The sequence below is a fragment of the Acomys russatus genome, chromosome 20 (assembly GCF_903995435.1).
Source record: "Acomys russatus chromosome 20, mAcoRus1.1, whole genome shotgun sequence".
NCBI classification, from domain to species: Eukaryota; Metazoa; Chordata; class Mammalia; order Rodentia; family Muridae; genus Acomys; species Acomys russatus.
Genome location: NC_067156.1, coordinates 40,270,752 through 40,525,552, shown reverse-complemented (window position 1 = coordinate 40,525,552; position 254,801 = coordinate 40,270,752). Strand labels below are relative to the sequence as shown.

Below are 254,801 nucleotides of genomic sequence, written 5' to 3'. Positions count from 1 at the left end.
TTTTTTTTCTTTCTTTCTTTCCATCTTGAGCTGACAAGAAAAATGTAAACAATTAGACATGATAAACTACTCCTTCAGATGTTTGTGTATTCATTGCACTGTCTTCAACCCACCACTCTTTCCCCAGGAATTAAGTCTTCAGTTTTTCCAAGAGCCTATAGAAATACACAAGCCCAACTAAACTAATCTACAAAGGTATTAAGTACTATCTTGGGAACACCTGTGGTGTAGCAGAGGCCACAGATAGACACCACTAGCGCAACTTTCTTTGAAGTCCTAGCAAATGCTGCCTAGTTCTAAGAAAGCCTTCTACTGGTAACCAGGGTGTAGCCTGAATCAGTTGAAGCCTGTAGACTTTAAGTTCTCACCGGGATGAGACAAGCATGTAACGGTGCATCTGTTGGAAATTAGGAGCAGATGCCATGTACTGTAGGGACAGGTTTACATCCCGAGAATTGCCAATTCCTGGTGCATGGTGGGTTCCCCTGCTCACCTAGCAACAGTCTTAAGGGGTCAGGATGGCTTCCAGTTAGTTCCATATATGAGCGGGTCCTGAGGCTGTCACCATACACCCTGTTCTCTCACAAGATCTTGCGCGTGCCTGCAGGTGCTCTGAGAAGCCTTTGTGCCCCTCATCGCACACTCTTCCCCCATGGAGTCAGAGTCTCACTCACCCCTGAGCTAGGGTGATACTAAGCATGCATTAAAGAACCTTTCTAATGATTCTATATTCTCTTGGTATAAGCCTAGTGCTGGTTAGTTTTTGTCAACCTGACACAAATTCGAGTCACTTAGCAAGAGGAACCTCAAGTGAGAAATCACATCCATCAGATTGGCCTATGAACATGTTGTAGAGCATTTTCCTGATTAATGATTGATATGGGAGGGCTTAGTCTACTGTAGGCAGGGCTACACTTCTGGGCACATGATCCTGGACCACATAAGCAAGCAAGCTGAACAAGCCACAGGGAGCAAGTCCATAAACTTCACTCTTGCAAAGAGTCGTTTCTTCAGTTTCTGCCTCCAGGTTCCTGTCCTGACTTCCTTCAATCATGTACCATAAAAACTGTAAGGTGAAATAAACCCTTTCCTCACCAGGTTGTTTTCGGCCATGGTGTTTATCACAGCAGCAGAAAGCAAATTGAAACAATCCTGTAGTGAAGAGAAGGAAAAGAAAAAGAAACATAGTCTCATTTTCAATGTGGAGATGGAAAGTTTGTTTTAAAAACCTAGGTAAAGAAGTGGGGAAAGCTCTTGAAAAGTCACAGAGACCTTCCAGTGTCTCTGATACCCAAGACTCCAAGCTGTGGAAGTGTTTCAAAGGCGCAGCTTTCCTTCTAGAGCCAGTAAATGGGAGAAGAGTTCAGAAGAGAAAGCCACCCCTCTGGTGGGGATGAAAAGGGCGTTCCAGGAGAGGGCAACTGCCCAGGCAAGGAGTCAAGGAAAGACCCTACACAACAAACCCACAAGGCCATGAAATTATCCATGAGACTGACTGTCTGTCTACTTTCTCTGAGAGCCACCACTACATCATCCTGGTGACCTGGAGTTACATTTCATAAATTTGGAAAGATGCTTATGAGAGTGTTCTAATCTAAAATATGTTCAGGTGTTGGTCTGAGAATCAACATATGACTGTTGAAGAGTAGTTGAGAGGTGAAGGAGAAGACAGCAACATAGTATTTGCCACTGGGTGGTGGTGATGCATGCCTTTAATCCCACTACTTGGGAGGCAGAGGCAGGCGGATCTCTATAAGTTGGAGGCCAGCCTGGTCTACAGAGCAAGTTCCAGGACAGCCTGAGCTATACAGAGAAACCCTGTCTCAAAACAAACAAACAAACAAACAAGATTTGCATTTCCCTGATAACTAATGATGTCAAACACTTTTATGAAATGTTCATTAGCCATTTTTACTTCTTTAAGAACACTTCCACATCTTTCTTATTCACATGTTTATTTATTTATTTATTGTGTATGTGCCACAGCATGAATACGGGAGTCAAAGGATGACTTAGAGGAATTCGTTGCTGTTGTATCCATGAACTCACAGCAGCAGTAGCTAACTGTACTCAGCCCATTAGCATTTCATAGGGAGGAGGTGGACTCATAAGGTCCCACCCCTCCCAGAAGAGCTAGGAACAGTTAAGGGACTCAGGAGGGGATGTGGGGTGTGTGTGTGTGTGTGTGTGTGTGTGTGTGTGTGTGTGTGTGTGTTTCCTCAGCAGTGTATCCCTAGTGTATTGTCCATCAGTGCTTATGCATGCAACCCTAATTAACTGCAGTGAGTCACAAGGACAAAACCAAGCAGGAAAGCAGGAGGGGAACATGGGAAGAAGAAGGGACTCAGAAATTGGGAGTAAGGGAGGGTGTGGGCTGGGACTTCAATAAAGCACATTACATGTGCATATGAAACTGTGAAATAAATACATATAAAAGAAAAAGATAAAACCTAGAAAGGGCAAATGCTATAGAAAGACAAGATCATGTTTTGTTTTGATAAGACTGCTAGATTCTTTTTCTTTGCTTTATTTTTGGCTTTTTGACACAGGGTCTCCATGTGTTTCTAGCTGGCCTTTGACTTTCTATGTAGACCAGGCTAACTTCAAACTTGTGATTTTCCTGCCTCTGCTTCCCAAGCACTAGATGAAAGCAGAGCTGGCCATGCCTGGCAGGAAAACTAAAACTAGAACATGGCCCATAATGACATCATCCTGGATCCATTTTTTTACAGTGATTGACAAGTGACAGTTGAACATTGATTTGAAATTTGACATTCTGACAATTCAGTGTTTAACAATTTGGCATTAAAAATATTGTGCAGAGTGACCACACGTTGAGCTTTTCCTCCTTGCTTGTCTACACCGGCAAGCGTTTTTCAATGGAATCATACGTTAGGGTAAATGGCTGCTTTGTTTGGCAGCAGCCTAATCATTTAAATATAGATTTCACAATCAACTGTTTGCTCCATAAGCAAATGTTTTCAAACAGAAGCATTTTCACCAGTTGTTCCTTCCAAACAAATGACTGTCTCGGAGCCAGCATGGAAGACCAAGTATTCTAGTAAGCTTTTTCCATAGGACTGTCACTACTGTTATGTCCCCTTCAACATTTTATATTGGTCATGCTGTCATTCAAGTCTCTGTGGGTTGTTTACAGAGATGACCTCTAAAAATAATTTTGTAAGATGAGTGCTATCATTTGGTTTCTTGGTAAAATGGGTGTTTTCTCGGTAAGAACAAACGGAAAATACATACTATATTGAACGTTATCGGTAGAACTGCCATGTGTTTGTGATGCAATTGTTTGCTGTATTTATTTAAGTTTGCTTCTAGATACAGATGTTAAGACGAATTGGGAGCCCCTCCTCTCAAGGTTCAGGACTCTACATGGGAGGCAAAAGGACTGTGAGAGCCAGAGGTGTCTTTCCTACAGAACGCTGACACACACATGAACCTATGGGGGCTGTGGGAGAACAAGACCCGCATAGGTTCAAACCAGACAAAATGCCAGCGCTGAGAAAAGGAGTGAACACAAAGCCCCACCCTAACCAGGAAGCTTTTTGCAACTGACGTCTGCTGGGAAAGGGAAAATCAAGCTCTCCAAGGGAGTGTTGCTGGGTATATGAACCACATCCCAGGGCAGGATTCATGCCCCAGAGTAACTGGCTAACACAAAATGCGGTTCTATGTTCTTAATGCACTTTTTGTTTTGTCTTAGTTTGTTCATTTTTTTTTTGTCTGATTTATATTATTTTTAAGTTTGTTTTGATTTTTATTATTTGTTGTTTTCTTGGGATTTTGGGTTTTTTGGTTTTGTTTTGTTTTTTTGAGAGAGAGGGAGAGAGAAAGAGAGATAGGGAGAACATGAAGTTGGGCAGGAAAGATCTGGGAGGGTTTGAGGGAGGGGAAAAATGTGACCAAAGTATATTATATGAAAAAAAAAAAAAAAACTATTTTGAAAGAAGAACTGGGGGCAAGTGAGATGGCTCCATTGGTAAAGGTGCTTGCCACCAAACCTGATGGCATGAGTTCGATCCCCGGAACTCTCATGGTGGGAACCAATTCCGACAAGCTTTCCTCTGACCACCACATATACACCATAGCACATGTGCCGCCTCCGTATGCACACAGAGAATGCAAATAAGTAAATAAGCCAGGCTGGTCTAGTTTTCCTATATTACTGAGAAATATTTTCAACTGCAAGTGACAGAAACTAAATGAATCTAATATCAACTTATTTTAAAAAGAGGTCTGATGTCTCACAGGTGAGAAACAGATAGATTCAGGGGTTTACAGAAAACCACCATGCCGCCATCTTTCTCCTCAGACCTTGGTTCTGCCTCTTTTGTTCTGAATTTAATCTCAGATGGACTCTGTCTTTTCTTTCTTTCTTTTTCTTTCCTTCCTTCCTTTTTTCTTCCTTTCTTTCTTTTTTGTTTTTGTTTTTCCATCTATAGTTTCTCTCTGTAGCGCAGGTTGTCCTAGAACTCACCCTGTAGACCAGGCTGACCTCAAACTCACAGAGATCTGCCTGCCTCTGCCTCCCAAGTGCAGGGACTAAAGGTGTGCGCCACCATCATCTGAATCTTTCATGCTTTATTCTTCTAAATTGTAATTCCAGAGACACAGTTGTTTCTTAATCATTCCCATAAAAGGCCTGAATCTAGTGTCAATAGGGTAACATGGATCGTGCACACCTATCCTTCCATTATCATGAAGGAAATAGAGCATTATCGACTGTTCAAGCCTGGACTTTAGTCCCAACTAAGCCTCCCAAACTTAGAGGGAACAGGAAATTTCTCAAAGAAAAGACAAGGTATATAGAGGTGTGGGGATAGATATTGAACTACAAAGAACAAGTATTTTGATGCTTCAGCTGTTAAGAGCACTTCCTGATCTTTCAGAGGATCCAGTTTTACTTCCCAGATCATAAGTGGGTGGCTCACAATTACCTGTAACTCCAGCTCTCCATGGCTGTTCACACACACACACACACACACACACACACACACACACACACACACACACAGACACACGGCATACACTCATACAGGCACAAACACATAAAAATAAAAACAAGCCCTTTTAAAAGGTAAATATTTCTTCACTCGGCAGGTGACGTATGCAAACAGTGAGACTGTGTCTGTAAAGAGCATTGCCATCAACAAACACTGCTAGTCACAGAGTCGCCCATCAGAGGATGGTGAATGGTAGTCCTTGGTCTTCTCTTGAAGCCACTATGTTCTTATAGACAGAGCTTTGAGTAGTCATTTTGGCTCCTCCAGCAAATCATCCTGGGCCACATAGCAGTAGCCAACTTACCCAAGAACACCTTCTCTTCCTTGTCACGTTATAGGACAGATTTGGAAGTCATCAGTAAAATGGAAGTAGAAGTCCCTGGGTGGAACGTCTAAGAATGTTTTGAAGAACAGATTGCTTCAGCCATCATGCCCTTTAGAACCTTGACCTTGTACTTGCCATTTCCTCCTTCTCCTCCTCCCTGCTCCTCCTCTTCAACCTCCTTTTCTTCCTAGGGCACTAATGTTAACACATTGGAGGTTTACAAGTCATCTTTCATAACTGAGGCATAAGGCTATAAGCTAAAAATGGAAGAACTATAATAAAGAAGACTGGGTCCTTTTGTAGAATTAGTTAGCTATAATCCAAGCTTGAACTACCTGCCCTGAGACAGTCTGAGCAACACACTTTCCTTCCAGACAGATGAATTCTTAACCAGTATAAACGTCATATCTTCTCTGTCATTCATAATGATTTTATTAATTAGGTACATCACTTGGTGGCTCCCTACCTTAATTAATCTTGTTAACAGTAGCTAATATTGTAGTGTCTGCTCTATAGGCGGGCTTCTGGTTAACACAGGCAGTATAACTAGACACCGAACACAGGCCATACGGGTCCATCTTGGTTCCAGTGTGTAAACTGGATTCATATGGAGAATAGAGCTGGTACCACGGAAAGGTAGGGGTCACCTCCCTAGTGCTTCAGGAGATAGCTACTATGTGCCCTTCTAAGACTCAGGGTTTAGGCTTTCTCATACCTGACCAAAAAAGCTAGAAATTGAATTATCATGCACTCATAGTCCTAACATTTCCTGAAGTATGTGTGCGGGGGGGGGTCTCCTCCTGTGCCCCTATCTAGCTCCCATTCAGCCCTCTGAGCTCAACTACACTTTTATAAACATTTCTTTCAATGAAAGAAAGAAAACTAAGGGATCCATCCCCTTGAATGGAGCATGCCTAAAGAGTGACTACATTACTATGGCCTTTCACAAGCTTTCCTGGTGGTTTCACTGTCCTCACACAGATCTCATCAGTACAAGGCAGAAACATGTGGTCCACTTTCTCCTCAATAGGAAATGCCAGCACTTTGTCTGTGGACTAGCAGGATACATCCTTATCTCACACAGTAACTGCTGAGGCCTTCTAAATGAGCCCCACTGAGTGTTATCATGAGGCTCAGAAATCTGTTTCAAACATTATGTGAGCTAATCTACGAAGAGAAAAGAACCAGCAACTTACTTAACCTGAGATAATGATTGAATAATCTTCTAAATCAATCAGGTGAATTTTGAATTAGATCTAAATTTGAAGGGCATTCATGAATTCAACAGAGTACGGAGCTGCAGACAAATGCAACATTAGCTCTTGGTAAAAATCAATCAACTTTAATTTACTAACTACTCTTACTTTCTATATTTCTGAACCCAGACTTAGTCAATAGACACACCAGAAGAAACACCCCCCCATCACAGCTGGATACTGTGGAACTGGGTGGAGTGGGGGTGTAGTAGGTCAGGAAAATCAGAGAGCTGATAAAGGGAGAAAGAAAAGGAAAGGAAAGAAAGAAGGAAGGAGGGAAGGAAGGGAGGGGAGAATGAAGGAGTGTGGGAGGGAGAGAAGGGAGGGGAGGAAGGAAGGAAGGGAGGGAGGGAGGGAGGGAGGGAGGAAGACAGACACTCCTCAGAAGAAACTCAACAGCAGGAGTTAGGTAGGACCCTTCCTTGCACTTGCCCTTTTTATGGCCTCCCCTGTGAAGGGTAAGTTATGAGTAGATGCAGCTAGTGTCCTGTAGCGGACTCATGGGGGCCCAGTTCATCAGGAATGGGAGCCTGACTCAACCCAGCTGCCTATGCATGAGAAAGTGATCTCGCTCAATTATCTTTGTCTGGAGACAAACTACAAAGGAGAGGGATTGGCTGATTAATCATATCTTTTCTACTAGGTAGTACAATTTTATGATAGAGCCTTTGGGTCTGTCAGAGCAGGTTTGAGGGGAGGAGAAGACATCAGTAGTTAGAACAATCAGATGGCCATTCTTCAGTAATTGCTTCCATCGTTTTTCCTTTCTCTCTTCTTTCTTCCTCCTTCCTTTTTTTTTCCTTCCTTCTTTTCTTCCTTCCTGTGCCCCCTCTCTTTTTTATTGTTTAAGACAGGATCTGACAATGTGGCTCTCTAGGGCCTGGAACTCACTATGTAGACAAGGCTGGGCTCAAATTCACAGAGATCTGCCTGCCCTTTTCTACTAGAAATAAAGGCGTGTGCCACCATGTGCACTCCATCAGCAATTTGTGTTTACAAAGATTCTCACAAGATTTACAAGAATCTTTGTTTACACTTAATTTGTGTGCCTGTGTGTGTGTGTGTGTGTGTGTCTGAATGTGTGTGAATATGTAGGTAGGGGTGTGTGTGTGTGTGTGTGTGTGTGTATGAGAGAGCGAGACAGAGAGACAGAGACAGAGACAGAGATGGAAAGACAGAGAAAGAGAGAGAATATAGGTATGTAGGTGTAGGTGTGCCCATGCCACAGCATAAGTGTGGAGGTCAGAGGATTACTTACTTGATAACCTGCAGTAACCATTTTGTCTTTCCACAATCAGGTCAGGGGATCACTAGGCTTAGCAGTAAGTCTCTTTATTGGCTGAGCCATCTTGAAGGCCCTAGGCTTTTTGTTTTTATTTTTTATAAAAGAATCTTAAAACAATTTCTTTTTAACCAAAGAATTCTGACTGTAAGAGTAGTTTCATTTTTATTTTTTATCCAAATTTAAAAAAAAAAAAAAAGCTTGGAAGTACATGATTGCTCCTTACCTAGGGTATTTGGGGTGCATAGAAGTCATTCAAGAACCTATGAGCCTGGCTAAGTCTTTAAAGTCTCATCTAACGTTTTCTTGTGCTTATTTTAGTCAGAGATGAAAACATAGCATATTAGCTGGGGTTCCTTAAAGGAGCAGAGCAGATTGAATGAGCACACAAATATGGTAAAAGAGGATTTATTACAGTGCCTTAAGGGTGTCGTCCAACTAGTCCAAAATATCAGTGGAAAAGCCAAGAAACTGGTAATTGATAATCCACAAGAGTGGTTGTCTATCTTACCTGGTCTTCCGTCTACCCTGGAATCCCGAAGAAGCAGGTTCTAATACCAGCTAAGTAGTGCTTCATCAGCAGGAACGATGAGCCAGAGGGAGGCAAGCAGGCAAAAAGCCCTTCTTATGAGCTGCCACTAGAAGGTATGGCCTGGATTTAGGGTAGGTCTTCTACCTCAGATGATCCAGACTTAAAGTTGGATCTTCCCGCCTCAAATGATCCAACCAAGAAAATCCCTCTCGGCTGCTTGGGCTCTACTGGATTTCAGATACAGTCAAGCTGTCAGTCAATATTAGCCATTCCACAGAAGCTGAAGTTTATCATCCAATTCTTCATTCTCACTTCCTAGAAATGAAAATAGTATCGTTACATAATGCTCAAAGTGTACAATTGCCATTAGAATAAATTCAGGATGGACAAAATAAGAGATAGAGGTCAGTCTTTCAGCTTAAAGATGTAAATTAGAGGGAGTTCTATAAACAACTTCTGCCAGGGCACTAGATATGGGGAATGCCGAAGAGGGTCTTGCTCAAAAGTTATAATAGTCCAGTATTTATCTTTTCAAAGTTGTGTTGAAATCTGGTTATGTTACATTTTTTTCTATCGCATGAGCAAATATATGTGAACACGCTACAGCATGTATGTGGGAGGTCAGAAGATAATGTGTAGGAGTTGGTTCTTTTCTTCTGCTGGGTCCCAGGAATCGAACTGAGGGCGTCAGCCTTGGCGGCACACATCTTTATCCACTGGAGCATCTCACTGGCCTGGCATGCTGGTTTTAATGATGCGTATTTTGTCCTAGAGTCAGATCATGAATTACCCACAACTTCTCTTCACAGGGAACGTTTGCACCTCCGTGGAACTTGAGATTCATTCGTCTATTTTCTTTCTATAAAAAGCAGCGCAGTTTTACAAGACAGGAGCTCAGTATGCAGCTCCTGCGCGGAATCTGAGCTGTAATGTCATCTGGCGTGCGTCAGCCATCTCCTTTCCATGTTTATGAGGTGCTTTTCCACAGAGTATGTACCCAAGATGGAGAAGCTTTAAATCACCTTCAACTTGAGGCTCACACTCTCTTTGTTTGGGGGATCTCAGAGCAGCAACAGCAGTTAGATGAGGAATGAACAACTTGCCAAGGCACCAGCAGAGGCAGCCTAGGCAATAGAGGGAACAAATGCATAATTCTACAAGGCACATAGAAAGAACAGGGAAGTGTTCTAACGAGGGTGAGCAGATCCAGTTAGCAGAGTGGGTGATGCTGGTTTCCTTCTCATAGCGTCTCCTCCTTCAGCACACACAGGACTGAAGAGTCTCTGTGCTGGACACTCTGTAAGATACAGGAGACAGAGGAGGAGTGATCCTTGCTTATGAGGCACACTCCGGCCAGTGCCTGCCATGGGTAGGTCGCACAAAGGCATCTGGCAAATCAGGAAAATGGAGTGATATGGAAGGTATTGGCCTGTGAAAGATAGACTCCACCCTTCATGCCAGTGTTTTGGAGGTACAACTAATAAAAATTGTATGCATTTAAGATGCACAACATGATTAATTTGTTCTGTGAGTACATGGAAAACAATAACAGCTAACGAACACTTCCAGTATCTGATCTGGTTTTGTGTGTAGTGTGAATAAAGCTATGGATCTTGGAAACAAGAAGACTATATTGTATTTATCAAAGTATAAACTAAAAGAGAAAGCAAGACTCTTTAGTTTAAGATCTGACTTAAACAAGCTGTGAGAAAAGAATGAAGACCAATCGTTAGCATGCCTTAGCTCAAGTTTAAACTTGATTCAGCCTTATCCACATATGTTTATACTATTTGCTTAAAGACCACTTTGAAAACATATAATGGTGGCTTTGGAGACTTTAATTCTCCAAAGACTTGTGGTAGTGGTGATGGCAAGAAATAACTGGAGCCTTAGCACCTCCCAGTTCTCATCAGAGCCTGCGCTTGAATCATATTCATCTTAACAAAAATGGATTTCTAGTCATTGCATAGCAGACATCTGCAAGACCAAAGCTTAGCTCTACCACATCCCACCTTGACCTGCCAGACAGGAGCATCAGTGCATCTTCCCAGGTGGTTAGTCTGTGATGCTTGCATTTGAGTCATGCTTTACAGAAGTTCAGAAGTGGTGCTTTTGTGACAAGTGAAGAGCTGGGCGCCATGCAAGATTGGACAATGTCTCTCAGAACTCACACCTTCTCAGAATCTTAGGATGGGATCTGATTGGAGAAGAGGTTCTTTAGAGATGCAAGCACTTAAGTTACGGGGCATATCCAGTTAGGACAGGCCCTGGTATCCTTATAAGATGACCATGGAGAGGCACACACACACACAGGACAGACCAGCAGGTATAGTAGCTTGGAGTGATGCTACCACATTTCTCAGAGCCACAAGAAGTTGGAGAGATAGAAAAAAATCTCCTTGGAAACCTTTGAGAGGGGTGTTACTCTGAAGGCACCTTGATTTCAGATTTCTGGGGCCATGAATTGTGAGAGTAAACAACGTCTAATGCTAGCCATCTCATTTGTGGTACTTCTTCCTTCTTTCCCTCCCCCTCCCCCTCTCAATCTCTCTCTCTCTCTCTCTCTCTCTCTCTCTCTCTCTCTCTCTCTCTCTCTGTTTTTTTTTTTTTTTAAGCAGTACAAGGGAACTCATCAAGGGGCAAAAAAAGAATTGCAGTTACAAACTAAAAGCAATAACCATCACCTGAAGAAGGGTCTGGTTCTATCTGTCACATGAAGTGCAACGCCCAAAAGACAGCTGCCTAAACAAGTTGCTAGCCATGATTTGCCTCAGTTCTAGAAGGCTCACACAAGGCCCGGTGTTTGCAAAGTTCCTTCTTTTTCCCTCAGGTTAGGCACCATCTTCCTGGGCGCTCCGCAAGAAGAATGATTGAAATCGGCCCCTGAAAACTCAGCCCTGGTGACAGTGAGCTCTGTGCCTGGGAAGAAGAGGTATCCTGGTCCTACCCACTGCCCCAAAGATGGAGCCAAACGAAGCCCTCTAGAATCTGAAGCAGGAAGTCCAAGTTGAAACTCTTTGTACTCATTCTCAAAAGTCACAGCACACGGAACTGGGTATGGGTTCTCTACTATGGAAATCACCGTGCAACCTCGGGCATGCAATTATTTGCTTCCTGCCTTTTATTCTTTTGCCAGGTTATCTGGAAATTAGGAAGAAGAAAAATGATGAATCCTCACTACCCAAATATTTACTGTTAAGATTTGCAAAATATTTTACCCAACTTATATTCTAAATTGCAAAATTAACAATGCATCTCACTCTGGTCCAGACAGCTCATGTTATATATTATTAGATAGAAGATCTTTCTTGGGATGGAGGGGAGCATAAGACTTCATTCTATAACCTAGCCTAGACTTGAAATCGGAGTCGTCTTGTATCTACCTTCCGAGTGCTGGACTACAAGGGTGCACGACAACACCTGGCTCCGATGTAACAGTTAACAGCCCCTATTCCTATCAAAACGGGGCCCTACTCGACCACACATTTGATGGTCGGCCAAGCTGTGAGGAGCTCCTACGCACACAACAGAGGAAAACACTCGTGGTGCCAACCTGAGCCTGACCTAGTCACCGTAGAACGTGGTGGTCAGACCTTAGCCGTTCTTTGTGTATCCACCATTAACAGACACACATGTTATTTTCATTACGTTTCATTTCAGTGTGGAGGGGGAAAATGTAGTTGGTATATAATACTGTAGAGAATTGTGTTTCAAATACAAAATATCCAGTGCTGTGCTTAATAATTAGATGATAGGTTTCCTAATGCTTTATATGATGCAGAAATCCTTGGTGTACTATTCCACAGCTGTTCAAGCTGTGCTGTGGTATTTGAGCAAATTGATTGCAATTTTTGGATAAGCCTGGAATTCATTATATTTTGTTTTACATTTAAAATAATGGAATATAGTCATTCTCATCCCCTGCCCCCAAACCCACTATCTGGCACATTTTCAGGAAAAAAAAAATTAAATTGAAAATAAAAGGTCCTTGCCTTCTCGGGTTGTGGAGATGAGCTGGAACAAGCTGTGGCACACAGTGGATGCCCTCCCCTAATTAACATGAAAATGTTGTTATGCGTTAAGTAGGAATGTGAGTCCCAAAGTTCAGTGCCCAAGAAGATCACCTTATTTATATTTCAAGGGGTCATTTAACCTTGGTGACAGCAATTTAATCTTAGAAGGAATTCTGGGGTATGCCTGGCACTTGGGTCCTGGGTACAGGAGACCACTGGGTATTCAGTCACCAGGGTATTTGTGTCACTGCCAACGCCTTTCTTGTCCCTGTTTTCCGTCAGGTCTCTGCTGGCTCCAGTTAGGGCATGCAAGACTTGCTGGAGGGCCAGCTATGGTCCTAAGCTGCTGTGCCTGATGGCCACAAACCCAGCTGCTTCCACGCCACAGATGCATCAGCCTGCAGGGCCAGAGGTCGGAAGTCCCCCAGACATGTTACAGCCTCAAAGAAGGTTTCCCTTTGGGAAGTTGTGCAGATGAATCCATGTGCTTGCTTCTGCCACGTTTGGAGACCACCTGGACTTTCTGACTCAACGCCCCTTCCTGCATCCTCAAAGACAGAAGCCCAGAAGCGTCTAGCATCTTCCCTAATTATGTTCTACAGCCTCTAGCTCATAAAAAGCCTGGGGTCACACTGGCTGCACCTGGAGATCTCACTTAACCACACCTGAAGTCTCATTCACTACACAAAGAAATATCTTCTCAGATCCCTAGAATTAGGATGTGGCATTGGGTGGTGTCTTTCGGTACCCATGCACATCCCACATGGCTGCTTGTCACTAGGGTTTCACTTCCCCAAGGATGTCTTGACACCATCACTAAGTCTCCTGTCATGAGAAGCACAGATCTCTCTGTGTAGACACACCCTCACTAGCTCGCCCCACCTCCACTTCAGCCCTGGGAAATCTTGTTGCAAGTTTAGATGTGGAAAGTACAGTTCCTCCCTCTCCTAAGCATCTCTCCTAAACCCATACTCTGCTAAGTATTCCCAAATATGTAGGCTTTTGGGACACACAAATTCAATAACTTATAGTCTGTTTCTGGTTTTTGGTCAGCCACCTCCTCTTTCTGAGATTATGGACCAGGGCTAACTCTCTGACTGAAGGGATGGAGACAGAGGGTTGAAGTAAGGGAAGAAAACAATCTATAAATTGGTACCTTAAATACCAGTGTAAATGCAGAAGCTACCGATAGCTGAGCTCACAGGTGCAGGGGGAGAGGCAGAGCACAGCAGCTTATGCATGGCTCCCAAATTCTACCTTCCTCTTGTCCCGACCCTTCCGACCAGCGGAAAATAAGGACGCGACCCAAACGTTCTTCTCCAGGCAGTTTATTCAGGAACCTTTTTAGCAAGCTTCTTCCGCTTGCTCGCTTCTCCTCCCCCAACACCTCCGCACCCCTTTATATCCTCTGCCTCAACCAATCAGCAGCCCTTACGTCGTTAGCTCCAATTGGTTCCCGACAAGGCGGGCTGCATACGTCAGAGCAAAGCACGGCCCACAACCCAAATAAGGACTTGTTTACCAGGAGCAGAATTGCAAGTCATCCTGCCTGGCAGGTTGCCAGGTGCCATCTTAGCGAGGGCAATAGCTTCAGCTTCCCACATCCTCTGGCGTCTTCTCACCTTCCTTTCCCCTGAAGCTGCCTTGCTTTGCTCAAGGAGCACCCCAACTCCTTTCAAACTAGTGTTTCAAATCTACAGAGGACATTCATTCATTTTCTTTCCACAACCAAGACAAATGGTATTTTTACCAAAATCTGTACTCACCAAGACAGACAAAACCAGACCAACCCTCTTTTACAGCCAGGCAAGATGTCTGGCTTCCTCCCTTCACTCTCAACCCTTCTACCACCTTTCTCTTTGTCTGCTACTCCAGATAGGTGCCCCATTATTCTTTGGCAAAAAACGGGAAGCCCAGGGAACTCATCTTCTTCCTGGCCCACATTAGAGACTATATTGACAAGTCTGTCATCTACTCTTCCACTTGACTGCCCCAGCCTGAAGTATCATCCTCATGTAGGGTAGTTGGCCTTAGGTTGTCACACACACACACACACACACACACACACACACACACACACACACCCCTTATATAAAAAATGCACAGTATAAAAACCTTTCAAAAATGTGTGGTAACTATAAACTAGAAACAGAAAAGTACATTTTTCTTTCTTTCTTTAAAAAAATTTATGTATTTTGTATACAGTGCTTCTGCCCACATGTGTGCCTGCACAACAGAAGAGGGCACCAGTCTCATTATAGATGGTTGTGAACTACTATGTGGTTGTTAGGAATTGAACTCACCCAGGACCTCTGGAAAAGTAGCCAGTGCTCTTAACCTCTCAGCCATCTCTCCAGCTTCCTAGCAGTACATTTTTCAAAGGGATAAATGTGGAATTTTAATGAAGAAAATTGTTCTAGTTTGTTTTCTGTGATAAATACCATGACCAGAAGCATGAGGAAGAAAGACTTTGAGGAAGTCTTTGAGGAAGTCTTTCTTGAGGAAGAAAGACTTTATGGCAGTTTATAGGTCATTGTCCATAATTGAGAGGAGGCAAGGCAAAAACTCAAGACAGGAGTTTGAAACAGAAACTGTGGAGGAACACTGCTTCCTGGCTTGCTTTCAGGTCATCTTCCATCTTCAGCTAGCCCTCTTATGCAGCCCAGGTCCCAGGTATCCAGGGATGACACCACCCATAGTGAACTGGGCCCTTTTCCATTAATTAGCAATTAATAAAATGCCCCCACAGAGGTTCACAGGTCAACCTGATGGAGGCGAATCTTAAGGTTCTCTCCTCTAAGGTCTGTCAAGCTGACAACCAAGATCAGAGATGATCCGGCACTGGGAATATAGTCCAGGGCTGGAGTCATTGTCCTGCATGTGCGAAGTCCGAGAGTTCAATCCCCAGCTCTAAGAAATAAGAAAGGAAGAAAGGGGGAGAGGAAGGAAGGAAAAAAATTTCAATCTAATTTACAGGACTTCAGTAGACAGGTGCATATGGCAAACAGTGCATGAAAGATGCTCAACATTAGATATTAGAGAAACACAAATGAAAACATCAATGAGCTGCATCTCAACAGCCACTAAGATGCCTACTACTCAACATAGTCCAAACCGAAAGTAACAGGGGTTGCTGAAGACACAGAAACCTCAACCCTCACACACTTGTGAAACATAAATGGAACAACCACCAAGGGGGTACATTTTAGTAGCACCTCAAAAGTTAAACACAAAAATTACCATATGACCCGGAAACTGCCCTCCTCAGTCAACAGTCAGAAAACTCCGAAAAAAGGTTCTCAAACAAAATGGCATGTGTTCTTACAAACAATGTCAGGAAGAACCCAAATGAGGAAGCAATCCACATCAAACAGACACATTTTATAAAGGATAATGATCTTGAAAACATCACACTAATTGAAGGAGTGCAGATATAAGCCACGTGTTAACACAGTCTCACCTGCGTAGAGTATCCAGGATTGGTATGCCCATAGAAAACACTGCGAGTTGGTAATTCACAGGAGATAAAGTAGGGAACTGGTGATGTATTGCTTAAAGAGTGTGAAGAGGTTGTTGTTGTTGTTGTTGTTGTTGTTGTTGTTTGGAGTGACAAAAATATTTCATGATTTGACAGCAATAGTCATCACACAATATTGTGACTGCATGAAGTGCCATTGGGTTGGGCACTTTAAAGTGGTACATTCATTTTGTGTTATACGAATTATGTCTCACTTTTAAAAGAAAGAAATGTAGAGCTAGCAATAAGAGGACTGGGCTGAGCACTGGCTTTGGTGCTTTATTAGCTGTGTCACTCCAGCAAGCTACTTCCATTCCATGGACAGCCAGTTTCTCCATCTGTAAAATGGTGATTTTTTTGGGGGAGGCCATACACTTCACAGAGTGAACCGGTTTGAGGTTCTGAGGCATCAAAGCCCACGCCCTTGTGATGCACCTCCTCCAACAAGCCACACCTCTACAACAAGGCCACAGCTTCTAATAGAGCCACTCCTTAATGGGCGATTGGGGCCATTTTCTTTCAAGCCACCACAACTCCTCAGATCATAGTGAGATTTCCTGCCTACCTCCTCTACTCTCTGCTAGTTGCCTGGCTTGAATTTGCCAGGTCCTTTCAAGGACACAGTTGTCACAATCAATGTACGTACCCATGTGCAATTGCCCTGTCATGTGCATAAAACACAGCTTCTTTGGAGTTATCCATCACCTCTTGTTTTTACAATATTTCTTCCCTCTTTTTCAAGAAGATCCCAGAGCCTTTGGGGAAAGGGTATAATATGTATGTCTTATTTTACGCTGAGCACCCCGTAGTCTCTTATTCTTTGCATATTGACCAGTTGGGGCTTTTTGTATTTAATTTCCACCTACTACAAGAAGTTTCTGGTGAGAGTTGAGAGATGCTCAAATCTACGGGTACAGCAATAATTCATTAGGAGTCATTTTAATACCAGATCAACTTAGCAGAAGACTAGAACTGGGTTCTCTCGTAGGGCCTATGACCTATCTAGCCTTAGGATGTTGGCTCTGTTAAAAGTACCAAATATGTTATATCTTATGCAGTCAGGAAGTGGTTGGTTACTCCCAGAAGAATCTTCCACTGTTGCACCAGTTGGCATGTCTTCTCTGGCCAGTCAAGTGTAGTTTACAGTAGGGTTCACAGCTGGGTGAGATCAATGCATACTTCAGTAGTGTGCATAGCATCTTCCAACACTGTAAAAATTAGCCATTAGGAATAAAGTTTCCAGCAAGTAGCAGCTTGGTTTCTTGATATCTGTGATGCTAGTATGCATTGTCTTCAACAATAGGTTACTGTCATCAAGGATTGGAGGGTACCCAAGAGTATTAGTAATTGCTATAATATTTGAAGGTCTATGTAGCACCCCCCCCCATTGGCCAACAACTCAAAAAAGAGAAAATTTATTCCTGATGTTGCATTTTTTTTATTTGCTGGCATGAGGCATTTAGTTGGGGTATTGCCCGTCCTCTGATATATATATATATATGTATATGTATATATTTTAGGAAGGTCCTATATTAGTAGGCTTCACATGAATTCTTCAGAAAGCCCTTGGTGTTAGCGGCTCCTCTCCATATTCCATTATCTACCCTGTTGTGTCATCCCCCTTTCGTATCCTTCCACTTATATTATTTTTCCTTTACTCCTATATAATACTATTCTCGAGCTGCCTTCCCTTGAAGGAGTCTCCCAACTCCATAGCCCCTTACTAAATTCCAAATGGAACACACAAGCCTGAAGATTCAAAGTTTAACATCCACAAAAGAAAGAAAATATGTGACATCTGTCTTTCTGAATGAATGAAAGGCTATTTTGGCTCTGTTCATTTATCTGTGAACTTCATGATTTTTCTTAACAACTGAACAATATTCCATAATGTAAATGTACCATATTTTCACTGTTCATTCATCAGTTTTTGGACATCTAGGCTGTTTCCATTTCCTGGCTATTATGAATTGAGCAAAAATGTTACATATTCATGTTATTGAAATAATGGTCACTAAAATATATGCTCCATATGAAAATTGCAGTCTTCTTTTTTATATTTTTAAGGTCCAAGTTGTGATAAATGCATCTTTCTACTTTGAGTTTGTATATTGCGAGAGTAGGTAATAGATCATTTTGATTCATGTGAGTAGGCAACATTTAAAAATAAACATCATGATATAAACTCTCATTAGAAAAGTATCCTTAGAGAAGGAAGATGAAGTACACATCACACACATGGGCAGATGACAGAAGTGTGCATCTGTTATATATCCAAGAGGCACAAGTGGCACCTGAGTATTTATGATACATTAGTCTTCCTCAAACAGAGTAATGACAAAAATATGGAGCAAAGGAATATGAAAACTTTTAGTTTAAGAAAACATTTAGGATTTATCTCATTGTTGCAATGGCTTAGTGTTTCATTAACCTATTAGTGAGAAAATGTGCTTTTCCTACATCAAGATGATAATTTAGTTTTAAAATATAAAATATTGGGAATAGCTCTACCTCAAGAATCAGCTATACCACTCCTGGGCATATACCCAAAAGATGCTCCACCATACCACAAGGACGTTTGGTCAACTATGTTCATAGAAGTTTTATTTATAATAGCCAGAATCTGGAAACAATCTAGATGTCCCTCATCTGAAGAATGGATAAACTGTGGTACATTTACACAATGGAATACTACTTAGCTATTAAAAACAAAGAAATCATGAAATTTGTAGGCAAATGGATGGAATTTGAAAAGATCATCCTGAGTGAGGTAACTCAGACCCAGAAACACACACACACAATATGTACTCACTTATAAGCAGATTTTAGCCATATAGTACTGGACAACCATACAAACCCAAAGAAGAGTAACAAGGAAGACCCAAGGGAGGATGCTTAAATCTCACTCTGAAGGGGAAATAGAATAGACAGCTGACATGGTTGAAGAGGGGGAACAGGGTAGGAGAGGGAGCTCGGAGAAAAATGAGGGTGGAGAACAGACATGGGGAGAGCAGGGGTGGGAGGACAGAGGGCTTACAGAGAGAAGAGAAACCATGGGTGCGTTTCTGTGACAGGCTGGAGACCTGTGACAAGGTAGGCTCCTGGGAGGATACTGGGGTGACTCTAGCTGAGACTCCTAGTAGCAAGGGTCATGAAGACTGAAGACAACACCCTCTAACTAGACAAGACTCCTAGTTTAGGGAGGGGAGCACCAACCCACCCACAACAACTTTGACTCATAATTAACCCAACCTACAAGATGTGCAGGGATAAAAATAGAGCAGAGATTGAGGGAATGTATAACCAATGCCTGGCCCAATCTGAAACCCACCGCATGGGAGAGAGCCAGCCCCTGACACTGTTAATGGATACTCTACTATGCTTGCAGATGAGAGTCTAACATAACTGTCCTCTGAGAGATTGCACTCAGCAGCAGACCAAAACAGATACTGAGACTCACAGCTAGACATGGGCAAAACGCAAGGAATATATGAAAGAGTGGGAGTGGGAGTAGAAAGACCTAGAGGGGACAGAAGCTGCACAAGAATACCAACAGAGCCAGCTAACCAGGGCTGGGAGTTGGGGCCTTGCAGAGACTGAAGCACCAACCAAGGACCATACATGGACTGGACCTAGTGTCCCCCCACCATCACACCCCCACCACAGAGATGTAGCCAATAGGCAAGTTGGTCTTCATGTGAGTCTCCTAGTAAGGGGAAGTGAGCCTGTCTCTGACATGGACTCTGTTGCCTGCTTTTTGATCACTTCCTCCTGGCAGGGCTCCCTCAACAAGCCACAGGGGAAGAAGATGTGCTCAGTCTTGATGTGACTTGATATGCTGGGGTGGGTTGGGGAACTCTCCTTTTCTGAGGAGTAGGGGAGGGAGGATGGGGGAAGAGGGAGGGAGGATGAGGGAAGAGGGAGGGTGGGACTGGGAGGAGAGGAGGGAGGGGGCTATGATGTAAAGTGAATAAATAAATAAATTGAAATATATATAATAACAGAAAAATTATCAACATGCTAAGGGATTTGGAAAACGTTACTAAAAGTCTATACCTCTTTACCATCTATCTATATCACCTATCTCTCTCTCTCTAACTTCTATCATTTATCTATATATGTATCTATTTATCTACCCATCCATCCCTCTCTCCCTGCCTCCCTCCCCATGCCCCAATTTGATATATTTGTGAGGCTCTTAAATAGTCTCTGTCTTTCTCTAACTTTTTGTTTCTTCTTTATATGGGATCTCCCTATGTAGCTTAGGCTGGCCCCAGAGTTGCTGCAACTCCCCTACCTCTATTAAAATAGCTTAGATCCCCCTTTTCACTATATCTAAGAGATTCTATGCCTCAGTAACCATAAACAGAAAAGAAGCATTGCTCCTGGAGCTGGAGACATGGAGCAAAGGTTAAGAGCACACACTGCTTACCCGGAGGGCCCAGTTGCAGTTCCCTGCACCCACAGGGCAGTGCACAACTGTCTGCAACTCTGTCTCAGAGGCTCCAAGTGCCTTCTTCTTGCCTCCATAGGCAATTCATGCACTTGGTGCACATATATGCATGCATGCAAACATCCATACATATAAAACAAAAAGTAATATTTGCTGTTGAGTACCCATGACATGCTAGATTCTGCTACATGGAAAAACATGCTCTGTTGCATATACATATCTAAGTCTTCATTTAATATCTTTTAAAATCAAGTGAGAAAAAAAAAAGTGCAGTCATCTCATTTGTAGAGATGAGAAAGCTGAGGCAGGAGAAGGTCATTGCTTAAGGTCCCATAGCTAACAGCCACATCCAGGCTCACAGACGGTGTCTTCTGCCTTCAAAAGCAAGGCTTGAGAACACAAGTTATTGAGTTAACAAAGAGCCTAGCATATCAACAGCAAACCAGCCTTCTGAATGGAATGGGAAAGCAGCTGCAGCCTGGACTTTAGGAATGGCGGCCAATCTCCTCACAAGTATTCGCTATACATTCTCAGAGCTCCTCACATTGTGTGACGTGCAGGAGACAGCCTGGTCATCATGGAGCATCCAGTCTAGGTGCTGGCTAAGCCCTCCAGGCAGTGATTCAGAGACTCTGAAGTGCTGTGAAAGCGAGCAGAAAACATATCACGGAAGGACCTTCTGACTCCCAACAGACTCTCAAGATGATGGGGAGGAGGCGAACAGAAATCACTTAACGGCAGCAAACAGAATGAGTTTAACAAGAGCCCTTTGATGGATTCAACAGGCATTGACAGGGTGGACACCAACCACAGCGAGACAACAGGCTCTGTTTCGTAAGACATGCCAATGTGCCATGGCAGCTCCTCAGAGAAGCTTGTTTTCTGTTGAAAGATCACAGGGCATTTAAAGACTTCGTTACTATCTCCAAAGGGACATAGAGATAAGATACCATTCCTTGTAGGGAGCCTGGTTAGCTTAAGGGCACAGGGTGGGGTGCTCCATACCAGATTACATACAGGCAAGGACCACAGAATTGGGGCATTCAGGTCGTGTCTCAGTCCAATGCATCTAACTGTGGAAACTCAATCAGGTCCAGAAATGAATCAATTTCCTTTGCCTGTGTCCTTAAATGCGATGAATAGAGCCTTTGCTTAGAGCTACTGAAGCTGCTATTCATCTCAGTTAGTTGCTAAATAAAACGTTGTTCTTGGATGTAATTCTGGTGAATATGACTTTGGAGATTTTTTTTTTCATTTAACTATGTAAGCCCAAATTATTCCCCAAAGTGATTCTACACTTGAGCTATTTTTGTTACACATGCTCCATATTTCTTTCCATGTTAGACTAGCAATTCAGAGGACCACATTTTTTTTTTAATACAAGGAAAAGTCTAGCACATATACACATTCTGTGACAAATAGCCAATGCCATCATCAAGAATTCCTTTTATTTCTTGTGTGTGTGTGTGTGTGTGTGTGTGTGTGTGTGTGTGTGTGTAAACCAGAGGCTGCTGTCTGGTGTCTTCCTCAATTGCTCTCCACCTTGGTTTTTGAGACAGGGTCCTTCACTGAGTCTGAGACTCACTGACTCAGCGTAGCAGACCAGCAAATTCCAGCGATCCACCCACCTCTTCCTTGCCCTCAGTAAGGGCTGCCACAGATGGGCAGAGCTGCACCCAGCTTTTGTGTCGGTGCTGGGGATCCAAACTCAGGCCCATAAGCTTGCTCGAGAACACTTTACCCAGTGAGCCCCCAGTCCCTAAGCATCATAAATACTTTTCTAATCAGTGAAGCCTGCTAATCTGGGGAGAACTGTGAGCCTTTGACGTACACAACTCCATGCCACAAAGGAAGATAAAGCTTACATAAACAAGCCTGTTTCTGATCAGAGAATTCGCCTCGTTGATCTGAAGTAGAGTTGAGTGGAATTTTTTCACTCAATAATCCAGATTCTGCTGATTTTGGTGGGTAAGGTGCTACGCATCATGGACCTAGGGAATGGTACATTGTAACTTGGCTGAAACTTTCTTTACATTTTAAAAATAAAATGTTATTTTTAGTGTTAAGGAGCCATGTTTACCATTTAAAACAAACCTAACAACTGGAGGTCTCAATACACACTTGCTTTCCGTCCTCAGAGGACAGCTTTTCTTAACAGTTTCCTGAACTCACACTTCTGAATCTTTCTAAACCACAGGACTAAGGTTTAGATTAGGCAAAGATGAGCAGGACCTGGAGAGTGGGACCCATGTACCCAGGATTCCCTCAGCTCCCAGCAAGGTGATAGACCATTTGCATTGGATGTAATCAAGACGCTGCATGAAGTAAACCATCATTTGTCTCTTAAAGTATCCGTGGGTGTTACACAAGCACGGAAGGCCGTGCTACACAGAGAGTGCTAGAATTCCGGGCCAAGCAGTGTAGTCTTGGGTGGAAGATCTTGAAGAAATTCCTGATCCTACTGGACTGGAGGTTTCAGTGTGCCTGGCTAAAGAATTTCTTTTGGTTTGTTGAGAGTCACAGAAGCTCAGGCACACTGTTGGTGTTTCATTGTTTAATTATTAGAGACATTTTAGGCTAGGGATGAAGGTGAGTGGTAGACTATGTTTGCCTAGTATGTGTGAAATCATAGGTTTTATCTCCAGAACTGTCAAGAATGAGAGTGTGTGTGTGTGTGTGTGTGTGTGTGTGTGTGTGTGTGTGATTGTGGGTTTGCTTTGTTTTGCTTTGAGACAGGTGTCTCTGTGTAGCCCTAGCTATCCTGGAATACACTCTGTAGACCAGGATGGCCTTGAACTCAGAGAACTGTTTGCCTCTGCCTCCCAAGTACTGAGATCAAAGGCGTGTGACACCACCATCCAGCTGGTGTGTGTGTGTGTGTGTGTGTGTGTGTGTGTGTGTGTGTGGTGTGTGCGTTAGGTGTGTGCATTAAACAGCTGTTCTGGGTGAGTCTGTGAGGAGAGCGGTACTGAGCCATCCAATCTGTTGAGTAGAATAAAAAGAAGGGATTGACTACTTATTTCCTGCCTCACTACTGGTCTCAGGGCATCTCATCTCAGAATCCCCCGGGCTTGGTCTAAGACTCAGGATTTATAGCAAATCCTCGCCTTAGGCTTTTGGATTCGGAGTGAGCAGCTAGCCTGGGGTTCCGGCGGACAAAGTGTAGACAAAATCGTGGAGGGCCTCAGCCTCTATGATTACAGGAGCAGGCTCTTCATAAACCAAGCTCTCTCTCTCTCTCTCTCTCTCTCTCTCTCTCTCTCTCTCTCTCTCTCTCTCTCTCTCTCTCTCTCTCTCTCTCTCCCTCCCTCCCTCCCCACCATGTGTGTCTCTTTCTGTCTCACTCAACAACAATGTATTTGTGTTTGCATGCCTGTGACCTAATATTTTATGATGTTTTTATTAATTCTTTGAGAATCTCAATGCGGTTTGATTGCATTCATCTCCCTCCTCAACTCCTTTCAGATCCTCTCACACATCTCTACCTGCCCAACTTCATTCTCTCTCCCTCTCCCTTTCCCTCACTCCAAAAGGATTTTTTTGTTTTGGTTTGGTTTTGTTTTTATTGTTGTTGTTTGTTTTTGTTTTTTGTTTTGTTTTGTTTTGTTTTTTGCTAGCTAGACCAGCACTTAAGAGTCTGGGACTAGAGGGGCAGAGAAAGCTTTGGGCATAAAAACAGTCCTTAGGGAAAAGTAGCCTTACTTCTTCTGGCTTGGTTAGAGTTGGAGGCAGAATGCAAAGGCACCTAGATGATTTGGGACGAGGCCTCAGGGAACACAGCCGAATGTGAACTGTGTTTGTCCTTAGCCCACAGCTTGTCAACTGATTAACTTCCTCACCTCTTCTCCTCCATCCTTCAACCTTTGTAGAGAGGTTTACTACATCTCAGAGCTTTTCTCTTACCACAATCATGTGCCACATAATCATTGTCCTGGTTACTTTTGTTGTGATGAAAAGCAATTGGGGAGGAAAGGGTTTATTTTGGCTTACAGGTTACAGTCCATGATCTCAGGAAATCAAAGGCTGAAGCTCAGAGAAAGACCCTGGAGGGGGACTGCTTACTTACTTACTCTCAGCCTTATCTTCCGCTAGCTTTCTTATACCTCCCAAGACCACCTGCCCAGAGACGGGACTGCCCTCACTGATCTGGGCCCTCTTACATCAGTCAACAATCAAGAAAATACTCCCATAGACCTGCCTATGGGCCAATGAGACGAAGGCAATCCCTCACGTGAGGTTTCCTCTTCTCAGACTACTCTAGCTTATGTCTTGATAAAAACCAACGAGCACAATGATCTTTTAGCAAATGGCATGTGCATGATAGTGGCCTCATAAGGTAGTGATGCCACAGTCTTCCCAGTGTTAGGCTATAAAGAAATACCCTAGTGGTATTTCTTAGAACGTATCCTCATTTTTGAGTGGCATAGCTATCTATCTTCTATCTATCTATCTATCTATCTATCTATCTATCTATCTATCTATCATCTATCTATCTATCTACCAATCACCTTCTCCTATTTATCTAGCAATAAATCTCTCCAATTGGTTCTATTTTTTTCCTAAAAAGTGTGGGTGTGTGTCCTTTGATCCATGTTTACTCTTTAGGAGGCTCAGCTTTTGTAGGGATGGCTCTGTCACACTCCAGGGTGGTGATGATAAGAACAAAGTGTGGAGCCAGTCTCATGAGAGTCTCCCTCCTCTCGGCCTGTCCCTGGAGTGCCAGGCTATGCTTTGAAGAAGGCTAGAGTCTTTCCTGCTCTCTCTCTCCAGGAGGAAGAATGGGACAGTGCAGGGGAACGGGAAAAGATTCCCTTCAGCCAACCCATGGCTACAGAGCCTCTGCAGGTTTTGCCTGCATTTCTATTCACAATTCAGCCAGGCAGCTGCCAACAGACAACCTGAGTTTTCTGCCTTTTGTCGGGGGGCTGTTTTGTTTCACTTTGCTTATTTGTTTGTTTTTGTTTTGGATGGAAGTCCAGGTAAGCCTCACTCACGTATCTGGTGCTGCAACTGCCTGGGTACTTTCATTTGCCCTTCTGAGGTCTCAGTTTCCTCCAAAACAGATCATCTTTCAACCTAAAAATCGCAGAGGGACTCCATGAATTACAAGGGGCACTTCCAGCAAGTTGAGGCCTACACATAGGAACCCTAGCAGCCCCATTTCCATAGATCTGTAAAAAATAAATAAAATAAAATAACCCAACCTGCCAAAACTTAAAGTCTATCTTTAGGCATCCTTTTGGGATGAAGCAGTCTCTTATAAAAAGGAGTGCATACCAGAGTTAGGGGGCAGGAGAAGGGAGGCAGTGAAGGCTGCTCTAGTCCTACATAGGTAAACCTAGAGCACGGGCAGATAAGCATTGGTGACTGCCTTGGTCTGAAGGGGTAGCCCTCAGCTTCATGAGTTGACTGTGGGTTGCTAGTGTATGGAGAGGTGGTCATGTCTAGTGGATGGGCCCACTGACCTCATGCAAGGTCTCTGTTCTGTGAGCCACAAAGCAAGAAGGTGTAAGCTGGCTAGACCCCAGCCTCCAAAATCGTGAGAAATAAATGTCTGTCACATATGCCTTACCCAGTTTCAAGTATTTTGATGCAGTGGCAGGAAGGGAGTCAGAGATGGCTGATGGATGACACAGTAATTGAATGGCCGATCCTCATCTTCTCAATAAAGCAAATACAATTATCATGATGACTCACCATTTCCTACTGTTATTTTTATACTTGTTTATATGTTTATTTAGTGTGTGTGTGTGTGTGTGTGTATGTGTGTGCTTCAGTGGCTGAACCCAGGTCATCAAGCTTGGTGGCAAGTGTCTTTAGCTACTGAGCCATCTCTCTGGCTCCTGATGACAGCAAATTTTAGTAACCTCTTGATGGTGGTCTTAAGACCTGTGTTGTGCTTTTTCAAACCTGTGACTTTAAAAAACATTATAAGAAAATATCTTTATAAAGACCTTCTAAGCCGCTAACAACCTAAAATTTCCAGATTTATATGAAATTAGAGGATGCTTTTTTTTTTTTTTTTTTTTTTTTGAGTCCTGTTAAAGAGAGCTTTCCCATTCACTGTCATTTCCTGTTCTCAAGGATGGAAAACTTAAGAGATTTTTCAAAATCATTCCAATGGGCAGGCGTGTGCATCCAAGGTGGGAAGGGAGGTAGAGATGCTTCTCTGGTATAAAACTTTCCTATGGGCCCATGCTCTAACAAACTAACTTTGGTCCCAACTGCTAACGGGCCCTGGAAGGCAACTAGAGGCAGCAGAAACACCTGGGAAGGAATGCGAGGCTGGCATTTTCCTACAGACCCTTGTCTGGCAACTGAGCCAGGCCTGCATGAGTTATTCCACTTCGCTGGGGCTTTCTTATCTGTTAACCAAAAGGGAGGTTTAGGTTGAAGCTCTTCCTGTGATGATAAAGACTAGAGACTAGGGTGGATGCTGAGAGCCAGACCTTTGTCCTGGGGGCTGCAGGCCCTTATCTGCGCTCAGTGGACTAATTTTGGTGAGGTTTCTACAGAGCTGGTTGCCCCAGGTGCTGGTGGGGCACCCAAGGGGGAGGGAGTCTTCCTGCCCTTCAGTAAAGCTGATGGTTGTTTTCCCTGCCCTGCTGTCTTTGCAAATTCAATGTTTAGTTCCTACACTTAAAACTACTGTTTTAAGTTTGTGCTATTTGCAAACTTTGAAAAAAAAAAAAAAAGAGAATCTTTCTTTTTGAGCAGTTCTGTTATTGCAGGAAAGATCATCCTCTTCAAGCCAGGTGTGGTTGCTTGCACCTTTAATCCCAGCACCATGGAGGCAGAGGCAGGCCCATGCCATGTTTGTTGAGTTTGAGGCCAGCCTGGTCTACAAAGAGAGTTTCAGGACAGCCAGGGCTACACAGACAAACCCTGTCTTGAAAAACAAAACAAAACAAGCAAACAAAAGTCTTTCCTTCTGTGAATCATCTTACATCTTCCCAAACCGTGTTGGTTTATAATTTATACCTCACCATAATAGATAACCCAAAGCATTCCATTAACTTAATCCAATAAAACATTAAATACAAAGGTGGGTGAATTTTAGACTTACTGGAAAAGAAAAGCACCAAAACATCAAAAGTGTATATTTATAACGATGAAGATATAAATGTTTCTCCAGATTGCCTTCCAAAACTATGCCTTCCAGAACTAACATTAATTAAAAACAACACTACAGACACAACAGGAAAAGCAAACCTGGGAAATAGTGACTAGAATAGTCAGAAAGCCACAGCTACATGTTTAAGAAGAAATTAACATTTTTGTTTCCACTCCTAAAATAATTTATGAGTTTGTAAAGGTTGATGTGAAAATAGTGAGCTGAAGCTCCTCTTATAGTTGACTCTAATTTTATGGCCATGGATTATCCACATGAGAGTGAACACAGGGTGGATTTACAGTGCCTCTTCTCTTCAAGGAAAGTGTATTAAATGACCCTAATGCCCTGACCATCTCTTTCCGGAAGATCAGTAGCTTTTGACGTACTTTCAAATATGAAGGCAAAAGCAAAACTAAAAACCCCAAACACCACCACCACCACTACCACTACCACCACCACCACCACAACAACAGTAACTCAAGAACAGAAGAAGCAGTTTCTACAACAATTCCAAATATGCACTATCAGCTTGCTTTCTCCAGCAGCAGCGCCCACCAGAATCCTAGCAGGGACTCACTTATCACCAGATGGGGTAAAGATACCCCACCAGAAATCCACAGCCCCTGTCAGCCTGTGGCCAGGACGGAGCACACAAAATGATAAGAATGCCAGTGTTTAAAAGAGCTGCGACTTTCTGAGGCAGAGGGGCACATGGACTTTGTCAGCCTGATGTTTTAACGAGGAGATGGATGCCACCCTTTTGGTCGGCCAACTTTTTTCCTTGGGGGTGGAGGTGGAGGTGGGGTGGGGGTAGGGAGGCTTCTGAAGATGCTTATTATATCTGAAGTTGTAGTCAAGAGAAATTTGGCCTCTAACTACCATTGTGACCAGCAATGGGCCTCTGAACTGAGTAATCATTATTATTATTAGTAGTAGTAGTAATAGTACTGAAAGTACAATGGTGGAAGCATTTTATTATTATTTAATACTGATCACTTGAGTTTTTCAACTTCTAATGGAAAAAAAAAAACAGTCATTGAAGCAATTTCTGTGAATAAGGTGAATGATGGACTGTTTGAAGCAGAATTTCTCTCTTCTACAAGAGTGAGATTTTGTTTAACATGGCGAGACACCATTACCAAAAAAAGTAGATTTGTATTTAGCCTTTTAAACATAATATATAGTATTATTCAATGCCACAAAACAGGTTCTGAAGTAGGTAAATCTGCTAATCATAAGTTTGAGAATGTTCCTTTGGCTTTGGATTTCTTATTGCTGGTATCTGGTGAGGGCACTGCACACGCTTATAAAACTGCACAGTTTCGCTTTGTGTTTCAGTCTCTCACATTAATAAGCCCTATAACTGTTACATAAGACACAGCTATCAGCAAAGGTTTGGGGGCAAACATTTGCACCAAGGCTGTTTAAAAGTTGGCAGCCTTGGTGAACAGTAAACAACAGCGAATAGGACAGAACATAAATACACAGATCAATTTAATAACAGATTGTCTCCAAAGAATTAAAAACAGGGGCTTTTGGACTGTCAGAGAAGACATATCTAGGGCTCAGATCAATGCCTCGGGAGTGAGGGGGCATCACAGCTTCCAAGCATTGGGTCTGGGTTCCTTTACATTAAAACATTTCTCTTGGTTTTGAAAATAAAATCCACGTTGAATCAATCTTCTCCTTTATTTAAGTTGCAGCCCAGCCTCACTGATCATTCCCACTTCTCACTCAGCATGCCAGAATCCAGCTGCACAACAGTGTCTCCCAGTGAGCCATTTTGACCACCTGCTTTAAAAGTGAGTCACCTGTGAAGTCTCCACTGCACGCGGACTTCACGGAGGCAAGCACATGATGAACTTTGATCCCTCATTTTCAGAAGTCTCTAGCAATACTTCTTTCCTTTCACACAGTTGTTCCAGGAAGCCTGTGCAATGTGATTTGCATGCAGTAGGCACGCCATGAAAGCAGAATTCCCGTTCGAGTCTCATTCTTGGGTTACTCTCGCTTTGCGTTCTTTGGGTCACACTGGCCACACTGTAAATACTGTCCACATGCTCCAGCTTCAAAATGCCTTTGACATTCTGCATCTGATCTGCCTGATGGCTGAGAGAGCTCAGAAGTACACGCCTCTGGGAAGCACTAATATTACTGAAAGCTAAATTTACATAATCAAATATGGTATCATGCTATTACATTATATGTGCTGGAGATTGACAGGACTTTCATTTTTCTTTCGAGACCAAATGAACACATTTAATCATAAGTCTCAAATAGATTACTGTTATCTATGACTCCTACTGCTAATATTTGTTTCATTTATGTCCAATTAATGTGTTCTTTGTTGTATATAGCTTCTCATTAATGTAGTCTTACTATTTCACTATATCTATTTTTTAACTCTTTCCTATATCATTTATTTTGTCTTGCCTATAATGTTATGATAAAAAATAATTACAATAATAATCTTAAGGAAAAAAAAAAAAAGAAGGGCCAAAGGAAAGCTCAGTTAGTAAAATGTTCACCATAAAAGCTCAAGGACCTGGGTTCAAATCCCCAGCACACACATAAAGAAACAAGCGTAGCAGCTTATCCCTTCAGTCCCAGTGCTGGTCTTTGGTGGCTGGCCAGTTTCATGGGACTGGTGAAGTATAGTATAAGTGAGAGACCTTACATCAAAACACAAGGTGGAGTGATTCAGAGGTAGACACCTAATGCCAATTTCTAGCCTACACACATGTAACACACACACACACACACACACACGGAGTAGGGGGCAGTTTTGTTCTAGCAGGCATATTAAAGAGAAATTGCTTCTAATCTCTTAAAGATTTTTTTCTGTTGACCTATGTCTGCTCTAGTTCCCAAATACTGAGATGGAGACCGATAACATTCATTGATAAGTTGTAGAGTACTACATCTGGGCAAATATTGGTCTGTTCTAGCCCGTCTATACAATCCTGGCTAGTTCCCAGCCATGTGCCTGAGGCTACTTGCCATCCTCATGGCTATATCCTCGTGGCCACCTCCCCATGGCCCTGTGGCCTTCCTCTCACTTTCCCTCTCTCCCTCGGTCCCTCCCTTCCTCCTCCCTCCTTCTTCTCCCCCTCTCCCCACAGACTAGGAATAGAAGTCCCTCCTTAACACTCCTGCTGTTCACCTTCTTTATTAACCAATCAGAGGTAATAGAGGAGTAATTTTTATACAACATTGAGTCAGGAGATTCCACTATAGCAAGGCAATACCAGGAGTATTTGGCTCACTGCCTATTCAGCCATTGACAATCGAAATATACAAAGACACCTTATTACAATCTGAATGAAGGTCACCTCTACATTTGTCATGTGGTCCTGGCGTATATGAAGCCCTATGATCCCCAGCATCACATAAACTTGAGTGATAATGTATACCTATAATCCCAATACTTGGGAGGTAGAGGCAGGAGAAGGAAAACTTCAAGGTCATCCTCGGTTACACAGTAAAAACCGCCTGAGGTATGTGAGAGATCCTGTCACTAGAAAACAAAACAAAATTTAAAAATACGTTATCATGGAAAGTTTGACCCAGGAAGCTCATAGAGGTGTGTGAGGGTGTGTGTATGGGTATCTATGGATATTATTAGCTCCAGAAAAAAAGTGTTATGTATGGAAAATACAAGGACAAAGGAGAGGCCACTAATGACACTGGAATCCTAGGTCCTGACCTAGTTCCCAGAGCCTCTTTGTGATCTTAAGTGACTATAACTTTCCTTAGCCTAATGGTTAAGAGTCCTGGTTTAAAAAGCTCATTGCACATCTAGTAGGTATCAGCAGTCTTTGGCATTTACTAGCCAAAATAATTTTAACAAATATATGTGTCAGTTCTACTATAGTTTGAGGGGAAGGTAACATTCAAATTAACTGAGATGTCACTTCTATAAATGAGAGAGAAAGTCAATACTGTGGGAAGAATACAAGGATCTAAATGACATTGTGAGCATGGCTGGCTAGTCTTATGTCAACTTGACACACGCCGGAGTCATCAAAGAGGTGGGCACCTCGATTGAGAAAATGCCTCCATGAGATCCAGTTGTAAGGCATTTTCCTAATTAATGACTGATAGAGGAGGACCCAGTCCATTGTAGGTGGCACCATCCCCTGGGCTGGTGGTTCTGGGTCCTACAAGAAGGGAGGCTGAGCAAGCCGTGAGGAGCAAGACAGTAAGAAGCACCTCTCCATGGCTTCTACATCAGCTCCTGCCTCCAGGTTCCTGCCCTGTTTGAGTTCCTGTCCTGAATTCCTTCAATGATGAACAGCAATATGCAAGTATAAGCTAAAATAAATGCTTTCCTCCCCAACCTGCTGTTTAGTCACGGCATTTCATCACAGCAATAGAAACCCTAAGTAAGACAGTGAGTAACATTTATTTTAGAAGCAGCAAAATCTTCAACCTGCTCCTGACCTATAGGAAATGAAATGGTAAATATAATAACACCAAACTCCTTGACACATAAGTGACTAATAAATGAAACATAAGCAGTCTTTGTGAGAAGCCAAAATGACAGGTAGTAAGGGAAGGGAAGACAATCTCCATCTATTGTTTATCACGTTGTTAGAAAAAGGTAACTGACCAGAGATTTTTTTTACAGAGATTTGTTTGTTACTTGTTTGAGACAAGGCCTCACTATGTAGCTCTGGCTGGCCTGGAGCTTACTACGTAGATTAGGCTGGCCTTCGGACTTCAGCGATCCTGCCTGCCAGTGCCTACTAAATACTGGGATCAAAGGCACATGCCTGCTTAAGCTCAGCTTTTTATAGTTCATATATACAAAATCCTTAGGTTTCTTCTCACATTTAGTTTTACATTTTAGCTGTAATCTTTAAAATGTCATGAGTGTGTATGTATGTGTGTGTATGTGTGTGTGTGTGTGTGTGTGAGAGAGAGAGAGAGAGAGAGAGACAGAGACAGAGACAGAGAGAGACAGAGACAGAGACAGAGACAGAGACAGAGACAGACAGAGAAGGCATGCCATAGCCACTTTAAAGGTAGTTGGACAACCTGTGGCAGTTGGCTTTCTCCTTCCACCCTGTATGGTGCAGGGATTGCCATCAAGGTTGGTGGCACTTCACTCACTCTAACCTGCTGAGCTACCCTGTCAGTCTCCTTCCAGCAAACTTCTCAATTGAAGCAGCTGGAGGGAGGGACTAGAGAGATGGCTGAGTACTTAGGAACACTATAGTAGTTACCTGACACTTGCTGTGATTAAAAAAAAACACCACATCCAAGGTAATTGTGAGGAGGAAGGGCTTAGGCTTATGGTTCTAGAAGGTTAAAATCCACATCGGTGGAGTGGAGACAGTAGGTGCCAGGCAGCAGGAAGCTGAAGACTCACTTCTTGAAATGTAAGCAGGAAACAGAGAGAGCAAATTGAAAAAATGGAGTGGGTCTTGAAAGTCTCAAACCCACCTCCAGCCCCCAGTGTTATACTTCCTCCAACAAGGCTACACCCCCTAACCCTCCCACACAGTGCCACCAACTGGAGACTAAGTATTCAAAGGAGACTACAGGGAACTCTTATTCAAACCACCATAAACATGTGCAGCTCTTGTAGAAGTCCCTTCTACTGAATCCCAACATTGGTCAGCTCACCTTTGCAGCTGCACTCACATGTGCCTTCACACATACACACACACACACACAAGAATATAGAAAACAGCAAAAAGAAGTCCTAGGAAAAAAGAGCAACAAATAATGTTAAAAAGGAAAAAGGAAACATTAAAATAGGTCCTACCTGCCTATAAAATCATATAAAGATATTTTATACAATTGTATATTAATGACATAAATATAGTTAAATACTCCTTAAAGTATTCTATGTAGAAATTGACAGAGCAGAAAAATTAGATGATTGTTCAACTAATGTCTTACAAATACATAATTTGAAACTTTATAATAAATTAACCCTGGAGCCCAGGGGCTTCTCAGAAGCATTTGAAGGAGAGATAAGACCCCAACCCAGCCCTTTAGAACACAGCACTGCTGACTGTCACTGGCCACCCTCAGCATGGGGCCACAGCAATCATGATACAAAAACTCACAGGAAAAGAAAATTTCAGCATGCCTCATTCATAAATTCAGATCCAAATTCATAAAAATAATATTAGTAAATTTGCATGTTAACATCAAAAGTGAATAATCAGTGTATTCTAAACTGGAAAGCCAGAGCCATACTTTATTGTGTTTATACAGAACTTCAAGGTAAAAGACTTTTCTTTTTTCTTTTTCACATTCCTAGTAAATATGTTTGTTAATTTAAAAAAATTTCAGTAAGCCACATCTACTAATATATATATAAAAAGCTAATATTATTACACATTTTGGATATATTTACCCAAAAATCAATTGGTAACAATTTGTAAATCAATATAATTCATCACATTATCAAAATAAGAGGGAAAAAAATCACCTGATTGCTTCAACTCATTTTAATATATGATACTGATAAAATTCAAAGTTCAAGACCAAAACCACAACAACAATAAACAGTAATTAAGGCTAACCATTTTTTTGATCTGAAAAAAAAAAGTTGTACCCTGAAAAGATCTTTAGCAAAATATCATAATTAAGGAGAAACACTGAAGGCGCTTCTCCTGGGATCGGAATCAAGACAAGGCATGTGAGTTCCCTAGGCCTGTGTAACAAGGTACCTCTAGCTGGTCACTTAAAATAACAGAGATATATGTCCTTACAGCTCCAGAGGTTAGAGCCTGAAATCAAAATGGCCCCCTTGAGGGTGCTGGATTCCTCCTTACCTCTCAGCTCCTGTGGGTACCAGCCTTTTCTCATGTTCCTTGGGCATGACTTGTCAAGTTGTGGCCCCAGTCTTTACCGTCTCCATCTTCATGGTGTTCTCCTTTGGGACTGTTTTTTTTTTTTTTTCTCTCTCTCTTTTCATAAGGACACCAGTCATGTGACAGAAGACAGCATACTCTACTGTGATCTTACCTAAATATTGATTACATTGGCAAGACTATTTGCACATAAGGTCACATTTGTAAGTACTTGGGATTTCAATGCTTTTTATTTTTTGTTTTTTGCTTTAGATTGTATTTAATTTTTTTTATTTGTGGGGTTTGGGGGACACATGAATGTCACAGTCCATGTTCTACATACCCACAAAGAAATTCACACACATATACACATAATTTAAGAATAAACAAAACAAATATGTTCACAAAGACTGAACCACCAACCAAAGAGCATGCATGGACTGGTCCTAGGCCCCCTGCACTTCTGTAGCAGATGCGCAGCTTGGTCTTCCTATGGGTCCTCCAACAACTGGGGGTGAAGGGGGTCTTTCTTCTGAGGCCTGCCTTGGGATCCCATTCCCCTAACTGGGCTGCCTTGTTTGGCCTCAGGGGGAGAGGATGCACCTAACTGCAGGGACTTAAAGTGCCAGGGTGGGTTGGTCCCCTTTCTCTGAGGAGAAATAGAAGGGAGAATGAAGGGAGGGGTGTATGGGGGGGATGCCTGGGAGGAGGGGGTGCTGGGATCAGGATGTAATGTGAATAAATAAGTAAAGTTTTAAAAAGAAAATAAATATTTTTAAAAGAACAAATTGTTCCAATTTTGCACATTGCACCAAAAATAATATACCAAACGCTGATGAATTTCACAAACAAAAACTAAAGCAAGAGAGAGAGAGAGAGAGAGAGAGAGAGAGAGAGAGAGAGAATCATTCACTTCACAAACACTTGACAAATTCATCATTCTATTCCAGGCATTGTGCTAGACCTGAATCATCAGGAATAACACAGCCGGGATCCCTGTCCCCATGGTGTTTGCTTCGGGTAAGAGGGACAATGACAAGCATAAGCACAGATGAATACATACAGTCACCCAGCCTTGCTCCTCAGTGGGGGTTCAGTGAGGGTGGGACTGAATTAAAAGAAAATGATTACAGAGTGTTCTGCTTGGCCTTAAAACGTAGCAGCTACACCTTCTGTCTATAAGAAGGGCTTGGGGGGGGGGGGGCGGGGGCAGGTGCTTATCCAAAGATACAATGGTCTCCGTTTGTAATTCAGGCCATTAGCCCTAAATGAGAGAGGAGTGGGTAGAAGAAGAAGAGGAAGAGGAGGAGGAGGAGGAGGAGGAGGAGGAGGAGGAGGGAGAGGAAAGGAGAGAGGGAGGGATAACTAGTCATTTAAAATTTAATTTTAGTGACATTATATCAGACTGAAATGTTCTTTTGAATTCATACTTTAAAATATAGTGCTTTAAAATAACCCCTTTCAGGCTATAAAATACTTCTACCCTCACTGCGAAGCATCTGAGAAATAAGAAAACTACAGAGAAAACAAAGGTATGTGTTTCTAGCACCACAGCCATTGTAAATGTCTCCTCCCCTCTAGTCTCACGGAGCTCAGACTGGCCTGGAACTTGCTATGTCTCCACCGAAGACATGAATAAGCGTGAACTTCTGATCTGTTAACCTCCACCTCCCAAGGGTTGAGATTACAGGTGTGTGCTGTCCCACCCAGTTTGTGTGATACTAGGGCTCCAACCCAGGGCTTCCCACCTGCTAGGCGGGCACTCTGCTAACTGAGCCGCATACTTAGGCCGCTCTTACAATTTTTAAAGTGCTGTTTTTATATTTATTTTCAGAGTTAAGGTCAGACTTTCCATGTGGTTTTGCAACCTGAAGGTTTTTTTGTTTTGTTTTGTTTTGTTTTACTTAAAACAATGCAATGAGAAATTCACCATGTCATTAACTTTCCTAGATGTAATTCGTAAGATTGAAAGGAAAAAAAGAAAAGAAAAAGAAAAAGGACAATCATCCTATAGCTACACCTGAAAGCACAGTTTGAGTATTTTGTTTTTGCAGGGCAGAATTCTATCTGGTCCTGGTTCTGGGCCTGTCAGGGCTGCCCAGAAAACTATGGATCAGATCACAAAGTCAGCACCCGCACAAAATGCCTCAATCTTGTTACGTTTTTCCTGGAGACCGAATCCTGAGATTCCCAAAGATCTTCAAAAGGGAATGTCTCTGCGACAGGTAGTCACTTCGAGAAACTTGACGCAGCCCTCCCAGAAATCCCCTAAGGTCTGAGGGGTGCCCAGGACTTTCAGTCCCAAAGGAACCGCGTTAGTATTCTGCTCTCTGCAGGGCTCAAAGCGCGGTGCAGCCCAACCGGGCTCGCTCTGCCTGAAGCCTCCTCTACCATGCCACTCCCTCAGAACCCCCCAATTCTGGCCACAGGTTTGAACTTGGGAGGGGCACGCCCCAGGTCCCCGCCCCGCCCCGCCCGGATCCACCACTCTCCCTACCGGGGCCGCGCAGGCGCCTAAGAGTCCCGCCACAGACCGGGAGCCCAAGGTTGCGCCTGTGCCATCGCTACCACTTGGACCGTTCATCATGAGTCCGGGGCCCCGTCTGCTGCTGCTTGCGGTGCTCTGCCTGGGGCTAGGTGCCCTCGTGTCTTCTTCGGGGTCCTCGGGTGTTCGAAAGCGAGGTCCCTCGGTGACGGCCAAGGTGATGCAGCGGTGACAGCAACTTACCTTAATCTTGCAGGCTAGACACCAGGACGCTTTGGTGACCACTGTGGCATGGCTAGAGAGAAGGGCTCTCAACGCGGGGACTGGCGGGAACTTGGGGGGACTTGGAGGGAGCTAGTGTGGTGTGTGGAAGAGGAAATAACTGGAATTTGAGACTGACTGGGACTGGAAGGGGTTAGGGGTGGCCACGCGGCAGGCGAGAAGGGACGTCTGCGCTCCTACCCCTCAGGGGCTACTGGGCTAACTCTTGCCGCCGGTTGTCGGGCTTTGTCACCCTGGCGGATCCTACCTGAGTTGCTTGAAAGCTAGGACAAGCTTGCTGAGCCCACAGGCCCTTTCTTCTAGAAGAAAAGCTTCTGGAGTACTTCCTTGGCGTGGCCAGGATGTGGGACAAAGCGGGAAGAATGTAGGGGGAGGGGACAAGCTGAGGAGTGGAGGCTGGGCTGCCCGCTGGGAGGAGTCTGGGTCCCCTTGGAGTGCTCAGATGAGAACTGTCCTCCTCCCCTGTTTAGGAACTGTAACCCCCCAAGAGGAAAGAGTACAGTTTAAAACTTTGTGGCGGGCCTGGGTTGAGCCCGGAGCAGGCGTGACAAGGCGGGATTCTGAATCTTAAGGGAGGCATGTCGGGAGTCGGCAGGGACTTAGTCCATACAGTGTCCACTGCTGAAGTTCCATTTCAGTCTGTTTTATCAGAGGATCAAAAGAAAAAGGTACTGGGAGAAAAGAGAAGGAGGGACTGCTGCGGTAAATGACCACTTCCAGGAAAAAAAAAAAATCTAGCAGTTTTGAAATGGCACTGAAACAGCAGAAAGTGGTCTTAATGACCAGTCCGGGTTGTCACTGGAAATAATACCTCAGGATTAGTAGAAAGTTTAAATCCTCCATGGAAGACTCAACCAAGGAGAGGGAAGGGGGCCCAGCATGCAGTCACTGTCGGCAGATCTGAAAGCCTGCATGGTAGGAGTAGCGTCCATCCTAGGCAGCGCCTGGGTCTTTTAGAGACCTAAACTGGAAAACTGATTTGTGCAAGCCAAAGAGCTTAAAGCATGTTTGGTCTGCAGATACCATTTCGGGTAAAACCATGAGCATAAGTATAAATTCATACAACTATGAAATATCAAAGGAAGTGAACCTAATAGAGGATGGGTGCCATTTAAAAACACCTGGCTCATGAGGACTCACCAACCTGGCAAAGGCTTGGGTGCCAGGGGAGTGGCTTGTGGAAAGATCTCCAGGTGAGAAAGCCTTTTTTTTTTTTTTTTTTTTTTTTTTTGTCTGTCTCAGATCATTCCTAAAGGACAACTTGTCATTGGGGCAAGACTGAGAGTAGAATGGCCCGAGATGAGATTGGGTGGGTGAATAACGGAAGAACTCTGAACAGCCTTAAAAGGCATGGCTACGAGTGTGGCCATTGAGGCCACCATTCTTAGGACTCAGGTGGTACTCCAAGGCTCTGCGCTCAACATTTCCTAATGCTGTGACCCTTTAACACAGTTCCTCAGGTAGTGGTGACTCTTAACCATAAAATTATTTTCATTGCTACCCCATAACTATAATTTTGCCACTGTTATGAATTGTAAGGTAAACATTTGATACACAAGATATCTGATATGCAACCCCTATGGTAAAGGGGGTCTCAACCTATGGGCTGAGAACCACTGCTCTAAGGTAAAGTGGCTGGAGGGGTTTGCACGTGGAAATGACATAATTTCATATATGCTCTCAAGAAATTCCTGTGGTCACTTCGGAGGCTGAACTGAGAGGCCATTCAGGGCTCCATGCCAGACTCCTTGCTTGGAGCAGGGTGGTGGCAGTCTTGTGATGGCGGGGGTGGGGGGGGTGGGGGGTGGAAGGATAAGGAATTTGAAGTGGATATTGGAAGCATAACTAACAGGAGTTGCTGAAAGCTTAGATGGAAGGGGGAGTAGGAAAGTTAGACAGAGCATGATGCCCAAGTCCATGTGACTTTCAGATTAACAATGGATCATTCGTTAATCTATGTCCCCAGTGATGCTGGACATCACACCCACAGACCTTTAAAGATATATTGGTAGAGATCAGCTCAGAGCAACTCAGCAGCAGTCTTCATAGTAGTGCCCAAGCCTCTCCCTTTTGACACCCCCTGGCCAGCCTAGGGTACAGCCTGGGACTAGAGAGCCTAGAAAAGAAAAAACAACAACGAAAACACGGCTGCAGGGGAGGAGATGGGGCATCCTGACTGCATCTAGGGTACTGTCGCTTGCTGCTACTGGGCCTCAACTCTCAGAGCTGTCGCCATAGTTTCTTCCTTTTCACCAGTCTAAGTTCTAAAAGCCAGAGGTATAGGCGAGCCTCTCACCACTCTACACTGGTGCGGCTCTTGAGTTACTTTGTTATCGACTGTGTTACAATTCAATATAGTAGAAAATTAAGACATTAAAATGGAGCTATAGGTTAAGGGGCAGGGACTCTGCTACATTGTCTGGTCTACAGTCCTTTCTTCCACTATGACGTTATTTAAAGGTAGGAATCGGGTGGTGGTGCATGCCTTTAATCCCAGCACTGAGGGGGAGGGGGAGGCGGAGGCAAGTGGATATTTGTGAGCTTGAGGCTAGCCTGGTCTACAAAGTGAGTCCAGGACAGTCAAGGCTACACAGAGAAACCCTGTCTTGAAACCACCCGCCCCAAAAAGGTCTGAGGTACTACCCCTCCACACACACTGCAGGGGCGGGTGGTCCATTTCAGCCTTTCAGCCTCCTGTCCCACTGGCCCTCTGTATGAGCTCTAGATCTCAGACTCAGAATCCGCTTTCCAACAAATGCCTCTCTCTAGGCACTCCCTGCTAACATGAGAGGTCATGAGAGAGGGGACCTTGGATCGAGATTCTAATACTCACACTCCTGGTTGGGAAGTTTAGGCCCTTCCTTCATCTGTGAATTTGTGGCAACAGTCCCTGCTTCCCTGAAGTTGGGATGGGGGATGAATTTCACCAGGTGATAAAGTACATGGAGACACATCCCAGTCAGCTTCCCCGCTCCAGAGAACCTCACTCTTCAGCTGGTGTGTACTCTCCAGCTTCTCCTTGGGCTCCATGTAAGGCCCATACCCAAAGGGCACTGGCTTCCCTTCTCTCTGTTGCTGGGCAAAGCAGGAACCTTCAAGGGTGGCATTTGTTCTTTGCCCCTTAGAACTGGCAGCAGCTCCCTGCCCAGCCATGACATAGGCAGCCCTGATGCTTGGTGCCCAGAACATGGGTCTTGCCTGGCTGCCTTGGCTTTGGGAAATAGTGTCAGGTGAGCTTTTCTGCTCACTCTTGTCCCTGGGCCTGTTGTCCTCCTTCCAGGCCTGCCTCCCACTCCTCCGGGGTGCCCTCTCCCAACCCTTCCTGTTTTCCAGGACTTCATAGATGGTGTTCTTGGCACAGCACACATGCTGCCTTGTACCAACTGTGATGATGATGATTGCTTTTCTTTCTTCTTTTAATTTTTTTTGAGACCTGTAACTTGCTAGGCTCGACCTCACACAGATCTCTGTCTCTCCGCCCCCCTCCCCCCACTATGCCCACTTTATCCTGGTTCTTACGTGCTGCCCTTAGGACAGGCAGTTGGTGCAGGGACATTGCTTTGTATGCAGGTATTTAATAACTACTTGCTGGCTAAACAAGATTGGACTTTGTCATTTCCATTAGAGTTGGGAACATTCTCATGTGATTCTTATTCTGTCCTCACGGAGTTGAAGGGCATGGCGATTGGGAGAAAACATTTCAGAGATAGGTAAGCCAGGCTGTGTGTACAAATGGGATTTTTTACTGCAGATGATACTGGGTGGCCGGTTCTTTCCCTTCATCTCTCGCAGCTGCTTCTTTGTTGCTTTCTAAGAATCTACTCCCTTATTAAAAAGTCGGGAAAGCTTTGCAAACCTGTATCTTACAGGCTGTCTCTTTAAAATTACACCCTTGCTTCTCTAGCAGTGGCCACATTCCCTTCTCCTCTGGGCATGGCAATCCCTTGGTGAAACCACTTCTCACTGCCAGACATGAATGTGCTGAGGCGGCCTTTTGTCCCCAAGCCACATGGGTGGTTCTTCTCTTCTGCCACAGATCACACGAAGAGCCAAGTCTTCAATGTTTCCAGCAAAGCTCTTGTATATAAATGATAATAAGACAGTGGCTGGTTTTGGCCACGTGGAAATGTAAATGCCACACAAAGCACTAAATATCACATCAGCCCGTGACAGGTGTCCTGATATATTGGCAGAAGCCCTTGCCTTGAGCTGAGTTTGACAGTCTTTACCTAGTGATTTTTCTAGATTGCAAGGCATCTTTTTTTCTCTGACAACCCTTCTTACGTCTTTTAAAGCCATCCCTTGAATGTCTTTTTTTACCCATTCAAACAGTAAATTGGTTCGTATAATCTAAACTCGCTAATGGAGTGCCCTTTGACTCTGTGGCCTTTTCAAGCCTCCTGTCTCCGAATCATCAGAACATGGTGATCTGTGAAGCAAAATATGTATAATTTCATTTTAGGTGAAACAGTTTTTAAAAAGAAATCCTAAAAGAACTTTTAAGGATTAATCTGGGGGAAAAAAGTGACTTGTACGTCTAGCTGTGCTATCTGTCTTTTGTTCTAGAAAGAACAAATGCTACTTGGGTGACTGTGGGAACAAGATGCCCAAATCCAGTGTTGAAGTTTACAGGACAATAGCTTTGTGAGTCACCAAGTACAGGTTGACTGTCCTGCTGGGGTGCTGGTGTCTTGCTGCTCTTGGACGTGAGTGGCAAACTTTCCAAGGATGGGTGTGGTGTGTCATTGTCTGTGGCTGTTCCCTTGACAGCTGATGGTCTACTGAAAATTCATCACAAGTTTGGCAGTCTTTGAAGTGACAAAAAGACAAATTTGAATGGGCAGACATCAGCTCCTCTCACCTTTTCTTTTTCCTTCTGCCAACAGTAGAGAGTCTTAATTTTTAAAAGAGCAGTAGTTTTTGCCCCACTCTTTGTCCACAAAGCAGGGACTCGGGGAGAAGCAGAGCTGTGGTTTTCTAGGGCTTGGTGGGATAATGTAGTGAAGACTTTAGAAGCTGACTCTGGCCATATTGAATCAAGCTCCAAACTCAAGCAGCTAGTGCACCACTTGACCCATTGGTCATGCTCAACAAATGTTTGTTGAATGAATATTTGGGAACGAACTGCCCCAACACAATGTTGTTTCTGCACATTGTACTGGCCTCATGCTTCATGACTCTCATAAAACACTGATGGGTTGGCTTCCCTACGGGGACCAATCTTCAGATTTAATTTTGATTTAACTCAGATTTCTGTCTTTTTCCTGTGGCGACCTTCTACTGTGCATCTCAATTATTCACAGGTCTTCTTTGATATGAAGATTGGAGACAAGGACGTTGGTAGAATTGTCATTGGCCTTTTTGGAGACGTTGTACCCAAGACGGTGGAAAACTTTGTGGCTCTGGCAACAGGAGAGGTCTGTTTCAGCCTTATGGCCTTTAACTGAGCACAAGTGTGAACCTTCTGTAAGACAAGATACAAAGATGTCTTCTGGAAAAATGAGCATTAATATTTTGGATCTTGAGTGTGTGTCAGCTTTTGCTTTGTTTTCTTATAATTATTGAAGCACCCGGTGTCCCTAGACTTCTAGAAATTGAGAGAAAAACATCAAGTGAGAATATAGACTGTTCCTTTTCTACTTATTCCCATTAACACATGATTCCTGTAACTCAATTATTTTGGCTAATTAGTGATAAACTTTACCCGGTATGTTATTGCTAGTGAAATTCTGTAAATGTTTTGTTCAGTTTTTCTCATTTTCAGATTAACACTGTTCGTCTCTCGGTATGGGTTGTTTACACTTGTGCATTCAATTGAATTCATCTCTTTAGAAAGGCTACGGCTATAAGGGGAGCATCTTCCACCGTGTCATCAAGGACTTCATGATTCAAGGAGGGGACTTCACAGCTAGAGACGGCACTGGAGGTGACACTGTCCTTGCCTTTCTCCCTTCCCATTTGCCAAGCTGAAACCAAAGCATTACAGATGAGGCCATACACATTTTGAAGACTGAGTTTTAGTTCTTGCGAAGAGACTGAGGTTTAGTTCTTACAGAAATACAAAGAAAGGGCTGAGATGTAGCGCAGTGGTAGAGCACTTGCCTAGTAAGCATGAGGCCTTGGCTTCCATCACCAGCACCACAAAACAAGAAAAAAGTTTTACAAAAGGGATACAGGATATTAAGTGCAGGGTGGAGAAGAGAAATACACACAGGTTCCTCAAGGATAAGATTGGCTGAGAACCTTGCATAGAAGCAACTCCGGCTGCTGCAGCACGTGATCTTGGGAAAACTGCAGCTGGCTCTGGCACCCTACCCTCATTCTGGTACCCGCTTTCTTTCCAGAGTCCAGCAAGAAGAGAAACAGCTCTACTTTGCCCTCTCTTCTATTTTTATTCTCTTCTTTATTTTCCTTACCCACTGTGTGTGTTGGGTTAGGGTGGGGGTGGTGCTGAATCTTGGGTTAAAAATTTCTGAGTTTGGAATAGAGGAAAATTTGGACCATCAGAGCTGTCCTCCAGGCCACCTCCCATGCCCTAGACTCTCACCTTTAACCTTCATGGTTTTGTTTTTCACTTCTGGTACTTCTGGCTGAGCCAGGGTTTTGAGGTTGGCAATCACTAGGCAGACAGACTATGAGGAGAGATGGGCAGGACAGGCTCTTGGGGATCTGGAAGATGGGGTGGGTGTCTCTCACAGTTTACACTGCTGCTGTGGGGACATCAGTGCTGTCACTGCTGCTTTGTTAGAACTCCAGGACATAGGTGTTTGTAGTTTTAATGGTTCTCTGTGTCTCAGGGGCTCTGAAGTCACACCTGTCACTTACAGACTAGCTGCTGCTTGCTGCTCTTGGTGCTGAGGCAAGAAAAGGCTCTAGGCTTAGAGTCAGAGAGCCAGATGTTGCAATTCTGCTCTGCTATTTGGGAGTTTTCTAACTCTCCCCCAGAAAAAAACCAGGGTTGAGAAGACCTGTTCTGTGGGACCATGATGGGGCTAAACCAATGTGTGTACTCAGTGCTTGGTTGCCTGGTTGGGTGCTGAGATGGGGTCACCTAGGACCACTTCACCCAAGCATACAGCAGAGGCAGAGCCACCAGGATGTCCCAGCCGCCTTTCTACCCTGCTTTCAGATGCCATCTTCCCTTCAAACTGAAATCACTGACCCATTTGGTCACATTTTGGCTTGAGGCATGGGCACTTTCATCCTGTGCCATCCTAAGGGCCTTCTTTGGTTTGGTTCTGACCCTAGTGTCTGTTTCCTTAATGAGTCAGTTTTATCCTACCCCATTCACTTCGTTTATTTGCCCATCCTCACTCCTGTCACTCGTGGGATTCTATTAGCTGATTGCACCAAAGACTTAGGTCTCTCTGGAGTCTGCTTCTAGCATGTGCTGCCATCTCTCCGTGTTTTGCCTCACCCAGGTGTCAGTATCTATGGTGAGACATTTCCTGATGAGAACTTCAAATTGAAGCACTATGGCATTGGGTGGGTCAGCATGGCCAACGCTGGCCCGGATACCAACGGCTCCCAGTTCTTCATCACCCTGACCAAGCCTACTTGGTTGGATGGCAAACATGTTGTGTTTGGAAAAGTCCTGGATGGGATGGTAAATTGATATTTTCTCTTTGTTTTACAAAGCTTTATATTTATTAAGGGACCTTCAGTGATTCATTGAATCTTCACATGTATTGTTAAGATACCTGTTATATGATGACTAGAGTTATTGAAGGTGAACAAATTATATATGGCATGATATTTTGATTGCTAAAGGCATTAAAGCAGACATGGAAGAAGTTAGTTACTTCGGTTAGCTTAAGAAACATAACCAAATAAATCAAGGACTGCAAATGCATTCAATGAAATATTATTTGGTATTAAAAAGTAAGAATGTTTTTTAAATGCACGCTATAACATATATACTTGTGTGTGTATATGATCTATCTACCATCTGTCTGTCTGTCGGTTTATCATCTATCTTTGTGCACATACTTTGAAACCTTACTCAGTCACAAAAAGACAAATAGTGTATGAGTTTAATTATATAAGGTATTTAGAGTAGTCAAATTCATAGAGATAGAAAGAAAATTGATAGTTGCTGAGGAGGGGAGCGAGGGATATTTAGTGAATACAGAGTTTAGTTTTGCAAGTTGACAAAACTTCTGATTGCATGCATGTAAACATTACTGAGCAGATGTTAAGAGCATTTTAATTATTTGGTGAACTTTCTTGGGAAGACATGGACAAACATCTGTTCACCCTAGACAGAGCACTGATGACAGACCAATGGAATGACTATCAAAGCCCAACTTAGCGAACCAATGAGTTCATCAGGTTTCCTGACAGTAGTCTAGGTTTACTTACAGAAACATGGGTGACTCAAAGGCCGCTATGTCACTGAAAAGGCCATTTCAACAAGGGTGACTACTCAAAAAAACTACAACCTTGGAAATTTCTGGGTGGCCTGCCAGCAGTTCAGCTGTCCTGTGAGTTCCCTTTACCCACAACAGTTCTTATTCTTTATATAACTTGAGGGAGGTTCCTTGTGAATCTTGTAAATTTCAGGGACTTTCTGAGATTTGTGATTTGTTTACTCCTGAGTCTTAAGAACCTCCATCTAGAATAGGAATGATTCAATGTAGATGATATTGCTATACAATAGTTCTAAAAAATGGATTGATGACAAATTTTGTGTTATATGTTTCTTACCACAATTAAAACAAAATATTAGCCTGCAGATGGTGCACAACTTTAATCCCAACACTTAGGAGGCAGAGGCAAGCAGATCTCTGACTTTGAGGCCAACCTGATCTACATAGTGAGTCCTGGCCAGACAGAGATACATATTGATATCCTGTCTCAGAAATAAAATGAAATAATATAAAATAAAAATATTATAGCTAAGTATGGTGGTACATGACTGTAATCCCACTACTGAAGAGGCAGAGGCAGGAACATTCTGATTTCAAGACTAGCTGTGCTATATAGAAAGTCCTAAGCCAGCCTGGGCAAAACCCAAGACGTCTCAATAATAAATAAACAATCAAACAAACACTTTTAAAAAAATCTTGAACTCATGTGACAGAGTCCACATACTAAGTTACATATTAAGTCCACATACTAAGACACATGTTATAATGACTAGAAACTAGGGGCCAGAGAGATGGCTGAGGTTAAGAGTATTGTCTGTTTTTCCAAAGGTCCTGAGTTCAATTCCCAGCAACCACATGTGGCTCACAACCATCTACAATGAAATCTGGTGCCCTCTTCTGATGTGCAGGCACACATGTGGTCAGAATACTATATAAATAATAAATAAATACATACATATTTAAAAAATAATAATCAAAAACTATTAAGAGGATCTATACCTACATTGTTACTTATTCATTGAAAAATAAAAATGATAGCTCATTCATAACCCATTTCTGAAAATCTTCATTCTTCTCAGCTCTCAGGTTTTCTTCTATACTGCCCAGAACAGCTCTCACAGCCTCTGCCAAGTGTCTAGCTATTCTGGTTAGCTTCCCTGTGGCTGTGATAAAACACTGACCAAAAGCAACTTGGGGAGGAAAGGATTTGTCCTAAGAGTTTGTGTTGCTGAAACACCATGACCAAAAGGAAATTGGGGATGAAAGGATTCTCTGGCTTATACTTCTAGATTACTATTCCTCACTGAAGACAGTCAGGGCAGGAACTCAAGCAGGCCAGGAACCTGGAAGCCAAAGCTAATGTCAAGGCCATGGAGGGGTGCTGCTTACTGGCTTGCTCCCCATGGCTTGCTCAGCCTGCTTTCTTATAGAACCCAGGACCACCAGCTCAGGGATGGCACCACCCACAATTGGCTGGGCCCTCCCACATCAATCACTAATTAAAAAAAAAAATGCTCTACAGTCTTGCTGATAGCCCAATCTTGTGGGCCTTTTCTCAGCTGACGCTCTTTCATCTTTAGTGACTCTATCTTGTGTCCAGTTGACATAAAACTAGCCAGCAAAGCGTTTATCTCACTTCTAGGTAACAGTCTGTCATCCATGGGTGTCAGAGCAGGAATTTGGAGGCAGGAGCTGATGCAGAGGCCATGGAGAGGTGCTGCTTACTGGCTTGCTCAGCTTGCTTTCTTATATTATTCAGGGGTGGCCCTACCCATAGTGGGTTGGGACCACCCATATCAATCATCATTGAAGACAATGTCCTGCAGATGTGCCCACAGACGGAGACAGTTCCTCAGTTGAGCTTTCTTTTGCCCAAGTGACTAGTTTGTGTCAAGTGGACACACACAGGCCAGCACACCAACCCTGGCTTCCAGTTGCCCTTTTCTGTTTCCCTGGGTCTCATTTGCATGAGAGCTGCTTTCTGCCCCTGGGTTTACACAGCATCTCCCTCCACTGACCTCGCACACTTTTCTACTGCTATCCTTATGCCACCAATCTGAAGGCAGGAACTGAGCTTCACTCTGGAGAACTCTCCAGAAACAGCTTTCTTGATCATGGTGTTCTCCATCCTTCACTGTGGACCTTAGGTGCATGGCCCTGAGAGGCTCTCTAGGGCTCCTGCCACATGGGATTGAATTATACCCATGGCAGATCCAACTACTAGACAAATGGCTTAGGTCATCTGTAAAGACCTGGGCTACTTTTACAAATGCTTTCTGGCCTGCATTGGTGGGCCTAGACTAAGATAGTGATAGAGCTGAAACCGACTCAGATGCCATGCTAATAATTACAATGGTGGTTAAATAGAAATATATTTTATTAGAGCTATGGATTTACAAAACTAAGCCTTTTCCAAACAAAAATGTTTATCAATAAAGAAATGGGGAAATATATATATTATTTGAGTTTCTGAGAAACAAGTGACTTTATCCTGAGTGGGCCAATATAGAGCATATATATGTACTCATATATATATGTGTATACGTATGTGCAATATATGCACATATATGTGTGCTATAACATGTTATATATTATATTATATATACATTTTATATGTGTATATTATATATAATATATATGTTACAGCACGTGTATATAAATTTTGGTTGTGAGCCTTGCCTTTAACGGCTGAGCCATCTCTCCAGCCCTAGCACGTGTATGTAAAATCCCAGGATAATCTAGGTGCTCCACTCATGGTGGCATTGTTTTGAAGAATGACAGTAGCATATGAGAATAATGCTGGAGCTACTTAAAAAGCAGTACTCCTCAGCTTGCATGGTGTTTATAATGACACATGGCCCAGGGTTAGGCATGGAGCCCAGTTGGTAGAGTGTTTACTCAGATTATAGGGAGCACTGAGTTTGATCCTTCCTACCACTTAAACCTGTTGTGGTGGTACAGACCTCCCATTTGGAAGCAGAAATATCAAAAGATCAGGGTCATCCTCATCTGTGTAGAAAGTTCTAGGCCAGCTGGATAGGCAAGGTCCTGTCTCAAAAGAGCAATAACAACAAACATGTCCCATGTGTACTTATGGAACTGGACTGGTGATTCCTCAGATGAACCATAGGTCTGTTTCTCTCTTGCCAGACTGTGGTACACTCCATAGAACTTCAAGCAACAGATGACCATGACCGCCCACTTACCGACTGCACCATTGTCAACAGTGGCAAGATTGATGTGAAAACGCCCTTCGTGGTTGAGGTCCCTGACTGGTGACAGAAATGGCGGAAAACAAGGAACACACTCTGGCTGGCCCATGTGTTTACCTGGTATCCACCAGCTCTCTTTTGACTCATTAGATACATAAAGTTGTACTTAAAAAAAAAAATGGTCTTTTAATTTCTCAGTCCAGATTGCAACAAAGATTTAAAAATCAACACACAGCCAGATGTCCCAGAAAACACCTATAATCCCAGCATTTGGGAGGTAGAGACAGGATGTTCAGGACCATCCTTGGCTGTATAGTGAGCTTGAGGCTAGCCAGGTCTATGTGGAAGCTTGTTTCAAAAAAATCATGCCAACAATAACAAAAATCATCAACCAAAGTTTATTGTGACTAAGTTTTGGCATATTACCTGCTCAGGTACTTTAAATTGAAATGACATATCCTTTTTCCCAATGGTGCTATTTTTAAATTAGAAAACTTTTTTTTGGCTGTTTAATTTTAAGAACACAGTCTTAAAGCTGGGCATGGGGGTGCATGCCTGTAATCCCAGCACTTGGGGAAGCAGAGGCAGGCCAATCTCTGTAAGTCCCAGGCCAGCCTGGTCTACAAAGCGAGTCCAAGATAACCAAGGCTACATAGAAAAACCCTGTCATGAAAAACCAAACCAAACAAAAAAAAACCCATGGTCTTAAGCTGAGCATGGTGGTGCACACCTTTAACCCCAGAATTAGGGAGGCAAAGACTTGTGGATCTCTGTGAGTTCAAGGCTAGCCTGGTTTATAAAGTAAGTTCTAGGATAGCCAGGGCTACACAAAGAAATCATGTCTCAAAACAAAAACAAACAAACAACAACACAGTCTCCTATTTGCTTAGTTTTGCTCAGTTCCTTGTGATCTCCATTTGGGTGTTCCAGAAGCTTTGTTTGAGAAAGGTGAATATAATGAGTTTTAGCATCCTTTGTTCAAATAATTCTTGTCAGGTAAAGGGAAATTTGAGTATCATCATATATTGTATGTCTGTGTGTCATCAGCATTTTTGTACTTTGGTTTTTTCTTTTCTTTTTCTTTCTTTCTTTCTTTCTTTTTTTTTTTTTGTTGTTGTTGTTGTTGTTGTTGTTGTTGTTGTTTTTGCTGTTGATTTTTTGAGAATAGGTTTCTCTGTGTAGCCTTGGCTGTCCTGAACTAACTTTGTAGACCAGGGTGGCCTCTCACAGCAATCCACCTCCCTCTGCCTCCCAAGTGCTTGGATTAAAGGTGTACACCACCACATCTGGCCTGATGTTCTTTTTATTAAATACTTTAAAAAATATGAACTGGCTCTTTTTGCAATGTTTTTAAATTTTTTTATGTGATGGATATTTTATCTATGTGTCTGAGCATCATGTGTGTACAGTGCCCATGAAGTCTAGAAAAGGGCACCAGACCCCCTGTCTGGTACTGGAGGTATAGACAGTTATGAGCGGCCGTATATGTGCTAGAAATTGAATTTGGGTCCTTTGGGAGAGCATCAGTGATGGGGAGGCACAGAATCTACATCCTGAACATATAAGCTGATCATTCACTAATTTTCCCTTAACGTTTAGAGCAGTGATTCTCAACCTTCCTAATGCTGCAACCCCTTAATACAGTTCCTCATGTTGTGGTGACCCCAATCAGAAAATTATTTTCATTGCTACTTTGTAACGGTAATTTTGCTACTGTTATGAATCATAACGTAAATATCTGATGTGCAGGATATTGACCTGTGACTCCTGTGAGGGTTGAGAACCTCTGATTTAGACTGTCATCTTGAGTGCAGTTGTGATGGAATCTGAGTTGGTAGTGAGCATCAGGATTCAGGCTGTATTTAAATGAAATGGGGCAGTGCAGTCTTCTTGGGGCTGTGTGACATCTGTGGCTATACAGCAGAGGCCAAAGCTCCCGTAAAAGAGGGAGAGAATCACTGCAGGCAAGGAGGAGCCAGAGGAGTCTCTCTCATCATCGCAACAAGAAAACTCTTTGCAAGAAATGGAAGGTAGGGGGCCTAGAGAGATGGCTCAGCAATTGCGGACACTTAATCTTGTTCTTACAGAGAACCCAGTACTGACAAGACAGTTCACACCTGTGTCTAACTCCAGTTCCAAGGACTCCACCAACACCCATTTCCAGTCTCTGTAGGCTCCGGCCATGCGTGTGGCACACATACATACATGCAGGCAAAACACACATAAATATATCTAAAAAAGAAAAGATTAAAGAAAAGTTTTGAAGAATCAGAAGTAGGCACCCTTTGCTGCTGCTGGTATCATAAAGTCTACAATATGCTTGGGAAATGGTTTGCTCATATTTTTTTTTTTTGTTGTTGTTGTTGTTTTACAACAAATATTTATTATGGGGCTTTGCTGTGAGAGAGTGTGTCAGATCTTAGTTTGACTTTTGGGATATGACACTAGATGAAGAAGTGGGTCTCATCCAGTTGATATTGTCATGGAGAAGGTCAACAATCATAGAGAGAGATGAGGGAGATGAAGACGACATGAGTTGCTAGGGTTAGGTGGGAAACGCCCTTGGAGAAGCTTCCTAGAATCCCTAGAGGGATAAAGTTTGCACAAAGATATGAAGAAAGAGTGGGAATAACCAACGAAGATGGGCCCTGTACTAATTACTTTTCTATTGTTGTGATAAAATAACACAACCAAGACAACTTACAGAGGGAGAGGTTTATTTGAGTTTATGTTTCCAGAGAGATAGGAGCCCATTGGCATCATGTCGGGGAAGTGTGGCAGCAGGCAGACAAGCAGCTGAAGCAGCAAGCCGAGGGCTCACATATTAAACTATAAGCAGGAAGCACAGAAAGCGAACTGGGGTTGCCGCCTAGCTTTTAAATCTCAAAGGCTACCCCCAGTGACCTACTTCCTCTAGGAAGGCCACACCCCCTAAACATCATCATCTGAGGACCAAGTATTCGACTATCTGAGCCTATCAGGGGCATTGTTGCTCAAACCACCATAGACCATCTGAGAAGAAGAAGAAAAAAAAAATGCAGAGGCCTGATGTGGGAAGGAGTGAATTCTAGGCAGAAGAGAAAACCAGCATTTGGGGCCTGGTGTGAAGTGGGCCAGGATGAGATGAGGCCAGACAATGCTGAGCTTGACCAGTTGGGAGAGCTGGTTGTCAGAAGTGGGAATGTAGGGTTAGTGGAAAGGGACATGATGGCATATTCACTTTAAGAAAAGTATTTTGTCTACCGTAAGAATATTTATTTGTTTGTTTGTTTGTTTGTTTGTTGGGTTTTTGTTTTATTTTGTTTTGAGACAGAGTTTCTCTGTGTAATAGTCCTAGATGTCCTGGACTCACTTTATAGACCTAGCTGGCTTCTAACTCACAGAGATCCACCTGCCGTGCGCCACCATGCCTGGCTACTATAAGAATGTTTACAGGGACAAAATGAAAAGAAATAAGTATCAGGAAACCCAAACACACATGTCCTATGTGTTCCCTGTTCTGAGATTTTGGCATCAAAAGTCATCTTAACCATAATGCACACCACTATTTTGGTCAGCCCTGCAGCCCAGCTCCTTCTTGTGGAAATGGCTACCCAACTTCCCTTCCCTTCCCTTCCCTTCCCTTCCCTTCCCTTCTCTCCTCTCCTCTCCTCTCCTCTCTTTTCTTCTCTTTGGGGAACTGCACTATTTCAGATAGGTTGACCTTATACATCTATCTAGAAATGTCTTTCATTATTAAATACAGGAGAGATCTATAAATATATGATCCCTCTTGGTCAGTGGTTCTCAACCTGTGGGTCATGATCCCCTTGGGGATTTCAAGTCAGCTATCCTACATACCAGATATTTCCAGTATGATTCACAGTAGTAGCAAAATTACAATTATGAAGTAGCAATGAAATAATTTTATGGTTGGGGGGATTACCACAACATGAGAGACTGTTTTAGAAGGTTGCGGCCTTAGGAAGGTTGAGAAGCACTACTCTTGGTTCCTGTGAAATAGGCTCTGTTGCATACCACATGAATATTCAGCAGATCATGTGACAGAATACTTCTGTGACAGAAAACAGAGCAGGAGGAGTGGCCAGAGAACGCAGGGTGGTTGGGAGCAACACGAGTGGGGAGTGAAGACAGTGATGGGGTGGCAAATCATGTGATGCCTCAGTAAGATCAGGCTATAGGTAAGCCTGCAGAACATTTTCTTAATTAGTGATTAATGGGGGAGGCCCCCGTCCATTGTGGGTGGTGGTCCTGGGCCGTACAAGTAGTCCACCCCTGGGCTGGTGGTCCTGGGTTCCATAAGAAAGCAGGCTGAGGAGGCCATGAGGAGTAGGCAGCATCCCTCCATGGTCTTTCCATCAGCTCCTGCCTTCAGGTTCCTGGCCTGTTTAAGTTCCTGTCCTGACTTCCTTCAATGATCAATAGCAATATGGAAGTGTAAAGCAAGTAACTTGCTCCCCAGCTTGCTTTTTAGAAACCCCATCTAAGGCAGTGCTGTCTCTAAACCTGGCTCAATGGATGACTTAGGTCTCGGACTCCGACCTCAGTTGTATTAAGAGCAGCTGTTTTTGTGCAATGGATGCAATGTAGTAACACTGAGAATGAAGTCATCACAGAAAGAGGAAGGTCCAGAAGGAAAAAAAGATGGATCCCTACATGCAACATCAAAGCAAAGGAAGCAATTAGTTAGGGTGAACAAAAAGAAGACAAAAAAAGGCAATAAAGGGAGAAAATAAGAACAGTATAAATATATACATGTATATATATATTTAATAATAATTCATAATTAAAATAATGGAATATGTGTACACATACTTAATAATGTTTAATAATTACATGTGTATAAAGTATATGAAAGTGGGACAATGAAACTCATTGTTTTGTTTACTAAAATTTAAAAGTTAATGAAGAAAATGAGAAGATATCACTGAGCCTCTGTGTCCGGTTATGTCTGAATTTAATTGTCCCTCCCTTTTCACTACCAAGCCAATACATCTCCTTTTTCACTTAAGCCAGGACAAATTGATTTCCTTTGACATACAACCTGAACTCTTTGTCTAACAGAGCAATATTGAAAACATTTTGTGCACAAAGGCTGAGAAATAACTAAAGGAGAATATTGAAAGTAACTTTAATCTCCAAATGTTTATAAAGTATATATCATATAACAAAATAGTATCATTCATTAAGACTGGTATTAATGATGGATTTATTTTGAGATAGGGCATCATGCATCTGAGGCTAGTCTTCTTCTTCTTCTTCTTCTTCTTCTTCTTCTTCTTCTTCTTCTTCTTCTTCTTCTTCTTCTTCTTCTTCTTTTCTTTCTTCTGTCTCTTTTCTGCTCTCTTCTTTCTTCTCTCTCTCTCGTCTCTCTTCTTCTTCTTCTTTTCTTCGCTTCCTTCTTCTTCTTCCTCCTCCTCCTCCTCCTCCTCCTCCTCCTCCTCCTCCTCCCCCTCCTACTTTTTTGTTTGTTTGTTTGAGACAAGGTAACCTTGGCTGTCCTGGACTCTCTTTGTAGACCAGGCTGGCCTCGAACTCAAAAAAATCTACTTGCTTCTGCCTCCCTAAGTGCTGGGCACACACCATGCTGGCTGTGAGCCTAGTCTTGAACTCTCTTTATAGTTGATCCTCTGGTCCTCATGCCTCCACCTCCCAAATGCTGAGACTGCAGATCCTCATGAGGTTTATGTAGTGCTAGGGATCAAAGCCCAGGCTTAGTGAATGTTAGTCAAGTAGAAATACTGGCTAGCAAGGATGGCTCTGTGGCTGAGGGCATCTGCTGCCAATCCTGGAGACCTGAGTTCTATCTGCTTGGACCCACACAACAGAAAAAGATAACTGACCCTCAAAGTTATGTCCTCTGACCTCCAAATATATGCTATAGCACGTGCCTCCCCTCTGCCCCCATCACAATAAATAGGTAAATGTAATGAAAAGTAGAAATTCTGTAAGTAGTACAACCCCCAATTATGTAAATACAAATGCTTGAAGCAAACAACAAAATGTAGCTTTACACAGTGCATGTGAATGGTGGGAGGCTTTTACTCTCATTTGCTGTATACTTTCTAAATATTTTTCAAGTATTCCCTAGGGTACAGTTAATGTTAGTAATAACAAACTCCCTATATTTGGGTTTTTTTTTTTTTTTCAAGACAAGGTTTCTCTGTGCAGCCTTGGCTGTCCTGGATTCACTTTATAGACCAGGCTGGCCTCGAACTCACAACGATCCACCTGCCTCTGCCCCTGAGTGCTGGGAAACTCCCTATATTTTAAACAAAGGCAACAAGAAGAAATTGGAAACAAATGACCTTATAGAGGCTAAAGTGCCTGCAGCCTTCAGCATCAGAAAGCACATAAGCTACTGTGCTTAAGGGTGTGGACCTTGACCCATATCTAGGTTTTAATCAGTATGAGCTGGAGCTACACTTCTCCAGTGACAAGAAAAAAAAAAGTAGTTCATTCTAGAAATGAAGAATTCTGAGAGCACTAGAAATTATCACTTCTTTGATTGAGCCAACTACTGTGCTAATGACACTCAGCCCTACCCAAAACACTTATTTCTCATATGTGGAGGACTAGGCTTCATCCTGAAATACCAGCAAGCAGAACACTATGACAGTAGAAACTGTCACTTTTTGAACAAATTGTGTGTGTGTGTGTGTGTGTGTGTGTGTGTGTGTGTGTGTGTACAGACCTTGGATGCCACTTTTCTCCTTCCACCATGTGTGTTCTGTGCATGGAACTGAGGTCATCACACTCCTCCCTGGCCAAGACATCTCACCAGCCCCATCTGTTGCTTCTTATGGTCTAGTATGTTCTATAACAGGTTTTTGAAGTAAACACTTCATTATTTAGCTGTTGCTGATGATAATAAAAGGGCACATGTGTAGCTGTGGGCGGGTACAGACTCAGGGAAATCACACTGGATACCATCACCAAGCCCAAGTTTTTACAATTTAGTTTAGAATCACTTTAATAAACAATTTAAAACATTTTGGCTTTCTTAGCTATAATCTGCTTTACTCTCTCCAGTGCTGTTTAACAATTTTCTAGATCATCAACTAAGTGCTTGGTAAAATTTATTCTTGGGTCACATTAGTTGGAATGACAGTTTTAAAATGATTAGTTACTTCATTTTTTGGTGAATTTTTAGATTTTTGAATAAAACTCAACCAATCTCATTTCTCAGTTCAGCCGTTTTGAGTTACAAAAAGGCAAAAACACTGCAAGGCTTTTTATAAGGGGTTTGGTTTTGTTTTCCAACATTCTTATAATTCAGACAGGCAAAACAATCTTTGATCTAGAAGGTTTAGAAATTCAAATATGCCTCAAGGCATTTTTGTGTGTGTGTGTGTGTGTTTTTCAACTTAAGCAAGAGTGAAAACAGTATTTGTAATGGAAAATGTTGGTGCCTGTCAGTACATAACAGCTTTTACTTAATTCTGTAATTCAGCTCAGGAAGATTTTGGCTCAGGGCATGCTTTAGCTGTGGTATAACATAGCCCCAAACTTGCTAGTGGTGTGCCAGTGTGGTGGGAAAATAGCTCTAACGAATCCAGAGTTGGGGTGGCTAGGCCAAGGGAACAGCGGCAGGAAAGCGCCTAGGTGACAATCATCAGAAGACAAAGCAAACTGCATCTTAAAGCCCACTGTCAGCATCTTTGTCCTGACACTGTTTCAATCAGGATGCTTGGGCGACATGAACGTGTTGGACCCAATAGGTCCAACATGCAAATACTACTTTAGTACCTACTTTGGAGAAGGGGTGGGGAACAATTTCATAATTTCATTTGACACTTGGGTAGCTAGTGCTCATCCATGTTGACAGTGCATAGATTTTGACTGTGGTGATGGGGACACAAGTTACTAAAGTTCAGAGGTTTGTTTGTTTGCTGGTTGGTGGGTTTTTCTGAAGCTTTGTCCTCGCCATGGTTCTCAGAGAAGCTTGCGGATGAGGATGGCTCATTCTTTCTGTGCTGAGGCTGGTCCCAATGAGCGCATCTTCAGTCCCCTGCTCCTTGGTGGCAAATGCCTGCTCTGAGAGTTAGAAGGTGTGCTTCTTGAAGCCCATTCCCCGAGGTGCACTTGTGAATGTAGGTGGTATAGTAATGGATTGCCTCCTTGATAGTAAACTGACCCTGCCTCTTTACACCACCCTGTCTTTAAGGGGAGCCGTCCTGGCCATGCCAAGTTAGAAAGGAGGAGCACAAGAGAGTGGCTGGCAGCCCTTCTTAAGGGCCCCTGAGGAGTTATGTGAGTGTCTATACTCACTAGCTTCCCAGTCACGGAAGGACTCTGTTTCTGGACTCTTGAAATTGCTATCCTCCAAGGAAGCCATCCGACACCCCATTGTGTGGACAGGCATCGCCATGTGAAAACCTGACCTCTTCTCTTCCACCTGGCCCTGAAGGATGGATCTGTTTCTCGTGACTCCAGGAACTGTACTATGACCAGCATCCATGAGACCAGGAATGAATGAAGCTTGGCCAGCCACAGCAGGGAACACCCGAGGTTTGATTTCACCCCAACTCCTCTGCAGCTCTTGACCTCCCTCAGGATGCTCTATGACTCTACAGAAGCCTTCCTTATAGGGCTTACCCTGAGCTCTAACTACTCACTTTCCCAGGGGGTGCCTATACCTTTCCTGGATGGAAGCCTCTCTAGGACAAGTAGCTCTCATTCCAATCTATGTCCCCAAGGAGTGTATATACGTAACATCTCCTCAATAGATATACTCAAAATCATGAACCAAAGAACAAGCCTGAGTTTATGCCATGGGCTACTTACAGTGTAAAAATGGCAACACATTGATTTACCTTTTAACTGTTTCTTTTCTTTTACCTCCTTTATTTCCTTTCTTAATTTTTAAAAAAACTATTTTTCAAAGATTATCTTAAAACAACATCTATAACCCAACCTTCTTTTATTTTCTGAGTTGAAACCCCAAGGGCATAGTAGATGTAGCTTGGCAGGAGGTAAGTATATGGTCAGGGGACACCTTGGTGTTGGGGACTGTAAGTGGCAGTATCTATAGCAAGTGGCCTGTTGGTGTGGCATGCTGCTGGCAGTGGGTTGAGGCTCTTCACTGCTGCCAACCTACAGCAGGGTATCTTTCTCCACAGCCTCTCAACCTCACATCCCCACTACAATCTATTTTTAAAAAAACATCCTGAGCAATATTTTAAGAATATTTTCAAATAAAGACTATGAACATTATTATAAATGGTTTTAAAAATTCAGGTTGGGCTGAGGAGATAACTCAGTGGGTAAGACAGTTTGCCGTGCAAGCGCAGGGATCTTAATTTAGATCCCCAGCACGTGTGGAAAAGATGGGGAGAGCTGCATGGACCTGTGCCTTAGTCCTGAGCTGGGGTGGAGACAGGAAGACTGCTGGCCAGCTGGCCTAGCTGAAAAAATGGCAAGCTCTAGGTTTAGGGAGAGAAGCTGTCTGAAGTGGAGTAGGTAGGAAAGGTTGGAACAGTTCAGAGGACATGCTCCTCTGGCCTCTCCATGCATAAATGGAGTATACCACACACACACACACATGCAGACATTTCACATGAATGAGTTTCTCTCTCTCTCTCTCTCTCTCTCTCTCTCTCTCCATGACTTCATGCTTTACATTTTTTTTTTCATTTTATAAATGAAAACTTAAATTCTGACAAATACATGCTATTAGAAACTTGGTCATACCTTCTGTGAGGAGGCCACGGTTGTTTTCCCAGTATATGCCAGTTACAGCCAAACTCCTCACCAGAACATCCTGAGGGCTTAGTGAGTGGGGTTTGATCCTTGTCCCTCACTAGCCTCCACACTAACCAGCTGACTTCCAGACAAGCCATGAAGCTTTCTCTACACTGGCTCCCATGTCTGTGGTACCGATTCCCTTCCCATGCAGTGCTGGGCCAGGTCCAGCAAGAACCAGTGGGTCTCCCTTCCAGACCTGGCAGAAGACTCCTGACTACCCAAGTCTAAGCTGCGTACACATCAATCGTCTCTGGGACACTTCTCATACTTTGCCACCACAAAGTGGTTATTCCCCAGGCTCTTCTGCAAGTCCCCTGAGGGCAAGGATTCTGCTTTATTCCAACCCACATTCACAAGGAGAGCAGGCATTTGGAAAGACATTGTGTTCTCTCTTGAGGACAAGGAGAAACAGCCATGATAAGCAGGTACACAGTTCATGTAAAAGGTGCTCATTTCTAAGCAGACGGTCTCTCATTTTCTACCATACTTAAAGTACATACCTTATCATCTGGGTATGGTGGTGTACAACCATTACCATATCACCGAGGAAGCTGCTCAGGGCGGTGGGAAGTTCAAGGCACGCCTGGGGTACACAGTGCGTCTAAGTCAGGTGAGACGCTATCTCAAAAAGTTGACAGCTAGCTGTGGAGGCGCACACCTTTAATCCCAGCATGTAGGAGGCAAAGGAAGCAGATCTTTGTGAATTTGAGGCCAACCTGGTTGACATATCAAGTTCCAGGCCAGCAAGGACTACATAATGAGCCTGTCTCAGCAAACAAAGCTAACTACACAAACAAAATCCACAAAGCATTTAAATAAATCAAATTCTTTAACAGTTTGGTCTGATCCCAATAACTTTCTGAGGGGTTGGGCCTTCTGCAGGAGCCTTTGGCCATCCCAATACTCTTGACTCTATGCCCACCCATGCCACTTAGAAGTGTGAAGATTTCTCACTTCCAATGAATTTAAATTCAAAACTGACTAAATATTATTTCATTTCAAGTAGAAATAGGTGCACATGCCCAGGACTCTGCTTCATGAACTTCACAATGCATCAGGGTTCAGGGTCACCTCAGATGTTGTCAGGTCTGACCCATTCCCAGAGGGCAAGTTCTAGAGGCCTGGCCATGTGAGTGGGGTGGGGGGTGTGGGGGGAGTTACTGGGTTTTCTAAAAGTAAGTAGGTGCTGCTGATACAAACTGTACTTTAGAAGCCACCAAAAGCATCCTGATATGGTGTGGAGGCACCACAGTGGGCTCTGTGACCTGTGGTGGGTAGTTGCTGACATAGCTTAGTCCTCCACATGTCTGAAAGACAGACACTGGAAAGAGCAGGGTTGGCGCAAGCTGGGAACCGGAAGGCCATGGCTGCCAGAAATAGGTACCAAGCACAAAACTTGTGCAAAGAAAGAGCTTGAGCAGGGTGATGCATCTGCAATAAGCTGTGGTAGCACACCCTGTAGCCACAGTCACTGCAGCACTTGAGAGGCAGAGGTGGGAGGGCTACAGTTTCAAGGCCAGACTGGCTTACCCAGCAGTCTGAGCAGAAGACACACAGAAGCCAGAGTCCTAACGGTGCAGGGAGAAGGTTGACTGGAAAGTGGACTGGCCTGAGCTCTGCAGAACAAAGTTTCAGATTCTGGCACCCTGTGCAAACTGGTGGCCATGTCAAGCTGTTTCCTCCTCTAGCTTGACCTTCTGCAATGTGGTATGGGACAGTGACACATGACTCAGCACAGATGTGGTGAGGCTTCAAAGGCACCGTCCACGACCAGGACTTATTTAGAGACTACCATCTCAAAAGGAATGTGCAGATTGGTTACTTTTTACTACTTTGAACCTCTGATTTTCAACTATAGCTATGTGTAACAAGACACTGTCTAATTAGAACTCAATGAAATAAGGGACCCAAAACTCTAGTCCCACAGTTCTGGAGTGTCCAGGTGAAACGAACATCACACATAGGAACAAGACAGATACCAAAGAGACCACTAGTGGACAAGAAGGCAAGAAGTGCTTTACATTTGCAGGTCAGATTTACAAGCATATTTTCATAATTTTAGTAAGTTAAATCTATGCCAACATAGCTTTATAGTTATATCCTCCTCTTCATACAAAACCGCATTCTACTTTACTATCAAAGTCCTGGTTGTCACGATGTATCTGCATAGACAGAAAACAAGTGTCATATACATTTCAGTTTGGAATTAGAGGTCTCTACTTCCCCAAGTTTTCCTCAGAAACTTACAATCTACAATTATTAGCAAGAATAAAGCCAAAACAAGATGACACTGACTTCCAGAGAGTAGACACACTGACCTTTGTTCCCTAACACAGCACAGTGGGAGACACTCCTTAATGGTTGACAATTCATGAAACACAGATTATATCTTTACTCTAGAGGGCTGTATCACAGTACCTTAATGAACCGGAGGAACTCCAATGTACTCCACTGAATGGATGGATAAAAAAGCAAACACATAATTTCCCCCACAGTGTATAACCATATTGAATAAGAAGAGGAAGGGGGAGAGAAACCCCTCAAGATGCTAAACTTATTGGTCAGAAAGCCTCAGAGTGCCCCCCAAACTACATAGGTTATTGTTCTTGCTCTCAGGTACCCAGTAGAGCTAGGTAGTAGGACTCTATTCCTGAAGAAAACACACATTGATTACTGGACATGGGGACTGATCTGGAAACTTCCTCTCTGCCGGTGAGGTTTCATAGTACCCAAGGTACTAGGTATGTATGCAGGCTTCTGGGTGAGAAGTAATCAATGGGTGTATGCAGTGGTGGACCAAGAATACTACAATACTGACCTGCCAGGCAAACGGTGCCTACTGGTGCAATGGTGATGTGACTATAATGGGGGTGACCAATCATTTTGTGATTTGATTTGAAGCATGCTCTACAGGAAAGAATTAATGTCTGGACTGTAAACCTGGTCAAAAGTTCACTGCTCAGGTCCAGGCCTATGGGGAGAACCTATTATCCTTTTTTCTAAATGGACATGTTGTCAAACTGCCTTTTAAATATTTCCAATTATACCCATAGATTAATGCTGTTCTCAGCCTTTGTCAAAGAAGCTTGTTTACAGTGGACAGTGATGGACACAGAAACTCAGAACTGGTCAACTGCTGAGAATAAATGACATTGTATCATTATTATCCACCCACCTCCGTGATGGGTACCATGAATCTCTGTTTCAACCATTTACTAAGGAGTGTCTCCCTCTGTGCTGAGTTAGGGGACAAGGTCTAGCCTGTCTACTCTCTAGAAACCAGCATCATCTTGGCTCTGTTTTGGCTTTATCCTTGCTGACAATTGTTGATTGTAAGTTGATCAGGGAAACTCAGGGAAGTAGCAACCCCCATATTTCAGAAAATATCATGGAAGAGAGTGCAGAAAGAATGTAAGATGTTCTCTTCTGGACATGGCGTGACTATTACACTTAGGAATTTACAGCAGCTATGGCCATCTATAGAAAGTCTATATACGATCAAGCCAGTCAACATTCCAACATGGATTGGGAAATGACTCATGAGGGTTGTCTACCTCCAGCTGAGAAGCTATCAGCAACTTATAAGCTGCTGGACATGAAGGAGTTGTTTTCCTTTGGGGATGTGGCTGCTGGTGGGTTGCTCATGGTATGACGGATGGCCCCTGTCCTACTTTGCTTTCTATTGCTGTGAAAAAGAGCATGACCAAAAGCAAGGTGGGAGGAAAAGGTTTATTTGGCTTACATGTCCCAATGACGATCTATCATTGAGAGATGCCAAGGCAGGAACCCAGGCAGAGTAGAAACCAAAGAACACTGCTTACTGGATTGCACATCATGGCCCACTCAACTGGCTTTTTTATTCAACCTGGGGCTACTCGCCCAGGGGTGGCACTTCTCACAGTGAGTCAGACCCTCTGCCCACACTACAATCTGATGGAGTCAATTCCTCAACGGAGGAGACTACAGTTTGTGTCAGGTTGGCAGAAACCAACCAGCAAATCTTCACACACCAGCAGATCTTCAAACACGTGTTCATGCAGGCAGGATTAGTTAGATTTGGTGGGTTAATAAAGAGGGCATGAGAAGCTGGAGAGATGGCTCAGTGGTTAAGAGCACCGGCTGCTCTTCCAGAGGACCGGAGTTCAATTCCCAGCACCTACATGGTAGCTCATACCTGTCTCTAACTCCAGTTCCAGGGGCTCTGATGAATACATGCAAGCACAACACCAGTGCATATAAGTAAAAATAAATAATTTTTAAAAGGGCATGAATGTAGCAAGAATTGAGATGTGAGAGGAGTGGGAAGATGGATTGGGTTATATACACTAATGATACCTTGTATATGTGTATGAAATTGTCAAAGAATAAATAAAAAGGTATTTTAAAGAGATACTAAAGGTAATTCATAAAATCTCTGTGGTTCCTACCAGTGTGTGCCAGTCAGCTGTGTGGTTCTAACTCCTCAGATGGCATGGTCCAGGCTACCTCAGAATCCTAAATGGTTGTGATACATAGCTTTAGTTGACAATCCTAAATTTTTGAATCCAGTTTGAGTTTTTCAAGTATCCAGGACTGTGAGAGGAGCAAGGGTTTGTGTACCAAGACTCCTGCACCTGTGGTAGAGAGCACCAACAGAGTACTGTCTTTACTCACAGAGCTCCAGTTGCCACCAGCCTCCTCCTTCAAGTTGTTTCCTATTGAGGTGAAATCAATCATTCTGATCATTTTTAGTGGTGCATGTTGACCACATCCAGGTTGTACAACCATCCATCTCAAGAACTGTCATCTTCTCCAAAGAAACCCATGCAACACTGACTTCCCATGTCTGCTTCCTGCAGCCCTGGGTGCAGCCACAGCTAGATTTTGCTGTCTGGGAATCTGACTACCCTAAATATAACATATGACTGGAACTATATAGTATTTGTCCTTCCATGATTGACTTATTCAACTCGTGTCTTCCAGGTTCATCCACATAGCACATTCCAGAATTCACTTGTTTTCCACCCAATTGCTCCACTGATGGCCACTTGGGCCATCTTTCCTTTCGGCTATTGTACACAACTCTGTGAACACAGACACACAAATGCCATCTTCAGATGCTGCCCTCATTTCCAGATCACTGAATCTTATGGGTATTCTACTTACATTTTGGAGAATCATTATAGTACTTGCCCCCCAGAAACGCAATGCACAATAGTATTAGCTTCTTCACGTCCTTCAGTAGTGTTGCGCTCTCCTTCATAGAGGCCATCCTCGGGAGTAGGACAGAATCAGCAAATGCTGAAGCAGCCACTCGCCACTGATCAAAGTTAACAAGAGAGATGAAAGCACTTTGACCTTTTTGAAGTGTGATTGTTTCTCCAAACTGTGCTTGTGGGATTTCCATACTGCAAAGTGAGCTTTGCCAGGCAGCAGTGGTCATGGCACTATAAGGTACTATACACACAGATGGCTTCTCAAGGGCAGGGTGGAGAAGGAACACCAGAAGAAATGACACCAGGGCCAGGACAGTCAGTATGCAAAGGAGCAGGACAAATGAGAGGTAGGAGAGAAGCTCTGCAGAGAACAAGCACCCTGGACAGAAGGGCAGGTAGAACATCAGGCAAACAGCCATGCGGACGGTGCAGGAAGGACCACCCTGCATCCTAGATCACATGGCAACTGAGTTTTCTTTTCCTTCTTATTCTGTCTTCTGCCCCTTTACTTCGCTATTGCTCATGAACCTATGTTTTAAATAGATGCGTTTTTTAAAAATTACTTCCCCACATGTAGAGCTTCCAGCATGGCTCCACGTACCACTCACACTGCACAGCTTGTGTAGGGTGTGCTGTAGTCTTGCACAGGAACACAGCCACAAGCAATGGAACCCAAGAGTAAAATACTGTAAGTATATTTACACATGTGCAACAGAACCGAATGATGATCTTGTATGTGTGCATCTACAAGTGGGTTTTTATATGAAACTTTTGCTGTGACCATCCTTTTTGGAAAATTATTAAAATTCATGTATGTAGAATGTGTATACAAAGCTGTCTATGCTATTTTTTATAGTAGAAAAATGTCAACATATTCATGAGTATAGTACTGGCTGAATTAACTGTAGATATGTGCAGCTGTAAAGAGAAGCATACTTTGTATACTAACATAGACTTGTCGAGATGTGTCAGTATATGAAAACACGCATAACAGATGGGTATTGCAGGCTTCTGGGTTTGTAAAAGGGGGGAACAGGATGTATCAACATTAAATGATGGGGCTGGAGAGATGGCTTAGGAACTAAGAGCACTTGTTGCTCTTGGAGAGCACCTGGGTTCAGTTCCTGATACCCACATGGTGACTCACAAGCACCTGTAACTCTACTTCCAGGGAACCTGACCCTCTTCTAAGGGCACCAGGTGAGTATGCAGGTACTGCACATACATACATACATACATACAATAATCTAAAAAAATCCCACAAACCAAGTATTAGATGGACAATATATCCTTTCCTAGAGAAATTATCTCTCAAAGTACTATATAGAAAAACTAAGTACCCTGATTGCTTACAGGAGAGGAAAGGGTATTCAAGAGTTGGGTTGGGAGGGTTTCTTTATATATCCTTTTACACTTTTATATTTCCAACCACAGAAACATGTGGCACCAACTATCCAGTGTGTCCTGAGCTGTGTTGACCAGAAGGCTACCAGCTTCTTCTCAGACTCCATTGCAGTGGAAGATGACTCTCTGCTTCTTATACGTTAATGGGCAATGGAGTGGGGGTGGGGTGGGGCTATAACCAACTTCTTATTGCTCTGCATATGACTGGCAATCATATTCTTGTTCTTGTTTTTAAGCTTTGGTGTATAGGTGTGCAGGTGTTCGTGTGCTTATGTGCATGCATACGGAGGCCAGAGGTCCACACTGAAGCCTTCCTCAATGGCTCTCACTTCATTTTTTGAAGCAAGGTCTTTCAACAATGGTGAAAGTTCTGATTCAACTAGATTGGTCAGCCAGAGCCTCACGGATCCTCCTGTCTCTTCCTCTCCAGTGCCACCATTACAGACTGGGTGTTCAGGTCTTTTGAGGTGGGTGCTGGGGAACTGATTCAGGTCTTCTCAGCTTCACAGATACAACCCTTTGTGCTTAAAAGACCTATAGCGGTTTAAAGTTCCTACTAGAACCTATGATAAGATTATATACTAAAATTTCATTTCATTTTTTAAAGATTTATGCATTTATGTATATGAGTGTTTTGTCTTCATGTATACATACCAAAAGAAGGCATCGGTCTCATGGGACTTCAGTATAGATGGGTCAGATAGTTGTGAGTGCCCACGTGAGTGCTGAGAATTGAACTCAGGACCTCCGGAAGAGCAGTTACTGCTCCTTTCATCCACTGAGCTATCTCTCTAGCCCAGACACTACATTTTAAAATGGATTTTTAAAAGGTCATTGCTAAAATGTGATTCAATTTCCAAAAGAGGATGATTTATCTTTGTCTTGGTTTTGAGACAAGGTCTTACTATGTAACCCTGGCTGTCCTGGGCTATGTAAACCCAGCTGACTTCAAACTCACAGCGATCCTCCTGCCTCTGCCTCACAAGTGCTGGGATCACAGGCATGAGCTGCCATTACCAGCCAAAAGGTTTTTTGAGTAATTTGGTAAGTCATGAGGTATTTAATGAGTATCTATTAGTTTAATCTTGGATGAGGTCATTTATATCCCATCAGCTCAGAAATCCATGCCTATGTAAAATGTAAGAGTGGGTGAATTTGTTTTCTGTGCACATGTAGACAGAGACGTAACCCATGCTTCTGGTAAAATTCTGAAAAAAAAAAAAAAAAAAAAGACAAATTCAAATATTTTTCTTTGTCTTTATTTAACTCAAAATAGCTAGTAACAAAAACATTTTTAAAATTATCTCTAATTCTTCACTGTTTTGTTATTGTTGTTGTTGATAACACTTGGTTACTTTATTTCCAACATGTAATTAATCAATCATAAAAATGTATCTTTAAAAGTTTGCAGCAGGCTTTCAATCTGCAGGTTTAGACTCTAATAAAAATTCATGACATGGTATTTTAATTGTAAATATTTCCTCCCAGATTTAAATTTATGAAAATTCATAACCATAAGAACGTCAGCACATATACACAGGTAGCACATACACTCTGCTCTGTCATTAAGCAAAAGATGACTGCCTGTGTGACATCCAGTGGTGGGACAGAATCAAACATCTAACTTACATTAATCCATACATGATGTCAGTGAAGAGGAGCCTGTAAAAACAACCATACAAAAACCTGTGAAAACACCATGAATGTACACCACTGAGGAAACTCAGCCACAAAAAGTCGATCTGCGCCTGTTGCAGCCACTGTCGACTGATATCCGACCTTGAGGGGACAAAAATTTTGCAGTGTGATTCTAGTGTTCATATACTTTCTATATGAAATGGCCCTGGGACTTCACCAGGGGTGTCAGCTGGTCTTCAGAAGAGCAGTCATACTTTCTAATCCTAGAGGAAAAAAAAAATGGTGGAGGATGGATTTCTGGTACAGCGTCTTTCTAGAGGGTTCTCATCGATTGTCCCAACACCCCATTTCATTTCAAGCACTGATGCTGGAAGCTGATCTGTGGGTGGGAGGCAACCCCACTGTAATGGAAACTAAAACGCCTTCTATTCTTCAATGCATTCTATTGTCAGACTAGCTGAAGTTCCAGCCGGGCACAGTGGCTTTCAGGGTACTCTGCGGGTGCCCGCAGCCTTCTGGAGTATCTCCCCCTGAGAAAAATCTCCTGGCGTAAAGATGAGTGTGTCAAAGTCTGAACAAAAGCCACCGAAGTTGCTCAGTGTCGGCGTGACCCAGGATATGATTTCCAATTAGCACACGGTGCGACTGAAGCAGAGGCTGGCTCTGTTTTGTGACATGCGGTACTCCCAGTAATCCACCGTGGCCTCCTTTTCTTGAGCTGGAATCTCCCTTCACCTTTGCGAACAATTGGTCTTAGACTGACCCCACCCTGGTTCGGTTTCTAATTTTAAAAGCACCATTCTAACAGAAATATCCCTGTTCTGAAGGAAGCTAGGACTGTGAATTTTCCCGCTAGCTAGAGCTATTGTGTCATGGAGTTTCGGTTAGCTTGGTAGAGAGATCGATTTTCTTGCCATTGCCGTTGACGCTCGCTTCATCTTCCTGCAGCCAGGCACAGTTTCTACCTGGACTGCAGATGAGAGTAAAATATCCCATGAAGAACTCCTTCGATGACCACATTTGGAAAATCTAAAAAAAGAAAAGATGCTTTTCTTAACATGCATCAGCAACAGGAAATCGTGTTTTATGGAAAGGGTCAGAGCCACATCTCTCTGGAGTCCACATGATCAGTCAGGAAAGAAGATCAGAGATCAAGGTCATGGTGTCAGAGGTCAGGGCTACTACTTGGGCTTACTTACCCATGGCTAAGGAGTGCTACCATTTGTCAGCCAGAGGCCACTTTGGCTACCATCAGGCGCTGCGGGACTGCACGGCCAGATTTGTAGTGTATCGACTCATGGGCTGCTCTTCTAACGGTTAATGCTGCTAGGCCTCGGCTCTTTATCTCGATGTTTCCTCACAAGGAAGATGGATTACGCTGGCAATTCAATTTCTAACAAAATCTCAATACACTTGAAGGAATTCCAAGAGTTCTACTGGGAATAGTTGGCTGCGGTTTTTGCACTGAGGCCTTCGGAGGTACTGAGGCCTTCGGAGGTACTTAGTCCATGCTGTCGTGTGTGTGTGTGTGTGTGTGTGTGTGTGTGTGTGTGTGTGTGTGTGTGTGTGTGTGTGTGTGTCACACACACACTTTTGGGAGTGTTTCCCAAGAACGGAACGATGGGGCCTGTCTCTTTGACTTGAAAGGGCAACATTTTAACAAAAAGTCATCTTGTCACATTGAAAAACCAGCCTCATTTCTGCAGAGGGCACAAAGGAGATGCAGAGGCACACCAGTTGCTCGTGTTGAGCAATTAAAGTACCATGGACCGTGCAGGAGCTTGATCTTCCCACGGTTCAGACGTTTAGTTTTAAGCTTTGCTCTGTACACAATTAGGTCAGGAGTTGGATGAAAGCTAAGCATCCCGAATAGAGTTATTATGCAAATGAACCAAAACCTTAATAACTTTTTTTCATACATCTATTTCCTCTGCAGCAGCTACCATGTAAAGTTGAGCACAAGGGAACTGGGCTTCATTGGAGCAGGTGGGAAGGCCCCAGGGCAATATGAGGCAACAACACAGTCTCTGGCAAGGGAGTCTCAGGGGTTCAGAGTCCTCAGTGGAAGTGAGGCAGTAAAGGGGGCTGGTGCTCAGGAGGAAAGTACCACACCAGACTTGGGAAGCTCTCACGGGAATACGGGCTTTATCAGAAACGTACTGAAGGATCTTAAGTGAAGTGAGACAGTATGAAATTTTGAAAAGATGACGGATTGCCACTCAGAGAACAGACTGAAGCAAGTGTGAGGTGGACACAGATGGATTTGGTCACTGGCTGCAGTTGAGAGGGAGTTCCTGAGGCAGGACACAGAAAGCTGGATGAATTCTAGAGGAATGAAGGACGTGACCAGCTGACAAATACAAGTGACTAGTGGATAAAAGGGAGAAGTCGAAGATTAAGCTGGATGGGGAGACACACACTTGTCACCTCAGGAATCAAAGCTGAGGCAGGATCTCAAGGGCAAGGGCAACCCAAATTATTCAGTGATTATAGATGATGTCATTCATAGTGAGACTGCCTCACACAGGGGGCTAGAAGAAAGGACAGGGAGGAGAAGAATGACGGAAGTCACCACAGGTGTTCCTCGGGTCTCTGTCTTACTCAGCCAGAGGGCTGTGGGAGAAGCTGAGGGGCGAGAGTGAACCAGGGGCCAGTCTACTCAGTCTGGAGCCTTCTGGGTTTGATACACCTTTGCATCTAGTCAAGTGCAAGGTCAAGGAAGTACCTGGATACACTGACAGGGTTACCTTATTGAGTAGTTCCTGAAATGGCTCTGCATCCTGGGCAGTCATGCCCCAGTTCTATGACACAGCTGAGCTGTTTTAACAGTGGTGAGGTGGGACTCACACCAATAAGTTCCTTACGGGTTATTGAAAGGTTGGTGGCCTGGGCCTGGCACGAGGTAAATTCTTGGCCATTAACAGATGCCATCTGTTCATCTAGTTATAGGACATGTATGGAAGTTACCCTCTCTGTCCAGGTCATGGGACAGGTGCAAGCAATCAAATGACACAAATAAAATGTTTTAACAAATCCCTCCACTACACTTCCAAATAGTGAGTTATCTCTGGCTGGTGACCTTAGCTTTCTTAGTGTGTGCCTTTCTGCTACACACACACACACACACACACACACACACTTTTTTCTACAGGTCAGGTCTTTAAAAGCCTGTAATAGACTATATATATCTGTGTACTTGAAGCAATGGTCTAGCTAATTCCAAATTTAAATTTATTTTTCATACAGATATTAATAAATTGGACCATTGATTACTTTTCAGTAAAATACCCAAACAAACATATTTCATTACAGGTGGCATATTGTTATCCTTTGCCATCTGAAATCTGAAAGTCTACTTAAATACAGTTAATTTATACCATGAATATATTTAAGTTAAGTGGATTCAACGAAGTGCCATAAAACAACAACGAAAACCATGTAATGTTCGATGTGTAATCCTGTAACATGATTAACACAGCAGACAATGGCTTCAAAGCAAGGACACACAACAGCAAGCGTTACAGGAGAGGGAGGGAAGGCTCAGGGTGGAAGGGTTGCTTGAACTGATTTGAAGGAGGTGCTGTAGGAGCCAGATATGGGGGTATCCAGGAGAAAGGGTTCCCTCACAGGGAAAAGCCAGTGTGGAGGCCCTCCAGAGGATATAGCCTGCATCCATTTCTACTGAAGAAAGTCCACAGGGTGCTCTGAGAAAAAGTGACTAACTGGAGGGTCTGTCCGCCTAATGGTCAGCGATGGGATAATTGGCTTTGCACCAGCTCCTACTCACTTGTTTCAGTCCACTTTAAACGTTACCCTCAGGCTCCATCATGGCGTGACTTAATATAATGTCCATGACTGCTTGACTTACTCAGAAAACTGTTCTTTCCTTTGTCCCCCACTGGGAGGGGATGGGAGGGGACACAACGCGGGACACACTTCTTGTTATTTTCACTGGCATTTGTTCATCTAATGAACATTCACCGCGAGCAACAGCAACAGATCAAACCTGACTGGAGGCCGCTCTGAAGAGAGAGGCATTCAAAGCTTCAAAGCTGGGACATTCCATGTGAGGCCCTGGAGACGACAGACCCACCAAGCATGCAGACCAGAACCTTCAAGGAGGGAGCAGCAGGTGTCCTGGGTTTAGCACTGACAAGGCAAAAGCCCCTGGGGTAGAGTCAGCAGGGCTGGCAGGGTCATCAGATGGGCAGCACAGGTGCCCTGGGGGTTAGGGTTGGCAGTGTTGGGGCAGAATGAATAGCAGAGTAGCTGAAACCAAGTGGAGTGTGTGAGGAGAGGCGAGCTGGAGCAGACCGCAGAGTTCCTGCGAACCAGAACAAGTGTCTGTGTTGGAGATAAAACACAGCCTCTTAGTCGCACAGATGGGGTAGCTCCAGGCTATAGGAGATTATCTAAAGAAAAGCTCAGTGAGCATCATCCCATCTTTGAGGGGGAAGCCAAGGGTGACACAGTGTTTGAAGGAAGAGGATGTGGCAACACATCTAAAGCTGATAACGGGGCCAGGAGAACCAAGCGGAGAATCGTCTGGAATGTCCATCCACACTGAGGACACCTGGGCTTTTGGAAAGAGTTGTTTTGTATCTTTCAGAAAAATTAAGACAAAGACCAGAAAGCACATGCCTTTGAGGCTGTGAAGAGAGCTCTCTCTGGAGCATAAAGATGGCAAACTGGTTGAGAGCGCTTGCTACTCTTACAGAGGACCTGGGATTGGTTCCCAGCACTCACACGGGGGCCTCACAAGCATCTATAACTCCTGCTTCAGGGGCCATTACAAGCACACAGACGGTGTGTATATATGTATATGTACATCCATACATGTAAAATAGAAACAGATATCTTTAAAACCGAGGGCATTCTCTTGACTTTTGTTGTTAAAAGGATCAATTATCAGCCTGTTCTTTCTTCTCTGGTACATGTGTGCGCACGTGTGTGTGTGTGTGTGTGTTTGCACACATATGTGTGTATGCATGTGGAAGGTAGAAGTCAACCTCCAGTGTCATTCTCAGGAGTTGTCCACCCTGTTTTTTCAGGCAGTGGCTGAGAGCACACTGGTTCAGCTTGGCTGGTTGGCCAGTGAGCTCCAGGGGTCCTCCTACCTGCCTCCAAAGTGCAGTTCCAAAGCACGCAGCACCATGCCTGGTTCTCTTTTTATTTTTAAATGTGAGTTCTGTGGGTGGAACTCAGATTTTTATGCTTGGGTGGCAAGCTCTCTACCAACAAAGCCACCTATCCAGCCGTGAGTGCTAGCATTTTCTAGAAGGATGTTTAGGCCTGAATGTCTGAAATGTAAAGAGAGTAAATGTGAACAAGGAGTCAGCAAATCTCAAGATTATTTCCACTTGCTAAAAAGTTGTATCACACAACACAGTGCGATACAGAGAAAGTTTCTCTAAAACCAAAGGAGTCAGATTTCTAAAACTAGGCGTGGCAAAATTCTAACGAAATGCCATGAGGGTCGGCCTCTGCATTTTGTTAATTACAAACCCATTAATTACAGCTATTCTCAGAAAGGAGCTCCCTCATTTGGTCCACACGATCACGTGACCAAGTACACACGCCTTAATCTTCCTGCTTCCCACGTTGGCGCCTATCGTTGCCCCCCAGAAGGCTTAATAAGCTTAAAAAGTCAGATCTAAAGAGCACAAAACACATGGTTCTCCCCTCCCCCACCCCTTCCACTGAGCTCCTGGCTCTTTCTGTCCAGTCATCATCCTGGCCCCTGCTGCACGAACTTTGGACAGGTGCATGAACTATCTGAATAAAGATAATTCCTAGAAAGATCATATGTGGAGCCATTTTTAAAAGGTAATATGACTATTTAATCTAGACTAGGTGGTATATTTGTTAAACATAATATTTCAGTACACCACCAGCTAAGATACAAATATGTTAAGCACAGGAAGCAGTTCTTAAGAGGGGCAACTTCCTCACTGAGAAGATATGCACAAAAAGCCACCATGAAACCCGTATTCCTTACAGCTGAGGCAACTCGCTGAGCAGGAGTCCGAGGAGTCTGCTGCTGAGCTATGCCTGTGTCCTGGCCCCCTTTCTTCTACTGGTGGGTAAGTGGGTGATCTGAATACAAGTCCCATGCCACGGACAACAGTCCCCTCTCTCCAGCTCGTAGGAGGGTTTTGTTGACAGAAACAATGAATCCTTTATCTTTGCTTTTCTGTGGCTTGGTATTTGTGGTTCTCAGAGGTTGGAGACCAATCTGCTAAAAGCAAAGGAAAACTCAGGCCTCAAATGGTCCACCAGAGCCTGGCAAGTCACCGCCATCCTGTGCTTGGATTCTCCCCTTTAGCCAGTAATATAACCCACTGAACCCATTTTATAAGGCCGCTTGCAAATTAAATGAGATAATGCCTGAAAATGTCCTCTGGGAATGCTGCGTAGAACACTTTGAGAACGACTCCAGGGAACTGGAGCTGAAAAAGGACGCATGCTAACATATTGATTGTTTTTACACTTAAATCAATTAGTTGTATTTAAAATATACAACTTAAAAATATATAGTCTCCCATCAAAGACACTGAAATCTAAAGAGAAACACAGTTATATTTGCAATGCATGTGCACAGCTTTTTGGAAAGAAGCGTTTTTAAGAAGGGCTAGAGGCGGAACCTGGACAGCTAAATTACAAAGAAGCAGCAGTCTGAATAACATCGCACACAAAAAAGAAAAAATAAATACCTTTATCCCTTCTTTCTCTAATTCAAAATAGGCTAGGAACAGAGAAAGAAAAATTACATTTCCTCCTGAAAGGCCGGCCCCAATTAAAATTCTAAATGTCTCTTACACCGAGAGCCCTGGTTTATTGGCAGATGATTAAGCCCTGGACCGATGTCACTCTGTTAGACCCGTATTACAAACGTGGTTTATGTGGTGCAGGGGCAGATCAGTAAAGAGCTGTAGCAGATGACAAGTTTGATTACCGCTGGCTGCAGGCAAGACGTATGGATCCCCGAGGAACAGCAGCACCGGCTGGTGGGACAGCTTGCTGGAAAGGTCAGAAACAGGCATGTCAGCATCAGGGGACGATGGTAAACAGAAAACACTACAAACTAGCTTTGAGGGGATCAAACTGCTGTGTGGGACGTCTTCAGGTCTCTGCATCTACCAGTGTGGGTAAATAACAGCAAACACACGGAGAGAAATCATGGGCGCTGAGCTTGCCTTCCCGGGACTTCTCTCTGGGATATGAGACAGACACTCATCTTTGCAGTAAATACCACAGCTAGAAAGTACTTTCCAAAAACTGCAGTTTGATCATAAGTAAAACAGTATTCTTTTATTATTTTTATTTATTTTTATTTATTTATTTATTTATTTATTTATTTATTTATTTATTTATTGAGACAAGGTTTCTCTGGGTAGCCTTAGCTGTCCTGGACTCACTTTGTAGACCAGGCTGGCCTCCAACTCAGAGCGATCTGCCTGCCTCTGCCTCCCGAGTGCTGGGATTAAAGGCAAGCACCACCACACCTGGCTGTAAAACAGTATTCTTACTGCGTGACACTATGTGGTGTCCTTAACACTTTTCATTCCTGATTATAAGCAATTAATCCTGAAAATCACTATCCGATATTGAACATCTTAAACCCAACATCCAACAAAGGTTTTCAAGAGAAACATGACTTTAAACGCCCACACTGTGGGTAGTTTACACACAACAACCTGCTGCTCTACTGTTGACCTCTGCAGCTCCTGGCTGACTATAACAGTTCTTACCTTGACTCTTCAGATTCAGTCTCATCAAAAGATCTGAAATTTTTATTAAAAAGAAAAGAAGAGAAAAGAAAAAGACCAAATAAGTTGGGCCAATATTTATACCAACAAAGCAAAAGAGAGTATCCTTAGCACTAAGGGAAACAGACAGAAAAATTGAGAGCTTGTACTGTGCCAGGCACAGCTGATGACTCATCCTAAGGAATCATCAGCCTGGAAGATCTCGGGACTTCAATTTTCCTTAAGATCATTTAAAAATTGTACAGCTTTTTACTATTTGGGGATTGAAACAGAAGTAAAAAGACCCCATTTTCACTGTTCTTGTTAATGTCTCCATGTAAAATTCAAGAGTGTCTGTGAACCAGGAAACACGGATACACAGGTTGGGACAGGCCACACTGGCCACATAGATTACCTAGAGTGTATGGGGTTACCAGACTACGGGGTGAGGAACAAGTGGCCTTGAGTCAACAGTTCTGATGAGGAGTGGTGACAGGTGTCTACAGCCCTGCATTCACAGACAGCTCAGGGTTAGCCTGGCCTCAGGAAAGGACTGGACACACATGGGGAATTGGCAAAGCCCTCAACCTTCAGCATTTGCCTTACTTTTTTGTGTCCTGACTGACTGGGCAGCAGTGTTGCTGACTGTTTTCAGAGCCTAGCTCAGCCTGGCTTGCTGCAGGTCATATACTTTAGAAGATCTTTCTCCAGCTGCTGAGATATTATGCCTCAGGTTCCATGGTTAACAGGGACTGGGGGCTACATACAGCCGCAGGGAGAAGTGCCAGTCAGAGAAGAAAGCAGCCCCCCTCCCTCACTCCCAAGAAAGCCTAAGTTCTGCCACTTGTAAGGCTTGGGAAAGGCATTTAAATACTGTGCCTCTGACTAACAACCAGATGAGGGGTATTGAGTCTACAGTCATCTAGAGCTTTAAAACTATAAAATATGGGGCCTGGAGAGATGGCTCAGCTCAGTGGGTAAGACCACCTGCTACTCTTCCAGAGGACCATGGGTCCCCACCCATGTCGGGCAGCTCACAAGCGCTTGCAACTCTAGCTCTGGTGGATCTGATGTCCTCTTCTGATTTCCAAGGTCTCGCTCCACATACTTGGCACACACACAGGCCCATGCATACGCTTAAATAATAAAAGTATTATCTTTAAAAAGCCATATGAATATGTACACTTGGCACAAGCCAAGAGACTGTCCTTGATCATACTGTCTGGACTCATAATGACCGTCTGTGACACCATTATTTAAGAGGTGAGTCCTTATGCTTAAGCATGGGTTTGCTGGGACTACCTGCTGCAGGATGGAGATGAAGACTTGGGAGGGGTTCCTCTCACTATGAGCAGAGGGATGAGGGAATGACACCTCAACTAAGAGCTTAGGTGTGGCCAGCTTGCCCTGTGGCCTGACTCTGAGGTATTTGTTGGAATTAGCCGTTACTGAAGAGTAACTGAAGTCCCACACCCACAAGGTAAATAGAGGTTCTTACCCACAACTTTCTGCCTTTGGTAGAGAGGGCAAGTGTCTTACATTGAGGAAATCAAGGAAGAGTTTGGGGAGCTCTTCATTTTCCAAAATGACGGCCTGCAAAAGCAGAAAACAGAATTAGGAAACGAGAGGCAAGTCAGTTAGGCCATCAATCAAAGGAACGCTATCAAAAAGTCACAACTGTCCATCAAAGTCCTCACCAGCAACATTCCTCACAACTGAGCGGTCCCTGTGCCACCCATCATGGATTCGGGCTGACGGGCGCACATGCTATACCACACTTTATCCACTGCTTCTGGGTACATATACAGAGATGTCTCCTATCTTGAGTTGCTCACTAGTGGACAGTGCACTGGGGAAGTCCCTGCCCTTACACAAGTGCACTGGGGAAGTCCCCGCCCTTACACAGACTCTGGTCCAGCCTGAACGGTCCAGCCCTGGGCATATCAGTAACACTGCTAATCTACAAATTAATTTTGCTTATGAATGATAAAGCATTTATGTTTCCATAATACGTCACCCCTCTTAGGAAATACTGCAGTTTTTCCATCTGGAAGATTTAGTCTAACTCTTTAGTTATCACCTGTTTCTGTACTAGGATCAGTTGACATTTATTGCCATCTGGACAGATCCACTTAAAGGGTCAGTGACAACTTTACCGCTAAAGTGTAAATCAGGGTATATATTGAAAAAAAATCTATAAAATTCTTCCACTTAAACAGCTTTGCTAAAGAGCTGGCATAATGGCAGAAACGTGTCAGCTGAGAACCAAATTATGCAATGTAGAGGAGAAATCTGATGGAGGCTATGAGTGCATTTTCATATTTATGCATTTTTAAAAGACTCTGCCAACATGTGTCAACAGAATACACATTTGATACCTGCTCCTCTCCCCGCACTAAGGACAGTGAGGGAAAAGCACCAAAGAATACTTAATGGCTCATTTGCTTGTCTTTTGAAAGGAAGGTCTACTATCTAGCCCAGGTTGGCCCTGAATTCACAGCAGTCCTGTTGACTCAGCCCCCACAGTGTTGGGACTAAAGTCAGGAGTGTCCATACTTCACAATATAACTGTTCTTAAAGGTCTACTTGAATAACATATCATGGGTGATTTCCTCCCACCCCAATAAGTACATTATTATCTAGAGATTAATAAAAATTAGAAATATTATCTGACAGCATCTTAGGACTAGCCATAACTAGTGCAGAAGACACAGAACAAATAAAACACTCAGGTCAAATTATAAGTGCTTCTGTGCATCTTGGGCTTAGCATCATTTCCATAGTGAGTCACCCTGTTTCTCGGAATCCTGCTACTCATTTCAGACCATATACATGGATTGGGGCACATGGGCTGCCAGGCCTGCCTGTGCCTTGCAGTGCCCAATTCTCCTGCTGTTCAGGTCCAAGAGACAGACCATCTGGAAAGTTAAGGTGCCTGGGCTGTCAGCATCCCTCACAGAACCCACTGTACCAGAAAGATCTTAAGGAATAGGGGGAGGGGGACAGAAAAGTGACGGGGAATTCTACTCTACTCATTAACTCGGGATACTTGTTACAGCAGGTGCTGGGACACGGCAGTGAATAGGGTGGTGGGCTCGGTAGAGTATGGGATAAAGAAATAAGCAAGCGCGCGCGCGCACACACACACACACACACACACACACACACACACTCACACACACCTCAAACAATGCAGAGTACAGTGATAGAGTTAAAATGCAGCACCACTCTCCAAATGCTTTCCCTCCCATTGACGCATTCATCTCCTCCCCTCTCCTTCATCTCAGATGTAATATTCTTTCCCTAATTATGCACGCAGAAAAACAAAAGCTTGAGAAAACAAAGGACGGAAGAGGAAGAGGCACTCTGCCCACAGAGATGATTTCCTACATTTCAATTCATTTCTTCCAAATTGTTTGACATCTACCTCAAATCCTACCTACCCAAGGGGGTTTCTGAATATGCAGACATGATCGCTTCAGTAGCCCAAGAAGTTCTAGATGTTTTTGCTGTGACACAGGGTGCAAGGACTACCGAGATTGTTCTAGATGTCCGTCTAACAGGAACAACATACAGCATCTGAATAATAAAACTTAATGTCGTGATAAGTATGGAACGATTTGCTCCAGGAGTAGTTTTAACTACTTTCATAGGTGGTAGCCTTCAGATTAAAATTTAAAAAAAAAAAAAAATGGGGGAGGAGGCAACATCCTTATCTCCACCCCTACCTTTTTAAAATAAATTAAATCAATAAGAAGTGTGGGACACTTTTAATGACCTGAACTACTTAATTTCCAGGCTCTTTAGACATATCATCCATCACTGTAGTATGGAGGAAGACATCTCTTGAGTGTTCAGGGGGTTGCTTTGGTTTTATTAATGCAAGATTTAGGGAATTTTAACAAGGTGAATTGTTTATTTGCCTTGACAGATTGGCTTACAATGCACTGGCTACATCCACAGCATGATCATTAATGACAAAAGACAGGCAAAAGGCTGTTTACACTGCACACAGGGACAGGAATTAATCCAGCTCTCTCTCCCTGGTGCTCTCCAAACAGATGACCGCATTGTTTTAGGTAAGACATCCTGGCAGAAAGAAATACAGAAAACTCGTAGAAACTTACAAGCACCTATTTTTGTTCCGTAAATATTCTCAACTAATATTTTCCAGAAAACAGCGGTCAGGCTGATCTTCAGTATTATAAAGGAAGCGACACCCTGTGTGTGCTGGAGTGTTGGTAAGGCTTTTGGTTAGCTGGCCAGGAGTTTTTCCTCAGCTCTGTGAGGAAACCTTGCACAAAGAAGAATCAATACTTTAGTCCAAACAGAGATGAAGAATTCATCTAATTTAATGCAATATGTACAAATGAAACAACTGTCATTAATTAGGACAGAGATGCCAAATAGGAATTAAATTAGTTCAACTCAAGTCTTTCGGGCCATAAACACAATATCTCATGCAGGAGACTGAACGGTACATGGGCCTCCCAGCTATTTCGTTCTTGTCTTCATTCCCTGAAATGCAGAGCCTCGGGAGCAACCATTCCTTCTCAAAGCCACACCCCAACTCATCCCACATCTTCAGAAACCATCTGGTTTAAATCACCCAACTATATTCCCTAGATAAGTTCCTAACTGTATAGACAATCAGATTTTTAAATATGAAACCATGATTGCTGGCCTTTGTTAGTCGTTGATGGCATCCCTGTTTCCTCTCAGGCGGTGTGGTGCACAAAGAACACGGGTTTTATAGTCAGACTTGGTCTGTATCCTTTCTCCTTGTACTTATGGGGTTCTTGTGAGGACTCAAGGAGACATATCGGGGGGACTCTGGCACACAACCAGCCTGTGAGATTTAACTCTCTTCCCTTTCTTTGTGTGTTTTTTTGTCGTCTCAATTCCCAACTCATTTTGCCCACTTGATGATTAGCTATGCAGTGAACAGATCTTAGTCATATGGGCTTTGTGGATCCTTTTAGAAAACTGGATACAACTAGGTCTCAATCTCTCCTCCCTCCTCCTCCCTCGCAGATGCAGACCCCTGACAGCCCAGCAGAGGACCCCTGCTCGTAGCTAGGCTGTAGGAGTGATATTGCTGAGCACTCTCTTGTGGCCTGGGACCTGACACGCAGACCAATGCTGTCCATAGGCTTCCCAAGATGTGCTGGCTTCCTGTTTGGGGTCTATCTCTCTGTCAAACAGGGCCATGCTGGACTGCATTCTCCCCCCTACATCAGTGTTAGCTCTGGACTGCGGTTAAAAATATTAGTCTAAGCAGTGAAGTCACTATCGTAAAGAGTTCTTCCTGACAGACCAAAATCTACAACTTCGCTGGTTCTAGGAAGCCATTCTACGTTCACTATCTCAGTGTTCTGTGTCTTCTATACATAACTCAAAAGTGTAACAATTAGTGGTGCATAGGGTTCCCGAGGAACCGGGAGGGAAAATATGATCTGAAATGCTCCAACTATGGCTGGTGGAGCCGACACCTCTCCACCATGAGGTGAGGGGCATTTTGGTGGTGGGACAGCGCAAGGTTCCGGGCTCAGAGCTGTCTACTTGTTATCTTAAAAGTCCCTGGTAGTGGAGTTTCCATGCTGCTTGCCCAGTCCTGCAGAGATGGCATGTGAGGCCCGGCAAATAACTTATGGAGAGAGCATAATTCAAAATGAACTGTACGAATTAGAGAAAAGTCTAGAAATAAATCCCATTGAATTTTACAGGTATAAGCACTGAGTCAAATAATGTAAGAGGTACAATTAATCATAGACCCGAGACAGAGAGTAGCTGCCTCCACTCAAATGCTGTGGGTATCCAGTGGTGGGTCATCGCAAAGTGCTTCTTCTGCAAGCTGTCAAGAGAGCTGAATAACCCCCACTCCACTCAGCACACTCGTCCCACCCCCTGCGATCCAAGAAAGAGGAAGAAGAATACACTAGGAATAGCCAGAGGCAATGGTGATGATAAATTAAAAGATCACAGTTTCCAGAGTAGTGGCTGCTCAAACGAGGAGAGACAGTGGTGGGCTGACTGTTCCAGGGCAAAGGGGGACTTGTAACGAGAGGTAAGCTACTGGTAATCCAGCGTGCTCAAAGCAAGGCTGTCCCAATCAGCAGGGACGAAGTCTACCTCCAACTGAAGCCTGTTCATCGGAAGTCAGAGAGTGGCCCATGTGTGGGAAAAGAAACACCAAAGACCTTCTGCATAATCGGGGCCCTTCAACAGTGGGGGACTCTACCCACGAACTGAAAACACCTACAGATCTTCACTCCTCCCGTTTATCACTTAGGAGTATGTGTCAAACACATGCTTGGGGGTAAGACGACACGGTTTGAATTAAGGGCCTGTACCAAGTGCGTAATGTAATGTGACACACTTGGATATCACTGCACCTCATAAATATTAAATGTTAAAACTCCAATAAATATTGAAACTGGCCAACTAAGCATGCTTTGTAAAAGCCAAACCTTATTATTTTTCTCTACACAGTGTTAAATAAGTGTGTGTGTGTGTGTGTGTGTGTGTGTATTTCATATTCTATAAAACCATTTACAAAAACTTGTCAGAATGGGGCAGAAAAACAACAGCATTGGTGCAGCAACCTTGCCAGCTCCGTGTTTACTCCAGAAATGTCATTTTTATTGAAAAGGTGCAATTATCATCATGTAACACAAATCACAAAACCCCGATTTTTCCACCTTATCAGCTTTATAAAATCACGGTCCCAAAGGGTGCCATTGATTAGTTGCACATGTTCTTTCCGTGGCATCCCAAATACTTAATTGTCAGTTATCCTTTCTTCTGCAGTAAGTAAAATATGGTCACAAAATTACAGAGGGACCTGTCCTGCCTTAACCTCTGCAAGATGCCGTCATGCAGTAGAAAACACTGGTAAAATATCACAGGATAACACCATCCGACAAGGGCGACGTATAAACACTGTAATGATTTCCCACGAGTTTCCATTTTAGAAAATTGTCACTAAAGCCAGCATAAATGGTGACACGTCTCCACTGAGGACACGGTGAAATCGAACGCTGGCATTCTAGTTAGGGCCAAGCCTACCCAGCAGCCAATTATAAGAGGAAGGGAACATCCTGAAAGCTCGGACGAGCCCACTCGACTAACCTTCCGTGGTCACTGCCGACAGCACTGTTGTTTTCGCCCGCTTGAGCTTTTTATTATCTTTTCAAAACACTAAACATACACGCACATGCAAACACGCATAGCAGGTCTATTTTCCCCTATCAGGTTGCTAAAGACTGCATGCATGCTCCCCCATATGGTTGCTATGGACTGCAGGGACCTCTGTGTCACAGAAGTCAGGAGGTTTTCGGGAGTCCCGTAAGTGTGCCCACTCCATCTAGTTTGGTCTGAAATGTGTGATTTGGGGAGTGACAAAGTTCACTATGACAGTTTTTCTTCTCTTGTCCATGAACGATGCTCCCTTTCATACTTACTTCAGAGGAGTCGCTGAGAACAAGGAAGGAGAAAAATCAATATCACCTCACAGCAGTAACTGGGCCTCAGTGTCACCGTCCTCTGGGGACCCAAGCCTATGAGCTTGTGGATGCTCTGTGGTCCTCAGTCTCCCACTTAGCCACCTCCCGGCACTTGGTCACAATTCACACAATGAGCCACAGTAAGACTAGCAAAGTGATTTAAATAAAAACATGTAGTACACAGATCTCAGAAGACTGAGACCACCTAAAAAATAAAAGGCAGGTGTACTGCTGAAGAACCCACTGCCCAGCGCAGCCTTTGTGTTGATGTGACTCCATCCCCAAGGCATGTCTAGCCTGTGCCTTGGCAGAACCTGTGCTACTTATGGAATTCAAACAAACAGCTGTCTGCTAAGGTTTCCCAGAGCTCTGTATACTATCTTATAAACAAAACAAAACAAACAAAAAACCTCAGGAACCTACACAAAAAAGTTGAATGCCAAGGAAGGGCCTATTTAAGGAATTAAGAAATCTGTAAAGAAATAATGTGATTTGGCTTAAGAAATCTTGAAAAGAATCCTTTAAAAATGTTCATTAAAATGTATTACTTTTTAATTGTGTGTGTGTGTACACGTGTGTGTGAGTGTGTACACGTGTGTGTGCATGACATAAGAATGGAGGGCAGAGGCAATGTGCAGGAGTTACATGCCTCCTTTTACCCTGTTCCTGAGATCAAACTCCTGATGGGGCTGGTGGCATGTGCCTATACCCACTGGGCCATCTTGCTAGCCTAAATCTTTTTTTAATCAACAAGGTCTCACTATGTGTCCTGGGCTGGTCTGTAACTCACTATGTAACTTGCTTTGAACTCCGGATTCTTGTGTTTTTCCCTTCTGAGTGTTGGGAGTGTAGGTCTGTGCTACTCTCTGCCTAGAAGAAAATATCATTTTTAATGTGGTTAAAAAAACGAGCCATGACCAGGTGTGGTGGGGCACGGATTTAATCCCAGTATCCCAGCAGACTTATCTCTGTGAGTTCAAGGCCAGCCTAGTCAACATAGAGAGATCCAGGTCAGCCAGGGCTATCTACTGAGGCCTTGTCTCAGAATAAGTAAGTGGGTGAAATGAATAAAATGACTACTAAACAGTAGAAACAAGGAAGTCAGATTCCTTCTGGGCTACTTTAATATCAGAGCCTCTACCCTATTTCTGCGTTATCTGTTATACGAAAATGTTTGTCTCTCCCACGCACAAGCACAGAGCTGGGGACAGGGTGCGCAGCCCAACAGCCAATGTGCTGCCTTCCCAGGGCTGAGCCTTTGGTGCTGCAGTGGATGGCGTCCCAGCAATTACAGTAAATGAATGCGAAGCCGAGCACAGGGCGTGTACCTTGAAAGGAAGCAGCTATTCTCCTTGATCCTTAGCAGCAAAGTGCCCTTACTAAGCCATGGGGAGAGGAGCAGCTGCCCCGGGGAAGTGACTCTGGAGCGTTGGAGAGCTGAGTAAGCTAATAAGGGTAAAGAGAATGGGGCGTTCCAAATAGAAAGCTCGGCTTCCTCCCAGGCATCTGGAAGGTAAGACCACAGAAGAAACCTGAAAAGTGGCCAGGAAAGATGATGCTGCTGAGCAGTGAAGTGGGGGCAGTGGCTACAGATGCTGGTGGGCTTCTCGGTTATGTGAAGGACTTCCTAGTGGATGTAAGGATGGTGGGCATGACACCTAGGTGTGTGTGACAGGATCGGACATATATAAACTATGCTGGCATTCCTCAGGTCCAAAGGGGAATGAGCTCAATCCTTTCTTTGGCTATCCCTAAAATGCTCCCTAACAGATGGTGTGTGTGTGTGTGTGTGTGTGTGTTTGTGTGTGTGTGTGTGTGCATGTGCATGCGTGTACATATGTGTACATGTGTGTGTCTCTGTGTGAGTGTGTGTGCACTCTCACGCTCACGCATGAATATTTATTCTCATCTGTGTTTTATAGTTGGGGTTCATGAATTCAGTTTTAGCAGGGAATCCAGTGCAGGTCAAGGTCAACATAAGCCCTCCTTCTGTTTTTGGTTTTCCCTGGTGGCTCATAACTACATATAACTGAAGTCCCACAGTATCGGACACCCTCTTTTGGTGTGCAAAAAAACACATACACATAAAATAAATAATTAGAAAGAAAGGAAAAAAAACCTTTTCTGCAGTGGGTAGTGGCTAATTGTAACTGATTTTTTTTAAGTGTTTTGCTTTTCCCAATATATATTTTTTTTGTTGTATTTTAACCATAGATAATTATAGACAGCCACTGAAATTTTAAAAAGCATTCTTTTCTTGGGATTTAAATTTTATCTTAACATCTCAACTAATTTGTATTAGTATATAAAGAATTCCAGAGGCAGGGCCTCGAGAGATGGCTCAGTGGTTAAGAGTACTTGCTGCTCCACAGAGGATGTGAGTTCGGTTCCCAACACCCATGTCAGGTGGGCCACAGTTTTCTGTAACTCTAGCTCCAGGGGACAGAGGCCTCTGGCTTTTTTAGATACCTGCAATCACATGCACATATCTACATGCAGATACACACACCTATACATAATTAAGAATAATAAAAATAAATATAATCCCTGAATCAGAAAAGCAATGAATTTCATTAATTTCTCTTTTATATTAAATACACTGAAAAAAATCAAAGGACACAAAGACTTGGCCTCAAAACAATTCAATACCTGTTAGACAACTTCAGGGCAGCCTTTTTTTTGTTGTTGTTGTTTTGTTTTGTTTTTTTGGTTTTAAGTATGGGATGAAGCTCAGCATTTTTCTAGTGTATACATGAAGCTCTATGAGAAAAAAAGGTCATATATATTTAATCAATTTAAATTACCAAACATGTTGAATAAAAATATGCTTTGACTACACACTATAAAAAACACTTTGTTTGGCGTTTTCCTGATGATGCAAGAAAAACAAGGAAGCAAACAAACTCTAACACAATTATTTTTCAGTTAATTACCTGTCTGTTAACACTAAGGGCTGGGGACCGGTTACTGACCTGTCCAGCCAATCTCAAGGGCTGGGGACTAATGCATTTGAGTAAAACAGTGTGTCACAAAGTAAGCCAAAGATGACTTAGTAACTCAAATTATGTAGTTAGAAACTAATTTAAATACAAATTATATGCCATGTTTATGGAAGTTCTGTTCTATTATTTTAAGAAAGAAATAGTAATCACAACTGGACTTGTAAGATGCTGCCTGAGGAAGGCCTTAGGAGACTAGATTTAAATGAAAGACTTTTTTTTTTTTTTCCCAATCTGTTTATACATGTCCAGCCAAATCCTCTATCATTTTTGGCTCTTGGTTATGCTTGAAATTCTTCACCATGCTTCCTCCATCCAGGACTGAAGCCATGTCAAAATGACAGTTCCCTTATTCATCTTCCCAACCCCCGTCACATGCTGTTCTGAGGAGCAGTTTTATCCGTATTCATTCCTTCAGTATGAGCCATTGGAAACTTGTTTGCAAAGCATTCGCAACCAGCACAACCCTCATAACCCTACTCCTTATTCTGGCCTTGGCATCATCTACAAACAATTCTCCTGGAAAAAGAGACCAAACTGTTTACCAACTTAATAAAGCTCTCCTGTAAATAATAAATAAATAAATAAATAATAAATAAAATACACAATCAGCACAGCCCATGGGAGGTGATGAATTGGTGGTTTTTAAAAGTGCTTGAAAACATGACCCAGCACCAGCACCTCTGGAATGGTACAATCCAGACAGACCGGGCCCTCCTGTGCACACATCCCTACTGCACTGTAGTAAAGGTGATTCCACAGGCTAACATCATTTCTTTTTAAGTGAAGAGCTCTAATGTCATTTTCTATCCATACAATTACAAGCACTGCTGTATGTCAGTTGGTTAAACGATGTTATGACTAGACATGGAATTAGTTTTACATGAATTTAAGAATCCTTGATGAGCAAAGCTCATTAGTGGGAACACAACGGAAAATGGCTGGAAAATGGCACTTTAATTCTTTAAAAAAAAAAAAAATAGCATTTGAAAAACAAAAAAACCAAAAAGTTCCATTCACACATACCTGTACTTTACAAAAAGCAAGGAAATTACCAATATGTGAAAAACATGTGTGCCTAACTCAACAGGTGTTAAGAACACATAGTGCAAGAAAGAAAAGAAGTCAGCTCACAGTTAATGATGTGAAGCTGAGCACAGAACAATGGAAGCCGATGAGCTGGAAGCATGTCCTCCCAGAGGGGCTTTTAGAACAGTGCGGGTGGCATCCCTAGGAAACGTGGAGCTTCTTTAAACTTCTCTCCCAAAGGACTGTCCATACCCTGTAGAATGACCACAGGGAATGCACTTTCACTGTTTTCATGATGATAATACAAGACTTATTCAACAGGTCATTCTAATCACAACAGTTAGGACCTAACAGCTTTCTACTAAGAGCAATAAATAAAAGGACTTAGATTAATATTCTAGTAGACTGCATGTATCTTAAAGACTGTGGGTAAGTTTGAGAGAGAAATAACTCACTAAGTAAAGAGAAGAAAAAAAAGTAAAACTAAAAAGAGACGTGGCTGCAATCCAAGCACCTAACATCTCAAGGAACATCACTGGTGCTCGGCAAGGGGTTCAGGAGATGCACCACGGGTAACCATAACAACCCAGACAGCCTGTCACAATCACCTCGCTATGCACACAAACCACCTCAGGTTTTGCACGAAGCCACCCTTTGAGACAGAAGTGAGTAGGGAGGTGCCTGGGGGCCCAGGCTTGTCCCTGTGCTTGCTCACAGAGTTCCCTACAGATGTCTCCTCAAGCTTGGGCGGCTGCTGAGCAGTAGGCCACCAGCGATCGATCACATTGATCATTGTACAGTTACTGAGAAGTGAAAGAGGGATAGTTTGGTTTACAAGAACTCAGTGAGATGTAGGACCCCCTTTGAACATTTATTTACTTAAACTTGAGAAGTTAACCTTAGGCTATATCCTTGTTGGTTTTTTGTCAACTTGACACAAGCTAGGGTCATCTAGGAAGAGGAAACATCAATTGAGAAAAGACCATCGGAGGAGCCTGTGAGCAAGCCTGTGGGGCATTTTCTTGACTGATGGTTGATGTGGAAAGGCTGACCCCACTGTGGGTGGTGCCACCCTGGACACTCTGTGTTTGTTTGTTTGTTTTTATGGCAGTAACACGGGTGACTGCTGGCTGATTATTTCATACTAACCTTGCTGAGATCAGGACCAGCTTCCCTGTCAGTGTCTGGAGATCAGTGCCAGGTGTAGATAGTCACGGGGTATGTAAGAATGCAAACTAAGGGAGCCAGTGGGTGGCTTCCCTCCCCCACCCCCCACCAGTCTTCTATTTAGTTCCTACCTCTCGATCCCTACCTTGCTTGGCTTCCTGCCTCGGTTTCCCTCAGTGATGGACTGTGACCAGGAAGTCTAAGCCAACCATCCTTTTGGTCATGTTCTTTATCACAGAAACAGAAAGCAAACCAGGACACACTAGTTTGTTGGGCCCCCGGTGCTTCAGTGTTCTCATTTATAAACCGGCTCACTGGGAGTATTTACTTCAGAGGACAGACTCTTGGTAAAGTTTAGTGCAAGCCTCTAAACTTACAACAGAGCATGGTTTATAGTAATAATCTAATGAATGTGGGGCTTGTAAATTAATTTAAGGATAAATAAAAGCCTGACATAGCCAATTAAATATTATTATTATATAAACAAAAAAAATCTATTACAGAAACTGGAAGAAAGGAAGGGATCCTCTTCTGTCTTTAATCATGTTATCACTAATTTTAGAAAGCTTGTGTTCTGTATGCAATCCAAGTACGCTGTAACTTTGAGGCCCCTTGACGTGTACACACAGGCAAAGAATGTACTTGTTCCTCAGTCTGCTTTATACAGAGTTCATAGAAGCCTGCCCCTTAGAGGATTACCTCTGCAGGGTAGGAGGACCATCCACGCCCTGGTTCTGCCACCCAGGGCCCTTCTGTGTGCTGAGTTTGGCTATAGTGAGCCCTCAGTGCACTGACCTGCTGCTTTCTCATTTCCCAGCTACCTTCCAGCTTTTCTGTCCTTCTTGTGCAGCTTATGATTCCAGAATCTACTCCAAAATCATCCCCTGAAACCACCCCAATACTGAGTCCCAAGCCTCCCTCTCCTCAGGGGACAGACATCTCTGTTCAGGTTGACTCCCAACATTCCCTTATATGTGCTCTGGCCCAGGCTGCTAAACACAGAGAAGAAATTATATACTATAAACACAGGGAGGGAATCGCATACTATAAACACACGTTCCGTTATTTCCATTATATACTATCTTGGTTTTTGTTGTTTATTCAATTCCAACTCCAAACAGAGGGCCGAGTGAGCCTCAGTCATCGTGGTGACTTAAAATTCAAGCTCTTATCCTTAGAATATGGCCCAGCAGCCTTATTCCTCTTTCTCTATATCAGTGGCTCTCAAGTTTTTGCCAGAATCACACAGAAGGTTCATTGAGGCTGTGTGGTAATTCACCAATAGTTTCTCATCTAGACAACCTTTGGTGGAACCTAACAATGTGTGCCTTGAAGAATCTGCCAAACTTTCAGAAGACGCTGATGCTATTTATCACCACGCTACAAGACGAGCCCTGTGCATTTTCATACTGTCTCCTGTTCGCTTTCTCTGGAGATCTGCATCTACCTTCCCTCTGGGTTGACAGCTCCTCATCATACATTAGGGAGAATAAAAAGGTATGCCTGACCTCTTCAGTCCACTTCCCTTCCTGCAGCCATCTACTGTCTGAGCTTTATGTACGATGTGTTTCTTCTTCTATTACAAGCCTGCTTGTGTGACACACCTCTGGTTCTTGGTACATCCCTTGGTTTTCTAAGCTATTTGTTTTGTTACTGTTTTCTTTCTCACGCTTAATTGTCAATCTATAATCAATCTATACCTATCAATGTTTCCATCCATCCATCCACCTACCTACTTTTCATCGCTGCAGAATCATCCATGTCAGCATATATGCATGCTCTAATATCTCACTGTGAAACAGAACAAACGAACCAAGCCCTGTAGTCTGAGGCCCTAATCCACTTCTCAGTTCTTTTTGGTGAAGTTCTCAGATGCTGCCTCCTGTCTCATTTTGAGACCCCTCGTCCTCCAGTGTCACACACCAACTACAACCTCCTTGATTTGCCGTCCTCTGCTGTTGGTCACAGACCTCTTTGAGTTGTTAAACAAAACAGTCTGTTCTTCACACACTGACTTCTGAGCAGCCACTGAATGGCTACTTCCCCACTCCCTGCAATGCTCCACTGACCCCCCCACTTCTTCGGGCGCTCCTGGACTTTGTCTTCTCACACTCCCACTATTCCTTGTGGCCCTTATTCTACCTGCCCTCAGAATGCAGAGAGGTGTTTTAGAAGTTCTGTTGGCACTTTCTTTATCATCACTTATTCTACCGTGGTTTTAAAAATCGTAATGCTGATAAGAGAGTTACGAATTCCAAACTACAGGCTGGACTTTTCACCTGGAATTGGATGGGGAAAACAAGTAAATGTTAGAGGAAATAAAAGAAAGAAACAAGGAGTCGAGGGAAGGTTAGCACAGAGTAAAAATAAGAACAACACACTTTACATGGGCAACGTACCCCAATCTAAATGCTACCTCACAGGTGCCTGTCCTCACTCCTGGCACCCAAACACTATTCTTACTCTGTGCTAACCTCCCCCCAACTCCCTGTTTGCTTTTTTCATTTCCTTTTACATTTACTTGGTTTTCCTCCACTCCACTCAGCTCCAGGGGTGGGCAGTGCTGAGCAAGTGTGACCCATTAACAGCCACCCCTGGGAATCTAAGGCAGGATTTTGGCTAAGCATAGTGCTGCGCACCTGTGGACCCGGGAAGTGGGCACAGGAGGGCAGCCCATTGGAAGTAAACCGGGATTGCACAGCTAGAACCTGTCTCAAATGAAGCGAAACAACCGAGAGCTTTGGATGCATTGGGGTCACTCCACAGGCAGCATCAGAGGTAAGGAAGGTGAATACCGAGAAAGAGAGGCCGGGAGGAATTTACAAAGAGAGACACCACAACTAAAAGCTGAAGGCGGCACGGTCTGTTTGGGGAAATAGCCAATATCACTGTAGCCAGTATCTGACTAAAAGTTGCTGGAAGCTCAGTTCATGGGAACATTGGAACAAGGATTTACAGACAGGTAGGAAATCAAGCAAGAGAATTGCTAAGAAAAATAAAAACCAATAGCAGCTAGTATGTTTGGGATGTTCTGCGTCTTCACTGCTGGCCTCACTGATGCAGTCACTTAAGCAGCTGTTAGGATTCTGCTTCAGTCCGCCTACCTGTGACGTCATTGCTTGCCTGCGTGGGGGCGTGGCCCAGCCCCTTCTCCTCCCTCTCTCTCTCCCTTCCCTCTCTTCCTCTGTCTCTGTCTCTTTGGGGTAACCCCCTCTCCCCTTTCCTTCTCCCTCCATGCTCATTTAATAAACTCCTCTACAACATAATATCTGTTGCCTGGCATCTTATTTTCTTTATCATCTTATTTTCTTTTTATTAACCATAACAACAGCAACCTCACCTTTGACACAAATCTACTTCAGAGTATTTACTAGACTGAGAAGATGGTATTCTGTAGAGCACACCGCTGTCCTGCGGCTCATCTCTTGGGATGGGAACCAAGTCTTGTGCTTTTTCCCCTGAAGTGCTCTTAAGAGTCCCATCTCACACCTGATGGTCCTGCAAGAGTAAGCTGCGCCCACTTCACCTCCTCATGTATTCCACTTCCCGTGAGACTCTGGAACAAAAGTCAGTCCTGTTTGACTAGGGAAGTGAGACTCAACCAAGAATGACAGGAGGGAAAAACCAACAAAGGGGGGCATGGTTACTGATCAAACAAGCCATTGTTCACTTAAGCTGTGGGGGAAAATAAACCAAACAGAATAGTGCTGGGCCTGATGTCAGCCTTACCCGGCTGCCAATCAAGTCCCCTTTGTCCTTTTATTACAGCCCATTGCGATATGAATTTCAGGACCAAAAGAGACTTGGAAATAGCTTTGCTCAACATGATTTTGAATGCAGATGGGGGAAAAATGCGAATTGAAGATCATCTGCCCTAATTTGTCTTTTTAAGTATTATCACAACCAGCACTAAAAACTGATATTAAATTTACAGACGTTTACTCGTTTTTCTAATGCAGTCAACCATGCTGCGTTCCTGGAAACAACACATGCCAGGGCCCTCTGTCTTAAGAGCACTTCTGTAACTAGGAAAGACATGAGCCGAAGCTGGACCCCTTAGCACTTCCCGCTGAATAATGCAGCGAGGGCAAGCTCCTAGCTGTGGTAGCTTCTCTTGTTTTCTCCCACTGATACTTCCTTATGAGGGCTTTGGGTCAGGCTAAACTCCTGAGGACTGTGCTGACATTCCCTTTGAAACTAATTACACTAAACAGCAGGAGCCCTCTCTTCAAGACTGCGCAGAAGGCAGCACGCTGGTCAGGGAATTTGGGGTTAATGTTCTCATTTTGGGGAGCTTCTTTAAGCTTAGAAATCCCATTTCACTGTCACTGTGTGAAAATAAAATAAGGGTCAATCTGATGATAGATCAAAAAAAAAAAAAAAAGCAGAGTAGCTTTTGTGAGAATGTACATGGAAATATTTGAATACTCTGGACTGAATCGGCTAATGACACTTTTAGTTGAGAGGAAGCCTCTAAGTTAGAGCATAAAACAGTGCTGGGCTGACCACACAAAGCCGGAGGGGAGCAGGCTGCAGGGAGGAAGGGGTTGGATGTGTGTCTCTAAGAACTCCCTGCCGGTTTAAGAGAATCTTCACTGGTTATCACAAAGGGAGACTGCTCTGGAAAGAACATAGGTGCCTGTGCTAAACTGACAAGGTTGTGGTAGTTTTCCAGTGGTCTGAGGTTGCTAATGTGATGAACCGATACCACAATTAATATCAACATTTAGTAGACCCCAAAGCATACCTTCTTAGAGATACCAAATTCACTCTAAACATGAATAGAAATGATTCAGTTATGGATTACAAAGCAACTGCTGATTACTCTGAGCTTACACTCTAAGGATGGGGGAGTCTGAGTCATTTTCACACTACAAGCTAATGACTAGTCATGGCTGGAGGCCTGGTCTGCCCTGACTCTAACAGGTTTGATTATGAAGTGCACAGAGCCCAAGGCAAATAGTTTACATTTTATGTGGATGGCACACAGTATGACCAAACATTTTTAAATGTCATAAAAAAGTGCTAGTTCTAATTGCCTTACGTCAAAGAACCAAGAAGAAAATCTGATGCCTCAGAGTGATGCAGAAGTTAGCCTGAGTATACAAAACACGCAGTATTTTTGCAGGCTGACACACTCCGCTGCTGCCACCCAGCCCCAGATCCAGGCTTTGAGTTGGCCGACCCCAACATCTACCCTATGTCTGAACTGCTGGAGCTCCTGAAGGAGCTGGTTCTGCAGATCCAAAGCTACAGCATCTGCTTGACACAGGAAAACAACAGGAAGTCAGAGAGAAGTCCTGGTGAGGATCCAGTGTAGCAGAAGCCAGAGGCCTCGAACCCAGCCAATGACTCTGCAATGACCATTTGCAACTCCCAAGGAGAGTTTTGTTTTTTGGTTTTTTTAAATTATTTTATTTTGCATCATTTTTGGGAGGAGGTCGCAAGGGCAGAGGGCAGGTATGGAGGGACTGGGAGATGAGTGGGATTGGGGTGCATGATGTGAAATTCACAAAGAATCAATTAAAATAAATAAATAAAAGGACATGGAAAAAAGGAAGCTTTTGCTTTCTGCCTGTTTGCCCTCACTTTGCAAGTTCATCTATCCTGCTGCTGAGGCATTCCTTGCCTGGCAGTAGAACCGCCTTCTTCAGGATTCCGATGTACACCAGCAGTGCTGTAGAACTTTCCTGGGGCTCTAGCACCAGATTGAGACTGCTAAGACAGTCAGTCTCACGGACTGAACAACTAGTGGATTCTTGGCCTTTCAGAGAAACAGCCCAAGCCACACTAATGAATAAATTCTTTTCATACATATAGATAGATAGATAGATAGATAGAGAGAGAGAGAGAGAGAGAGAGAGAGAGAGAGAGAAGCCAAAGAATAATCAAAATATATATAAACAGATATGCCTCTAAGTAACATCGGAAAAGCTCACCTCTGTGTGCAGGACTAACTTTATAATTATTCATTTCAGCTGAGGGGAACATGACACTTGTTGAAAGCAGAACACTTCATTTGATGTCTTTTTCCCTTGGAAGGGAAAAAACTCCAGTTTTTCTTTGGAGAAGTAGATCAATGATTCCTGACACTCGTGTTACCACTATTACAACCACAAGTGAAGCAGCTTTTGAGCGCTGAGGAGGGCTGGCAAGACAGCAAGATGGCTTAGGGGGTAAAGGCACTTGCTGCCGACGCTGGCCACCTAGGTTCGGTTGCTAGAACTGGCATGGTGGAGAGAATCGACTCCCACTAAGTGGTCTCTCTGCTCTGCACACATGTGCACACACATACACATGCACACATTAAATAAATAAGTCATATAACTGAACATTTGTGTAATATATAAAGTAATTTAATTTGACACAAAATTCTATAACTCACATGCTAAGTGGAATGTGATTGAGACAGGGTTTGTCTAGGTAACAGCCCTGGCTGTCCTGGAACTCACTGTGTAGACCAAGCTGGCCTCATACTCACAGAGATCTACCTGCCTCTGCCTCCCAAGTGCTGAGATTAAAGATGTCTGCCACCATGCCTGGCTGGCAGGCATTTCGTGCCACTGGGAAACTAAGGATGAAATCAACATGGGAAAAGTTTTGGTAACAGCCAGCTGCTAATATCTAATTTTTACAATTTCAAGTACATAACCATAACCACTCCAACTGGACTGCCAGAATGCACACAACTATGAATTTATTTTAAAAGTGCTTAAAGTGTATACTATATATTTTATGGTATGTAAACATGGCCTAAATAAAGCTGATATTTTTTAAGGAGATAACTAAATCTCATTTCTCCATCCTTTTGTAACTGACATTCAAAAGTCTGCCAGATAATTAGGCAAAATGCTAAAATACTATGATAAGTAGTTTTTGGATCAACAAAAAGATTGATGTTCACTGGTGGACATGGCCAAAAGAACAGAGCAAGACCTTCCCCCAACTGAGGAAAGACAAGGTCAGCACACTGCTTTCAAGTTACTCTACGGTAAACCAATATAGAAATGCTACTTTTCTGTTACAAGATGCTAAACTAGCACAGACAGGGTTTTGCCTGAATTTGCACAGTCAACCCACTGGTAGTATAAATAGGTTTGTCTACTACGGCATCATCTGTGCTCTTTAACCTCACGGACACAGCTTGTGCCCTTGAGACAAGGCATGTGTGTTACTGAGTCATAGGCTCTATATCTCCCACACACAGGAACTACTGTGGAGGATGTTTCGCTTTTCAGCCTCCTTTCCATCTCACAAAGTGGATACTAACTGTTCTTGCCTTCCTCTCTTGGCACTTTCATGTAAAGTCTGAGTCATACTAGAAACTGGAAGGTACGTAGAATACATCTCAGCAGATGCTCACGGACATCCCCATGTCAACACAACAGCATTTCAAATACAGCTCCTTCCCCCGCCCCACTTCCACCTCTTTCTTGTGTGAAAGGTCTAGAAACTGAACAGACCATCAGACAGAGCTAATGTTCTCCTGGAACCAAGCAAAGTGAACTTGACTTTCTACCCCACAAGCAAGGAAAATGACATAATAGAATGTTTCCACTACAAGGAACAGCTGGTATAGAAACACTCCTGGGACAATCATTGTTGGGAGTTTTAAAGAGCCCAGTGAAGATCTGCAGAGACCTGTAATGACGGGCAAGTCCGTTTTGTTGTTGTTGTTTGTTGAGTATTCTACTTCTATTTAAAATTACAAATTGCAAAGTAGTTTAAGTTAGATAAACATGGCAGTACGTACATGAACAAAAACACAAATACATGTTACTGTGAAGTCTATTTCCTATTTGTTCACGTTGTTTTTGATAAGCTGTTTTTCAGTATTTAATGAGTCTGGAAGGAGTAAGGAAAAAAATCTACAACCAATAGGCCAGCTTACTCGTAGACAACATACAATAAAGTCAATGTTGGACACAGCTTAAAGGAAAATGTTTACAAACCCAACATCTGTAACTAACGACTATGGAAAGGCATTTCAAAACCAAATGTGGCGGCTGACAAAGGATATGGGTGGAATGCTGCATAAGTGGAGATGGCGCGAGGAGGCTGTCAGGGCAACCGTGTGTCCACTTCGGTTTCAGGCCAGAAGGCTCCACATGGGCGCTGTCTGGCATGGTTTAAGATGACCTATCTTTGCCCTGAATGCAGGAGGAAAGGTTTCATTTCCCTCTGTCAGGTATCAGGGGCTTGAAATTATTATTCTGTGACTGTTGTCTATTTGTTATTTACTGGGTATGTCTGCATATGTGATGACCACAATGTTCGGCTCTTCTGAGAACCAGTACATGAAGTGGCCTATGACATGTGACTGTGTTAATTCACATTTTTCAGTTAGGTAGCTATACACAGTTCCCAAATAAGATTTTTTTTTTTCTCCTTAGGATTTGGGGGACAGACTAGTCAGCCCTTCTTGGCTTCCATCCTGGTCCCCAAGTCTACACCCCTTTTTACAATGCAGTGGGCATGCCGGGCTGCAGGCTGCTCCTTAACTACGGAAGTAAATCAATAGCAGCTGAATGCCATCTGCTTCGGGCCGCAGAACAGAACCGAAGTGTGAGCCATGCATCTTCCCTTATTGAAAGGTTATTTTATGCAAGTAAACAATTCATCGTCTTCTTGCACGCTTGATGCTCATTTACCACTTTGATCAATAAAATATGCAAAACAACAAAAAAATTGAATCCTAAGAGTAGTTCTGATGCCAGTGTGATAGTTAATCAATACCCGGCCTCTGCTCGCGGGGGCAAGTGGTGGGGGCACCTCACATTGTAACCTGCAAAACCCAGCGAGGTAGGCGCAGCTCTTCCAGAAAAGCCTGGTTCAGAAGGGAGAGGCACCTGAATTTACCCTGCTTAAACAGAACACATTTGCACCTAAGTAAATCAAAATACTAACATCAACAGGCTTGAATATCACTGATTCAGGCCAGTTCCCAATCTTAAGAAAAAGCAACTTTGGTTCATAATGCTGCTTAGACAAGTCCTGGACAAGACCACTGACACGGGCCTCAGAACAAGCATCCTTCTGGCTCTTTCTAAGTGCTATCTTGTTAAGTCTTGGCTTTCAATATATTCACGTTCCAGGTGAACTCAGTTTTTCTCCCCAAAACAAACTGCTATGAGAATTTTTTGTGCATGCCATTTCTGTTAGTCATATACCACAAGGTGTGTTATTCTATTAAACCTCTTGACCATTGATTCTGGAAGAATACCTTTCTTCCTATGGAGAAAACTGTATCATCTCTGAGACTGTGCCAAAGCTCCCAATTCAAGAGCGTTTGCGAGCAGAGCTCCAAAGCTAGAAAGCTTTCTTGTCTGTGCCGAACTGTGAATTTTAACGTGGAATGAGAATAAAACAAAATAATGAAAATGGATTAGGTATCTTCCTTGGAAGAAGCCTGACGGAGAGAACTTTTGTCGTGTGGAGCAAGAAGCTGGCACGTGCCGTTTCCGGCTAAGGAAACGTAACCATTACTGTACACCTTCGGAACTTGGCCTTTTCATGCTGGACTCTAATCTTCTGAATCCGCCACATTTTTGTGTAGTCTGTTATTCTACAAACCCATGTAGTCCTCTGTTTCCCACATGTATACCAAAGGGATTACTGAAGATCTGTGTGGTTAATGAGGGAATGAGTGACGTTCCTTAGTGAATAGGACAAAAGTATGAAAAATCCTAACAGGATTGCTTTAAAATAAAGGGGAAAAAATCCATAAAGAACCCACCAGGTTCCGAGCAATATACATGTGCGTGTCATTTCACACCAATCACAGGAAAAAAATCCTTCTCTTTACAAAGTATTTAACTGAGACCACGATTTCCTCAGTGTTCTCCATGAAGACTGCAGAGAGCACTGAGTGCAGGGTGTGTTTTCCGGGTAGTATTCCTAGCGCCCTGACACACCAAACAACGGGCTCTTTTGTCTGGACATTGTTTTAAAACCATCACTAGAGAGAGCTGTGTCTAATTCATCTCAAAGTCCTAAAAACATTGCACAGAAATAACGATTTACATATTTATTTAAGTCAGATACTGGAGGTGAAATCAACAGCAGCGGCATGACTGCAGGGGGGTGGTAGCTTTTGAGTCCATGACCCGCCCGGCAGCAAGGGTGTAATTTAAAGGCAGAAATTTCCAGTGCATGCACTGTTGGCCACAGTGAACCTGTTACAGCTCTAAAGGGAATTGTTTGCCTCTTATTAGATTTTCTACAGCACAGCCATAAGTGATAAATGTACTGCTGTACTCACTGTCAAGTTAATCAATGCTGCCAAAGTTTTGTTGACCTAACAGTAATCCATAAAGTAAGCAGCATTTTCTCTACCCCTATGACATCTCAGTCCACAGCAGGGCTGCGAATCCAAGAGCAGCTTCGCTCCAGAGTGTGTAGGTGGGGGCAGAGTGGGGGCTGGAAAGTCTAAGCAAGACAGACAGGCTGGATGGTTCTCAAAATTAGCAGTACCAAGGTTCCCTTGTCCCAATGAAAAAGCTTTTAAAGCCAGTGCCACAGATAAAAAAAAAAAAAATCCACATTTGATGTTAAACCCTTACTGAATTAACAGCCCAATCAAAGATGGGTCCCTGCACACCCCCACCTCACTTCAGAGCAAAACACAAGAACAAAGGTCCCAAACCTTCAAAAGTGTCAAAGCAAAATAACTCTGATCTACGCCTGTCTACAGGTCAGTGCACTGATTAGACACAGTGCCGGGGACCAGTAACAAGAAACGTGGTGTGGACAAGGAAAAAAAAAAAAGCCTGAAATGTGCCTCGCTATACAGCAGAGCCTGTGAGGGCCACAGAGAAAGGGATGACAGGGAGGGGATGCTTTCCCCAGCAGCTACGGACATAAGGAGTATGAATTACAGTTGATTTTTCTTTCTGGGGTCACCATGCCCTGCATCTTATGAACCCTGGGCGTTTATCTGGGCAGCGAACTGACAAGTTTTTGTGGAGTGACCTGAGCAGGGTCCTCTCTGCTCAGTCACGGCGACTTCACTGTGGCTTCTCTTCCCTGACACTTGTCCCTCCCCCAAACTGATTGGCAAAGGAATCCTCGATAAAGACATGGAGCAACGCAGTTGCTGGTGAAAGGGGCTGGCAGGACCTGACCAGGGGACACTCAGAACCTCGTGTGCCAAGGAGATACAAATACCATCAATCTGGAGGAGCGATGTCCATGCCCAAACCTGACTCTTCTCACTTGGGCAGATAATACGGGAAAATTACTAACCTAGCGTGACTTGTCTAGCCCGTAAGAAAAAAGAACAGTAAGAAGTTGTGGTTTTGAAAATAAAATAGAAAGAATTTATACTTTAAAAAACTCTATTAAACTATTTTTTAAAAATCTATTTTCTATGACTCTGACTGACTTCATGATCTTCCTGAATTTCAGCCTTCACAAGGCTCTGAACTGTGAATGCCACCAATCACAAGACAAAGAGTTATTGCTGTAAGCTTATCTCTGGAGAGCTTTCCATATTTCTTTCTGAATCAGCCCATAGGGGCAGGTCAGCTTTTTCTCTCAGAACGCATAGATTTATAGTAATCTTGTGAACTGCTATGGAATATTTTATTAATGTTTTCATTGGATAGAGATTTTTTAACCAATCCACTTTTCATTGGACAGTTTTTACAACAGACTCTAATGAAAATACCTTACATGCCATGAAACAAAATTATGTAAGAATGAGTGTGTGATAGATTCATAGACGGAATTGTCAAATTGTGTCTCCAAAAGATCCTTGCAATTTGCATGCCCCTTGAAGGCTTATTGGAATCATAGCCTTATCAATAATGTTTTCTTTCAACCCTTATAGATATAAAAGTAAATGTATTGTCTTAACTGGCCACATTTTGATTAACAATGAAATTATCTTTTTTCCTGATTTACTGAACATTTGTAATTTTAAAAAATTATTATGTATATAAATGCAGAATATGTATATATGGGGGGGCACACGTACCACACAGTATGTATGTGGGGGTCAGGAGATAATTTTGTGGATTCAGTTTTCTCTTGCATCTTTATATAGGTTTTGGGGATCAAACTCAGGTTGGCAGGTGGGTGACAAATGTCAGTTCATTGGCTTCATTTATACTTTTTTTTAATAAATTAAAATTTCTACTTTTTGAGAGATTATAAAAGCTTTTAAATCCTATAGTTGTCACATGTATTATGAATAGATTTTTGGCTACTTGCTAATTTATTTGAATCTGTGGTAATTTGGGGGGGTTTCTGGCTATAGAGAATTTTTTAAAATTCATGTGTTAGAGGCTGGAGATTTGGTTCAAAAGTTAAGAGTACTTGATGTTCTTGCAGAAACCAGGGTAAGGGTCTCAGCACCCACATGATGGCTCATAGCCATCTGTAACTCTAGCTACAGAGGATCTGTGTGCCCTTCTGACCTCTGCAGGCATAGGCACACGCAGGCAAGCACTCACACACCCAAAATAAATAAATCTAAAAAGTAAATATGCAAAAACAAAGTACCTGGCAATGTTGGGTCAGCAATCATGCGGGGGTGAGCTAAGGTTAGAAGACACAGGAGGGGCACGCCTGCCTGGATGGCACACAGGACTGGTGGGAGCTGTAGAGAACAAGTCCGATACTCTGAGTGCCAGCAGAAGGTAAAATGTGATGGTGCGTTAAAGTGTGCTAGAATTTAATACTACCACTTCTGGATGGGAAGACTCAGGAAGGGTCCCACGGAAGAGACCACAAATGAGCCTCCAGGGAACGCTCTCATAAACAACTAAGAAAAGGGATGTGGACATACAGGGCATGATAAACACACAGGCCAATGAATGGTAAGGTAGTGGGGCTAACACAGGATTGCAGAATGATGTGGAATTAGGGACATGTGGCTTAAGAATACCTCAAGTCGGTGCCTGACGAGGAGCCATCCAAGTGCTCTAGTGGACAGACCGCATTCCCAGATAGGAAGCTGAGATAGGTTAGCAGTTCAGAGACCATGAATAAGAACTAGAGTGGCCAGAGCCAAGGAGGAAACTACCAGGAAGGTGCTGGAAAAAGAACGAAGCGCTACCACTAGGGGTGGACGGAGGAACAGCAAACAAGGATGCCCTTGGGACAAATAGCTCCCAGGACACAGGCACGAGATTGTTTTAAGTGAAGATCCTGGGTTCATAAAGGGACTTAAGAAGGGCCCAGATTTTTCCAAAACAGCACAAGAGAAGTCCGTGGAGCGCTTTAACAAAGAGCAGGATCACCTGTGGTGAGCAAGTCCAGAGAGTAGCTGCCTAGGCAGGAAGAAGCTGAAGCTGATCACCAATGTGGACTATGGAGAATGCCTCAACATGGCCTCAAGTGCCCTGAAGTAACCTCTAATGAGTGGTTCTAATAATGCCAGAGAGAGCTGACCAGTGCTCCAACACTGTTCCGATATAATCACCCCGCCTTCTTGCCAGGTGGAGGAGGGATAAAGCAAGACAGCTGTTTTATCTGTATGCTCCTTTTCAAAAGAGGAACAGCGACAATGACAAACCCCCCATGTTCCCTGCAAGGGCAGGAGGCGGTGGGACCCTCTGCCACACTGTTACAGGATCTAACAAACAAACAAATGCAATCCTGTAACGGGGACAGGAGAAGACAGAGAGCACAAAGCCAAGGTGAGCTTTAGATGGAACAGCCTCTCTGACAACCTTAACTCACTGCACAGCAGGGTAGGAAAGCAAGGCCCTCCACCTGGCTGGTAAACGCCCACCACTCTTATCTGCAGAAAGGGATTGTCAAATTCATGGGTTTCTCTTTTGAGATGGGCTCTCTCCACGGAGTTCAGAACTCCATGTAAAACTAAGATGTGGGAGGTGGTGGTGGCTTGCATCTTTAATCCCAGCACGTGGGGGACAGAGGCAGGCAGATCTCTTAAGTTCAGGCCAGCCTGGTCTACAGAGTGAGTTCGATGACAGCCAAGGCTACACAGAGAAACCTTGCTTCCTTGCTTCAAAAAAAAAAAAAAACAACAAACAAACAAAAACAAAAACAAAAAACAAAAAACAAAACAAACAAAAAAAAAACCCAAACCAAAATAGAGATGACATATGCTGTTAACCCCAGTACTTAGGAGGCAAAGGCAGGAGGATCTCTGGGAGTTCCAGAGGAGCCTAGTTTACATAGCAAGTTTCAAGCCAAGCAGAGCTACATGGTAAAATTATGGTCTAAAATAATGATAGAGCACTTTAATAAATTGCAAGTAGTACAGGAAGACTGTTGTTTTATTATTTTTTAAGATTGTATTTATTTTTATTGTATGTGAATAGTGTTTTGATTGCATGTATATTCCTGGACACCATATGCTTGCAGTACCCATGGAGGCCAAAAGAGGGCATAGGATCCCTTGGAACTAGAGTTACATAGAAACACCTGTAAACTGCCATTTGAGTGTTGGGAACTGAACCTGGGTCCTCTGCAACAGCACCAAGTGCTCTTAGCCGCTGAGCCATCTCTCCAACCCTGACTATCTAGCATTGTTACATCATACCACCAGTACACTATTTTATTTACTTAATATCTACTGGGATGGCTAAAGCAAGGTATTTCATTCAGGACTATGCGCCCCTAGGCCAGTGTTTCCCAAATACGTATGAAATCCAGTAGATACACATTTATTCACTTAGACCTGACATAGAGGTATGACTGTGTGAATTATGCATCATATAACATAAATGCACAGAACATACATCTGTAATCCTGGTTCTTTACAGGTAAGGAGGGAGAACTATACGTTCCTGGCTACAGAGTAACACCTTGTCTGAAAAATCAAAAGATTTTTAATATAAAGATGCAACACAATGCAGGTTTCACTTTCTGGCATTTACTAGTAATCTAAAGGTCTCTTCTATGTGTATTTTAACATGAGAAAGTCTGGATGTTTTAGCTCTGAGTCCAGTGCCTGCTGTGCTCTATTTTGTTGAAACAGGGTGACTGCTCACTGCATTCAAGAGTGACCCAAACATCAACGTATTTCATATAGAGGTGGTTTTAACAAACTGCCATTATGAAAACTTTCTCTACCAAGTAGACCCCACAGCTGCTCCTACTAAACTACCATGCCCTCCCCCCTTCCCAGCTCCGTTCACCAACCTTCTGCAGAGACCTGGCCAGGAAACTCCCCTTTTTCTTGATGTCACACAATTATAGAACATCTGGGGAGTGCTGCCTTTAATAAATTTTTGGTAAAGGACCAGTTGAGGCTCTTCCTATGAAAGGTTTCTAAGCAGGCCCAAAGTCCTGCTCCTAGGTGTTGTTATGGTAACAGGACTCCATAACAAAAGCAACTTTCTAAAGCAGCCTGCTCAGGATGTGCTGAGGCTTACAACACTTTAGGAGTTGCATACTGGCCTCTCAAGCTCCTCCACTGGGTCAGATGAAGGAGAGCTTGGGACTCTAGGAGAGGCTGAGCAGCATTCAATGGGGGCAGCTTCCCTAAGACTGCTGGGATATCAGACGAGGATTATGGGAATGCCCACTTCATGACAGTGTGAAAACTATTATTATTAAACCTCACAGCCTCCACTGGCACCCCAAAACAGGCTGCCATGTTCTGCCTGGGACACCCACAGTTCTTCCGACTGCCAGGTCTCCGTGTCCAGAAGAATTTGAGGCTGGTCCTCACCCTGTGGTCTTGTGAAGAAAGCCCAGAGCCTCCCTTGTACCTTAGTATATATGTTAAACAAACTGGGAGCCGAGGTCCCAGCAGGCCCGTGGTGGTTCATAACTGTCTGTAACTCCAGTTCTAGGGGATCTAAGGATGTTGTCTGACCTCCCAGGATGCCTGGCATGCATGTGGTACATATATATATATACATGAAGACAAACACAGTCATACACATAAGAAATAAAAATATAAATATTTTAAACAAAATGGCTAGCAGTTAGGTCATCTGGTGACATTATACAGCCAGCCTGATGGTGAGGAAGAGGAGGAAGTAAATGTAAGGCACATGGCAGGGGCCAGGCCAAGAATCATCCTTAAGAGAAGCTGATTTGTGAGTTACTGACAACTTCTCTCTATTTAAGTCATTGGCCTTGTCTGGGTCCAAACAGTATTTTGTGTGGATCATGGTTTTAATTGAATTGTTCAGACGGTTCCTGAAAGAACACTTTCTAATTTAATTTTCTTCGCTAAATAATAAAGATTGGGCATTAATCCCTGTGAACACCTGGAGTCAGCAGGATAGTCAGGGATTTTGTTAAGACATACATGTCAACCTCCACGCAGATCTGAGCAAACACAAGCTGCCCAATGTGCATATGCTGGCACACCGAGTCGCCACGCTCTGCCGTGGTGACCAATAGTCACAGGAGTTAAGGAACTATCCAGCTTACACAGGGTGGAGGCCTGCAGTTTTACATTTACATGAACTGCCAGAATGGCTGCACTCTTCATTCTAGTCCCTCCAACCTGGACACTCACTATAGCCTCCAGCCCACCCCTGGCCAGCCTCCAGCCCACCCCTGACCAGCCTCCAGCCCACCCCTGGCCAGCCTCCAGCCCACCCCTGGCCAACATCCAGCTCAAGAGTTGACTGTAACTCAGAGCCAAATCTGACCCTCTGCTGCCTTTATAAATACAGTCTGGTTGCAACACAGACCCTCTACTTTGCTTATTCTCATCTATGGCCACTTTTGCACTATGGAAGGTCAGTTGAGTGGCTACAGCCAAGGCGAGTGACTTGTAGTCTAAAAACACTTCCTACTGACCTTTCACAGGTTTTGAACTCCTGCCCACTCCATTCTCCACACACTCCTGTGTTTACCTGTCTAGTCCTTCCAGTCAGAGTGATAGCACATACTGCTTTTAATTCAATCATCTTCCCCTATCCAAACTCACATGTCAATTCAGGCATGCTATCAAACATCCTTCTCAAATAAATAGAATTGTGGAAAGAAAAATGACACTAAAAATCATAAGCAACAGGATATTGTTTAATGAGTTTTCTTTCTCTCATGGCCAGAGGTACAAGTGACACAGTCACCATGTCAAAATGTGCCAGATTCACTAACAGTGCAGGTTCACACTCCCTCTTATAAGAAATCTGGAACTAACTGCTCTCAATTAATCTGCTCTGCTCTTTGATAGCTTATTTATCAGACTGGGAAAGATGGATTTAATAGTGCTTGGTGGAAACAGCTTCTTTAATTGGAAACATCACAGCATTTAGCTCACTTTGTACTCAAGCAATTAAGAACAATTTGGAAAAGTGTTGTTGATTTTTTTTTTTTTTTTTTTTTTACACTATTGTCTCCTTGATTAGATTTCCGAAGATCCAGACAAAACAAATGACAATTCTAGTGAGGACTATTGGTACAAATAAGAGCCCAGCAGCCGGGTTACTTACCATGAGGAATGCGAGCCATCCTCATCCATTTTGTCAGTGTACCACATTCGTTCCCCCTACCCTTGTCTCCTGTGTAGGTAAGTGGCAATACCTCTTACACAAGGCACCTACCTTTATACAATTATCTTTTCTCCAAATAAGCCAAATCAACAGAAGAAATTATTTTTCTTGATTAAGCACCCACATTTCTCTTGGGAGGGAACAAAACAAACAATTAATCTTTCCTTATTTGTTTTCAGAAGTCCCTGCCTCTTTGAACGCAGGCTATCCAGGTACCTGTGGCAGCCAGTCGGCAGCAATTAGGCCTGAACAGAAAATGAATGGACTCAGGGCTGAGTGCCTAATCTGCTGAGAGCCTGTGAGGGAGGGCAAGGTTACACCAGGAAAATTCCCTGTTGTCAGAACACAGTTCAAAATTACGACCTGGCTTCAGCATAATTAACCAGGCTTGGGAATTTATATGAACTAAGTAATTGGAAAGAATTAGCAAGAGATATGTACATTAATCTTTACCAGTTACCCAACATTTAATGAAATTAAGGGGCTTGTGTTTATTCTTGCTTGCTTAGTTTGCACACATTCTATTTCACCTGTAGAACAAGGACTGTGCGTCTTGTCAAGAGTAGAAGAAAACAGACAAAAATAAAGGAAGGAAGAAACAAAGTAACAAAACAAGAAATTATAAAGGCAAATTAGAAACAGCCCCAAACAACAGGCTCCTAAAGTCCAATACATCTACAGGGCAGAATACTATGCAGTAGTTATTAAAACTGTTTTATGAAGAATCTTTGCCTATTATGGATCCATACTGAAATGTATATGGCTGAAAATATATTGGGGAGTTTCTTCAAAAAGTATGGAGGGAAAAGTGTAAGAAAATACAGAATCTCATCTGAGCTGAAAACTGTTGAAGCTGAATGATGGCAACTTAGAGATTTATGTTATTTTTATGCTTTTTTATATATTAAAAAGTTTCATAATAAAAGTTAAGACTTTAAAAAAAGAAACTTGGTACAGAATAAATGTTTATGACATTTTTAGTTGAATGCATGAATAAAGGTCTAATTATCTTGAAAGGCTGTTTATACTGTGTCCCTTAAAAAGTAATACATTTGGCTAGTTTTGAGAACTTCAATCACTGCTACAGATTAAAAATTATCTTAAATGACATGCATATCATTTTGAGATGAATGGAAATCACTGAAAAAAAAACCACACCACAATTCTCTGTGATTCATCTGCAGGCCTTTCAAATATGAGAAGAGCCACTGTGTCTGGAAGAAATTAGGTCTAGCCTTTGTAAACTGTCTAGCTCAACACAAAAGCACCTGATAGAACCATTATAAAAACGTAAGGATCCACAGGTCTACCTAGAGATGGCTCACCATGATGAAAATAAAACAAAGACTTCTAAAGTATCTTTTCCTTTTCATAGTTTGTCCAAAATTCCACCAATTATGCTGAATTGCCTATCTGGGAAATCCCAGATCCGTGGTTAGGGCAAGACTGTCTAAAAGGCCAAGCACTAAAACAAGGTCATGGGATTCTTCCCAGACACAACAGAAACATGAATACACAACAGAATCTGAAAACACTCGCTAGCAATGATGGATTTAAGTTATTAACAGATCAAAAAGAGATGGATGGCGGTTTGCTTTTCTTAATCTACATCATCATCTAGATCTATTTAAAGATACGTGGTGCACTAACAAACTTGGTTAAGGTTTCGATAAAATCAGTAGAAATAATCTGCCCTGTTACAGCGAGTCTGTATTGATCAATAAAATCACTTGTACGAGGAAGGCACGGTTAAGTACTGACAATCCCAGCCATTAATATTATTTAACACAGTGTCCACCATGCTAACCAGAACAAAGAGCAGTTTGTCTGGTGTTGTAAGCAGGATCTTCATAGGCCCGGCTCCTTTACCGGCTTCTCTGGTGTTTTCATGAAGTTCAGGCTATCGCTTCCTCTTCTACCAACAACACTTTTTCTTGTAATACATGAGGTATAATTTTTTTTTTTTTTTGTAGTGCTTGTAGGATGAGGGGGAGGGGCGGGCAAATGTGCCACCACCTGTATATGGTGGGGAGGGGCAATCTTGCCAAGCTGGCTTTCTTTCTACTTTTACGTGCCTTCCAGGAGTCAACTTTTGGTCACTGGGCTTGTGTGGCAGTAGCCTTCTTGTTGGGGAGAAGGTCTTACTCTCTACTTCATCTTCAGTTTGAAAGAAATCCTTGGTGGGTACTAGACCCGGCATTACAAATCACTACTGGGTGTATGAGTGAAGGCCAGCACTCGGAGGTGGGGGAGCTGTGAAGGTACAGATAGTGACGGTGATGGCCTAGGGGCCAGGGCTCCCCTCAACATACGCAGACTTCCCTGAGCTCCATCAATGCCTTTACGTTGTCAGGCTTGAATTAAAGAAAAATTCAGCTCATCCTCAGCGAGACTTAGCTTATTGAGAGAGAGGTGTTGGAGGGGGGGGGCACATAAAAACATTTTATATTAGAAATGATTTTTTTTTAATCACCATGGATATCTGTACTTTTAAGAGTGATAATAGATAACAACAAAAAAACTCCTTGAAGAAATAAAACTAACTTCAAAACAGCCATGCTTCTAAGCCTTACATTAGAAACTGTCCTCAACCTTTGAAGCTTTGAATACTTAAAACTTAAGTGGCTACTTGCCACCTTGACAAGAGGAGCGTAGCAGTCTCTGCCTGCAACATGGATCATCAAAGAACCCAATCACCATTTGGTTAAATTTAACCTGTTATTCTCAGCACTCTGGGGCGTACTCTGAACCAATCAGAAAGTCTTAACCAAATAAAACTTAGGGTGCTGCACGGGACTCGGAGAAAAAGACCCTCAAAAGGACACTCATTGCTAGCGCTACTTTTAAAACAACAAAGAAAAGGTGAAAATATATACCTAAAAATGGCTCACAGTCACAAAACAGGTATTTTTGGTCATTCCAGAGCCAAATGTCAAATCTGTGAGTAGTTTTTTGAGAAGTGGATCCATGGGAACAACCTGATGTGGTGGAAACGGCCAGAGCATGTTTGCACTGGAGCAGAAACTGCTTGGCAAGTCCGCAGGAGAGCCCTGCAGGGAAACAGGCAGAGCAGCTGGGGACCACCTGCACTCCACACAGGCCTCTGCAGCAGACGGATGGCCTGCTCAGCAATTTCATGACCTAACAGGTGATAACAGCAACTATACAGTGTCTCGCTCACCAATTTCTGTATAAAATCCCCATGCCAGCAGTTTAGATGTAGTGTCTACTGCTTAATGGAAGAGATTCACTCACAGCAGGATCCTTCTTTCTTTCCCTTGGGAAAATGACAGAGCTTAAGCAAATGAAAGTGAAGGGGCAGGAGATGTGTGGGGGCCTGAGGGATGGTGCAGGCGTACCCTGGAGGAACAGGATCACGCCTTCTCAAGCACTTGGGACAAGTAAAGGCCACCACCCAAACTATTATTGCTGCACTCCCCAAAATTAAGACTACAGATAAGCTGTGTTTTTTAAAGAAAAGTTTAGATTGTGATGTAGCCTCCGTGGAACTACCTGGGGGGGCGGGCAGGTAGGGGATAAGAGGTACTGGAAGCAAGGCTTATCGCATGTGGGTGCAAGTACCACAGACTGTGTTGTTATGACTTGGGTTAAATAAAATCTTAAAGTTGGCAAAATAATGAAATGAAATTTTTCTTCAATTTAAAAAAAAGATGATGATGATGATGACTGAGACATCATTATCTTTTTATCTTAAGCTAAAAAGACAGTGTTCTCGGGTAATTAATGGAAGCAAAGACATTCTCTCTGCGAATGCAGTTCAACCCTGGCATAAAAACTTCCTAAAGGTAAACAGATCCAAAGACCCCAATCACTTGGTCAAACATACAAAATTTTAAAATCCCGTGTACACACAAAATGTGGAGATACCTGACAAGGAAGAACAGGAGAAACAGGTGTCAACTTGAACTTGGAAAGAAACAGCTTTTAAATTATATGGTTCAAACTAGAAAACGGGGGAAAAAGGCAACCCATCTCAAGATACGGCACCCAAGCATCCCCCAGGGGCCTGGGGAGCTCAGTGGGAGAGCTCAGCACACGAGGCCAGGTTTCATCCTCAACACACATACAAAGGTACAAGCACCTGTATTGTACAGACATCAACACATCAAAGAGGGGGACGTGCAACAACAGAGTTTCACAGAAAGACTAAGGGAGACCAAGACTAAAACAATATCCAACTCATGTGTGCAATCCCAGCACTCGGGAGGCAGAGGCAGGTGGATGCCTGTGAGTTTGAGGTCAACCTGGTCTACAGAGTGAGTTCCAGGATAGCCAAGGGTACATAGAGAAACCTTGTCTTGAAAAACCAAACCAAACCAAACAACATCAAAAACACTACCCTAAACGAAGTCAGTGAAAAACCACAGGCTAATCTCAAGAGGCAGAGAATTTGCCAGTTCTGTTTGTACACATAGGCAAAATAAAATATCTAGGTTAAGCTGGGCATGGTGGCACATACCTTAAACCCCAGAGTGAATTTGAGGCCAGCTTGGTCTACATAGTATGCTCCAGTTCAGCCAAGGCTACTCAGTGAAACTGTCTTAGAAACAAAAAAACAAAAACAAAACAAACAAAAAGACTATTTAAATTAGTGTGTATGCACTATCCATTTAAAATTGTAGTTTACACTCTTTGTATTAACACTAGGGCTGTAGAAGTGGTGTAAATATATTTATTTTTGAAAGTTTTATAAATCTAAGCATTTACAGAAGTTACCAGAAGTTAACCAAAAGTTACCACAAAGTCTAGAAATGACCTTCCAGTGACTGCATAGATCAATTCAGAAGAAGGAATTCAAGGGGGAAGGCACATGGTATTCTTTGGAGCTGTTCTCTCAACAGTATGTACAATACCTCTGATTACTTTGTAAGAACACGGAGCACGGCCCTTTGCTGAATAAGTACAGGCCAGGCGTCCTGCAGCTCTTATAACTGTGTACCCAGATTTGCTTGGCAGATCCACTACTTTATACAGCTTTCTATAGGAATAGGACTGGAGGGCAGTGAGGAAAGCTGTGCTGAGTCCTTGTTCTCCTTTCGATTTTAAACCCAATCATGAAATTCGTACAATTTTGCCTCCATTTTTTCCAGTAAGATTATTAAACATCAAAATGTTAAAAAAAAAAAAAAAATACCAGATTTTAACAGTGTGCACACCCAAGGAGATGAAGGAGAAGCAAGGGAAGCCCCAGCCTGCCGGCAGCGAGTACTCTAGGATGTGTCAGGGCATAAGCTCAGTTTCTGCAGATTTTAAAACAATTATGGGATCAAGTATTGTGGTGGTGGGAATAAAAATGGCCCCCAGAGACTCGTGTGTTTGAATGTTTGGCCACAGGAGTGTCACTGTTACAGGTATGGTCTTGTTGGAATAAGTGTGGCCGTAGAGTAGGTGTGGCCTCGTTGGAGGAAGTGTGTCACTGTGGTAGAAGCTCAAGTTCCACCCAGTGTGGCACACAGTCTCCTGCTGCTGCAGGTAGATCAAGATGTAGCTCTCAGCTCCTTCTCCAGCATCATGACTGCCTGCATGAGGGTCTTGTTTCCTGCCATGATAATAACGGACTAAACCTCTGAAACTGGAAGCTAGCCCCAATTAAATGTGTCCCTTTGTAAGAGTTGCCGTGCTCATGGAGTCTCTTCACAGCCATAAAACCCTGAGACAGGTATCATATAAAGAACGAAAACCAGCAAGTTCACAGACTGTCAAAGGAAAAAAAAAAAAATCACAATTAGCAAAGTGATGGATCACAGAGGAATTCACCAATTATCAGGTGCTACACAAACACTAAATGATCATATTAAACAAGGGAAAGGTCACAGGAAAGTTGGGGGACTCTTAGACATGAGTGAAGATGAGAACACAATGCATCAAGACCCCGGAAAGCAGCACTCGGGTGGCCCCACAGCTTTAAAAGCTTCCCTGAGAAGTCAAGAAAGACCCAACAACTTGACTTTTTAAACTTGACAATTTAAGAAACCAGAAAAAGAACATACTATACCAAAGCAAGGAGGAGAAAGGAAACCATAAAGACTATAGGAAGACTTTAAGAAAAATAAGTGGAACAGAGAAGAGAAAATAATAGAGGAAAATCAGTAATAGGCCAGTAAAATGGCTCAACAGGTAGAGGCAGTTGCTGCCAAACCTGACAATCATAATCCCACACCAGGGACCCACATGGTAGAAAGAGACAGCCACTCGCATAAGCTGGCTTCTGCCCTTCTATATGTATGCATGCACATACATGCATATACACATGTGCATGCATGCATGTGTGTACATGTGTGCGCACACACACTTTTTAAAATGTAAAAATAATTGTCTAGGATAGTAAATTTTATATCTCACAAACAACTTTTAAGCTTCTGGAGAAACCCCAAAGAAACAAATAAAAACCAAGAAGTGCCGAGGAAAAGGCCCAGTGAGTAAACACACTTGCATGCATGCATGTTTGACATCTGACTTGGATCCCTGTGTAAAATATGGAACTCATGTAAAAGCTGGACATAGGAGTGCATGTCTGTAACCGCAGCACTGCTACAGATGGAGGCAGAGGAACAGAATCGCAGGGAAGCTCTGTCAAGCTGCCAGCCTGGAGGCTTCAGTGCAGCAGTCAAGAGAGATCCTGCCAGAGACAAGGTGGGAACCAAGGAATGATGCCCAAGGCCACCCTTTTACTTCCACATATGTGATGTGGCAAGCACGTGCCCTTATCCACACACAGATGCAAATATAAATAGGGCTGGAGAGATGGCTCAGCAGTGAAGAGCACTGGCTTTTCTGTCAGAGGACCTAGGTTCAATTCTCAGCACCCACTCAGCGGCTCACAATTATCTGTAACTCCAATCCCAAGAGATCTATCTGATGCCCTCTTCTGTCCTCTGAAGGCACCAGACACGAAAAGTGGTGCGCAGACATACATGCTGGCAAAGCACTCACATACATACATACATACATACATACATACATACATACATACATACATACATAATTTTAAAACAATTTTTAGCCAGGTGTGATGATGCCTATCTTTAATCCCAGCGCTCAGGGAGGCAGAACAAGGCAGATCACTATGAGTTTGAAGCCAGCCTGGTCTATCAAGTTAAGTCCAGGACAGCCAAGGCTACACAGAGAAACCTTGTCTCAAAACAAAGAAACAAACAACACAAAACCCAATTTAAAAAACTCAACAATGTAGATTTCCTTTTCCAGTAAGATGGAAATATATCTTTCCTTATTTTTCCCCACTTAATTCAACTGAAAACTGGATGTGAATATAAAATAAGCATAAGATTAGGAAATGTTCAGGAAGAGGAGGAAACTGCCAGAACAGCAGGCTCTGGGGCATGAACGACACATAGGGTGCACTTAAGGTTTCCCCTGTTCCCTATGGTTTCACATACCTCAGATCAGCAGCTAAGAAACTCAGGAGGACAAAAGGAAAGAAGGAAGAAAGACCCGCCGAGCCCCATGTTCCTAGCCAGAGTCCTGCCACCATGCCAGCCCGCCATGCTACCTTTATTTGATATACTCACTTTGCTCCCCCTGAGGATGTGACATTCTTATCTGAAAATAGAGCCGCTTGCTTGCTTCCTCTCGCTCCCTCTCTCATCTCTGCCTGCTTCCCTCTCCCTTTCTTTCCTGGTTATTGCTGGTCCCCAACTGATCTTGAAACTCTTAGGTTTAAGTAATGCTCCTGTCTCAGCCTCCTGAAGAGGAAGGATGACAGATGCAGGCTGCTGTGGCTTTTTCAAATACACTGTAGAATCTTGTTTGTTTTCTGAGACAGGGTTTCTCTGTGTAGCCTTGGCTGTCCTGGACTCACTTTGTAGACCAGGCTGGCCTCGAACTCACAGTGATCCACCTGCCTCTGCCTCCCGAGGGCTGGGATTACAGACGTGCATCACCACACCCGGCTTACTGCAGAATGGTTTTTGTTTGTTTTTTTTTTTAAACACCATTAGGAATGTGCTTCTCTGCCAAAGTATTTTTAAATGATCTACATTACTTAAATCGATGCTGATGCTATTTCTAAATGATGGTTTAGAGATCAGGATGCTCTGTGTTTCTGAATGAAAGCAGTCAAAACTTTGATAAGCGTGGGCCTTCTTTAATTCTCATTTTCAAACTATTAGTGACCAAAGAAAGAAAAAGAATATGAAACATATAGATGTTAAGAAAGCTTTGTTTCTTTCGATTAACAACTTAGAATGAAATGATTTTTGAAAATGGGTGACTTTATCTTTCTTTCTTAATGTTAGTCTCTTGCTTAAATGTAGCTCCCAGAATGTCCCAGAATCCTCTCTCAGGCTGAGGTAGCGGAATCTACCTGGCTGGAATCCAGGAGCCCAACGCTAGCATGAGCAAAACAGTGAGGGTGTTTCAAACAACAAACAGCAAACACAACTCCCCTGTAAGCAGGAGACTTCGAATGGAAGCATTATTTGCTAGGACTTTAAATATTTATGTTAAAAATGTTAAGAGGCATGGTCCTAGAAAGATGCCTCAGTGTTTAAGAGCACTTACTGATCTTACAGACGACCTGGGATTCGTATCCAACAACCACGTGACAGTTCATAACCACCTGCAAATCCAGTTCCAGGGAACCAGTGCTCTCTTCTGATCTCTGTGCTCCTGCTCACGTGGGGTGCACATAAAGACATGCTCAATCTCAATCTCAATCTCTCTCTCTCTCTCTCTCTCTCTCTCTCTCTCACACACACACACACACACACAGACACACACAGACACACAAAGTGTTAACAAAACAAACAAACCATTTATTCACCAATCAACCAATCAATCAGGGAAAAAGCAGTCTGGTAAACTGTAATATTGATCACTATAAAGTCTTTTCTTATACCTACTATTACATATCTATATTAAATGCTCAAGGGCGAAAATGTTTTCCTAATTTACAAAATCACCAGTGTGTATGAGAAGAGCCCATATTGGGCCGTTGGAAAATAAAATCCCAGCCGCAGGCCAGGATAGTAACAAACATACCTGGGAAGGCTGCAGGGTTTCAGAGCCTGTTTGACCTCAGCCTTTCCATATCTATCTAAAACAGTGGTGTGGGCCAGAGGAAGGAACATTTGCCCTGACCTTTTCAAAAGACAGACTGCCACAGGGGTGACTATGAACTTCTCTAACAGGCAGCAAATGAGATGGAATAGGTAGTCTAGGCCCTACAGCCTTGGGAGCACGGCTCAGAGGCAGTAGTCCTTGGTCAGGCCGTGGGCCAGGCCAGTGCCGTACCATGCAGCTCAGGCTAAGCTGGACTTGCAGGAATGCTATCTGCTAAGATGTGCTGCTGGCAGGCACTCCTGGGGTGCAGTCCAGTCCTGGGGGTGAATGGGATTCTCCCTGGAGTTAGGTAAGTAGTGGGGGGGGGGGGGGAAGAATACTATCTCATCAAAAGACATAAAAACACTAAAAAGCAAGAATTGGCCAAAGCCAAGGCTCTGCCTTCACTTCTACAACATGTGACAGCAACCTCTGCCTAGCTCCTGCTGCCAAAGGGGAAGAAAAGGCCCCCAGTGATGTTCTCTGGGTCTTCAAGTCACTCAGTGACAAGAAAAATGAATGTAAAACACACAGGAGGAAGCAAGCACTCTCAGGCCTCAACCCTCAACCCTACATCTGAGAATAGAAAATCCTAAGCTCAATTTGAGCGTCACTCTAAGTTCCTCTCCGCAACAGATGATTTTATCCACATATTTACATACGAAACACAAACAACTTAAAATGTTTACACTGAGGAGTAATGGAAGTCATGTGTCAAATGCAATGGAGGGAGGCAGTGAGGGGGAATAAAGCTTTCCTCAGCACTGTAGCCGAAGATACACAATATCTGTGGAAAATCTGGCCTACAAACGAAAGCGTGCTGTTTATGTATCCTATCTAATTACAAAGAGCATGCATTCTACCCTTTGCATACAATGTCTTAGGTCTCTTTCCCTTGGTTTTTGGTTGGCCGGTTGCTCTGAAGTGATGCCTGATAGCTCCATGGCACAGAATCTCAGAGAAGGCCACACACTTTCCTGGGACTTGTGACTCCAGGTTCCTTTAGGCTCTCGTTCCTGGAGACACAATGAAGAATCCTTCCACCAAGCCCCACAGCCCAAGAGCAAAACCCACGAGCAACGTCTTCTTTGGAGCTCCTCCGCATCGGTCCAGTCCTCTTTGAAGAGGGTAAAGACTAGGACCCAAGAGAAGGCTGGCAACGACACCTAACATATTCCTTTCCACTGAGACAGTGTCCTCCACTGTATCACTGAGTACCAGCCACCAATGACTCAGACCCAGTCACTCACCGGAGCTCAGTATGGGGACAGGCACACAGGCTTCTCTTCTATATAAGATCTTCCCTGAGGTTGACAATGCTTGAAGGGGCCACAAGGACAATGAAGGAAGAAGATGGCTGTGATGCCAATTTCCCTAAGGTACCACTCTTAGAAGGACCAGTCTTCCTAACCCTTCAATGAAGTCGGCCTCTTAGGTCTTGTTTTAGTTTTTGAGGTAGGACCTGTCTGTGTAGGACTGGCTGTGAAGGAATGTCTGATTCTCCTGCCAAGCATCCAAAGCTCTGGAATTACAGGTGTGCCCCGACACATTGCATCCCAAAGCGCTGGGATTATAGGTGTGCCACTAACACTTTTGCAACCGTCTTTTGTGAGGCATGGTTACTTTCCTCACCCAGCTACAGTCACCTGCACATGTCACTACTCACATGGGACTAAATGTCATGCATGCCTGAGCATTCAGGCCTGTCTGTCCCTGCACCTGCCTGGACCATTTATGCACTTACTGAGAACTTCATGGAATGGGAGCCTGTGACTTCAGAGGGATTGTAAAGCCCAGAGAAGTGGAAAGGGTCCCACCCTCTCCTCTGCCTTCTCTGTCACTCGTGGGGAAGAGACCTGCATTTCATCTCACTCTGCCTGTCCCTTGAGGTGACAGTGAAGGGCTTCCTGATGCATTCCTTCTACACATATATTCCAATTTCACAGAAGTTGGCCCTTTCTCAGGAGCAGTTTCTACACAGCCCTGGTGGGGTTTTACACGTGTGTTAGCCTGCCCCACTGAAGAGACATTGCCTCCCAGGACTCCAACTAGCTTCCAAACATCTAAAACCCAAGGGCTGAGAAAACAAGATTATTTTATCTAAAACACAAAGTAATTTGTACAGCTGAGTTGAAAAATGGACAGATCATTTCAATAGCATTCTTCCAAGGACACTGAATCTTCACTTGACCAAAGATTTAATCCAATAAAAAAGAATCCAATACAAGCTAAATGAACCAATTGGCAGCCACATCTGTAGCAATGAACAGCCTGTATCTTGGCATCTCTGCTGTTGGTCAGTATTTGGTGTCACGCTCTTATAGTCTGAGCCAACGGAGTGAGACACAATGATTCAAGCTCCAGTTCCTTGCAGATCTGAGCATCGCTTACCTGTAAGTATGTTTCCAGGCCTTGTCGCCGTTGTTCCAGGACCTTGGGGACCCAGTTCCTGACGTGTTTGGAAGGGATTTCTGGAGTCTTTATACATTTCTTAAGCTTCCAAGACAGAAGGGAAAAGACGTTTGTTAATTATAATGACACCATTTGGAGGAAAGAGAAGCCAACTACGGACAGTGAACCAAAGCTAAAAGACGCTGAAAACTTTTCCAAATGCTTTTCATGCAGGTGTTCTGACAGCTCAGGCTTCAGGACCAATGGGTTTATGTTTGGTAACTGGTATGGTATGTAATTTTTTCCCTAAAAATTAAAAGTCTAGTGCTTGAGTTAAAGGGGAAGCAAAGTAAGATAGTTTGAAAACCAAATTTGCTTAATAGCAAAATTAGTTCTTTTTGTTTTTGAGACAGGGTTTCTCTGTGTAGCCCTGGCTGCCCTGGAACTCCCTTTGTAGACCAAGATGGCCTCAAACTCACAAAGATATGACTATCTCTGCCTCCTGAGTGTGGTATTAAAGGCGTTCACCACCATGCCTGGCTAAATTATCATGTTTTAGATCTAGTTTTCTAACTAAAGAAAGGAATACAAAAAAACGATTATTTCTGACTACTGTCCCAAGAAATGCCACATGAACTGGAGTACACCACTCTGGGAGGCTCTTGAAATTTCTGAAATAAAGTGAAATTTAAAACATAGACAAAGGCTAACCCTTTGCACAACCCAAAAAAAGCAGCTCAAAGTTTGTTCATGCAAAGTGGAGGGCAGTTCTGAGTTCGGTCTTCCAGGCAGTCTTTTCAGGGAACGGCATTTCAAAAAAAAAAAAAAAAAAAAAAAAAAAAATCCAGGGCTGGAAAGCTGCCTCAGTTGTTCAGAGCACAGGCTGCTGCTCTTCCAGGGGACAAGTGTTCAATTCCCAGCAGCCACATGGTGGCTCACAACCATCTGTAACCCAGGGTTCTGGACACCTTCTTCTGATCTCTTCAAGTACCAGGCACACAAGTGGTATACAGACATATATGCAGGCAAAACACCCAAACACATAAAATAAAATAAAGATTTTGTTTTACAGCTATTCAAGTTTGAGGCCAGCCTGGTCTACAAAGTGAGTCAGGCTACAAAGAGAAACCCTATCTTGAAAACCAAAACAAAACAGCTATTCAAAGTTAAACTAGAGCTGTTTCAGTATGAGGAAACATGTATCTTCAAGAAGTACCAAGTCCTACACCTGGAATGTTTCCACATACAACAAAGGGGATTGTTCTAGATTGGTGAAATTATTGAATAATCACAGGCAGATTGTCCTAGGTTGTCTGAGCAGATTCAAGGCAACAATGAGGACCTTACAATAGGGTAGAGGTTGGTTAGAGGTCAGAGGTTAAAAAGTACGACGCATAGTGGCATACACCTATAGTCTCAGCACTTAGGAGGCTAAGGCAGGAAGATCACAATTTGGAGGGTATCCTGGGCTACAAAGAGAGATTCTGTGTCAAGGCATAAATGTAACTCAGTGACACAGCACACAGTGTTTGCTTAGCATGTACAGTCCCTCGGGGTTAATCACCAGGACCTAAAAATATGTAAGTAAATATATTTCATCACACAAAAAAAATCTTAAATAGTTGTGACTAGCTTTCATGATGGCCTCATCAGCCTCTAGAAGCCAAGAAAAAAAAAATCTGCCTATGGTCTATGGAAGCTTGGAACAGCTACTCAGGGCTTCTGGAAGCTGCAATGGACCTGCTCAGAGCCTGTAAAAGGGCTGCCGCTCTGCTGACCGACTCAATTTTAGTTCGGTTGAATTGATTTTTGGACCTCAAAACCTCAAGCAGTGTGAGAGCATAAATCTGTGAGGCTTTAAGCTACTAACTGTTAACCCCAATGTCCTAACTCATTGAAGACTTACTAAGGTGGCCCCTTTACAGAACAATTTCTCATCCATTTAGAAGGAGAGAATGCATGACTAAGCCTGTGTAGCCAAAACCACACCAACATTTCTTTTCACATTTAAGAATATATTCACCAGTGACCACTCTAGGTTGAATCCTTATGGACCCTGTGAGAAAAGAGCACTGCGAACAGCAGCTCTTCAGGCTCTGGCCATTGGGCTGCGCCCATGTTCGCAACCTCCCTCTATAAAGATACAAGAAATTGCAAAACCCCAATCTGCTCTTCCTTACCAACTGAACTATTAGGAAGGGAATTACACAGCCTCCTGGACACAGCTGCCCGGAGAACTGTAAGCCTGGCTGGAGCCTGGAATCACTGGAGACAACCAGAGGAAGGCTGCTTCCATAGAGAAGACAGCACGGAGACACTGGATAGGTCTTAGGATTTGTCCAACTTCTGCCAGTTAGAGAAAAGAAGTTCATCACTTCTCACTCTTTTGGGCAGAGAAAGGAGATCCTGCGACAACAAAGGCCCCGAGAGATGACTGTGTAACAGCCACTGGACTCCTCCTCCATGTTTCTTGGCACCAGGAACATACCAGCCCCTAATAAAACAGCATGACTAAAAGCCACTTGGGGAGAAAAGGGATTATTTCTTCCTACAGCTTTAGTCCATCATGCAGGGAAGTCAGGCAGGGTAGGAGCTTAAGAGACTGGAACTTACACAGGGGCCATGGAGGAGCACTGCTTACTGGCTTGCTCCCACGGCTTGCTGGTCAACTTACTTTCTTACACCACGCAGGACCACCTGCCCAGAGGTGGAATTACCTACAGTAAAACGGGCCCTCCCAACAAGTTCATATAACTTAATTAATTTATTCTAGTCCCCGTTTATTCTAGTCCACGTTTGCCACGTGGCCCGTTACTTCTCAATATGTCCTGGTATGTCCAGCTTCCTCCATGTCTGGCTGGGGCATATCCTGCCTCTCAATTCTTCCCACATTTCCTATCTCTGCCTGGAAGTCCCGCCTTTGCTCTCCTGCCTTGCTATAGGCCATTTGCTCTTTATTAAACCACTCAGAAGGTGATGGAGAAGACTGAGACAGATGATGTTTCCAGGTTATACTCAAATCTCAGCCCGGTACAGAAATCAGCATTTGAATAATACAAAGACAACCTTTACATACTACACAAAAATATCCCAACAAGGTGTCCATCCAATCCACTAACAGCTCTTAGAGGCCATAAAGTGAGGGAGTATTTCCTTCCTTTCCTTCTTCTACTCTTCACATGCAACGGATGGAGCCAGAACAGACACCTTTGACCACCGGGCACAAGCTCTATAGTATTGGCAATAGTAAAATAATTGATTAATAATGATTACCCTCATGCGAGAACAGAATCCCATCTGCTATTGTCACCAGTGCTTTGCATTTATAATCACTGTCAGCTAAATTTAATCCCCATGAATAGGGGAAAATGGCATTCAGAGTTCAACATGTTAAACTTAAAGTTCTTGATTTCCTAAGTTCCCTTATCATCACTGTGGTCATGTGGCACAGTTGTTAATTAAAATGCAGCATAAATCTACTGGGCAGAACTTGTTTTCCCAGGAGGCAGCAGGATTTGTTCCTGCCAGAAGTGTGAAGCAATGCCTGGAGTGACAGCAGCTATATCGTAACCAGAAAAGTAAAAGTCACAGCCTTAGGACAACAGAGACTGAGGCTTGCACCATCCCTTGGGCTGCCTGCCTTCAGGTTTCCTGAGGACAACAATACTAAATCTCTTACTTGCTTAAGAAAGCTGGCCAAGGTTCTATGATGTACAACTGTAGACAATTCTAACATAAAGGAATCAACCATTGAGGCTAGGCTAGAGAGTTTAGGTGACAGATGCCTCTAGGTATCCATTTAGAGATAATGTGTGAGAAAGTATACAGAATTCTGTGAACCCAGGAGTCTGAAAATTGTGCAAATAGCATTTACAGATATAGAGCTAAGTCAAGGCACATTGAGACTGAAATCCCAGCACAGCAAAGGGGCTTTGGCAGGTATAACGCTCACACTGGCCCGATGGTGTTTCCAACCTACTTAACTCCTTCCATTGTGGGTTGGGTAGAACCTGACTCTAGTGACTCCAGTGGGATAGTTACTTCCACGATTATGTGTCGGTACCCCTTGGTCTCAGCAGACTGCTAGCTTTGAGGAAGTGGCTATGGCTTGAAGTGGCCTCTAGCAGCTAAGAGCCACCTCTGGTCAAAAGTCAGCAGTACAAGCATCACTCCTAGAGATGCAGGCAGAGATCTGTCTGAATGAGCGTAAATGCATAATTACGCCTAGGAAAAGATGGGGCTGTAAGTCTTAGCAGAGCTCTGACTCCTGGCCCATGGAGACTCTGTAACAATTGTTACTTGAAGGTTATGCATTTGCTCCTCTGGTGAATTACTATGCTGCCACAGAATACTAGGAGGGCCAACCCTGAGGGACAAGCAGCGAGTAAGGATGAGGTGAGAAAATGATACACAGGAGTGTTTCCAAAAGGGGACAAAGGGAGGCAGGGTGGCTATGCAAGCCTGACTTCAAGCCCCATAAAAGCTCCACCATCTGTCTTCTCTCTCTATCTATCTCTCTCTCCCTCCCTCTCTCCCCCCCGCCTCTTTTCTTTGCATCTTGATGACACAGCACTGAAAATGTTGTTCCTTTTTGTTTACATGAGGGTCTGAGAGAGCTGATCATGACAGAGACTGCATCCATGACACATTTGGAGGTGAGACTACCCGAAGACAATATGTTTCCAGTAGGGCTCAGTGCTTGCAAGATAAATACTCCTTGTCCACTTCATCTGATGATTAAGTGTCCCAAGACTCAGCTTTCAGGCAAAGGGCCTTTCTGATGTGTGTTGATAAGCACGCATGGGGGCGCGTGCACACACACCCATCCCTTTTCAGTGTGTGACCACTCCCTTTCTGTTTTCACACTGTTAGAACTCACTGAAAACTTACTTACTCCAGACAGACAGGACTCCCTAGCACTGAAGTGGATATTTTCCACAAAGAGGATCAGAAATACTTTTAGCAAGGACGGGAATAAAAAGAATGAAATGAAATCATCAGAAAAAAATAGACATTTTGGGGACAAGATAACCTTCCCATTTACAGTTACTCCAGTTTTCTCAGGGCTCCTTCAGGGATGGCTCATGTGTCCTGTTCTCTCAGTTTATCCCACAGAGCAGGTTTCTTGATCGTCTGAAATGTGCACTTCATTAAAGTGAACAGAAGAGAAGGCAATATTTGACTCAAACCCAAAGGAGGCAGTAACAAAAGATGAGGGTAGTTAATTTGAAAATGAACCAGCCCCGTATTTCACAGAAAACATTTTGAATAAAAGGGTGGTTGGAACTGACAGAAAACAGCTGGAGAGGCATGAAGGATAAAGTATGCTCAGAAGTTTGCAGTGTGGCTAAGTTTCTTGTCATGCATGAGGTCTGGGGCCTACGAGAGCACAGCTCTTCCCAAGCATGGCCATGGAAAGTGATGAATTACTTGGCTGAAATAGGGGTGACTGGGGTATAGGGCTGGGCTGTTCACTTAGGGGTTCAGCCATCATAAGAGCCTGTGCCTGAGGTACAGGGACACCTTGCTACAAAGAACAGGATGGAGTCTTGTTTTGTTTGAATGGAGATTTGTTATCCTGTACCTCATTCTAGCACAGTAGAAGCTACAACGCAAGCAGGATCAGAGAGACCTGGGGTCAAATTTCCAATCACATAACCGCCCCCCCATATACCAGAACACATATGATGTTCTCCAATATCCATACACCAAATAATTAACCTTGTGGAAAATACAAAGGCTAAGACATGGTGTATGTCTTGGGGGTAGGGGATGCAGGGTCAGGCATAGCAATACACACCTGGAATTGTAGCATGTGGGAGACCATGAGCTTTCCAATACCCTGGAATATACAACACAGCAAGCTCAGAGCCAGCTGGAGATATGGGATAACTAAGCTTCGTGTTAAGATATACCTTTAATTGTTTAAGTAGAAATGTCTATAGTAAATGGAACAAGAGTCTCTAGAAAGAAGGAGATTAGAAAACAGGCAGCTGGCATTGAAGAACTTGAATGTCCTGCTTTGTTTTTAATGCACCAGATGGATGGGCATTCAGCCGGGCAAAGACAGGGAAGTGCGGACCTACACAGGACATGCATGGGTGCGGCCAACATGAGAAGCAGTATAAATAGTGTCGGCCAGCAGATAGCTGGAAGTGAACAGGATGATGATGTCTTCAAAGACATCTGAGCATCTCTAATTCCCAGAGCCTAGGAATGGTATTCCTGCACAACGGAAAGGGGTGTTACAGGTAGGGTTTTAATTAGGGATCTTGATACAGGACTGCTATCCGGGATTATTATTGGGATGGGCCCAATGTTAACTTCAAAGGCAAGACAGAACTATATGGGTCAGAGAGGTGGATGTGATGATAGGAGAGGTCAAGAGGGAGGCGGAAACAGTAAAGGAGATGACTGCAGCTTAGAGGACGGAAGGGGGCCGCGTGGAATGTGGGCAGCTGCTAGGAGCTACCAAAGGCAGAAAACAGACTCTCCTGTGGGAGTGCTGCCCTGGCCACCCAGTTAGCACAAGATAACCAGTGTGCCTAGTTTTAAGTTGCCATGTTTGTTGTTGTTATGCTAGAACCGGGAAACTAATACAAGGTCTGGGAGCACTGACTGACCCAGAGAGTCACAGTCTGTGACATGGTAGACAATTCAAGCCCACATCGGAGAGATGCGGCCTTGAAATGCAGGCAAAAGCGAACTGAGGGAAATGTAAGAAGATAAAGAGAAGAGGTGCAGTATAGACTAGCACAACGCTGGCCGACAGTGGTGCACAAGGTGAAAGCCAAATGGCAGGTATTTCAGGGCTGCGGAAGAATGAACCAGCAGCACTTAGCAGCTTTCTGGAAGATTTGGGTATGAAAAAAGGCCAGAAGAATCTTCAGGATTCATAAGCCTTTTCGCTGTGTGTGGGGTGGGATGGGGTGGGGTGGGGTGGGGGAGTATCTGAGTGGTATCTTTAAAAGTATAATCCACAGTAGGAACTTCAAACTCCAGTGAACGTTAATATCCTCCAGGGAACTCGCTTGAGACGCAGATTACTAGGCCCACTACAGACAGGCTGATTCAGTGTGTTGCGTGGTATGAGGTATCCTCACTTTGGTCTTTAAAACTAAAAGAGAACAGAATCAAATACGGAGCACAGCTGTAGAAGAAATGACAAACCTCAAGGGGTGGCCAGACGTGAGGGTGGACACTTGTAATCTCACTTGGGTCCCATTCTTGAAAGTACTAGGCAGGGGGATTGTGAGTCTAAGGTCAGAATGAACTACGTAGTGAGACCATGGCAAAATAAAATGTTCAGAAGCAGGAGATGTAGCTCAGTGGTAGCGTATTCACGTGGCACATACAAAGCCTTGGCTTCACCCTCAGCATGAGTCAGACAGAGACAGGGACAGAGAGAACCCAAAAGGATAAAAATTGATATCGTTGGAAAAATAAAAACAGAAAACTGTTTTTTTTAATAGTATGTACACCCAAACTAAAATAACAAGATACATTTCGTGGGATTAGAGCAATGGCAGCAACTAAAAGTTTGCATTGCTTTTCCAGAGGACCCAAGTTCTCCCAGTACACATGTCAGGAGGCTAACAGTTACCTATAATTCCAGCTCTAGGAATTGGATGCCAACTTGTGGCCTCCACAGCCACTCACACACATGTGACAGACACTCAGGTCCACATGCAAATGATAAGTAATTATTATCATAGCCAAAATTAAAGGTTGCTGGTGAAAAATAAGCAGGTGGGCAGTATTTTAATAATCGGCGACACAAGCTACTAAGCAGACCTGAGACCCTAGTAAATGAGAAAACACAGAAATAAAATAACTCAAAAAAAGGGGAGCGAGGGAAAGAAGCAAACAAACAAACAAACAAAAAATAAAATTAAAAAAAAAAAAAAAGAAAAGAAAGAAGAAGAACAACAACAAAAATGTTCACCTAAATAAACTAAAAAAGTATCACTTGGTGCAAACGAAGACGTGTGCTTCCTAAGTAAATGTCTTTGATAGGGATAATATTCAAAGCAGATAAGCAGCTATGAGCTTACACAGCCCACCTGCTTCCGTAATACATGCCAGGGGATTTAAAAAATATGCATATCCTTTGACAGAGAAGTGCTCCTTTTGGTTATATAGCTTGCTATGCAGGATTTATTTTTAAAATCCAAGAACGAAAACAGTAATTTCTAGATTACTAGACGCTGAGCCAGGATGTGCAGGTAACCATGGGACACTCCCCTTGTCGTCGCTCAAAGTTGCTAGAAGATCTAGCTTTATGCCCAGAATGGTGGATGCCTCATGCCTGTGCTTCTAGTGCTTGGGAGGCTGAGGCAGGAAGATCATAGTAAGTGCAAAGCTAGCCTGGGCTACACAGTGAATTTTGAGAAGAAAATATACAGGGGAAAATGTAACGAGGGCTCTATCTTGGTAGTGGAGTACTTCTAGCAGGCAAAGGCACGGGGGTTGGGATCCGGCAACCTTCATCACCACCAAAATGAGAAAAGTAGAAAACAACAACAACAACAAAAACCCAAAAACAAAAAAACAAAGAACGAATTTTTGAGAGAAGTTTAAAAATACATCCCTGGCTACAAGGGTAAGTCTGACCTAGTCTTCCCTGGAAACTGGTTGCTTGCAAGGAACTGAGATGGAAACCACGGGTAAAAGTTCCTGAAGACCCGAGAGATCCAGAAGCATTACCAGTCCAGGTGGTGGTGCTAAAGTCTTTGTTTGGCCCACAGGAATCTCGAATCCCTCACATCAAGCAACTGAGCCAGGCCATGTTCGGGTTGAAGACTTTGGAATCTTTCGAGCTCACCGAGATCTGAATTTATGGCTCTCACAAGCTTCAGGCTAAATGGATACTTCAGTCCATGGCTGAGAGGTACTGCGTGTGTCAGGAGAGAGGAATGCTCAAGCCCGAGGAAGCCACGAAGACCCTGGAACTAGACTAGTGTTAGGGAGTGAAGCCAATTTCCAATCCATGTGACTTGTGCCTCCACACAGATTAGGCTCTGTCTGGAGGTGGGGTGGTTCTGGCATGCTTTTTAACTCTCTTATATCCTTTATAGTCTACCGAGATGTCTCTGGGATCCCTGCCTTACAGTGAGTTCTGATGTGTATATCTCTTTCCAAGGTTGCTAACAAAATAATAAAATTTAAATAGTTAAAAAAATGTTCCTAATACTAACCAGACAAGCTCAAGTAGTTTCTTCCTCAAAACTAGTGAGAACAACCAAACAGGAGGCATTAGTGTGTCTGTGGGGCGTGAAGAAGAGTGTTGAGCCCACCCTGGTAACGGTGTGAGGGGGACCACCCACGTGCTGTTCTGCAGTCAGCTCAGGTGCACTGCTGAATGCGTTCATTGAGAGAGCAGAAGACAAAACATAAGGAAAATCAAGACAGGTGTGGAGCGAACGTCATAAACTGAATTTTCAAGAAAACTGAATGACAGAAGATGATGTAAGTACAGTTAGAAGGAGGCATTTTAGTAAACATAATCATATCCTATCACAAAATTCACGTGTGGAAATTGGGGGAATCAAAAGTACCAGTTAAAGGAGAGGGCTGCCCATTGGGTAGCAGCGTGGGGAAAGCTTGCACAAGGCACCCTGTTGATTCTTACCTGCTCTGGGTGCTTCTAAGCAGTTTTTACAGTTAAGATTATAGATCGATGTGTAACTATTTCTCACTGCTGCTTGTGTTTGCCTTTCGGAGTTGCCTTTCCACCAGTTCTAACACAGCAGTGGCTGCCCCCTCTCTGCCATACATAAAGTACAACAGCCTGCCCCGCCCCCAAAGCTGCAATATCCAAGTCCCTATAAGCATGGCTCAGATTCTATGGCAGAGATCCGAGAATTTCTACTCTGTTTACTCTAAGCTTCATTATGAAATTCTGGATAAAGTTACTAATGGAGCTGCAGATATTGAAAGAATAAGTCCTAAGAAGTGCAGGATTTTGGGTTTTTTGTTTATTTGTTTGTTTGTTTGTTTGACAATGCTCGATTGCAGAGGAGAGAGAAAACGAATTGTCCCAGAGCAGGAAGAGAGCAGACGGGCCAGCCTAATTGGCAGTCTCCCTGCTGTGTCTCTTACAGAGTTCCTCCCCACCCCCACGCCCCACCCCCACACTCCCACCCCCTGCAATCCCCCAACCCCGGTATCTAAAGAGCTCAGCTGGGCTGTGTTCGCCATAGAGTACTTCATGCTGACCTAGTGTGTTAGAAAGGGCTTGCACCTGACAGGCTGCCCAGGCCAGACTGGCTGGGAGAAGCTGAGAGGGGGCTTAAGAGAGGTCCGGTCTACACCTTCAATAGGGGACTGGCCTCACCAGGTACCTAGCAGAATTTCCTTGCTCTAAAAACCAAACAAAAACAGAATCCCACAAGAAAGAAAGAAACCCAGACATCATGTGTGTTTCTCTCTGAGGTCCGGTGGCTGGTGCATCTTAAAAATCTCCTGGCAACATCTGAGGGAAGTCTGCAGGCACTTACTTGCCTGGTGTCTCTAGGAGGGAACCTCAAATAGATGAAATTCTAATTGGAGAATTAAATTCATTTAATTCTATCAAAAGTTTAGAGCACCTCTAAAGAGAAATAAGGAGGTGAGCCTGGGGGTGCTTGCCTTCAAGCTCAGAACTTGTGTTCTAACTCAGCCAGATTTACACAGTGAGACGCCATCTAAACTTAAACAAATAAATATACAGAGAGGGAAACAGGTTTGCTAACCTTTCAGTAATGTCATGTTAAGGTTTAGACTTAATTCTCTATTCTCTGATTAAAGTGGGAAAACTTTTTGTAAAATGCCAAAAGCTTTTTTGTTTTTCCATATGAAGTTCAGAATTGAACTTTCAATGTCTTTAAAAAATTGTGTAGTTATTTTGATAGGGATTGCATTGAATCTGTAGATTGCTTTTGGTAGGATGGCCATTTTTACTATGTTAATTCTCCCGATCCATGAGCAAGGAAGATCATGCCATCTTCTCAGGTCATCTTCAATCTCTTTCTTCAGGGTTTTGAAATTTTTTTCATACAAGTCCTTCACTTGCTTAGTTAGGGTAACTCCTAGATATTTTATATTGCTTGTGGCTAATGTGAAGGGTGTGGTTTTCCTAATTTCTTCCTCTGCAAGCTTGTCATTTGTGTATAGGAAGGGATCTAGCCAATGGTCAGAATATTCTCCACAGTTGAGTGGAGAGTGTGATATGACTTTCTCACGTACTCTGGTGCCTCACATTTGACCATGTCCCCTGGAGGGGGAGACCTGGTGGCACTCAGAGGAAGGACAGCAAGTAGCCAAGAAGAGACTTGATACCCTATGAGAATATATAGGGGGACGTAATCCCCCTCAGGAACAGTCATAGGGGAGGGGAATAATGGGAAAATGGGGGAGGGAGGAATGGGAGGATACAAGGGATGGGATAAACATTGAGATGTAACAAGAATAAATTAATAAAATAAAAAAAAAAGAATCTTAAGCTCAAAAAAAAAAAAAAAAAAATGCCAAAAGCCTTAATCCAGAATCAACACATTATGACACTTTAATATAGAGATATGTCCCAGAAAACCTATGTAGGCATTAAAAAACATAAAATTAAACCTCTGCTAACTTAATATACTTCTAGCTTCTTGCCCAAGTATCTAACTATAGCATGCATTCTGTGCATGTATGTATTTCACACATATATTTCATGTGTGTGTATACACATGCATATATACATATATGATATATTCCTGAAAAAAATGATCAAGTTCTGACTCATCATTTATGGTTTTCTTCCAGGAAGTCTCATTAGGTATTTCAAGCTGTTATGAAAACGTTAGCACCCAAATAATTCACAACTCACAAAAAATTAAGCCTGGGTTGTTTTGTTTTGTTTTGTTTTAAGTATTCATTTTCAATTCACTAGTGAGCATTTCTTCCTGAAACTCAGTTGCTTCTTTTGCCTTTCTGTTTCTTTAATCTACAGCTTTGAAATGCACCCTGGAGCCAAGGCCTCAATCAGCCTGGTACAGTCACTCTTCCCACGCAGAGGACAGCGGTGGGCTGGGAGCCTCACTTCCATGTACCCCACGTGAACACACATGTACACATACGCAGCCCTGTATCGTTAAATGCCTAGGTACATGGCATTTAAAGTGAATTTAATAAATTTCTTCTTGTATAATGACTTCTTGCGTCTCTTTTCCTTTTATAAACAGCATTAAGTGCATTTCTTAGGCAGAAGAGGGCATTGGCTTTACTCATTATAAACCTTTAACCCTGGATGCGGCACACTGCAAACAGATTACCACCTCAGCTTTCTGTAAGTGAGCAACTGGAACCGGAAACCCGCTTATTTAAAGCTAAAAATGAAACACACTGATTGAACAATCTATTTTAAAATAAATTGAATGCCGTTATGAAGAAACTATATACACCGCAGACAGCAATGCTCTGAGGATTGTAGAATGGAGTCTTAATGTTACACCACAGGCCATACAGAGAAGAGGAAAAGCATGAAACCGAAGGTTACCTTTTTGTGCAAGGCGTGGAATTCGCTGTACCTTTTTTCAACAAAATGTTTTCTTCCATTCATTAGCACTTCTATTTTAAACACCTAAGGAAAAAAAATTAAAGAGATTAATTCTGCTAGCTCGAACCCCTCAGTTGTCGATGTGGTAAGTTTGTGACCGTGATATATTTCATCCCTTTAATTACAGAAGCCGATTCTCCCCAAACCCAGAAGGCTCAGGAGACCCTGACCCAACAGCACTGATTAATGAGCCCTTGAACCAAATGCTCGCTCACTAACTGCAGCAATTCTCTAAGAATGTGTCTACACAAGGCAAACTTGGGTGCACTGAAATGCTAATTCACTTTTTTTAATGCACAGAATCTCCTCCCTTGAAATGACTTCATCAAATGACTATGATGGCACAGATCTGATAGTGTGATGCAAAAGCCAAACTCTGAGGACTGGGTCGCCCAGCAACCTGTCTGGATGCTTCGAGGAAGGCGAGTGTGTCATCTGAGACAATCATGCAAACAGCAGTGCCTTTTAGGTTAATTTCTTCCTAACCTGCATATTCGTCTCTAGTCTCAGCTGGGCTTATCCTGCTATTTGCAAAACAGGGCAAATGTGGGGAGGGCTCCTTTTCCCTGCATGACGTGAGTGACAGCTAGTGCTCCCGCTTGCAGAAGGTTGACAGGCCAGATGCAGAGGCGCTCTGGGCACACTAATTAGTAGGCACTAACATGACATCGTCTTGATTCTTGGGTCAGTCGGGTCAAGACTGGGAACAGGGATGAAAAAGTATTGTAAGCTGCTCATGAAAAACCAAGCTCCTCAGCTGCAGAAGGGAGGGGTTCCCAGTAGGCAGGAAGGACCTGGTGTTATCCAGAGTCTCTGGTTCACCCTCAGTCTGCCAAGTGAGACTTTATAAATACCAAGATGAGAGAATACTGGCAAGCTCGGGTCCCGGTTTTAGCCAACCCTTTGGAAAAGAATAAAGGCCATCCCATAGTACAAAACAGAAACAAAACTCTACACTTCCATCAAAAATGTACTATGCAGTCACTTTAACATGGGACATAAAAGGTTCCTTACTTTTATTATGAAATCAGAGCCCAGTGGTGCTGTATTTCTGCTTTATATGTAAACATAACTATTCCGAGTCCGACACTTTTGCTGTCTTTGAGTCATATATTCTTCCATTGTGAGACTCAGTTAAAGAAACCCACTATCCAAAGATATACTGGAAATATTTTACCACTGTAATCAATATTTCGTAGAGTTCACTCATTTCTTCAAGAATTCTCTGTTTGCCAGGTGCAGTGGCGCACACCTGTAATACCAGCATTTGGGAGGCAGAGGCAGGCGGATCGCTGTGAGTTTGAGGCCAGCCCGGTCTACAAAGCAAGTCCAGGACAGTCATGGCTATACAGAGAAACCCTGTCTCAAAAAAAAATTTCTTGTTTGTTTTGTTTTTCCAGACAGGGTCTCCCTGGCTATCCTGGAACTCACAGCGATCTGCCTGCCTCTGCCTCCTGAGTGTGGCTTCTTCAAGAATTTTTTCTCAGTATTTTTCTTTCGTGATTTAAGAAAAACATTTTCTTTTAAAATGTGCATATGCTTCAACCTCTCAGATGCACATCCACTGCTTCTTAGAAACACTACTATTTACTAATTCATCAAAGAAAATGATCCTTCTTCCAAGAGCCTGTGAGGACGAGAACTAAGAAGTTATCTCCAGAAACAGAGGCAAGAGGCAGGGCACTCCATCCTGCGGCCCCCTTCTTGGTGTCAGGGCCCTGATTTGATCAAAATCAATGTGGCGACAATGAAAGTAGTTTCTATCTGCTGAGCTGATAAAATGGGCCAGCTCTGGTGAGTTAGGCACACGACCCCTTTAATTGGCAAGGCTGCTGAAGAACTCATCGGACAGAGACAAGGCTCAACCTACTGGGTCACTGTCAGACTGACCCTCTTGAAGGCCATAGGTAAGACAGATGTTCTGGCTGCCTCAGGAACCGATATCCCATCTCCTGCCCAAGATGGTTCTGTCTCCAAGTTCTACAGTTACTCTTCACAGACAGTAAGCTCCCAATGGAGGCAGAGGGTGGGGGGTGAGGCACCAATATAATGGAAGTTTATAACAAGTGTTAACACTATTATTACATTGTCCTTAAAAATACAGAACGTAGTACTCAGTGCTGCTGAGACTTTTTTCCTTCTGGGTTCTGGGCAAACATTTTTGGAAAGCAGGTTGCTTAGCCAGGATGGAGTCAATTCAGGGCATTCTCTTAGTATCTCTGTTACATAGAAAACCCTTTTCTCACTTTGTTGTCCTGGAAAAGTTCTGGTGTGAAAAATACTCGAGTGTGAGAGATGTCTTAGGACTCAGAGAATAGTTGTGTCGTAGGCACCTCGCCTAGTACCTGCCCTTCAGCTGGTAACTGACTTAACACATTCGCAAGGGTTTCAGTGAGCCTGGCAGTTGTCCAGCTAGACATAGCAGGGAAGTCAAGCATGGGACTTGACAGGAATGTTAGACAGTGTGTAGGGAAAGTCTCCTAAGGACAGGCAGGGAAAACTGTACCTGAAAGTTAGTATTTGTAAGAAATATAAAAATATGCAGCCTACAAGCAAGATAAAATTCAGTTTGGTAACCAACTGAAAAGCAGCAGGAAACGCAATTTATAAGGAGAAGAAAAACCAATAACAGATACTGATTCAGAAAAGACACAAGACTAGGGGACAAAAGCGTTCATTGATACTCTTGTTAGGAGGGAACGTCTTACTTTTAAGATCTGGGCTGAAACACTAAGTGTTAAATGGAGATGGGGAAGCCATAAAAGAAAACCGAACTATGGGCAGGGAGCGCTTAATGAAATCACAACATCTGGACATGATGCGTAGCAGACTAGTCACTGAGGAAGAAAAGGTTGGTGTTGAGAATCTATCAAACGTGAAAGAAGCGTAAAGGGGAAAACAACTAGAAAATAAAGAAATGGTATCAGTGAACTAGTAAAAACTAAACAGAAAAACTGTACCTATAAACTGAAGTCTCCAGAGGAGAGGAGAGACTCAAGCAATGAGGGTTAGAAAGTAAGGAAATGTAGTCAAAGAAATCGCCGCTGTTCGCCATCCCAACTAAATAGAAAATATAGCTGGGTAAGGTGGCGCATGCATGTAGTTCCAGCACTTGGGAGGCAGAGGCTCCCAAGAGGCAGATGGATTGCTGTGAGTTTGAGGCCAGCCTGGTCTACAAAGTGAGTCCAGTACAACCAAAGCTACACAGAGAAACCCTGTCTCAAACAACAACAGGAGGAGGAGGAAAGACCAAGCCAGGCGGGAGTAGTGCATGCCTTTAATCCCAGCACTTGGGAGGCAGAGGCAGGTGGACCGCTGTGAGTTTGAGGCCAGCCTGGTCTACAAAGCCAGTCCAGGGCAGCCAAAGCTACACAGAGAAACCCTGTCTCAAACAACAACAACAAGAAGTGTACAAATCTGGAGACACACACACACCCTTAGGAAAAAAAAAATAGAACAACAAAACAAAGGCATCATTGTTTAAAGCCAGTGGGACAGAGAAAATCTGAAATGCAGCTGAGAAAACAGACACTACCCAGAAAAAGAACAAAGATGAAGCAAATATATTATTATTAAGGTTAATACACATATGTGTAATTTATACTTTAAAAGATTTGAACTGACCATCACGGCAAGCCTACTCCCAACTCTACTTACAGTAAAAACTCAATCCTCACAGCAGTCCCATATGACAGGTACCATTGTCCCACTTTGAGGTTAAGACAGGAAATGGGGAGATCACACAATTTGACTGCTCTTTCAACCCACAGTTTAGCTCTAGAATTTCTCCTAGCTACAGTATTACACCGAGACCCATTGGGCAGACTCACTTATAAAGCCCCAAGTCTCCAAGATGGAGGTAGGAAAAACAGGAAGATCTCAGTGAGTTCAAGGACAGCCTGGTCTACACAGACAGCTCCAGGACAACATAGAGAGACCCTGTATAAATGCACAATGCACACAATTTTAGGAGAGGCTTTAAGTGAAAAAAAATATATGACAACTGAATTTAAAGTTAAAAAAATACATTTTCCTTATTTAATTTTAAATAAAAAATTCCTTTTCTAAAATACTAAGTGAATAAAATAATAAATACTATTAATTAATTGTACTGTTTTGGGGTTTTTTTAAAGGCAGTTTTTCTCAAATTTTTAAGGCTAAGTTTCATAAATTTTAAATAAAAACCCTAAAGTATTGCTACAATACAATGTTTATATTTGCATGCATTCAATACCTGATTGTATTTATGTGTTTGGGAGGCTGATGGGCACAGCACTATAATTCTTTCAGGAAAAAAAAAATCATGACAGCAAACAAGACAAAAAAAAAAAAAGCAAACTTTGGTTAGGAAGGTTACGTGAAAGACAAACTAATCAACGTAAAATTGGAAGAACTCCTGATCAAACCAAAAACCACTGGAAGGAAGAAGAAAACCAAAAACAAAAAAAGTCTGAGGTTCCTGAGAGCTTGTGTGATCTGAGTGAGAACAGCCCCCACAGGCTCCTGTGCTGGAACACTTGGTCCCCACGTGGTGGTGGCTCTTTGGGACTGATCAGGAGGTGTGCACTGGGGGTGACTCCCGGCATTTTCAGGGTGCTCCCTCAGTTTCTTGCTTGTGGATCAAGATACAAGCTCTGGGCTGTTCCTGCTGCCATGCCTTTGCTCCCCCACCATGGGCTCTAACTGTCACCCCAGGAAAAACATACTTTCTTTTGTGTTGCTTTGGTCCTGGTCTTTTGTCACCCTAAGCGGAAAGAAACTAAGGCAGTTTGCCAGACCCAGGAAGGAAGATAAGCCAAGGACAGCCACATCTATTCACCAGAATTTTTTTTTTTAATTACAAAAACAACAAAGTATTGCTGATACACACACAGCTTGTGTTGTCAACTTGACACAGCTGGGAAGAGGACCCCTGAACAGAAGAACTCCACCAGATGGCCTTTGACCTTGTCTATGGAGGCATTTTCTTAATTGCTGAACAATACAAGAGGGACCACTCCACTCTGAGTGATGCCGAACCTAGGTAGGTGGGCCTGGGCTGTGTAAGAAAGGACGCCTCCGAATGCCAACCTGAAGGCAGCCAGGAGGCAGCACTTCTTCAAGGTCGGTCAGTCTCTGCCTCAAGTTCCTGGCTTGGCTTCCTTAACAATGGACTATAACCGGTAAACTATATATGCCCTCCCTCCCCAAGCTGCTTTTAGACTAGCCGCGGTACGTACTGGGGCAGAAGAGGAGGGTACCAGACAAGTACACCTTTCGGGAAGCAGAAACAAAACTCAGAATGACTAGACTCTCTCCACCCCCCAGAGCCTACAGAAGTGCTGGCTGAAGATGCTATCAGCAAGCGCTGTCAGTCAGTGTTGATAGTGGGTGATCTTTAGCCAATTCTATCCCCCGCCAAATCTGCCAAGTGTGAGGTGAGGTGCTATTTTCAGGCATGCAGGGGTGTGCAAGTTTACCATGTATACTTTCAGTCTTCTTCTCAAGATGCGGATTTAAAACCACCAAGGAAGGTGATGGGGAGGGGGGCAAAATTAGGAGGCCAGATCTAAAAATAAAATGGAGGTAAAAATCCTCCTAAAATGGGAGAATTTTGAAGCTTAAAAAGCATTCATATTCAAATAAGGCAGAAGACTAAGTAGTCCTTAACCAAAAAAAAAAAAAAAAAAAAAAAAAGGAATCATCATCAATATTAATTCATACATAAGATCTCAAAGAATTTGCCATTCTCTGTCAAGAAGAGGGCTGTAGGCTTCAAACTTATGCCAGGTGCGACAGCTCATGCTTATAGTCCAAGAAAACAGATGGCTGACCCAGAACTGAGGAGGACAGCCTGGGCTACAGAATGAAACTGCCTTAAAATCTCCCCCCTCAAAAGCTATATACAATATAAAGGCTCAAATATAAAACAGGCCAAATAGAACAGGATTTGGTACCACCTTGACTTGATATAGTTCTCACTGAGCAGCACATACTCCACAGTTGTGAACCGGCTCCTACAGTTCCAAGCCCACATCTTGACTGCACAGCGAAAATGTATACACACACACACACACACACACACACACACACACACACACACACACTGGGGAGGGGGGAAAGAGGTGTGGAGTTGAATAGGTGGGGAGGTAGGGGAGAATCTGGGAAGACATGAAGAAGAAAAATACCATCATCAGAACATACTGCACAGAAAAAATACTATTTTTAATTTTAAAAGGGGAGGGGGGAGGGAAAGACATGATCTCAACTGATATAGATCAAGCCTTTGAAAAAGCACACTGATACAACAAGCAGAAGAGATGAGATGCACTGGGAAAGAACAGGAAGGAAAGAGGAAACTTTTAGGGCTGGAGAGATGGCTCAGTGGGTGTGAGCACTAGCTGCTCTTCCAGAGGACCCAGGTTCAATTCTCAGCACCCATGACGGCCATACCTCCAGTCCCAGGGAACCTAGCTCCCTCTTCTGGCACCTGGTACACAAACATATCTGCATATAAAACATCCATATACACAATAAAAATTTTTAACTGAAGGAAAGGGAACTGGGGTACACCTTTTCTTTCTTGACATAACTGGCAGTCAAAAGACACTGCTAAGAGCTGCCAGATGTAGGAAAATGGAGGCTCTCTAGTACCAAGTATAAATATAAACACACACATATACACTAATTTCTTTAAAATTGGATGAAACTACAATTTTCTTTAAAACCTTATGATTTAAAGAAAAATGTTTTGGCCTTCCTTTAATCTCAGCACTGAGGAGGCAGAGGCAGGTGAATCTCTGAGTTCAGGGCCAACCTGGTCTATAGAGCAAGTTCCAGGCTAGCCAAGGCTACACAGTGAAACTGTGTCTAGAAAAAAAAACAAACCAAAAAACAATGAAAAGAAAACCATTTTGATTTTGACCAAGATGGTTCAACAGGTGAAGGTGCTTGCGGCACAAATTTGGGGAGCTGCTTGATCCCCAGCACCCATGTAAAGTGCTGGTTCCATCTTCTGCTTTTCTCGGGAAGCCTAGCTGCTGCACTGAAACAAGAATGAAGAAGGGTGTGGGCTCTGCAGGGTTCCAGTCCAGCTTGGGGCGGGGCGTGGAGAGACTTTCTCCTAGGGTAAATCACTTAGACAATATTTTGTGAAACAGCTTATGCATGCCTTTATTGGTGAAACAGCTCGTGTGTGTGTGTGTGTGTGTGTGTGTGTGTGTGTGTGTGTGTGTGTGTGTAAACTTATATGTGCAGGCCTCTTATTCCAAGGTGCACAAGCTTATTATGACCCTTGGGCAGTAGGGAGGAGTTTCCAGGGTGAATGTGCCTCATTGGGCTGGGAGCAGGATGCTGGCAATACTTTATTCACATGGGGAAAGATAACAGGTGACAAGCTGACCTGATTGACCACCTGTAACCGTCTGGGTTATGTCATGTGCTTCTGAGGCAGGCACAGAAACAGGGAGAGTGCTTTGTCCCAAACCTTCCATTCTTGGGATGAGATTTCAAATCTCAAGTTTAAGATTTCTGGGGTTTGAACATGCTCCATCTCACCAGATCCATGCCAGTTGCCCTGGAGGCATGGTCTATGAGCCCCACATAAAAGTGGGAGGAGTGGGCCCACTGCAAAGAGGTCCCCCTCACAGCACACACAACCAATGACATGAGTGTGTGCAGGTGTGCATACACAGAAACACTGATAAATAAAACATTACATTTTAAAAATGCTTTATAAAGTTAAACTCATATTCATGGTGAAAGCTGAGGGTGGAAGGGAAGGGAACACACAGACACAATGAGCTGGGCTCACCCTGCAGAGTTCTTGGGGGTCAGCGGAGACGTGAAAAGGGAGACAGCAAGACATGAAGAGGGCTGTGAGTTACTAAGAGATGCGGTGTTTCCGATCCTGGTTCTCTGGGGCCCTGGACACATCTTATTTTTCCCCTGCACATATTTTGCTTTCAGACATCATAATAATGATGCCAATTAGGTCAAATGTCTGAAGTGTTTCTACAGAGACAGAAGGAAAGATTTTCTTGAGCTTATTGATATTTGTAGGACTGCCGGATTATAGACATTTTCACAACTTCAGGTTTTCAGTCCTAAACCCTAGTGGTGGTTTTAGCCGCTGCCTTTTGACTGATTATTTGATTATGAAAGTCTTCGTTTTTCTTCTTATTTTAAGCCACATCATCAGTATGACACAAAACCAATCAATCAATTCAGTGAGGGAAAAAACGCATTCAAACCCATCAGGTCATACGCATTGTTGCCTACATAGTTTTTCATTTGCTTCAATATTATATGACTTTGGCTTAGATACTCAATACAATGTGAACACTGCTAGGACTGTGCTCGCTGGAGCTGTGCTAATAAATCATATTTGTTAAACAATGAGCCATTCCAGAAGAGAGGAGTCCATGGCCTTCCCGTTCTCCTTTCCAATCCACTCTGAAAGAATGAAAATAAATATATTTTATCTCCACTACTTACTAACGGGCAGATCTGTAAATAGTCATGACATCCTATCTTCTTCACTAATGAAATAAGAATGATGAAACAATATTCTTGATGGAGCAGGCTAGAGAATACATGTTTTAGTCTTTGCGAGATGAAAGCTTTGCAAGAGAAGGAAAAGCTATTGCTAATTATGCAGAGGCAGACAAAGTCCCCAGAAGGAAGAGGAAACAGTTTCCAAGAGCTTCTGAAGACCTCCTGTCTCAGAAGCCAGCTTAGTGGATGAAAGAGCTTGTCACACAGAGAACCAGGAACCCAGCTTTCTTCTCACAAACTATCTATAGATTGTATCATCTGTTGCTTCTGAGAGGAATAAAAAGAACAAAAATTTTAGTTGCTTCCAAAAGCTTCCAGAACCTGCAACTTACCCACTGAACCTTGCTACCACAGCTAACCCCTCCCTGAGTCCTCCCCACACTGCTGGGTGCCACCTGGGCAGGGCTGGCTCTTCCTTCGGGGGCTTTCACCCCCTAAGTCAAAACTGAGTCCCTTCCTGATGTGACTGCAAACAAGTTCAATTCCACCTCCCTTGCAGCTTGCAGGAGAAGGCTCACTGTCTTCCATGATTCCCCTAAGATAAGATCATCTAAATCGTGGGGACACCGTGTCAAGTGTAGTCACCATCTCAATTAATTCTCAGCATTACAAAATCTACTCACATGGGCTGATAAGACAGATTATATGTGCCAAATAAGCTGTAATGTTTTAGAAATTTTGTTCAGAAAAAAATTTCAAGAGAAACCCATAGTGACACTTTGAGAAAATAATCTGTAACCCAGTACCAACTAAAAACGTCCCAAAAATATTTGCCTGTATCATCTTGTTGACAATAATACAAATAAAAAGAGAACCCCCAGATTAGGCCACAAGCTGCTTGAGTGGTAGGGTTACTAATTATTTTAATTTTCTCTAAAATATATATTTGTATCAGAGCACATAGTATTCCTATTATCTTGAAATAGGTAATAAAACTTCTGCCTTTTCATTTAAACTGGCATAAAAGCAATACATGACAATTATTCATTCAATACTTTCGAGACATGTTCCATTCTGGCCTCAAAAAAATAATCCTCCTGCCACAGCCTTCCAAGTGCTGAGGTGCTATGTGACATCATACCAGGCTTCAAGTACTGGTTCCTAATACAATTGTGCATTCCTTATTTGTTCGCTCGTTTTTTCATTTCATTTATTCATATATTCATATCCACAGATACTGACTGAGCTATGTCCAGACACTTTACACTGTAATAACAGAAGCAGTGTATACATGTTACAAATTACTTTCGTTACTATTTTAGTATTCAATTTCTAGTCTAAAAGCTAAGACTACGGGGTGGCTAGAAAGGAAGTTTAAAAAAGAACTATGTGAAGAAAAGACCTCCTAAGTTCACTGAACAGCAGAACTAACTCTGGGAAGATAATTATATTACAAAAATCAGTATATTCAAAATAACCGCCATTGAAATCCATAGCACTCTTTACTACAACAATTCTAAATTTTAAATGACAAAAGACCATAATAGCCAAAAACAGTGATACCTGATCTCAAAGTATACTACAGAGCCATAGTGACAAGAACAGCATGGTACTGCCACAGATATAAATATACAGACTGATGGAATTGAATAGAGGCCTTAGAAATCAACCCACACAACTACAGCCATCTAGTCTCTCCAAGGTTACTGGGAAAGATACAAGCCACTTTGAGCAATGATGCTGGTGAAACTGGATATCCACATCTAGAATACTGGAACTAAATACACATCTCTTACTCCCTTTAAGAAACAAGTCACTGCCTGGAGAAATAGCTCAGTGGTTAAGAGTACATGCTCACCTTCCAAAGGACCCTTGTTCAGCTCCCAGCACCCACATCTGGCAGCTGACCTCCTTTTCAGATCTTCCATTATTCATCACTGTCTGGATAAAATATGTTTTTTTGGGCTGGAGTTCAATTCCCAGCAAGCACATGGTGGCTCACAACCATCTATAATGTAATCTGATGCCCTCTTCTATCTGATGTTCTCTTCTGTCATGCAGGCATACATGTAATAGAGTGCTTATATACACAAATAAATAAATCTTTTAAAATATATGGTTTTTCAATATTATTTCAGAAAACAAAGAGAGTCCAGGACTCAATGAAATGCTAGTATTAAAATATTAATGGATAGACAGTGTCCCCAAATCTACTCTCTAGGTAGTTTAAAACTCAATAGAAAACGTCTCATAGCATCAGTGTACAGAGTCAGTTTTAATGCCAGCCTAGGAGAGAACACCAGTTTTGCCCCCAAAATGCACAAGTGACAGTACTGCCATTACTCTGCAATGGAGATGTGTAGTTCAGGACAGCGGTAGTTCAGAACTGTGGCTCTTGTGTCAAGCTGCCTGGGATTGAATCGCGCCTTTCATTGCTCTCTCCTAGCCTCTGCTAACACACTTGGTTTGAAGCAGTTCTAACCTTCACAGGCCCCAGTGTCCTCACGTCTAACCTGGAGCTTAAAATGATGCCAGATTGAGGATTAAGTGAGATTATCCATATAAACTACTTAGCACACAGTCTTGCATTTAATACGACTTCTTGATAAAGTTGCCTACTTATGTCATGAACTTACACAATGGCTGATAAAATCCTTTCTTAGGGAGGTTACTGGAGAAAGGGAAAGGTGACTCCAGGTGACAGAAACTCATCGACCACATCTCTTCATCACTGTCTCTACCACCAGAGGAGCTGACCCCAGAGCATGCACATCATGGGTGTGTACTCACCTCTGTCAAGGCCCATTCAAAATCAAAATGCCTGGTCACTTCAGTGACTCAAGTCACACCCCTGGATTTTAGAATAGGATTTAGTACCCGTAATAAATGTTTTAGAAACTGTACGTTGGCCTACAATGCCCTGGGAGTAAAATAAAATCTCTGGGTGCTCAGCAGGTGACCCTCAGGCCTGAGATCAGAAAACGACCTGTTAAAATGCCACAATGCTGCCAATCCCTTAAAAAGTACCTGGCACCAAGGCAGGCTGAATCTATTACATATACGCAAGAAAGAACAGGCGAGTGGGGGAGCTGGTAACAGGTGCTATAAAGTTTCTCTGTGTAGCCTTGGCTGTCCTGGACTTGCTTGGTAGACCAGGCTGGCCTCGAACTCACAGAGATCTGCCTGCCTCTGTGTCCCTGAGTGCTGGAATACAGGCGTGCACCACCATGCTCGGCTGGCTGACAGTTGCTTTTTAATAAAAACAAACCCAGACACAAAACACAACACAACACAAAACAAAAACAAAGCAACTGTCAGCTTTAATCTCACTCAGAAGAAAGCTTCATGACACCGAGGAATGAAAAGCAGCCCAGTGCCAGACACACTTGGAGTCCACACCTGCCACTCCTGCTGTGTCTCCGAATGTGTCATCTCTTTGCAGTTACACATCTACTGTCTTAGGGCTGGTGGCGGAATAGACAAGTGAGACCAAGTGCAGAAAGCACTGGTACCCAGACAAGCACACGCTTGCTTTTCAACTCACACCAGGATCCTTTAGGATACAAAATCTAAGAGAAGTCTAAAGTGATCTGAAGCTTTTATTTTTCTGCCTATCATAAAGTTGGATGGCACAGTCTGTTTCTGAAAAGCAGGGTGTCTCACTAAAGCCACTAGAATTCCAAAGACCAAAACTTTAAGGAAGGACTAGATACAGATGATAGACAAGAGTTATGAAAGTGGATATAAAGCTAATTCTATTTTTACTTCCTACTGTCATGAGTTTTTATTTTCAGTGGTGGGTAAGTGCATAGAGATACATTCCATAGTGAAAGTGTAAAATCCACTGTGAGGCCTCACAGTTTCAGAATGTCTATTCTAAGAGTGCAGAACTTTATCGAGATATATAGGCTTTGGGTCTGGCTAATTTGGGTGGTGATGTTCTTTATTTGAACCTTCTAATAATAAAGCTTATTTTAAAAACCTTAATCTTTTGAGTTTTACACACACACACACACACACACACACGGATGGATACTTCCATCTCAAGTTGGGGAAATATAAGCTCATATGTCTGAGAATCTGTTTTGTTCACAGCCCCTTTCTGTGGGCACTGGGGTAGTGAGTGCCAAAACTCTCCTGTGTGCTCTCTGGGCTGAGCTTACCGGCTACTTGTAGACAGCTGCAAAAAGACTCTCGTAGCCTTATGCTCTGGTGCTCAGCTCTGAAAGATGGGCAGGGAGCAGGTCTTGGGTTAGCTCTGTGCCCACCAACACATGAAGGCCACATCTAACATCCAGGCCCCTCTCGCCCAGGTTCCTGGTGAGGAGAAATCAGCTTTGCTGTGCTGTGAACAGGTGTTACAAAGCGTGTGTTGATGACTTTATGATGTCCTCTCACAGAAAGACCTGAGCTCTTAAAGATCACAGAATGATCAGCTTCCTTCACAACTCTCTTAGGAGAAGATGTTTACCAAGTCACTTCACTCACTAACTGTTGCCCTAGAATAATGGTAGTTATATATCCCTTTCTCCAGAGTCCAGCCAAGGAGTCTGCAGTCTACTGTTAGGAAAGTGGCCAAGCTGGGTGTGGTGGTGTCTGTCTGTTACACTAACACCCACTTAGGAGGCTGAGGCAGAAGGACAGTGTGGTATTTTAAGAGAGAATGGCCCCCCATAGGCTCTTATATTTGAATGCTTGGTTCCGCATTGGTAGAACTGTTTAGGAAGGATTAGGAGGTATGGCCTTTTTGGAGAAGTGATTGCCTTTGAGGTTTCAAAAGACCAATATCTTTCTTTCTCACCTGCTCCCTACCCTCTCACCATGCTTAAGCTCTCTGCTACTGCTCCAGTACCATGCCTGCCTGCCTGCCTGCCTGTCTTCTGGCTTGCCTGATGCCAAGCTCCCTGACAGGACAGCTATGCACTAACCCTTTGAAACTGTAAGCACACCCCAAATTCAGTGCTTCCTTTTGTAAGTTGCCTCCGTCATGGTGTCTCTTCACAGCAAAAGAACAATAACTCAGAAAACTCAAGGTCATCCTGAGCCTCTCCCAAAATAATAAATAAATAAAATGTTAAAGGATAACAGTGGCTGGATGCTGTTTTCATAGAACTATTTGTGCTAGAACAGGAGACACGAAACAACAAATATGAAAGAGTAGGTAATTTATCAACTGAATTTTACGAAGTGGCTACCTGAAATGAGGGGTGAGTCCAGAGCCAGGAAAAAGCAACTAGCAGTGCTGGGGGACAAGTGGCAATTTCCAACAGAACGGTCAGAAGGGGCCACACTGAAGATGCAAGGCCAGCCCATGAGGACGCATCACAGAATGCACACAAAAAACTCACCGCTTTGTGTTGGGTTTAAGTTAACCCACTAAAAATGACAAGTAAAAACCCTGCACTACCCCACAACTTCAGAACTAAATTTATTTATAAAAATTGCAGTTAAAGTTCTTCATCAAACCAATTATTACTTCTTCCAGATCCACATGGCCAATACCAGCGGCAAAGGGCCTGGAAGGGGAGTCAGGTTCCTGACGAGCTCGGCCCGGCATGAATCACTGTCATTCTTCGTGTAGAATCAGCATTTCTAAACCCACATACAAGGAGCTGCTGAAGAAAGAGAGGGAAAGGCCGCTCCATGTGCCTCTTGTATTGATTTCTCTTACACCAAACAAAGAGATTCTCCTGGTTACATGATATATCATAATCACTTAATTTGTCTGACTGCTTTAAAAAAGAACAATGGATCCGGGAAAAGGTGTTGACTTGCAGAAAGATAATCATTCTGAGGGCTTTTGCTCTTTGTATGGCCTGCTTACTCTTAGTAACATGCTGCATAGAGTCTCCAGAGAAACCGAACATGCAAAGCTCCATTTCAGGCATTCCCAGGAGCCCGCGGGAAATCTAAAGCAGAAAACTACGGAGAACACAGACGCTATGCACGTGCAGCAGGCTGGGCCTGTGCTGCAAGACGCACTCCTCAGCTTGGTGCATGAGGCACTCATAGTCCCACCCCTAACCTACCTGCACATGCAGAGACAGCATCTCTCTGTGAATGGTGAATATAGGGTTTAAGGGAACTTTTGGACAAAGTCTTTTTCTAGACAAAAATGGTTCGAAGAATAGGGAACTGAAGCCTCCAGCCATGATTTGTTCTTTACATGTCCAGAGCTCTGCTCCTCAGGATGGCTCTGCGGAGCCTGGTTTTTCTCACAGTGTCATCCCATGGGGACAAAAAAACCATTTCCCAAGAAGTAAGCAGCCTGCCTCCCAGGGACAGTACATCCAATTTAAATACAGTTGATGGTAGGAAATAAAAGTTTTCTCTGTTCTACTATGTGGCTTTTGAGGGGACAAACCATGAGACGACAGTACTCTAAATCAGTACACACAAACAATATAACAAGTGACCTGCAGAGCCAGGGTCCGAGCTGGGAGGGAGTCCAGTGTGTGAGAGGCTACTTGACCTGCCTCTTGGCCTCTGACAGGTGAGGATGACATGGCAGTGATTTTGAATTATTCAGTTATGGCTGTGACGTCACTTTCCTGATACCTAAAGAACCTCGATGAGTTCATGTCCTCATATGTCTCTCTAATAGGCTTCCTGAAATACAAGCAAACACAAATGTCTAATTTTTCTGGTCATGAAAAACACTACCCCCAACACCACAGAAGCAAACCTACCGACCCTACCTGCCATTCTCCTGATCAGGCTCCTCTCTGGGTGTAAGATACGACCCCCAAATGAGCTGTGCACCTTTTCTTTCAACTCAAAGATATTTCCACTTCATTAACACAATTCTTTATTTTCTACTTCTTTGTTAGCACCAAGGAGAAATTCCAGTCTTTAAAAGATTCAAATGACTTCTCTCAAAATCAGAGCTGGACTCTCTCCCCCCAAACGTGCTGATTTACATGAAATCTCTGAGAGTTTCTCTGCTCCCATAAAGCGCGGGTGCCGCTGCCCATCAGCCCCACGTCGGCCTCTCTGCGCAAACAGTCCAAAACAGTTTTCCTGATCTGTTTCAACTTGAAGTCTTGTCAATATATGGATTGTCTTGCTTTCTAATTCAGTGAAAAATCTAGTTTTCCATTAGTCTCTGCCTTTCTAATTTTCGATACAGCCTTACTAAATGTAATTATTAAAGGCAGATTCAAGAAAGCAATTACTGAGCTACTGGTTTGTATCTCTGAAGTCTTAATAAGTGGCAAAAAGTTGTAATTGCACTGAGTATAAAATAAATTTTTCTCTAGATCAGACATGTACACCCTTGAGTTTGTACATGGAGAGACGTAGTTGCCACAGCACTGAGGCTTAACCTCATTGCAGCTCCACTCACAGGCAGTGCTGGGTGACACACAGTAGGAAGCCACATTCCGGAAGGGCCGGGCCCTGCCTTTCTTCAGGACTCTATGACTTTGGTAAGTACCTAGTTTTTCTGAGTTTCCTTTTCCCTCCTGTTTGCAAACATGTCAGAAAATTAAATTACACATTTAGCATGTACTCATCCACCTCTCAAACTCTATAAACAATTTGTTAAATTCCCAATAAATACAGTGCCAGGCTCTGTACTAGACACAGGCTGAGCCATTCTAATGTACGGCTTTAAGAGACTTACACCTTAGTGAATAGACGGAACATAATATAAAGCAATACTCTCCCACTAACATAAGTCAATCTTTTAAAAGCCTGAGGAATAATTAAGTCTCCACGGAAGAGGTGCAATCTAGTGACTTTTCTGTTACTGTGATAAGACACCATGGCAACTTACAGAAGGGAGGACCTACAGCAGGTATGGGAGCTAAAGGTGGAAGCTGAGAGATCACACCTCAGCTGCAGTCCTGAAGCAGAAAGCGTCAATATAACCCAAAAGCCTGCCTCCAGCATCAGAATTCCTTCAGGAAGGTCGCACCCCCTAACCCTTCCCAGACAGCATCATCAACTGGGAAGGAAATGTCCCAGTGCCCAAGCCTAGCGGGGGCATTTCTTATAGACCAGCAGATTGGGATACACGTTCTTTGAGAACACCTACATATCGAACTGTGTACCCTCCTCCCACCCACATGAGGGGTCTCTAACCCTCAGTGTGGCTCTATTTACACAGCAGCCCTTTAAAGCGGAAACTACTTATGGTTGAGTAAGGTGAGAAGGGCAGGGCCCTAAATCCAACATGACCACTGACCTCACAGAAGAAACCAGCGTGTTGTTGGCTCCTATGCTGAGGAGGCCAAGGCAAGAGTATTATGGGTTTGACGAGAAAAGCCGTTCACAAATATGCCAAGCTTGAGGCTAGCCTGAACTGCATAGCACGGTTGTCTTGGAGACCAAAGATGTAGCTTCTTCAGAGTGCAAGCGCCTTTCCTGTCCTCTGACAACAGCCTTTACTGCTTTCACTGTTGCCTCTTGGTTTGTCAGCATCACTCCAAACAGAACCTACTGGCAGGCAAGACGGTTCAGTGGGTAGCAGCACTTGCCACAAATGCTGACGACCTGAGTTCAATCCTCGGGACCCATGTTAAGAAGTGACTCTTACAAAGCTGTCCTCTGACCTCTGTACATGTGCCATAGTGCATGCGTACCCACACAAAGAAGTCAACAAACACACACAACAAATAAACAAACAAATGCACTAACAATGTAAGTTAGCACCAGTTCTGTCTTAGAATTATTTACTGGCTACATGAGGAATGTGGCTTTGTGATTTCTAGTTGCTGCTAATTTAATCTAGAAGAATCATCACCCAACACCTAAAAGCCTATGAGGAACACATCACTCTTATCAAGATTGGCAGACACATGCACAAATCTGAAACCACACCACAGTGGGCTTTCCTTCAAATGTTCTTTCTTGAGTATCTGAGAACCAAATATGAAGCCATGAGGAGAAAGAGGAGTGGACCAGCAGACAAACAGCACACACACTCCTTTCACTCTGTGACGAAGTTAAAGGCCCACAGAGTGGGTCCCAGCAACTCACCTTGTGAAGGTTTATCAAGCCCAGCAGTGGAAGCCATATTCTAAGGAGGCCATTGCTGACTGAGGCAGAAGCCTGGCAGGATCAGGACTCTTCTGCTCTCAGGGGCATCTTAGGAGCAGGAGAGTCATTCATACGTCAGTAGACGCCTTCTCTTTCATAGACAATGAGGCTAGCAAGTGAAGTTGTATGGATTCCAATAACAGAATTAAGGCCTGTCGACAAATCTTCTGAGAACCAAAAGAAAACAAAACAACACAACAACAAAAACCCAGCACGATGGAACACGCCATGCAAGCAGCTAGGCTTGCATCACCACTAGGTGAGGCTAACCATCAGCCTCCAGACACGCCACAGGCTATGGATAAGCAAAGAGCCTCTGTTTAAAGTGAGTTGGTGAGGGCAGAGGTGTTAGTGAACCCAGCAATAATGGACACAGAACTTGAGGATCAGGGCTGAGACAGAGGCCAGCTGCAGGACCTCGCACATGCAATGCTCCAGGTTCAATTCCCAGCACCACAGGGCATATGGGGCCCACACATGCGTACACTGTGGAGAGTGCCTAGAAGCTATGTGGGAACAGAGAAGATTCTTTAAGCCAGTTTTATGGGAAAGTAGGGTGAGAATGACAACACCCAAACAGGCGACTGTTAGTGGTGATCCCTCCCACTGCCACTTTAACCAGGTGACAGCAGGAGAGGAGCCACCCACCTTGGAGCCTCCACCCAACACTTACTTATTACTTAGCTTTCTTCTGCTCAGTCACTTGCTCCCTCTCTGAAACCTGTCTGCCCCTTACACACCCAGCTATGTGCTGCATATAAGTAAGGGGAGACTCTCATTTTTGAACTCCTCTCCCTTATCTTTTATCATTGACCCTGAAATCAACAAGAAAAGAACCTCAAAAGAAACAGTGAAAACCAAAGACTAGACATCCCCAGGGCTGCTGCACAAGGAGAAGAAGCCCAGGTGACTAACTTGGGTGGGGGTGGAGGGGGTGGGGATGGAGGGGGTGGGGGAAGGTCTCAAGACCATGGGAACAAAGCAAAGAATATAACTAAAACCCCTGGAGGGGGAGGGACTAGAGTTCAAAAGTAACTTTCTCTCATTAGATTATTTCAAGTAGCTTTCTCATTCTCAAAGCGAATTGACCTGTAGTGATCTTAACTCCCCAAACCTCTCTCTTTAACAGCTCCTGCTCCTAACAGTACATAGTGGCTTACTATATCTAGGATAAACTGTCTTTCTACCTTGGACCTATGCCACCTGGTCTCAGTGCTGCACTCCGAAGTGCAAAACACATTCTTGAATGAGTTACCCAACCACATACTTTGTGGGAAAGAACCAATGAAGTATGGTCTCATGATGTCGGCACACACTTGTGAAGGGGGGGTGGGTTAGAAGCCGGAGACAGAGAGAGAGAGTTGTGAGGCAGGGGATTGCTTAGCCTACTCGGCAAGCTCCAGGCCAGAGACAAAAGCTGTCTCAAAGAATAAGGTGGGTATCACTCCTGAGGTTGTCCTGTGGCCTCCACATCTCTCTATCTCTCTCTCTCTCTCTCTCTCTCTCTCTCTCTCTCTCTCTCTCTCTCTCTCTCACATACACACACACACACACACTCAATGAATACACATAAATAGAAATAAGGAATCTTAAAAATAAAATATCTCTTAACCAAATATATCTGAATGCAATTTTAAAATTTTTGTTTTTTTATTCCTGCATTCAGTGTGCGTGCACACGTTCACACACACACACACACACACACACACACACACACACACACACACACACACGAGTTACAGGAAAATTTATAGGCATGTGAGTTCCCTCCTTTCACCATGTGGATCCCAGCGACACAGGCTCCGAGGCCGTCTTGCAGACCCTAAATGATTTTGTTGTTGTTGTTGCTTGTTTTTTAATAGCCACACATTTATTCTCAGAACAAACAAATTTATCTTCTCAAAGAACAGAAAAAGGAAATTTCACGCCATGATTTAAAGATGGACACAGCCAGCTTACCGTGCCCGCATATTTAAAACAATTCCCTGGGGCAGGATGCCTAGAGCGCACAGCAAGTCCCCATCCCCATATCCCAGTAATAGAGCTGTGCACTATTCTAAAGTCCTTTAATCTATTTTATACTCCAAAGAGGGAAACCATTACCAAAGCATCAGGGACGATCCACAGTCCTTATGGTGCCAGCTACCTTGGGTAACTTTCAGCGACAACTTCACTGCAACACACAGTCACACAACTATCTCTGTGCTCTACAAGGTCCCATCAGGTGACCAGCCTTGTTTTGTCTAGGGGGCCAGTGATAAACAGCCACTTGGTAACCAGGACCATCACCAAGCTGCAAGGGGCAGCCCTGAGCCAACCTGTAGTAGTTTGTTCTCCCTGCCTCCTACAGCATATTCCTGGCCCTAGGTAGCCCTGCACATAGGCCTTCAGCCTCGGAGGGCTAAGGTTGGGGAGTATGGTTGTTTCCAGGGTCCCTAACACAAGAATGAGAACCTAGAGAAGAGATATGAGGGTCTTAAAGAACTGGCACCAGTGTCAAGGTACACCCTTAAATCCAATGGAAGTGTCCTGTCAAACAAGAATGGCTGCTTCCAGGTGAGGTACATGGCTTATGCTGGGCGTCTGGGTGGCTCACCAGCTCTGGGTGGCAAGAGGACACTGGGCCCTCTGGGATAGTTGCTCCAGTTAATAGAAGACAGCTGAGTTCTTGTGATGGCTGCACCACTCTTCCTTGCTTATTCAACGTGGCCAATGCAGCCAACGCAGTGAATGTAACTGCCAATAGTTTTGGCCATAACACAGTTGACAACCTTAGACACATCTTGGATATAATGTGACCAGCCAAACCAAATATCCTTGGCTCCAACCTTGAGGGTGAACAAATTCCTGCTGTCCCTGGCCTTTTCCACCATACAGTGTATAAGCACAGTGCTCCGTCTTCTCTAGGGACTTTGCCAACATGTCACAACCCTCCTAGTTGACAAAAATGATGGTAGACGTATCAGAGCCATGTACCAAGACTGTCAGCAGCTTTCCCCTCATTTCTGACTCTGACATAATGCCTTTTGTTGCACAGGTTCATGGGGCTTGCCTACAGAGCCAGCATACAGCAAGTGAGTGCAGGCAGATGCTGGCTAGGTGCCCATAGCCAGGGGCATGGTAGCCATGAACATGACTGTTTGATGATACTTGTTAAAGTTGACCAACATCTTCTTCAGGCTCTCAGGCTCATCCGTGTCCAGCGTATGGTTGTTGACAGGTGCGTATTCCAGGATCTTCTAGCTCAAGCTTACATCAATCATCCTATCTGCCTGATGCCAAACTCCACAGGTATAGCAGCTCAACCCCAGGTAGTGTTCTTGTGTACATCAGTCAGACATCCTTGTGTTCACGTATAGGCCGAAGCCTTAGTCTTCTCTGCAGATGCAGCCACACTGAACATACTTTGCAACTCTCCAAACTTGATGCTTTCTTCCTTAATCCACTGAGCCATGTCACAGGTAGGTAAGTTCTGGGAAGTGTGGTGATCCAGACAAGTAGCAGAATGAGGAAGGCTGCTGTCTTGCCATGGCTAGTCTCAGCCGTACCAGATGTCATGGTTCTGTAGCCCACTGAGAACTGCCTGATGTTACATAGGCATTGGCTCCTTGTAATGAAGAAAGAGAGGGAGAGAGAGAAGGAGGGAGGGATGGAGGGAGGGAGGGAGAATGAATGCATTTTTCATAAGCCATATGCAGAGGCTGTGAAAGCCAGAGGCTAGAGCTTTGGGTAGTTGTGAATCCTTGGACACTGGTGCTGGGAACCAAACTCTGCTCTTCTGGCAGAGCACTAGCCATCTCTCCAGCAGCCTGGTGATCTGTTTGTTTGTTTGTTTTAAAGGTAGGTGTAGTCAATGGAGGTATCTTCAGCTGTATCCTGCTCAACACCACATTCAGGGGCACTGTCCAGGCGCCACCCAGATGCCACTGAGCAGTCTCTTGCTCTTGTTCTTCCTTCCCTTCCTAGCCTCCCGCCACCACCACCATTTCCTCTTATTCATGTCCACTGCTCCCTCCTATCTCTGCACTCCAGACATTCCTGAGAGCCTTCCAACAGCTTCCCAACCCTTTCCTCTTTCCCTCTCTTTGAGCATCGACTGTCACATGTCCACCTGCTGCTGCTGTGGCCTCTGGCTCTGCTTTGGAGAAGAACCTGGGCTCAGCTTCATCTTCCTCCTCAGTCTTCCTCTTGGCCAGAATTCCAGGAACAGCGGCAGCGTCATGGATTTTTCCTCATCATGTCCGTCCTCCTCATTCCTAAGAGTCTCTGTCCTCCCAGAGTTTAAGATAAAATTTGCCTTGATCAGGAGATAATCTTGCAATCATTTAAATTTAAGGTGTCCTTGTCCTGTCTGGGTCCATCGTTGTCTTGATTTCTGCCCCCTTCCTCTCATTCTTTATGTCACTGTTCCTGCTCTCTCTACAGACATGAGGAAGGGAGGAGAGCGGCGTGGCTACCTCCTCCATGGCTACCCCTTCACAGATGCCTCTTCCCATCTTTAGACAGAGATGATCCTGTCCCAGTCCTTATCCTGTTCTGTGAAGAGTCTGTGACCGCTTCCCTTCCTCCTTGGAAGATGACGTGCCCAGGCCATTTTGGTCAGGCAGTTCTCTGGCCACTACCCTGCACTTGGCCTACCTAATGCTGAGCTTGAGCTTTTGTGTTTACAGATCACCAAGGAGGACCTTGGATGCATTTTCATCTGTTTGTTGTTTGCTTGAGACAGAGCCTCGTGTAACCCAGGTGGGCCTCAGCCTCAGATTTATTATGTAGCAGAAGATGACAGTGGATTTCTTATCTTTCTGCCTCTACCTCCCAAGTTCTAGGATTCCAAGCATTAAGACAGCATACGTGGTTTTATGTGGTGCTGGAATCTAACCCTGGGCTTCCTGCATGCTAGGAAGCACTCTGACCACTGACCTATATAGCCCCTGTTCCGAATACCCTTGTGGTAATAGGACAATACCCAGAATTCTCTTGGCATGAGTCCTTTTGTGATACCACACTTCTTTTCAAGCACTTTAAAATTTACCATCTTTAAATGCGGACCATTCGCAATTCACATGGACAGAAAGCAACTGCCCCTCACACTGCACTCTTCCCTGACCATTCCCCACATCCTCACTGGCCACCAGCCTTCCCACTGTGCTCTGTGTGTATCTGAACAGTCAGCCTTGGGTCTATCCCCTACACAGAGCACTCAGCACTGAGCCTGCTCCTCCTTGGGCTTTTTCATGAGGCTGCAGCCCTGGGCACCTTCCTGTGCCTGGATGCTTTCCTTTCCTTCCTGTTATTACATGAACACTGTTAGAGTAAATGGTTTTTTAGGTCACAACTTTTTGTAACTGGCAAATACGTCTAGTCACAATTTGAGAAGTGAGTGGTAGAGAAAAATGCTAGAAATATATTTCCATTTGCCTTGATTTTCCTTTTGCCAAAACCTAATTATTTTTGGAATGTTTTATATAAATCACATAATCACTGTGCTACGACTTAGAAGAACAATTTTTTTTCTTAAATTACTTGGAAAACATCTGCTCCATCTTTTACACATATCAGGACCATCTTCTTTGTGTTTATGCTGGAAAAATGCCTGCTGCTACAGTATCCAATCAGTTACCCCAAGGAGATGTCAGCTGTCACCTGTGTCTGTTGCAGCGATTTCCCTCTTCTGTCTCTGCCCACTCTGGGTGAGCTGTCAAGTTTCTAGTTTCTGACGTGCATTTACATCACTCAATGACATCTGACAGCAGTGAAAGGCCACAGAAAACTGCTTATTGATCAGAGCAAAACTAGTTGACGGAACAGATGAGGTTGTATCACAGAGATGCAGCCACATTCAGGTGATGACATTTGCTCCCCCGCACACAGGAGCCTAATGGAATACAACTTCATTATATCATGCCACTTGCGCTTACGGCCCCGAGCCCAGCTCCTGACTGTTTTGTCTATGTGGTGATGAGGGCAATCTACTTGTGCTGGTTTCAATGTCTTACCGTCTCGATGTGTTCGTGAGCACCTGCAGACTACCTGTGACTCTGTCCTGACAAATACACCAAGAGACGATGAAGTCTCAATCTCAGTAAAAATCTAATTGCACTGTCCTTTAAAAAAAAAAAAAAAAAGATAGATTTACCATTTAGTGAGCTATAACCGCCCAGCCAAAAACTTTCATACCACTGTGCAAAGAAGTTTAAATGTTTCAGGGTTCCTCCCCCCCACCGGCCTTGTAGCACTGTCAGGAAAATAGACAACCCCCCCCCCCCAGTAAGTTGGATACATTTGGAATCTACTTATAAATTGAACTTAATTGTTTCTCGAGCACCAAGACACCAGACTGAGTCCCTCTGCCTACAGATTGTTCCTTTTGGCATTAAAGATAATAGCGTCAAACACCTCCCATTTCCACTGCCAGTGCAGCTTTGGGGCTGTGAAGTTATGAATCAGGCACTGTTAGTCACACAGCAGACTGCTCAAAGGGAAGAAAGAAGATGCAAATGAGACCGTGAGACTGGCTTGCTGGCCCTCAGGCTCCTGAGGGAAGGAACAGGACCTCTCTCCCCTGAGAGCTATGCTCCTGAATGGCTCCCTTGAGAAGGGTCCCCATATTGCGGATCCTCATACCACCTTCACAATTTGGTCACATGTGCATCATACCTAAACTTAAGATTCTCCTTTGGATAGACTCTTTGCTCCAATATGATCTAAAGGCAACTTTATGGTGTAACCAGATAAAGAAAGCCAGTATCACTTGCCTGAAACAGAAGGCGCAGGTAAGGGAAGACGGCCATTTTTAGGAGGGTGCTCCTTGCTGAAGGCTCTGGGCTGAAGCTGACTCTCTTCCTTGTTAAGAGAGATTAGTAATGTCAAGTAAAGGTGCAGGAGACTTTAGGTGAGTGGGGGGAAAAAGACATGGAGTTGGAAGACAAATGCAAAGAGAGTAACTGTCTCCCTGAGACTTGACGGCATGCAATGCGTGGCAGCACTCGAATCATTCCGGAGCACGGTGGCCTGTGCAAGCCTGGGAGCTGGCTCCTGCAGATGTGACATTCCTATCCTGTCCTGCTTTCCCTGCCACTCTACAGGTCACTTAACCCCACCTGCCTCTCCTTCCTCTCATCTGTAAAGAATAAATTTGCAGTATGTGAATCGCAGGGAGCCACTCAAGAAATAAATGACATTATGGGTGTAAAGTGCCGGGCACCGTATCTGGCACTAAGAAAACATTGGCTAAGTTAAGCCTTTATTATTAATTTTTTCCTGTTTCCTTATAGAGAGCTCATTTAAAAACAAACTAACAAAAAACCCAGAACAACAGGACAGAGAGGCGGAAGAAATTTGGACTCACTCCGGTAGCCCTCTTTGTTAGTAAAGATCAAATTTTGTTCCTTTGCTTCAAGCAAAAATCACACTTACATCTACAGCACTGTGTGTAGCCACGCCCCTCGGCTGAAAGCCGCGTCCCCCCCCCCCCCCATTCATTCTCAGCTCCAGGCAAAGCACTCAAATGCATCAGGCAAGGAGTGGGGCTAGCTGAATGAACAGGGCCTCCCAGTCCTGAAGGCCATGCCAGCCTGGTAGGACCGTGGGGGTCATTTAAGTAGATCTGAGTAAGGGACACTAGATGTGGCCTCTGACCTCTTGCTTATGACACCAGCACAGATAACAAAGAAAGATGCAGAAAAGTATTCAGTATATTTACTTCAAACATAGTAAACTGTTCAAGAAATACTGCAAATTTTAGGTTTTCACAAATCCTACCATACTGGTGTCATTTGCTTCAGTCTTTGTATTCTGAGATAACTAGGATAGCATTTTCCTCTTTAATTACCAGACCAGGGTTATTAGTACCTTTCCAAACTCAGTGCTTCCAAATACTTGGGCTTTGTGCTCTTGTTCTTCCAGATAGAAAGACAAACTGACCGGAGTCAGACTCATGGTGCAGCCCTCACCCTATCTGGACTCGCATTTAGTAAGTACACATTGAGTACACTCTTTGTAACATAGGCAAGAAGAGGGCGGACTGGTAGGACCCTGACTGGGCCAAGTGCATGGTGATAAGCATTGAGAGTGACCAGGTATCGTGGCTGTCTCCAGACAGTCTAGGCTCGCTGTTTTTATCTTCCCACAACTATCAAGACTTCATGTCTGTTCAGGTATGTTATATGATCACACTAAGACTGCAGAGGAACACTACACACACACACACACACACACACACACACACACACACACACACAGGCTACACTCACACGAGCTCTTTGTGTTTACTCCAAGGCGCTACGGTTCACGGTTTCATTTTTCAAACATTTATTTGTGTGTACATACTTACATCTGACAATATTTGTTCAAGCCCAGCTTCCAGCACTGCGTGTAGACCTGCCCTCAGCAGTATGGACCTGCTTCTCAGGCACAAACTCCCACACCCCCCAAAAACGGGCTAAGTTACCTGGGGTGGGGGGGGGCAAGTATTCTTCCTCAGGGCTGCAGATTTAAAGGTACCACAAGTGGCCAGGGAGGCCAGAGGGCATGGAATCCTGGAACTGGAGTTACAGGCAGGTGTGAGCTGGCTGATGTGACTGCTGGGAACGGAACCCAACCTCAGGCTGGCAGTTTTAGACTTGTATGTTCTTATATACACGTGTTGCCCAACTCTTAGGTGTTAGTCTAATTCTATCCTCCGTGCCTAATGAGCACCTTACCAGAGAGTAGATATTGACCTGTGGTTGAATGATTAATCCAGTCAGCCAGGATTCATTGAACTATAATTTACCTGGGAGACCTGAGTGGCTTCACCAGGGAAGGCGGTGATTTGTTGGGTGAAATTAACATACACTTGAGTTTTTAAGCAATATTTCTACAAATGAAAAGCATATATGTGACCTTATAGATAGGAGGGACAGCCGAGTACACACATGAAAAGGCCCTTAAACTGGTACTAAGTCAGGCAAACCTCCAGTCACATGGTCAAGTCCCGACGCTTCATCCTGACAGCTTTTGGGTGTAGTTCACAGAAGCATCTGTAAGTTCTGGCTCGTGAGTGAGTGGCAGGGGCAGGCCACCCTGATCAGCACAGGAAAGACATAGAATCACACAGTCTTCTGCCAGGTGGTGGGACCTCTCCCTGTACACCGGCACAACGTACCCAACAGTCAGGAATAACTATCCCACATGCCTTTCTCAAGACTCAGGCCCTATCACCATTCAACAAACCAACAGAAATAGCCGGAGCAGAACATCTTCAAACAAATCTCCCAGTCTAAGGAATCTGTCTACCTTCAGCCCATTTGACAGGCACATTCACTGAGAACCCTGGGGCCTTAAGAACGACTCTTACACGCTCACTTGCACACCCATATCAGGCTTTCCTATACATGACTGAATGTGCCTGTTCATGAACAGATGCCCTTCTGAACATGACTTGAGTGCCTGGCCATCTTTCTTCCACCAAGGAGCATGATTATGTGGCTTTTTTATTTTTAAGTTAAAATTCATGGAATTTAACTGAAAGTCAAAAGAAAATTTAATTCTGAATTTATTATCAATGAAAACCATTTTGCTTTCTGAGTTGGTTTACTCTATTGGTCAGACATAATTTACAAGGTTTATTTATGTTAATTATATGTCTGAAAGTATTTGCCTGCATGTGTGCATATGTACTATGTGTGTATGTGGTACCCGTGGAAGTCAGAAAAATGTATCAGGTCCCTCAGAGCCATCTCTCTAGTCCCAGGGTGTGTGTGTGTGTGTGTGTGTGTGTGTGTGTGTGTGTGTGTGTGTGTGTGTGTGTGCGTGAGAGAGAGAGAGAGAGAGAGAGAGAGAGAGAGAGAGAGAGAGAGGGCGAGAGATGAAAACATTGCTGTTTTGGGGTTTTTGTTTTTGCAGAGTTTCACCTGACTAACCTGGAAATCACAGAGATTCCTTACTGTCTCCCTCCTGAGTGCTTAGACTAAAGGTATGCACCACCATGCCCAGCCCACAGAATTAATTTTAAAGAGTACACTGACAAGAGACTAAATAATTAAATTATCCAATGACCCCATAAGTTACTGATAAAAATGCATACAATATAAAAGGAGACTGTAACTACAAACGAGTTTTAAATCCTAAGAGTTGGAGGCTGTATTATTTGTAGAGAGGGCACTTAGTTAATGAATGTACAGTAATCAACATATTTTCTAGGTATTCCATTGGGTGGCTGCTTTTACTTCAACAATGCATCATTTTCAAGCTCCCCTGGCTTGTAGTGTTTAAAACTGTGTTATAAAATCAACCTGAGTGTTTACCAATTGATGAACAGATAAAATGTAGTTCACATGCATCAAGGGAATACAATTCCACCATAAAATCTCCTCCTGCCATTGCAACAACATAAACAGAGCTGGAGACCATTACGCCAAGAGAAATAAGGCAGGAGGCTAATACAGTACCATGTGATATGCCCCATATAGAACCTAAAGGACTTAATCACAGGCTGGGGTTGTAGCTCAGCTGGTAAACTGCCTGCACGCAAGGAACCCTGGGTTCCATGATCATCACACACATAACCTGTAAATGGGGCCTTTCCCATCAATCCCAGCACAAGAGGAATGGAGGCAGGAACATCTGAACAAAGCGCTTCTCAGCTGTGTACTCTATGACGACATGAGACTCATCTCTAAAATAAGTGCTTGATATTTTGATCCTGTAGAAGTTGAGAGCAGATGATGGTTCCTGAAGCCCAGGGGAAAGTGATGGGGAGGGAAGGATAGAACAGGCTGCTCAACGGGTACAAAGCTACAATTAGACGGCTGCAAGAAGCCCCGCTGCATTATTAACAGTATAGATGATAATATATGTTCCAAAAAGGATACACGAATGAAAACATCCCATAAATACAAATAATTCTAATTCATTAAAAAAATAAAAATTTATTTTATGTGTTCAAGATTTCGTGTGTGTGTGTGTGTGTGTGTGTGTGTGTGTGTGTGTGTATTTTCATCTGTTTGAGGCCAGTCTGGTCTATCTAGAGAATTCCAAGCCCAGCCAGGGCTACATAGTGAGAGCTTGTCTCCAAACATATATCTATATATATAATTCAAGACTTTATCAGCACTATGAAGATAAACATTAGGCATCCTATCTCTATTCATCGTTTAGCTCTAAGCTCAATTAGCTACAATACCCACAAATGGAAAAAAGAAGAAAAAAGAAAAAAAAAGTGGCAAGTCTGTTATATGAGTAACCAACTGCCTTCTGACTGGATTTGAGGCCTGCTCACAGAGAAGAATTCATGACTAATATTGCAAATCTAGTCAAAAGCCAGTGACGGGAATTCATAGTGCCTAGGGAAGTCCCTAAAGTCACTGCTATCGTTTTGTTAAGCGGACATGATGTGTCTCTCAAACTGCCGGAAAATAACTACATTTGTCACTATACATTAGGTGCTCCTATAAGCTTTGGTCATTAAGTTGCCTTTTGCAAAAGTCAGAGGTAACTGCAAAGACTGATAACTGGCCTACATGCTGATAGCAGGAGATAGCTCATCCACATCACCCTGCCCAAGGCTCAGAGAGTAGAAGAGGTGGGAAGAATGCACGAGCCAGAGGAAAGGCTGGGGAAGTGGTGTGGAACACTGACTTCCAGGCATGATGTGACTGTACACACCAACTCCCAGCAGCAGGGATTACCCAGGTGCACAGCTATTTGTACGAGACCCTGCCTTAGAGTGGGGAGGGGCTCATAGCGCTCAAGGTTGACAGGGAGGGAGAGACACTGCCTTTCATTCTAAGTGTTTTATAAGCATATATTAATTAGCCATAATAATGAGCTTTATGATATTGTCATACATGTCTATAACATATTTTAATCATGTCACCCTCCCACTTCCACTAATCCTCTGCCTCTTCCCAACTATCCCCTTCTACCTTCATGTGTGTGTATGTGTGTATGTGTGCATTTGTGTGCGTGCCTGTGTGCATGTGTGCTTGCATGCATGTGTGTGTGAGTGCGTGCATGTGTATATGTGTGTACGTGTGCATGCCTGTGTGTGTGCATGCATGTATGTGTGTACGTGTGTGTCTGTGTGTGTGTGTAGATGCTAGTAAGGTACCTATGGTCCTGTAAACAAATTCTCCCTTTATTCCTATAAGGAATGTTAATGAAACTCTTAGGATCATTTTAAAAAAAGGCCTGAAATGAATATGACCAAAATAAATTATGCACATGTATGGAAAGGTCAGAGTAAACTTTATTATTATGTATAATTAATATATGCTAATACAAATATTCAAAAATTAAAGGTTTTAATTTTAATACATGTTGTAATGGTATCTTTTTATGTGGTTACTGAAAAGCATATTTACGAAAGTAACTTGGAACATATCTGTATAATAGAGTCCATTAGTTGGAAACAGTAATCCACAATGGCAGACATTATACATTCAGCAGAGCAGCTTATTAAACATATGGAAATTTTAGAAACATATCCTTTTCAAACATTTAAATAGTCATTCTGCTTCAAATTACACAGACACCCGATACTAAACCAAAATTGAAGGATAATTAAGAAACAAAACTCAACATTAAACACATAGCCAGATACTTCCCAACCTTAAAAGCAATCCAATATGGCCCTTTACCCATCTAACCGGGAAGAACTGGATATAGTGTGGGTACCAGCACACTGGAGGTGCCTGGATGCAGAAAGCAGGGTGTGTGGGTCAGATTCACAGACTAGCGGCCCGACAGGGCACTGCTGGTGTGTCATAGCGCAAACACGGCATAAAAGAAACATGAACTAGGTTGTTAAAAGTAGAGAAACTTGCAACCAGCTCCATGCTAGGCAGTTAGGAAGAAGGTACAGAGAAGGACAAGGTTCCACCACGGCACTTGGGGAAGGAGAGAGAGGCAGGCAGGCAGGCAGGCAAGCAGGCTCTGTGAGCCTAGTCTACTTAGCAAATTCCAGGTCAGCCAGGGCTTCATAGTGAGACCTTGTTTTTTAAAAAAATAAATAAATAAATCTAGACGAGACAAGGGGCTGGAGAGCCGCTGCTGCAGAGGACCCAGGTCCCCTCCTGGCACGCACATGGTAGGTCAAAGTCACATGTATCTTCAGTTCTAGGTCTGCTGTTCTCACCTCATCAGGTGTGTGCACATGGTGTGCATACATACATGTGCACAAAACACTGATACAGGAAAAAGTAAATAAATCTGTTTTTTCTCTTAATATGGAAGACAAATTAGTGAGGAGGCAAGGACAGGAGTCAGTCAAAAGATAAGATGAAAGTGGAGCACACACGGGACAAAGGCAGCAGTGGGCGCTGAGGCGGATAACAAGGGCTACACATCTCCTGCATGCCAGCCCTTCTAAGCAAAGCTTGCAGCCCGCAAGCCACTTCAACCTTTACTATCTCTTCCTCCTCTGTACCTAGTTTTCCTTGTTGGTTAACTGTAATCTCGTCAAGTAGCCTGTATGTTCCCACAGGAGAATACCACGTTGTACAAATCTCCCCCATGCTGCCCTGGGCCGTTCAAAGCACGAAGTAGAAACCCAATAAATTCTTGTGAAATGAAAAGACAGTAAGCTGCGTTTCAGGAGGTCCAAAACGTAGGTACAGTACCACGGTGCTTCACTGTGAATTCTAGCGGTGTGGTATCATTTTTCAAAGCGCACAAATCATTTTCCTGGCTCTAAAGTGAGCAGCATATACGCTGGTAGAGGAATGAAAGCCTGGCTTCTGTGTCTTTAAGCAGGCCTTGCCTTTCTCCACTATAACCCCAGTGCCACACCGCACCCACTTCCATATGGCCGCACAGAACTGAAACATGAGCACTTTCCCGCGCACACACTTGCATTTCTCCTGCTCTTAACTTTTTAGGGGATGTTTCATACTTCACACTTTAAAATGGTCTCTCTACATATACATACATGTGCACACAGGGCTACTACGCCAGGTGATGGATACACTAAGTATCCTGGTTGTTCATTATATTTATGAAATGCCATCTTCAACTCTTTAAATATATACAATGCTCGACTGTCATTTATGCCTCAATAAAACTGGAAAAATGGGGAGGGGGGGTCTTAAGATTTCAGAAATGTTTCTACTGAAGCTCTTGGTATTTTTACTTAAGAGTGGAGACTTTCCCCCCACTGCTTTCAGAATCACCCACATAAAAGCATATGGTATCCCCCAGGAGTCTCCGGCCCTCCAGCTGCGGGGTGCAGTGAGCAGCGAGCAGAGAGTCAGTGCTCCAGTGTGTGTTTAATGAGCTTCAGATCACTCATCTGGAGCATTTCTGATCAACTACATTAGTTTCTCCTGACTCTGTGAAAGCCGAAGAAGTAAGTTTGCTGCTGTTGCCATGGCAGCCCTCCTCCTAGAACATCTGTTGGCAGGACCTATCATACAATGCCTTCAATATTCTCTCCCAGACACCGTGGGGGGACCACAGCAGTAAGGGCAGAGGGGACAGGCCAGGGGCTGGCAGCAGGGAAGAGGACAGACTACAGAAGGGACAGCAAAGCCCAAAGCTCTCACCGTGAAGTATGGAAAAGCTTTCAAAACAGGTAGGACAAGCTTGGCCTAGCAGTACACGCCTATAATCCCAGCTGCCAACAAACTATGAGGCAGGAGGATCACAAGTTCAAGGCCTGCCTGGGATATACAGAATAAAAAGTGAAAAGAAGGCTGAACATGCTGCTGTGTGCTGGAGAACTTGCCTGGAACGAGGAAGCTTCAAGCCCTGTGCTGCTCAAAACAAAACCCAGAGGAAGACATGCTGGGCAGGCAGCTCAGTGGAACAGTACTTACCTGGCAATGCTCAAGGTCCTGGGTTCAAGTCTCAGGACAGAAGAGAGATGGAGAGATGGGAGGGACAGAAGGAGAAAAGGAAGAAAAGAGGGGTGGAGGGAGAGAGTAGGGAAGATGAAGAAACAGATGAAAGCAGGACAGACCACCACAAAGGATGCGAGGAGACATCTGTATTATACCTGTAGCTACCCTCTCTAGCCCCCAAATTATGGGAATACTTTAAAGGGTTTTTAGAATAATTTTAAGAGTCTAGCTTATGAACCTCCCCCAGCAATCACATTGGGTTTGTCTGCTTAGTAACAAAGCACCTTGGAGACTGCTGACTCTCAGTCCTGACAGCACATCAGCCGCCCCTGGAACACTATAAAAGCGTCCTGTCCTTCCAGCCTCCAGTGTCTGAACAGACACTGCACAAACATATCCTCACACAATCAAGATTTAACAGGGGATTCCATATGCTCACACTTACTTTGATCTCACTTCTTTAATAAATCAAATGCCAGGCTGGCAAAGCTGGCTAAGAAGGTAAAGATGCTGGCTGTGCAAGCACAAGCCCTGGTGATTTGAGTTCAGTGCCTGGAACCTCGGTAAAGGTCGACAGAGAGAAACTTCCACAAAGTCGTCCTCTGACCACCACACATACCACCCCCCCAACACCATACATACACAGCAATAATACATATAGTTTTCTAAAAAAAAAAAAATTGTTATAGATCCAGTCCCTACCCTTTAACCTTCATGACGCTCTTGTGAAGTCCCTTCCCAGACTAGGAAACTCAAAATTAGGCTTTCTGAGCTCAGCCCATAATTACACAACGGAGTGCTGATGTAGCGCCAGGGCCCTGACTTCCTGACCCCAGGGCAAGGAGCTTACTGTATGGTGTCACACTGCCTAAAGGAAATTGGATTTGGGATTTTTCAAGGGTTTTTTTGGGGGAAGGGGGTGTCAAAACAGGGTTTCTCTGTGTATAGTCCTGGTTGTCCTAGGACTCAATTTGTAGATCAGGCTAGCCTCAAACTCACAGAGATCAGTCTGCCTCTGCTTCCCAAGTGTTGGGAATAAAGGCATGCGCCACCATGCCCAGTTGTTTTTGTTGTTGTTGTTGTTTTGTTTTGGTTTTTTTTTTAGGTATTATTGATCTAAAAACTTGAAAGTGGGAAAGAATTTTGCATGAGCACTGCTGTTCTTGAATGCTGCATGTGTGTATGTCTTCCAGCTACTTTGTCCTTACCATGAAACAGACTTCATCTCCCTCTTCACTGTGTAAATCATGGACCATAGAGTCCGAGGCGCCTCACACAGGTAACAGGCACACTTGCTCCCCGTGGATCTTTTCTGTGGCAGTCTTCGCTAACGTAACTAACTTCCTTAGGAACTGTCCATATACAAGCATTTCAGCCAGTGAGTCACTCCTCCAGCACCGCCTGCCCCAGCCCCGCACAGGCACAACTTCCCAGAACACGACTGCAACCCAACTCGCATGCTGCACTGAGGACCGCATTCTGTGATGCCCACTGCTCCTAGCACTGGAACCTGGCAAGTGAGATCACTACTACCCCACACCTTGTAACTGGCCGCACAAAGCCTGGTGCTCACTGCTTTCCTGAAGGCGCAAAGGGGCGGGGAAAACCAGAATAGGCACAGTGCATGCTTGATTACTGCTGCCCCAGCAATATGGGAAGCATTGGCCAGGGTTAGGAAACATAACCAGATAACAGACTTTTCTCTTAGAAAAACTAAAAACAAAGTAGTCTGACGAAGTTGTGGAACCGCTAAAAAAAAATCCTTTTCAAAAAGTCTCGGATACATTCTCTACACATTAAATGCTTTATTATCTTCTTTGTAGTAATAGCACATGGACTAAGGCGCTTGCTGCCAAGGCTGATGAGCAGGGCTGGTCCCTGGGACTCACACAGTGGATGGAGAGAACCAACCCATACAAATTGACCTCTGACCTCCACACATGCACTCCAGTACCTCTGTGCCCCACCTACAATAACATAAATAAATAAATACATATATAAATAAGCATAAAAGTTTAAAGAAGCCTACCCTTCTCCAAAGAAAAATTTCTAAAAGTAAATTCTTCACTAGGAGAGAGAGAGAGAGAGAGAGAGAGAGAGAGAATATGCTACACACATGCAAAACGGACCAATCCCTTGGTTTAACGTATTCATAAAAGTCTAAGTGTCGTGTTCACATTCTTGCCGATGCACTCACACCCACTTCACGTGCACAGGAGGACTCACTTAAAGCGGGAAGAAAGGGCAAGCTGTGTTTTCTTAAAATAGCCTAAGAAGGTAACTTTTTCAGATATTAAAAAAGGGGGAATCAGGTTTAAGTGCCCTTGCGCACTGTGGGAAGCTGTTTGAAAAACCTCTAATAAAGCTTAATTTAAAAATTCATTTAATGACATCTTTGATTTTCATTTAATGCACACAGTGACACCTACTGGTGCAGCAATGAGACAAGAGGGCTCAGAAGATGCACACACAGGCAGAAGCTTCACAGGCACGTCTCTGTCTCCTGTTAAGTGACATTTGACTCAAGCACGCTGTTCTGAAACACTGTACTGAACTGAAAGTGAACAGTGAGAGCCTGAGAGCCCCGTGTCTGCCTTTCAACTTAAGGCCTGGCGTAGGGGCTGACACCCTCGGGTTCTGGGGCTTTTACTTCACTGCTCCGTTCATGATCTCCAAATTCCATGAGCATTTTTGGCTAGTGGTTAGGGTTAAGCCTCAGACCTCACTGAGGTCATTATGTTTGGCTGAGGACAGTCAAAAAAACTGTTAAGAGTCACACAAACCAAGAAAAAAATGGGAGGGAGGAGTTAGCTGCTTCCTAAACAAGCTGTGGCCTACTTAAATCAGCTGTGGACCATCACAGCAACAAGACAAGATTTAAGCGTTTTGTTTTTCGGGGTTTAGGTGTTGTTTTTTCTGCCTGCACACATGCTGTTACTGAATCTCACCACAGAGAATGAATAAATTCCAGACCAAGAAGCCGAAAGAAAAGACGGAAGTGGGTAGAGAAGCCATTCAGTAAATTCTATCTGTTTAAAACAGCACACTCTGGGACACGGTAAGATAAGAGGCTCCAGAGAGGACATGATAGGGCCGTAGGAACCTGAGAGACTATGCCAGCAGGTACTAAGCCTGCTTCAGCCAAGCCAGAACAGCAGATTAACATGAATATTCATGGTAAATTCTGTCTGGGAAGGTACCTTGTTGGAAAATTTACCTTAAGAACGGGGTGTGCGACGCAAATGCCAAACCTGAGTCACGAGGCTGGCTAAGGTTTCTAAGGCACAATCACAGAAACAGTGCTGTGATCAGTAAGCAATGTCTGCTATGGCTACAGGCCTGCAGCTTCATCATCACAAGATTAAAAATAAGTTAATAACGCTGGGTGTCTTGGTTAGGATTTTTATTCCTATGACAAAACACCATGACCCAAGAGTAAGTCAAGGAGCAAAGCGTTTATTTGCTTACACTTCCAGATCATAGTCCAGCATTGGAAGAAGTCAGGACAGGACCTCAAGCAGACAGGAACCTGGAGGCAGGAGCTGATGCAGAGGCCATGGAAGGGTGCTGCTTACTGGCGTACTTCCCTGGCTTGCTCAGTCTGCTTTCTTATAGAACCCAGGAGCACCAGCGCAGGGATGGCTCCACCCACAATGGGCTGGGCCCTCCCCATTGATCTCTAACTGAGAAAATGCCTTACAGCTGAATCTCACAGAGGCATCTCCTCAATTGAGGCTCCTTTCTCTCTGAGGACTCTAGCTTGTGTCAAGTTGACACCAAACCAGCCTGTACACTGGGCATGGTAGTGTACCTTTAATTCCAGCACTTGGGAGGCAAAGACTGGTGGTCAAAGCCAGCCTGGTCTACAATGTGAGTTTCAGGATAGCCAGGGTTACATAGAGAAACCCTGGTCTCAAATAAACGAACAAAAAAGGCAAAACAACAACAACAACAAAACAAAACCCTCAATCAACCAACAAACAAGTTAATAATAATAATTCATTTCAAATCTCTGCTTTTTAGGTTTGGTACTGAAAATGGGTCTTCTGAACAGTATGTGCTCTTAAGCAATGAACTATGTCTCAAGTGACATATCCATGTTTCATGTTTGTGTAGCTTTACTCTTTGAGTGAAAACTATTTTAAAAAGGAATGCTCTTTACTTTAATGCTGTCAAAAATACCTAGGCTAGGGGTGTGGTTTAGGGATAGAGCATCTACCCAGTATAAGGCCCTGAGCTCCACCTCTAACAACACACACACACACACACACACACACACGCATGCACGCACGCACGCACGCACACGCACACACACACACACACACGCACGCGCACGCACGCACGCACAGAGGCACATAGGCACACACACACAATCCTAACAATTATCATTTTGACATCACTACCAAATATTCACATACTATCCACAAATTGATTATAAAGGATGAAAGCTATAAATGGGCTTTACATTACATTGCAATACGACATATATGAAGACAAAACATGCTAAGGTTATTCATGATGGCATGAACTGTTAACAGTAGCAGAACAGTAACAGAAGTAGCATGGAGGCAAGACACTAAAGAAGAAAAGTGTGAGAAAGCCCTCAGGGTAAAATCGTTGAACACAATTAAACAAAGGTCTGTCACTTTGCACAACTGTTAGAAATGATGTAGTACTGAGATTGGAGAGACTCGGTGGTTATGGGCAGTGGAGCTTTTCCAGAGGACTGAGGTTCAGTTCCCAGCACCCATGTGGCAGCTCACAACCATTTGTAACTCCAGTTCCAGGGGATCCAACGTCCTCTTCTGGCTTCCAAGCGTGCACATGTTTGTAAGTACACAAGTATACTTGCAGGTAAAAGATGCATACATACATATAAAATAAATGATTTCTTAAAATTGTGTATTAATGAACTCCTCCCTAATTGGGAGAAAGTTTAGTCCTAATTAAAACAAACTGTGAACCACCTTTGCAACCCATTGGCTAGAGTATTGTCCCACATACACAGTGGGCATTTACTTGAAACTGCCTCTGGAAATTAATGTGAGCGGGGCTCCTTACTGCAGAATGAAGGTCAAGGCCGGACCAAGCGATGGACTCCACTGCAAAAGCAAGAACAACACAGGGAGGCTCGAGAACTCAGGAAGAGACGGGCCAAATCTGTCCGGAATCAGCCGGAAAACTCTCCAGTTACCAACAGGTCCTCAGCTAGTAGGGACAGCTCAGGTGTAACCAAAAACCTAATGGCCGGAATGGTTGACACCCTGCTCAGGTAACTTGAGGTGCATAGTTTCCAGCCAGTGTGGAAAGGCTTGCGCATGCAGAGCTGGCTCCCCCACCTGCAGGAACTCTCCGTGCAGTAAGTCAGCCAACTCAAAGGAGCCTGGGTGCTTATGAACTCAACGTGCAGCCTTAAACACAGAATTTTTAAAAAACCAAACTTAGTGGGGGGCTGTGGTGGTACCCACCTTTAATCCCAGGAGACAGAGGCAGGCAGATCTCTGTGAGTTCAAAGCCAGCCTGATCTTACAGAGCGAGTTCCAGGCCAGCCAGGGCTACACAGAGAAACCTTGTCTCAAACACAAATGAAAAATTAAAAGAAATAATTTTGGCTGACTAATATCATCCATGATGAGAAAAGTTTCTCCTCTCTTGTACCCGCCTCTTCCAGACAGAGTCGCACGTAGCCCAGGCTGTCTCTAACTAATATGCTACGTAGGTGAAGATACCTTAAACTCTAGTCCTCTGTCTCCACCTCCCAAGTGATGGGATTGTGTACCACCACCTCTGGTTTATGCAGTACAGGGAATTGAGCGCAGGGCTTCCTGCATGCTAGGCAAGCAGTCCACCAATGGAGGCACACCTATAGTACTATTTTCCCTATAGAGAATATATGGTAAACCATCAAATCTCAATGCTTGGGAGGCTGAGGCAGGAGGACTGCTGTGAGTTTGAGGCCATCCCTCCTTGAGGAGCACACACACACTTGGGCGTGTCTTCCTTTCTTCAGAGTATCTTTATTTTTTCCCTCTCCTAACTCTCAAGGTTATATTTTTAAAATTTAGTAAATTTCCAATTCTGCTTCATTTAAACAAATCACAGTTCAGTGAGATGGTTTAGTGAGTAAAAAGGAGTCTGCTGCCAAGCCAGACAACCTGAGTTCAAATCTGGAATCCACAGAGTGAAGAAGAGAATTTATTCCCACAAACTGCCCTATGACCTCCACACAAGCACTGTTGCACAACACACACACACACACACACACACACACACACACACACACACACACACGAATGCATGAACAAATAAATGTAAAGAACAACAACAAAAAATAAAAACGAAATAATTTACTGAAACTTGGCACTTACAGTTCAATAAGTTTATTTAACATGATTTACTGAAGAATATTTATTTTAACTTAAAAGATTTATTTTTACTGAGAAGCACAGCATAATAGTTTATTTAATCTCATCCTGCTTCTATAACAGTGTGCAGCTGATACTGAGAACTTAGCAAACACTGAAGTAACCACTAGGTACAGGGTGCATGAGCACGTCCATGCATTAACACAGACACACAAATTATTAATCCACTGCTCTTCCTTCTGATACACGTCTAGCCACTGGAACGGCTAGAATATACATATGCTGCTCTTCCTTATATCAGCAGTAGGAGGGTGCTTCCAAGTCTGCATGCTATACGGAAGAGCACACTTCCCAGCTATCTACTGAAAGAGAGATCTAGAAGCACACCTGCCTCCTAGCTCTTAGTTTCTGCCCTTGGAAAAGCTTGGAACTGGGAAAGTCTAAAATGAACCTGTATATTTTGGACAGAAAGCAAAAAATGGCAATCAAAAGCAAATGGGGTCATGCCCCTAGCTCATCAAAGAGGAAAAGTCAAGTTTGTAACTTTAATAATAATAGTAATAATTAATGATGATGATGACAGTAATAATATCATGTCAATTAAAATATGTCAGTAGTCTTTAGATGCTGTAAGGAAAGGACCAGCTAATGAATGTGGAAGAAATGGTAGAATTAGAAAGCACCATGAGGCTGCACTTGGGTTTGCGATGCCCAGGTGTAGTCACCAGCCCGACAGAACAGACTTTTAATTGGCTCTTAAAAGGGAGGGAAGGAAGGAAAAGGAAAAGGAAAAGAGGGGGGGAAAAAAACCTACCATGACAATTAATGATAAAATCACTTACCAAGTCAAAGACCATTCCTCTGCCCCCTCAGTGGGTCACTGGGGTGAGGTGTTGTGCTTTGGGGGTGACAGAGCACTACTTAGGTGACCCCAATATTTAGTGCACATGTACTGGTTATTGGTATGTTATTTATATGCGGGTTCTTGAGTCTGTATGTACACATGTGGAGGCCAGAGGAGGACATAGAGTGTCCTGCTCCATCACCCTTCATCTTATTCTTCTGAGACAGGGGTTCCTCACTGAACCTGGAACCTATTGGTGTTCAGCTAGACCAGATAGCTGGCAAGACCCCAAGACCTTTCTGGCTCTGCCCTCGCCAGCTCTGGAGATACTGATGCACGCAGCCATAACGGAGACTTTCTGTGGGTGCTGGCAATCCAAACTCAGGCTCTAAGCTTGAACAGCAAGTGCTCTAACCCATCATTACATCCTCTCTATGGGCTACTCCCTTTGGTAGTACACAGTAGCCTTCTTTATCTCCATGACGTTGGTTTGAAGTCTGTTGTCAGAAATTGGGACAGTTACGCCCGCTTGGCTCTCAGTGGGTACGTGTTTCCAGTGAGATGTGTACTGTGGCGGATAACTTGGTTTTTTAAATCTAGTCTCATAGTCTGTGTCTTTTTATTGGTGAATAGAAGCTATTTACATTTAAGGTTATCTTGTTTATAAGCTCACTGCTTTCAGGGCCTGACTTATGTTACCCCATGCTTTCTTGGTTTATGGGGTTGCTGATGAGAGATGCAGCCCTCCTCTTTTTTATGCAAAATCAATTTTTTTTAATGAAAAAAATCAACAAAGCCTAACCAGGAAGTCAAAATCAACACCAGCAGTTAGCGGTGAGCAGAAGCTTACAGAGCTTTTCGCCCTGCTGCATCTCCTCAGAGAAAGCCAACACTGTATAAATGGCTGCCCTGTCTTGGACCAAAACGGCAATGTCGTGGGAGACAAAGAAAAGCTGATGAACGGTTCCAAATAAAAGGGAACTAAATGACAACTAAATATAACGTATTGTCCACATCTTACACCAGGAGAAAATAAAGATGATGATTGGGACAACTGAAACATTTGGAATGTGACCTACAAAGTATAGTGTTAATGTTAAATATCGTGGATATTTTACAGTGTTCAGAGAACTACATCCTAGGATTGACAGAATAATGAGGCACAGATAATGTACACAATATAGTCTCCGGTGGTGCTGAAGAAAACGTGGGGACGGGTTTAACATGGGTGGCAGGGACAGAATGACAAAGGTTTTTAAAGGGATGGATCTGCCTACCATAAAATAAGATTTTTTTTGTTTTTTTTTTTTTTTTGGTTTTTCGAGACAGGTCTCTCTGTGTTAGCCTTGGCTACCCTGGACTCGCTTTGTTTACTAGGTTGGCCTCGAACTCACAGCAATCCATCTGCCTCTGCCTCCCGAGTGCTGGGATTAAAGGCGTGTGGCACCACACCTGGCTATTTTTTTTTTATTTTTTATACTTGAAATTATTTCAGAAATATATTCCCTCCAGCGCCGTACATCTGGCATGTGTCTATAGTGCCAGCACTTGGGCAGCTGCATTGGGGATAACGAGTTTGTGCCTAACCAGGGCTACACTGTAAGACTCTGTCCCTAAATAATGTGTGTATGCATACTTATTACATTGCATCTAAAACCCACAGAACAAAAAGACAAGTGGCCAGCCGAGGGGCTGCTAGTTCTTTTTTATGTGGTATAATGAGATATAAAATCCATTTTGAGCAGTTGGGGAAGCCATGATCATCTAGTGCTTAAAACTGGGGACTCTTGTGCTCACTTCGACAGCACATCTACTAAAACTGGGGACTCTTACTGCCACCCAGGTGTGAACTTAAATAAAGCTGAGTATGTGAGGCATAAGGAGATTGCCTACACAGCCAAAAGGCCTGGCTGGTCATTCTGAGTTTGTGGGATTCCCACTTTAACCAGAACACTCATTTGAGCATGTGTTCTGAGTCAGACATACTTCTGAGCAACGGTTTATTAAATTACCTACATAAAAATTCACACTGGGTACTACCATTACCCCATGATGAATGAGCAACCGAGGCACAGCAACATTAAGTGAAGTACCCGCCACAGCTGCAATACTGAGCAGTGTGGGGATTTGAACTTAGGTTGTGGGGTTCCAGTGCCTGTACTCTTAACAAATGTGCTAGAGCACTTCTAGCTGTAAGTGACAGGTGCCTGAGGGGACGAAAGACCAGGCGATGGTACAGAACAGAAAGGATGACAGTCCACCAAATCAATAGGAAAAAATGATGTGTGGGATGCAGGGAGGGCAAACTCACACCCAAAGCCTGCAGACAGAAACTCTAAAATACATAAGGGTACTTTATAAATAAATAACTGGGGAAAAGAACACAAAGACAAAAAAGACCCATAACAGTTAACACTTATTTTGCTGGAAGCAGTAAAGAAGAAAAGGAAGAAATAAAAATGTTATCTGAAGTCCAGGTCTGCATACGTAGGTAACAACGAAAGGGAGTCAACTATAAATCCTACACATAGAACAATCTAAGCTCCAAAACAAAGGAGGACTGGGTAGTTCAGTAAACAACAGATTAGACGGAGTGGAAGAGAAGGTTAGTGATGTGGCAGAGCCAGACAGTGAATAAGAGGGTTGAGAGTTGAAAGGAATGAAGGGCAGATTGAAGAGCATTTACATATTTCCTAGAATTTAAGGAAGATATGAGTCTTCTCATCGAAAAGAAATTATCTCTAGGACAAGGGCTGAAAATGCACAGCAGAAGGGGGTGGGGACACAGCACGGCTGTGCGCACGCCTTTAATCCCAGCACTTGGGAGGCAGAGGTAGGAGGATCGCTATGAATTTGAGGCCAGTGTGGTCTACAGAGCTAGTTCTAGGTCAGCCACGGCTACACAGAGAAACCCTGTCTCAAAAAGCAAAACCAAACAAAAAAGTGCACAATGGGAAGAATGAAGAATAAAAATTTAAAGCTTTCAGAGAGAAAATCAGATTATAGATAATGATGATGACGACTTAATCCGATTATAAAGTTGATGACATAGTACACTCAAACAGCTGACAAAATATGACCATTAGCTCTGACTTACAAACAAAGCTACACTACTATATGAAGGCCGCCAAATTAACATGGTGGACTAATTCAAGTCAACATTTACTCTAGAGAGCTTTAACATTAACTGAATTGTAACTGGCAAATAAAATAACAGCTATGCCCAGAGGGAAACCACGTGTGAAGAAAAAATAATGAGTACATATGCTGATAAAATGTTCAATAAAGTAGCTTTCTGGCTTAAGAAAGTGAATTCCAGAAAAAGGAAACAAAACTGGGATGTGTAACTACATATACATATACAAACATTCATACATATTAAATGAAATAATCTAAAGAACAAAAAGAAAACCCAGCAAGAATGGAGGCTATCAAGATGGCTCAGCAGGAAAACTTGCTGCAAAAGCTGGACCACTAAGTTCAATCCTTGTAACTTAGATAAATATCGGCTAAAGGAGACAACCAACTCTATAAACATATCCTCTGTCCTCTACCCATGTGCTGCAGCATGCACATACCATCACCCTACACCAACACACACCAGACACATACAAAAATAATAATAGTTAATCGACTCGAGGCAGGGTCTCACTATGTAGCACTGGCCGCCTTCAGAATCACTGCCAAAGTGCTAGGATTAAAGGCACAAGCCACTGCACCCTGCTGAGTCAAAGGTTTTTAAAGGATGAGAAGGAACTCAACGTTTGAGTACTTCCTTCCTTGTCATGCTTAACAAGACTCTGGGTGTGAGTCCCAAGCACAGGTTAAAAAAAATATCAACAAAATGTGCCTGGCCCTCTGTTGTAAATGAAGCCTACATGAAAGGAAACGTCAATGCTTTCCACCTGGCCAGTAAGAGAGCTATTAACTCTGTACAGACAGATACACAGACAGACAGACAGACAGACAGACAGATGACTGTGAGATTCATTGTGAAGAAAAAAAAAGAGGAAAGAAATCAAATTAGTTACTTTAATATTTAGCTCTTTGTTTTTAAATTTTAAATAACTGATACAAAAAAAAATCACACAAAAGTTATATAAATGTATAGGAACATATTATGTAATATTTAAGTCAGTGTAAATATCACCTCCTCACTTATCAATTCTTTTTTAAAAAGATTTACTTATTATTATGTATACAGTGCTATGCCTGCATATACACCTACACATCAGAAAAGGGCATCAGGTCACATTAGAGATGGTTCTGAGCCACTGTGTGGTTGCAAGGAATTGAACTTAGGACCTCAGGAAGACCAGACAGTGCTCTTAGCCTCTGAGCCATCTTTCCAGCCCCATTTATCAATTCTTTATGATGAAATTTTCAATCCCCCTTTCTAGCTCTGTAAATTGCACAGTAGGCTACCGTTTTCCACAGCCACCCCTAGAGTGCACCTTGAACTAATTCAGTGCCAGCCATCTGCCCACCCCTCTCCACCTTCCTTTAATGCTCCCTGGCGTCTGGTGACCACCACTCTGCTCTGAATGGCTCATAACTTTATAAAAACCATCTCTGTATTTTAATTGACACACAGCAATTGTACATGCTTTGACAGGGGGGGGGGGATCTGTGTGAAAGTGTTCACAGTGAATAAGAGCTGATGAGGGTGATCTTGGCTCTGGCACTTACTGTTTGTTTCTCTTGGAAACACTCACTGTCAACCACAATTCCTCTATGGTGCTGCAGAACTCAGGGAGTTATCACTCCTATCCAACCCCACTCCTTCGCCCTTATTTTTGCTCTCGTGTTTTTTTTCCTGTAGGACTTGCTTGCATTCCTACTTGTGACAGTTGTATTTGGGGATGAAGAGAGCCCCAAGAACATGCACTGAGGGTCCAGAACTAGGACATAAAGAAGATAGTAGGAGCTCTATACAATCTGGGCCAAGGCAAGAGAAGAGAACACAGGTGGCCCCAAGATGGTACCAACCTCCAACAACCAAGGGCTCCTCTCCAGGCAGCCAGCACCTCCCCTGCCTTAGCTGACACTCTACAGCATGACACAATGATGCTGTGGGGTAAGATTAACAAGGCACACGGTGAAGTGGCAATACTGGCATCCTGACACTAAAGTAGCCATGCTTGCTGAGAGCTCACCACATGATCCCTGTGTCATGAAAATCACAGGTGAACCATTTCATAATTAGGCAGTTTCCAGTGCTCTGAAGAGAAGCTTATGGAGTTACCACTGTGCACGTCTTTTACTTATGGTATGTGTTCTGCCAGCTGTTATGCATATAGACAGGGGCCAATACTTTAATCTTCAAAATAACCATTATTATAACAATTATTATAATCTCCACTTCAGAGATGAGCGATCTGAAGCTTTGGGTAATTGATCAAACGGAGTCTCATCCCCTCAAGAGCTTCTCAAAGCTGCAGATGCAGGTGAAGCCCCATGGAGCTGGTGAGAATGAGGACACAGACTGGGCTCTGCATCAGGAATGGAGCCTGGCGGGCCAGATTTCAACACTCTAACAGCAACACCGCTGCTGAGAGTCAAGGCCTATATACTTGTGAGTAGTCAAGGGCCAAGTTACCCATCACCTTACATTGACTCCGTTCTTATAGCTGCTACCTCTCTGTAAGTCCAGTCTGCTGTCAGTCAAAAACACATTTTTATAGTCAACTAAAGGGAGAAAAAAAAACCCTAAGCTTTTATTTAACTATTAAGGTGTACAATGAATATTAAATCAGAAATTAGTACTATTTAGTTTACAAGTACATTTTAATACATTCCCAAGGTTCCTGTGCATGCTCCTGTTAATCTTTGGCCAGAAAAGACCCCGCCACAGCCTACCTCCAAAACTGATGCACTTTGTATTTCTAACAAGGAAACTATCAGAATCTATTAAAATTACTGCACACTGATAACAGCTGGGACATGACAAATCGCGGGCCACGAGTCAGACACCACAGAGCATGTTTCAGAGCTTTGGGGCCAGGCCCATTTGCAACCAAATGCTATTGTGTGAAGCTGGCGTGCTCGGCGCATGACAAACTGATGCAATTTCAGTGCTGTCTGCGGGCCAGGGAGATTTCTCTGATGCCGCCTGCACTTGGTTTACAGAGCTGCGCAGAGTTCCCAGATTCGAATCACGGGGGGCTTGAAAGGGCTTCACTTGACAAGCTACAAATAATCACCCTGTACTCCTCCCGTTGTACCCTATTACTCTGCCCCCTTATCTCCAGGATTTGAGCTTTTCTGAACAAGTAGGGTTGCCTTCTATTTTGACCACAGCCAACAAAACATTGTTCTTTTCTGATATGATAAATAAAAGAAAGTCTTGCAGACTAAACATTTTTATCAGGTCAATTTTCTACTTTTATAGGCAAAAATCAAGCCTGGCCTCCACTGGAAGGAAGGGTTGAGCTCAATGGAAGCTGGCAGGCAGGGGCGTATATCCTAAGTGAGTAGATCTGACTCTCTGGATATTTTTTTTATTTTTTATTTTTTGGTAAAAGCACATTTGAAAAATGGACGACTAACCAACAGATAAAGGGCATGTGGACAATAGTTTTCAGGCTTGTTCCTCCTTTGCCTCCATCCCAGCTCACTCTGCTTCTTCATTCAGACATATATATATATGTATATATATTCATTCAGATATGTGTATAACACACATAAATATATATGCTTGTCTGCTTTGTGTGGCTAGATGATATATGCAGCTTATTTGGAATCTGCTGTGTAGCACAGGCTAGCCCAAGGCAATCCCCATACCACCTCCTCCTCTCACCTACTAGAACTATATAGATGTGTGTGTATCCATCAGTGTGTAAACCATCATGATCAGCTTTTGGTCAGGTGTTTCTAAAGGTTTATTTACTCTTATTTTTATGAGCACTTTGCCTCCACCAATGTCTGTGAACCACATGTGTGCCTGGCGCCCATGTAATTCCAAAGAGGCATCAGATCCCCTGGAGCTGCAGTCATGGGCAGCTGAGATGATATGTGAGATGCCACAGAGGTGCTAGGAACCAAATCTGAGTCCTGACAGGAGTAGCAAGAGCTCTTAAGCCCTAAGCCACAAGCCACCTCTATATCCCCTTACTCGTGCTTTCTTTTTCTTTCTTTCTTTCCTTTTTTGTTTGTTTTTTTTTTCAAGACAGGGTTTTTCAGTACAGTAGCTCTGGCTGGCCCGGACTTGCTCTGTAGACCAGACTGGCCTCAGACTCACAGAGGTCTGCCTGCCTCTGCCTCTGCCTCTCCGAGTGCTGAAATTAAAAGCTTTTGCCACCAACCCTGGCAATATTCCAACTTTGAAAAGCTGACATTATAAATAAAATTTGTTTAAAAAGCATTCCAAGGCCAGGCCAGGTATGGTAGCCCACTCCTTTAATAGCAGCACTCAAGAGATGGAGGCAGGCAGATCTCTGTAAATTTTGAGGCCACCCTGATCCACATAATAGATTCTAGGCCAGCCAGGGGTCCAGAGCGAGACCTGGTCTAGAACAAAAAGGATAAAATAAGTAAACCAGAACAGCAAGATGGCTCAGCAGGTAAAGTGCTTGCTAGAAGAGCTAGTGACCCATTTCAATCTACAGAACCCATGAAAAGGTGAAAGGGAACAAGCAACTCCGAAAAGTTGTCCTCTGTCCTAAAAATAAGGTGTATAATAAGTAAACAGTAAAACAAACAAACAAAAAGCACTTGAAATATTAAGGCTGGGCATGGTGGTACATCTGTAACCATGGCATTCAGCAGGCTGAAGCAGGAGGATAGAAAGTTTAGGGCTAGCCTAGGCTATCTAATAGGACCTAGACCCTCTGGATTTTCATGGTAGAAGAATAAACTTACTTCTTTAGTGCTAATGACTGTGGAGTGGGGCACCTGCTGGGCACTGAACCCAGAGCTTGCACCTACTAAGCAAGGGCTACATTACTGGACTTGATTGCCAGACTGGGGCTCATATAAAACTGTGCCTTACTTTCCCCATCTCTGTGACTTCCCGTAGTCCTCAGCCACTACCATCTGTTACAGCTTCCACCTGGCTCTCCCAACTAGCACTTCTACCAGCCCTACCAAGCACCCAGATTGCCAACACACTCACAGCAAATCATATGAAGCCTGAACTACACTTCCAACTAGCATACTGGCTTCCCCACCTAGGCACTTAGAAGTCTCCGGGCCACAAAAGAAAAGTAGCATAGAAACTTTCTAGAGCCAGAACTCAAGAAAGAAATCAAGAAAAGCAAACTCTGACTACAAAAAATAGCTTTGGAAAAAAAAAAAATCCCTCAAACTGACCTCATGTGAACCTGGCTGAACGTCAACCACAATGAATCAGGAGCCACTTTCTGATCAGAGCAAAACCAAGAATGGGTGTGAACGGGGACTGACTCTGTACCGCTGCCAGGCTACAGCAATAAATCAGGCTGGTGCAAAAGGAACTGCAGACCCAGACTGTCGTTTACAACACTATAACCAGGTTCAAACAAAGCTTTATCCATCAAAGTAGGGACCATTATAATCAACACCTTTTTGGCAAGAAGAAGTAAGTATATTCTTCTACCATGAAAACGCAGAAGGTCTAGGTCCACATCATACATATACATGGTCCTTGGTTGGTGCATCAGTCTTGATGATGCTCCAACATTATAGAGAGTTTTAGGTGACTGTTCAGGTGGAAAATTCTCTCTGTCATTTTCTCATTTTGGAAGCTGCTAATCTGTACTTCCTGTCTACTCAGATAATTAATTTTATTCCTTCTCCAGTCTCTGATGGGGTTGAAGACCACATAGTTTAGTTTTACAATTACGGTTAGTTGTTTTGGGGCTAAAAATTTTAAGTCTAGATAGATGTTTTAAGTTGATAAAGATGAGAGATGATAGATATTGATTTACATTCAGAATTTGAGATGCACCAAGATAGGAAAGATGTTTTCTTCAAGGTTGCCAAATACAAACAGCCAAAACACTATGAGTGTAATATTAATATAATTCCTGGTTATTTCATGGCTCTTCTTGCTATAGGTAGTTTATTGTATATATGTGTGAAAATATAAATGTATATGTAAAAAGGGAAAATAATAAAAAAAGAAATAAAATAAAGAAAATCCAGGCTTCTGGAGTCAATGAACTCTTCTTAGAAGGCATTTTCCACATTCAGCTGGTCACAGAAGCATTTTCTCTGCAAAAAGTTGTCAAAAACTTTGAAGGAGCCAGTTCACTCATCTCTCAAATGAAAGATGTTATGTTGTGAGGTTGTTTAGTTGTGTTGTTAAGTTGTATTGGTTGTGTTATGAGGTTGGGTGCTGTCATAAGAACCGAGCTGCAGATGTAGCTGTTTGCTATGCATCTCAAGGATCTGCTGAGCAGACTTCTCAGACATAATGGTTTCACTGGGATTCAAAGCTCAGACCTACAGAAGACTCGGATAGAAGCAATACTGGCCACGAACTTGTGAGCATGGATGTGCATGTGTGCGTGTGTGCGTGTGTCCTTGAGAAGCGCTTTGACACATCTTCTCAGTCCAGCCACTGAGCCAGCCAGTCATTGGTGGTTTTTGTACAACATCCATCTTTCATCACAGCTCGAATCCAATCAAGAAATGGGTAGTTGTTGTTGCACAGAGTAAGACAGGACAGCAAACAGGTCAAAGCGATGGCTCCGACTTTCCATCTGCTCACGAGGGACCCGCTTATTGAGCTTTTTCACTTTCCAAATTGCTCCTATGGAATGGTCCATGGTTCTTCAGCAACTTCTTGTGAAGTCAAGAGGACTGGCTTCCATGATACTCTCACCCAGACACTGCCGAGCACTGCTGGCCACCACTATGCTCTTCCTCGTGTCAAGGCTCTTGTCTCCTTTGCAAAGCTTTGTTGGCTCCCACCATGCTGTGCTTTAGCTAGTAATGCCTTGGTCAAATGTGTGGATGTTTTGAGTTGTCTCCACTGATTTCTAATGCATTTTAAACGCTCATATTTATTTAATGTGTATGACTCTTTTGCTGGCAACTATGTATGTGAAACGTGTGTACCTAGTGCCTGTAGAGGTCAGAAAAGGGCACTGGATCACCTGGAAGTAGACTTAGGATAGTTATGAGTGCTGGGAATCAAAGTCCAGTCCTCTTTCTGGAAAAGTAACAGTGCTCTAAACCACTGAGCCACCTCTCCAGTATCTTAAAGTCTAATTTTAAAAATATTACTCAAATTTATTTTTTGTTTAACATCATTTCCATAGTGCAAAATATAAAGCAAATAGGAGGTAGTAAGCCATTACCAACACACACATACACACATACACCCACCCATAAATCAGGAAATGTGTATTTAAATGATATATAATATAATCACATTTATTAAGAATGTAATCCAGTATCAAATGACACAGTTCGCCAATGTGAAATGAAAACTGAGATGACTTTGAACTGACTTAATGCGAAGACTCCTTCACGGTTAGGCATGGACGGCCTCTTCTAAAGAGGTAGGAAACCAATTCATGCAGAGTTTGCCTGGGAAGACTTGGGAAAGGCTAACACAAGGCCAAGTGGTGGGAAAGTTGCTAGAGTGCTCTATGATCAGCTAAGGGCTGTTGTTAGCAACTGGTTGTTACCCACAGCAAAGCAGCCAGGATACTTCAGATGTAAGTCGCTAATTTGGGCAAGATAGGCTATCCAGGGTAGAATGGCTATAAATGGCATTTTCTAATTTAACAGCACTGGCAAGTTCTTATGACAGTGCTTAAAATGTTTCCTTTAAAGTTGGGTGTGTTGGCATACTCGTGTAATCCCAGCACTCAGGAGGATCAGAAGTTCAAGTTCACTAGAAACTGAGTTCCAGGCTATCCTGGGCTAGACACACGAGACGTTGTCCTACTTATTTTTTTATTGTTTATTCATTTTAGTTTTTTAATAGATTTAACAAACACTCAGACAACTTAAGTAAAATCCAACAGAGCAGCCACTGTCAGTCAGCCATGACGGCATCTGTGTTCTGGGAGCCATGTGGTGAGAAAGAAAGCTGATGCATTAGTGTACCCACCCTTCTTATCTGCAATGTAATCTACAATCTCCTGTGGACACAGTAACATCTCTGTATCCCTATCAGGAATTCCAACCCCAAATAGTCTCCCATGGTCGAAATAATCTCCACCTGGCGCAAACCGCCTACGCCCAGGTCCTTTATAAAATGAGAATTACAGAGAGCTTTTCTTGGTCAATCTTGTTACAGAGTTTCAAGACCTATAGCAGTTGGTCCTTGATTTCCTGCATCATCAAAGGGAGTGTGGGGCACCCTATACTGGCGCTACAAGTGTGTGAACATTCCAAGCACCTATGAGAGCATCAGGAATGTGTACACAGTCCTGGGCCTCCTCTGGCTTCCCCCAGGGCACAGAATGGTGCTGAGCACCGGACAAGGCCAGTATGGTAAGCTGGGGCAGTGGCAGACATGAGGACAAAGGACAGGAGCTGCCTTGCTACGCCAACCCAGCATGGGATCTTGTCTTTATATTAAAAAGAGTTGTTTCTCATTTAGGTGGTAAATTAAACATGAAATTATTCAAAGATAAGAAAATTTTCTTAAATAAAATGAGAGGGAAGTAACATACACAATATCATCGGAACCCCAACTGTCAAAAAATGTATAATGTATAATTATAAGCCTATAATTAGCAGCATTAGGAATAATAGCAGCTCCCACATCACAAGTTCTCATTATACACCTATGATTTACAGTTCGCCTATGAGAAGGCTGAGGTGGGCGTTTGTGAAAAAAAAAAAAAACGAGGCTCTGGGAGGTTAGGTGACTTTCGCAACTCCCTCCTTAGTGGAGCAGGCTAGAATGTGGAACCAAGTGGATCTGTCAGCTTTGTCACATGCCTTAGAAGTTCCTCAAATAGCCTGAGGCCGGAGGAGTTTCTCCAGAGTTAGTGTGTCCATAAGCCAGTACCGGAAGCACTTCTGCTGAATCAGAACATGACTGGCCCTCTAGATACTTGAAACAAAGCTGATGTTTCTCCTTCATGCTACCCTAACTACACACCCTGGAAAGCACCTTTCCTAAATGGCGTGATAGCTAATCTTGGTTGTCAGCTTAGGAAGAACCAAACATTGCCTCCATCAGACTTGCCCATGGGCAATCTGTGGGGATACAGGAAGGGCCCAGCCCACTGTCGGGGGCAGCATCCCTAGGCAGATAGACCTGGGCTGGGTAGGAAACCTGAGCTTAGAAACAAGCCAATAAGCGAAGTTTCTCTGTGGTGTCTGGTTCAAGCTCCTATCTCCAGTTCCTGCACTAGCTGCCCTTGGCTATAGTCTGTAGGATGAAATAAAACCTTGCCTCCCTGAGTTGCTTTTGGTCTTGTTGTTTATACAGTAACAGAAAGCAGACTATAATACAGGGTGAGTTACCCATCCCACAGTCTGCAGGTTTAGCCTCAAATTAAAATCACCTCGAGAGTACCACAATCAAGGCAAACCCTGCAAAACCATTGGGGTAGTCTGTTTTGAACTCCATAGCCTCATGATCCACCTTAATATATCCTCAGAGGTCCTGCATGGACCTTGGGACATTTTACTGCAGTCGTTTTCACCTCTGATTGCTCATCAGAATCACAGGAGGGACCATTTTAAGAGACTCCCTGCCAGGCCTGGTGGCACATGCCTGTAATCACAGCCCCTGGGAGACAGAGCCAGGCTGATCTCTGTGAGTCTACAGAGGGAGTTCCAGGGCAGCCAGGGCTATCCCGGGACACCCTGTCTCAAGCAACAAAACAAAAAGCATCAAACTGGGCTAGGTGGGTAGCTCAGTGGTAGATCACCTGCCCAGGATGTACAAGGTCATAGGGTCAATCCCCAGCAGGAGGTGGGGCGGCTCAAATTCTGAAATAAGAACAAGGCATCACCAGCATGTAACATTTCTGGGTCACAAGCACCTGGGTCAGCAGCTGGCTTTGGCACTCAAAGGCCTAGTCCTTCTGATGGAGATCATTCTACTCAGAGGTGGCAGCCATGACACTGGCAATGAACCCCTTCCCTGTCCTAGTTTGGTTCATGTTGTTGTGATCCCCAAAACAAAAAAAAACAATTTGGGGAGAAAAGAGTTTTAGGGGTCTGGGCAAGAACTCAAAGCCAGATTCCGGAAGCAGGAACTGAGGCTGAGGCTATGGAGGAATGCTATCTACTAGCTTGCTCTCCATGGCTTTCTTGTAAGATCCAGGACCACATGGCCAGCGATGGCACTGTTCTTAGGGAGCAGGGCTCGCCTGTTAATGCGCTGATGGAGGCATTTTCTCAATTGAGGTTTGTCTTTCCAGGTATCAATGGCATATGTCAACCTGACACAAACCAACCATCACCACCAACAACAAAACTAACCAGCACGCCTCCTTTCACTTAGCCTCTGGCACCCTTGCCTGGTGCTGGCAACCAAAACTCTTTCCACTTGGCTCACCGCTTCCCCTACCTCCCTGTGCATCCTCACCGCTGCCCAGCTGTGCCCTCAGTCCCTGCCAGTCATTCTCGCCAGTGAGTGACTCATCCCCAGGCACACCACACTGTCATTCTCCCAGCACTTTCTTTCTTCTGCTTCTTTTCCTCGTATTTTTAAAGACAGGGTTTCTCTGTGTAGCCCTGGCTGTCTGAGAACTCACTGTATAGACTAGGCTGGCCTCGAACTCACGAGATTCACCTACTTCTGTCTCTGCCTCCTGAGCATTTCTCTCACCACTTTCAATGCCACTCTCTTTACTCCGTTTTCTCCCTTGTGAACATTCAACACTGTCACTTCTGTCATCAGGTGATAACACTGTCTGGTCACGTTAAATGTAGACACAGGGCTATAGACTAAAGAACCTCAGTGTGACAGTCACTGACCTGGCAAGGCCAGGACTGCCACTTTCAAGAACTGCAAGCAGCCTGCTAGGTCTGGAGGGTAAAATGAAGACTGTGGACTTCATGCTGACTTCCAAGAGCATTGACTCTCCTCAGGGCGTACGGCCCAGGTCAGCCTGCTTATCCCAGGCCCCAAAGCACACTGCTCTACTAAAATTCAAAGAGTTTTTAATGTTTTTATAATTTTATATCCTCTCTCTTCTCTCTTCCCTCCCTCCCCCTCCCTCCCTCCCCCTTCCCCCCCCCCCCTCTCTCTCTCTCTGTGTGTAAATGTATGCCACTATGCTGTGAGGCCAGAAGAAGGCTTCAGATCCCCTAGAGCTGACGTTACAAGCAGTTATGAGCAGTCCAACATCTGGGAGCCAATCCTGGGTCCTCTGTGAAACCAGTACACACTCTTAACTACTGAGCCATCCTTCCAGCCCCCCATATTTTGTCTTTTCATTTCTGTGGGTATTTATTTGTTTGACTGGCTTTGGTTTTGTTCGTTTTTGAGTTTTGTGTGTTTGGTGACAGGATCTCAGCTAAGGAGCCCAGGCTGGCTTCAAACTCACAGGGATCCAGCCTGGGTCTCCCTGGTGCTGGGGCTGCAGGCATGTAACCACCACGCTTGGCTTTAAAGACAAAACAAGACAAGATCTCCATGGTTAGAAAGAATAAGAGCTTTTGTACTGTGAATTATGTAAACACTATTTATTCCTTGGGAGGAAAATGAAAAAGTGAAGAGTGAAAACCAAATGCTCTACATTCAGCAGCATTCAGGTACCAGAGCAACAAGATTCCGGGTGAAGATGCTCCCTCAGAGGGCGAGCCGAGGTCTAGCAAAGTTTCTAAACTGCTAATGAGGGACTGGAAAAAATCCGCCCCCATCCTTCCACTGCAAACAACTCTCCTCCCCATACACACAGCAGCATCAGTGAAAAGTCTCAGGGCACTAAGCAAACAGGCTTGCTTCGTCAGCACTTCCTGTGGTAACTGTCCATTGCTTTGTTTTCTGTCCATGTTATCTTAGAATAGTTCTCAAAATAATCAAAGGAAATGGCATAATGAATCCAGTATCTGATACAAATTAGTAGCTAAAATCAGCTATAATATGCTCCCATAATATTTAGGGGAACCATCAAGATTATTGATGTTTAAAATAAGGTCTCTGTTATAATCCTATGTTACCTTCGGTCCCGTTTCTAATAACTGGCTCTCAAAAAAGAACTTAAGAACAATATTTAAAAGTTAATTAAAAACAGCGTAAGCACTCTTGTCAGTCAGTTGTGACCTCTGCTCTACAGTGCATTTAGATGCATGTCACCTTGACCTGTAACACAGCAATGTAAAAATTTTTGGTCAATATAAATCAAATGTACACTAATTTATTCAGCAGACCTCCTACCATCTGAATCAACATCAGAAATCTAACCAGCGTTTGTTATTCCTTATTGACAGAAGGAAGCATATTTAAATGATAAGTACTCGTGAACATCATTTGGAAGTTAAATTGTTCCCCACGGACAGCTTCCATAGATGGTTGCATTTAAAGGTCATTTACCACGAGATTATGAGCAACTGTTGCATTTATTAGCACAGGCTCAATAGTGTGGAAGCCGCACTCATCAGTTTTCACTGACAATGAGATCTAATTGTTCTGTGACAAGAAATAAGGAAAACGGGCTTTTTCTGTAACTTTTTATTCCCTGCACTATGATCACATTTCAAGCACTCACACTCAGGGAGAAGGTTGGGCACCATGACTCATGCCTACACTCCTAGCACTCAGGAGGCTGAGAGGGGAGGGCTGTGAGTAGGAGGCGGGACTGAGCTATGTAGAAAGGGTGAAAAGGGTGTGGTTCAGTTGGTGGAATGTTTGTGAAGCCTGGGGTTTGATCTCCAGCATCAAATAAACCAGGAATGATGGGACACTCCTGGGAAGCATTAGAAGTTCAAGGTCATTGTTGGATACAAGTACAGTTTAAGGACAGCCGGGCTACATGAGACCCTGCCTCAAAAAGAAAGGAAGGGAGGGAGGGAGGGAAGGAGGGAGGGAAGGAAGGAGAAAGAGGAAGGGAAAAGTTCCAGGTCAGCTAAACACACACACAGAGAGAAAGAGAGAGAGAGAAAGAGAGAGAGAGAGAGAAGGAGGAAGAGAGAGAGAGAGAGGGAGGGAGGGAGGGAGGAGAGAGAGAGAGAGAGAGAGAGAGAGAGAGAGAGAGAGAGAGAGAAACACAAATGTAAAATCCAGGGCCTTAGGAAGGAATAGGAAGCCTTTCTTCCAAACTCTGGCTGAAGGCGCTCATCAGCAAAGAGTCCAGAACTGCAGCACAAGTAGCACTTGCAGTGAAGGACGCCTACATACAAGCAATATTCCTCTTGTGTGTATTTCAAATAAGAATGTAAAAACAGCACGGGGCCACACTGGAGGCCTGAGCATCAGCCTGATCACAGCTTTAGTCCTTTCCTCGACATAAACCTGAAACTTTCCGGGAATCCGACAAGCAAGACTACAAGCTTTTATTTATGGCAAAAAGAAAACCCTTGACTTCCTCTCCAACCCTCATGACTTAGGTTTTTATTTGTTTTTGAAGCTCTAGAGGACCTTTTACTAGTCTGAGTGAAAAACAATAGGGCAAGCATTTTTAAATCCTGGCACCTGCCCGGAGAGATGGAGAAGAGCAAAAGGCATGCTTTTGAGTTAGGGACAGCAATGGAGGTCCACAAGCAGCAGTGCAGCGTGTGGGGTTCCTCCAAGAAAATGGTGAAAAAGCCCAGAGTGTCAGAGCAACCGTATTTAGGAGTCCTGAAAATTATATGTCGCTAATGTAAAGACACTTAATTGTGACTCTCTCTGGAGAAGCTCACAGCCACAGGTGGCTCAAGCCTGTCTATTAACTCTGTAGTGAAAACCATCACAGGCTCTAATCTTAATGAGTTTTCTGAAATGAACACCGCAGGCTGCAGAGGCCAGCAGCAGAGCTGTGCCGCTCACTGGCCCACACTCCACTGCCACCGACGGTCTAGAATAAACAGCAAATAGTAAAGCTTGGGCCCCGCAAAATCACTCAGCCTGTAAAAAGGCCCGCCTAGTCTGATGACCTGAGTTTGATGCCCAGGACCAACAAGGTAGAATTGGGGAGCCGACTCATATACGTTGTCCTCCGGCCTCCACAAATAGGTTGTGGCACATGCACCCACTCATTATACTCAATGAATAAGTATAATTAAAAAAATAAAAATATACTTATATAAAGGTGACTGAAACCCAATTTAGGCAGGATCACTAATGGCCCAGATTCATCATAAATGAAGGTTAGGGTCACCCCACCAGATGAAACATAGGTACCTGAGATGGTTGCTGAAGGCAGAGGGCATTGAGGTCAAACAATTATGCCCATACGTCCAGTTACAAAGATAAGGGGGTGCTGGTAGCTGTCAACACAGCCTCCCCCCATCTTGTTCTGGAGGTCTGCTGGTACATGCTAAGGAAATTTCTTACCTTCTTTTCTACTTCCCTCATTGTGTAAAATAAAACACACTGATCTGTTATCATGGTAGACTAAGTATTGTTAATTTTCTACCACAGTATTGAAAATATAAAGTATCAAGACGGGTGGGTTTCAGTGGGAAAGAGGTTCCTGCATTTCTGGATGAACAGTTTTATCAGATCAGGCAAAATGGTGATGTTACTATCTTTATTTGGGGGAATTAACTATAGCTTAAGGATTGTCAAGAGTTGGATTTGGAGATAACTAAGAGTCAGCACCGATGAGCCATGGGGTGCCCATTTATTTAGTCAAACATTTCAAATCACGCATGTCATGTCCCAAAGTAAGCAAGAAGGGGCAAGGGAGGGAAAGTCACCAATGTGAGGCTTCTGATCTCTGCAGTAAGCAAAATCCACCATCATGTCCCCATTTTATCAGCCTAAAAAAAAAACAAACAAACAAAACAAAACAAAAAAACCTGTGGATTCACCCTCACTTAGTTCTTCTCATGTGACTCCAGCCTGCCAGCAGGTCCTTGGATTCAACATCAAACTTTTATCTAGAACCTCGTTCTCTGCCACTATTTCAGCTTAAAAGTCGTCTAAACCATCATCATTTCTTACGTGGAGTAACACAGCTCCTTTCCTGAGCGCCCTGCCTACAGCACCCTCCCTGAAGCTCCTTTCCAGCCCCAGTAAAACAGGAATGACCTTGTGAGATATAACTCTTAAGCCAAGTGTGGAGTTGACACCCCTATTACCTAATTCCCAGAAAGCTGAGGCAGGAGGACCACTATGAGTTTGAGGTCAGCCTGGTCAAAATAAGCAAATAGCTCATGGAACCAGCCTTTAGGCTCAGTCTGCCTAATCACATCATCTTGACAATAACAGGAATCCCCATTAATAAGGGAAAGAAAGAGGTGAGGGTGGAAAAAGAGGCTCCCAGTCTCTAGGACAATCTCTAGAGCCCTGAGCTCTGTAAGAACTGTGGAAAAGCAGCCTATGCGCCAACTATGAAATGCAAACCAGACTAAGCTACTTTTTCAATAACATTAGCACATTTCAAATACCATTTACCCCCTGTGCTGGTTTGAATAGGTATGGCCTCCACAGACTCATGTGTTTGAATGCTTGGCCCATGGAGAATGGCACTATTAGGAGGTGTGGCCTTATTGGAGGGGGTGTGGCCTTATCAGAGGGGTATGGCCTATTATAGGAGGAGTGGCCTTATTGGAGGGGGTGTGGCCTTATTAGAGGAGGTGTGGCTTTATTGGAGATGGTATGGCTTTATGGAACATCATCAATGCTTCTGAAGTTTTCTGGTAAGTAAAAAATAACTGAAAACTTGTAAAACTCTTTTCATAGAGATCTCTTAAATTGTATTCATGTATCAGATTGGGAACACAAAGGAGGCGATAAGAAGATGGTACCTGAGTGAAAGCAAAATTAACTTTCAGTAACCATGAGATGACATTCTCCTACGTAACAGAAAATCAGCTTCTAAAACTTGGTTTCCAAAATGAAATGTGGTGGCACACACCTGTAATCCTAGCACTCAGGAGGCTGAGGCAAACGATCACAAGTTAGGAGGCAGCCTGTGCTACACCATGAAGGCCTGTGGATGGAGGGATGGTGGGTGGGTGGGTAAGTAGACAGGTTAAAACGAGAAAGACAGACAACATAATTTCCAAATATACACAAGTGAGACATTTCTCTGTCCCTGTGTGATGGTTTGTTCTTATGAACCCAGCATGGTGCCAGATGGCCCATACTTTACTCCCTCTTGTTTCCCTAAAGTATAAAGCAATTAATCAAGAAATATTTGGAAAGTATAGCAACTTTCTCAAAGTCTTATATCTTAGAAGTTTTATGAGCTCACAGCTCACGTGTGACTAATATTCTTAACTTATCTAAAACATCACCCCAAAAGAACAACTTAACATCCTTGAGTGGCCCTTAGGGACAAAAGAATCCATTTACTTGTTTAGTACTTTAGTGAAAACCTTTCAGTTCTGAGGTCTCTTTACAGGTCACCTCAAGAAGCTGAAGTGTGCGAGTGTGTCAGCTATGCCTGCAGACACAAGAGGCGGCCCCACACCCCAGCAGAAGTCCATTAGGGCTCGGATACCTGGGATTCTTGAGCACTAAATAGTTAGTCTTCTACGTGGCTGGCGTTTCCCTGGTAAGCTGTTAGGTTTCCCCAGCCCATGGCTGGATTTCTCTTTTCTCTTTTCTCTGGGGATGCGCAGTGAAAGCTTCACGCAGATATTGCGCTCTTCCTGGTGGGAATCTTTCTTTTGAAATACATTCTTCCTACTAGTCCAATTTGTCGATAAATATTCTAGATACAAGATAAAATACCCACCTTTGCTGCCAGCCCAAACTCTCAGGGAGCATTTTCCATGAGGTTATTTTATTTCCATTTGCCTTGTCTGTGGATCTGCAGCCTTGACATGCTTTCCAGGCTGAGTGGCTCGTGAAGAAGTACCCGCTCCTCTCTCAATGGGACGTTTTGATTCCCTGTGACTCATTAAACACGAGTACAATAAAACCCTAGCAATGGCTGTGGGACCAGGCCAAGGGCGAACACCTGTGTAGCAAGCCTGAGGTCCTCTGCTCAATTTACCATTCCAACAATATTTTTGTTTTGTTTTTGTTTTTCATTACTACAATTTAAAAAAAAAATTTTTTTTACAGTTTTTTTTTTTTTTTACAAATAAATACAATATAATACATACAATAAGAAGAACCACAGAACAATCAGGAAATATATAAATGTTACATTCATCGTGTTTTGAAGCCAGGTACTGTGGTTCATGCCTGTAATGCCAGCATTCAGGGAGCAGACACAGGGAAGCAGACCTACATAATGACTCAAGGCCTGCCTGAGCTACATTTTTTAAGAGTTTGTCTCAAAACTCAAGCCAGCCAAGTCTGGTGGCACATGCCTTTAATCCCAGCACCAAGAGGCAGAGACAGGTGTACCTCTATGAATTTAAGGTCAGCTTGGTCTACATAGTGAGCCAGGACTACATAATGACACCCTACTTAAAGAAGAAAAAAAAAATCCTTTTCTTAATAAATTCCAACTTCATAAAAAGTAAACCGTATAATTCACATAAAACAAAATAAAAATGGTTCTTGAGTAATGATGCTCAACATCACAACTTTAGAAACTATGAACATTAACAACTGTGTTAAAACACAACTACACTTCTTACCAGACGGCCATAAAAAAGGTGTGTGTGTTTCATGTAGCGCAGGCTGGCATCAAGCACACTGTGCAGCGGAGAATGGCCTTCAGTTTCCGATTCTCCTAACACTGCCTTCCAGGTGCTGGGACTACAGGAATGTCACCATGTCCGGCTTCACCTATCAGATTGGTAAAACTCCAAGAGCGACAGTAGCAACACGGTTGGCTGGCAAGCCGGAGATGAAACAGCATTTATAAACTGCTACATGCAGGACTGCAAACCCAGCACAACCTCTGGTGGAACTTCTGTGTCCACCAGGATGACACACACACTTACCTTTGACCCAGTAGCCTAGTGATTGGAATCTACAGGCACATTAACAAGAATTTTAAGAGGCTTATGCGTAGCACACACCAACTAGCTCTGTCCCTGGGAGACAGAGGCAGAGGATCAGGAGGTTAAGGGCAGCCTGGGCTATGTCAGAGCCTGTTTCAAAACAGAACACAACAGAACCGAATAGAATGCCTTTCACAAGTTTGTTGATGGCAGTCTGTCAACAGTTATCAATATAACTATGGCAAAGATAGGGCATTTTTTTTTTTAACAAAGATTTATTTATTATGTGTACAGTGCTGTTTGCATGTGCACCTGCAGGCCAGAAGAGGGCATCAGATCACACTATAGATGGTGCTGAGCCACCATGTGGTTGCTAGGAATTGAATTCATGACCTCTGAAAGAGCAGTCAGTGCTCTTAACCGCTGAGCCATCTCTCCAGCCCAGATAGAGCATTCTTACACAGGACACATTGTAAGTACCTCAAGGGACTATGGTTAGGTGAAGAAAAAGGCAAGGCTGGGGGCAACAAAATGACTCAGTAGGTAAAGGCACTTGCCTGATAAGCCTGGCAACTGGAGTTCTATCCCTGGGACCTAATAAAAGGGAGAGGGAGGGAGCTGACACACAGGCCATAGCTTGCACACTTTACCCACCCATACCTGGCACACACACACAATAATTTTTAAAGACACAGTAGAAAAACTGTCCTGTCATATATTACTGTTTACCTAAGGAGTGAGAGCACAACTACATTGCTACCAATTAGTATATGTCCTAAATAGAAGAATAAACCATAACTTCACCATATAACAAACACAATTATTTTCCATTATATTTGCAGTTAAATCCTTCCATTCTCCAAGACAACAGAATCTCCTACTGTCGGTGGAGTGCTGGTGACAAGCTTCCTGTGTGATTTCCTTGTTTTTTAAATGGGAACGAACGAGAGTGGACGGGAACAGGGTGAGGACAGAAGCAGAAGCTGGATGCCCTGTGATCACCGGCACTGCACTACACCTCACACAAGGAAAAACAAACAAACAAACAAACAAACCAGAATGAATGGTCTTTCTGTTTGTTTCCGCTGTGGTTTCTGACTTTTCGGAAACACCTCCAGCTCCGGGAGATTCAACACTTTCTAGACCTTCTAGCCTCCAGGAACATCCTCCCTCCCCCACACACAATTAAAAAAAAAAAATCTAAAACCAAAAGATTTTATTATCTCCCTCCCTCTGTGACTACAGGCAGTATGTGTCACCTGACATGGGTGCTGGGGACTGAACTCCAGTCAGCTGCAAGAGAGATGCGTGCTCTTATGAGCTGAGTCATCGCTCTAGGCTAGCCAGCTTTCACACACAACCCAGGACCAGCTGCGTCAGCCCTCCTGTATCAGCTAAGTCAATCCCTTAGAGACACATCCACACACCAACCTCATAAACGACAGCTACTCAACTGAGACTCTCCTTAAGGTTTCTCTGGGCTGTGTGAAATTTGGTTAATGACAACTCGGTCAGATACTAGGAAAATTAGAGCATGTAACATGGTGGCTCGTATTTCTAACTCCATAGAGCTCCCCAGCACTTGCCTAGGTGCACTGAATCTGAGGTAGGGCTGGTTTCTAGTACTCAGAAGGGACCAGCCTTGAAGAACTTACTCAATCGTGTATCTTCATCAGTAATGGAAACTGCAGCTTCATGCCTGGAAAGTGCTTGCTGAATCCTGCAGTGTATACAGGACTATCTTACTAAGAGTCTCTGAACTCCAAGTGTATGAGATCACTTCTTGTAAGAATACTGCATATTATGGCTGGGAAGATGGCTCAGCAGTTTGCCTGATCCTGCAGTTCCCAGCGCCCACACAGCGGCTCACAAACGCCTGGAACTCCAAGTCCAGGCCATCTCATACCCTCTTCTGACATCCTTAGGCACATGATGTAAGCACACACGCAAACTCTATACACATAAAAATTAAACTTAATCCTTCTTGTACTAATGTTGTGAGTTGTTTTTGTTGTTGTTTGTGCAGTATTAAGAATTCAAGCTCCAGCGGGAGAGATGGCACAGTGGTTAAGAACTGCTCTTCCAAAGGACCCAGGTTCAATTCCCAGCACCCACATGGAAGGTCACAACTCTCTATAACTCCAGTTCCAGGGAATCTGATACCCTCACACAAACATACAAGCAGGAAGAACACCAATGTCCATAAAATAAAAAAAAAAAAATAAATAAATTTAAAAAGTAATTCAAGCTAGGACAAAAAAGGATATAAACAAACACGACTTTTAGTTTAGTTTAGCTTTGTCTTTCTGTTTTTGTTTTTCCTAGACTCACTTTGTAGACCAGGCTGGCCTCGAACTCACAGAGACTCACCTGCCTCTGCCTCCAAAGTGCTCTATTTTGTTTTTGTTTGTTTGTTTGTTGTAATAAGTACACTTTACATGAAAAAAAAAAAAAAAAAAAAAAAAAAAGAATTCAAGCTACAGTCTTGCCAGGCATGGTGGTACACACCTTTAATCCAGGAACTCCGGAGGCAGATCTCTGTGAGTTTGATGCCAGCCTGGTCTACTAAGTGAGTCCAGGCTAGCCAAGGCTACATACAGAAACCCTGTCTTGAAAAACAAAACAAACAAGAAGAAGAGGAGGAAGAGGAGGAGGAGGAGCAAGAAAGCAAGAAAAAAAAAAAAAAAGAGCAAGTGAGCCAGGGCCTCGCGCATTCTAAACTTTTGATGTTCGTTTGTTCTGCAGCGCCAGGGTTCAAGCCTGAGGCCTTCACCACCGAGCTAAACTGGGAGCCCTGCTTTGAGAACGTAGTACAGCGATCACTCTACGTTTGCTGATGTTCAGGAAGAACTTTCAAACTGTATTTTTGTCTTCAAGGGTAGGGATCACGGCTCACACGCGCCTGAGTTCATCATTCAATAAATATTTAATGTGTGCTTCTGCTGCACTTGGTGTGAACAAGGCCCCGGGCCAGTGCTGCACTGTCAACAAAGGCCTCCTTCATCTTCTGTGCATGGGAGGGATGACGGAGAGACCTCGGAGGACACTGTGGTCTCAGTGTGTCCTTCTGTACTTCTCCCACGGCACGCCTAAGGGGCTGGGTGAGAGGAACAGACTGGCTCCTCTCCCCAGAGACTCCCCACTTCTCCCTCCAACTAGCTAACCCATCCTTCCGGCTCTGGTGCTGCATCAGGTAACTCTGGCCTCCACCAAAGTCGCAAGTAGGATTCCCTTGTCAACAGACTGACTGGGGACCACTGCTGAGACATGAAAGACCATTTGTCTGCTCGGGGCTCCTGAGGCAAATGTGCCCTCACCACAAAGAGGTTTACTCTTTACTTTTGTCACCGGGTAGAAAGTACTCAGGGAACAAGTAAAGCGGGAAGGTCAGGCTTCCTCCCTCAACCTCACTCTTGAATTATGTATGAAATGGTGATAACGATAAGGCAGAAAGCATCGTTACCTCGAAGGTAAATTTTCTGGAGACATGGTTTCAATCACGTAGCCCAAGATGGCCTCAAACTCTCTATGTGGCTGAGCATGGCCTTGAACTCATGATCTTGCCTATACCTCCTGAGTGCTGGCATAAGGAGACCTACCGCCCTGTTTATATGCCACTGGGAGTTGAACCTAGGGCTTGCGTGCACTAGACAAGAACTCTACTGAGTTCCAGCCCTACCTGTGCAATTTTTTTCTTTCTACAGTCAAGATCCTTCTATCTTTATTTTACATTAAACCATGAACTCATAGGGAGAAGACCCAGCACTGTGGTTGACCTTAGATACCTTTTCCTTTGCTGTCTCTTTCGTGTAAGCATTTTCCTTGACCATTTCAGGAACCTACCTCAGCTCCTCGAGTGCTTTATATGCTTAGTAGACACACTAATTCCAGACATGAAGTTATATGCTTAGTAGACACATTAATTTTCGACATGAAGAAGAAGCTGTCCGTACACCACCACAATCAGCACTGTCAGTAACCCAGGACAAGCCTTCTCATTGTAGTCCTAAATAGGGAACAAGATCCCTGCAGTTGAAATTCCTGTAGACTGCCAGGTAGTGGTGGTGAATGCCTTTAGTCCCATCACTTAGGAGGAAAAGGCAAGTGGATCTCTGAGTTCGAGGCCAGCCTGGTCTACAGAGCAAGTTCCAGGGCAGCAAGAGCTACAGAGAAACCCTGTCCTGGAAAAATGAAATGAAATAAAATTGTGGAACTGGAGCAATGGCTCGGTAGTTAAAAGCACTGTCAGCTCTTCCAGAAGTCCTGAGTTCAATTCCCAGCAACCACGTGGTGGCTCACAACCATCTAAAATGAGATCTAATGCCCTCTTCCGGTGTGCAGGTGTACCATCAGGCAGAGCACTGTATACATAATAAATAAGTAATAAATACATAAATCTTTTTTTTTAATTGTGAAGACTACAACCCCAAAAGGTTTCATCCCCAACATTAAAATTCTGAAAGCAGAAAATTCCAGTCCACAGTTCCCACTGGAGCAAATATTCTAGAAATTCTACCATCCTAATGCTGTGACCCTTTAATACAGTTCCTCATATTGTGGTGACCGCCCCCAACCATAAAATTATTTTCAGTGTTACTTAGTAACTATAATTTTGCTGCTGTTTGGGATGATGTTTCAAATATCTGTGTTTTCTGATAGCCTTAGGTGACCCCTCTGAAGGGCTGTTTGACCCTGAAAGGGTCGAGACTCACAGACTCACAGGTTAAAAACCACTGTTCTAGATAGAAAGTCAAATGCTAGGAAAGCAGTAGGGCCCCCCCACTGTCCTTTTTTTTTTTTTGAGACAAGGTTTCTCTGTGTAGCTTGAACTCACAGAAATCCTCCTGCCTCTGCCTCTGCCTCTGCCTCTGCCTCTGCCTCTGCCTCCTGAGTGCTGGGATTAAAGGTGTGTACCACCATGCCCAGTTCAAGTATGATGTGCCCCATCAGAGGAAGGAAATACTTAAAATGCCTGGGGGACAATATGCTGACTATTGTCTCTAGGGGTTTTGGCTAGTAGTAAAAACTGACCGAGTCTGTGAAATAAGAGCCGCCTTACCAACAACTCTGTAGCAGTGACCCTTCTCCGGCTTCTGTTGTTGGCTTGTTTTTGTTTTTCTCAGAGTCTTGCTATGTAGCCCAGGTCTGGCATTCAAAGTAATCATCCTGTTTCTGCCTGCTGAGTCCTAGCATTATAAGTCCCCTGCCACCATACCAGCTCATCTTGGTTATAATCCACTTTGCCAAAGACTTAGGTTGTCGATCCTGATATTTCAGATAATCACAATTTTAAAAAAATGAGTGCTGCTGATTGGGGTACCTCATGCCTGCCATCAACCCCAGTCTGCAAGGCCGAGAGCATAAGACTAGCATGGTCCAGGTCCAGACTAAATAGTGAGTCCAAGCTAACCTGGGTGGGCTACAAGAATGAAACCTGTCAGAAAAAAAAAAGAAAGAAAGAAAGAAAAAAGAAAATCAAACAAGGCTGGCAAGCTGTCTCAACAGATAACAGCATAACAAGGAATTGATGTCAAGTTCAACAACCTGATTTGGATCCAGGAAGCATGTAGTAGTGAGAACAACTCTGACCTCCATGTGCATCCTATGTGCGTACACACACACACACACACACACACACACACGTAAAAGTATAATTTCAAACAAACAGGAGGATTAAGGCTAATAGTCTAATGGTAGAACACCTACCTACCCTTGCCTAGCACACAGGAGGTTCAACCCCTAGCCACACACCAATCAAACAAAGGAAAACAAACTGGGTACACAGGAACGCATTTCTCCTTAGAGCCAGGCTTTATGAATGCGGCTCATCTACTCCCGACTGTTACACCTGTGCGAACATGGTTACTACATTTAAGCGCTTCTGCTCACAGCGTAGCTCCGTTTTTGGTTTTAGACTGTTCTCAGACAAGGTTTCACTACCCCACCCACGTGGAGCCAGCCCCTGTACTCAGCAGCATGAGCATTTCCCTGCCTATCTTATTGTGCAAAGTGGCCTGTGAAGTGTTGACGTGCTTTCCTATTTCTCAAGTGAATTCCCTTTAAAAAACGTAAACATGGCTGGGGGTGTAACACAGAGACAGATGCCTGCATGCCCAAGGCAAAAATAAAAATTAAAATGCAAGAAATTTTTAAAACTTTAAAGAATTTTTAAATTACTTTTTCCAGAACTGCGTTTTCAAGTTTTTTGATCTTTCAAGATTTCTTTTAGACTTCAGACGTTTGGACCTTCAGTCCTTACACTGTAGACTCTTTGTAGAGCAGTGGTGCTCAACCTTGCCACTGCTGCAACCCTTTAACACAGTTCCTCATGCTGTGGTGACCCCCAACCAGAAAATTATTCTCACTGCTACTTCATAACTGTAATGTTGCTACTATTATGAATTATAACGTAAATATCCAGTATTTCCAATAGTCTTAGGTGACCTCTGTGAAAGGGGCATTTGACGCCCCATCCCCCAAAGGGGTCACAACCCATAGGTGGAGAACCACCGCTCTGGAGACTAGTCTGAAGCCATGAGCACACTGTTCATGCAGCCTGTCCCCTGTGTGATTCAAGTGACTCAAAAAACTAGGTCAGTGTTTTTATTTTTACATCAGTGAAAAGGGAAATGGAAGACATCAAATTTCGTGTTGTTACCTAACCGGCCATTCTACTTTGATCGTTTTTACCAACCATGTATTTTAAAATTGAAAACACTCACCTAGGCTGGAACATGTAAGACTTGCCGATCCTCAGGCGCCTCACACTAATCTCACTGCCTCAATAGACTACCCAGGAGCCCCTGGCACTCGCCTTTTACAAAGCATGTCCTCCCTTTCTTATCTAGTCTTCCGCTCTGAAGCTGTCCTGGGACTTTGCTAACTTAAGTTCTAAGAGTCCCTACCAGCTCCCCCGCTTAAATATGAAATATGCACCACACAACATGCATGGCATAAGATTTATCGTAGAAATGTGGGAGAGGAGGAAATGGAAAGAGGCACCCCAGGGGGGCAGAGAGACAGACTGATAGAAAAGAGAGAGCGGAGAGAGAGCAAGAGACCAGTGGGTTTGCCTTTTTATATCCTGGGCAGGGGTACGCACCTGGTAGTGGGTGGCCTGTGATGACGTCATAGGCTGCTAGGCAGCCGGGAGGCAGGCTTGTGAAGCTGTTCATATGCCAACATTCCCTCTTTCTACCTACCTCCTATGGTGAAGAATCCCTATTGGCCATATTTCCAGTCCAGATCACTGACTGCTCTAAACACAAAATCAAACAATGTCACCTAGCACCAAGCCCCCAGCAGGCCCCTAGGTGAGACCCTCCTGCCACCATTTCTGTCCTCCTTTGGTCACTGCATCATGGGCTTCACTCTACTGCCTGCTGCTATCTGGGATTCCTGTCATCCACACTTCCTCTCCATGTTCAAAGCCTCAGTTCAGGTTTTCAACCTTTCCAACCTCATTATCTGAAAATCTCTCTAGATAGATGACAGATAGATGATTGATTGGTAGATAGATTCTTTTAAATATGAAAAATAAGATATGAAATATGCATCACACAACAGATATGATATGGAAAGGTTTATTATAGGAGCATGGGGGAGGAAGAGGGGGAAGAGTGCCCCAGGGAGAGAGAGAGAGAGAGAGAGCAAGAGAGGAAGAGAAGAACAAGAGGGAGAGAGTTAGAGAGTAAGAGAGGTAGGTGGGTTTGTCTGCCCATTTATACACTCTTGGGCAGGGGCATGCCTAGTGGCAGGTAGATAATGATGTCATAGGTTACTAGGCAGACTGGTGTAGAACGCTAACAAATTGATTGATTTGTCTTCAGGTTTTGTTTGTTTGTTGCTGGGATCACACGACCTTCAAGTACATCCAGCAGATGTTCTGGCCCTGAACTACACTTCTGCCCTGTCAAGGGTCTCTCTAGTGGGTCCCCAAATTCCTATACTGAGTCCCTAACCCGCAACTGACTGTGGTGGTGCAGCCTGTAATTCCATTTCTCAGGAAGTGGTGGGTAAACAATCCAGAATTCAAGATTATCCTTAGGTATATACATAATCAAATTAAAAGCCAGCCTGGGCTAAACAAGACCCTGTCTCAAAAAGTAAAAAAAAAAAAAACAAAACAACAACAAAAAAAAAAACAAAAAAAAAAAACAAAAAAAAACAAAAAAAAAAAACAAACAAACAAAAAACCCCAAAAAACAAAAACAAAAAAACCTTAATTTCAAAGTAAAAGTATTATGAAGTGGGGCCTTTGGGAGGTAATTAGATCATTCTAGCGAGAACTCATAAAAGGATCTGCCAGCACCTCCTGCTTAAACTTTTCAGCATCAAAAACTTACAGAAAATGCACTTCTATTACTTATAAACTAGCCAGACTACGGGAATTCTAGTCAAAGCAGCCCAAAGGAACTGACAGAAGTGTTTCTAAATGCAAAGCTAATCTTGTTACTTCCTTCCCTAAACAGCCCCAAGCCTGGAAGTCAAAGTTCAGAGGCCCTTTACAGCCCTGAGCCTGTGGCTTACCCTGTGCTCACCACAATCTCTGCGACTGACTTGCAATTCCAGTGTCACCGACTCCACCTACTCCTGAGGCTGTTCACGCCTCAGGTCACTGCAGCTCTAGCAGGTCTGTTGTGCTCCTAGTCCACCTGGCTTTCCTGAGCTGAGCTGAGTCCTGAGGTGAAACAGCCTCGTACCCGGACACACTGTTTCAAGCCCCAAGGAGTTCTCAGCCTGCAGAGCACAGGCATGGAGGCTCAGAAAGAAGGGAAGCCAGGAATCAGGCCTCTGCGAAATAACATTTGAGCTTATCGGGCTGTTACAAGGGCCTGGCCTGCTTTTCTGAAGATCAAAGTGACTGGGAGGTCTCTCCCCCCCTCCCCCCAGCTTATCAGTTGGTGTATCTGGGAGTCTGAAATGCTGGTTCTCTCAGATTTTTGTCATGTATTTCCTCTTCTTAAAATTCACAAGCTAGCAAAAAAAAAAAAAATGCTAATCAGATTTCAAGTCAGCATTCCCAGGCACCCTCCCCCACCACAGTTCAGCAGAAGTGGCCCACACAGGGCTCTACCAGACAGACAGCCTAGAACCCAGCACTTACCCCTCAGCTCCAAACCTAACTCCAGCTGGTGAAGAACCCCCAGGGCAGGAAATCACCTTCCTGCCTTTACTTCCCCCTCAACGTAAGACAAGCCCAAAGTAAATGTCTATTGCTTTCTTTTTTTGAGATAGGGTCTCAATAGGTAGGTTGATTTCCAACTCATTGTACAGCCAAGGCTGGCCTTGGACTTCATGTCCTCCTGCCTCCACTAGAACGTGTTGAGATTACAGGTGTGTTCCACCATTCCCCACCAGCATCTTTTCTTTTCTCTTCTTTCTTTCTTCTCTTCTTCTTCTTTTTATTTTTTTTTGTTTTTTGTTTTTTGTTTTTGTTTGGGTTTTTTTTGAGACACGGTTTCTCTGCGTAGCCAGTATCTTATCTTTTCTTTTCTTTCTTTTCTTCTTTTTTGTTTTTGTTTGATTTTTCGAGATAGGGTTTCTCTGTGTAGCCTTGTCCTAGACTCACTTTGTAGACCAGGCTGGCCTCGAACTCACAGAGCTCCACCTGTCCCTGCCTCCCGAGTGCTGGGATTATCAGTGTGTTTTCTAAAGAACTGACTCCCACACTTGACCTCTGAGAGCAAGGAACTCTCAAGCCTGAGGAAGAGAAACTTCTCTGGTTTTATCTCCTTACCAGAGGAATTGTTAGAATTTGTGGTAATGTTTCTTCTTCTTCTTCTTTTTTTTTTTTTTTTTCTTTTTAATTAAAAACATAGTCACTATGGGTCAAAGCCATTTTTTTATATTAAAGTGTACAGGCATTGGTAGCACACGCCTTTAATCTCAGCACTTGGGAGACAGAGGCAGGCAGATCGCTATAAATTCCAGACCAGCAGGGTTTTACAGAAAGTTCCAGGACAGCCAAGGCTACACAAAGAAACTCTGTCTGGAAAAACCAATCTCTTCCACCAGGACCCCATCAAAACATAGTGTAGGCAGTTACCAGCTTACTATTTAAGAAACTGTATCAGCTTTTTTTTTTTTTTGGTATCAAATTTTAAACTGTTCTTTCAGCTAAAGCACCACTCCCAGCCCTATTCCCAGAACACAGCCACAGAGAGCACCAGAACCTGGTTAATGTTTGTGGAGTGAATCATAGCTGTGCAACTACAACTGTCTCTCAGAGAGAATAAATTAGCAGCTGCCCCACAAATTTGCAGAGAGAAAGAAAGCCCCCTAAGCAGATGCCTTATCATTTTGCCAGGCACTCTGAGATGCACTGTTTCAAAGTCACTTCCCCCCCCCCCCCCCCCCTCCCCCCCCCCCCCCCCCCCCCCAAGACAGGGTTTCTCTGTGTAGCCTTGACTGTCCTGGACTCCCTTTGTAGACCAGGCTGGCCTCGAATTTACAGCCTACCTCTGACTCCCAAGTGCTGGGATTAAAGGCGTGCGCCACCACTGTCCAGCTTTTTTTGGTTTCTTGAGACAGGGTTTTTCTGTGTAGCCTTGGCTTTCCTGTACTCTCTGTACACCAGGCTGGTCTCGAACTCACAGAGATCTGCCTGCCTCTGCCTCCTGAGTGCTGGGATTAAAGGCGTGTGCCACCACCGCCTGGCCAAACTCAACCTTTAAAGAGTACTCAATCCATCACTGTAAGTGAAATTTTCAAAAGGCTAGGTTTAACCCCAAAAGGAATCTTGAAAAAAATCGGTTTAATTGGCTTAATTGGCAATGTGGTGTGCAGCAATTGTAGGTCATACACATTTTTACACCAGAGATAAGACTCTCTAAGAACACCCCCTCCTCCTCCAAAACATGTTTATCTCTAGAGGCATAGGCCTGTCTGTCAACAACAATGCTGCCCATCTTGTTTTTTTCTTAATGTGCAAAAGATTGAACTAGGGCTTCCAGCATACTGGGCAAGTGTTCTATGTACCAGCAGAAACTAATACATTTCTCTAAGCCACATCTATGTGATGATACAAATAGGTAAAAACTTGGCCATGTATTGTCAACACACCATTCCCTCCCACCAATCCCAAAGCTAAGAACGCCATCAGACAGCATCAGAGACCTACAGCGTAAATTCCCCCATGGCTGTTAACTGGCCGAGCAAGCGTATTTGGAAACTGCCTTGATTTATGATTATCTTGTATCCATGTGTCCCAGGGCATGGTCACTCCTATTTGGCACAGAACAGACTGAAATTCATATTTTCATACCCCCCCTCTCTCCCTCCTCCCCCGCCCCCTTTGGAAGAAGAGATGTATTTTGATCAGACAGATATGTATCTCTAGACCACCCATCCTTTCTACTTAAACTCTCTATCACTGAAGTAGTTAGAACTATAGGTCATGTTTCTTTTAATGTAAAACACAGTCATTGTCACTAAATGATATACTTTGGGGAGGAAAACCAGGCTTTCTAGTGAAAGAAAATCAGGCCAGATATGGTAGTACACACCTATAAACCCAGCACCAAAGAAGCTGAGACAGGAGGATGGCTTTGACTTTGAGCCCACCCTAGGCTACACACCAAGGCTATCTCAGACAAACACATACACACACATACACACACACAACCAACAACAAAAACCAATCAGAAGATAAAAGCATTTGCAGCTAAGTCTGAAGACATGAGTCCAATTACAGGAACTCACTTGCTAGAAGGAAAGAACTGACTCCAAGAATTTATCCTCTGATTTCCACATGTAAACTGTGGCATGTGTGCACATACTTACCCAATACATTCATGTAACGCAAGCTTTACCAAATAGTAAGTAAAGCAGGCAAACAACTGCAGGCATGGCCAGTGAGGCCAGATTGCTGTCTCTTCGAAGACTTTTATTTCTGTTGGTAATTAACCTTCAGCTTGGGCTGCCTGAAGCCCACAGGCCTTAATAGTCCCAAAAAGGATGCCTCTCAAGGGCTGGGCGTGGTGGTGCACGCCTTTAATCCCAGCACTTGGGAGGCAGAGGCAGAGGCAGGTGGGTCGCTGTGAGTTCGAGGCCAGCCTGGTCTACAAAGCGAATCCAAAACAGCCAAGGCTACACAGAGACACAGAGAGAGAAAAAAAAAAAAAAAGCCTCTCAAATGCAAGGTGCTGCTGATGCTAACAGGAGAAGTGGGGTTTCTGGAAGAATTAAACACAGCCAAAGGGTCTGCTCATCCGAGTGGGCTCCTCCAGTTCCAACCTGTTAAGTGACTGGGGTGGGGGGAGTATAGAAGAAAAGGGTGCTGCAGAGTGCAGCTTCCTCTCACTAGTTCCTGACCATGGAGAGTACTCTGGCCACGTTTGAGGAACACTTCTGCATCTTCTTTACAGAGGGAGATTCATGTTCCACTTTGAAAACTCAAGGGTTTAAACAGACTTTCACAAGACACCAAGAACATTAAGAGGAAGGAAGAAGGGGTATCATACGATGCCAGAGTGACACTGGGTGCTTAGTAAGTCAATCAGCTGTGAACAAGATGGGAATCCATCTAGGCTGCTCTCTGCTAGTCTTCCTCCAAACCTAAATATCCCCAGAGATCCTGAAGAGAATATTGTGTAGCACACTTTTAAAATTTTTTATTTTTATTTATTTTTTTATTTTATTTATTTTTGGTTTTTCAAGACAGGGTTTTCCTTTATAGCCTTGGAGTATACCTATTCTTAATTGTTAAACTATCTGTTAAAGATTGACTACTCTAAGCTGAAGGTGGTGGGCCACACCTTTACTCCCAGCACTCCAGAGGCACAGGCCGGTAGATTTCTAAGTTCAAGACTAGCCTAGTTTATACAGCAAGTTCCAGGACAGCAAGGGCAGCACAGAGAAACCCTGCCTAAGAAAGAAAGAAAGAAAGAAGGCGGGAGGGCCAGAGAGACAGAAGCAGAGAGGTGCTAGAGAGATGGATCAGTGGATAAGAGCACTGACTGCTCTTCCAGAGGACCCTGGTTCAAATCCCAGCACCCACATGGCAGCTCACAACTGTCTGTAACTCAAAGCTCCCTGCGGGCAAAACAACAATGCATGTAAAATAAAATTAAAATAAAAAAAGAAAGATAGAGAAAAAAGGATAAAGAAAAAGACTAGCTATAGAAGCAAAGGTCTTATTCAATTATCTCATTTGGACAGGCAGCAAAGAGCATCACAGACAAACATCCTTTGGTACTTTGCAAGAAACTGTGGCCAAAGCAATGATAGAAAAGAAACACAACTGCTGGTCAACAAGAAACTAAGTTTGTCAGTCTGTGTAATGTTCTTTCTATTCTAACTGCAAATAAATAAACTCTTGCAAGTTCTAGCCAATCTGAAGCATTTCTCCTGCTCGAAATGGCAATCTAGCCGGAGGAGCGTAAATTAACTAGGAAGTCAAGCAACAACTCACTCATTTATCTTAAGGGTCTCTGCAATTGCTACTACTCAGAATAAGCCACCTGTCTCAAATTTCTGAGCGACTCTAGGTACAGGACGTGTAAAGCACCTGATTTTGCCATTTCATGCCACTGCAGAACTAAAAGGAAACAAACTCTTAAAAAAAATTCTAAAAATCAATTCATGTGTTGCGCTGGCTAATAAGCAGCCACAAATATTGATTTTTCTTTTTTTTCTTTTTTTTCTTCGGGTTTTTTTTTCCCCCTCTGTAACACGTTTTCCATCTGAACGAACCCTCACAGAACTTGCAAGCTACCAAGAACCTGCAACGCAGCCTCTCCGTCTGCAAGCAGAGGGCAGCCGGGCCGGATCCCGAAGCTCCCGAGGCCGCGGGCCGCGAAGGGGGGAAGGGATGGAGCCGGGGGGCGCGCACCGAGGAGGGGCACCCGTCTCCATGACGACCGCGCGGGCGGCGGAGGGGGTGTGCAATTGGGGGGGGAGGGAAGGGGGCGCGGGGACCTGCCTACCGTGTAGCCGCGCTCCAGGTCGCTGTCCTCGTGGCGAAAGGACGGGATGTAGACCTCCATGGCCGCGGCGGGGCCGCAGCACTCTCCTCTCCGCCGCAGCGTGTAGGCCGCCCCGCCTCCCGCTCCCGGCCCGGCGCGCGCTCGGCCCGAGGTGCGCGGCCCGGCGGGAGGTCGGCGGCGCGGGGGCGGCAGGCGCGGGCGGCGTGGGGCTCGGCGGGGCCGAGCGTGGGGCCTGCAGGGCGGCGCGGATCAGCTGGGCCCGGGAGGCGGGGCTTGCGGACCGGAGTCTGCAGCGGCGGGTGTGCGCGGCCACGCGGGGCGCCACCGGGGTCGCTCCAGCCCTGCGGGCTCCGGGGTCTGCGGGGAGCCACCAGACACTGAGAGCTGGCGGAGGAGAGGGAAATGATGGCGCTTCGAGATTGTGCCCGGCTTGCTTTGGCTCTGGGCTCCGGTTCAGACAGAGGCAAAAGCTGTGAACTTTCACTGGGACTCTGCTGCTCCACCCCGTTCAGCTAAGCCTTCAGAACCTGGGAATGGAACCCAAAGCGACTAGTGTCCGCCCTAGTTCCAAGACATTCACTGCCTCTAAGTGGCTGTAAGTGGACAGGATAGAAGAGGTGATTGCTTAAAAGCGTGGTGTTGACCACAGGTGCCAACCTCTCTAGCTGGAGCTTAACACCCTCAAAATGGATCAGGAAAATTAATAACTGATACTCAAGGAAACCGAGTTTCTTCCTTAGGATAGAGCAGAATAGAATTTGGAAGTAACTTGTGGGACACTAAGATGTCATGTTGTGGGTCGTTCAAGAACAAGAATGACCAGTCAGAGGCTGGTACATTAAGTAAATAGTTGCACTCAACTCACTTTGCCTTTGTGGGCAGAGGGGGTTTCAGCTTAAACTCTGTAGATAAAGATGAACCCTAAATCATAAGAGGAAGTGGGGAGTCTAGGACAGCTAGGGCTCTGTTAAACAGAGAAACCTGTCTGGAAAAATAACAAAAATTGCCTGTTGTGTGGACTTTAAAAAGTCCCATCTGAAAAGGCATTCTCCCGACCCAGCCACCTATAGCCCCAGGATGTGACCACTTACCTGAAGCCGCTTCATCTCCTGATAGAATCCAATAATCCCATGGTCCCTGCTGATTGAGAGACTAATTTGTAGGTCCCCCCCCCCCCCCGCCCGCAAGTATCCGATTTTATTGTGTGATTTCTCTGCCTCTCAGGTAAATTCTAGAGAGAATCTCCTCTCCCCAGAGAGAATCTAATCAAGATACAATTGCCTTTTAAAAAACAGAACAAAGCAAGGTGGCACACCTGTGATCCCAGCTGTCGGGGAGGCAACGGCAGAGGCAGGTGGATCTCTGTGAGTTTGAGAGCAACCTGGTCTACAAAGTGACTCCAGCACAGCCAAGGCTACAAAGAGAAACCCTGTTTCCAAAACAAATCAAAACAAACAAACAAAAAAAAAAAAAATAGAGTGTGTTGGCCCTAGCCTGTAGTTCCAGAGCAGAGACAAGCAGATTATTTGTGAGTTTGGGGACAGCCTAGGCTACACAGTAAGCCCTTGTTTAAAGGAATATATATATATATATACACACACACCAATGATGACCTCCTAATTCAAACCCAGAATGGTGGTGGTAGGAGAGAATCAACCAATTACCACTGATTGTCCTTTTGCCTCCAACACACAGCAAAGAAATAAATAAATACATTACACTTCCTGTCCCGGTTGGTTTTTATGTCAACTTGACACAAGCTAGAATCAAATGGGAAGAGGAACCCCAGTTGAGAAAAACGCCTCCATCAGCTTACCTGGAGAGAAGTCTGTGGGGCAGTTTCTTTGACTGCTGGTTGATAGCAGCGCTGTGAGCAGGGCCACCCCTGGGCAGTTGGTCCTGGGCGGTAGAAGAAAGCAAAGCGTAGGAGAGCAGCAGTCTTCCATGGTCTTGGTCTCTCTGCATCGCTTCTGACTCAGGTTCCTGCCTTGACGCTCCTACCACGACTTTCCTTCATGATGGTTTACAAGCTGAAATAAAGCTTTTCCTCTCCCAAGTTGCTTTCGATCAGTGTTTTAACAGCAATAGAAAACAAATTAAGACACTTTTCTGTGGTACCGTCTTCAGTGCTCTTTGTAGAAGGCCCTATGTGATCGAAATACTTACACAAAACTAGTGGAGTCGGAACCCCCGTGTTTACGCTTCATGTTACATCCTGGTGAGGAAGTGACTTGTGCAACAAGTTGCAGTGGGACTTGCCGGTTGGCTGTTTTTGATGTCTTAGGGTCTTTGTTTTTGTAGTTAGGCTGTTTGTTTTTTTAAAACAGGAGCTCACTATGTAGCCCAGGCTGCCTTCAAACTTAAACTCCTCTTGCCTTGCCTCCTTTTGTGTGACAGAGATTGTAGATTCATACTCTGCCCCCACATACTTAGGATACTTCTGCCATTTTTTTTTTCTTTGCCTTAATTCTGTAGTTAAGACTCCAGCACTAGATGAAGAATAGCAAGTAGCCACCTCGTCTCCTTCCTGATGTTTAAGGAAATGCATTCTGTTCTTCACCACGTCAGTATAAGGTTGTCTGTGCATTTATGGTGTGTAGCCTTCACTGTGTTGACATTGTTTATCATGGCATCGATCATGAAGGGGCATCAAAGGCCTTTTTTGTCTATCGGAATGACCAAGTGATTTGTATCTGAGTCTAATCATGTGCTTTATTAGTTTTTGATTTGCATATACAAAACATTCCCAGGTTAGATCAACCAGATTCTGGGGCTTTTTTTTTTTTTTTTTTTTTTTTTTTTTTAATGTATGGTGGTGAATTCCATTTGCAAGTATTTTAGGGCAAATTTTTGCATCTGTGTTCATCAGGCATAGTGGTATACAGTTTTATTCATTTGTTCTTATCTGGCTTGGGTATCAGAATAATGGCAGAAAACAATCCTTCTGTTTGTTTGTTTGGTGAGATGGGAGGCAGTCTTCTGCGGCCAAGGCTAGCTGGAGCTATGTAAGTGAATCCACCTCTGACTGCAGGCTTGGCCAGCCTTGCCCAGCTAATAGAGCTTGCATTGCAGAGGCCTCTCATCTGTGGACTGAGCTAAGTAGTTGTCTTAGTTACTTTTCTTCCTTCCCGTTCCAATCCATGCCACAGCTTGAGGCACATTAGTGTCTGCTCTTCCTTTAAAGGCGCCATAGGAACTGTTGTTGGGAAACTAAACTATTGCTGCCTCGGCCATCCTGCCTGTTGTGCATCTATTTAATATGGAGCTTGGTTGAATTTTAACAGGTCCTATGTGTCTAGGAAAATACTCATTATTTTTAGATTTCCCATGTTTTTAGAATGTCAGTTTTCAAGTACTTCTTAATGACTTCTGGGGGTTTGTTGGTATCTCTTGTGATGTCCCCTTTTTGTTTCTATTTTTCTTATTTCGAGCCTCCTCTTTCTTTTGACGTACTTGGGCAAGGAAGGGTTTGCCAATCTTGTTTCCACCCGCCCCCCCCCCCATAATACTAGTTCTCTTTGTTTTCGTTACGCTTTGAATTGATCTTTAGTTTCGACTTGGGTTCCTTAATTTCTACTTGAGTCTTTATAATTTTATTCTCTCTACTACTTTAGGTTTTGGCTCGTTCTTGTACATCATTATTTATTGAGATCTCGGGTTGCTTTTGGCATGTATATGTGGGTGTGCACACACATTTGCAAGTATGTGTGTACATACATGTATGTGTGCACATGTATGTGAAAAGTTGAAGCAGAACTGTGGTATGATGTCTTCAATCACTTTCTGTTTCCTGGGTCTGAGTCTCTGCAGTGCACCAACTTCAGCTATTCTAGCTAGCCAATCTGTCTGGCTGTCGGGCACCTTTGCCTCCTGAGTGCAGGGCTTAGAGGCAGCCACCATGCCTACCTGGCTCTTGTGTGGGGATCTGAACCCCATGAAGGACTTCACCTGCTCTGCCGCCTTCCCAGCCTGGCCCTACTTTTTAATAGAAAATGCTCACAGTTATAAACTGCCTTTGCTGTTTCTCATACACTCTGATAAGTTGTGCTTCCATTTTCATTTAATTTCAGCAGGTTTTAAGTTTCTCCTCTGATTTCTTCAATTAAACAGAGATTTGTTAGTCAGGCAGTGGTGGCACACGCCTCTAATCCCAGCACTTGGGGGGCAGAGGCAGGTGGATCTCTGGGCTTGAGGCCAGCCTGGTCTACAAAGCGAGTTTCAGGACAGCCAGAGCTACACAGAGGATCCCTGTCTCAAAAAAACAAAAACAAAAACAAAACAAAAACAAATCAAAAAAAAAAACCAACAGAGTGATTTGTTAAATCTCTTGAATATTTTCTCTTTCTCCTTGCTGTTGCTTTCTATCTCAAGAAAGATGCAAGAAATTATTCTGACTTTTTTCTTTGCTTTTCTTCATGCCTTAAAATGCGGTAATTTAAAAAAGGTCCCTGAGGAGAAGAATGTGCCTTCTGCATCTGTTAGATGAGTTATTCTGTAAAAACTTATTAAGTCTATTTGATCCATTATGTCAAATAATGCTGACATGTCCTTGTCAGTTTTTAGTTTGGATGACCTATCTATTGACTAATGTATGCTACTGACGTCACCCACTATTATTGTATCAGGACCTATCTGTCCTTTTGTGTCTGACTGTGTTTATGAAACTAGGACACTCGATGTTTAATGCCTTATGTACTCACAATTTTTCTATATTCAGCAAGGAAGTGGATTTTCCCTATATTAACATGTAGTGCTCTCTGTGGATTAATTTTGGCTTGAAGGTTATTCTACCCATTATAAAAAAAATAACTACACAAGCTAGCTCGAGGCTTCCACTTACTTAAGAAACGTACTTTCACCCTTTAACATGCAACCTCTTTGTGGGTCTTTGCCAGTGAGGTTTGCGTGATTGAAGATAACAGTTGGCTCTTGTTCCTTAAGGCTGTACCTTTTGTTTTGTCTTCAATAGTGACTTGCTCTAGATCTTGTTATGTTGCCCACTCTGGTCTCAAATTCATGGCCATCCCTCCACTTTAGTCTCTCAGGGGCTGGGATTACAGGCTGGAGCAACCATGCCTGTTAGTCTGTGTTGTCTTTTGAACTCCATATGTAGTCCAGGCTAAACTCAGATCTGCGGACCTCTGTTTCCCAACTGCTGTGATTAAGGCATGCACCACCACATCCAGCTGTAATGACATCAGTACAGGCTGGCACAAGCCAGACTAGCTTCGTGTCCTCCAGTACTCCATTTTCTGCATATCCAAAGCGCTCTGAAGCGAGAAGTCTGTTTTAACATGTGGACTTGTGAAGCAATAGCCAAGGAAACAGCACTGAGGCCTCCAGCCTGCCCTGTCTGGTCTGGCCTTGCCCCTCCCCTCCCCTCAGCTCCTTTCTGTCCCCTCCCTGCCCTCCTCTCTCCTCCCCTCCCCTCCTCCTCTTCCCTTCCCTTTTTGAGCTGGAATCTCATTATTCAGTCCAGGATAGCCTCAGCCTGGCAGTCCTCCCAAGTTGGCCTCCAGACTGCTGGGATTACAGGAGTTTGCCATCATGTCTAGTTTTTAATCTCCTTCTCCTCAGCTGAACCTTTGCTTCTACAGCACAATGATAGGCCTGCAGGCCTTGTCATAGGGCTTGTCTGGCAGGGGCCACAAGAAGAAAACCAGACACTTAGAGACATTCCTAATACACCAATCCTAGCCTTGCCTTTACTTCCTTTGGGCAAAAATCTCATAAGATTCATGAAGTCTAGTCTACAGTCTAGATAGTTCTCAGTCACAAGCTGTGGGCCCAGGTATTAGGCCCTGAGCTAGCCGTCCACAGACTTTGGGCCCTGGGCTACCTCTGCTGTTTTGTGCTTCCCAGTGGACGCACTATTTTATTCCTAGGGGCCTCGTGTGTAGAATGAAAATTCCCTACCTGCAGCATATTGTCCTTTCATGAAATGCATTCTTTCCTGTGTTCTATTGACTGATACTTTGCTCTTCTGTATGTACAATCCCGGTATCTTCTGCAGTGCTGGCTTGGTGGTCTTGAGCCACTTTAAATTTATATTTGTCTTTTTTTTTTCCCCCATTACTTTGTTGAACCAGATCTCATGGTACAGGCCTACATGCTTTACTTCATGGACCAGGCTGGTGGACTGTGATCATCATGACTGCCTCTGGCATGCTGGGATGACGAATGGGTCCCATTGACTAGGCAATGTAGCCTTCCAGTAGGGCTCATGTAGAAAGGCCTTGACCCTGATCTTACAGCCTCTATGCACCCCTTTCTTTTATCCATTCCCTTTTCCTGCCATGTACCGGAGCAAGGCCAAGACAAGAATCCTACCACTGAGTTCTGTCCCCATTGCTTAGCAGATCTTCCCCACTTAACATTCTCTCATACCCACCAACAGTCCAAAATACTCCATAAATTCAACAATCTGTTTAAGGTCTTGCTTTCTGACAGCTGAAGAAAATATGATACTTTTCTGTTTGTCTCATTGTGTTTTTGTTGTTGTTTGAGAAAGGGTCTCCCTATATAGCCCTGGCTTTCCTGAAATTCCCTATGCAGACCAGGCTGGCCTTGAACTCCAGAGATCCACCTGTGCACCACCACCGCCCAGGTGTAAATTCATGATTTTTCAAACTCAGTATTCATCCATTGTCCTCTCTTATCTCTATCTTCCCCTAAACACCTGCCACTCATTGTTTTAACAGTTGATTTTCTTATTTGAAATCTCTGGTAACTGTTCCATTTCTTGCTTCACTAATACAATTTTTCAGGTCTGAATTCCTTCCTACAGTTTCCTTTTTCATTTCCAAGTATGCCCTCCCTCCCTTTCCTTTACTCAGAGGAATACGCCATTTTTTTGGGGGGGCACTTTCCATCTCCCTGACTTTCTCTAACCTTCTCTTAGATGTTATATTTACCCAGCAGTCATGTGGGTTGCAAAATGAATGGATGGAAGAAATATGGCTGCCTGCTTTTATTTCCATTTCCCTTGACTACCTCTGTTGCTCTGCTTCAGCCGCAGTGGCCCTGTCTGCAGGACTGCTGTGTCTTTATTCCTCTCGCTTGCTCATTTCCTTCAATGACTGTTATTCCGTGAGCCAACAATACAGTCATGACTCTTTCACTTCGGGCCAAAGGCACAAAGTCTGTGGAAAATAAATTCATCTCCTAAGCAATTAACTCCATTTCTTTTGCCCTTCTTTGGCTCCAAACCTAGGGCTGCACACATGCTCGGCTGCGTGCACACTCTACCACTGAACCTCACCCCTTTTTATCTTCAAGTAGACCTAGTAGCCCAGGCTGGCCTTGAACCTATAGTAGTCATGCCCTCACCTCTGGAGGGGCTGGCTCCAGACTTCTTTAAAGACCTACTGACAATGCTCCTTTAAGCATGTGTTTTGTGGTGGTGGTAGTTCTAAACTTTTACTAAATGGATAGAAAACGTTTTGGACCATAAGCATTTTTTTTTCACACCTGCTTTTTTAGCCCGAGGACACCCACAGCAGACCTCCTGGGTAGACTGTTCTGGGAGGGAACCCTGTTGGTTCTTGTCATAGTGTGCTTCCTGTTGTTATGACAGGGGAGGACACAGGGGGTAAAGGGTTTAATTAGCTTATACTTCACAACATAATCTATCACTGAGGGCAGGAACCTAAAAGCAGAAATTGAGGCAGAGACCACAAGAACACAGCTTACTGCTTTGCTCCCCATGGCTTTCTCAGCTTCCTTATAGAGGCCAGGACCGACTGTCCAGGGATGGCACTGCCTACAGTAAGCTGAGCCTTCCTGTATCAATCAGTAATCAAGAAAATGTCCCCCAGACATGCCAGTATGACAATCTGATGGATGTAATTTCTTAATTGATATTGCCTTCCCAGAAATGTCTAGGTTTGTGTCAAGTTGACAAACTAACTAGCACAGTTCCCTAATCAAGCAGAGGCTCTTTGTTTTGAAGGACTAAAGATGGGTGAACTAGTGACAGATCAGGTGTGCTTTGTTCAGACTGGGTTAAGTGCTCAGGGAATACTTCTTGGCTGTATAACAAGGAATACTAGCTATGTGCTATTGCTAGGCATTCCTGTCAGCTAAGGGATGCTTCCCATCATACAGATGAAAAGACTGAGTCTTGGAGATACAGAACTTGCTCAAGCTCTATGTCGATCCATGAAGCAGGATTTGACTGCCTGGGTTTTATGTAGCCTGTGCCCTCTTTTTCTTAATTTGTGCATGGGTGCCTGTGTCTGTGTGCACGTGTGCACGCATGCACGCACACAGGTCCCCAAAGAAGCCAAAATAATACATTATATGTCCTGAGGCTGGAGTTAAAGGCAGTTATAAACAGTATCACCCAGGTGCTGAGAACTGAACTCAGATTGTCTGCAAGCACACCAAACACTCAGAGCTGCTGAGCCATCTCTTCAGCCATGTACCCTCCTCCCTGGCCCAGACTGTTCCTAACCATTTCAGTAGATTGTTTGGGCTGGAACACACTGTGCTCTACAAGAAACAAGAGCCTACTAATTCTTTAAGAAATATTCAGACTACCCAAGCAATCAAGCCACACAAATGTGAGGTGAGCTATACACAAACTGAATAATCTGAGCAAAGAGCTCAGCCAACCTAGAGATATCGAGACTGTTTCCCTTCTTTCCTCTCTTACATCTCAGTTACTAAGAAATAGTTCTAATTGAAATTTAAAACCTAAAGTTTAGTTTAAAAGCTTACTGTCAACTGTCCATACATGCGTGTACACTCACAAACACATACTACAGATGCAAAGTGAAAACATGGGAGTAGAGAGCTAGATTAAATATGATTTGACTATGGAGCAGTAAGAAAGCAATGAGATGTTTGTATTTAGTTTTATTAAAGTTACATATATGTTTAAAATAGAACATTTTCCCTTTCAAAGTATTCCTTTAGAATAATCTATTATGTCAGTTAACATTAATAAAAAATAAATTCTGTTTATTAACAAGTAGGTAAACTCAGGTGTAGTGGTACATACCTGTAATCCCAGATTTGGGAAGGCTGAGGCAGAAGGATCACCTTGAGTTCAAGTTTGATGCTGTCTTGAGTTACATAGTGAGTTTCAGGCCAGACTGTGCTAAAGAGTTGAGGCCCTGTCACAAACCAAAATCAAGTGGGTAGCTTCAGCTAGATTTGTCTTTAATTAAAAGTCCTTGTTTTTCCCAATTGAGAACACTTAGGAACATTTGCCTTCAGTGAAATTTTAGAATCATGTGATGAGAAAGAAAAATGGGTATTTTAAATTTCACACGCATTGAAAAATTATATGGTAAGCCATAACTTCCCTGTTGTCTACGGTCATTTATTCTTAGCCACTTCTGAAGCAACAGAGTGAAGAAAGAGGTTCTGGGTCCCAAAGGACTTCCTAGAACATCTGACACTTAGAACAGGAATCTTGAAGAGCTTACCACACATCAAGGAAAAAAAAATGTTTCACATGGTTAACACACCAATTCAAGAAGGCGCATAGTCCAGCCACGACGTACAGGTCTGCTTATCCGTCATAAGAACGGGCAGTGCAGTGGTCTGCCTTACTCACAGCAGCTAATGAGTACCCAGTCTATGCACACACACAAAAACTACAGATCTGGAGTCCCTTTAGTCATCGTTTCTTCGCTGGATTCAGGATGGTACCTGATGCACTGTTATTCCTACAGACCTTGTCTAACCCATGTTACCCACATCACAGGCCACAGCCACACGCGAGAACTGATAAGCTATGAGGAAAGATGCAATGATAGTATAAAATACACAGCAGATTAAAAAACTCAATGCAGAAGACAACACACAACATCTCAGTAACATTCAATATACTGGGCCCCGTATTAAAATATTTTGGGCGTGTCTGGATTGAGTAGTAATCTTACCTGTTACTTTTCATGTTTTAAAAATCTGGCTATAGGAAATATAACCTTCTCAATTTCAGTGTTTGGCCTCCATTATTACTTGTCCTTTACTATAAAGGTTAGGCGTGATCTTATTATGAAATTTAGTTAAGGGATAGCAATTCTATTCAGTCTTTTATCTGTACTTTGAAACAAAGGGAGATCACACATTTCTCTTTTTCCCTTTTAAGGTTTCGTGTGTGAGTGTTTTGCCTGCGTGTGTGTTTTCTTGTGTATATGTTTGTGCACCATTTGCATGCCTGCTGCCCAAGGAGGCTGAAGAGGGTGTCAGAGCCCATGGAGCTGGAGTTACTGCTGAACCTTCTCTCACAACCTGCCCATACACAGCTTTAAATTTTTAAAAAATTATGTATACATGTCTAAGTGAGGGTGCCAGGGGAGTCCAGAGAGAGTATCCGATCCCTGAAGCTGGGGTTACAGGCACTTGTGAGCGACATGGTGTGGGTGCTGGGGATTGAATTCAGGTCGGCTGGAATAGCACCAAACACTCTTAAGGAATGAGCCATCTCTCTAGTACCTTTTAAAGATAAAAGATAATGTCTTAAAATTCCATCATATGCTTTTTAACTAGTGAATATTGGATATGAAAATTCTCCATGCTCCTAAACTGATGACAGGGCTTCCTTTTCAGAACTCCCCACAGCCACTCTTGTTCAAATAGGCAGAGCTTGATCAGCCTGCCTGTAGTTTCTACTGTGTGTCTGCTGTCTCCCTGATTCAGGTAAGCATGACAGTCAGGTGAGGAACCATAACAAGAAAAATAAGGCTGCCATTCAGCTTAATCACAACTCGTATTAAGGCAGAAACAGGAAAGTTTCTGCAATTCTTTTAAAAATCTGGAATAAGAAATCAGTTATAAGGGATAGTCAACATATTTGGACACAAGGAAAATGCAAATTAAACCTACCCCTGAAATTCTGTCTCGCCCTATTCCTAACAACTAACAAGAAAACAAACATGCTGGGTGCATGTAGCTACCAGGGAAATCACTGTGAAGGTTACAAGCGACAATGACCACACAATCCAGCCCTTCTACCCCCGAACAGATGTGTCAGCACACAATACACACAGGTGCACACTCTTGTTTATCATAGCACTAATCACACTACACAAAGGTGACTCAGCCCAGGTATGCATGGATGGATGAAGAAAGACAACATGGTATAAGCAAGGTACAATATTATTTAGCCAGCAAGAAAAATGAATTTATACTACTTGTAGGAAATGGATAGAACCGGAGAGGATCATGTAAAGTGAAACATCAATATATTCTCTCACATCCAAAATCCAGATTGAAAAGCACATGAACATAGAATGGGATTTGAGTATCAGGGAATCGGAAGAAGACAGGACATGTATGAAAATGTCATAATGAAACCCATTATTTTATACACTGTATGCCCCAAGGGATTTTTTTTTTTTAAGAGAAGTCATTTAACTTTCACTCTATAATTCTTTTGGCTTCCTTTGGAGAAGAGCAATGTTGAAAAAGCATTTTGAGATTAACATAAATGTTTGTGAGACAGGGTGTCTTTCCACCCAGGCTGCCCGTGAGCACCTAATTCTCCTGTCTCCACCTGTTTCGTACGCTGCTCACGATCAATCTCAGGCTCTGTGCAGGCTAGGGCCTGCACCCCACCAAATGACCCCACCCCAAAGATCAGTATATTTAAACTACAAGCTGAATACTTAAAAATAGTTCAAAATCTGAAATTAAAAACACAGTTTCTGCTAGAGCTGCAGCTCAGTGATAGAATGTTAACTTGCTAAGCAATAGAGACCCTGAGTTTGATTCCCTACAATTAAAAAAAAAAAAAAAAAAAAAAAGGAGAAAAAAGTGGGAGAAATTTTTCTTGTTTGTTTTTTGAGACAGAGTTTCTGTGTAGCCTTGGCTGTCCTGGAGTTCCTTTGTAGACCAGGCTGGCCTCGAACCCTGTCTCTGCCTCTGCTTCCCAGAGTGCTGGGGTTACAGTAGTGTGCCACCATGCCCGACTAGAGGGGGCTCTAGATCACAAAACTCAAGCTTCCTTTAAAACCTCAAATCATCCAGGCTAAATGCTGGGATATCAGGTATATGTTATCATGCCAGTCAAACACAAAGTACCTCTGTTAGAAATCAGGGTTACAAGGGTATGGTAGTACTTGAGAAACTGAGGCGTAAAAATCAGCCCAAGGTCCGCTTCAGCTACAGAAGCAATGAGGCCAGTGTAGACTATATAAAGCCATCTAAAGCAGGACATCATATGACATGCCCTTAATCCCAGGCCAGACAAGGCTATATATAAAGTGAGAACCTGTTTCAAAACAAAATGTCTGAAGGAGAAGGGGGCAGGAGTTGGGGGGAGGTGAAGGGATGGCAGGCAAGATGGCTTACTGGTTAAAGACACTTGCTGCCAAACCTGAAACAAATTGATTCCCAGGAGGATGATTCCTGCAAGTTGTCATCCGACCTTCACAAAAGTGCTGCGGCACAATCACACATGAACATTTACATGAAAATATAAAAAGGACTCGTAATTCCACTCACACATGAATGCCTAAATGAAAAGGACTCATAATTCTGTTCACTTTATATTACTTTATTAATATTCTCTTGGATTTCAATTTTTCTTTTCATTTTTGTGGGGAAGAGGGCATGATAGACAGGGTCTGGCTTCGAACGTGAAGCAATTCTCCTGCTTCTGTATGTTGTACCTGCAGGTGTGTGCTCCTACTCGTAGCTAGGATATGGTCCTCTCTAATCAAATGCCCTACTTACACATGTACACATAACTTAAAAATGCTTTTAGTTATACTGAAGTTTGAATACTTTAAATGAAATATATAAAAAATATTCAAGAACCTACTTTTATTAACTTATATTTTTAAAGATTTCATTGTAAATTATGTACTTGTGTGTGGCTATGTGCACATGAGCAAAGGTGTCTTCCGAGACCAAAGGTGTTGGATCCCCCTGGAACTGCCCAACCTGGGTACTGAAAACCAAACTCAGGTAAGCTATCTCTCTAACCCTTTATACTTTTCCTTTCTTCCTAATTTGTTTTAAATACAAGAAATGTAGACACACCCAATAGTCCCAGAATGCAGGACACTGAGGCAGGAGGACCATAAGTTTGAGATCAACTTGGGATACATAAAAAGATGCTATCTCTCACAGAGACACAGACACACACACACACACACACTTTTTTTTTTTAAATCTTAAAAAAATGTAAGTGGCTCATGCAAAGCCCTAATATAGCCTCTACATGGCAGAAGCAAGACTGGATACATAGCCCAAGTTCAGATCCTTTACTGTATTGCTGCTTAGGTACTTCTCAAGTTTACTTATGATTTAGACAAAAGAAATACCCAATTCTAAACCAGCACGGCTCTTTTTTTTTTTTTTTTTTTTTTTTATTCATTTGGAAAGAAAGCATTTTATTTTTAACTTTGCTGCTCTGCCTGCATGTATGTCTGGGCACCACCTTGTGCCCCCAGAGCCAGAAGAGGGTGCTGGATGCCCTGAAACCTGAGTTACAGTCATGTGGGTGCTGGGATTGGAAACTAGGTCCCCTGGAAAAGTAGCAGCCAGTGCTCTTAACAGATGAGCCATTTCTCCAGCCCAGAGAAAGGATTTTAGAAATGCACACAGGAGATAAGGAGGTCAATAGGTGAGTTTAAATATTAGTAGGTATCAGAGGCTCATACAGTTTATCTGAGGTTTCCAACACACTAATAAATGTGGGCCTTTTGGTTATTTTCTGAAGCTTCAGACTGGAAATTATTTGGAACTACTTCATATTCTAGTGATGAAGATTTGGATCTGAATACTTATTTAGTTATGTATGAACCACATGTTTAGAATTATAACAACCATGGACATACTAGGACATCATTCAAGTGAAACCATATTCCCAATAGGCCTATTCATTTTTGCTTAGTATCTACCTTTAAATGACATTTATTTATTTTGTGTGTATGGGGTGGGAGAATGCATGCCACAGTGTACATATGGTCAGAGGACAACTTTTGGGAGTCAATTCCATCAGGTCAAGCTTGGTGGCAGGTGTCTTATCCTGCTGAGCCATCTCTCTGGCCCCAGGTTCGGTATTTATGGTAGAAGGCATCTGGTATGTGTTACTCCGAATTACTAATTTCTGAAGGCTACTTTCAATGTAAGCAGCAATGTAAGGTTGCATTCTTTCTCTGCAGTTTTTTTAAAAGCAAACATTATTTTATATCTTTTGGGCTCACTTTCCTGGTTCAGTTCATTGAGCCTTTATTGGCACATACTGTGTCAGGCACTCTCCTGGGTTCTAGCAGTCTCATGTGAACAGCACCCACAGTGGTGCTGACATTTCAACTAAGACCCATACTCAGGTCATGGTGAGACAACTCATATACCCAGTAAGACACAAGAGAGATGCAGTCAAGGAGTTCCAGAAAGGCTTCCTTTGTGAGCATGCTTTTGATAGGATGGGTAGAGGGTTAGAAGTGAGAGAGACTTTGTGGGTAGGACAATCCTCCAACTCTTAATGCTGCCTCAGACTCTCAAGTACTGGGATTAGACATGTGCCACCACGCCCAACTCAAAGAGATGGATGTTTTTAGTAAGAATACTTGATGTTCTGCTGTTGTTTTTGAGATAAAGTATCTCTATGTAGCTAGATTGGCCTCAAACTCACAAGCCTCCTGCCTCAGTCACCCAAGTACTAACATTACATATATCATATGCCATCACACTCAGCTTAAGAATATTTACTAAAAAATAAAAATTAGGAGAGCCAAAGACAGTGAATGCATTCAGGATGTAACTCTTTGCAAACAAGTAAAGAGAGAACCCACAGCTTGCTATGACAGAATAAGTAACCTAGTCATTTAGCATATGGGAAAGGGGAGAGAGCACTGGAAGCCTACTAATGGATCCACCTGGAGCCCTAGTGTGCTAGAATACCACTGAACAAACGCAAGACAGTGGGTGTGAAAGCACACTTCTATGTTAAGCTGGAAGATGATGCAACCAAGCCCACCACTTCAGGACCCTCTGACAATTTTACAGTTATTGGCTGTGTAACCAATTTATTGAACAGGCAAGCTTAAGAGGCCAAATAATCATGGCACTGTTAGGGGCTCACAGACCCTTGGAGGGAGGGTCATCCACTGCACCCCTCCTTTCCCTAATGCTGTGCTTTTAAGATGCCAGCTTTGTAGATGGCAAAAAACAAAGATTGTGATTTGACTGACCATGTTTACACACTGTTACCTGATTGAGGGAAAATTAATATGATGCCAGTCATAACTTATAATTTCATTAAAAACTGCCCACCAGTCATTTAACGAGGGCCCAGAAGAAGGGTAATATAGTTGCAGTACATTTCATTTTCCTACAAATTTGTTTTTGTTGTCCTTCGCTTCTTATCAAACCATGGTATTTTAACATGGCACCAATTCCTTGTCAACCATGACTATAGATGGCCAACTTTTAGTTTGAAATAGAAACAGAGGCAACAATAAAACGATTGAAGATAACAAGATGAGCTAAAACACATAAAGAAAAAAAATGACACATCACATATAACTGAAACACTAACACCATTCTTTGTTTTGACTCTCTCGCCCAGACTGGCCTTGAACTTGCAGTGACTTCTTAGTTCAGCTTCCCAAGTGCTGAGATTACAAGCATGACTACATGTGCACTCTCTTCTAACTATTAAATTGGGCATTTAAAATATTCTCTTTTTTACCTAAAATGACTAATATAATTGTTCCCTGATTTATGGTTGTTTTGTAAGACAATTTAGAAACTTCATTTAGCTATTCAATGTAAGAATTTAGCATTTCAATGAAAACATTTAAGGAATCATAGTATTAACCATATACATTTAGAAGTATTTCTTCTGATTAAAAAAAGATCCCTAACATGTTTACATACTCAAATAATTTATTACTAATATTTCACAAGTAATATTTTATTACTATGATCACAAAATCATAATTTCTGTACAGGAATGTATAAGTGAACATTAATTAATGCATTGCTAATTTGCTTTATAATGAGGGTAAATATACTATAGAACAAAACAGAAAGAAGACTGTAAAATTTTCTGGTCTTGCAGTGCACTTTTTGGTGCAAGTATTTAAGACACAATAGTGTTCAATTCAGCAAAATATTGCAGAATGTCATGCCACAGTCCACTTAATTCAAAGAGGGTCAGGACATGCAGCTTGTAATAAAATGTCTGCGCATATGTTTTTATTTATAAAAAACCCACATGTAATTCATAAAATATATAGTTGTTTATTTAGATGGTTTCTAGATGATCTCACTGAGGAATCCAATGTCTCCTTAACAGGGATAACGTTATCGCTAGGCAATGGCTTTGGCTTCAGGTAGGAATGCCTCCCAGTACTTTATCAGCTGTGGGTGATAATAAAAAGATATTTGCGTTACATTTTTGCCATTTTAATGCATATATTGTTTTTTAAAGTATATATAGCAGCTAAACCAAATTTAATCTTTTAAAAAATTCATACATATAATTATATGTATTTATGGTGATCATCTGTTTTTATCTGTTTGAAGAAGGGGTGCATTCATTGTTAGCTCAGGCTGGCCTTAAGTTTCAGGTTTCATGATGCCTCAGCCACGAAGTGCTGGGATTATGCTTGCAGGACCACACCTAGACTGTGTGTGGCTTCTGTTTCGTTTTTCAATGGCTTTTTCAGAGAGGCTCTCCCTACTGCACGGGCCTGTCTGGTCGTGGTTCTGTGGCAGTCCTTCTGCCTGTGCTTCACTGCACTGGACTGTAGGTGTTCATCACCACACCTGGCTACATATGGTTCTTAAATGGATCATTTCCCCACCAGATGTCTCATCAACAGAATTAATATATAACCTATTTAAACATTGCTCCTAGCTAATTACAGATTCTGCTATAAACAACATACTTTAATTATAATGACCATTTCCAACATAAAGCAATAATATACCCTAAATTTCTAGGATATTCATTTTATATTATTGCTGGCTAAGAGGACTAGAATAAAGGGGGAAAGCCAATATTGAGTAAGGAAGAAAAACAGGAACTCAAAAAACTAGCTGCCACTCTCTGGGTCACCCAGATAATACATTGACTGTATACTAAAAAGTTAAAATAAAATATCTTTGGAAACAATTTTATCAGACTTAAGTCTTTTGGTTTTTTAAGACAGGGTTTCTCTGTGTAGCCCTGGGTGTCCTAGAACTTACTTTGTAGACCAGGCTAGCTTTGAACTCAGAGATCTGCCTGTCTCTGCCTCCAGGGTGCTGTGATTAAAGATGTGTCCACCACTGCCCAACAGTTCCATTAAAAAAATATCTACCTTTTTTAACTCACTTAAAACTTATATTATGTAGTCCTGGTTGGCCTCAAACTTTACTACCCAGAGCAGGCTGCCTCCTGGATACAGGACCATCCTGCCTCTGCTTCCTAAGTGTTTCGGTCACAGGCTTTCACCACTGTGCCTGGCTTGAATTTGAAGACAAAATATACCATACAGACAAGTTTCTATTTCTGCACATTTTAAAACTAACTAGGAGAAATATTTCTATTAAAGACACTAAGTCATTTGATTTATATGTGTGAAACTCTATTTTTATGGACTTTTTTATGTATCATGAAAGTTCACAAGAAAACGAGTACCAGTTGTAACATTCAAGCACCAAATAGCCCAAATAAAACAAAATTATCAAAATACTACAAAGAAAAAAAAGCTTAAAAAAATTAGTTTTCAGTCTAAGTATCTGTTGTGGAAGTACCAGGAGCACTTACTCCACCAGTCTGTCTGGCATGGAAAGGAAACCAGGACTGTAACGCCAGGGGCCATGGTGCATTCCTACAACCTCAGCACTACAGGCTGAGGCACAAGAAAGGCAATTTCCAGGCTACCCTGGGTTATATACAGAGACCACATCCAAAACAGAATGTAAGGAGAACAAAGATAAGGGGAAAGCTGTCTATGTGATTTTTTTAAAAAAAAAAAAGATTTATTTATTTATTATACTTAGTACATCTGCACGCCAGAAGAGGGCATCAGATCACATTATAGATGGTTGTGAGCTACCATGTGGTTGCTGGGAATTGAACTTAGGACCTCTGAAAGAGCAGTAAGTACCCTTAACCTCTGAGCCATCTCTCCAGCTCCCTTTGTGATATATTTTTAAAGATTTATCTGATTTCACCCATATGGGTGTTTTATCTGTGAATGCATGTGCACCACATGTACATCTGGTGCTCCAGAACACCAGAAGCACATGTTATATCCATTGGAACTGGATGTGAACTGCTATACGGGTGCTGGGAACTGAACCTGGGCTCTCGGTAAGAGCAGGAAGTACTCTTAGCCACTGGTCTGGATCTCTGTAGCCCTCCTCTAGGACTTTTTTATGGCCTAATATTGGTAATAGTTAATCTCTGTGTATTATTCTGTGCAGGCAAACAGACCAAAGATAGTTGCTAGTTACTTTAGCATTTTCCCCTTTTTGTCCTAGCTTTCTTTAGTCGACTTTTAATTTTTCCTTTAGCATAAACGCCTATTATTAACCATCTTCAAAATGGCTCTTCAAGAAACTCTAGAAGCTATAAGGAAAATGAGCTTACCTGTTGCTGTGTTTGTACTAATGATTCCAAGTACTTGATGATAACAGTTTTAAAATCTTTTACTCGTTCTTTCTGTTAAAGTACAATACATTAAAAAGGACATTAGTAGGAAATTTAATTTAACCACAGCTGTAGCAAAATTAAGCAAAGTACAGAACACTGATACATGCCTCAAATCTTCCCACTTCTTTCCGAATTGTTTTAGAGATCTGCTCAAAATCTCTCTCTCCTTGTTGTACTTTCGCCTCCCACTAAGGAAAACAAACAAGAAAAAAATATGCTGATTTTTGCTGGAAAAAAAATACTGTACTGTCCTGATTACTCATCTAACTTAATCAAAATGGCTAAAAGGTCCAAGAAAGCTCAATATTGGAAAACTCAATCTAACAAAATTCAGTGGCGTATCTAGAAGTTAAGTACACAGTTTCGTAGGTAAAGCACTTGCTGTGCAAACATGATGATCAGAATTAAATCTCTAGCACCCGTGTAGATGCTGGGTGGGCATGACGGTTTGCCTGTGATCCTGGCTCCCTGCAGGCAGAGAAAGAAGATCCCTGGGGAAAGCTGGCTACCTAGACAAGTCAAATCAGCAAGCTCTGGGTTTGTGTGAAACACTGACTCAATACACAATGTAAAAAGTGAGAGGAAGACCCCCAACATGAAACTTTGGCCTCCATATGCATGCCCACACATGTCCATGCACATACACATATGCCCACACACATCTACCTACATGTACACCCTATACACACACACACACACACACATACACACACACAAAGTGTAGTTCACTTTCTAGTGGTAGAAATACATATCAGATTAAATTCCATTAATAATTCATTTCTATATTTACTTAATATTAGACTATTTCATTATTGAATGAACTATAATGTTATGCCAGGCATAGTAGCTCTCGCCTCTAATTCTAACATTGAAAAAGAGGGAGCAGGATTGTGAATCCCAGGGTGACCTAAGGTAGCATGGTTAGATCCCACCTTTTTTTTTTTTTTTTTTTTTTTTGGTTTTTGAGACAAAGTTTCTCTGTGTTATTTTAGCTGTCCTAGACTTGCTATTTTCGCTGTCCTAGACTTGCTTTGTAGACCAGGCTGGCCCCGTACTCACAGCGATCCGCCTGCCTCTGCCTCCCAAGTGCTGGGATTAAAGGCGTGCACCACCACGCCCAGCCTAGCTAGATCCCATCTTAAAAGCAACATGTTAAAGGACCACCTTGCTAATGTCCATTAGATACAGCTGGAGGGATTTTGAGTCTAAAGCTCACTAACAAATAGATGAAAAGACTGCAGTTCACTTGTTACACATTTCAAAATATGCCAACTATATTAATTCCAATAATATATGTTTATCATCATTCGTAAGTTCATAGAAATACTTCAACAAAATGACTAGATTTTTTTTTTAAAGTGGAACTATTTATACTGAAGATTCATCACTATTCATTAAATTCAGTATGGCAACAACAAAATGTGACTTGTGACCAATGAAGCAGCTAAAATAAAGATTTAAGCAATGAAATGGTATTTCCCACTATGTAACCAAAATGCTGGTCCATACTCTGCAAAGAGCAGGGGTATTTATTTGTAGTAATATAAAGGTTGTCCTACCTCTTCAATTTCCTTATTGAAGCATGGCAAAAAAAGTGTATAAATTATAATAAACTTATATAAATTTATTAAAACACCATATATAATACATATATATGGGGAATAATATTGCCCAGAGAATTAAATGTGGGTAGGTCTACCTCTAACACCATTTTTAGATATAAAAGGAGTAACCATCTGAAATCAAAACCACTTGGAAAGAAAAGTGCAAAGACAAAGTTCATTTTAGATTTCCTCCTTGCATGCTTTACTCATTCCATAGTCATGTGAAGTCACAAAGGGCTCTGCAGATTTTAATGATAATAACCATGTTAAATACTTCTAACTAACTCACATAATTCATAAAAATATGGAGAAATAGCTATGTGCTGAGTGAGTCAGAAAAAAAGATGAAAAAGTATGCATATATGAATGACATGAAAAATATGAGTAAAGAAATAAAGTATTATTACCTCTCTTATTTCATTTTTAGCTTGTTGAATTTTATCTGGTTTATTAGCAACCATCATTTTTGCCTCAGTTTCACGCTTTTTGAGCAAAGTAATTTGAGCATCTTCCCACTTCTGCCAGCATTTCATCCGATGGTCAAACACACCCTGTAAGTGGACAGCACAGCTGTCAAGCAACACTGTAGAAGCCTTCATTACAACATAAGCATGATAACAGTGAAGTCTATAAAGCCAAGCATTTAACTGTTGCTCTAGCATACGGAGACAATAAAAATGCGCATGTCAACAGCAATTTCACTAACTTTTAGGATTTTAAATGTGGCTTGCAATAAGATGTAAAAGAGTTGTATAGTCTAAAAGAAGGTACTTAATGAAAATGCAGATGTACATTAGTTCTTCTACTAAACAATATACAAAGCAGATTCAAATGTTGGAAAAACAGAAATTGAAAACATCAAATGGACAGCAGGGTGTGGTAGTGCATGTCTGTAATCCCAGCACTTGGGAGGAAGAGGCAGGCGGATCTCTGTGAGTTCTAGGCCAGCCTGGTCTACAGAGTTCCAGGACAGCCAGGGCTACACAGAGAAACCCTGTCTTGAACAAACAAACAAACAAACAAACAGTACTGTAATCAAGAAGCAGTGACTAGCTGGATGTTGTAGTTCACGCCTGCAATCCCAACTGGGAGGCAGAAACAAGAGTCATGAGCTCATGGCCACTTTGGCCTTGACTCTACCTTAGAAAAACAAAACACAAACAAAACATCAGGCACCAGGGACTAAAGAAAGACAAATTGGGCTGGAGAGATGGCTCAGCGGTTATGAGTACTGTGTACGGCTGCCCTTCCAGAGGTCCTGGGTTCAATTCCCAGCATCCACATAGTGGCTCACAACCATCTCTAAAGTGATCTGATGCCCTCTTCTGGTGTGCATAAAGACAGTGTACTCGTATACATGAAATAAATAAATTTTTAAAAAAAGGAGAAAGAAAGAAAGAAAAGAAAGACAAATTTTACTCATTCCAAGCCTGACTTTGTGTCTAGGAAGCTCCTCTTTTGTACAGTGTGCCTCTGTAGTATAAGTTAATCCTCAGAGTACTACCAGATTCAAGTCATGATCATATTCACATTATTTTGACAGGAATAAAACAGAAGGCCAGTTAATATCAAGTAGCTATTAGAAATAGGTATTTTTTTTTTAAAGGGAACTAGGTAAAAAATTAATAATTCAAAGAAAAAGAGAGAGAGAAATGGCATAGGGCTGGTGTGGAGAGTGGTAGAGGACAGACAAGGACTTGGGTTTGATTTGGAGTTCTACATATACATGTAAAGTGTTACTCTTACCTCAATAAATTCAATAAAGAGAGAGAAGAAGCCAGGTGCAGTTTTACACGCCTTCAATGGCAGTACTTGGGAGGCAGAGGCAAGAGGATATCTGTGAGTTTAAGGCTAGCCTGGTCTACACACTGAGTTCCAGAAAAGCTAGAACTACATAGAAAGTCCCTGACTCAAAACAAACAAAAGAAAACAATCAAACAAGCAAGCAAGCAAGCAAACAAATAAACAAACAAGAGCCAGAGAGATGGCTCTGAGTTTAGGAGAATTTACTGTTTTTGCAGGACCCGGGTTTGGTTCCCAACACCCACATGGCAGCTCTTAACTGTCTGCTACTCCAGTTTCAGGGGACCTTTTTGCTTTTTGTTTGTTTTTCAAGACAAGGATCAGGAGTTCAAACCAGTCTTGGCCACACAATACTCTCAAAAACAACAATAAAAGATATGATGCTGGGGGCTAGAGAGATGGCTCAGTGGTTAAGAACATTGTCTGCTCTTCCAAAGGTCCCAGGTTCGATTCCCAGAACCCACATGGCAGCTGACAACGGTCTGTAACTCCAGTTCCAAGGGACCAGACACCCTCACAGCAATGCATATAAAAACAAATACATTATAAAAAAGAAAAGAAAAAAATGTCAAAGTTCTAACAGAAAACCCAATGAGTGTGTGTCTCTGTGTGCTGCTGTGCAGTCCTGACTGGCCTAGAACTTACTGCACAGAGCAGGCTGGCCCGGGCGTGGACCGTTCTGCATCTGCTGCTCAGCTGGCTCCATGTCTGGTCTAAATTATTTCTAAAGCAAATGTTTAAGTAAAAGCAGGAAGTCTGTAGACTAGGGCTTACTTTCACCGCAGCAATGAGACGAATGTAGTCACTAAGAAGTTCTGAGAACATGTAAAAGTCAGCAAAAGCTTGCTCTTGATGTAACTGGTCTATCTTCTCCTCAACCTCAGCGAGCTGAGATAAAGCTCTAGAAAGAGCAGTGTGGTCCTCAGAATTACCTAGCATGGCAGCACTCTTAGCAAAGGCAGCTGTGTTGGCTGAAAGTTCTGAAATTAAAAAACAAAAAAGCATTTAGTATTTGCTAATAAAAATGTAACATTATATCCATTCTCTCTAGAATTATTTTAAATTAATATGAAGCACTCAATAAAATGCCTTGGGCACAGATGCTAGTAGGAGCAGCACTGCGGCGAGGAGTAAGAAACAGCTGCAGAGCACTCATCCAGCATGTGCAAGGGCCTATTTATATCTGAGCCCAGCACAGCCCCACAACACACCAAAGCAGAATTGCAGCTTGTATTTTCAGATGGTGTATTATGTCTAAATAGTTCAATAGTCTGTCTTCCCCTTTTCACCCCAAAGTGCTCATTTATTCTCTTCTGCATTCTGTTAAAGAGGTAAGTATGTTTCTAATATAGGAAGAATGAACATAGAAATTAATGGGGCTAGAGAGATAGCTCTGAGGTTTGTACTAGTACCCTGGAGGACCAAAGTTTGAAAACCCACACACTGGCACAAGTACATATAATTAGGAATAATATTTTTTGTGTTTTATGTTTTTGGGTTTTTGTTTGTTTGCTTTTCACAGAGACAAGGTTTCTCTGTGTACACCTTACTGTCCTGGACTCACTCTGTAAACCAGACTGGCTTCGAACTCACCACAGAGATCTGCCTGCCTCTGCCTCACAAGTGCTAGGATTAAAGGTATACATCACTACTCCTGGTTTAAGAATAATACTTTTTAAAAAGATCACAATTAATTCATACTGTACTCTTTGGCATTTAAACATTTGTCATTGAAAATAATATCACGGGGGCTGGAGAGGTTGCTCAGAGGTTAAGAGCATTGGCTGCTGTCCTGAAGGTCCTGAGTTCAATTCCCAGAAACTACATGGTGGCTCAGACTCATCTATAATGAGATCTGTTGCCCTCTTCTTGCCTACAGGCACACATGCAGGGAGCATACTGTATAAATAATAAATAAATAAATCTTTAAAAATAAAAAATAAAATAGTATCTCGAGGTCGGGTGAGATGGTGCATGCCTATAATCCCAGCACTCAGTAAAGGCAGAGGCAGGTGGCATTCTATGAGCTCCAGGCTGGCCTGCTCTAAAAAGCAAGTCTAGGACTGCCAAGGATACACAGAGAAGCCCTATCTTTAAAAGAAAGTAATTCATTTTGTTAATATTATCTTAATGAAATGTATTAAGCATTATGTCACACAGTATCTTAGAAAATCATTTTGAAGAATTTTGGATTCTAAAAATACCTCCACCTCAAAGTTAAACAAAGAAACAAACATCAACCACAAAACTTTGTGGATTAAAAAAAAATTACAACACAAACTGTCTATGAACTCTTTACTCTCCCAAACCTTGTTTTAGGCACCGAGGTATGATCTTTTTTATTTTTCACCCTTCTATCCCAGGCGGGCCCTGAACTTTCCATATAGAGAATGGCCCTGAATCTTGACTGCCTGGTTTATGTGGTGCTGGAGCCCAAGCCTAGGCCTTCTGCATTAGACAAGCACTACCAAGTAGGGGACATCTCTAGCCCCCAAATACTATAAGAACATGAGGAAAATAATTCAGTTTTCCAAGTAGTAGAGACACAATACAAATACTTTCAAGAAAATCTATAAATATCAATTTTTAATTCTCCCCACCATGGTTCAGATTTGAATTAAAATAGTTTTATAAGCTCAGATTTTTTTAATTTTACACTAGAAGTTAGATCAAAATACAGCGGAAAATTTTAAACAATACCGAAACAAAATACTGTTTTTCTGGTTTGAGATAGTCTCACTACATACTCCAGGCTAGCTTCAAACTCACGGCAGTGCTGCTTCAGGCCCCTAAGTGCATTGCATGCAACACAGAATGTTCCCTGAAACTATTGTTTTCTCCTTTCCACAATCACTCACTTTAACGCGGCAAACAAACCTTTTCGATGACAGACCAAGGCTTCAACACTGGCATGAAGTTTCCGAAGTTGCTGGTCAAGATTCTCAAATTGCTGTTGTTTTTCTTCAAACCACTAAGAAGAAAAATGAAAAATGGAGCTAATTTAGGATGAACGAGCCATGGCAAATTAGGTTACCAATAGCAAGCTACCTTTCTTGTTTCAGAACAGCAAATTAGCCACATATAACCACGGTGGTCAACTGATGTAGCTGAGAACTGAACTCAATAAGCAAATTAATATCCTATTTTCTGCTTATACAGCTTTAAAATGCAGTTGTTGGGCTCATTAATTCATTTCATTATTCAAGTCGAAAAATCAGCCCTTACTGCATCCGATTCATTCATCTTGATTGTCATTTTGTTGACAGCGTCGGCAGCCTTGTTCACCATCCTCAATAGTCCTGCTCCACTCAGAGCCTGGGTGTTAACTGCTCTCGGCAGCTGGAATTGAATGACAAATAAGGGCAAACAAACCGGTTAAAAGCCTAGAGATTTAACTGGGCACAAAAGGGATCCCCCTCCCAAAATAAAGAGAAGAGAGAGAAGAAAAGAGAAAAGAGGCTGTATTTTCTTCATCCTCGCACATTTCAACAGTGAGATCTAATTTCTCAAATGCACTACTTGTACATTCTCAAAGGAAAACTTAAAAAATAGACTTTCCATTTGCTTTTCTTCTGCACGTTTACATTTAGATAGAACAAACACTGTTTGTCAAAATACATTAAATGCCCAGCTCTAACACAGCCACCTGTCTACAAGCGAAAACATGCTGCTGGTGAGCAGAGGTGCTTGCTCTGAGGGCTGTGCTGTGAGCTTCTGAAAAATTCTGAGACTCAAGCAAAGTTTGTTGTTTTTTCTTTTAATCTCAAGCAGTAACAATTAAGGCAGTGCCAGTAAACTTATTTCTAATCCATTTGATTAAATCCAGTTTAAATTTTCAAAAAGGACTGATTGTCCTCTATCAACTGAAAGAAGGCATTTGCCAATAATTCAATTAAACAAAACCAAAAATCCCCAAACATGGTTTTACTGTGAACACTGAGCTAATTATTTACGGAATGTTTAATCTTGTATTAGTTATGATGAATACGGATGAGACAATTTAAAGTAGCAATACCTCTGAGCTTTCCAAGAACTGCCGCAAGTCCGGATCCTGAAGCAGCGTTGGATGCTTTACTGTTCTTTGAAGATACCTATTTGTAAGAGTTGAATTGATTCTATTTTACCATTTTAAATCGTTTCAACAAAAGAATAAAAATAACTAGGTAAAAGTATCTTCAACTTATCTCTTATTAGTCTGCACTCAGTATAATTATATAATTTACGCAACTGAACAGAGTATGGTAGTGCACACTGTAATCCCAGAATTTGGAAGGCAGAGACTCTGGAGTATGAGGCCAGACTTGCTTTAGAGCAACTAGATTTACATATGAGACCCTATCTCAGAGGGGGAGTAGGGAGGGAGGGAGGGGAGAGGGAGAGGGAGGGAGGGAGAGGGAAGGAGAGGGAGAGAAGGGGGAAAGAAGGAGGAGGAAACATTCTATATTTCAAGCCTAAATAAAATGCCTACCACTACTTATACTCTTTAATTTTCAAAGCCCACTTTACAGGTTCTGAGCCTCAAGCAGTAAGAAAAAGGCTAATCTATAATCAAGGTTTGATATATGTTATACATATACTTTTTTTTTTAAATCATTTAAGCCAGGCATGGTGGTACACACCTTTAATCTTAGCACTTGGGAGGCAGAGACAGGTGGATCGCTGTGAGTTTGAGGCCAGCATGGTCTATAAAATAAGTCAGGCAAGGCTACACAGAGAAACCCTGTCTCCAAACAAAGAAAAAAACAAAAAACAAAAATCAAACAAACAAAACCAAAAAAGTCATTTAAGGGGCAGGGGCACATGTTAGAAAGGTCAGAAGACAAGGAGACAACTTGCAGGAGTCAGTTTTCTCCTTCTACCATGTGGATTTGGAATCCACTTGGATCACTCCCAAGTTGTCAGGCTTCTTAGCCTGACCCTTTACCCACTGAGCCATCTCCCCAGTACACATATTTTTTTAAGAAAAAGAACCATTTTTTCATACTACATTTTGTATTATATGTATGCTGTAAGTAGTCTTATAAGACAACTGTTTTGTTTTTTGAGATAATCTCACCATGTAGCCTAGAGCTCAATGTGTAGAGTAGGCTACCCTTGAACTCACAGAGAACTGCCTATCTCAGCTTCCAGAGTGCTGGGATTAAACATGCTTGGCAAGATTTAACTTCTTTCTTTGTTTCTTTTCGAGACAGAGTTTCTCTGTGTAGCCTTGGCTGTCCTAGAACTCACTTTGTAGACCAGCCTAACCTCAAACTCACAGAGATCCACCTGCCTCTGCCTTCCAGAGTGCTGAGATTACAGGCATGTATCACAAAACTTTTTCTTAAGGGCTACACAGAAGTAGATAAGTAAATAAGAGATACTGTGGCTTTTGTAACATTAAAATTAAGGACAGAGTTTTAAACAATGAACATTTATAAACACATGACAACTCAGGGAGGGCAGAATGAGGCCCAAAGAGGGGGAAAAAAAGAAATGAAACATACAAACAGAAAAAGAGTGTGATATAAAAACAAATATGAAGAGAAAGAATAACAGGAAATTCACTAAAGAAAGTAAAACATAAAAGGCAACTTAAGTTCATGCCAGCATCATACTCCTAAGAGGTGGCCAGCAGCAACTCAGATCTGCTTTAAGCAGAATGAACTGAGAAGAATCATTTGGACTTTCCAGTTTCTACTTGTGTGCGTAGACAAAATAAAACAAAGACAGCTGCATAAAATCCTTATGATGAATAGTTAAAAATAATTTCTCTTACTTTAAATTCAGTGCCAACAAAAACACAGCTACACAGAGAAACACTGTCTTGAACCACCCCCCCTCCCCCCATCCCCAAAAAAGAATAAGTTAGGGCTGTAGAAATGGCTCAGTAATTATAAACAGTTGTTCTTGGAGAGGACCCAGGTCTGGTGCCCAGCACCCACACGGAGGTTCCCAACCACTCCAGTTCCAGGAGACCTAACCTCCTCCTCTGACCTCCACAGACACTAAGCCTGCATGGAGTGCACATATTTACATTCAGGTAAAACACTCATATACATTAAAATAAATCAACTTTTTTCAATTTAGACAAACTGTAACTAAACTACTAAAATGGCATGTAAGTATGGCATAATTAAAATAGTAGATGAGTATGGTAGAACTTTCTAAGACTCTAAGAAAGAGCTGTGCTGGGGGTATGATTCAAGGCCTCAAAGGTATTATATAAGCATCTCTCCACAGAGGACCAGTCTCCTCCTTGTTTTCGTTTGTATTTTGAGACTGGGTCTTCTATGTAGCCCAGGACATGACTGGGCTAAAAGTCCTCCTTCTAATCTATGGAATACTGGGAAGACAAGAGTGTGCACCACACATGACTTCTCCAGACATTCTATCAAGTGTTCCTGAGAGTTTCTATGTTTCCCTCTTACAACTACAGCCATTTTTTAGTGCTCTTGGTGAATATGATATAATCCTAACACCAACTAATTCATTCCTTTATTTTCGTACGTAGAGCATGATACAGAAACAGGTGTCATGCTGTTAGACCACAGCTGAGGACTTCTAAAAGCATAGCAACAGTGGTGCTGCAACTAAGAATTACCTCTCCAACGCCGCTCTTCGTTTCTCTACAAACTCAGTGGATGAGGAATCTTCTTTACCTACTTTGACCTTGGTCATACCTTTGAAGAAGTAGATGAGATTCATAAGAATTTTAGGTCATTATGAAACAGACTTTATAATATCTTCATAATCAAAATATACTTTTCACCTTATAATAATGTCTCTATGTTGGTAACTGGAATCTTACTCAGAGTATGCCATTTTTGAAGAATTACATCTCATGATGTGTTAATATCTCTAATTAGTGAATAAATATGGCAGCATGTGAATAAAGCACAACATGAGCTACATTTGTGGGTTTCAAATTCATACAGTAAGTATATACAAAAGCTTACATAAACATTTCAGAATTTGTGTTATTTCACTTTAAAAACACAAAATGTTTTATACTTCAAGAGTATTTTGGGACTTGAACCCAAGGCATGAATGCTAGACAAGTACTCTACCTTTGACCTAGATACCAAAGTTATTTTTTTTGACATTTATTTTTAAAAAGACTTAATTATTTGCTTGTGCATGCGTGTGTGTGTGTGTGCGCGCGCACACGCGCTGCGCACTTTGTTATATACACATGCGTACAGGTGCTGCAGAAGCCAGATAAGTATGTCAGGTCCTCTGGAACTGGAGTTACAGGCAGTTGTGAGAGGCCCAATAAGGGTCCTGGGAAGCAAACTCCAGCTCTTTGCAAAAGTAAAAAGCACTCTAAAATGCTGAGACATTTTCTTAGGCCCCATTCCTACATTTCAATACACCTAATGGAGTTTTTAAAAACTATAGTCAATAAATATCAATAAAGGTCTTTATGGAATGATAAAATGTGTTAAATGTAACTGATGAATGTGCTGAACGCTTTCCCTGCTGCAGAGCTAGCATGTTTTTACTTGTCACCCACGTTCTGCTGTCTTTGTCCTTTTTGCCTTTCTATGTGGCATAGGCTGACCTGGACTTCACGATCCTCTTGCCTAAGGCTTCCCAGGGTTGACATTTTAAAAAAATGCACTCTTGTGCCAAGCTGTTCCTTTTCTAATAGTTTAGAAGGAATTGTGTTTTCCACCCAACCAAAATTAATGCAGCCTCCTTTCAGTGGCTTCTATATGTACTCTTTCGCTCTCTAGAAATACCTTACTTTAAAAATCTGCACGTGTACACAAGTGTAGTGGCAGATACCTATAATCCCAGACTTGAGAGAATGGGGTAGGTGGATTGTTGAGTTTGAGGCCAGCTTGGGCTACACGGCAAGACTTTGACTCTAAACAAGCAAATAAATAAATAAATGGATTCATGAACAAACAAACAAAGCAAGCAAGCAAGCAAACTAGGCATGGTGGTCCACACCCATAATGTGGCATAGGAAGATCAGGAGTTCAGGGCTATCTTCCACACACTCTAGGTTCAGGGCCAATCTTAGTTACATGAGACCTTATCCTAAACAAAACAAAACAAAACAAACAAACTCAAGCACATAAATCCACTTCTGGCTATGTAATTAAAAGGATAACCTTTTATTTTTTAGATAATATATATTAATTCAAAATATGTCAATAACATATGGTTTTATGAAACACTATTGCTTGTCTACTAGGTAGATGCCAGAAAGTTCAAAGATTAATCTGCTACTTACCTTTATCTGTTCACAATTTTTGGAGAAAATATTTTATTCTGACTATATGTACATGTATACATATGCAAACAAACACACACATGTGTAATATATATTATATCAAATGATCTAGTCTGTTTCATTTATTTATTTACTTATTTAGTGTTAACGATCTATTCTGTTGATTGATTGAGTCTTATATAGATTAGGCTTCGAATTTGCTGTGTAGCAAGAATATGTCCTGTCTCTCTCTTCTGAGTTCTGGGAATCAAACCCAGGAATTTGTGCATTCTAGGCAAACACTACCAAGAAGGCAACATTTCATCTTGGACGAGTCTAAAACAATATAGTACTATTATTTTTTTAAAAATAGAGAACTGGGTCTATAGGAGTAATTTAGTAGTATTGTGTACATAGCATGCTGAAGGCCCTGATCTCACTCCACCTCAAAACAACTAACCCAGAAAATGTTCTATTTAAGGATTAGGAAAAGAATATAACAAATTCATGTGAACACATCAAGTTTTAGAATTATAAAATTACTTTTCAACTCATAAAACTAATAATCATCCGGGTGTGGTGGCGCACACCTTTACTCCTAGCATTCAGGAGGCAGAGGCAGGCTGTGAGTTCAAGGCCAGCCTCGTCTACAAAGAGAGTTGCAGGAGAGCCAGGGCTATTATACAGGGAAACCTTGTCTCAAAAAAAGAAAAAAATAAACAAAACAAAACAAAAACGGCCCTAGAATAAAACTAATAATCAGCAAAACTCATTTTAAATATGTTTCAGAGTAAGAATTTTGAGTGTGAAAAAATTAAAATAGGGTCTTTAAACACCCAAGACTTAAACAGACTGGTAATACCTACAAATTTTAAGATGTAAGTCTTAAAAGTGAAATAATGGTGCTCAGATGACTCAGTGTATAAAGAAAGATGCTTGCTGCCAAACCTGGCTAACCTGAGTTCAGTCCCAGTGATACACACAGAAAAGTGCATGGACTTCCATTCATGTCCTGCTCTCCATGTGCATGTGGTAGCAAGAGGGACATTCCCCAGCATACACAACAAATAAAATAGCAAAATCTTTACAGCAAAGATAATGAAGGCTTTCTGCTTCTTTTATAATTTTCTGCATTTTAGTAACTAAGTCTGCTGAATGTGGTGGTGCATGCCTTTAATCCCAGCACTCAGCAGAGAGAGGCAAGCGTGAATTCGAGGTTAGCCTGAGTCTATAACAGCCAAGGCTACACAGAAAAATCCTGTCTTAATACCAAATCAAACCAAACCAAAAAACCAAAAATCAAGAAATAAAAAGCTAAGCCCTCATTGCTGGTATTAGTAGAAATGTTTTTGTCTTGTTTTGTTTTGATTTCAGGCAGGATCTCATTAAATCTGAGTGGGAACTCATTATGTAATTAACTAAGATGAATTTAATGGCTCTTATATGAGCAAGGCTAAATTGAACTTATCTTTGGACAATATATAGCTGAGGACCAAACAGCACCTAGCTCTTAGAGAAAACATTGACATGGTAAATATCACCAGAACAGGACTCAGTAAATTGGTATTCTTTTGGTTTTATTTTGGTTTTTTGTTTGGGAGTGTGTGTGTTTTTTTTCCCCCCTCCCAAATTTTCCCCATTGGATTATTTTTTCATTAATTTATTCAGATTACATCTCAATTGCTGTCCCATCACTTGTATCCTCCCGTTTCTCCCTCCCTCACGTTTTCACCCTATTCCCCTCCCCTAGGTCTAAGACCTAGGGGGACTTCCTCCCCCACTATATGGTCATAGGCTATTAAGTCTCATCTTGGTAGGCTGCTTATTCTTTCTCTGAGTGCCACCAGGCCTCCCCACCAAGGGGAAGTGGTCAAATATGGGGCACCAGAGTTCATCAGAGTCAGTCCCCCCTCTCCACACAAATTCCTGTCTATTGGCTAGATCAGAGTAGAGGTTTGATGTTTACTGCTTGAATTAGTTGGTGCAGTAGTTTGAGCAGACTCCCCCCTGGGCCCAGATCCACCTGTCATGATGCTCTTTTTGTAGATTTCTAGGACCCTCTGGATCCTTCTATTTTCCCATTCTCTTATATTTCTCTTACCTAGAGTCCCAATAGGATGTCCTCACATCTATCCCAATCTCCTGGTAAGTGAAGTCGAGACAGGGTTTCTCTGTGTAGCTTTGGCTGTCCTGGACTCACTTTGTGGACCAGGCTAGCCTCAAACTCACATAGATCTGCCTGCCTCTGCCTCAGAGTTCTGGGATTACAGGTGTGTGCCACCACACCCGGTAAAAGTTAGTTTCTAACCACCTTCAATTTGATCAATTTTAACCCAATATTCAACATCCAAATATTTATGTGCTAGAAACTAAAGCTGTGAGCTACACACTTGGCAATGATATGAAGGATCAGCATAGCACATATAACCTTACAACTCGAGAGAGGAGCCCTGACTGGGCATGATTAAGGGAGGCACAAACCACAACAACTAAGACTAAATTAGGAACAAGAAAAAGTAATATTCTGACTTATGCTTACCTACGATACTCTTCTCTGGAGCTGGTGGTACAATGTAACCAACATGTAAATATTTGCTTGCTAATTTGCTATGCAAACCAAGAAAGTCACTGAATCTTCTTTTGACTGAAAATTCACTTTTACTGAACATGGAAAGAGAAGTCTACAAATAAAAAAAAGGCATTTCACATCGTTAATAGTAAGCAACCACTTACAAATGAATGCTGCACTTAACTGTAAATACAGTCTGCTATTTTGCAAAGGAATGCAGATTACCTATATTATATGTCTTTATACATTAAAAAACAACAAAAAAGAAAAAAACCCTAAATTTTAGGGCCCAAGTCATAATTGTTTTTAAAAGTAATGTAAGAAGTTAGAAAACACTTGCTTTATTCTATTTTTGACCTATCACACCTTCTCTACCATACTTTTGCTAATGATTTTCCTCCTTTTTGGTTGCTTTGCACTCACAACACATAAACTATTGATTCTCTGATAAGTATGCACCATCCAGAATCCCCAAAGGTAGTGCCACACAAATCTCACTGAGCTCTCACTGTATTTTCCCTGTTGGAATAAGAGTCGCACGAGGACAGCACGTTCCTCTACTGTTTACTGGTATTCCCTGGTGCTTGCAACGGAGCCTGAAATCATAGTAAGGGTTTAATAACAATTTGTTTCTTCCATTAACAAAACTTAACACACCTGATTGTGTCTTTCTCCAACTACAAAGTTTCTTTATCATAAATACCTTCCTACTCCTTCTACTCACACATTATTGGTTCTCCTACTACACAATTCAAAAAGCTGTTCCCTCAGTATCAAGTATCAATGCCCTCCCCGGCTGTAGCTATATGTGTGTTTCCCGTGCTAGCTGAGAACTCACTCTCAATTTCCTTCTTCCTTCCGCGCCCCTACCTACCCCCCTCCCTACCTACCATGTTGAAATCACAGGTATGTCCCATTTGCCCTGGTTGTTCTGCACACTGGAGAGAGAACCTGGGGTTCTGTGTGTCTTAGGCAGGCACTCTAACCAACTGAGCTCCACCCCTAGGGAAAGTTAAGATGTTATGACATCTTGCTTTCTATGCTAAGACTTAATCCCTTAAAAACTGCAGTGGCCTTTCAACTGGAGGGAGATTTTGACCTATACTTGGATCCTCCCAATTCACACTGAGTTAAGACAGCTGTCCCAGCTGGGCAGTCATGGCACATGCCTTTAATGCCAGCACTCAGGAGGCAGAGGTAGGTGGATCTCTATGAGTTCGAAGCCAACCTGGTCTACAAAGCGAGTCTAGGACAGCCAAAGCTACACAGAGAAACCCTGTCTCAACCAAAAACAAACAAACAACCCCTCAAAAAAAGACAGCTATCTCAGTGAAAATCTAGTAGTCCCATGCTTTCTTCTGAGTCTCTCTAACAGCTCTCCTTTATGCTAAGGATGAACTAAAACTTCTTAATGTGGGAAGGATTGTAAGCTTTGTCACAGGTGAAAGCAGTCTTGGCTGGCTTTGCCCTTGGACACACCATGGATACTCCCTGAGATTAACCTTGAGATAGACTGGGTGGAGCCATCCTGGGCCTGGAATTCAGGAAGCAGATCAGGGATTCCACCTGGACTATTGTATTTCTAATTGACCCTGATGGGAGGAGGACACTGGCCCTTGCAGTGAAAGACAGAGAGGCAGAGAGGATGAGAGGGGCAGGAGGTTTGGACTGAGCTCGAAGCAAGCGTGGATGTGAAAAGGATCAGCGAACAGGCCGGACCAACTCGCAGGCCAGAGACACCGAAGGACCTGTGCTGTGGAGCAGATACTGGAAGGTTCACTCTTGTTTCCCTTTAACCTTTTTTCCCTCTTGTGTAAGATAGTTGGGTTGTAATAATAAAGTTTAATTGTTAAGAAACAGAGCCAACACCTTAATGTGGCTACTTGAAATACACGAGGCCTTGTGGCCTACAAATTCAGTCATGAGTCACTTACACATGAGATTATAGGAAGGACAAAGGCTGGACTTTTGGATTGTACACAAGCACATCTTTTGCCTGAAAGAAGCATCCTGCGCCTCCCTCCCATTCCCTCCTCATCACTTACTCACCTATGCCTTAACTTAGAACTACTTTGGCCATACCAGACTCTCAGGTCTAGATTAGTTCACTTCTTGTATACTCTGGTTTTTTGTTTTTGTTTTCCAAGACAGGGTTTCTGTATAGTTCTAGCTGTCCTGGAACTCACTCTGTAGACCAGGCTGGCCTTGAATTCACAGAAATCTGCCTGCCTCTGTCTCCCAAGTGCTGGGATTGAAGGCGGGCGCCACCACCACCCGGCTCATACTCCAGTTCTTATGCTCACATCCTCTTTACTACACAGTGAGGGGTCAACACTTTATTAAAGAAGCAAAAAGCTCACCTTTGTTGTTACTCTATATGCCATATAAGCATTCATGCCATCACCTATAAAGAAAAAAGTTAAAGAATATCATTAAAATTCAAATGCTTGGGCTAGAGGTTTAGGTAAGCAGTAGAATGCTTGCTTAGTGTGTATAAGACCCTGGTTTTAATTCCTAGTACCACCAAAACATTTAAAAATAAATTAATTAAGTCAAATATTTCAAAATAAAATATAAAAAAAATTAAAAAGAAAAAATACTGTAACCACATACTTAAGTGGAAAACTACAGGATATATCAAGCTAATCAAACAGATGTACAAAATATAATAATGACTCACCAACTTTTTCCGGATCTGATACACCAATTTCTATATCAAAAATATCTCCATTTGCTTCTTCTTCAATCTAGAAAAATATATTTTGGTATTAAAAATTCCATTTATCTTGAAAGTAACCAGCAGCTGTCTAACTGGACTCATGACCCTCTCAATAGAGAATTTATGCCAAGCAGTACAATCCTGCCCAGCTATCTGTGTCTAGAGAGGTCCCATGCCGTAGAAGAGATCCTGTACTGTCATTTCTCTAAACCAGTATAATTTCTAATTGCATTCTAAATACTTATCCTTATACCCACAAACAGGTGTAGCTCTCACCCATTATCAAAGACGCTTCTTTCTGCAATAGATAGAGGCTGCACAGGATACATTTGATAATACCAGTTGGCATGCCAATGTGTACAGCAGGAATCTTACAAGATCCTCCCTTAGATGAAGAGCTACAGGAAATCACTGGCTGCTAAGAGAGGGAGAATCAGTTGTTTCTAGGGAGGAGCCCACTGACAGGTGATCCAATAGCAAGTGGACAATCGTAAGACTCAGTACTCATGTATGAAATTCTTTTTTTTTTTTTTTTTTCATGTATGAAATTCTAAAAATTCCAATTTATATTACTGTTATAACACCGATGACTAGTTTTTACTAGGGTCTTGTCACAATAGCATAAAACAACAGAAGCTTTCACATATGCTGACTGTAAACAAACACTCAAATAATAAAGATCATTTGAAGAACATAAATTTTTGTCTTAACGCTTCAGATATGTAGAAAAACTGACAGAAAACTTTTTTTTAAAATGTGGTTTTCTAAATACTGTAGACTTGGTAGGGATGGTGTTTGTCAGTATGCAATCTCTTGTGCCTCTTGTTTCTCCGTCCTGTGTGCTGGGATCATAGGTGTGCTTCATCGTACACAGCTAAGAAATGTAATCTGTAGATTTAGACTAGTAAATGCATTATTGCCGTACTCTTTTTTAATGTTGTAGAGGAGTTTATTAAATGAGCAGAGGCAGGTGGATCGCTGTGAGTTCAAGGCCAGCCTGGTTTACAAAGTGAGTCCAGGACAGCCAAGGCTATACAGAGAAACCCTGTCTCGAAAAACCAAAACCCAACCAACCAACCAAATAAACAAATGACTCACAACACCACTTTAACACCCATTACATGTTTACCATAGGAACCCTCAGAGGTACACACTATTATCATAAGACCGCAGATGTCAAATACCCCAATTTAATCATCAAATACTTTTTTCTGGTATTTGATGGATAATCTCGAGTCATGAGCATATGAGGCAAACACTCTATGACTGAGTTGCACTCTGGCTTCAAACTTTTTGATTAAAAAAGGTTAAGTGGTAGGGCTTGATGGGGTGGGTCATTTAGAAAAGCTATGACAGAAGCATTGTTGTGAGTTTTAAGGCAGCCAAGACAATGTGGGTTCCAGGCCAGCCTGGGCTACAGAGTGAAAAAGAACCTGTCTCAAAAGTCAAACCATAACAACAAAATGTAAATAATATGCCAGGTCAGTTTCTTCAGAGAGATGCGCTGGGTGGGGGGTTAGGGATAGGGAAGAGGAGAGCGAGAGATTTAACATCAGATCTTACTATGTAACTCTAGCTGGGTTAGAACTTGATTGTAAAACTAAGCTGGCTTCTAACAAACAGAGACCGACCTGCTTCTGCCTCCCAAGTACGAGGATTAATGACATGTGTTATCAGGCTGTTCTTCTTAGTATAGTTTCCTCATCTAAAATTTCTGAAAGGCTTAGACTAGATATAATTATAGGGCTGGAAAGATGGCTCAGAGGTTAAGATCAGTGGCTGCTGTCCCCGAGGTCCTGAGTTCAATTCCCAGCAACCACATGGTGGCTCACAACCATCTATAATGTGATCTGATGCCCTCTTCTGGCATGTTGGTGTACATGCAGGCAGAGCATCGTGTGTGTGTGTGTGTGTGTGTGTGTGTGTGTGTGTGTGTGTGTGTGTGTGTGTTTGAGAGAGAGAGAGAGAATATAAAAGGAATAATTTACAGGAGAGAGGTACTGGGTAAGGAACAAGATTGTATTCTTTATATATTAACCAAGAATTCCAAATGCTTCCCATACCTCTTCCCTGGATCTGTCAAAGATCACCGGAGCAGAAATACTCTTTGATTCGATTCTAGGAGCGATGAGTGCAGTGGGAGTGACAGGCGTGACTGCAGGGGAAGGCTCGGAGGAGAGGATAGGCTCTCTTTCTGGACTGTCCAAAGAAACTTCTTCTGTGGCTTCTAGACATAAATTAAGCAAGTTAATCAAGGAAATTACAGCATATAGCAGCTCATGAAATATAAAAAAATATACCTACAATCAAGTCTCAAATGTACCACAACCTATAATTTATCACTACAAAGTGATTCTATGTAACTAATTATATTTAGTTGTTTATGAAAACTTTACAACAAACAGGAACTATGTTGATTTTATGAAGAACTTTATTGAGTCAGCTTAAGTATCTATACTAGGAAAAAAGCAATGCTGTGAATAAGCCACATTCATTTGTGTTTGGATTGGCAATACATCTTACATGTGGTAACTTACCTTTCAAACATTTTATTCAACCTAATATGATTATTTCATAAACACAAAAACAAATTTTATGGCAGAAGATCACCTTTAACTATTCCAATTGGGATTAAAAATTTTGTTATGGAAAACCCACCGAGTTAGTAATCTAAAGCAATTAACTGCCAAAGATTACTGAATATTAGTTGAATATACAAATATGACACAAAGCAAAGAGATGTTTAGATTTTAATTTTAAATGCTCATTCACTTGAAATATCTAAAATTAAATATATTTAAAATCAAACCACATCAATAAACTGTATGTCTACAAACTAAGTAATACTGTGCTAAATGCAATGAAGAAAGACAAAGGAATGGAAAAAAAATCATACCTGCCCTCAGGGAGTTTATAATCTAGTTGAGAAAACAAGACATGTGGATTGTTAAATAGTAATAAAAGACTTACAAGAACAATAAAGAATGTTATAAGACATTCAATTACTATTTGAACAGTAGAACAAATACTATAATTAAGTAGACACAGAAGTCAATATACTTTAGGGTGGGGAAAATCAGAAATACTTCGTGACTCTGATTTGAAATGGTTTAAATAAGCATAGAAAGAAGTTGGAGAAAAATCCATGCAAATAGAATAACAGTGTAAGTAAAAGAAAAGAAAGAAAGAAAGGGAAAAAAAGGAAAGGAAAAGAAATAGGGGCTGGAGAGATGGCTCAGAGGTTAAAAGCACTGACTGTTCTTCCAGAGGTCCTGAGTTTAATTCCCAGCAACCACATGATAGCTCACAACCATCTATAATGTAATTTAACTCCCTCTTCTGGCCTGCAGGTGTACACGAAGGCAGAGCACTGTATACATAATAATAAATAAACAAATATGAGAGCGAGAGAAAGAGAGAGAGAGAGAGAGAGAGAGAGAGAGAGAGAGAGAGAAGAGAAGAGAAGCGAAGAGACGAGACGAGTCAGGAGAATAAAATGTAGTCAGTGAGCCTAACACAAAACAGTCCTGCTAGCTTATAAAATTGATATGAAGAAGAGGAAGATGAAATTATAAGGCAAAAGGGATCAGACCAATGGTTTTCAGCCTAAGGTTTCTGAATTCTTAAGATTTAAGAAAAGTAGTAATTGTGGTCAGTGAACCACTTTAAGCAGTCAAGTTGAAATTACACAGGCTAAGGCCAGATGGTGGTGGTGCACGCCTTTAATCCCGGAGCTTGGGAGGCAGAGGCAGGTGGATCTCTGTGAGTTCGAGGCCAGCCTGGTCTACAAAGTGAGTCCAGGACAGTCAAGGCTACACAGAGAGACCCTGTCCCGAAAAACCAAAAAAAGAAAAAAAAGAAAGAAAGAAAGAAAAGAAAAAATTACAAAGGCTAACATGTTATCAAACTATTTAGACTGGCTATTTAATGTTGACAAGATAACTGGTATGGATTTCTTCATTTTTTTAATTAAAAGAAAAATGATTAATAACTAAAATCTTCCAAACTGTGGTAATCAAAGGGGAAAAAATAAACTACAGATACAACAGATTACATATGACCCTGACGGAACAAACTAAGAGTTTAGATACCACCTTCAGGCTTTGAAGACTGCTGGCATTTGTTACTATTTAGAAAAGGGAGAGAGGGAGACAGAGAGGGAGAGGGAAAGTGAGAGGGAGGGAGAGAAAGAGAGAGAGGGAGGGAGAGAGAGGGGGAGGGAGGGAGGGAGGGAGAGAAAGAGATATGAAAATAGGGTCAGAGAGCCAGATGTAGTGGCGCATGCCTTTAATCCCAGCACTCAGGAGGCAGAGGCAGGAGGATCACTGTGAGTTTGAGGAACAGCTAAGGCTACTTAGAGAGACCCTGTCTTGAAAAACAAAAACAAAAACAAAAACAAAATAGGGTCAGTGATTGACTCATTGAGTAAAGGTGCTTTCCACCAAGTCTGATAACTCAGGTTTGACCTTTGGGACCCACATGGTGGAAAGACCATGCACATGCTATGGTATACAGGTGTACACACACACACACACACACACACACACACACACAAATTAATTAACTAATGTAACAAGAAAAATTTTAAAGAGATTAAAATAGTCAGCAAAGAGCTTAGCATGATGGTGTTTGTCTTTAATTCTAACACTTGAGAGGCAGAAGCAGGGAGATCCCTGTGAGTTTGAGGCCTGATCTACATAGTGTGACACCTGTCTCAAAGAAGCAAGCAAGCAAACAAACAAACAAAAAACCCAAAACCAATCATGAACGTAAGAAAGTAAAAAGCAGTATATTAGCTGGGCAGTGGTGGAGCATGTCTTTACTATGAGCACTTGGGTGGCAGACAGGTAGATCTCTGTGAGTTCAAGGCCAGTTTGGTCTACAGTATGAGTTCCAGGACTACCAGGGCTACACAGAGAAATCCATCTTGAAAAACAAACAAAAAAAGGAGTACATCAAAACTAGGTACGAGTCTGGAGAGATGGCTCACCAGTACCAGTTAAGGGCGCTGGCAGCTCTTCCAGAGGGCCCAGGTTCATTGCCCAGAAGCCGCATGGCAGCTCATAATTATTCATAACTGCAGTTCCAGGGGATCTAGTGCCTCGTTAGCCCCTACAGGCACTGCAAACACCTGGGACACATACATAAATACAGGCAAAGCACTCATACACATAAATAAATCTCTAAAAATAACAAGATAAGCGTTGCTAAACAATCAAAGCATCATCATGAATGTAAGCAGCACAACCCCACGAGCCCTGGGGAAACGCTGCTACAGTGACAGACACACCAGCAACAGCAACCCAGCAAAGAAGTCCACTGATAGCACTTTAAATACGTGGTTCCCAACAGGGTCACAAATCAGATACGTATGAAGTAGCAAAAAAATAATTTAATGGTTGTGGTCACCACAACACGAGGAACTGTATATTAAAGGGTTGCAGCATTAGGAAGGTTGAGAACTACTAGTTTAAACCAACCAAATATTTTCAATGACATTTTACTGCACTGATGCAAAGTTGGCTTGCTTATACTAGTAGCTGCTTCAGTGACGGACTGCGAACTCTATGTAAAGCTAAGCATGATCTAAGCAACGAATACGGAAAGGGGAGAAATCAAATGGCTAGGCTTAGATTCAGCATACTAACAGTGTGCCTTAAATTTGTTTGTTGTTGTGGGTTTTTTGTTTTTTATTATTCATTGTTTGATTGGTTGGTTTTGGTTTTTACTTTTTTTCAAGACAGGGCTTCTGTGTATATTCCTGGCTGTTCTAGAACTTGCGCTGTAGACCAGGCTGATGACAAAATCTCAGAGCTCTGCCTGCCTCTGCCTCCTGAGCGCTGGGATTAATGTCGTGCTCTACCCGCACCAAGCCTGTTGTTTGGTTTTTAAAGCAAGTTCTCATGAAGGTTCTAATCCATGTTACTGAGGAGCATCTGATCCTGCAGGTGCCACCTCCTAAGTTCTGAAATTGGACGTGTGTTAGCACTATGTCCAGACTTTAAACTGGTGACGTGACTTTTTTTTTTTTAGCTTACGTAAAGAGCTGCAGATATGGAGGGCTTAGTTTAAAGGTTAAGGAAGAGACAGTGCTGTACCTTGAGTGTGAATGCACATCGATTTTTGTCAGTATTCAGGCATTCTTTAAGATGTATAAAATGGAGAAGGCTTAGACAGGCGCACCCATTTGGTGAACATTTCGTAAGTAAGCTGTTAATTTTTTCTCATATGCTACTGACATGAACTGTCTAATCTATACAAACCATATAAGTTACCTAAAACACACCAGTACACACAGTACTATCATCTGGTTTCTTAATGGCTTTAAAATCATAATGGTGAGCTGGGCGGTGGTGGCGCATGCCTTTAATCCTAGCACTTGGGAGGCAGAGGCAGAGGCAAGTGGATCTCTTTGAGTTCAAGGCCAGCCTGGTCTACAAAGTGAGTCCAGGACAGTCAAGGCTACACAGAGAAACACTGTCTCAAAAAACAAACAAACAAAACAAAAACCAAAAAAAAAAAAACAAAACAAAAAAAAACAAAACAAAAAAGAAAGAAAACAATCACTGACTCTAAGGTATGGTCAATACTATATATACTACTCTCAAATGTTTAAAATAAAGAGCATTTTTGCTTCTCCTAATGATTTGTATATATTTCTTACAGAATGACCTAAAGCTTAAGTTTTTGTTTTATTTTAGGTTGGTTACAAGTCTCACCCTGTAAGGTGCTCTGAACTTGAGCTCATAGCAATCCTATTGCGTCTGTCTCCCAAATGCTAAGATTACAGTCATGAACCCTGATCAGCTTCTAGTTCTAAGATGTTATAAGAAGAGTTCCTATTAAGATACAGAATTTCAGTTGCCTTAGAGACTACTTTCTAATAGCATATATCTTATAATTGGCTATTACTAAAAAAAAAAAAAAAAAAATCAAGATATGACAATTACCTGCAAAAAGGTCTTCTCTGTCATCGTCTAACCTGACTTCCACAGGTTTGGAACCATTGGAGTTTGCACTAATGTCTTCTGCAGGAAGACTGGCTGGTTCAGGAGATGACGGACTCGACTGTTAAAAGAACAATAATAGGCAATGGAATGGGATGGTTACTTACTTTTCATTCTCTTGATTAGAGAGGAAAAGAAGAGCTATTTATATTTTCTAAGGTTTAAAATACACTTTAATGTATCCACCTTGCTCAACAGTTATTTAACTCAAAATATCATCTCTTTTAGAGTCACTAAGTTAGCCGGGTGGTGGTGGTGCACACCTGTAATCCCAGCACTCGGGAGGCAGAGGCAGGTGGATCGCTGTGAGTTCGAGGCCAGCCTGGTCTACAAAGAGAGCCCAGGATAGCCAAAGCTACACAGAGAAACCCTGTCTTGAAAACCAAAACCAAAAATGAAAAAACAAAACAAATAGAGTCACTAAGTTATCATGCTTAGTTATTAACAAACTGTATTTATCCACAATACAACCAAACAAGTCTCTTGGTTTTAAGAGTCAGCGCTTGCTTGCTTGCTTGCTTGCTTGCTTGCTTATTTATTTATTTATTTATTTATTTATTTATTTATTTATTTATTTATTTATTTATTTATTTTAAAAGATCAAGGTCATTTTTCTACTGGGACAGATATATCAAAGTCCAAAGCCTACTTTACAATAAGAAAATTAAAGGCACACATGGTAGTCTACACCTGTAATCCCAGAATTTGGGAGATGAGGAAAGAGGACTAAGAAGAGCTCAATGGTGGTACATACCTTTAATCTGAGCATTCGGGAGGCAGAGGCAGGAGGATCTCTGTGAGTCTGAGGTTAGCCTGACCTACAAAGGGAGCCCAAGACAGCCAGGGTTATTACAAAGGAAAACCCTGTCTGAAAAAAAAAAAAACAAAAATCCAACCCCCAACAAATTAAATTACTGTAAGTTCAGACTAGCTTGAGAACCTGCCTCAATAAAACATAATAAAAATAGAGCCTGTGAGATGAGTCAGGAACAAAGGCTCTTTACCACCAAGTCTGATGACCTGAATTCAGTCTCTGAGCATCACCTCTGATCTCTACAAGTGTACTCTGGTATGCACAGATTTAAAGCTAGACAAATCATGAATACAGCCATTCCTAAGATTCTACGTTTTCAAACTAAAAATTTTCCACCTCTCAAAACACTTTTTTTCCTAAAGACAAGGGATCTCATAGCCCAGGATGGACTTGAATTCAGTCCTCATACCTCAGCCTCCCATGTACTTGTGTGTAGGTGTGCACACACCTACATCTGGAAGATTAGTTTCTCTTTTCCAGTAAGGTCTGGCTATGAAACCCAGATAGATCTAGAAACCGAAACTGTCTTGCCCTACTTTCCAAAATTCTGGGATTATGGGACTCTATCACACCCAGCTATTTTTCCTACTTAATGTTATACCCTATGTGAAACTCTTCTTTATTGATCTGTGTAGTAAATCACTCATTATAATATGCTTTCCCTCTTCAATTAACCTAATCTAGATAAACGCTCAAAGATAAGCCCTGAGATATGTTCCATGGTAATTATAAATCTCATTGAGTGACAAGATGAACTAACACAGGTCTCACCTACTCTCTAAAACAAGTTTATTGGAAGAAGGTTTGTTTTTTCTTTTCTTTTGGCCTCTGTGGGTACTAAGCTTGAAGGTGGTATGCAGACTTATATGTTGGCAAAACACTCATACACATAAAAATGTTTTTTAATTAAATTAAAAAAACAGGGCCCATCTATTTGCTGCCTCCAAGAAATGTGCTTTACCATCAAAGACAAATGAACTTCAGAGTGAAAGAATGGACAAAAGCTATTCCAAGGAAGAAAAACAGAAAGTAAATGTGTTACTCTGCTGACATCTGGCAAAATGGACTTCAAAGCAAAAGATAAAGAAAATCATGTTAGCTAGGCATGGTGGCCCCTGTAATCTGAGCACTTGGGAAGCAGAAACAAGCAGATCTTTGTGAGTTTGAGGTCAGCCTAGTCTGCAAAGTGAGTCCAGGACAGTTAAGGCTACACAGAGAAACCCTGTGTTGGAAAAAAGAAAGAAAGAAAGAAAATCTCATTAAAGCAGCCATGACTACACAGAGAAACCCTGGAAAAACCTCCCCCCCCCAAAAAAAATAAAAAAGAAAGTCACTTTATACTGATTAAGGAGCAATCTACCAATCTACTTTATAATTTAAGCATATACACAGAACATAGGTGCACCCAATTCACACAACAAATACTACTAGATGTAAGATCAAATTAATTCCAATACAATGATGGTGACTTGAATACCCTACTCTCACCAATAAGACAGGTCACCCCACCAAAACAAACAAGCAAACAAATGTGGACGCGGAGGGCCAATTCCACAAAGTTGTTCACTTACCTCTATTTGTGTACTGTAATAACTACACTGTGTACACCCTGATACAGACACACACACACACACACACACACACACACACACACACACAAACATACATAGTAAATTTAAAAACTAAAAATTAAGCTGGGCTGTGGTCACCCATGGCTTTAATTCCAGCACTCAGGAGGCAGACGCAGGCAGATCTCTGAGTTTGAGCCCAGCCTCATCTACAGACTGAATTTCAGGATAGCCAGAGAAACCCTGTCTCAATCAATCAATCAATCAAATGTATATATGTTTGTTTGTTTTTGTTTTTCAAGACAAGGTTTCTCTGTGTAGCCTTGGCAGTCCTGACTCACTCTGTAGACCAGGCTGGCCTCGAACTCACAGCAATCCGCCTGCCTCTGCCTCCCAAGTCCTGGGATTAAAGGCGTGCGCCACCACACCTGGCGTATATATATTTTTAATCAGAGTTAAGTGACATCACAGATCAAAGGGACCTAAAAAACATCTACAGAACATCATTTCATTTAAATATTGTACCTCTAGTGCTCTCTTCTGGTAGGCAGAATGTTGTATAAGTAAATAAACCTTTAACTAACTAAATAAATAGATATTGTAGAAGACATATTCTTATCAGTAGCCTGTGTAACTTCCTCTAAAACTAGACTCTATTAGAACACAAAGAAGAAGCCAGGTGTGGTGGTGCACGCCTTTAATCCCAGCACTTGGGAGGCAGAGGCAGGCAGATCACTGTGAGTTCCAGGCCATTCTGGCCTACAAAGCGTTCAGGACAGTCAAGGCTACACAGAGAAACCCTGTCTCAAAAAACCAAACACCAAACAAAAGAATATACACTAGATGTGTATGTCGGGGCTGGAGCGATGGCTTAGCAGAGAAGAGTCCTTGTGTCCTTCCAGACCATGTCTGGTGGCTTACAAGGCCTGGAACTCCAGATCCAAGAGGTCTCATGCTCTCTCTTGGCCTTCACAGGAACCCACTAACCTGCAGCATTCACTCACACATACAGACACACATAAAAATAATAAATCATTTTAAATGTAAAATACTTATATTCCACTAAATGTGAAACACAAAAGAACATTAATTTCTAGATGCACATGACCTACTGAAGTTATAAATGATATAACCAGGTCTGTAAAAACAAGATTTAAACAGTAATAAAAATCTTCCAACTAAGGCCGGGCGTGGTGGCAAGCACTAGGGTGGCAGGCGATGGCTGTGAATTCTAGGCCAGCCTGGTCGGCAATGTGAGAGTCCAAGACAGGCAAGGCTACACAGAGAAACCCTGTCTCAAAAAACCAAAAGCAAAAACCAAAAATAAATAAATAAATCTTCCAACTAGATAAAAATAAAATAAAGATGTATTCATTACAGAATTCTACCAAACTTTTAAGAAACAACAATCATTCTCAAGGTATTCCATAAAACAGAAAAGGAAAGAATTTTTCCACTCTTCTTATGACTGCAGTATTATGTTGATGGCATAACCAGATAAAGACAACAACAAAAAAAGAAAATTAAGGACCAGTCTCTCTGATGAAAGTAGACACAAAAATATCAATAAAATACTTGCAAACCAAATTCAAAGTTATATCAGAAAGATAATGCAGGAGCTGGAGAAATGGCTCAAACACAGGTTATGTATGAACATTTGTTATTCTTGCAGAGGAACCCAGGTTCCACCAGTATCCACATGCTGACCCATGACTACCTGTAACCCCAGATACCTTCTTCTGACCTTTAAGGCAACAGCCATGCACAAAATAGACACGCATAAATGCAGGGAAAAAAAAAAAAAAAAAAAAAAAAAAAAAAAGGAAGCCAGGCATGGTGGCACACGCCTCCCAGCACTCAGGAGGCAGAGGCAGGTAGATCACTGTGAGTTCAAGGTCAGCCTGGTCTACAAAGCAAGTCCAGGATAGTCAAGGCTACACAGAGAAACCCTGTCTCAACAAAACAAAACTCGTAGTTTTCCTATTTACTAATAACAAACATGGTAAGCAAGAAACCAGTAAAGCAATCCCATCACAATTCTCTAAAAATAACAATGCTGCCATCATACTTGATTTCAAGTTATTCTACAAAACATGGTACAAGCATAAAACAAGCGTGTACACCAATGGACTAAAATATAGGAGCCAGCAATAAATCAATGCAAGTATAGTTACCTGGTTTAAAAAGTAACCTTTTCGGGGTTTTTTTCTTTTGTGAGACAGGGTTTCTCTGTGTAGCCTTGGCTGGCCTGGACTCACTTTGTAGACCAGGCTAGCCTCAAACTCACAGAGATCGCCTGCCTCTGCTAAAGAATAGTAATTTTAAGTTTACATGTATTGAGGGGATGAGGGGTACATGCCATAGTCAGAGGGCAATGTGTGGGGTACTGGTTTCCTCCTTGGGAACTGAACTGTGGTCATCAGGCTTGATGGCAAGTATCTTTACTCTTTAAGCCATCTCACCAGTTCCCAGCCACCAGATGTTCAACAAAGATATCCAATACAAACACAACTGAAAAGACACACTCTTCAACAAATGGGACTGGGAAAACTGGCCGCCCATGTATAAAAGGATGGAAGTGGATCTCTATCTCTCACTTTGTACAAAAGCCAATTCCAAATACATTAAAGACCCTAATACAAAACCTGAAGCTCTGGAACTGTTATAAGAGGAAAAATAGGGGAAATGGTGGCACAATAAGAACTTTCTGAAAAGGACACAACTAACTCAGAAAACAACGCTAACAACTTACAAATGAGATTTCAGAAAATTAAAAAGCTTCTGCACAGCAACAGAAACATACTCAGTGAAGAGACAGCCTACAGAATAGGGAGAAAAAAAGTCTCCATATACCAGACAGAATATTAATATCCAGTACAAAGAAATCAGAAAAACTAAACAAGAAATCAAACATCCCAATCAACAAATAAACTAATGGGCCAGGCATGCACTGACACCGTTAATCCCAGTACTTAGGAGGCAGAAGCAGGAGGTTCTCTATGAGTTTTAGGCCAGCCTCATCTATATATTGAGTTCCAGGTCAGCTAGAGCTACACAATCAAAGCCTGCCTCAAAATAAATAATAAATAGGTCTCTACAGTGTCCTACAGAAATGGAATATGTACAAGACCCCTGTGTAGGGGGCTGGAGAGATGGCTCAGAAGTTAAGAGCACTGCCTCCTCTTCCACAGGATCTGAGTTTAATTCCCAGCAACCACATGGTGGCTCACAACTATCTATAATGAGATATGGTGCTCTCTTCTGGTGTGCAGGCGTACATGCAAGTAAAACACTGTATGCTTAATAAGTTAAATACATCTTTAAAAAAAATTAAAAAAGACCCCTGTGTAAATTTCATCCACAGTCAGAAGCACCAATCTGAAAATGTCATGTTCAACCTAAGTACAGGAAAAGTACCACTCTATAGCCAGGACTGGTATTTTTTGTTTTGTTTGTTTGTTTGTTTGGGTTTGGTTTTTCAAGACAGGGTTTCTCTGTGTGGTCTTGGCTGTCCTGAAACTCACTCTGTAGACCAGGCTGGGCTTTGAACTCAAGAGATCCCCTCGCCTCTGCCTCCTGAGTGCTGGGACTGAACTTGAGTGCCATTATCAAGTGGCTATGGTGATACTCGTTTATAATGCTAGCATTCTGGGTCAGGCAAGAATTAGTTCCATATCAATATAGGCTACAAAAAGAGACCTGGTCTTAAAAGGAAAAGGGCATTTATTAACCACATAGAACTCCAGCCATGTACGGGCACCTCTGCATGAATACCGTGGATACTTCTCCACCAAAGTATAAGCAGCAGTATGTAAAAAAGAAGCATGAAGTGATGGCACAGCATCCCTCTTAGGTATTTCCCAAACATTTTGAAAGGGGGAAAATGAACCCTGCATACTAACCTGAAAAATTTTAAACTAAATCTAAAAATTCTCAGTCACCCCACTTTCCTTTTATTTTCTAACAGGTTTCTCTGTGTAGCCTTGGCTGTCCTGGAACTCTGTAGATAGACCAGGCTATCTGCTTTAACTCTGCTTCCCAAGTGCTGGGATTAAAAGGGGTGGGCCACCACACCCGGACACGCAACTTCGTTAAAATGAATCAATGAGATAAGGGATTTAGATCAACACCCAATTAACAATTTTATTTACTACTTTCACAGTGTATTAACCATGATAAGTTTATTCATAATAAAACTTTGCAGATGTCCTCTGATACAAACTATTGTGTTTTGTTTTTTGTTTTTTGTTTTGTTTGTTTGTTTGTTTTCTGTGTAGTGTGTCTAGAAAAGACAGTTCAGGTACCCCGCAGACATGTTCAACCATGATTCTGCAAAGTAATTTTAACAAACTTTAGGAGATGGTAGGTTTGGCAACTAACCCAGCATTAGCTGTATTAAGATAGGAATACCCAAGATTTTGTTTAGAATATATCGATGATGAAGGCACTATCCAAGGAATTTATAATCTGTGGGGAAGTGGGGTTTGGTCTCACCACTATAGATAAAATGAACAGCATGTGGTCAGTGGTGAACATTTCCCGAAGTTTTCAGTTTCTAGTCACTGAAATTCAGATAATGGATGTTTTACAGTTATTCCCATTTGATTTGGTGCAGAACTGAACAGGCCAACAAAGCTTATACTAAAGAAGTTTTATAAGAAAGTAGAGGGCAGGTGAGATGGCTGAAGTGCTAAAGGTGCTTCCTAACTAGGCCTGATATTGATGGAAGTGGAGAAGCAACTCCCAAAAGTTGTCCTTCGATTTTTATAAGTAAGCACTAGTGTGCAAGCAAGCAAATCACACACACACACACACACACTTACTCACATACAAAATACAAAAAAATTTAAAAGCCCTACAGCTGAGATAAACATATCTTCTGAGAAAAGTGCTTACATGTTTAAAATTAGGATTTCCGGTGGTATGTGCTCTCATCCAACGTAAAGCAATTCAAATGTGACTAGAAAAGGGCGGGTCAATACAGCTAAACTCAGTGTTTCCTTTGACAAAAACAGGAACACTCAGCTACAGAGATCGCTGACCATGCGAAAAAAGAGGAAAAAGGAGTGGAGATCTGTTTCTATTTCTCCTCTTGGTAATTAAAAACCAGTTTCCTGGACTACTCCCTCCTTCGAGTTTGTACTTTTCAAACAGTATAGCCCCTAAAAAGTCTAAAAACCCAAGCAGTGGCTCACGTCGGCTAATCTCAGCCCTTGGAGAGGGGGAGAGGCAAGACGATCAAGAGGTTCAAAGCCAGCCTCAGCTACATAGCGAGTTCGAGTCCAGCCTGCACTACACGGGATCCTACCTCCAAAAAATAAAAATAAAAATCTGCTAACTCAAAGGCATCTTCACCTATTTAAAAAGACAAGAGGCTCCTATCTCCAAGGGAACTAACAGTCCATGAAGGACACTGACAGTAAAAAGCGCACCCAGACATCCCTGGGGGGGGCCCCCAGACACTGAGCGTTCACTTCAAGGCTCTCCCCCTTGCAGGGCACACCCTCCAGAGGGCAGAGAATCAAGCCCTTCTCCCCGGCTCGGCCGAACTCCCAGGGGAGCGCAGGTGCTCGGGAGCCGGGGACAAGCCCTCCTCCTGCCTGGAGGAAGAGGCGCGAATGACACGGAAGGCCCGAGAGCCGGCAAGCGCAGCTCTGCTCCGTCCGCGGGTCGCGGCCCCCCTCCCCCAGGGCCCGCCGCCTGCTGTCCCCGAGGCCTGGCCACCCAGGCCGACCCCAGGCCCCCTTGACAGGCTTCTCGGAGGTGCAGCCGGCGTCACAGGTGTCACCGAACCTGGCCTGGCCGGAACCCGGGAGTAGGGGAGGGACAAGACGCGGCAGGGGAGAGGGGCGACGCGCGGCGCGGCCTCCTCGGCGGGGCCGTCTCACCTCAAGGGTGGAGACAGTGCTGGTGAACAGGTCCTCTCCGTCCTCCAGCTCCTCAAAGTCGGTGGGCTTCACGTCCCCCAGCGGAGGAGGTTCCCTCTCAGCCGCCATCTTCGCTCGCTTGGACGACTGCAAGAGCCGGGCCTCACGGACCTGTCACGTGAGCACGCAAGGCAGGACTGGCGCGCCGACCCGCTGGCTGCCCCGCCTCCAGCCCCGCCCCTCGGGTCCGCCCCTCGAGGCCCCGCCCCGGGCAGCCTTCGGGGCTCGAGGTCCAGCCCCATGCTCGCCTCTTGCGCTCCGAGGTGACCCCGCCCCTTCGCTGCTCCTCCCTGCTTCCACGTCTGGATTTTTGCATGCTGACCAGACTTAAAGTACAAAAATCTTATACTTATTACTACAGGACTAGGAAGTAGAAGAGCGTAGATACCAATCTTTGAGCTTGTGTTGTACAGAGATTCAGGGAAAGAAACACACTCCAACGTTGCCAGAGCAGTCCAAAAGAACCTTCTGACGCAAATGTTCTTTTCCTGGACTGTCCAATACAATCAACACAGCTTGCACGGGACCACTGGGCTCTTGGACTGTGGCTAGTGTAAGGAAATGAGCTGTTTCATTTCATTTCATTTTAATTTATTTATATCTAAATAACTCCATATGGCTACCTATTACTGCAGCCCTAGATAATTAAAGGGTCCAGGGGTGAGCATGTCCCTTCATTGGCAGAGTGCTTGCCTAGCATGTGCAAAGGCCAGGTGTGATCACCAGCACTGCACAGTATAAAAACTGGGTGTGATGGCCCTTGTCTATAACTCAAACACTTGGAAGGAGGATCAGAAATTCCAGGAGTTCAAGGCCAGCCTGGACAACAGTAGATCCTGTCTCACAAAACACAGTCATAAGGCATGCAAAATAGGGACCGTGAATGACTCATTATTGGTACATTGCTGCAGTTTCATTAACCGTACAATATTTTAGCCAAGGTTTTTTGGGAGGTTTTCTCTTTCTTCTTCTTCTTCTTCTTCTTCTTCTTCTTCTTCTTCTTCTTCTTCT

At 43.0% G+C, this 254,801-nt stretch overlaps 3 protein-coding genes across 6 annotated transcripts; 1 reads left to right on the top strand and 2 right to left on the bottom strand.

Moving 5' to 3' along the window:
• The first annotated feature begins 36,842 nt into the window (after positions 1-36,842).
• Positions 36,843-48,962, top strand: Ppic (peptidylprolyl isomerase C). Its single transcript, XM_051163403.1, has 5 exons — positions 36,843-37,024; positions 42,393-42,506; positions 42,922-43,015; positions 44,511-44,695; positions 48,609-48,962. Exons 1-5 carry the CDS (start codon positions 36,908-36,910, stop codon positions 48,735-48,737), a joined length of 639 nt encoding a protein of 212 aa, XP_051019360.1. The 5' UTR covers positions 36,843-36,907; the 3' UTR covers positions 48,738-48,962.
• Positions 48,963-66,931: 17,969 nt separating this feature from the next.
• Snx24 (sorting nexin 24) lies at positions 66,932-203,134 on the bottom strand. Of its 3 annotated transcripts, none has more exons than XM_051163163.1 (7): positions 202,961-203,128; positions 128,530-128,613; positions 116,010-116,114; positions 75,901-75,995; positions 74,406-74,438; positions 73,610-73,674; positions 66,932-67,683 (listed from the first exon to the last, which is right to left on the bottom strand). In XM_051163163.1, the coding sequence occupies exons 1-7, from the start codon at positions 203,018-203,020 to the stop codon at positions 67,616-67,618; spliced, it is 510 nt and encodes a 169-aa protein (XP_051019120.1). In that variant the 5' UTR covers positions 203,021-203,128; the 3' UTR covers positions 66,932-67,615. The 3 variants fall into 3 exon arrangements, with proteins under 3 accessions (XP_051019120.1, XP_051019118.1, XP_051019119.1); XM_051163161.1 differs by lacking the exon at positions 66,932-67,683 and adding an exon at positions 73,200-73,399 and having other exon boundaries at positions 202,961-203,134; XM_051163162.1 differs by lacking the exons at positions 66,932-67,683; positions 202,961-203,128 and adding exons at positions 73,200-73,399; positions 134,049-134,122.
• A 15,697-nt stretch (positions 203,135-218,831) lies between these two features.
• On the bottom strand, positions 218,832-253,929 carry Snx2 (sorting nexin 2). 2 transcript variants are annotated; one of them, XM_051163156.1, is made up of 16 exons: positions 253,752-253,898; positions 245,425-245,542; positions 241,371-241,392; positions 240,538-240,701; positions 238,436-238,502; positions 238,116-238,159; positions 235,726-235,867; positions 231,567-231,645; positions 228,999-229,074; positions 228,209-228,322; positions 227,861-227,954; positions 225,758-225,963; positions 223,588-223,731; positions 221,680-221,764; positions 221,514-221,581; positions 218,832-219,292 (listed from the first exon to the last, which is right to left on the bottom strand). In XM_051163156.1, coding segments are annotated over exons 2-15 (1,263 nt in total). In that variant the 5' UTR covers positions 245,449-245,542; positions 253,752-253,898; the 3' UTR covers positions 218,832-219,292; positions 221,514-221,579. The 2 variants fall into 2 exon arrangements, with proteins under 2 accessions (XP_051019113.1, XP_051019112.1); XM_051163155.1 differs by lacking the exon at positions 241,371-241,392 and having other exon boundaries at positions 218,835-219,292; positions 253,752-253,929.
• Between the last annotated feature and the right edge of the window lie 872 nt (positions 253,930-254,801).

What these genes read in the sequence shown, in the direction of transcription:
- Snx2 (XM_051163155.1), bottom strand. Translation starts at nt 253,859, where the DNA reads ATGGCGGCTGAGAGGGAACCTCCTCCGCTGGGGGACGTGAAGCCCACC. An exon ending in GCACTGTCTCCACCCTTGAG is followed by an intron (nt 245,543 to 253,751) that starts GTGAGACGGCCC and finishes TTCTTTTAACAG; the next exon opens with TCGAGTCCGTCATCTCCTGA. An exon ending in TTGACAGATCCAGGGAAGAG is followed by an intron (nt 238,503 to 240,537) that starts GTATGGGAAGCA and finishes ATATTTTTCTAG; the next exon opens with ATTGAAGAAGAAGCAAATGG.
- Snx24 (XM_051163161.1), bottom strand. Translation starts at nt 203,020, where the DNA reads ATGGAGGTCTACATCCCGTCCTTTCGCCACGAGGACAGCGACCTGGAG. An exon ending in GCCTGGAAACATACTTACAG is followed by an intron (nt 75,996 to 116,009) that starts GTAAGCGATGCT and finishes CTGCTTTTGCAG; the next exon opens with GCCGTCATTTTGGAAAATGA. An exon ending in CGTCTTGCCTGCAGCCAGCG is followed by an intron (nt 73,400 to 73,609) that starts GTAATCAAACTT and finishes CTCTGTTCCTAG; the next exon opens with CCTATTTTGAATTAGAGAAA.
- Ppic (XM_051163403.1), top strand. Translation starts at nt 36,908, where the DNA reads ATGAGTCCGGGGCCCCGTCTGCTGCTGCTTGCGGTGCTCTGCCTGGGG. An exon ending in TGGCTCTGGCAACAGGAGAG is followed by an intron (nt 42,507 to 42,921) that starts GTCTGTTTCAGC and finishes TCATCTCTTTAG; the next exon opens with AAAGGCTACGGCTATAAGGG. An exon ending in AGCTAGAGACGGCACTGGAG is followed by an intron (nt 43,016 to 44,510) that starts GTGACACTGTCC and finishes TGCCTCACCCAG; the next exon opens with GTGTCAGTATCTATGGTGAG.